The sequence below is a fragment of the Uloborus diversus genome, chromosome 7, assembly GCF_026930045.1.
Source record: "Uloborus diversus isolate 005 chromosome 7, Udiv.v.3.1, whole genome shotgun sequence".
In the NCBI taxonomy this organism is placed as follows: Eukaryota; Metazoa; Arthropoda; class Arachnida; order Araneae; family Uloboridae; genus Uloborus; species Uloborus diversus.
Window position 1 is genome coordinate 101,961,846 of NC_072737.1, and position 288,358 is coordinate 102,250,203.

Consider the following 288,358-nt stretch of genomic DNA (forward strand, 5'->3'; position numbering starts at 1 on the left):
TTTCCTTCTCACTCATGCAGTTCCCTAAAATTTACCTGTTTCAAAGGGGGAAAAAAGGTCACTTTAATCATCCCCTCTCCCTAACTCAAAAAAAAAAACGAAAACACACATGTCATTTGATATTCACCCCACACAAAGATTGTAACAAAGCAAAAACCAAATTACTTTTAACTTTCCCGCTTCGATCTTTCTTCGTCTTTCATCATCCATAATTAATACACATAATTGTCACAAAAATTATATAGAAAAGTACACGCAAGCATTTAAAGTTTGTTTAAAAAGAAAGCGTTTTCAACACGAAAACACACACATAGAGTACGGTAATGCCAACTGAAAATTCGAAACTGATTTGAAAAACAAACCCTGCACATTTGGGTGGAGTGCAAAAGCTCGAATTGAAGGGGTAGTTTCTCGAAATATTCCTCCACCCCTTCTGTTAGAGTCCCTACCTTCTCCTAACATTACCAAAAATGGCTTACACACTTGCTTTTGAAACACCAATTATCCCCTAAACATCGCTAAAGATCATCTACTAAAAATATTTGAACAATGCGTTTTCGGAGCTACCATTTCGAAAATTTCTGGGGTAGTACGTAGGGCGCCGGACATTTAGGCCGGTGGGAACATTGGACGCCCAAAATGCTCGGTGCTCAATCTTCCTACACCGATCAGAGGAGGCCCTCGACCATATGCTTTTTCGGACCTCACATTAATGATAGGGTTAGGTATGTCCTCGGTTTCGGACTCTCGGCCAAAAGCGCGTCTTTTCTTATACGATCGGGTCGAACTGTTGTCTATGTATCCCCATTTGCCCGGGTCATCTTGGGCATCTAAAACTGATAAACCAGGGGTGCCCACGTAGGGGGGGGGGGGTATGGCGCAGACTGCGCCACTGAAATTTTTAGGGAAGGGGTGTTTTGAGGGGTTTTTTTACTTTTGGAAGGGGTCATCGTGATATTTATAGGGGGTGGGCACAGGGCTGTCGCTGGCTAAAAAATCTGGGGGGGGGTTGACAATTGGCGGCTCTCGTCGATCATTTAAAGGGGTGTATTTTCCCCGCCCTCTTCCCCCCAGGTATTGAAAAGAAGGAATACATTGTAAGAAACTTTCAGTTTTTGTTTCTTCAAAAACTGTAGATTTCTTATTCCAAGATATTTACTGCAAGTCAGCGCGGAATCTACTAGCGGCGTGGCCCTGTGCGGCTGCCCAGACTGCACGACCCTGGAGTCGCCCCTATCCATTAATTACCAGCTGAATACATCTTATTTTAATACAGAGCAAACTTTTGCCAGAACAGTCTCTAACAGCCAAAATGTCTGCCAGGAACAGTCATAAGTGATCGAATTCTAATGGATAAGGCAGCTTTTTTTCACCGAGACGAACTGAGCTCGAACTCGGGCATGCGGCATGGGTCATGGCAATAGTTAACTACTTCTCTTGTGTTATATGACAAATCTAAGGAATCGCGCTGAAAGGTAGGTACAGTAGGGAGTTGTTGGAGAAAAAGTACTACCTCGTGAAATTCTCTCTACATATGATTTTTTTTTTAATTGAAAATTTAGATCGTAAAAGTGTTACTTTTCCACCAGAAAAGTAAAAAAGAACAGAACTAAGCGCTTCATTATGCGTCACCCCCCCTCCCCGGATATACTGTTGCACGACGAGTTTTTAGTTTTTAAACAGTATTGAAATTGCCCTAGAAAATATCTGGAGAGGTGACGCGGGCTTGCCTGCAAGAGGGACATAGGTTAAAAAGTCAGACCTTCCAGCCTTAAATACAGGACCTTCGAAAGCCAACGGCCCATTGCCAGCTCCCCTTCCCCCCATAAAACTTACTACTGTTACTCCGAACCCCTCCTCCCCCTCCAAGGGCCGGCTCCTTTGTTTTCGACTAAGCTGGCATGGCTTCTGTCGGCCCTGCTTAAATATCAAAAAAATTTAACTCATTTAAAGCAATGATTCTTAGAAATAGCTAAGTAAAATATTAATAAAATAATAGTTTAAAAAACTAATTGTCACGCTCTTGTACGAGAATGAACTAAAAAGTAAGAAAGAATCTTTAAATGTAGAGTACATTCAACAGGGAGAGGATGTCCCACAGCGCTACAGCTAAGTATAAATTAGCTTAAAACAATGGAATTAAAAAAAATGACCAAACAAACAACTTTAATATAAAAAAGTATGGGGTGCTCTCCATTTACATTTTTGCAAGGATTCTGAAAAAATGATAACGTCTAAGCTTGCAATGAAAAATCTAAGACACCTGATATCAAGCACCTCAAACGATTTATGTGATACGATAAATTAAGAGTTTGGGTTTAAAAGGGGTTTTTTTTAAATAGTTTATTAATAGTTTTGCTAAATATATTTTCATAAGGTTATTTTTTTCTTTGTGAGGGAGCGGGATTTTAACATTGTTTGAAATAAATTGAGCTCGTTACTTAAATTCTCTATTTTTTTTAGGGGAGGGGGTGGAACGGAATTTTCATTTTTTCTAATCGTAGCAATTATTTTAATCTGATTCTTCCTAAAAGTCATAAATCTTCGCGATCCAAATAAAATTCCGCAAGAATCTTTGGAGGTTGTTGAGCGTCAACGAGCAGGGAGCGGGGCCCCTAGTAATTTAAAATTAAATTGAAATCTCTTCAATGGAATAAATTTTTCTTTGTAATACAGGGGTGCCCATCTCCCCCAAGAGCAGGAGCACATCCTCCCCTTCCCCAATATTACAAAGAACCCCCCAACTCGGGTCCCCCCCCCCCCAAAAAAAGAAACATACCCCTTAAAACACCCTTCTAAAAACTTCAGTGACGCAGAGTGCGCCACGATAGCCCCTAAGTGGGCACTACTGTTTAAGACAAATCGTACCTATTAAGGTATTACAATGACCTCATACACAAGATTACCATTTAATGGTTGTAAAATCAGTTAAGGCAATTCTAGATTATAGTTGTAGAAGTTTTTTTTTGTTCTTTTTTTCTAACTGAATAAATAAAGAAAAAGTAGGTAAAAAGTGCAGTTACATGCGAAGGTTGGGAGGGGCCAAGGGAGAGTAAGAGTGCTTTTATGAGGAGCAAATATAAATAATAAAAGTTAAAGACATGAAATGGAAAAAGCGGAGCGCCAATTTCAACTAACTACATTATGGATTAAATCAGTTCGTTCAAAAACTTATTACTACTTACTTTTAATGTTGCTGAATAAAGCAGCTTTTCTATGCAGCTCCTCCTGTAGTCTTTGGCTTTGAGCATGAGCTCTTATTAATAATAGGAAAATTTTCTAGCAATACTCAACTGACAGCGAACCAGTAAGAAAATAGAATCAGACGTTTTCTCGGAAATGTATCAATACCCCTCTCTCTCTTTCAGCATTGCTCTCCTCGGGCTCTCAAGGTCACACTCGGAACAAAACCCCCTCATGCTAACTGGACCACTGTGAACTCTGGACACACCAGGCAGAATTCTATTAGAACACGTGATGGTACCACACAGGAACACAGGGCTGCAAGTACTGCTTGAGCCCCGTACGATGTAATATCAAATGACAACCAGACGTGGCGAGAACTACAGATCCGCGGGCTATAAAGCAATTAGTCCCTTCGATTTTCGACACAAAATAGCATCTTTTTTCTGCGAAACAGTCTAAACAACGACAGTAGTATCCGGTTGTATCCAGTTGAATCGCTTGTTTCTGTTTTCCAGCAAGGGAAAAGTCTTCGTCATTTGACTGCGCTAAGGAAAACGTGCCTTTGGCTAACTCTCATAATGACTTCTTCCGTGCGGCAGTGCAGTGGTGTAGCCAAGGGGTGGAATAGGGAGTTTATGCCCCCCCCCCCCGCATATATCAACAAAATGATTTGAATGAAACACATTGCAAGTGCCTGAAATTGCTCTTTCCGACCTTTAATTTCGAAACATATTATATGACCCCCTCCCCCCTTCCCTTCTCTTCCAAGGAAAGTTTCTTGAAGCACCACTGTGGCAGTGTACTGAAAATCTGGAAATGTTGCTCGTATTTATGCAGTACTTCTGTTTTCAATCACGGGATGATCGATTTGTAAAATCCCGTTCACGCGGTCCCACTTAGCGATGCATTCGTCTTTTCCGCATCGAATGCTGCCCGAAAATAATCTTAGCTTTTTTTTTTGCTGCCCCATTTATAGTTTTTTAATACCTGAAAAGTAACGGATGTTTTAGATTTCAGGTATACTGATGTTGCTAGTTATGTTTTAGTTATTTTTCTTCTAAATTTCAAAGAACCCTGCCGCAGTTTGAAACAGATTAATGTGTAATACTTCTGCAAAAAGAATTGATTCATGCCTACTCCGCTTAACAGATTTTACTAAAAATGTTGGAGTAACTTTTAAAGTTCTCGCACGTGTTTACACAGTACTATGTTTTCCTAATAAGGGACGACCAGGGCCTGATTAAGGCACAGGCCAACTAGACCTGGGCCTGGGGCCCCATCTTCCTAAGGGGCCCCAAATTTTAAAAAAATCTTATGCAAAGCAGTAAAGAATCTTGTATTTTTGTGAAAATAATAAAAAAATCCTCTTCTAAGTCAATGTTAAACATTATTTTGCATTGACTGAAAGTGATAGAATAGAGAGGGGGCCTCTAAAGCATTGTGGGCCCTGGGGACGACCGGTATGTAATCGTTCCCGCGGCCCCACTTGGCGTGATTAATATTCCGCATTTTTCGCAACGATTCTTAGCCGTTTTTCGCGGCCCCATTGATTGTTTTTTTTTTTTTGGTGACTAGGGCCGTGATAGATGATAAGTACCGGATGTTTTAGATTTCAAGTTTACTGATACTGCTAGATAAAATTTTAATTATATTTCGTTTTTCTAAATTTCATTTAAGAACCCTCCGCATTTTTTCCCATTTCCGGTTTTATTCCTTACATTAGAAATTAATAACGTAAAATTGGCGGCCCCTTTCTCCGAAAAAGTGGAGGGGCGTAACACCCCCCCCCCCCCTTGCCGACGGCCCTGGGTGAGCAACCCTGGATAAACTACAAGCGCAGTAGGCGCGGAGGCGTTGGAAAAATGTAAAATGATCAATTGAATAAAATACGTGTAGGATTTCTGGATTACAACGTTCAAAAATTGCAGTTAATTAACCTTAATCTTTAAAATTACGGTTAATTTTAAAACAGCTAGCCAATAAAATTAAATTAAAAATTGAGAGAAGAAATATAGTGAGCATAATTAAAGCTATTCGAATAAAGTCGTATATATTTCTTCTCTAAAATTTATAATTTAAATCTTATTGGTTGCTTTTAGAATTAACCTAAGATATTATGATTAACCGCAATGAAATGATTTTGAATGTTGTAATCAAGAATTTAAAAAAACTTTTTTTATTTTATTAAAGTTTTCTTTGTTTCAAGATGTATTTGAAGTGAAAAAATTTGGAAATTTAAAACACATTTACTTATTAAGGGGGTCCGGGACACAAAAATCCTCAAATTTTGAAAAAAATTTTTATAATTTGAAAAATTGCTCCGTTTTTTTCTGCTTAAGAGGACGTTTGAATCTTGTTTCCACCTTAAATAGAACGAAAGTTATAGTTATTTTTGTTGCATGCATCTAACGAATGTGTACATAACTTTAAAACTTTAAACGCGTTTTTCTCCATGATGCAATTTTTCCCGATTTCTTGCATTCAAACTCTTATAAGTCAGGAACCGATAGAGATAAAGTAATGAAACTTGGAGCATATCTTTTTCAAGCAATTTACTTTAATTTTTATTCGGCGAATTTGAAAAAAACGTTTACTGCAAAAGTTATGATTTTTAAAAAAAAAAGTATCTTCGAATTTTTCGAAATTTTTCTTCAAATATTTTTTATTTCTTATTGAATCAATATTTTTAAAATCGCCGAATAAAAATTAAAGCTTAGATATTTGTGCATACTTTTTTGAAAAAAAATTGAAAATTGACCAACAACATTTTGAGTTATAGCAATTTAAAGCAACCCCATTTTTTTGAAAAAAACTAATTAAATTTAAATAAAAAAAATTTTTTTTTTCATATTTATGTTATGATTTTGCTTATTAAATAAATGATGAATCAGTTCAAAAAATTTCAAAACTCTAAAGTACATAATAAAAAAATTTTCAAAATGTGTCCCGGACCCCCTTAAATATCCTCATTAAAATCAAAAACAAACCGATATGGTATTGCAAGTGTGTATGCTCATATTTGGGGAAATCCAGTGAGGCCATGATCTATTCAACTGTTGGATCTTTTTACTTTCTTCTATATCTAATATATAGAAGAAAGTATTGGATTCGTGCAAATTTTCGAATTTCGAATTTTGACGGATTCGAACGTTTTGAGGTGTGCTGAGTCCATTTCGACCATTTTTGGAAAATGTCTGTCTGTCTGTGTGTGTGTGTGTGTGTGTGTGTATGTATGTGTGTGTGTGTGTGTGTGTGTGTGTGTGTGTGTGTATGTATGTGTGTCACGTCTGTGTGTGACCAGTTTTTTGTGGCCGCTCTACAACAAAAACTACCGCATGAAATCGAACGAAATTTAGTACACATATGTGCCCCTATGTGAACTTGTGCCCATTAGTTTTTGGCGCGAATTCCTCCAAGGAGGGTGGAGCAATGGGACGTTTTTCGAGTTACGCGTGCTTGCTATTCCTCAGGAAGTAACTGGCGGAATCAAACAAAATTTGGTCCATATGTTGGTATTAACAGGAACAGGTGCTGATTCAATTTTGGTGTCAATAACTTAAAGGAGGGTTGAGCTATAGAACGTTTTTTGTCGTCAATTGTGACTGCTGTATCTCAAGAAATAATGAACGGAATGAAAGAAAAATTTATCGGCAAGTAGCCCTTAGTGGGTATAAGAACTGATTTTATTTTTGTGTCAACAGCTAAAAAGGGGGGTAGCGCAATCACCCGTTCTTTTTTTCCAATTTGAGTGCCCTATCTCAAGAAGTAATGCTACGTTCTGGTTGAAATTTGGAATATATGTGAATCCATATGTAAACAGGCTTTGGTTATATTTTGACGCCGATCGCTCCAAGAGGTGTGTTGATTTTTTTTTTTTTTTTTTTTTTTTGCGAATAAAAATATTTTTATTAATGCAACAATAAGAAAGATAAATCGTAATAGATTGTCGTCTGCGTATTTCTCGTGATTTTAATTGTATGGAAATGATAGGAAATATTATCCATAGACTAATAATAAGAGTAGACCGAGCTATGGCAACCCTTTTGCTGCTCATAAACCAAACCATGTGACTGGTGGATATCCTAGCAACAGCGGGCGTTAATCGTAGCAGACGATCAACGCCAGCGAGAAATAAAATAAATAGAATTGATGGAACACGGAAGAATGATCTTTTATGTTGTCCGATTTGTAAATTTGTTATTCTAAGTTGTAAATATTTTGTTAATATAGTGAGTTTTTCGTTTAGATAGCATTGTGCATTTTCTTTAGTCAATTTCAATAACTCTCTAAGCAATAAAAGATGCAAGCGACCAAGAAGAATCAGCAAACGGTAAGATTTTTACCTACAGTTTCAATTTAAGATACCGATTAGTACATTTTTGCGTTAACGCAAAACGTTTACGCCATTTCGTTCACCGCCAACGCTGACAGCTCCAAATGAAGTAAAAGTTACCGAAAACTGATCAAAAACTATTACTAATGTCAAAATAATGCATAACTAAAAGAAAAACAGTTCAATCTCTGCACCTGGAAGTTTTTTTAAAGAAAACACATTGTCTTAAAATACATGTCGAGTGCCAAACTATAGATAATGCTGCCATCTAGCAACCATGCTGCCAAAGTCTTCGCCAAGCCCTTCCACTAGTCACATGATACATCTATGAACCAATTTTCTTTATCAGCAAGAATGAGAAAGCTCGGTCTACTCTTATTATTAGTCTATGGTATTATCTCAATGATTTAAAATTTTTAACTGTTGCCATCTTATGTTTGTTAACAAATAAAATATTTGTAATTAATTCAAGCAAGGCTTTTAAAATAACTTTCAATTTTCGCTCTTTGCTTTGCTTTTGCAATAATTCAGACATTGGGATAGTCGTCAAGTTTTTGCATGTGTCATTTTGTTTTTGTTGGGAATATTGCTTCCTCGTCAAGCATGGGGAGGGATCAGAAAAAAAAAAAAAAAAAATAGAAGAAAGTTTCGTGATGGCCACAACATACTAGTTTAGTCTTGATTGAATTTCATTTCCTAAGACAACTTATGAGTAACTGTTAGATCTGTTTCAGCAAGGGTGCCCACCGTGGGGGGGGGGGGGGGGGGCATAGCGCAGACTGCACCATTGAAATTTTTAGGGAGGGTGTTTTGAGGGGTATTTTTTTATCTTTTGGGGAGGGGAGCTATTGCTTTTTGGGGGTGTCTCCATGATAATGAGGGGGGGGGGGGTGCGCCGTTGTCCTTAGGGGATGGATACCCTTGGTTTCAATCTTGCAATTTCAGTTAGAGATTAACAGACCCTATGAGCTGAGAGTAAATAAACAAGAATTTAGGGGAAATTAGTGATTTTCAAACTTTAATTACTCCGGCCCATGAAGTCCCCTGGGGTTGAATTTTTGTATATGTCCTCAATGGCCTACCAAGAATATGTATACAAAAAATAATTATCGAAGACCCCAGGGGCTGTTACAGACCCCCGGGAAGTAGGAATGATTTGGGGAATAAAAACGAGGGGGAGATGGAAGGGGGTCAAATGGTACAAAAGTCACATAGGGCACAAGGAATGTGTGCGAGATTTCAGCTCGATCCCTCTTTTCGTCTAGGCTGTAGCCCTGTTAAAGAACACGAGAACGAAAACGATTTTGAACAGCGATTTTCTAACTTAAATTCCCCCTCTCCCTGATGGTACTGGGGACTGTATTTTAGTTTACGTCGTCAGGGGCTACTAGAGATGGAGTATACCAAAAATCAACTCCGGGGGTCTTCTTGGGGCTGAGATACCGTGAGATACAGAGGGGTGAAAACTCCAACTTGTTTTGTCGTGCAAACTGTCTTTTGCGTGTTTAATTTCTTTCGTCTTTCTTGGCGGTGGATATTTGGTTTTCTTGGTAGCAGGCATTTGGTTTTCTTGGCGCCCCCCCCCCCCTCGTGATCATAACAGCCATGGAGAAAAATTTCCCATAGCCCTTTCAGAAACACAACGAGTACGGTGACTCACGGCACATTTAAAATATAATCAATTTAAGATTAATTATTTTAAAGATAATTAATTTAAAGTTAATAAATTCACTACGATTTAACGCAAATTCAGATTGCAAATAATAATAATAATAATAATAATAATAATAATAATAATAATAATAATAATAATAAGATAAAAATAAAATTAAAAAAAAAAGACCTTGAATTAGGTAACTCTAGGTTTGGCGAGAAATTTGAAAGTGTGTGAAGTGTTCCACGTTTAGACAATGTCCAATATGTTAGTATGTACCAAATCAGGCCCGATTCTATAGAGTTTGGTCCCACTGCAAAAAATCAGCAAGACTGCCGAACTGTCTACTGGATTGCTATGACACGAAAAGGGTCATGGACCCTTTAGTGGCTTGATGTCCCTCCTCTCCCTATCGCGGGGTCTGCTTGTACCTGGATTCGGACCTGTACTAGAGTTCATAGTGGAAAAGAAGCATTTTGCATTGAATCACTTGATCTAACCTTATTTTTGCAACTTTTTTGTGTAGCACAAAACAGTTGTTGAACAAAACTCTTTAACTCTCATTAAATCTTTTATGTTAGGAGAATATTTGAATCAATTTATTCAAAGTAGGGTAAATATAACTATGCAATTCAACTAATTACCTGTGTCTAGAAAACATCTCAAGGATTCACCGGATTGCTTCAGACAAAATGTGCATATTTATCGTACAGTTACTCTATGATATTTATTACAGAAATGCGTGCATAAAAGTGATAAGTAAACTCGACGTTAAATCCCGGTTATCACAAATTTGCCATTTCAACTGCGCTTGCGCGCGGACTTAGCTGATTTCAAAAATCTTGCTAAAATTAATTACAAACATTTTAAATTTGGTAATAAATATGAGTAGCAACAGATAAAAATTAGAAATCACAAAGTTTTCTCTGATTTAGTTTTTTGGCCTCAGTAAAGATTGAATTTTGCGTCTTAATTATTAATGGATTCGGTGTCTGATTTGTCTGTCTTTTTTAAGGACCATTTTTAACCTCAGAAGAGCGTACTAGAATTGCAGCATCACTTGTAATATAAAGCCGAACCCTCAATCTAAATAAAAATGGTTGTTTACGCCTAACGTAAAATATCCGCAAAAGACGGATTTCTGTACTAATATTCAAATTATTTTTGAAGTACACAACGTGTTTTACATTTATGTTGGTAGAATTACGGTAACCGGGTCGCGTTGGCGTATTTTTTCAAAAACAGCCAAATTTGGCACCTACGACTCAATGTAAACAAAGTACTACAATGCAAACAAAAAAAATTATCCAATGAGAGTTGACCCAAAGAAAATGGGTGGAGCTTCGGATTGCTAAAACTATCACCTTGGTAACTACAACTGTTTATTAACCTTTTTCTTTCTCTGATTGCAACCATAAAGAAACAAAAAAAGAAAAAAAGCATTAGAATTCTTTTTTCCTTTTTAAAATGTTGCAAAACATGGAAAGAAACAAATGATTAAACCTATTTTTTTCATAGAACTATATTATTTTTCTTACTTTGAAATTAAGTTTGCAGAAAAGACAACTTTTTCAAGATGTTAACATAAACGTGGGAAGATAAAGCGCAGTATCTACAGAGATGAATTTTTGAGACATTAAAAGAAACGTATTTTGGATTAGGTACTAACAATAGCGAAATGATGGAGTTTGACCTTTTTTTTTTTTTCAGTGGAAAGCAAATAAGCAAGCTTGTACAAGAATGCTAAAGTACAACACATGACGAAAATGCGAAAAAAAATTTAAAATAAAAATTTGGAGATACTGTTCTTTATGTTCTCATTTCAGTATTGTTGAACTCATTTTTTCCTTTAATTTGATGATTTTTTAAATAAAAATAATATTTAGAAGCGGAGGTGTAGGAAAAGAAATAAAATAGCATGATGTATGTAAACGAAACGCTTCATGACGTAAATGGTGTTACACTTTTCATCAACATGTTTAATTTCTTAACATTAAAATAAAACATAAATTTCTACCGAAATTTAACAACAGTAAAAGTTGGATAGAACACGACATTAGTCTGAAATAATCTGAGAAAAAACTATTAAAAATACTTACTGTTTAGTTAAGACTTAAAACGATCTACTAAATAAATTAAACCACATCAAAAGATCCGAGAACATTATCAAAACTTAAACTATAATTTTAATTTTCTGAATAAGTTATTACGATAATTAATAAATTTTAAATGTAAGATAGAACAATAAAATATGAAGGAAATAACTTACTGAGAACACATTCCAAAAAAGTATCCAAAAGGTATGAATAACTAATTTTTAAATCTATAACTTAAAAAAGTAAAAAGTGACAAACATTTCACTATGTAAAATTTCAACATATTCAATGTTTCGAAGATCTAAAAATTGAAAAAACACAACATGTTGCCAATTTTCAGAAAAAAATCACCTTTGAGAAAATTAAAAATATTATTCTATGGAATTAAAAAAAAGATTTATTGGACAAATAAATTACAATTTTGTAAATGTGAATTCGGAAATGGTTGATTGGCCAAACGAATAGCGAATCAGCTTTGGTGTAGGGTTACCAAAATTGCTCCGTCGCCAAGGTAAGGTAGCGGGCTTCCAGAAAGAAATATTTATCGCCGCGACCCGGTTACCGTAATTCTACCTTTATGTTAAATAAATATTTCCAAACTAATAAATATTGAAGTGTCATTTTTCTCTTAAGATTATCAGTTATTCATATCCGTTGTTGTTGTTTACAATCCTTCATTGATCCAGCGGCAGCTAGATCAGATTCATGATGCCATGAACCCTAGCGAAGTCAAGCACCAGAAGTGGGCTGGCACAGACATCTGCCAGAGTGAACCCCAAACAATCAAGGATGTGGTCGGGGGATGCCGGTTTCAGATTGCATTTGCTGCACAAAGAGAAGATCTTACACCCAGAGTCGAAAATCATGTTCTTCAGATAACCACTTTATGAGTCTCGAGACGGCCGTTTGATCATGTCTGTCACCCTAGAAATAAAATCGTGATATAATATCCGTAGTTTCATATATTATATCACGAAATTGCTGTGAAAATATTCTAATCGCATTCATTAATTTGGTGGGACTCTCGCTCAGCCTAAATATAAACAAGCAACCCGAAATCTTAAAACAGAAAGCCCAAAAAGCTAAGTCCGCGCGCAAGCGCAGTTGAAATGGCAAATTTGTGATAACCGGGATTTAACGTCTAGTGATAAGTAACGCATGCCTGCAAATATGTAGTCCAATCCCCATAATTATATTACTAGAGAATAATGCAATTAATACATTTTGCCTTTCCGTGAAGTAAATAACGGAAATTAATAACTCGCACTTGTTGCAAAATTCTAGTTGAAATTCATCCTTATCTATACAACAGCCAAAATCTTTGATCGAGTAACACGCTGACGTCACCAACAATGAAATTCGCGATAAAATAGATGTACTTATGTCCGTCAATCCCTAATCCCCAGTACGAAACCATACGTTATAAATGATTAGAGCGAGGGCACTATTTTATTGTTGGAGTTCATTTTCAAAACGTGGTATCCCTGAAAACTAAGAGATGCGTCCTCCAATAAACCGGATATTAGCCTTACCACCTCATCGGTGTTCAGACCGGTACAGTCGAACTCGCTTATAACGAGCCCTGATTTAATGAGAACTCGGATTTAGCGAGGAAATCAAACAGATTCAGTTCGTAAAATTTTATGTCTATGGAAACAGAACTCGCTCTTAACGAGCAAGCCCCGCTTAAAACGAGAAAAATTTTTGCATTTCAAAAATTTTTTGTTGATTTCCGCCTCAGAAACGACTATAATATTTTTGGAAAAATTCCATAAATGTTTAAAATTCAGTCAAAAGTTATAAATAAGACATAAATCCTGAGAACAACAGCCCTCGCCATACTCAATGACTTCTAAATTGTAGAAAAACTTCAAACTGTTTCGGAAGCCACGGATGTTTTTCGAGATACACTTTTCTCGAAAACAACAAAAAAGAAACAACAAGACAGTTTAAAGCAAATAACCAACACCTGTGGTACTGTTCAAAACAGGGGTGCCCATCCCCCTCCACCAAGTTCAATGGCGCAAATCTCCCCCCCCCCCCCGCCCAAAAAATGTCAACTCCCCTTCTATTGTTTATTTTTTATTTTCTAGATCTCTTTTTTTATTTATTTTTTAATGTGTTTTATTTATTTATTTTTAAAAATACATTTTATTTATTTGTTTATTTATTTATTTTTAATTAGCCGCCTGCGGCGACCAGCTTATGCAAGCAGCTGCCTACGGCTCTTTGGTGACTTACTTGTCACTCACCTTTTTACGCCAAGATTGCCGCGTTTGCGGCTGTTTAAATGAAGTTGGCTTCGGTGTTAATCAATCTATATCTATCTTTATGAATATGAAAAAAAATGTTTTCTGTACCTATCTCTAGTTCTGTTTTGTGCTATTCACCATTTTGCTCCAAGAATGTCGCCTGCGGTGGCTTCTATCCACTTATTCGCAACTCCAGCGCTCGAATACGCTACCTTGCGGAGATTTACAAAAATAAAGAAAAAGGTAAAAACAATGCGTTCCACATGCGTCTGTTGGCAACTATAGTAGTTTGTTATGAGTATTTATTAATTTATTAATGCATTCGATGTGTCTTAGATTGCATTCAGCTACAGAAATGGTTTCGTCCCTTAATAGTATTCTCGAGCCTCTCAAAATAATATTAGTTTTCCTTATTTTCTTCTAAAAAGTGAGTTGATTGTTAAATGGTGAAAGCGTAAACACAAGAAAACTCTGGATTAACAAACTTGATGACATTATACCAGGTAAAAAGTTTTATTGTTTTGTGTGAATTTGTAAGAATATGTTTCTTTTTTTTTTCTTTTTTAATCTTTAATTAATTTAACTAACCACATTTTACAACAGCATTTAGTTGGAATGGACAGTATGCAAAATATTTTCTTGAATATATTATCGTAGAACGAAATGAAAGATGTTTAACCGAGAAAGAATTTATTTTATTGCTTACATTCTCTCGTCAGCTGAAAGGTTTCGCTAAATTTGTTTAGGGTTCTAGTTTTAGTTTTGTGCGAGCAAAGAACCCTTGACGAGATTTCGTATTTCCAGTAAACCATTTTTATTTTTTATCATGAGTGGAATAAAATGGTAGAAAGATTACAGAATTCGATAAGTAAAGAGAAATAATGGCAAATCAACTCGCAACTCCAATAAACAATAGGGGGAACTGCAACCATATAGTCTAATGACGGATAAAAAAGGTAAAATAAACAAATGCCGGAACTTATAACTTGCTTTGAAGCTTAGTGAATGATGCAAGTGATTTGCTTAAAAAGGAGCGATTTTGTCTCTATTCTAAGAACCTTGTTTTAACAGTGCCCGGGAGGCCCTAAATCGATGGGTCAGTTGCGATTCAACTTCACTTTTTTTCTCACTCCAAATATTCTCTAAAACTAGAAAATCGCCAGTCAAGGTATGACGGGTGCAAATTGCTTCTACATTTGAACGAAGCCATTGCCTGTTTGGTGATATTTTGATAGTTAAAATTGTAACCCCAACTACAGTGGATTAACCCTAAACTCCAGTAAGTATCGTTCATTGTTGACCTTTTTTTTTGTTTTTGTTTCTTCATTCCCTTGAAATGAGTCTTGCCAGTAAAACAGTTAAGTGACCGGGTCGGCCTTGTCACAATAAAGCCCTTCCCTGCATGTTAAACATTTATCAAATTATCATGCCGTGGTGCGAGTTTCATTGTTGAAACTCGTGGGTCACTCGATCATTGGCTATTATACATATGAGGCAGTGAGAAGCAAAGGGATGTAAGTGCCAAAATTAAAGATTTGGAGACAACCATTACAAGTGTTAGGTGCACCTCTCCTCTGCTTTTGGCCAAGAGATAGTACTAGTAGCCCTGGTAGGTGCTGCTATACAGCATGATTTAAAAAAATATTTCAACGAAAACCTAACGAGCCTCGCGACTAAACGCGTTTTACTCAAAACTTGAAAATGTCCACTTACATCCCTTTGTTTCTCACTGCCTCATATCAGGATTAATTACTTTGAAAGACCACCAAATTTGGTGGCACAAGCGCAAGGCCTAATAAGTCTGGTAGAGGTTTAAGCAGGACCACAGAGAAATTATGTCAGCCTAGTCCAGCGGTTCCCAACTCCGAAAGAAGTTGGCGACCCCCTTGGGTACTTTTCTCCGCACACACCCCACCTCTTAGCCGTAAGCCTTAGGTTCCACCGCCCGGGGGGTCCGCGTAGCGGGCCCCCCTCACGGCTGGGTGCGGCGGTCGATAGTCGTATCATGGTACGGACGCGCTTGATGCTTATTGCGCCGGGGAAGGTCCCCATGCTGGGCGTCAATCCAGCAGGGAGTTTACCCCTTAATGTTTGAACCTTGCTCACCATGAGATACGGTAGGTAATAAGCAGGTAGTGTGCACAGAATGCAGTAGCAAGTGAGCATTACGACCTTAATACTGAAATATGAAGCAGTAATGCAGGCACTCAGCGTGTACATATTGCACTCTTTTACCAGTCATGAGAAGCTGAAGAAATTTTCAGAAAATAATTAGAAACCATTTTGTTTAAATTAAAGAAAAAACACAGTCCTGTATTAATGACAATTTTAAGTAAGGTAAGTTGCACATCAGTTGTTTGCTTGGGGATATTTGAATGCAGCTTTACTCTAAATGAAAGTTTTAAAAAATAATTTCAAAATTTCTTATTGATTCCAAAAATTTAAATTGATTCAAATCAATTTAACTATAATAACCTAATTAACTGATAGTTTTGAACGTATTTTGAATGATTTAATGAATTTATTGTTTATTTATCAATGAATATATATGAATCGGTTATAAGGTCAATCCGCTTATAAACTCAGTTTCGTGAATTCCCGAGGGGTGACCTTATATCGAGGTCCGACTGTATAATATAATGGTAAGCAAGTAATGTTTTGCTGCCTTGCTGACGAATTTGTGTGAAAATTTTTCTAAAAAATTGCAATGGAAACAAAACAAAATTAAAATTCGAAAAAATGGTGCAGCAGTGCGCGTTTCCACATTCCAAGGTCTATCTGTGGCAAGTTTCGCAGCGATAAGTTCAACAGTCTGCACTCTCAGAAATGGACTTTCATATTCGACGAAATTTTCATCGTTTCTGACGAAATCGCTTCCAGTTATATGCTCCGAGCGAACATTTCGTCAAATTGAGGAAACTGCTTTCGTCTCTGGTTTGAAGATGCGAATTTCGTCAAATGTAACGAAATATTTCTTCATTCTAGTTTCGTCAAATCGACAATCATTTTCGTAGTTTTGAGTATTAGTTTCGTCAAATTAATTTCGTCATATTTGAGCATGTTAATTTTGTAATTTTTTGAGTTTATTTTTTCTTTTATTTTAATTTTTCTTTTTTGAGTTGATTAGTTTTCTTTTTCTTTTTTTTTTTTTTTGACAATACTGACGAACCTCGTTAATTCGAACACGCTTAAAAAGAATTACTTCTAAAACGGACTTTTTTGTATTCTCTGTCCCATTGTTTTTTGTTTTTCGGATAAGACGAATTCTGTTAAGAATAATCGATTTTAATGATCCATTAAAGTTCGTTTTAACGAGGTTCAACTGTATCTTATAAGATTTAGTCAAATCTTTACTTCAGAATCTTACCACCATAATTTCCCACTTTGATGCGCAGTCACACTCACAGGCCCGTCATTTACGGGGGGGGGGAATGACATCCCCTCCCCTTGATTTTTGAACATTTATTCTTTACGTACGCAAGGCCGTGGTTTTAGTTGGTTCTCTATAAAAATTTTGAAGTGTACACCTTTTTCCACAATTGGAAAAAAATCGAAATGACTGCCCTGCACTCCCCCCCCCCTCCGCCTAAAGCAAAAGGCAAGTATTTGTTGAAAAAAGAGACACATAAAAGATGTTAAAAAAATTTTTATTAATGTAAAAATACAAGCAGACAATTTCTTTAAAATGTAAAAATAATTATTGCAAATTCAAGTTAAAGAACAATGAAATGATGTCTGGAAATTAGGGCTTTACGATGCATCGATGCATCGTAAAATACAGATGTACAGTACACCCTACATCATTACACCGGTTTAGAATAAAAACCTCTAAACCGATAGATCGGTATGCTCCACAAGTTTGCTTACATCCAAGCTTTTTTTTTTTATCCAAGCAAAAAAAAAAAGAACGGAAACCCGCATGTTAGTCCAGTCCCATAAACTCCCCATGGTATCTAACTAAACCCCCCATAAGGGGGATTTTCGTGCAAAAAATCTATTTTTTGCCGGATCTTTTCCATATTTGGCACAGAGGTTCATTCTTGATGCTCAGGAATACTCATTGAGCAGTTTTCGTCCTGCTATGGAGGGGGGGGGGGGGGGGGGGGGGAACAACCCTCATGGGGGATCTCCTTATAAAAGCTATGTTTTTGTCCGATTTTTCCAAATTTGGCACAGAGGTCCTTTGATGCTCGGGAATGCACACACAATGGTTTTAGTCCCTCCATGGGGGGGGGGGGGGCAACGCCCATGGGGTTTCCCCTTACAAAAAACAAGTTCTGTCGGATTTCTTCTAAATTTGGCACAGAGGTCGTTTGATGCTCGGGAATTCCAAAAAGTAGTTATGGTCCCTCTATTGTGGGGGGGGAGAGGGAACCCCATTGGGGGGTGCTTCTTATAAAAACCACGTTTTTGTCGAATCTTTTCCAAATTTTACACAGAGGTCTTTTAATGCTCGGGAATTCAAGCAGGATAATTTTCGTTCTTCTATGGGAGGGGGGGAGGCAACCCCTCATTGGGGTTATTCTTATAAAAACCAATTTCTGTCGGATTTCTTGTAAATTTGGCACAGAGGTCGTTTGATGCTCGGGAATTCAAGCAGGGTAGTTTTCCTTCCTCTATGGGGGGGGGGGGGTTCCCCTTATAAAAAGCAAGTTTTTGTGGGATCTTTTCTGAATTTGGCACAGAACTTCTTTGCTGCTCAGGAATTCTCATTGGGGAGTTTTCGTCCAGCTTATTAGGGTCTATTTTTTTTTTTTAAACCAGTTTTTATAAGATCTTTTAACAATTTGGCACAAATTCCTTTGATGCTCGAGAGTTCCCCCATTTTAGTCCCGCTATGCATGGGGCGCGTGGGTTTTTGTCGGATCTATTCCAAGTTTGGTACATTTGTCCTTTGATGTTTGTGAATTCCCATAGGGTAGTTTTCGTGCCAAATTTGGGAAAATTCTGACAAAAGCTTCGATTTTTGCAAGGAAAACTCCCCTAATCGTGGGTTTGCCACCTATAGCGGGAAGAATAATTCCAACTGCTTCAACTACTCGCGATGTAAGTTTGGTGATGCATCACGATGTAAAAATTCCTACATCGTCCAGTCCTACTGGGAATATAGAAGTGCTACTTCCTCAGCAGACATTGTGTTCTGGAAGAATGAGACATAGGTTACTTTTATGCAGAGTTACATCAATATTTGCTCAAGAGAAAATTGCTGGGGATTTACTTCTTCATTGCATCGCATAAAAAATTCCAAAAAAAAAAAAAAAAGATTTTTTTGAAACTAATACCATAAATTTTAAAGAAATAGTGCAATAAAATGTACAGCTTTAAGTTTGTATATCTTTGTTCGAAAATTATATATCGAAAATGAAATTAGATAATCTTGAGAAAAAGCTTACCTTTTTCTTTTTTTCAATCGATTATTTGTCTTATTAATTTTGCTTCTATGTAGAATGCTTGTTTGGCAAAATTTATGTTTAATACAGGAAGTGTATTATTGCATGCAGTACATACTTTATACTTTGAAGTACTTTGGTACATACTTCATATTTACTTGTCTGGAACTTCAAGGGAAATTAGGTACCTTTATATAACATAATTGATTAGAACTTTACTGATTTACTAAGATAACTCCATAAGCATTAATGCAACCATAGCGTTGACCAACCATGGTCAACGCTAAGACAGAATTGCAAGTAAGAGATTCAAAGGTATGTAATGAAAATAGTGACTAGCGTATCGAGAAAAGTTTGCTAGTTTTTATCATATACTTTTTATTTTCCTTTCAATTTTTCAATTGAAATTTTACATAGACATTTTACTTTGTCTGCAGCAAAAACCATTACTCTAACTTAAATTTGGACTTACTAGTAGTTCATCTATGAAATGCTTCTGAAGGGAATTCCCTTTATTTTGCTGATAATTCCTTGAAGCAGCAAATATGGCAATAAAATTAATGCTGCATTTATTTCAGCTGTAGAAACTATGAATAACGGAAAAATTCATAATTATCGCAAATCAGGTAACACAAATTAACATAGAATTTAGGGTACTAAATGTGAAAATAAACAACAAAGAACGCTTTATAATTGTTATTATTTTCAAACATGCTGCTAACTTACCTTTTTTTTTACATCAAGGTTACCTTCAATAACTTATTTTAAATTTGGGAAAAATTGAAAAAATATTGAAAATATTTAGCTGCAAAGCACAAAGATATATATTTCTTTATGGAAATTAATATTTTCTTTGTAACTTAAAATGCTTTGTTTTAAATTAATATTTACTTTACTTCATGTTTTATTTTGCAAGTAAAACCATTCAAAAAAAAAAAAAAAAAAAGAAAGAAACAGACTCAACAAATAGTGAAGTATTGATACAACATAAACAAGAGACAGCTGCAGAAGGAGATGACATTACATAAACAACATGGGGTGCGACTTTAATAAGTCCGGTCAACGAGCCTAACAAAAAAAAAAGGGAGGGGGGTATCATTTTCGAACCATAAGCTGATAGCCAGCTTGCATTTATTTTTAATTGCATTAAGCGCTTTTTTTCCTCGATTTTTGTGGGCTTGTTTAAAAGGTTGCTAAGCAATTATTAAAAAATATTTTTATGAAATTTTTTGTGAGATAAAGTTCTTAATACTTTTTGATTATTAATTTCTTCAAAATCATATTTCAATTTGCTATTAAAATATTTCATGTAGTTTTGTTAAGAATTAACTATAGAAGACATCTATTGTTTACCCATTTCAAAATATTAATCTTACCTAAGGGGTGGAGCAATATTTCATTGAAAATGATAAGTGTTACGTACACTTTTGTGAGAGAGCTACTGTATAAATTATTATTGTATTGAATAAAATATTACATGTAGAGTAGAAGAAGAAAAAATACCAATACTTAGAGAGGGGGTGGGGGCGGAATATTTGTTTAAGAAAAAAAAATGCAGAGTAAAAAAATTTTGAATTATTAAACAAAAACACTTCGTTCACCAGAATTATATTAGTAAAATTCATGAAGAAGAATGAAAACACATAACCATGAAACATATTCAACGTTGAAATTAAAAGCTTCAAAGTTCTATGCTATTTATCAAGGCGCTGTATTTATTATCTGCGTTGTTGTAGCGACGGTGGAATTTTTTATGTAAGTTTAAATTCTTAAAAATGCTTTGGTCATCTTTGTCAATTGTCTAACGGGGGGAAATAAAGGAAGTACGTTTTCGAAAACAAATGTCAACAAACACACATTTTCATTTGCAAATAAAAAATAACGCTAGTTAAGCCTAACGTGGAGATCACTCAAAGTTAGTTTATACAGAATTCCAAACCAAATCGAACAGGTTGTTTTCAATTTTAATGTGTTTTAAATACAACAATAAACACAACACTAAACAAAAATGTAACAATACATAAAAGAAGGCACATTGCACATACAAATTTTAATAAATACTAACCTTTTTTATGAATCCTGTAGAATAACTGCCGTAAAATAATTTAACGAGCAAGTACAAGACTGAAACGAAAACTCCCAGAATGCACTGCAATGTGACGAAATCGGGACGAAATTATTTCGTGAAAAATTTGAGATTTCTGGTTTCGTCAAATATCACGTGATTCAGTGACGAAAGGATCGTAGAAAATAACGAAATAGTGTTCGAGGATTGCCGAATCGTCAAAATTGAGCGTTTCATTTTTGACAGTGTGTCCTTTAGCGAAGACACAAACAAACATACATTGTGATTTATTATTACTAGTTGAAATAATAACACAATTTTTCATTTTTCTTTGCAAAGTTAATTCTAAATTTTAAAAACAAATCATTTGTTAGAAATAGTTGCATATCATTATCACAATTTAAAAAAAATCGAAATGCGAAAGAAAAGTAAGCTTTTCAAGAGTGTAAATACTTGTCTCTTTCATATTTATTTGAATAGTGTATAGAAAAATGGTTACAGGTTCAATTTATACGTTCAAACTTTTTTAGAAGTTGCAAGAGATGATCGTACAGTAGCTTTCGTGTATCAACAGCCAGGACAAAATCTTGGTGGTTGAAGAGTGGGAATGGAACGCAGTAATTGGACACCATCGACTTAAGTTTGCCGATAAGAATATCGACATCGACAGGATCAGCAAGAGCATCGTTCATTGACCAGATGAGAGCCACAGGAGCTGTTATTTTGGACACATCGTACTGTGGAGGCGTTGTCTAAAAAGAAGAAATTTCTCATATTACATCGGTATTTTTAAAGTGGTTACAGTAAACCCTCATTAATCCGGAATCTATTTATCAAACTTAGATGTCAAATTAATCTTGACGATTGGCGGCATTCTACAACTGTATAACATCGGCATCACTACTATTTGCCGCTATGTTTGTATAAAAAAATTTTGAAAAAAAATAGAACCGACTTCAAAATTGCTCTAAAAAGTGAAAAATAATTTTATTCTTTAAACACCTTCGATAATACTTTTAAACATAATTTTTGAAGTTGGCGCAAAAACGATCGATAAAATCATTCACAGCCATAACTCAACTACAAGTATAAATTTAACCAGGTCCAGTTTCTTCACTACCACATGCATTACGCATTGATGACAGCACATATTTAAGTAACGATATAAATGTTTCGTTCCTAAGTTTGGATGATTTTTTGATAAAAATATGAACGAAGCATGGTTACAATGGATTTTACTTTTTTTTTTTTTTTGCGCCAACTTCAAAAATTATGTTTAAAAGTATTATCGAAGGTGTTTAAAGAATAAAATTATTTTTCACTTTTTAGAGCAATTTTGAAGTCGGTTCTATTTTTTTTTTTTTTTTTCAAAATTTTTTTATTTCATTCTTTTTAGTGTAAATGTAGATATTTCAGTAAAAGTAAGAAGTTACCTAGTAAGAAGTGCGGCTCTATATCACTGTATTGCTTTAGAAAAGCCTTTATTCAAAATTATCATTACAATTACTATTAATGTTACAGTTATATGGCACCAAACTTTTATAACAATGAGTTTCATATTGTCGCGTAGATGAAGATAGCGAAGACAATGTGAAAGCCAAATGAAGCGAATATTCGTTAGTCTCAACTCGAGATCTTTATTCAGAACCACGAATGAACGTTACATCTCCTTATATACAACTTGAAAAAGTGCTGGAACTTTCCAAACTTGAAAAGATACAGAAATTAATAGAACATTCGAGAAAATACGGGAAACAGTAGAAACGAAATTTTAGTAAAATTCACTTTGTCCTAGTCGGGATTTGAACCCGGGTTGCTCGTGTGGGAGACGAGAATTCTACCACTGAGCCACCGTTATCCACGGATGAAAAGAGCGAACTTCGCTACAATATGATTTTAATCATTTCATTGGGAAATTTACTGTTTTTTGCCCATAACTTTTTATCTAAAGAACAAATATGGTCAAACAAAGTAATGGGACCTAAGTTGAGCCATCCTCTATCCATTAAAAAAAGAATCATCAAAATCGGTTCACTAGGTGAGACGCTATGAGTGGACAAACAAAAAAAAAAACATACATACGGTATGAACTGATAACCGCCTCCTTTTCGAAGTCGGTTAAAAAATATGCCAATTGTAGTACTTATAGCGGAAAAGTACCGTTACGTTTGTTTAATTTCCTATCACGATTCTTCACATTTTCGCACTGACTACCCACATTCGATGTTTTGGATTCCTCTCTATTTTACTCGTACATAAGATTGCTCTTTTTTTTTCAAAATAATGAAGAATCTTTGCATCAAATTTGAATAAAACACACAACACGTCAAATCAGGGCCGGATTTGGAAGTGTGGAGGCCCCGGGGCAACGAAGGAGTGGAGGCCCCTAATCAGGGTTCGAAAAATCATCATATTTTCAAAAATATCCGATATTTTGATATATATCCGAATATTTTGATATTATATGTATATATCCGATATTTTCGACCAGTAAAAGTTAGGATATTTTTTAAAAATTTTGTTGTGAGGGGGGGGGTGCCCTTTGATGTGGAGGCCCCGGGGCAGTAGCCCCGCCTGCCCTCCCCTAAATCCGGCCCTGCGTCAAATAATAATAATGATAAAAATAAACCTGGTGATAGCATTTTATTTCATAGTTTGCTTGCAAAAGACATAGCCTCTTCATGGTGTACGCTGGTTAATACACAAAATCCACAACAGTTACAGAACACAGTTTCATGGAATTCCTTTTCAAGGTTAAAGCTGCCCCTAGACGATTTATTGTTGCCACTTTTCGGCTAGAAACTGGCCATGATTGTCATGCAAGAAATTAATTTGTGTAACCCAGGTGAAAGGTTCCCTGCACTTATCACTACAGAGGGTTTAGCCGGTTGGATGGAGCCTTGAAGACACGTAAAGTTTGAAGGCACGTTTTTCGTCCTGCAAGAAATTTATTTATATCTAACATTCCACGTTGCAAGGTTCCCTGTAGTTATTACTACACAGGGTTTAGCTGGTTGGATGGTGCCTTGAAGACACGTTTTTTTGTCGACAGTTGAAGATTTAACTTGCCCATTTACCATTCACTTGCACGGTGAATTTTACCCCACATAGGTACGGTCGCGTATACGAACATATGCTCAATTACTTACGTTGAAAAAAAAAATCATTATGAATGTGACAGATCATTCAATAGCGACTGGGCACTGTTTCCTATCTCAAAAGTATTCCCTATACTTGTTGTGTCCCCCCCCCCCCAACAAACTGACTTGTCGCTGAAAAAAAAAATCCTTTTTGAACATGAAATAATCACGAAATTAAGTAGCGTAAAGCTGAAACTTGCCTGGTTATAGTGTTTCATGTTCCCCTTCTTGCCATAGTCGTACTTCTGGAAAGTTTTCGAATTAACCAGCTGTGAAATAGGAACATGCATAAATAAGGTAATCATACTGAGCATAAAAGATGTAGTTTAAAAATTGGTATCAATAAAGGAATAAATTATGAGAAAAGACGGGAAAATATATCAAACTTTCAAGATTGGAAAAAAAAATCTTACTTGGGCATAATGGACTACGCTTTGAGTCGAAGAACCAGCAGGGGTATGGGCAGAATATACTCCAATTCTTGTCTGAGGAGAATAAAAATAATTTAGTGGTATAAGGCATTACGGACCAGTGAATAAGCTGAGCATACAAAAGCAATATCGTTGTCAAAAATTCGTAATATCGTTAAAGACTAGCATTAAGCACTTTTTTTTTAAAGGGGGGATGTACAGTAGACCGTCGTCTACGTGGGTTTATTTTACGCGGTTTTAATTATACGCAATTTAAGATTTGACACCTTTATTTTATTTTACGCGGATGAGTTTCGGCTTTACGCGGATGCGGCAATGCAAAAAAATAAAAATTTCCCCTCTTTCAAAATCCAAACTCCTAAAGATTGCAGATTACGCGTAATCGTAACTGCATTTTGGCGTCCTGATAATCGAGCTGGGCCACTGGGGACATTTTATGCGATTGGTTCCAGAGCTCTTTCCAGAAGTAAAGTCATTAAACTCACACAGTTCCTAACTCACTGGAAGAAGAGTTTTTAGGAGTGACAAGAGAGGCCAAAACCAACGAGGATGACGTCGGTGACGCGCAACCAAAAACGTACATATTGAAAATTTGGAGCCATTCCTAGACAATAGAAATGATCTTTCTGATTTGTTAGTGAAGGAAGATTCTATCATGAAAATGACGGTGAAGGGATCATAGATGCGTTAATGCTCTGCAAAGAATTACAGAGAAAAATTCTTAATGACTGCCAAGAGACTCATAGCCAGCTCCTTTTTATAAATGGAACACGAAATTAATTTATGTTTTCTTTATGCATATTGTGCATAGAAATCGATATAAGTACACATTAAACTTATAGTACAAGTAGTCATCACTAGAATGAAGTTTTTTTTTTTTTTATTTTTTTTAATCGATGAAACCTAACCTCTATTTTAACACTAATATTAAGTCTTAATTTACAATGCGGTTTTGATTTACGCGGCATTTCTGTGATGGAACGTAACCTTGGAGCGTAAAACGAGGGTCTACTGTAGTTCAACCCAAATTCAAAAAAAAAAAAAAAAAAAAAGAAATCAGAACTGTTTAAACAAAACTTTTTCACTGAGTCGGGTAAAATGAATGCACGCCTATTAAATAAAGAAAACCATGTTCTTAATAAATGGGTAAAACAATTTCAACAACCTTAACGATATTATTTTAACAATTTAGAGGTCATTAACACATTTGAAAATTGTGATGATTTTGTATATGGGTCAAAAAATTAGAATATAATCAATTCATTTAATGTGAATTTGAAAAGTAGCGAAAATATTTGCATATCTGTTGATTGCGTAGGTTGCGACAAGTATAAAGCCAAGCACCCGCTCAATTTTACGTTATTGTTTTGCTGAAAATTGGTGATAAAATCGGAAACAAGTAAATTGCTTATTGTATCATTGTTTTAAGTAAGAAAAAACCGTAAATCTTGGATGAAATGAACGTTTTACAAAATCCACGGTATCGAAGATCTTAATATAGTATAGAAGGACCGACCAATTAAAAAATAACCGAAGTAAGTGAGGTAGAAAGCGTGCGAGAACTGGTACAGATGAACGCAAATTAAAGTGAACCGTCCAAAATAATCGTTTTAAAAATGCCCCCTACATCAATAAATGTTGAAAATAATCTGTAGTAATCGTGTTCAAGCAAACTACACTTACACGATTGCATAAATTGCGAGTCTACGAAGAAAAACCAATGATGAACATGAAGCAGTGACATGCCCAAATCTGTTGGACAAAGAGAAGATCATCTGAGTGCAACAAGACTGAGAAAGTATTTTATCCTGTAATAAATTTTTATTTGAAATATCTGTTGAAGAAAGAAGTGTTCGGGTTTGGCATTAGAAAAGCGAAGCGCTTGAGAAATCTTGTGTAAGACGTTCTCTCAAATTGAGACATCCTTTATGGTATGGGGATGCATGAAAGTTGCTGGAGCTGGGCAATTGCAACCTTAAAACAATGTGAATTCAACTGTTTATCAAGATATACTAGATTATTGCATGATACTCTTTTCTGAAGCACAGCAGGGACACATTCAGTGACATATTTATCTTTCAGCAAGATTCCGCCTCGCGTCACATCTCGAAGCCGACTCGTAGATTTTAAGCAGAAAGAGGAATTTTTGTATTAAAACATCCAAGCAGATCTACCGATCTTAATACCACCGAATATTTGTGGCGTCATTGAATCTAAAGAAAAAAGATCAAGACCTAAGGCCAGCTAACAAAATTGAACTCATTCCTCCATCGAAGAGGGTGTGGAAATAGTATCAGCAGCCTTGAATGTAAACAGCTGGTGGACTTTATATATAAAAGGATTAAAGATTGTAAAAAATGACGCGACAAAATATGGATATTGTTTCGTTTGAATATGTTTTTTCTTATTTTAATTTTAATATTCTATTTTTTGAGACTCAATGTAAAGTATCATCACTATAACCTTTTGGATAATTTTGTCTAAGATAAATTTTAATTAAGTTTATATGAAATGTTATGTACTTTTTAAAGTCTAAATAAGGAAACACGTTCATTTAAATTCCCACTTTGCAGTTATATTTTGTCATATTCAGCTTTTCCCCCTGAAAATAAAATATTCTATTTTTATGAATTTGGGTTGTAGTACATGTAATTATTTTTAACCGACTTTAAAAAAAGGAAGCGGTTATCAGTTCATATTGTATAGTCGAAATAATTTCTTTTTCGGTGGTAACGGTTCATACCGTATGTATTTTTGTTTTTTGTTTTTTTTTAAGTTCATAGCGTCTCAGTGAATCGATTATGAATGTTCTTTTTTTTAAATAAATTGAGGTGGTGTAACTTAGATCCTATATCTTTAATTGACCTTATTTGCGCTTAAAAAAAGTTTTGGGAAAAAATTGGGAAAATTTCACGTAGTTTTTCAGTTAAATGATTAAATATAATACCCATTGTTTAAAAAGTGGTTGCTGTAAAACAGTAATATAAAATCATCATAATGAGAATTTTGTATGAAAATTTCTCTAAAGCAAACCTGAAATTCAGCACTATCATTACTCTATGTATATGTTCTATTTTTATTTTAGATAACGGCCAATAATAGATAACGGTCAGAGAACATAGGATTTTTTATCACGTATCGTTTTTGCAGTAAAAATTTGTTTGGGAAGCCATTGATATTTAAGTAATTCTAATCAAATTAGCACAAAAATAAATCACTGAGAGAACTGTTCTAAAAAGCAAAAAAGCAATTTTATTCACCGTACTTTTCAACATAATTTTTGAAGTCGGCGCAACAATAGATACTGTTCAAACACGGTTGTATGGAATTGGCAAACGTCCGGTTAGGACGAGTACAAGTCCATCTGAATGAGGAGGAAAGGTAAGAATTTGATGCGCGTGTTCCGCTCATTTGAATGAGACTCTGCTTAATTCAGAGGCTAACATACATACATCTGCAAAAGCTGACATTCCTAAAAACTAATAGATACGTCCATTTCTGCGTGTAAACCGGATGTTTGCCTTTTCATACAATCTGTGGTCCGACAGTAAATATGTAACCATAATTCAATAACAAATATAAATTTTCATGGTCCTAGGTTCTTCAATAGAATTTGCAATTTGCATGCATTACATTAAAAACAAAAATTAGGATTTATGAACGGTATAAATGTTTAATTCTTAATTTTGAGTGTTTTTTCAGAAAACCGTAAACGAAGTGCAATTACATGTCATTTTACCTATCTTTTTTTTTTTTTTTTTTTTTTTTTTGTCGACTTCGAAAACTATGTTTAAAAGTAGCATCGAAGGAAAGAATAAAAAAATTTTTTCCAAAAGAGCAATTTACAGCTGCAGTTTTGTTGTCGGTTCCTTTTTTTTCTTTTTTAAAAAATAACTACATTAAAAGTTTGGAGAACTTTTCTTCCGGTGCACATGAGAGTTATATTATACAAAAACCGGACGAAATTGTTACTCGATCCCAATAATAAGTTTGTTCGAAAAAAAAAAGGGTATTTCTTTTAAATTAGATATAGAAAATAGTCCTCTTCTACACTTATCGCAATTAAATGATTGCTCATGACCCGACCCTGTTACACTTAGGTAAGATCAAGCACATCATACAAATGCAACAAAAAATTTCTCCAGTGCATCATTATAATTTAAATACAAAAGAATACTTCTTATGTGTTATACATTAAATCAGCGTTTCTTAAATTGTGTTCCGCGGAACCCCAGGGTTCCATGGAGCTCTCTCAGGGGTTCTATGAGACTTGCAGGTTTTCTTCTCATAACTTTCAAATTTGTTCTTTAAAAAATCGATAAAACTAACGCTTTTTGAAAATTAAAAATAAATTTACTTTTACTTTTGTCTACTATTAATTATTAATATTATTTCTGTTATTACCCATCAGGGTTAGTCACTATAGGAATAATTTTATTTGTTGCTTAAAATAATGCAAATTTTAAACTATCAAAAGTAGTGCCTTCTAGATTTCAACTCCACAATTTTTCCCAAAACACCTCCTTCTACCTTCTCATCTAATGTCTCCAAAGATAGGCTAAAATTACGTTTTAAAAACTTCTATTTAGAAAAATTTTCGGGAGAAACTTCTGATCCCCCAATATCGCTAAAGATGTTTTAAAAGTGATTTCAATATTGAAAAAATTTTGGAAGTGCACACCATAAATTACGATTTTTGTCGTGAATTTCATATATTCTGCTCTTGATACCAGCTACTCACCCTGTATCTCTGACAGTATTTAAAAGGGCAATTTCAACATTTAACGAGTAAGGACCATTTTAAGGAGCAGTACTGGTCAAGGGCATCTAAACGTTCTAACTGTGACGTTAACACATTGCAACATTTACTCTAAGTCCATGATTTATCTTTACTAATAATGAAGCTGTAAGTCTCTCTGTCCGGATCTCTCTCTGTCTGTCAGGATCTCTGTGACGCGCATAGCACCTAGACCGTACGGAAGATTTTAATGAAATTTTAACTAAAGATTTGTAATTAAGCACTGTTTTATAATTATTATTTGTTTATTCATCTCTGAAATTGTCATTTTATTTTTACTAGTAATAAAGTTGAAAGTCTCTCTGTCAGGATCTCTGTGACGCGCATAGCGCCTAGACAGTACGGCGGATTTTAATGAAATTTGGCACAGAATTAGTTTGTATCATGGGGTACCTCGAAGCGATTTTTCGAAAATTCGATTTTGTTCTTTTTCTATTTCAATTTTAAGAACATTTTCCCGAACAAAATTATCATAAGATGGACGAGTAAATTACCAAGTTATCATAACGTGGAACCGTAACATGGGCAAGCCAATTGGCGAGAAATTCATCATACATTATTTGTTAATATGCAGGCGAACCAAAAGACCTTTTAATTTTCCACTACGGGCAAAGCCGTGTGGGTGCGACTAGTAAATAACTAAAAAATTGTTGAAAAATTAAAGACATTTTTATTTTAAAAGTTTAAAAACTTTTTCTGTGTAAATTTGAGTGAATTATTGCTTGCAGGTAAAAAAAAACATGAGTATTTCTTTTCCTAATAAAAAATATTTTTGATCAAAGACTTATTCATTAATTCTAAGGCTATTTGTTCCTTTTAAAAAATACAAATAGCAGTGTATGTATTGGTATTTTACAACAACAAATAATAACTAGCAGTTATTAATAATTAGCATGATCGTTAGTCAAATATATTTAATAGCTATTTAATGACAAATACAAATAGTTAATATGATAGTTCGTCTGAGGTTTGAACCTGGGCCCCCCGAAACAATCCTGGCTACGCCACTGAAAATTGGTGACGAAAAATCAGGGGTTCCACGAAAAAGTGAGCATTAAAAAAGTTTCCACTAAAAAAAGAAATTAAGAAACGTTGCATTAAATAATAACTGCTTCAGTATTCAATAACAGAGTTTATAAAATGTAGCCACAAAATCACTCAATCTAAATGAAATGATTTCCCAATTCACCTGTTTACAGAATGTGTATGAATGATCACAAGTAGCTGGATGTGAAGGCGGGCAGGGCCTGATTACTGAATAGGCCAACTAGGGCTCCCGCTTTTTTAGGGCCGACCAAATTGCTGAAATTGCTTTAGTCGATGAGTAAAATTGTAATGTTTGACTAAAAGTGGGGGGGAGGAGACTGTTTGGCATAGGTCCTGCCAATATTTAATTGGGCTCTAAAGGTGTGTAGGATTGAAGGCATTTAAAATATGACCGCCAATGGCGTACTCGGCTTTCTCTATTCAAGTCCTTCAAAGCATTTCATGTATGAGGACTTCAGACTGAAAATAAAAAGCACAGGGTGGAACTGTAAAAGATGAATTCGGAAGTCACCCATATAATTAAACCAATTTTCTAACTTCACCTTACCTGATTGAGCTCCGCCTTATCTGTCCCAAACATCAAGAACATCACATCTTCACAAAGATACCTGATTTCTTTCTCACAAACCAGCTCGCTGAGGTACTTCATGATGACATTGTTTGGCAAGAACTCTCCAATGCCAAGGATCTCGAAAAGGAACTAAAAAGCAATTTGGAAACCATTTAAAATGCAAGTTTAATTAAATACAACGAAGATATTAAGAAGTAGCTCTGAGTTGTAGAACAAAGAGCATACAACGAATCTCGATCAATAATGCCCGATTTTTTCGTTCTCTCGAATGCATCGTCTGGTTTAAACAATTCTGTCATGAATACTATTTTACCCGGCTTACATCGTCTTCTAAACTAAAAATCTTTTTTAGACCTTGAAAAAAAATTGCCCTCTTAAAAAAATCCAGGTTACATTCAGCAACTTTCTATCATGTTTGACAGTTATTCACCAGTTCATGAAGAAAAAGTCTGAAACTTACGACTTGTTCAAGAAATGAACAGAAAACGAAGGAATGGATTGCGACTGTGATGAAGACGAACGAGTCGAATGCATAACTAGTTTTCAGAAATACTACAGAGTGTACGAGAAAGATCTTTATCATTCTAAGCAATAATAACAAAAGGAAAAAAGAAGATGAAAGAAAATGCTGGTGTTGCAAATGAATGAAGAAACCTATGATTTACTGGTTCAATAGATAGAAGTAGATCGCGCTACCTGTTTGTCAATTGTGATACGAAATTAAATTGGCGACTTGCCAGTGATCATGCTTCGGCGATCTTCCGACAGAACTCCACTGGATTTCTTTTCGTGGGATTATGTTAGAGGCATCGTTCATCAAGCACCTGCTTCTGCTATATCCGTTTTAAAGAAAAGGCAACAATTATAGCAATCCTCACTGTCACACCGCCCGCATATGTTAAAAAAGACTTGAAGAGAAATCAAACACAGAATCGACATTCTTCGTGCTACCAACGGATTTAATGTACAGACACATGTAAGGAACTGTGCAAAAAAAATTCTTATATTTCTTCATTCTTTAACATCAGCGGTTCTTAACTTAGGGGGCGATCCTAGGGTGTCGGCCACCCGTGTGTAAAGAACTAATGTGCCGCCCCTCAAGAGTAATTTGCATATTTTGACTAATCTTTGACGTCCATGTAAACATTTCTTCAAAGTTCTATATCAAGTTCTATTTAAAAAAGAAAAAAAAAAAAAACAAGAATGATGAACTTATAAAAAGGAAGAAAAGTTGTACAGTAAAAAACTCCTTAGGTACAATTATATCTTTGAAGAAAGTAATACTAAAATGTATTAGTCATAAAAACGCATTTTATAGTCTGTCTTCGGTGACATCGGAGAAAAGACGGAGGAGGGGGGGATCAGGGAAGGGGGATTACTCCCAGAAAATTATCGAAATTGGCATACGAAAAATAGTTTTAGTAATCTTTGGTTGTGTTTGGTTGCAAGGAGAAAAGAGTCGAGTATATTGAAGGTGCATGGAGAAATTTTCGAAATTGACGTCAAATATCGCAATTTTAGGAACTTTTTTGAGACTTCAGGGGAAAAATAATGTTGGAGTTCTATCCTAAAATTCTTTCAAAATTGAAATCAATTCGAAGCTATTTTTTGTGACCGCAGCTTAGGAAAGATCCGCGCTCTTCCCGAAAATTTTCCGAAACTAAAGTTTTAAACAAGCAGTTTTGGGTTATCTTTGTTGACGTTGCTAGAGGGAGGGAGATTCAATCATCTCCTATCGAAAGTTTTCGAAATTGAAGTTTAAAACGCAAATTTAGGCTGTCTTTGATGACGGTAAGGGATCTGGCGGCTTTCCTCCGGTAATTTCTCGGCACTATTGTTCCTAAAACCCATTTTTGGCTGCATTTGAAAACGATAGGGAAAACGTGAAAATATTCCGAACCGAAATATTTTTCGGAAATAAAATCCATTTTTGGCTATTTTTGGGAAGGAAGGGTTTTGGGGCTCCCAAGTGGATATTTTTAAAAGCGCAATTTTATGTTATCTTTGGTGACGTTAACAAAACTGGGAAGCTTCGGCGGATCTTTCGGATATTTTTCGATATTAATATATGAGAAACACAATTATAGACTTTTGTCCATCTCACTCCGTCGGTTAATGGGTATATGCCCTAGCGCCGTGAAAAGTTACATAATCCAGACAGTTCTCCTCCAGAGTTTTTTAGAAAATCGTATTTTACGCATTGTTTGATAACGATGGGACAAAGAGCGTGCGGGGGGTTCAGTGTGCCCTCACGAACTGTTTTTTGAAACTGAAGTCAATTTCAAACTAAGGGGGTGGGATTAGGGGGCTCTCTTAAGACGCTAATTGAATTGAGACTATCTTTGGTAGTAATGTTTGGGAATGGATTTCGGAGCCCTCCATTGCAAAAATTTCGAAAAAGAAATAGGAAAAATGTCATTAAGCAAATTTTAATGACATTAAGAAGGGCTGTCCTCTGAAAACACATTTTGGATTTCAAAGCCAACATTTTCAGGCTATATTTGATTAAGTTAAGGTGGAAGGGGTGAATCAGAGATTTAATTGGGTCCTTAAGATCGGTGGTTCAAACAGCAAAATTTTCCGAAATTAAAGTCCTAAAAACGCAATTTTAAGTCTTCTTTAGTCTCGTCAAGGAGGTCATGGCATCCTTTTAGATTTTCGTTAAGGAGCTCCGTTTAAATTTACTACCCGGGGCAAGAGCCCTGATCTGAAGCCGGGCAGTTCATTCGTGATTTTAATTCGAAAGAAATGCTGTAAAAGGGGAAAATTACAAAATTTTAGTTCGTCATTCATATATGTTTGACTCTCAGCGGAGTCGCAATTTTCCACTGTCTCCCCACGCATCCGTGATTGTTGAAAACAGAATTTGTTTGAAATGCTTGCAAGAGTATCTAATCAGTATAGCTTTTTAAAATATATTATATAAAATATGTCTTTATTGTTTAGGCCTATAAAAGCTTGGGGGGTCAACATTAGTGACCCTTGGCCCTGAGTGCTCCTTTTAGAAGGCACCCTTTCAAGCTTCAGGAGGGACCATTTCCCTCATCTCGCTTCCCCTGTATCCATGCCTGATTACCGGTTCTGTTACAAATTTTGCAACCAAATGAAGCACGTGTGTAAAGAATAGATATTAATGGACAATGAACCAACACAATGTTCCCTAACAATCTATTTTTCTTAAACTTTGCTATGCTGTCAAGAAATCGGCACTTTGATCATTGAACATTTAAAATTCAGCATATTTATTTGACTTATTATAAGTTATCTTGTGAGAAATTTTTGAGGAATTTTGCTTGATTAAAATTACTATATGATGCTGCCTGCGGCCGCCCCTTGCTTTGGCCGCCCTTGCGCGGTGCACACGCTGCACACGTGCTTGGATCGGCCATGTTTTAACTGTTGCCATCTTGTGTTTGTTAACAAATAATTGTTTGTAATTATTTTAAGCAAGCCTTTAAAAATAATTTTCAATCTTCATTCTTTGCTTTGCTTTTGAGATAAATCGGAATTGGGATGGTCGTCAAGTTTTGGCGTGTGTAATTTTGTTTTTGATGGGAATATTGTTTCCTCGTCAAGCATGAGGAGGGATCAGAATTATAAGAAAGATATAAAAGAAAGTTTCGTGGTGGCCACAACATACTAGTTATTCTTTGATTTCTAATAATAATATGTGTGTAATTTAATTATGCTCTTGTTCAATAGTAAATCTACTGCTGTCAAACATTTTTTCAAGCAGGTCTCGAGTCCGCGACTCGCTAGTTGCAAGTTCAACTCCTTCTCAACCAGGCCTCCCCAACCACGTCCTTTTTTACGCATAAGTAAGTAATGAGTAACTATTCATGGTATTCATATAAACTTAGCAGTATAAACCTCCTAGATTTGTATTATGAAAAGTTGAAATAATGTCTAAAATACAAAAAAAAAAATTAATTACATCAATTTCTTTAGTGAAGGGGGCCAAATATTTGATGGCGCTCGTGATATAACCCACGGTCGTGACAGGAGCCAGAGCAATGAAAAGTTTAACCTGAAATAGGAAGAAAAAGGAGTTAGAGTTAGATTTCACATGAACGTTAAATTTTGTACGTTGGAACAATAACAACCATTGTCAAATTTCAGTTTTGCAAAAAGTGGTCATAAAGTATTTTAACTTTTTCTTGGTGTATCTAACTTTCTCGCCCGAGCTCAGTTAAACTTTTATCACTTCAAGAGGTATCAAGCTATATAGAGAATGTACATATAAGTTTAAATTGTCTAAATTATAAATAAATTACAAGTAACATTGTTTTAGGGTGTGTTCGAATAGAGTAACCTGTTGGTTGATTTAATGACGTCAGTGGCTGATTTGATGACGCCACGGGGAGTGTCGATAAGATGTTTTTATCAACCGGTAGCTCTATTAGAACGCGCCTAGTTAGTCACCGGTTAAACGCGGTACTCTATTCGAACATACCTTTAGTTCTAAATAAAATTAATGGTTGTTGAAAAAAACAGATATTATATGATTTGAGTAAATGTGATTATTATAACTCACACAGAGTCTAAAAATAAAATAATAACTTAAAAAGAATATCTAATTCGAAAGGAATCGACTAAGACAAAATAAAATAATTTGAAGGAATATCCATCATAATTACTGAATCAAAACGTTTAAAACCAGACAATAATATAATAACGGAAAATAGTCAATCCAAAAGAAACTTAAAGAAAATGAAATATTTAGAAGAAAAGAAAAGAATCATTAAAATGAGATTTCAGACAATAAATGATTTGATTAAAATAAAAAACCAACGTAAATAAAGCACAAATTTTGAAGAAAATATAGCATATAGCTATTTCAAGGCTACAATGGAGCCTCTTCATCAGTGCAAAAAGCTCACCAACACAACTGAAGGTCGCGAAAGAATTAACAACAATTACGTGGAAACAGGTATTTATACACAATAAAACCAACCAATAACAATTCAGGACACAAGACATCAAGCGACCAATCAGTAAACAACAGGTCAATCCTGGCCTCAGAGCAAGGAGGAGAGACAACCAATCACAGGCCAGGAGACAAAGTGAGACTACGAAGAAAACGAAAAAACAATTATAAAAATTGCTTCCAAATATCATGAAAAAATGGAATGCTGGAAAAGTCATTGACTAGGGAATGAGAATTTTTCCAAATATAGTAAGCTTGCCAGAAATCGAAATCATAGACCGAAGAACATTTACAAATAATCTTTGCAGATGAAAAATCAAAACAGTGGCCAGAAGTCCAACAATGCTGAGCGATGGAAGAACGAGCAAGTTCTTTATGTTTAACAAATTTTCATGCTCTTTCAGACGGTACTTGAGAGCACATTTAGTCTATCCAACGTAACCAAGTCCACACTTGCAGGAGATGCTATAAATACCCCAGTTATTATGACAGTCAATAGGATGCTTCAAGTTTGTAAATTTTATTTCATTTACAGGAGAAAAGCTATCGTTTGGTGATTGGTTGCTGGATGTCTTTTGCCCTGAATAGGGAAGTTGCAACCTGTTAAATGTTCATATTTTGACTATTGGATATTGCTAATTGACCCTCAAAACTAAAAAATTCACCATCGCCGAATTTTAAAACACCATGGTTGATTTTTAATGAATTTTTAAAAATCCACGCGCAAAAGTGCGCTCTTCTGAAACTTCACGAGCTTACGTCACAGGGCATTAATGGGCAGCCTTCCGCTGAAGATCCCTTGTTTTCGCTACGGACATTTTGAGCGGGCTGATATTTTTATTTTTTAGAAATTCAATAATCCTTTTGAACACACTATGGAGGCCGGATTTGTTAAAGCACAATCTAATAATCTTCCTCAATTAACATCAATGATGGTATTCGAATATTTCCGAAAGGATGAGAGGTTTAGTATTCCAGAAACGCAAGGAGTTAAACAACAAAGGTAAGCCTTACGTTTTGTTTTCGAAGCCACTGCACTTCCTTCGGCTTCTCCCGCGGCGGAAGAGCGCATGACGTCACTTCCTGTGCCATTTGACGTCACAATCGCTTGAGTTTAAAAATTAATTTAAAAAAAAAAACTACTTATCGTATCGCAAATTTTTTTCACCTATCATGTTCATACATGTTACTCTATCATATAAAAATAGAATTGAAAAATCGGAAACTTCCCTATTCCTAATGGTTGGCGCTCTTTGGTATAAGTATCTGTTTCCACGTCGCTCGCGACCTTTGGTTGTGTTGGTGAGCTTTTTGCACTGATGAAGAGGCTCCATTGTAGCTTTGAAATAGCTAGATGCTTTATTTTCTTCAAAATTTCTGCTTTATTTACGTTGGTTTTTCACTTTAATCATCTTGTAGCACAAAGCTTACATAATAATTTTTCACTTAGTAAATGATTTGTTGTCTGCAAAACATAATCTATTCATATAATAACTTGTAAATAAAAAGAGCAATGAAAATTAACTCTACACGTATTTATACGTGGGACGAAAGCAGACGATAGTATAAAATTCCTCAGAACAGATCATATGGTCACGCCGCAATGAATCACGTGGTCGGTATCTGCCAATCGCAAAGACAATAGAATGGAAAACGGCAAGTGAAAATCTACAAACAATGTTTACTGTTCAATTAAAAAATAAAAAAGTTTATTTAAAATAAAATTCTTAGAAAATAAAATTCTTAAAAAAAAAGTGAGAAACTGTTTTTGGAGCAGTGGAGCTAAAAATTTCTTTCATTTACTCAAATCAAAACAATTTTTCAAGACAATGCACTTACTACGAATATAAAATTAAATATTTCCTTTAAATTAGAGAGGTTCTCATTGCTACTGCAGCTCTGGTAGACATATTGCTATTTCAGATCGGACAGCTGAAATCAGAAACAGAAACAAACCCCAGACCTAGTTGTTAAAAAACTTTCTGACATTACTACTTTCATATTTTTATTCGATATGATAAATATTTTGAATATTTAAATGCAAATATTATTATCCTATTCAAATTGTTGGATCATCAAAAATATCCGTTCCATTTACTTGCATAATTAACAAGTGGTTCAATATGAGGGAAAATATTAAGTTCATCACATTATTGTCTCTTAACAAATTAAAAAAAGAAAAATTGTCTGAGTTTTTGGTGATAAATCTCTAAAACACTTTGAAAATGTCAAAAATACTTACATATAAAAACGAACATGAGCCTCATTATATGAAGAGAGAAATATACCTTTTTGTTGTATTCCGGGTTCTCCGACAAGAGTGCAAAAGCCGCCGAAGTTCCTTGGGAGTGGCCGACGTAATTCAGTTTTGCCTGTCCACTAGTCTTCAGGACGTAATCGATCATAGCTGGGAGATCGTACTGAGCCATCTGATCAAAGCTGAGGAATAACCACTTGTATTACTAACATATGAGACGTTTAGAGATAAAATAAGTTGATCAAGTCCACGAATGACTTGATCAACTTTAGCTCTGATCAAGAATCTGATTCATAGAAAAAGAGCCTAAAGTGCTTTCTGTTGAATGAGGTGTTCAGAGCTAAAGGTGAATAAATTCATTCATGGACTTGACAAAGAGTATTTTACATCAATTTTGAAAATTTCTTGCAGGTAACTTCTCCATACACACATTTTTTCCTCCTAGTACCCCAAAAGATTGAGTAAAAAAATGTTTTTAGAACTTCAATTTCGGAAATTTTGCAGTAGACTTCCTCTGATGCCCCCCATCTGTTCTTCTTTTGGATTAACCAGAGATATTTTTAAATTGGCGTTCTAAGATTTGTAAATTCAAAAATCCAATTTGCTTCAAAGTAGTGAATTGCACATAAGGAATTTCTAGTTTTTGCCTTTAAAAATTAAATAAAACTTGTTTACGAAATCCTCTGATCCTTCGCTAGCAATTAAGGTGCAGGGTTCTACAGACTTTCCCTCCGTTTCAGAGCTATGCCTACATTGCGGAGGTGGCGAGAAGGATGATCGGCCTCCTACCGATACCGTAACAGAGAATCAACGTCACAGGAGCCCACTGCCTTCTGCCTAAGTCCTACTCTCTACGCGAAAGGGGCTTGGGTCTCCTAAGAGGTAGTCGGACCTCCATATATCGAAGTAGCAAATTGCCGGAAAAAAATTCGATATATAGAAATTTCGATATATAGAAACGATATTATTTTATCATAAAAATCTCCTAAAACGTTAAAATTAAAGCTAATTTTCGTGCATGAAACCCAATTTCTAATTTATACGAGCATCGAATTAAACGAAAGTTAATAACTGAAAAATTAACAGAAATTACATTTTTGTGCTTTCATACATCTTCATTCTTCCGCAGTTCAACTTGATTCGCAACATGAGGGGATTTTCGCTTTGACAGTGTAATCGAGAGAAAAGTAAAAAATCAATCTACTTAACTTGAATGATTTTTACTGAAGCTAAAAATACTAGGAGTGATAATCAACAGACAAAAGGGATAACTTGAAACTGATTTTACAGTGTTACTGGTTACCACTAAGGTTTGAAATAAACCTGAGGGAATCTAAGAACTCCAGAACGGAACAACGACCTATCTACACACCCCTCAAATCCAGATTTCTTATGAGTTTCTTAGCAACCTTTAGTGAACATAATTTTCTCCCCTAACCTTCATTTTTCATGAGACAAAGTCTAAAGTGGAAAAAAAAATCTACGAATGTCTCAAAAAAAAATCGATATATAGAGATTTTTTCGATATATAGAAACAATTTCTCTATATAATGAACATTGAAATTTGCTGGGATTTCGATATATAGAAAATTTCGATATGTGGAAGTTCGATATATGGAGGCTCGACTGTATTTTTAACAACCACAGCACCTAAAATAAAACTTTTTAGCAATATGAATTCGATCTTTCGGATGATTTTGGTTGTTCGAGGTTAAACTGTTCTTTCGAGCAAGGCCCTGTTTAAATAAGTGAATGCCCGGGCACAAACAGTAACTAGATCTCCTGGCGAAAAGATATCGACAATTTTAATCAAGGGAAAAGGTTTTCTTTTTCATTTTTCGATGGTCGAAGAGACCCTTTTCTTTTAACTGCTAGAGGTCTTGGAGTGTTACACCTTCCAGATTATTATTGGTTGGTTAATAATGAAATACTTAACGTACATGAACACAGTAACGACACATTCCAGGAGTAAATGACCTACTGAACAACATGAGCAAATGTTAGCAGTAGTTGCAGTAATTGCATAGTAAATATTATTGGATATTGACGTGTTAAGTGTGAAAACAAAGAGATTAGTAGTTACTTAAAAAAATTTGTAGTTTATGACGAAATAAATTAAAATTCTCATTTCCCCCCCTCATTTTAGCAGAAAACATTAATTAATTCATTTAATTTTAATACAGAACAAGATTTTGGAACAAATTCAATGCATTATCTCAGAATTGATGGAAAAATCATAAAACATAGAAATAAGAAGATACTAAATGTTTGGACAAACATATTAGAAGTTGTTCGATTTCGAAGTTTCCGTTTTGAAGAAAGAACCCAGGCATCAGATTCACCTGCATAAATAAAGTACAAGATTCATTTTTGTTTCTGTAAAATTGTAACAAACCTGAATTCCCAGAACTCCTTCATTTTTGGAGTGTACTTCACATGCTTCCGAGAGTACGTATTTCCTCGGGTGTTCCCAAGCCAGACGTCGTATCCAGCATCGGCCAATATGAACCCTGTTTTAGAAAATGATATTAAGACATTAAAGCAATATAGAGAAACGTAGGAAAGTTACAGTTGAAAACTCTTTCAGAAACTTTGGAGTCAGCAGTGCGGGCAGAAATTTAGAAAACAGCTGCAAATTTGGCAACAGTAGAACCACTTCTGAGCAGGGCCTGATTACCCAAAAGGCTCAAAATGCTTAAGCTTTACCTCAAAAATTTTAGGGGACCTAAATATGGCTGAGAAACTGTGCCTGACAATTTCAGTTTCTGCTTTTAACTGCGTTTTTAGAAAAATGGTTAAATAAAAATGTTTGGAAGAATTGAATAATAAAAGGTGAGGACACATCTTTATATATTAATAGGCAAGCCGTTTCCTTTCGGTATCGATTTCTCCTCTGTTTGTGAACCGATTTCCTTTATTCTTTTTTTGTTCGGTAGCTATTGCCGAGTTTTAGTGTCATCAATAAAAAAATTTGAAATCGAACTCTAATTAACGGAGATATTACTAAAAAACGCGTTTTCGTCCTAAATGGCTCTTTCTACGCGAACGGATGGTCCAATTTTTTCGAATTTGATATGGTTGGAAAGGTCTTTAAAAACACTCCTAACGAAAAAATTGTCAGAGCGCCCAAGGTCCAATAACCTAAATCCACTAGAAAAAAAGTTATACGCGTTTTTTAGTTAGCGAAACTCAAAAATTTTAATTTTATCTCTTTTCCCTTGTTGAAGTTCATTGTTGGAAGCGTGAAACATTAAGTTTTAATTCATTTTTTAAACCGCTTTTTCTACACGAAAAATGCATTTTAATGCTTCGAGCTTGGTATGGTTGGAAAGCTCGTGAAAAATACTTTGAAACACGGTTCTACCCGGTTTACCGAGGGAAAACGCCAACCTGCTAGAAGCGCTACAAAAAGCACTAGAGGCAATTAAAAGTTGGTGAAAATTCATTTTTATTTGCTTTTTCACGCGACACAGTTAGCGTGAAGAAATTGCTGGATAATATTGTGGTGTTGCCGATTCTCGCTTGAGCATAAAGAAATGAAATACTTGCATCTGTTTTTATTATTGAGGCTTTTTGGGTAAATACGGACATTTAAAATATTTTCATTTTGATTATGTTTTCGCGATTTTAATATTCAAATAAATTATTTTACGGAGTGAGGGACGACTTTCAGTTCCAGCTCCCAATAATACCTGCATTTGCTATCACCACAAACAGATCTCAAGGTGAACTTTTGATAAAATTGGCGTATTATTACGACGTCCAGTGCTTTCGCATGGACAATTATATGTTGTCGTGAGTAGAGTTCGTTCACTTGACTGTTGAAAATTTTATATTTAATGGCAAGATCATGCCTACGTTTACAAAAAATATTGTTTGTACGAAGTTTTACGTATTAAGGGAGTTTTGTGGCATCATTTCATTCAGAAAGACTTCCATAATTGTGAAATTGGCGAACTTGATTCATTTTGGCACCAATGCCAGGACGAGAAAGAGTTTTCTTTTGCATTCGTAAAAAACGAGTACAGAAATGTCTATTTGCAAGGAACTGACTACGAATGAAGTCCCTCTTTAAGGTGGGGTTCATTAAATTGTAACTGTTCGTGACAAGGCATAGAAAATAAATGACAAGAAGAGCATAGGGAGAAATGGACATCAAGCTTTTTTTTTTTTTTTTGATAAAAAAGTTTATGAAAAACAGTGTGATATGTGGCAAAGGGAAGAGGGGTTATGGTGAAGTGTGAAACTTTGCGACAAAGGGGAGAGAGATCGAAAATTTTGAAAAGTGCATTTGTCAGTTTTTCCCTAAACCGTAAACAAATCACAGACACGATTTAAAAAAAAAAAAATTACACTATTATTGCGACGTCCAGTGTTTTTGAATGGACAATTTTTAATGTAGCAAGTTGGATTCGTTCATTTGATTGTTTGGAATTTAATAATTCTAACGGCTTAGGTCGGGTACCTTACTCAATAATATTAAACTTATTAAAAAGCATTGTTCATGCAGAAGTTTTACGTATAATCTGAGTTTTGCAGGCTCATTTCATTCGGGAAGGTTTCGATAATTGTTAAATTGGCGGGCGCTCTTCATCCATTGGCGTCAAATTTTTGGCACCAATTGCAGCTCGAGAAATGTTTTTACCTTGCATACGAAAACAAAGAGTAGGGAAATGTATATTTGCATATGATTGTCACAAAATAGGGGATGTCCACGAATGAAGTCCCGGTTTAAGGTGGGGTTCATGAAATAGTAACAGTTTGTGACAAGGGAGAGGAAAGACATGACAAGAGGAGCATACAATGGGGAGAACGTGACAACAAGCCGTTTTTTAATAGGAACGTTTATGTAAAACATCGTGACATGTGACAAAGGGGAGAGGGGATATAGTGAAGTGCAAAACATTGTGACAAAAAGGTCGGGGAGAGGGTCGGAAATGTTGAAAAGTGTGACAGCAGTTATGCACCGCCCTTAACCATAAACAAATCACAAAGCCGATCCTTTTTTTTTTAATTGTACTATTATTACGACGCTCAGTGTTTTTGAATGGATAGTTATATGTTGACATGAGTAGAGTTCTTTCATTTGATACTTGGAAAATTATATTTCTAATGACGAAGAAGCAACTTACTCAATAATAGACGTTTTATAAGTAACATTTTTCATACAGAAGTTTTACGTATAAATTGAGTTTTGTGTGATGCTTCATTTCATACTGGAAGATTTCGATAATTGGATAGTTGGTGATTTTTATCCATTGGCGTCATTTTTTTTGTTTCCAATGCCAGCGAGAAAAATGATTTTCCTTTGCATACGTAAACAAAGAGTAGGGAAATATTTATTTGCATAGGATTAGCACAAAGCAACATGATATCCAAAATAAAATTATTCAAGCCAAAAAAATTTGTCGACCACACCAATTTCTCAATGGGTTTGTTTTCTTCAATCAAAAGTACTACTTTTAGTCACTGAAACAGATAGAATACGAGAAAAAAAAAGAAATGTTGAGCCAGAAAAAAACTTTTATTTTCTCAACAGTTATTTTTTCAAAACCTTTTTTGAATGTCCGATTTTGGAAATAAGGCGTGTTCTGTATGGCGTTATAAGTGATGTACTTTGGCACGCGACTCCATTGTCGCACTAAATATTTACGGTTTGCTCTCAACCACGTTTTCGGGTTATGATAATTTGCGCTGTGCGCTAATGGCATCAATGAGTGGCATTTTATCGCTTTTGACGCCAAAAAATTAATTTCAATCTGCGCACCAATTAAAGTAGTTGTTAAAAAATATTAAAAATTTTCAAATTATTTAAAAAATGGTTAAAACTTGTGTTTTTAAGCATCCTTTTTCAGTAAAAAATGCTTTGAAAATTTCCGAAACGACCCCATTGCCGAAATATCCCCTTTCATCCATTTATTTTTAGATTAACAGACAAAAAGGAAAATTGGAATAAATTATTACTGTTTGGTATTTTGTGTACATATAAAAATTGTATATCTCCAGATATGCAATAAACATGAGTAAGAGTAGAAATTAAAATGTTCTAAATAGTTAAATTCATACAAGTTTTCTCAAATATTCATTTATGAATATGGTCGAATTTCGACCACTGGGCGAACACTAGTTTAATAAAGTCTGGCCACAAGTTATATTTTTAAACATGGTATTTGATTCAACTCTGTTCTTTTACAATGCACATTTATGTCATTTAATTTCTTTTGTGAAGCATTAAATCTGATTGAACATCTTACTACTCATATTCGTCGAGCATTGCAGTACAACATATGTGACATGCAAAATTTTAATCTTTCAAGAAGGTGGAATAAGCTTGACTGATTTCTACTGAGTCACTTTTGTAAATATTACGTGTAGCACTAATAAGTTTTATATCAATGTGCATGAAATTTTTAGAAAAATTTCTCTGAACAAAAAGTGGGGGACTCAGAAATGAGGCCAAGCTTTCCCTAATTTCAAAGGCTAATCGGGCTCTGCTTCTGAGGGCCGACTTATCCGATATTTTGTTTCCATGACAGCTTTGGATCCAGGCCTGTTTCAAGTACTGTAAACCGTCATAAATCCGGACCCTGTTAAACCAGACTCAGTCATTTGGATGCATACTTTATTATTATTATTTTTTTAAAGGGTGAGTTGGTACAGTATTGTATTTTTTCAGGCCGTATTTTGTATTTTCATAATTTTCTCATATACAGTTTTTATTCCATTCGCTTGAATTAAAATACACTTTTTACTATGTACAGTAGCTTGTTTATGTACCTTGGCTGAATTTATAGGTTATTTTGTTTCATCCGAACTTTTATTGTTCAGTCGGATTCATGTGTTTCTACTATAATAAGCTATTAGTTACTGCCATTAAGCCCAGGACTAAAGCAGAACTACAAGAACAATACTTTGGATCAATGAGAGGACACCTGCTTTCGGCTCGGTTATTGACTATTCCGGACTGGTGAGTCCATAACATTGACGAAACTGCAGGTTATTAATGTCGTGACCGAGCTATCAGTATGTGCTTATTTCAAGAATATGAAATTACATTATTAGTCGCTGTTTTCTGCGTCGTAAAGACAACTGATAGGAAGGCGTACAAAACGCCATTTTGAGCGAATCTAGGAATATCTGGGGGTCTTGACTGCTGAAAAGGCTCGGAAAGCTTGAGTTTCGCCTCACATTTTCCAGGGACCCAAAAATGGCAGAAAACTGTGGTTGAAAACTAAACCTTTTTCTTCTCTCTTAAATGCATTTTTAAGGAAAATGCAAATATTAGAACTAATTCAATAAAAACTTGTAAAGTGTTTTAAAAAATGAAGTCAAACAGGAGAAAATCCTTAAGTTTTTTTAAATGTGGGATTTAGGCAAAAAAAATTTTATGACGTTCGATCACTTAGTTAATTCTGTGAACAACGAGTACAAGTGCAAATTTTCTACACCTTGATTGGGGAGGAGGAAGAATAAAGTTTGATCTGAATTCTGCTGAGCCACTTTTAGGAACAATATTTGTATTAGTGAAAGTTGTTTTAACGTGTGTAGTTACGTAGTAGTAACGTGTAAAACAACCATCCCCCCCAAAAAAGGGGGGGGGGATAGAAATGAGATTCCTTTTACGTCAGAGTTTAATCGAGACCTGGTCAATATAGTTGATTGTTTCAATTTAGCAATTGGCTATCGGGAGAAATTTCCAATAAGAGCAATTGTAATTTCATTCCGAATTAATGTAATCTCCTTTTATAGTCAAAAATAGTCAAACAACGATCAAGTAACTGATCTGAAGCTTAGCTATCAATTTTCTTCAACGTGAGTACACATACTATACTGCATTCACACGGAAAAGATAGACGAAAAGTAAACAAACAGGTTGGCAAAAGGTTTGCCACTATTCTACTTTCGGAGGTTTTTTTCTGGACAGGGCCGATCCTAGGGTATCGGCCGCCCGTGTGCAAAGACCTAATGTGCCGCCCCTCAAGAGTAATTTGCATATTTGACTAATCTTTAACGTCTATATAAATCTTTCTTTAAATTTCTATGCCAAGTTCGAATTTAAAAAAAAAGGGGTGGGGGAGCAGAAGAATGATCTTATAAAAAGGAAGAAATTTTTTATAGTAAGAAACTCCTTAGGTACAATTTATATCTTTGAAGAAAATAGTAGATACCAAAATTTACTAGTCGTAAAAACGCATTTTATGGTCTTTCTTCGGTGACATCAGAGAAGGGACGGAGGAAGGGGAAGCGTGAGGGGAGGTGTCAGGGGTTCAGGGGAGTAGGATTGCTTCAAGAAAATTATCGAAATTGGCGTATGAAAAATATTTTTAGTTAATCTTTAGTTGTGTTTGGTTGCAAGGACAAAATAATCAAGTATATTCAAGGTGCATGGAGAAATTTTCGAAATTGACGTCAAATATCGCATTTTTAGGATCTTTTTCGAGACTTTAAGTGATTCTTTCAAAATTGAAATCAATTTGGAGCTATTTTTTAAGACCGTAGCTTAGGAAGGATCGGCATTCTTCCCGAAAAACCTCGGAAACTGAAATTTTAAACCCGCAATTTTGGGTTACCTTTATTGACATTGCAAGAGGGAGGGAGATTCAATCGTCTCCCATCGAATGATTTTGAAATATAAGTTTAAAACGCAAATTTAGGCCGTCTTTGGTGACGGTAGGGGATCTGGCGGCTATCCTCTGGTAATTTCTCGGCACTATTTTTCCAAAACCCCGTTTTTGGCTAGATTTGAAAACAATAGGGGAAACGTGAAAATATTTCGAACCGAAATATTTTTCGGAACTAAAATCCATTATAGGCTGGGAAGGAAGGGTTTTGGAACTCCTAAGCGGATATTTCTGAAATCGCAATTTTATATTATCTTTGGTGACGTTAACAAAACTGGGAAGCTTCTACGGATCTTTCGGACATTTTTCAACATTAATATCTGAAAAATATAACTGTGGACTTTTGTACAACTCCTCTCGACGATTGATGGATATGCCCTAGCGCCGTAAAAAGTTACCATAAGCCTGGCAGTTCTCCTCCGGAATTCTTTAGAAACATTAGTCCCAAAATTGTATTTTAAGCATTGTTTGATAACGATGGAACTAAGAGTGGGCGGGGGTTCAGTGTGCCCTCACGAACTTTGTTTTTGAAACTGAAGTCAATTTTAGGCTAGTTTAGGCAGGAAGCTGTGGCTCCACGGAACCGTCTAAAAACGAATTTTTCAGGTATAATGATTGCGTTGGAGAAAAGGGGGATCCAGGGTCTTTCCCCAAAAGTTCTTAAAACTGATGTTTGAAAAACGCAATTTTAGTTTGCTTTTCAATGCGTTAAGTGAGAGGGGGTGGAATTAGGGGCTTCTCTAAAGACGCTAATTGAGACTATCTTTGATAGTAATGTTTGCGAATGGATTTCGGGGTCCTCCACTGCAAAAATTTCGAAAAATGCCAAAGCAATTTTATATGACGTTTGATGATAGGAAGGGCTGTCCTCTGAAAACACGTTTTGGATTTTGAAGCCAACATTTTTACGCTATGTTTGATTAAGTTAAGGTGGAAGAGGTGAATCAGAGACTTAATTGGGTCCTTAAGATCGATGATTCAACCAGCGAAATTTTCCGAAAGTAAAGTCTTAGAAGCGCAATTTTAAGCCTTCTTTAGTTTCGTCAAGAAGGTCATGGCATCCTTTTGGATCTTCGCTTTGGAGCTACAATTAAATTTGCTTCCCGGGGCAAGGGCCCTGTCCTCCTACCTGATCCGAAACCGGGCAGTTCATTCAAGATTTTAATCAGAAAAATTGTCGTAAAGAGGGAAAAGTACAACATTTTAGTTCGTCATTCATATATGTTACTCTCAAGGGAGTCGCAACTTTCCACTTTCTCTCCACGCATTCACGATCGTTAAACACAGTTTGTTACATAGTTTGTTGTTTGAAATGCTTGCGAGAGAATCTAATCAGTATAGCTTTTTTTTAATAAATAAAATATGTCTTCATTGTTTAGGCCTATAAAAACTTGAGGGTTAAACATTAGTGGCCGCCCTCGGTGCTCCTTTTAGACGGCACCATTTCATGCTTCAGAAGGGGGCATTTCCCCTCCCCTGTATCCATGCCTGATTACCGGTTCTGTCACAAACTTTGCAACCAAATGAAGCATGTGTGTTAAGAGTAGATATTAAAGGACAATAAACCAACACAATGTTCCCTAACATTCTATTTTTCTTAAACTATGCTATGCTGTAGGGAAATCGACACATACTTTGACAATTTAACATTTAAAAATCTGCATATTTATTCTACTTATCATATCTTGTGAGAAATTCTTGGGGAATTTTCCTTGGTTATAAGAACTATATGATGCGGCCTGCGGCCGCCCTTTGCTTTGGCCGCCCTTGTGCGGCGCACACTCTGCACACCTGCTAGGATCGGCCCTGTTTCTGGAATAAAAAAAGTCAACAAGTAGTATCCGCTTTCGTCGACTTATTGGCACCATTTTTGTTTTCGTCCAAGTCAAACACGTGATCGAAGTCGCCAAATGGCGCCTTCTATGTTTGCGCATCTAGTCTACGCATCACGTGTTCTCTTTTGGAAAATAAAATGTCCGATAAGCAAGCTCCCCTAGTATAATAGCCTTAGTAAACAGTGCATTATTACCCAAACTCTGTTCTGGAAAGTTGATGACGTAATCCGATGCAGCTGACAGCAAGCCGTGCTGTAGGAAAACCACCGGCCTAGGCTGTAAATGATAGACTTCCGTTCTGCCGTGAGGAATCCTTTGCAAGCCTAGAAGGTAACCATCCTTCGTCTGCACCGTATGTTCTTCCACGGGATAGCCTTTGCTAGAAATGAGTTGAGACTAAAAAGCAAGAGGTTCTGAATCAGTTTCTTTTTCCCACGAAAGTTAGAAAGAAAAAAGTTGAAACACTTTTGATTTAAAAAAATCGCATTGCGTGTGCGAGACGCTTTCTTCGAAATCAAATCTGTTTTTATTACCATGTATCACCGACAAAAGAGTGGCATGGCTCAAAAATAAAAAAGAAAGTCAAAATGTTATAACGGGGTCGTTTTCGAAACTTTAAAAGTAGTTTTTTCTGGAAGAGCATGCTTAAAAACATAGGATTTGACCATTTTTAAAATAATTTGTCAAAGTTTAACATTTTTTAAAAAAATACTGTATCGGTTCGCAGATTCAATTTCATTTTTTTACGCTTCTGCACATGGCATCACAAGGGATAAACTGCCATTCACTGATGTCATTAGCGCAGAGCGCAATATTTAATTCGCTCCTTTAGGCAACGATACGGCAAGCATAGAGCTCAATATTTAATTTGTTTCTTAATTATCATAATCTGGAATCGCGGCACTGTTTTGCGCAACTGTAGGTTGGTATTGTAAAAAAGTTCGTTATCGTTCTAGTAGTCCAATTTATGTAATTGAAGAACGCACAAAGATAAATTTCGCTGGGTACCAACATTTTTTTTCCCCTTGTAATTTGATAACCTAGAAAAGTAGATTATTAGCTCTTAAGTCGGGGTTTGCCTTCTAAACACTCGAATGTCCTTATAATATGACACCAGATTATTGGGTTGATAATATGATCATGTGCTGCACTTATCTGCACGAATTGTATGCATGAGTGACAAAAAAAAGAGGGGGGGGGGGTAATATACAGAAAATAACGAATTATCAGTGGCCCCGAATATGACGATATGCATTTCTCCTTTCCATGGAAGTAAGTATGGAATTTTTCGCAATATTCTTGAAGTTATCAAAAATGGTGTTTAATATGTATTGATATTAAAAATTCTTTCAATTCGTTTTAGTTTCAAAGTACTTTTTGACGATTTTGTCTTCAATTCTGCGTGAAGTAATCTTTGCTCGGAGTTTTCTTTATTAGGGCCCACGTTCCTAATAAGGGCAAATCGCTTTTCTTTGGTAAAACTGCTGAAGAACGTAACTGATCCTTAAATATTCATTTAGTTTTTTTTCTCTTTCTTAGTTTTTGTTCGTCAATTGATAAATATGCACACGCCGGAGCTATTGAACCACAAAGGAGCGAGATGTTAGGTTTTGAATTTCGTATCCTTATTTGGCACACTTACGCACTTATCCCAATAAACAGAATGGATTGGAGTGCCTTCAGAAAATTCTAATTCTTCAAAGGGTGCCGCGAGTTGGAAAAGTTTAAGACCCCCCCCCCCTGGTATAGCAACACCAGGGCTTCTAGTGCCAAAGACCAGGGCTTCTAGTGCCAAAGACCAGTGCTATCTCTGACCCGAAAGCAGAGGAGAGGTTCTTCTACCATTTGTAAGGGTTTATCTCCAAATTTTTGATTTTGGCACTTACAGTGGACCCTCGTTTTATGCGGGGTTACTTTCCACGGAAATGCCGCGTAAATCGAAACCGCGTAAATTGAGATTTAATACTAGTGTTAAAATAGGGGTTTGGTTCCGTAGATAACAAAATACTTCATTCTAGTGATGGCTAATTGTATAAGTTTAATGTGTACTTAGGGGAAGGTCGGATAGTATCGGACACTTAAGCTATTTCAATCATAACACTTTTTGTTTTATTTGTAAAGAATTAGTTTTTACACTAAATTATGCTGTACTAAGTTACCTAACATAAATTGTAAACTTTAATTAAAAAAAACATGGAGTTGTATTTTTCAAACAAGTTTTTGTCAAATTCTATTTTTGGCCAATTTTAAATTTTGGAGGGTTGTATCGGACAAAACATAAAATGTTGAAGTAAAAAAAAATAGTTCAGAAATAACATTTTAATGTGCATAAAAATGAAACAAACCAAGTAGTTGGTTACTTTGGTTGGTTTACTTTAAGTCTAAAAATGAAAATAAGTAATATTTTTTTAATAAAAGTTGAAAATATAGCCTATGGTTGGTTTAGGACCCCTAACTGAAACAATTTCATTTTAAACTTTGGAACACAAATCACATGTGTAGTAAAGACTGTCTAGTTGTAGCTCAGTACATTTTTCATGTGCCCAACCCTTACACGTTTGGCATTGGATCCAATCTTCTCAAATGTCTCATTACAAATTATGCAGTGAGTCAGCTCTTCGTTTTCCTGCGGCTCATCATCATATTTTAACTTTCTTTTAGTGTTTTCTTTGTTTTTCATTTTTGGTTGAACTATTTTTTGTTTCTTTGCTTTGGGTTCACCCCCTTTCTCTCTCTCTTTTTTTTTTTTTTTTTTTGGGCGCTTCTCTTCTCTCAATCTTTTTTTCTCCTCTGCTAAATTTTAAAACTTTTTCCAACAAGTCCAACTTTTTTAATGGCTTCTTTTATATTTGTTTCTCTCATCCGATTTATGTCGTGATTTTTCCATTTCAACCAGTTGGACAGAGAAAAACACCGTCTGTCTTTTATTTTGGTGCCAGTAACTTTGTCCGATACAACCCGAAATTGGTTTGTCCGATACAACCCGACTGTAAAGCTACAGTTGTTTAACCATCACTAGGTTATTACTTAAGCTAGATACTTTTATATCTCATAATACTTAGATTAATATACTATCAGTCTAAAGGTATAGCAATGAAACAATATAACTTACTCTATGTGCAAATATATGCCTCAGAAGTTAAGTTCGTGCACTGCAATTCTCTCAACAAACAAACAACTAGCTTTGCACACCAGAACGAACGGTTGATTTGAACCAATATGGCATCTGTGGCTTTCTTCCCCAATACGGCACACTATGTTGACCCAGTACGTGCTGCCCCTGGCGGAGGAATTAAGAACATCCCTTGTCCGATACTACCCGCTGTCCGATACTAAACGACCTTCCCCTATATCGACTTTTATGCACAACATGCATAAAGAAAACATAAATTAATTTCGTGTCCTGTTTATAAAGAGGAGCTGGCTATGATAGTCTTTTGTCAGTCATTAAGAATTTTTTCTCTGTAATTCTTTGCAGAGCATTAACGCATCTATGATCACTTCACCGTCATTTCCATGATAGAATCTTCCTTCACTAACAAATCAGAAAGATCATTTCTATTGTGTAGGAATGGCTCCAAATTTTCAATATGTACCTTTTTGGTTGTGCGTCACAGACGTCGGTATCCTCGTTGGTTTTGGCCTCTTTTGTCACTCCTAAAAGCTCTTCTTCCATTGAGTTCGGAACTGTGTGAGTTTAATGACTTTACTTCTGGAAAGATCTCTGGAACCAATCGCATAAGATGTCTCCAGTGGCCCAAGCTCGATTATTAGCACGCCAAAATGCAGTTGATTGCGCGTAATCTGCAATCTTTTGGAGTTTGGATTTTGAAAGAGGGGAAAATTTTATTTATTTGCAGTGCCGCATCCGCGAAAACCGAAACTCATCCGCGTAAAATAAAATAAAGGTGTCAAATCTCAAACAGCGTAAAATAAACCCGCGTAAAACGAGAGTTTAGTGTACTTACATTCGGGACCACCGCGACAAAAAAAAAAAAAAAAAAACACACACACACACACACACACATATGTAAAACTATTTGAAGTGTAAAAGAGAAAATAAGTAAATAAAATAAAATAAGACGGTCAAGTAATAAGAAAAGAAAAGAAAAAGAAAAAAGGCGACGAAAGGAGAGCGCGCTTTGTCACCGTGGTTCCGTTACATCCCTTGGCTAACTCACTGCCTCATATGAGCTTCACAGCGAGCGTAGTATACTGGTAAGATAACAAAATTTACAGGAGCTGAGCGGCGCAACCAATTTGAAGATGCAATGACTAGAATCTTTAATCCGAACTAATCCGGAACTGGGGGAGTTTGGACTATCGAATCGTTCGGATTACAGAACACATTAAGTTTTCCACTTGTCCTGTACATGACAACGGCTAGAACGTGGCTAAAATGGATCACGAAGGCGCTACAGAAAATGCTTTGAGGTAAAAGATTTTTTTATTTACTTAATACAGGGGTGATTGTGAGGTTGTGAGAAAATACCTGAAAGCTTTCAAGAGAAAACGGCGGGGAAGCGGTCATTTTATAAACTTAGAACCCAAACACTTAAATGTATCTTTTTCATGCATATACAAATTAACTGCTTTTGACAAACATACAAGACACTCACATTTCTTATATTCAAATAGTTTCCTCACTCAAACTATTGTGCATATGTGTTTCATTAAATAGTTAATGAGTGCCTATTTTTCCATTGGTCAAGTTACCAAGTTATTATCCCTGAAACAGTTTGAGGTGAAAGCATACAACAAAGGTTTCATACAACAAATTTTCGGTTTGTGCTAGCAAATATCTTTAGATTAATGAAAAAAAAAAGTGCATCACAGGAAGCTCAGCAGAAGTGATAATTTTCATAGGATTAAAAATTTATTATTATTTAATCCTATGAAAGTAACAATTCGCTTATGGTAATAAGCAACGAAATTTTTGCATTGTATGTTATCTAAAAATCTTGCAAAGACTGCATCAAGTACAGTTCCGTGACTTGTAGTGCGGCTTCTTCTGGCTTATTAATCATTTGTAATTATAATTTGGATTGTAGAAACGATACTAAATTTTTAGCTCGATCAGAAGCAAAATTAACATTAAAATCTCCGGTTAAAATTAAAGGAATTGTATAATAATCTTCATTAACTAAAGCAGAACCTTCTTGTGTATAATTTAAAAACTGTTTATGAATAAATTGAATAATACTTGAAATACTTTTGTTTGGAGATATACACTGGCCTCAAAAAGTTAAGGTACAACATGTTTTTCGAAGCTCAATATTAAAAAAATGACAGTAACAATAAAATGCGCAGTTTGCATGAATGATAATAACGAACTTTAAAACCATTTATAAAAAATAGATAGCTGCCACTTTTATTTTATAGAAAAGAACATATCTTTATGAGTGAGAAAAAAAAATATGCAAATATCAAGGTTTCGTACTTTTGTGTGTTAGTTGTGTTGTTTTTAAACTGTTGATGGCAGTTTCGGTGACAATAGTCAATAGAGTTTAAAAAATGTCTCACGTCGTTTGCCCGATTCGTTAAGGTGATGGACAGTTGGATGGATGGAAATGGGACTGTCTCAGGCTGATGCTGCTAGATGTCTCAATTTGTCTCGTTGTTGTTCAGCGACTTTGGAATGTCAATCAGAGGATGGTAGATCATCGCCTGTGTCCAGAAGACCTGTTCCAGGCGGACCACGAGCTACAACACCTGTAGAAGACCGTTTTCTAGTTTTTTCGGCTCGAAGGAGAAGAACCACTACTGTGCCGCAGCTCGTTGCAGACCACTTTGTAACATCAGGAAGAAGAATCTCTGCTACTACGGTGCGAAATCACCTTTACAATGCAGTAGGACTCGACCGATGCATCGACCAGGCCGATGCATTGGCGCCGATGGTTCAACAATTTAGCCATCGGCATCGGCATCGGCGGCCGATACTAACTTGCAGGAAACATCGGCCCATCGGCCTTAAAAAACATCGAAAAGCCGATGGAATTGGCCGATGTTTTTGAAAAAAAAAAGGATCTTTGCTATTTTATTTTTTAATACAAAGTAAGGAGAGTTATTGTTTTTATATAAAATTGTTTACTTAAATTTCAGTATGAATTTCTATTTTAGTCACCCCTAAAAGAGTTTTTAATACTGCATTCAGGTACCGAAAAAGTAACTGTTGCTTTGTGTCTTGCGGCTGGATGTACGTATTTATCTCTCATAAGTCATAACTCACAAATGGTAAGCTGTAGAAGGCTAAATTTTCGCATGTGGGATGTGCGTATGTTCCAGTTGTGCACTTCCATTTTTGCTTTCGATCGGGTGTTCTAAAAATCCTTTTAACTCATTTTTGTGGCTATTAATTACTCAGACTGACGATCATTTGTTGATATATTGCCGAATTGGAGACCATGGAAACAAATATGAGATGGCAAAACCGGTTTTGTTTCATTTTGTTAGATTCCCGTTGAAATGACGGTAATTTTTAATTTTTCTACATTTGTAATATGAATCACAGTAATGAAGTCTTTTCTGTACCGCTTCGGCGGAGTTACAAGTTTGGGGCCCGTCGAAATACATTTTGGGGCCCTATTTCTCTATCAAAGAAGTTGTAAAACATTTATTATAAGCACTTTTGTAACTCCTACGGTGCCCCTATGGTTATGGGGACTCTCGAGCAATTGCAACATTTGCTATATTTTAAATCCGCCACTGCACGTCAAAACAAACTCGGGTGCAAGTTTTGAAAAGGTTTTTCTGCTCAATGTTTATGATTATTTTGAACTCTATTTTTACGACTATTTTTTGAATTTCAGAGAACACTTGCGTGCTCCTCCTCCCACTCCCTCAATTTCGAAAATTGAACTCTAGTTGTACTTCTGAGTTGTTTAAAACCGACACCCAGTGGCGCCGACTCCATGGGGCCTGAGGGGGCCCGAGCCTCCTCAAAAAAAATTTTGAGGGGGCAGAGCCCCCCCCCCCCCCAATAATTAAAGAAAATTATTTGCTATTTAATGCACTCTAAACTCAAATTTGTCTTAGTATTTTTGTATTTTTCTTGTTTGAAGATAGTTACCTTGTAAAATACATTCCATAATGAGTTAAAACAAATAATTATTACGGTAAAAAGCAGGTTAACTGAAAACGAGTGGTGTGGATAATAATAGTGTTATGGTGCTGCGAGCACTTAGAATTTGTCCCAGTGTGCAAACCTGGGGATAAAGTCTGTCCGATCAACAATGCGGCAGAAGCTATTGAACAACTTGACGGTTCTTCATAACCACCGAGATACTTTGGATGAATTGAATATTCGACCAGTCGTCGACTTCAAATTCAGTAATCTAGTCAGGCGGTCGACATTTGCACCTTTCTAAAGACAGCCCTAATATTGGTGTTTATAGCAATTCTAAAAATCTCTGTAAAATAGAGAATTAACTACAAACATAATGTTAGATTTAAAATTTCGAAATATTAGTACTATTTTATTACTGTATTACTATAGTACTGCATTAGTTATTTTCAAATACTTAAATATTTTTAGGGTATAAGATCCTATAAAAACCGGTTATTTATATACTATGTTAAGTTTATTAACTAATATTAAACAAATTAACTTTGGGATATTATTTTTATTTAATGAACTCTGAGCCTTATTCAAAGCAAGTTTAAATTAGCTATTTCACTTATTGATCAAAGTGCGACAGCAATATTTTATGAATTAGTTTTTAATGATAGTTTAAGATATATTTAAATATAATTTCAATTTTTTTACAGATATATATTCACTGTTCTGTAATAGTCTAAAAACAAAATTATTATACTATATATTACATTAACTTTTTACGAAAATACCATACAAGTGGGGGTTTTTTTTTTTTTTTTCTTTTGCGTTTTTCAATCCCAAAACATGTGTCGAGTTAGCGAGAGTAGAGTTTTCGGGATTCTAATGTTGATAATATATTGCTCTAAAACGCTTAAAAAACTGTAAAACTTACTTTTTTCATCTCCAATTTGGAAAATTTCCCGGGGTTAGACCTGCGGTATGTCCCCCACCCAACCAATATTTTTTGTGGGTAGCCGCCACTGGGATGCAAGTCAAATGCCCAACTTCATATCAATGTCTAGCCACGGCACTGCACGAGGACTTCCCGAAAATAGAACTGTAAAAATGTCCCTCACTGAAGACAAGTGACATGATCTAATTGAACCAGAAAATTTGTGTACCAATTTAGATTGACTTTGAAAACGTCCTGCCACGTATTGTTTGTTTGTATACATCAGAAAATATGTAAATTGGCATTTTCAAGGTTCAAAAATCTGAACTTCTATTTTTTTTTTGGAAAAAGGACGGGGGGGGGGGGGGGTCCGTGGGATTACATACCCCCTGGATCACCGGTGACATTTAGCCCCCCCAATAATTTTTGCAAGTCGGCGCCCCTGCCAACACCATTCATAAAATTAGAGATTTTTTTTTTTTCAAACTATATCTATTGTTTAGAAATAATTTAGAGCATTAATGTAAGAAAATGATTAAAGACGTTTTGAATAGTAACATAATTCGAAAATCAAAGGGACTTTTTGAATTTTTTCCTTGGAAGTGCTGAAGTAGATTCAGAAACTCTTCTGAGGCGTTGGTGGTAGTGGTTCTGTATTAAAAAGGTAAGGCCGAGGTTAGGGCCGAAGTGTGAGTAACTCCAAAATCAGAGGGTGACCCCCCCCCCTAACCCTCCCTCGTCGTTTCAAGCATTTCTTAAATATTTAGCGATTATTTATTTTGGTCAAGAAATGTCATTTTGCGTATTTCTCATACTTGTTTCACCTATATTTCGTAATGCGCCATCTTTTTTTTGCGTCATTAATAGCGATCGATTTTTTTTCTCTTGTAAGTAACTATTTTCATGTATTTATATAAAATCAATGAATAAGTTATTTTCGCTTTTTATAGAAAAGTTTCAAGGATTTTCTATAATGCAATTTTTTAAATTTCAGAAAATTATTGTTAAATCGAAAAATTTAATTTGAACTTGTTTGTAAAGTTTCATAAAAGGTTAAACAATCAAATTGTTCAATATTATGCGTGCAAACATCATATCAAGTAGTATATGTATTCAGTTATTAACTTAGTGTAAATATTGAGTTTGTTTATTGTAGCTGCGTTTTAAGAACCTCGCTCTTTTCATGGCTATTTCTTTTTTTAGCAAAATTTATGTCACTGTTATAGAATTATGAAAGATGCAAACTTTTCTATTCATAAATTTAAAATAAGTATAAAAGTATTCCTATTATGATTTAATATTGTAGTTTATCTTATTTTATCCTTTTTTGTTTAATTTGATGACTGAAAAATGTTTACGTACAATCTTTCCACTTTAATTGTGTAATTTGTTGACGGTTTCATAGTTTTATTCTTAACTAGTGGTATACGCACGGCTTTGCCCGTAATAGAAAATTAAAAGGTCTTTTGGTTCGCCTGCATATTTACAAATAATGTATGGTGAATTTTCTCGCCAATTGGCTTGTGCCCATGCTACGGTTCCACGTTATGATAATTTCGTAATTTACTCGTCCATCTTATGATAATTTTGGTCTTAAAACTGGAATAGAAAAAGAAACCAGATCAAATTTTCGAAAAATCGCTTCAAGGTGCACACCCCCATGCTACAAACTAACTTAGTGCCAAATTTCATGAAAATTGGCCGAACGGTCTATGCGCTATGCGCATCACAGAGATCCTGACAGACAGAGATCTGGACAGAGAGACTTTCAGCTTTATTATTAGTAAAGATTTTTTTTTTGAATGATTAAACAACATAATTTAATGTTTTTTAACTACGATTAATGTACCTAAACCATTTATTATTACAATATTAATAATAATAAATTGAACATATAATCTTAATTATATGTTCAATTAAAAAAAACAAAAACAAATCAATTGGAAACAAAACAGTATCTTCTCTTTGTTTTTCTTCCTTTTTTTTTCTTTCTTTCTTTTTTTTTTTTTTTTGTTGTTCTTTCTCTTTCATCATACATCAGTCAAAAAAGAAGAAGCATAACTACTCTTTATACAGATTGTACGTAGTACGATCCAAAAGTTCAGGGGCAAGCTGTATAAAACCTTACCCAGAATAGTTCACATTACCGAAGCACATCCACCTTCAAAAGGTCACCTTGAGGGACTATGTACTTCTGCCAGTGTTCATATACTTTTGGAAACACTCGTGGAAGTTATTTTTCGCTACCTTCTATGATTGAGCTTTATCTTCTTCTGACGGAAGAAAGCGGAGTCCATGCAAATGTTCTTTTGCTGGGAACAGGTAAAAGTCACACGGAGCTAAGTCCGACGAAACGTTACGTTATTTGTTTGTCATATCAGAGTATTGACCAATCAAGCCGTGCATCCTCAACATGAAGTCGCCTTCTTCCCCACGATGAAGTTAAAGCAGCAGCGCAAGAGGTCTTACAGGAGGTTGCGAAAAATGTGTTCCAGGAGTGTTTCTAAAAGCTATACGAACGTTGGCAGAATTGCATAGTCGTTCAAGGATTTGTAGATAGATGTGCTTCGGTAATGTGAACTAATCAGGAAAAAGTTTTATACAACTTATCTTCGAACTTTTAGATCATACTACGTACGTATGAGTTTTCAACTTACTATTTCATAACGTTTTTGAGTGACGCAAGTTTACGCGCATGAAGGCATCACAAGATAATTTGCTATAATTAACTGAGGAGGTGTTCAAAATATATATTTCGGTCATCTATATGTTCTTAGGTACATATGCATGTACATTGTACAGATGTGCTGAAAAAATTTGTGAAGTTGAAATTGGGTGATCGTAAAATAGAAATTTAGGTCGAAAACTGATTTTTTTTTTGTGACTACAATTTTTTATTCGTAGAAAGGAAGTAAAGTGAAATGAATCAATGATTCTTTAAATTCCTGACAATCTTATCAATTTATTTGTTTTTTTTTTTTTTTTTGTTTTTGCCATCGGCCAACGGCATCGGCCATCGGCCATTTGGAGGAAAACAATCGGCCATCGGCCATCGCCCATCTTTGAACAATCGGCCAACAATCGGCATCGGCCCATCGGCCAAAAAATGCCATCGGTCGAACCCTACAATGCAGGTCTCTATGCAAGACGACCATTTGTGTGTGTTCCGCTCAACGGATAACAGCGAATGATTCGCTTATACTGGGCAAGAGAACATGTTTTCTGAACCCATCAGCAATGGGATTTCTGTGCTGTTCACAGACGAGTTCAGATTTACATTGGAGAGTGATTCAGCGCGTCTACTGATCTGGAGAGAACAGCGCACTAGATACCATCAATCCAACACTGTTGAAAGGCAGAGTTAGAGTGTTAGTGGAATCATGTTTTGGGCAGGGATCTCTCTCGGTGATCACAATGACCTGCATGTTTTCCATGGAGGAACTGTGACTGGTCTGAGATATCGAGATAAGATCCTTGATCCATATGTCCGCCCATATGCTGGTGCTATTGGTAATGACTTCATTCTGGTGGATTGTGATGCACGACTTCACCGAGCTCGGATTGTTGAGGAGTATCTTGAGGATCACGGTTTGGAACGAATGGAATGGCCAGCTCGATCTCCGGACCTGAATCCGATAGGACATCTTTGGAACTATCTTGACAGACAGGTTGCTGCTTTAAATCCTCCTCCAAGGTCGTTACATGAGCTGGAACAAGGCTTACTCTATGTCTGGTCTTCACCTCCTATTCCAGTGTCCCAAAACATAATACACAGCATGGAAAATCGATGCTGCTAATGCATTTCAGTTAGAAGACACATTCCTTATTAGAACCCATTTTTGTATTGTTTCTATGACATTTTACTGCATAACACTGTGATATTCTGTTTTCTTCAAGAATGGACTTTTCCGCTAAGATTGCTTTTTTTTGCTATAAATCGTTTTTGCAATTCACTTATACAAATTTTTATGATGCATTCAATAAAAAACTATTTAATGCACTTATCCTCCAAATTTTTTGTTTCTATATGCATTCCTTTGCAAATTAGATACAAAAAACCGGTTGCACCTTAACTTTTTGAGTCCAGGGTATTTATATTGGCAATAATAATTTGTTACTTATTTGCTTCATTGAGACATTCCACTATACACATTTCACCAACATCGTTTTGTGTAGCCGTATTAAAGCTTGTAGCATTATTAACATGTAATCCTATATTTGGAGTGACAATATTTATTCAATCAAGATCATTCTGATGAACTGCTACGCCTCCTGTTCTTATACTTTGACGCTTTAATTGCACACAATGTTTAAAAGATGGAATAATTTTAGTATCGTCATTTTCAAGCCATGTTTCACATAATAAAAGAATATTACAGCGTTGAGAGACCAAATCAATAAGATCGAGACTATGAGCATTAAGACTTTGACAATTAATTAAAAAAGGAGACATTCCTCTTAGTTAGATTTTTAGTTTAAAAAAAAATTTGAAAAAAAAGAACCGACTTTAAAATTGCTCTAAATGAAAAATAATTTTATTCTTTGATCACCATTCAGACTGCTTTTAAACATAAGTTTTGATGTCGGCGCAAAAACAATAGATTAAATGACGAGTCGTTTCTAAAAATTTCGTTTATCAGAAAAAACAAACAGTCAAACTCACAAAACATTTGAGATTTTACTCTGTGATGAACAAATTAAATGTTTATTTATTATTTTTGTTTTCTCGGCCGTCCCCAACCCCCGCGTTGCGGAGACTGCGGTGATGAAGATCGTTTAAAATATGTACACCTTATCATAGTTCAAAACCCTAAATGAAGCGAAATATTTTTAGTATAACTAATCACAGAAATGTTTTTGTTTTGAAAATAAATTTAAAGATTAAATGCTCTTTTGAATACATATTGTTTACATTGTTATTGGTATTTTATTGTGTTATTAAACTCATATTTCGTTAGGAGATTGCGTTGTGTTACGACGATCAACCATCTTCTGTTAGTTTCATACTTTTTCTACTATCACTTAACACTTAAAGCTGACCCAAAGACAACTGAAGACAACTCCTCCACTTCTCCCCCGAATGGTAACAAGACCTTCTCGGTTTTGGTGGGAGATGTGGAGTGACTTTCCAACGCCATCCTACTAAGAAACCCGAAACAACATCTGACTTGATTGAAATTTTGACAAAATACAGTGACATCATCAAAATCAACATTTTAACAACAATTAAACTTGATTGCAATTTGAAGAAAAACATATAAATGATTTTTTTCTGACCCAAAGAGTAAAGAAACAAAATTTCTCCGACAATGCACGCTTCTGTAGTATGCGCGAACGAAAGGAATGCCAGACGAGAGTTGCGACGTTACGCGTGTTATGTCACAAATCGGTTTATCCTCCCATAAGAAGTTATCACTTCAACAATAAAAAAAAAGAATATCAGGAAAGAAAAAGAAAGTTCATTTTATGATGAATGTGTTACATTTCTGGCCATCGCGGCGGTAGAATCATATGCTGGGGGAGGGGGGGGGGATGGACTACATGTAAAAGACTAAAACAATTTTGTTCTCCTGTTTTTTTTTTCTTTTTTCATGTTTATATACTTATATTAAAATTTATATTAATTTTATTTATGTATTTTTTTTTGAACGAACTCAGATGTCTTTTTATCTTTATTAAAATTATTTAACGTATAAGTTTAATTTCTCTAATCACAATATTTTTTATTTTTTTAAATTTGTCCTTAGCTTAAAATGAACTTAATTTTACTTATTCCAAATTAATAATTATTTAAAAAACTAGAAATATATTAACATTAAAAAAGTATTGAATTAATATTACATTTTCAAAATTAGTTAATTTCATTTTTAAAAGATAGGGGGTGAAGGTGCACCTATTTGCAGCCCCCTACCAACGATCACGTACAAAATGTGATATTAATATTTTTCGTGATGCATTTTGTGGGGGTTTTTAAGTGTTTCGTAGTTTACCCCTGTTTAATTTGATTTTATCATTAAAAATTGGTGTTTAATTCGAGCAACATTAAAAATTGTTGCTCGACTCTAGTTTTTTATTTTTAAAGTATAATGAGGGTGAGAGTGCACCTCCTTGCATCTCCTACCAACGCTCGTGGAAATAAACATGAGATTAATAATTTTCGTGCTATATTTTGTCGTTTTTAAAGTATTTTGTAGTTTGGCCCTAGTTAATAAATTAAATTTCTATTAAAAAAGCTATGTTGTGAAAGTGCACCCCCTTGCAGCCCCCCCCCCCATTGGAACTCTGGATATAAGCATGAGATTAAGATTTTTTGTGATGTACTTTGTTGTTTAAGTATTTGGTATTTGTCCTTTTCTTAAAAATAAATTTAATGTTGTTAACCAATTTAATATCGATTATTATTTAAAAAAATAAAAAATAATATTACAAATGTATTAAATTAAGATTATATATCAAAATTAATTTCATTTCATTTTGAAGTGCCCCCCTCACGCCTGGCAGCCTTCTGCCTGCGCTCATGGATACAAAGAAATATTTTCCGTCACATATTTTGTTGTTTTTTAAAAGTATATTGTAGTTTGTCTTAGTTCGTTTAATTTAATGAACATCAAAGGAGTGAGCAAATACACCCCTTGCACTCCCTCGTCTAATCGTGATTTATTTTGGCGTTGTGAAATTACTTTGTAGTTTTGGAGTAAGTCCTTTCTTCATTAATTAAATTTTATTTTTAAAAGTTAACGGTGAAAGTTCACCCCCCTGCCGGCGCTCATAGACATAAACGTTACTTTCCTATTTTTCGCGATGCAGTTTGTATTTTAAGCAGTATATAAATAGTTTGTCCTTTGTTTAAACTGACTTTAATGTAAGCTAGTATGTCTAAATAATTATTTAGTTTTTTTATTAGAAAAACATCAAATTAATCATATTATTCTAATTATTACTTTTTTTTTCAAAAGCCAATGGGATGCACGTGCACACCCTTGCATTCCTCAGCCGGCTTCAATGATTACATACAAATTTTTGTCTCTCATTGTAGGAAATAATTTGAAAGAACGTCAAATAATTGATGTTAGTAACAAGAATAATATATTTATTTTTCATTTACATCCCTGTAAAAAAGGAAACATTCAGGAACTGCACTTACTTCTGCGACGTGGTTGTTGTTGTTGCTTTCCCCTAGTATCAGTTACTTCAAGAAGCGAAAGTAATAATAATAAAAATAATCTTAATTTTCGCTTTTCAGAAGACTTTTTGCAATGACAGCACAAGTTATGAAACTCGAATTCTTTCGAAGTTGATAAGTAGATAGAAATACATTTCCTCATCCTTTTGTTTTGGAAGATAATGTGAGGAGAATGTGTTATAGATAAACGCCACGAGTTGTTTTAAACCCATTACGATCTGTCAAAAATGGTGTTCTGATAATATATGTCCGTGCATTTGTATATTTTTCTTTTCATATAGGAAAGGGTTGTTTTTTTTTAATTAAATTAATTCCAAAACCTCCTGAAAAACAGTTCTTAGTACACTTGATCTCGCTTATAACAAGTCAAAGGGGTCATGATATTTGCTCGGTATAACCGAGTGCTCGTAAAAAACAGGTTCTTGATAAAATTCATTAAAATTCGTCACAGTTGCTTTTTTTCTTCAATAAGGTGGTTAGTTTGCTTTGAACTGTCTGAATGTCTCTTTCTTACGTCATTGTTTTGAGGAATACACTTTAGGGTGGATCGAAAAAAATGAAATTTCGAATCTTAATTTGGAATACCCACCAAAAGCTGTGCACGTGTAAGAACAATACACATGTAAAATATTATCAAGTTTGAATAACTCCTTGAGGGTCCTACTAAGGCTTGAATTTCTCCAAAAATAGGGAAAAAGGTCAATTTTCCAAAAATTTTATGAAAATAATAAGGTACAAAATTTTTGTTCTAATACCATTAAAATGTTTCCTTTTAACACGCTTTTCATGTATCTTCAAAATTATTTGCATTTTTTGCAGTATTAGGTTCGCACACAAGTTCGTAAAATTTCGTGAAATTTCCAAAAACTGCTTTTTTCAAGCCTTTTCGCACATTGCAATATTTTTTCTTTTAAAGTCCTTTTTTTATTGCAATGACTGTGCAAAAGGCAGTTTTAAATGGAAATGAAATTATACTTTATTATATTAAGTTCAGCACCTACGACAAGGAGCGTAATTGCTTCAAACTGGACCAGTGGTAAATTCTAGCACCTGTCTAGCAGTTTACCTATTGGTCTTGCGAAAATTCACATATGGACCAGCAGTTTCACCATCAAGTAATGTGAACAGGTGACGCAAAGGCTGCTCGTATGCAGTTTGCAGATTAACCATGGGATAGGATGTCCAATTTTATTCTCTATGGCCGCAATTGCACCGTTCTTTTTTCTGGTATTCGTGACAGCCAAAAGCTAAAAGATCCTTAAGGCTTAAACAAATTTTCAGTTCAAAAATCACATTGCTGTTGCAACATGTTTTCCAGTTCCAGAAGTTGGCGTCACATGACCCAAATAAAGAGAATTGGATTTTTCAACCATGAATTCCTCGCTTATGGTTCTTCTATGGTATATGTCTCCAACCATTTCTTTTTGTCATAGTTTTGTCTTTTCGGCTATCGAAAAATACTTTTTCGATAGCCGCTACCCTTTCACTTCTAGTTTGCAGGTTTTGAAGAGAGCCACGTACTTCGTCTGTAACACCTGTGACACTTCTGTCGCTGTCTTCGAATTTTATTCCTATCAACGACTTTAGAGCGATAATTATTTGACACAGTACCAAAATCCTGTAATGTTTCTGAAGCAATTGCTGCAGCACATCATACATCTGTTAGAAATGCCGTACTGGTAGCACCCTCTTGATAGCGTTGGCAGAGAAAGCCTCATTTGTTCCACTTTTGAAGTGACATCAACACCAAAAAATGTTGATAGCTATGTTGGCGGGAGTATAGCCGTTGCAAATTTTTCTTCTTCTGGAATTGAAACAAAACTTTGCTGTTCCTCATCAGTGTTATTACAGCATCTTGTTACGTAAGTGAAAATCTGAAAAAAGTTATTGATCCTGTCGTTCACCGAAATGCCTATTTTTGCCACCCGGAAAATATTCTCTTAACAGTGATCACTGATGAACGAAGTACATCAGAGAACTGGTTTTGCGAAGATTTTGAAAGACCAGACAAATGGCTTCTGTTCATAAGAGAGAAATAAGAGAATTCTATAATTCAAGAATTAACTTTAATGCATCAGATTACTCTGATGTAATCAACTGGCAAGAATGTGCAATAACTGCCACCCTTCTCCTATTTTAGCTGGCATATCTAATGAAAGTCTTCAACAATAGATTGAAAGCACCAACGCCAATTTTTCGTTCTTTTAGTTCTCCTGTCACACTCAAGTGGTGGAACGTTGTGCTAATATGGTGACAGAAGCTTCTTTGTTTGTGATTAGTCAATCAGCAAGAGATGGCTTCATAAGAGCAAAAATCAAATCTCAAAGTATCATGTCATCGTTTTTGAATCAAAAATGATTTCAAAGAGGTTTCATGAATGGATGTGACGAACTGACTATTTTCTGTGGCTTTAACTAACTGATACTTTTCAAGTCCCTCATTTTGTGAAATATTGATGCTTATATGTCAGAGTAACTGAGTGTGAGTAAATATACATTCTTTGTAACCAATGCACGTCTCTCTATGTTTTTTTAGTTAATACAACTAAATCATTTTGATAGTTTACTTCTAATGTAAAATGAGTAATAAATTTATACTTAATACATGTGGCTCGGCAGATGGAAAAGGTAGAATGGAACTCGAAATGCAGCCACCTGTTTTTAGTGGATGCTGGGCTCTGGGCTGTTAAAGGAATAAAGTTTAACTTCACTTCCGTTTAAAACTGCATTCTACACAGGCGTTGTAAAAAAGAAAACTGGACTTTGAAGAAAAAAAATATTGCAATGTGCAAAAAAGCTTAAAAAAAGTCAATTTTTGGTTAATTTCGCGAAACTTAACGGCTTATGTGTGAACTTAATGGTGCAAAGATTAAATAATTGTGAAAATACATGAAAAGAGTGTTCAAAGGAAGCATTTTAACCGTATTATAACAAAAATTTTAAACACTAGTATTTTCATTAAAATTTTGGAAAATTGACCTTTTTTTCCTATTTTTGGAGAAATTCAAGCCTTGGTAGGACCCTCAAAGAGTTGTTCAAACATGATAATATTTTGCATGTGTGTTGTACTTACACACGCACAGCTTTTGGCAGGTATTCCAAATTAAGATTCAAAATTTCGCTTTTTTCGATCCAACCTAATACACATATGCCCACATATAAAATTTTTAAAAAAGCTTATTTACTCCACAAATTAGAAAAAGGGTTGTCATCGCTTGTTCTCGGGATTTATGAGTTATCACCAACTTTGGTTGACTTCGGAATGTTAAAGAAAATTTACCAAAAACAGATAAGCTGAGCTGGAAATTAATAGAAATTTTAGATTTAACATTATACCAATCAAGTATTTCTGCTTTCTTCGCTAAATCTTGGTTCTCGTTAAATTAGGGCTCGTTATAAGCAAGCTCGACTGTAGTTAAAACCTTCATTTTAAAACCCGTTAAGACGGGTGAACAGCCGCAATTAAAGAAAGCAGATGCGAAAGAGCTGTTGCTGTTGTTGAGTTATTGTCAGGGGTCTCGTAAGGCAAAATCAAATAATAAACCAAGCCAATTATTAATCTAAAATATTTTACTTAAAAATTGCTCATTTAATAACTTTCTGTTCACGTATAATGACACCGTTCAATTTTCGAATAATCCAATTTCATCAACGCCATCCTGAAGTTACAGTTTATTTGATGGGTTACAAAAACAATACCATAAAATAGTGTCTATTCACCAACATTTTTGAGCAATCACGATTGCTTATTGTTCTCATTTGACGGTCCTTGGCGTTGTAGTTCCTTTTTCAGCTTGGACCAGGGGCCTCTGCAGCACCACCGCCCACCGGCTCCTCCGGTCCTCAGCACTGTCCTCCTGTAGCCGCTTCTCCTGGTCGGTGGCGTCCATGTCCTACACACACGCAGGCTCACACACATACACGCTCACACACACACGTATCGTTACGCTTATACACACTCCCGCACACAAGCCGTTACACACATACACACAAGCCTAAGTGCATACACACAGGTCTACGCACACACACAAGCCTAAATGCATACACACAGGTCTACGCACACACACAAGCCTAAGTGCATACACACAGGTCTACGCACACACACAAGCCTATACATGCACGCACGTGCCCCTGCACACATAACTATACGCACGTAACCGCCCAGAAGGAAAGGTAGGTTTGGGGGGACAGGAGCCGTTTCTAGAAACAATAACTCCAATGATAGGGTCCTGTCATGATTGCGAAAAGCATAATTTGAATTCAAAATTTCAGAATTCAAATTGATTTCATTCTTTTTACTTTCTTCTATGTCTAATATATAGAAGAAAGTATTGGATTCGTGCAAATTTTCGAATTTTGACGGATTCGAACGTTTTGAGGTGTGCTGAGTCCATTTCGACCATTTTTGGAAAATGTCTGTCTGTCTGTGTGTGTGTGTGTGTGTATGTGTGTGTGTGTGTATGTATGTGTGTCACGTCTGTGTGTGACCAGTTTTTTGTGGCCGCTCTACAACAAAAACTACCGCATGAAATCGAACGAAATTTAGTACACATATGTGCCCCTATGTGAACTTGTGCCCATTAGTTTTTGGCGCGAATTCCTCCAAGGGGGGTGGAGCAATGGGACGTTTTTCGAGTTACGCGTGCTTGCTATTCCTCAGGAAGTAACTGGCGGAATCAAACAAAATTTGGTCCATATGTTGGTATTAACAGGAACAGGTGCTGATTCAATTTTGGTGTCAATAACTCAAACGGGGGTTGAGCTATAGAACGTTTTTTGTCGTCAATTGTGACTACTGTATCTCAAGAAATAATGAACGGAATGAAAGAAAAATTTATCGGCAAGTAGCCCTTAGTGGGTATAAGAACTGATTTTATTTTTGTGTCAACAGCTAAAAAGGAGGTAGCGCAATCGCCCGTTCTTTTTTTCCATTGTGAGTGCCCTATCTCAAGAAGTAATGCTACGTTCTGGTTGAAATTTGGAATATATGTGAATCGATTTGTAAACAGGCTTTGGTTCAATTTTGACGCCGATCGCTCCAAGAGGTGTTGATTTTTTTTTTTTTTTTTTGCGAATAAAAATATTTTTATTAATGCAACAATAAGAAAGATAAATCGTAATAGATTGTCGTCTGCGTATTTCTCGTGATTTTAATTGTATGGAAATGATAGGAAATATTATCTCAATGATTTAAAATTTTTAACTGTTGCCATCTTATGTTTGTTAACAAATAAAATATTTGTAATTAATTCAAGCAAGGCTTTTAAAATAACTTTCAATTTTCGCTCTTTGCTTTGCTTTTGCAATAATTCGCAACTCCAACGAACTATAGGGGGCACTGCAGTCACTGTTTAATGGCGGAATTGAAAACTAAAACAAACGCATGTGGTAGCGAAGAAAATGCTAAAACTGTTGTGATTTTTGTTCGTATGTATGATTTTTTCGCTTTATTCGTTTGAAAAGATTTTTCAAAGTCTTGTGGATATTCTGACCCATATAGAAAGAGATTAGAAACCAAAAAGTATTACGAAAGTAAACAATTAATGTAGAACACACAGTAAGTTGTTCTGAAGCAGCCATTTTCACGATGTTGAATTCGGAATTCATAAATTTTTGGTTCGCTTCGAACGGCATTTTCATTTTGTACCGTTTTTTCTATACATTAGTACATAGTAAGTTCAGTTTCGTGACATTTCCAGCATTTGTTGACATTTTTGTCACATAGTGCACATACGTGGCAGACTGTCAAGAGTAACGTTTAACACTAGATAATTTATTTCTATGACTATATGATTGGATATCCAAAGAAATCATGCATTTAATTCATTCGTCATGGAAATAATTTACCTGATATGCGAAATCTTGTCAAGATACATTATTCTTTCACATAATTTTAAAACCATAACACTATAAACAGATTTTTGGCGAACTTTTATTTTTTATTGTTCAAATTCTTAACGTTCTTTCTGGATTTTTCAATCTGTTCTGCGATAAATATTTTCAAGAAAATTTATTTGCATACTGTCTATTTCAGTAGGATACTGTAGTAACAAATTTTATTTAAATCATTTATGTTTAATTAGGTTAAAGAAAAGTGTCCAGTCAATGTTGTTAAGTTCGGTTTTTTTTTTCCTCGAATTGAAAAACTGATATTTATTCAAATTCACTCAGAACAAAATAAATAAAATGTGTACTCACAGTTTATATATGGTGGTAGTTTTCTTTTCAGTTGATTGACCATTATTTCTTTTTACTTATCGAATTCTGTAATCTTACTATCATTTTATTCCACTCATGATAAAAATTAAAAATGGTTTAACTAAAAACGCGAAAACTCGCCAAGGCCACTTTGCTTGCACAATACTAAAACTACTATAACCCTAAACAAATTTGGCGAAACCTTTCAACTGAGAATAAAAGGAATAAAGTAAATTCTTTCTCGGTTATTCATTTTGTTCTACGATAATATATTCAAGAAAATATTTTGCATACTGTCCATTCCAACTAAATGCTGCTGTAAAATATGATTAGTTAAATTAATTTAAGATTAAAAAAAACTCATATTCTTACAAATTCATACAAAACAATAAAAATTTTTACCTGGTATAACGTTATCCAATTTTGTTAATCCAGAGTTTTCTTGTTTACGCTTCCACCATTTAATACTTTTTTGAAAGAAATAAGAAAAACTAACATTATTTTGAGAAGCTCGAGAATACTACTAAGGGACGAATTAATTTCTGTAGCTGAAAGCAAACTATAAGACACATCGATTGCGTTAATAAATACTCAGAACAAACTGCCTGTGTTTACGTCAACAGACACACGTGATGCGCAACGTGGCAATGTTTTAGGTGCAGACGCAGTTTTATAAATCACCGCAAGGTAGCGTATTCGAGCGCTGGAGTTCCGAATTCAGACATTGGGATGGTCGTCAAGTTTTTGCATGTGTAATTTTGTTTTTGTTGGGAATATTGCTTCCTCGTCAAGCATGGGGAGGGATCAGAAAAAAAAAGAAAAATATAGAAGAAAGTTTCGTGATGGCCACAACATACTAGTTTTTATTTATTATTATATTGTAATTTGGGTTTTTATAAATTTATTTAGCTACTTATAAATAAACTTATCTATTAGCTACTCATAAATGAACTTATCTATTAGCTACTCATAAATGAACTTATCTATTAGCTACTCATAAATGAACTTATCTATTAGCTACTTATTATATATATATATATATATATATATATATATATATATATATATATATATATATATATATATATATATATATATATATATATATATATATATATATATATATATATATATATATATATATATATATATAAATCTTCTCATACAATTTACTACTTGTCAAAAGTTTTATGAATATAAGTCAAATTTTAAGCTAGCTGATCATACTAGCTATTCATAATTAACAATTAATTATTTTACTATATTTATTTTGCTACTCATAAAAATTACCTTTTTTTACTATTATTTTATATTATTGCTACATAGTGCTTATCTTTTTAGCACTCATAAAAGATTACAGAAAAATAGAAGTTTAAAATACCGCATAAGAAGAGCATCAATGCAATGTTAATGCAATGGTTGAATGCGTTTAGTCGCTCAAACCCGAATGCCATAGCGATGATGCTTTGCTTATTCCCATTTTCCGACACCAATTTAATTTATTGATTGATTTTTTGTGAAAACAGTGAAACCCCAATTTCACGTATTCCGTCGAACTATAGTGATATGAAACGAGCCATGCGGGAAAACGTAAAATCGCGAGTGGGTTAAAAACGAAAGCATATTGCTCGAAAATTAACATTTTCCTCATAGACTTTTTTTTTAAACAGTTCCATCTATAGTACGTTATAAAAGAACAATTTTTTTTGCTAATTTAATTCTTGGTTTGCATTTGCAAATAAAAATTATTTTAGAGTTTTTTATGCTTTGACAATAAAGACAGTAAGACGGAGCAGGGGTGGGGTGGGATACCATAACGATTCAAACAACAAAGAAGTTTCCAGAAAAGCGTATTAAGCGAGTTTTCTGAAAAAAAGTAACGTAAAATGCAGAATATTTCAGCATTGATGGCACAGCACTTTTCACAGACCAACTGAAAATGATGTTGGAAGTGGGATAACGCATCAAAGGAACAATGTAAAAACGAGGTTCCATTGTAAATGTTGGGACTGTAACAACTACGTGCCCCTCTTTAAAAAAAATTCGATACCTCCCTAAGGAGGCACGCTGCACAGATTTGAAACTACTGTTTTAAATTAAAGGTAAAAACATGTTTTGAATTTTCGGCTTTTACGAATACACAATTAAAAAAAAAAATGATAAGAAGAACTGGGCGGATTAATTAAGTAACATGGTTCAATGTTACTAGCTAAAATATTTCTTCTATTCACTGTTGAATGTCTTTATAGTTTAAATAAAGTGAACACATGCATTCAGTTTATATTTAAAACTGAAGCAAACCAACTTTGAAGCTTATAAAATTATACTTAAAAAGAACCTAACCTTGAACCAGAATCCAATTTTCGGTGTTCAAACAGAACTAATTTATTTTAACTCACTTTAAAAAAAAATGTATTACTTACGACATTTCGAAGTAAATCTGGATCCAGTAATATTTCTATTTCATCAACAATGTTCCTTGCAGTAGAAGCATGAATAAAAGAGCAGACGATCAACGTTAATATTAGAGTTCTCATTTTTGCCTCAAAATTTTCCTTGTAGAGTAATGGGACGCTTTCACTTAAATGACACTAATTTCGCTTTAGATGTCAACGAAATTATCTCGCAAATTTAGTGATAAACGTGAACATCACTTTGATCATAAAATCATTTAGCGCTTTCAAAACAGCTGATTGGATAAATGACAATGTGCGTAGCTTTTTATCATTCGCCCTTGACAATAGAAGATCCTGGATATTAATTTGCTAGTTTTCAGTTAGTAACAATATTAAATTGTTTTCATTTTCATTTGTAAGCAATATATATTATTTTAAATAGCTGAGGATGTAGTATGTGCAGTTTTTCTTAAAACTTTGCTACATATAGTCTTAAAATCTACATATCGAACTCAGAGAACAAAAATGACTAGTCGAAAAAACCCCTCAATACATGGTGATTACAATGCCGGTATGCCTAATACTGGTATTTCAAGCAATTTTGCAAATTCGTAATACCGGTATTTGCTGAGGTAAAATACCGGTATGGTATTTTTGGTATTAGCTGAAAATAATATATAGTTTCGATTAAAGAATTTTCAATTTAAGTTATTGAACATATACTTATAATGTACATTTCTTTTTACATGATACAGAACCAAAATCATTCTATTGATTTGAAAATTTGGCTTCAAAAGCACGAACTAATAGAATATCATTAAACAAAAGTAGCGAAAAGATGGCTAAATGATATTTTCATTACTAGATGGTGAAATGAATCGCATTTTTGTGCGATTTTGTGCACCATGTTTTTATTTTTTCTGTTTCTCTGATCACTCATTTTCTCTTTTGTGAAAGTTAAATTTGAGTGTAATTTCGAATGTATTTTTCTACGAATAATTTATTCCAACCATCAACTGCAGTAATACTTCATGATTCAATATTTGTCTCAGCTGTGCTTTATTTTGGCAAAAAAACTTTTCTCGTTTGTAAAACAACTTGCAATTTGTTGTCTCCGGCATTGGTTTGTTGCCATGTCTCGCTTTATACTTGGCAAGATAATGTTTAGAAGTTATATAGTGCCTTGAAATTTTGCATAGAGGTTAAGCATTATCATTTGAAACATATTTTCGGATATTTATTATAATTGTAAAGAACGCGTATAGTTGAACAGAACGCGAAAACGAATTCGCAACTCCAGAGCTCGAATACGTTACCTTGCGGTGGTCAACAATACTACCGAAAAAGGTAAAACATTCCGTTCCACGTGATTTCTTTGGGGTAAATTAGTCTTCGGACAGTTTATGGTGTAATGTAATTTCAGAAGAATAGAAAAGAAAGCTTACCACAAACATGATGAAAGATTACTGTCATTCATTAAGCTTCAAAGCAAGTTATAAATTACGGCATTTGTTTGTTTTACCTCTTTCATACGCCATTAGACAGTCGCTGCAGCGCCCCCTATAGTTTATTGGAGTTGCGAATAAGAGAAACTAACAAGATCAAATTTAATCAAGTTTGTCGTAAATTTCAAATCAAAGGGCAAATAATAAAAATCAAACAAACTTATCTTGCTCAAGAGAAAATGTTAATATTGGAAACGTACCGTCTCTCGGGAAAAAACTGCAACTAGCTATAAATCTAAAAAAATATAATAATACTACACCCAAACCTCTTTTTGTGCGGCCTTTTTTTTTTTTTTTTTTTTATGCGAACTTTTGTGCATTGTATGAACATTTCAATCAGATTGGGACTCAATTGACGATAGTATTTATGAAACGGACGAAGTTATTTATAAAACAAACGAACTTTTTTATGCGATTTTTTTATGTGGTCCCTATCCACCGCACAAAAAGAGGTTCGGGTGTACATACAATACAAAAGAAACACACACACAAAAGGATTTTTCCAAAGTAACACGCAAGAGACAGAATTATTGGAGGATGAAGGACTTTTAAACAATTAGAGGAGGTGTGTCATGCATTGTTAACTACCACCGACCTGCGTGAATTCAGAAAGAGAATTTTTAACTGTTAAAAAGTTGAGCACTAAATGAGTTCCAGGCTTAGAGACAATTCAATAGATGCATTATGTTTTTTGCTTTTATTGATTTTTTTAATGACATTTGTTTCTTAATTTTCTCACACGTAATATATGGCTCAGAGCATCCGAAGAGAATAAAAATTTAACTGCAACCATGATTAGCAATAAATTTGCAGAACAAAAGATTTTCATCAATGAATATGTTACAAGAAAGGTTAAGGAATTACATTTTATAGCCAGAAAATTCAAGAGTGAAAATGATTATAAATTTGTTTTAATGAAAGGAGGGAAGGTCTGTCTTCGAAAAAGTGAAAATGGTAGAATAATACAGGTAAGGAGGAAAGAGGACTTGGATAAATTGAGAAATAATACGGAACAGTTTTTGAGCGAATTAAGACCATGATCTTAACAGAGGTGAACGGGTGTTCATGGAATATGATACAATTAAAACTAGTATGTTGTGGCAATCACGAAACTTTCTTCTATATTTTTCTTTTCTTTTTTTTTTCTGATCCCTCCCCATGCTTGACGAGAAAGCAATATTCCCAACAAAAACAAAATTACACATGCAAAAACTTGACGACCATCCCAATGTCTGAATTATTGCAAAAGCAAAGCAAAGAGCTAAAATTGAAAGTTATTTTAAAAGCCTTGCTTGAATTAATTACAAATATTTTATTTGTTAACAAACATAAGATGGCAACATTTAAAAATTTTAAATCATTGAGATAATATTTACTCGACGTTAAATCCCGGTTATCACAAATTCGCCATTTCATCTGCGCTTGCGCGCGGACTTATATGATTTCAAAAATCTTGCTAAAATTAAATACAAACATTTTAAGTTTGGTAATAAATATGAGATAGCAACAGATAAAAATTAGAAATCACAAAGTTTTCTCTGATTTAGTGTAAAAGTCTCGGTAACGGTTTTCTCTGATTTAGTTTAGGTCTCGGTAAAGATTGAATTCTGCGTCTTAATTATTAATAGATTCGGTGTCTGATTTGTCTGCCCCTTTTCAGGGCCCAATTTTTAACCTCAGGAGTGCGTACTAGAATTGCAGCCTCACTTTTAATACAAAGCCGAACCCTCAACCTAAATAAAAATGTATAATACTAAGTTGTTTACGCCTAACATAAAATATTCGCAAAATACGGATTTCTGTACTAATATTCCAATCACTTTTGAAGTACACAACGTGTTTTACATTTGTTGAATAAATATTTCCAAACTAATAAATATTGAAGTGTTATTTTTCTTTTAAGATTATCAGTTACTAGCAAAAATACCCGGCGTTGCCTGGGTCAGTAATAATTATTAGAAAAAATCGTTACTTGCTTTTGTTTTCTGTTTTAAGTGAAAGAATTTAAAATATCTTTTTGACGTGATTAAAAATCGAGTTTCTTCCTTACCCATAAAACTAAAATAGCAATAAGTATAAAGAACAAAGTAGTATTGATTTAGAACCGAAAGCACTATATTTAAGCATATACAAATTTAAAAAACATGAAATTAATCTTCTCATGTTTAAAAAGATTAATCTGTTGATACTTTTTTTTTAACATGGAGTCTAAAACCTTCTCTGTATGGCTAATGAAGTACGAAGTGATTAAAAAAAAGTAACTGCGCTCGTAATCCCCTTATACTTGCTTTAGTTATTTCGGGAAATTTCAATCATTGTGGCTCTTGGTGCGATTTTACCGGATTTGCGAAAGTCGTTTCGGGGTACCTTCGATGATGCTCCCCCATTCTTTCCTTACTTTGTAAAACGATATGATATTAATTTTCGTTACAGAGATATCGTCGCCAGATGCTGAGATATTTTTGGTCACCATAAAATGGCGCTAAACAGTTTCATCCGAAAGGTTACCAAAATAAGTAATAAAATTTGGTGATAGTTTGAAATTGTGCAAAAAGGAAAATTAATGGAAGTTTTTGTGCTGTTTATGGATTTGCCTAATTTAGTTGCTGGATTATTTAGCACAGTAAAAAAAGTCTTTTGAAAATTCTTTGATTGGCGATATTTTGTTTACATGGTGAGCTGAGAAACATTATGACGTAGTCTTCGGCTTCAAAAACAGCAACGTTGAAAAAACTGCCAGATGCATCAGCTACGGAAATCTTTCTGCAAAAAGTTAGGCGATCTGCTGGTTGTTTGGATAATGAGTAAGTGTTCAATCAGCATAAATAATAATAAAAACCATTAATTACATTAAAGTTCCGTTTAAATGGAAAATCATCAGCCAAATCATGTTTTATTTGCCAATCTTGTGCAAAAATCTCACTTCAAGATTTGACTTGAGAAAAGCCTTGAACAATCACGAAAAGCAAAGAAAGTCAACAATACAACAATTGTCGCTATCGACAGGGAGTTGAGATGATACACTAAATACTGTATTGAGTTGAGGAAAGCCTTCGAACATGGATCTAAAAAGCTCATAACTCGTTTTTTATTCTACTTAGAAATTTCGAACAGGTGCCATCTTCAGCAGAAAAATCAGAGCTTTCGATGGACATATAATGTAAATATGTGCAAGTATTTTTTCATCCCAATATTAGAGAATTTATACAAAAATTGTGTTTTATTGCCCCCCTAAGGGGGTTTTGCCCCCCATAACGGGACGAAAACTACCCTATGTGTTATTCTGATGCATAAGCTATATTATTGTAAAGTTTCATCAAAATCCGTTCAGTAGTTTTTGCGTGAAAGAGTAACAAACATCCATACATCCATACATCCATACAGACAAACTTTCGCATAAATAAAATTAGTAAGATTCATATCCATAGTTTCATATAATATATCACGAAATCGCTGTGAAAATATTCTAATCGCATTAATTAATTTGGTGGGACTCTCACTCAGACTAAATATAAACAAGTCACACGAAATCTTAAAACAGAAAGCCCAAAAAGCTAAGTCCGCGCGCAATCGCAGTTGAAATGGCAAATTTGTGATAGCCGGGATTTAACGTCGAGTTGATTTAACGTCGAGTATAGTACTTCCAATCATTTCCATACAATTAAAAACACGAGAAATACGCAGACGATAATCTATTACGATTTATCTTTCTCATTGTTGCATTAATAAAGCTATTTTTATTCGCTAAAAAATAATGATAATAAAAATAAATCAGCACCTCTTGGCGCGATTGGCGCCAAAATTTAACCGAAGCCTGTTTACATATGGATTCACATATATTCCAAATTTTAACCAGAACGTAGCATTACTTCTTGAGATAGGGCACTCACAATGGAAAAAAAGAACGGGCGATTGCGCTACCTCCTTTTTAGCTGTTGACACCAAAATAAAATCAGCTCTTATACCCACTAAGGGCTACTTGCAGATAAATTTTTCTTTCATTCCGTTCATTATTTCTTGAGATACAGCAGTCACAATTGACGACAAAAAACGTTCTATAGCTCAACCCCCGTTTCAGTTATTGACACTAAAATTGAATCAGCACCTGTTCCTGTTAATGACAACATGTGGACCAAATTGTTTTTGATTCCGCCAGTTACTTCCTGGGGAGTAGCAAGCACGCGTAACTCAAAAAACGTCCCATTGCTCCACCCCCCTTAGAGGAATTCGCGCCAAAAACCAATGGGCACAAGTTCACATAGGGGCACATATGTTTGCCAAATTTCGTTCGATTTCATGCGGTAGTTTTTGCTGTAGAGCGGCCACAAAAAACTGGTCACACACAGACGTGACACAGACACATACACACACACATACACACACAGACAGACAGACATTTTCCAAAAATAGTCGAAATGGACTCAGCACACCTCAAAACATTCGAATCCGTCAAAATTCGAAATTCGAAAATTTGCACGAATCCAATACTTTCTTCTATATATTAATATAGAAGAAAGTAAAAATCACTGAACTAAATAACTTGGACGAAGCAGAGACTTTTCTTATAAAAGATAATACAGCGGTGTTGAACATTTATCGTCTAAACATAAGGAGCATAAGGCAAAATCTAGATGAACTTTTAATTATAATTGAAAATATGGATATAAATATTTTGTTGTTAAGTGAAACATGGATTAAGGAATGTGAAATTGAAAATTATAATCTTAAGAGATATAATAAACTTTATAATACAAGAGAAAGAGATAGATCAGGGGGAGTCATAGCTTATATTAAAGAGAAATAGTACTTTTCTGATCAGAGTATATTAATGACTACTGCTGAGGCATTATACTTGTATAATAGGGAACTTGATCTTTATCTAATTTTTATATACAGGGTTATTGAATGTAGTATAAATGAATATATATCAGACCTTGAACAAAAGGTAAAAGGAATTGTATGTAAAAACATATTGCATATTGATGATGTAAACATTAATACTTTACAGAATAACACGACCACGAATGATTATATTAACACTGGGTTTCAAGCAATATCTAGATCTACCAACTAGGTGTAATGACATAAGCTCATCCTGTATTGATCATGTTTTTTAATAAATTTATTTATAGAATAGATAGGGAAATAATAGTAGCAGTACATAAAAAAACAATAACCGATCAATATGCGTTATTAGTAAAAATTGATAACAAAAGTTTGTTAAAAAAACACTTGAAACGCAGTCGGAGAAGCGAGCAAATGATGAAAACATGCATTAATTATAGATCCCTTGAACAGGAAATTAAAGAAATGGATTTCTCAAACTCAATAGATATACATGAAGATAAATGAGATTTATAACACTTTTATCAATAAAATCAAGAAATCCATGGGGGAAAAAAACAAAAAGATAAAAAAAAGCTAATAAATTAAAAACACAATGGATTACACAAGAGTTGGTAAATGTGATCAATAAAAAAGAAAAATTGTATAAAAAAAACAAAACAATTTTCTTATAATAAGGAATATAAAAATAATTATAAAGAATACAGCAAACAATTTGAAAAGTTGATTAAAAAAGAAAAAGAGGATTTTTTCATAAAAAAATTGTACATACTGCGAAAGATAGAAAAGTATAATCGATTATCATTAAAGATATTACAGGGGTTAAGAAAAGGAATTCCATCGATGTAGATAATAGCAATGAACTATTTGAAAAATTTAATGACTTTTTTTTACAAATTGTTGCGTGGAAATAAACGGCGAAACAAACTATGATAATAACATCACACACCGAACGAATTCTATGTATATTTACCCAGTGGAAATAAGTAAGGTTAAAAATATTATTGATAATATGCAAAATGATAAAACACCGGGACATGATGGAATTACAAGTAAAGCACTTTAGATTGTTGCTAAACATAACATTGAAATTGTGACAAAAATCATCAATATTAGTCTGGAAAGAGGTGAATTTATAGAAGATCTAAAAAAAAGTAATAGTTACACCAATACACAAATCAAGAACTAGAGATGACTGTAATAATTTCTGACCTATTTCAGTTCTGCCAATTTTTTTCAAAATTATTGGAAAATGTTATAGCTCTCAGTTGATGGATTTCTTAGAAAAATATGATTTTTTCCATAATGCACAATATGTATGTACAAAACAAGCTGACGGGCGTTTACTGCATTCAAACGTATGGCTACAGTTTTTCGGGATCCAAACTTTCAGCTTTATTATTAGTAAAGAAGATATATTTCAAATTTTAGGTTTGCCCCCAATTTCGCGAACATTGAAAATCCCCCCCCCTTACTATATCAAAAGATAAGACTGAAACTGAAAAACGGGAGGGGGTGGGGGTTTCGTGTCGGCGAAACTGGGGGGACACCAATATTTTAAGGCAATATCAATATTAGGATGGGTTATCTACCGTCCTATGGTGAAAAAAAGAACTTACATAGTTTTTATCGGGAACAGCATGAAATATGTGCCAAATAATGTTTTAAGGTTAAATATTAAAGTTTTCTTTTGCTTGGGCGCCTGTGATGCAGGGAGTGTTATTTGCTGCTAATTTGATAAGTGTTTTCTTACTATAATTTTTCATTAGTACTGTCTAGTTTTAGGTTTTTTTACTTCACTTTATCATGTAATTTAGTTTTATTGTGTTTTGGGGGCTCATTTTTGCTGTTATTGTATTCTTGAAGTGTTTTTGCATTTTTTGGAGTTAAGCCTAACATGTGGTGATCTCCTGGTTTTTGATCTTGTGTGCTTTATTGGGTGTAGCAACTCTGTTTATTTACTGCTGTTTTTAGTATTTATTCTGTGTTTTTTTTTTTTTTTTTTTTTGCATTTTTTTCTGTTTTGCCTTTTGGAACATATTCACTGAGTAGAAATGGGTGTTATATGCATTATGAAAGAGGTAAAGAGTGGGAAGGGGGACAGGTGGATCTCTTGTGATTTATGTCATATGTTCTGCCTGTATAAGGGGGAAAATGAGTCTGTTTTCGAGGAGGATTATATTTGCACTAAATGTGCTGAACTCTCAGACTTAAGACTTAAGATGCTAGTTTTGGAAGCCCAGTTAGCATTAGGGTGTAGGCCAGTTGTAGAGGGTATAAATGTTCCAGAGATTCAGGGGGAAGTTTCAAATGAGGAGTTAGATTGGGAAACTAAGGGTGTAATTTTGGGGGACTCTATGGTAAGGGAGGTGGGTAACACAGTTGGGAGAGTAAAGCGTAAGGTGGCTAGGTGTTGTTTACCAGGGGCTCGGGTAAAAGACGTTAATATGGTTGCTGAAAAGAAGGGAGTATTGAATAAGGAGGACATGGTTACTTTGTGGGTGGGAACAAATGATGTAGGCCACAGTAAAAATGAGGAGTTTTCTAGGGAATGGGAATCCCTGTTGGATAAAGCAACCAGCTTTTCGACGAATGTCCAAGTGGTTGGTTTGCTTCCCAGGTATGGAGTGCATAGGAGCTGGCTAAATCAACGTGCGAGGTGTATGAACTTGCTACTGAAGTCAATTTGCGAAAAGCGCAGTATCAGGTTCATTGATGTATGGAGTCATTGTAAACGGGATTGGATTGCTAGGGATGGCCTGCATCTGAGCTCTACAGGGGTCAAAATGGTTAGTGGATTAATTTTAAGGGCTTCGGAGTCAAAAAACTAAGTTGGAATGGGGGGCATGGTTCAAGCATCAGGTATCGAGAGAATGAAATTTTTTTGGGTATTGCTAGAAATGGAAATAAAGTGACGAACAAGAGTAGTAATGTTAACAATTGTAATTTAGGAAATTTCAGGGTGTTAAATAAAAGCAACTTAGGCATGCTTAAAGTTTTCTATACCAATGCTCGCAGTATTAGGAACAAGATGGATGAATTGAAAAGCATAGTTATGGATGAGAAGTTGGATGTTATTGGAATTACAGAGACATGGGCTACCGAATCTGATGCAGAGTTATTACATATTGCTGGGTATAATTTGTTCAGACAGGATAGAGTAGGTAAAAGAGGTGGTGGGGTTTTATTTTATGTTAGAGACAATTTTATTTGCAATGAATTGGTCATAAATGATAAGCCTACTGATATTGATATGGTTTGGCTGGAGTTGATGAGCAGTAAGGGCAAAAAGCTACGCTTTGGAAACATTTATAGGCCACCTAATTCAAACCAGGGACAAGATGAACAGATGTACCGTATTATTAGTGACATGTCCAGTAAGGGATTCGTTATCATAATGGGGGATTTCAATTTTCCGGGTATTGATTGGAATAATTTTTACCCTGGTAATGGCAAAGAAGAGGAATTTTTAAAAGTAATTGGTGACTGTTTCTTAGATCAAGTTGTAACTCAGGGAACTCGAGAGGAGGCGATTTTGGATCTAGTTTTTTGTGACATAGGTAGTTTTGTCCAGGGGTTGAGTGTAGGGGAGCATATTGGAGATAGTGATCATAACAGCATTAGGTTCCGGGTTAAATTTGAAGTGTGCAAAGATGATAATTTTAGGTTTGTGCCCAATTTCAGAAACACTGATTTTGTTGCACTTAGGCAGAGCTTGAAAGAGGTTTTTTCGTCAGGGTTGGAAAATAGCGACGTAGATCAGCAGTGGACGGAATTTAAGGATAAACTTGCTAAAACCGTTGGGGACTATGTTCCATTTAGGAGAAAAGGTGTTAGTACCAAAATTTGGCCCATGTGGTTCTCCAGGGAGACTAAAGAAGCTCTTAATTATAAGCAAGCCACTTTTCGTAAGTTTAAAGAAACTGGTCAGAGTGCGGAGAGGCTCCAGTATGGTAAGGCAAGGCGAAATTTTAAGTATTTGGTAAGGATTCAGAAAAGGGAATTGGAGCAAAGGCTGGCAGATGACATTGATGGGAACCCTAAGAGGTTTTTTGCTTACGCTAATTCTGGGAAAGCTCGAAACAGTCAAATTGGGCCTTTGGTTGATGAGTATGGAAATTTAATCCAAAACGATAGGGATATTGCAAATGTTCTAATTAACTTTTTTTCCAGTGTGTTTAACGATAACTGTATCTCAACAGTTGACACTAACAAGACACAAGCTATTATACAGCTTGAGGATTTTGTATTTTCCAGGGAGGAGGTATTATTTCATTTGAAAAAGATTAAAGCAACTAAAGCTCCGGGACCAGATAATATTTATCCAAAAATTTTAGTTGAATGTGCAGAGGAATTAGTGGATGTTATTTTGAATATTTTCAATGCTTCTTATAACTCGGGGACGGTGCCAGAGGACTGGAAGCTGGCTAACATAACGCCACTCTTCAAGAAGGGGTCTAAAGGTATTGCTGGGAATTATAGACCTGTAAGTTTGACTTCAGTGATTTGTAAGATTTTCGAAACTTTGATCAAAATTAAGATCATGATGTTCTTAGAGACTAATAGTCTGTTGACTAGTTTGCAGTATGGTTTCAGGAAAGGTAAATCCTGTACTACCAATTTATTGCATTTCTACGACAAGGTTACCTCAGCTTTAGATAACAAAAAATGTGTGGATGTTGTTTATATTGATTTTCAAAAAGCTTTTGACAAGGTACCGCATGTTGCTCTTCTCAGCAAGTTAGCTGACATTGGAATAGGAGGAAAAACTTTACTTTGGGTTAGAAATTGGCTTACTGGTAGGAAGCAAAGAGTAGTTGTGAGAGGAAATCATTCTAATTGGAGCGATGTTTTAAGTGGGGTTCCTCAGGGATCAGTTTTAGGGCCTCTTTTGTTTATTATATTTATGAATGACATCAATGAAAATATTTCTGGAAGTATGAATTGTTTTGCTGACGATGTAAAAGTTATGGGGATTGTCGAAAATGAAGAACAAGTAAAACAGCTGCAAGAGAATTTAGATCATATTACTAAGTGGGCAGATAAATGGGGTATGGCAGTTAATGTAGGGAAATGTCAAGTGCTACACTTAGGTCATGGAAATAAGCGAATGAGATATCGTTTACAGGGTTCAGTCATAAATCAGGCAGAAAATGTTATGGATCTGGGTGTCTTTATAAATCAGGACTTCAAGTTTAGTCAACAGTGCAGTATTGCTAGTAACAAAGCCAATAAAATGCTTGGGTTCATCAATAGATCTATTTCAAACAAATCTAAGAAAGTCTTCTGCCTTTATATACCCATCTAGCAAAATTTCTTGCATCAACCTTGACAGATCTTGATATTATACTGACGGCGTCAATATTGACGTGTTTCATACTGCATAAAGCTTGCATAAAGATTAAAAAGCAATATTACAATAACAACACGTATGCAACATTGCATTTATCTTAAAATATCAATATTGATATTACCTTACAATAACAACATTGCATACATGTTGACGCCGTCAAGATGATCTTGATTTCATGCTGTCGCCGTCAAGGTAATTACTACACAATAGAAGAGGTGGACCTTCGTTGATACTTGAGCATGCGCACAATTCTTTCTACCCAGCGTCTCTCGCATTGCTTGCACATCTTCCTCCTTCGACCTGCTTCAATTCAGTCGGTTCAGAGGAGCACGTGGCGTTGCATTCTTTAGGCTTCGTTAAATTGGTTGCTTAGTTATTAGTGTGGAATAGTATTGTTTTAGGAATAACTTATGAATGACTGATAACTGCATTTGTTTATTAATATAGTACTAAACAAGTCATATCGCAGACGATGTGCGATCAATGTTAGAAATGGCCGAAAATAACCTTTTTCGTCCCTGGACTTTGAAACAAAGGATATGAAGCCCAGAATTTCGTATTATCACTTCAATCTCACGAGTAAGATTAATTTTATTCAATGGTTATTTATGTTATTCTTTAAGATAAATTCATGTGTTATGGGATATTTTCAATGCTGACATCCATTTGGAAATGTACTTTATTGTATTTATTTACTTATTTATTATTTTGCTTTCTTTACTCTTTAATGTGTTATAAAAACTTCCGCAATTATTCTTAACTAGGCATTTTATGTCTTTATAATACAATTAGAAACATGAATTTAAAAAATAAGTCAAGTATTACGCAAAACGAAGAAACTTTCATTTTTTAAATTAAATTGCCAATACTATTAATACCTTTATATGAATTTCCGATCAGATGTCAGCTTTAAAAAAATATTCTTAGGCTTGAAAACTATCTTTAAGAATAACAGAAATAATTAAAGAATGAAATTTAATTCTCGAGTTTAAAGTGAAAATAATACAAATAAATAAATAAATAGATATAACACCTTGCAAACATGCTGATTTCATACTGTCATGTCAATGTATCCTGACATTTTCCTGTCATATCAATACGTATGCAATATTACAAAAGCAAGATCATCTTGCCTAGACCTTGATTTCATGCTGTCATGACAACATCTTGATATTATCCTGTCATATCAATACGTATGCAAGATTACAAAAGCAAGATCATCTTGCCTAGACCTTGATTTCGTGCTGTCATGACAACATCTTGATATTATCCTGTCATATCAATACATATGCAATATTACAAAAGCAGCCTACCTTGATATTTTCCTGATATTATGCTGCATACACCTTGTCAGTCAATATTGTGGCAGCCTGCTGACAGCATAAGGGGAGTAACATAACAACATTGAGGCAGCATTAATGCAAGATGATTTTTCTTGCATGTCAACCTTTATGCAATACTGAGGCAAGATATTTTGCTTACTGGGTAGGAGTTTAGTAAGACCTCATTTGGAGTATGCTGTTCAGTTTTGGTCGCCTTATCTGAAGAAAGATATTTTTGTATTGGAAAGGGTTCAAAGAAGGGTAACTAAATTAGTAAGGGGACTCTCAGATTTAGATTATGATACCAGACTTAATAGGCTTAACATGTATAGCCTGGAGCAAAGGAGAGTCAGAGGGGACATGATTCAGTTATTTAAATTTATCAAAATGAAAGATGTAAATGGATTAAATTTTTGCGGGAAAAGCAGGACAAGGGGTCATTGTTTTAAGCTATTTAAATCTCAGGCTAACTTGGAAATCAGGAAAAACTACTACTTTAGCAGGGTCGTGGGCACTTGGAATAGCTTACCGGAAGAGGCGGTAATGAGCAAGGGAGTGGATAGCTTTAAGAGGGCCATTGATCTTCATTGGGGACTAATTAATTGACTAGGACCAGCCTAGCTGGGCCCAGAGCCTGTTGCTGGTCGTCACATTTGTATTTGTATTTGTATTACTTGTTAAAAAAAATTAAATTGAAATTAAGAGCAAATCTCTTTTTTTTTTTTAATGGTATGTGCGTATGTGTGCGTGTTTACAACGGGTAAAAAATTAAATTTTTTAACGTGGATGTGAAACCGAGAACATAATTGTAGTTGAGAAAATTATATACTCAAATAAAACATTTCATGTTAGCTTTGCTTTTCCTAAACTAGATGGCAGCATAGTAAGCCGAATCTTGCGTGCGCAAATGGTTCTCTTTTCGGCTGAGCGATTATGAGCTTGTTCCAGTTCAATGCAACACGTTTGTCGGGGAAGCGTTCATCCTGGTCGCTGATTTCTCTGCAAAAACTTCGGCTGTGGATGAACGACTGTGATAGCTCTCTATAATTATCTCTACCTGAAGGTGAGTGAGATTTATGTTGCTGGAAAATGAAAACATGCCGTTTGGAAAATCTTGACTGAAAATTTTAACTCTTACTCACTGACAGAGTGTGTGATAGATGTTTCCTAAAGCTAACATATGGTGCTTCTCTTAGGTTTCGCATTGTGGGTGAAAAACTCGGATTAATTTGTCTATAAATTCTAAACTACTAACAATTAATTCTGATTCGTTTTCGTTCCAATCTAAATTCTAAGAAAAAAAATATAAAACTCTAATTTTAATTGTTTTTTTAACAATTTTTTTCTCGCTATTAAAAATTTATTCGCATTTAATGCTTACATTTTTTAAAAGTTCAATTCACTGATGAGTTGATTATTGCTCGTTTTATTCAAACTATTAAGGAGATAAATTTATTGATTTTAATGTTTAAGCTATTTAATGTTGTCATATTGGCCATATTTCTGATAGAGTAGGCATTATTCTTCTTCAAACATATTTTCCATCCGTAGAGTCATTTTCAATTTTGTTAAAAAATTTGACACTCGCAAGCTTTTTAATTTCTTCAAGTAATAAAGTTTTTGTGACTTTTAAAACTAAAAGAAATGAGCATAAAAAATAAATAAAACCAAGTATTCAAATAGTTGCATCGTTTAGTTTCAACTTAAAATGCCGTATGAATTTACAAACTACCACTCCATAGTCGGAGCTAAGGCAAAACTGCAGGAAAATACCTAACTACTCCTCAGCACAGCATCCAGAGAATGCAGTTTCTCCCTTGTTTTGAACGATTGCTTTGGAATATCCATAATCGAGCTGCAGACAAATGATTTCATATAGAAGCTGAGTATAGCTTCGCATTGGTAACAAAAAATAATTTAGCCATCAAGCTAAAACAAATATAATTAGTAAAAGCATACTTGTCTCTTCCATCTCGGAGTGGAGTCGTACCATGATTGCAGACCTAACGCTGTTGTGCTGAAATATTTTTAACTATTACTGTTAAGATACACTCAGCTTCTAAATGAGGTTATTTTCTGCGGCTTGGTTATGTCTGTTCCATAATGATGATCCCTAAACAAGGACGAAACTTCAGTTTCAGGAAGATGAATATGAGCTGGTCAGTGTTTCGGTTAAATCCCGTATTCATCTAATTAAATGTTCCATCGGGCCCTGTGGTCTAATTTTATCAATTATATTTGCCAAGTAATGAAATACTTTTTTATCTAACCAATTGTAATTTATTTGTAAGCAATTCCTTATAATCAGGGAGAAAAGAAACGTAATTATCGGAAAAACTTTTTAAAAAACACATAACAATGACATCGAACGAGCAGGTTCTGCCGGGGTGGAACCTTGGAATTTTTATCTCTTTAAATCTTTATTTCAGCCATTTTGGTTGACTTAGAAACTTCGAGGAAGTTTATACTTCGCAAAATCAGATTTCTAGAGGGATAAGAAATTTTTAAACATGCAAGGATTTTCGTCACCAAATTAGAAAGTTATGTGAAAATATCGCATAAAATTAGAATTAAAAATAAGAAAATCGAAATTTAAAGGAAGAAAGAATTTTACCTTCATTTTTATTATGCAAAAAGTTGGAAAAAGAAAAAAATGCAAAATTCCCTTCAGTTAGATGAGCATTTTCAAATAAAATATTAGCTACATCAATAATTTATTTTAAAAAATAATGAATTTTCAAAAAGCGCATTTTTTAATGTGTGAAAAATTTTCAAAAGTCGGAAAATTTGATGATTTCCAAATTGTACGCATAATTCACTAAGGAGCTGTCCAACTAACAGATCCAGACCGTACTGTATAGTGGCGCTCTGGTAGCTTGATGCTTGTCCTTAGCCGAGCTCATTTGAGTGTAAGTTGAAAGAGAAGAAATTCTTTGAATGGCAAAACGCTAATAATTTCGTTTAAACCTCAGCTGATCCGAAGTTACTCTTATGGAAACCAGAATGGGAAAAGATTCATCAAATAATATAAAATATTCGTTAAATGTCTTTACTTTTGAAAATGTGAATAAATTAATAAAACTTCAGGCATCATACTGTCTGACCACCAATGAGATGGAAATATGAACGCCCGCTTTTCAGGTGGAAATGGACGCATTTATAAGTTTTCATGGATGACAGCTTTTGCAGATGCGTATAAGCAGAGTCACACTGAAAGGAACGAAACGCGCGCATCAAATCTTTACTTCCTCCCCTTCATTCAGATAGACTCGTCTAAACTGGACGTTTGCCAATCACACAGCAACCGTGGCAGACATTAGCATGAAGGCAATTCCATGAAAAGTGAAACCAGTGGGTCAAAATTTCATATTGCAGTTATGTTGCTATATTATATATCATTGTAAAGCTGTATTTTCAGAATATTGCATTGATTTTTTTTAAAAAAGTTAAATAATAATTTTTTAAAATTTGTTTTATATGTGTATATGTGTATATATATATATATATATATATATATATATATATATATATATATATATATATATATATATATATATATATATATATATATATATATATATATATATATATATAAAACAAGAGATAAAATTTAAGACAATTTTAAAATAGAAATTCAAAGAAATTGAAAAAAACAACGACATTAAAAAACTGAAAGAATAAATACAAAAGTGTATCGTAATGCCAGCGCAAAGCTGCTAGAAACAAAAACAGTACAAACATATTCACACAAACAGTCAAAATACAAATGAAAAAGGTGAACCCAGGACCAACACTTTCTCAAGGTTCACCTTTTTCATTTTCCATTTTGATGTTCTCGCTTTTTTCATTTGCTTTTTCATTTGTATTTTGACTGTTTGTGTGAATATATATATATATATATATATATATATATATATATATATATATATATATATATATATATATATATATATCTGACACAAAAAAAGTTGTGTTCTCCAAGTAGATTTTAGTGAAAATTACTCTATCATTTAACATGATGAAATCCACAGCACTTTTTGCTTAATTTTCATTAATAAAGTTTTTTTTTTTTTCTAATTTATATTACATATAATAATCATAGTTTTTCTCTTCAAACTTCTATCATGCTGACAGCATAACCAAGTTTATACTATACTTCTTTATTAAAAACTAACTTAGAATTTAACATGTTGTTTTATAGTTTAAAACAAAGTTTTTTTTACTGAGTTAATTTATTGTCATTTACTTTCCACATAAAAATAATATTTAGATTGCTGTTACATTGATAAATTGAATATTTTATAATTTTAAAAACATAATTAGATTAGAGTTAAAAGTACTAAGTAATAAACTAACTACATCTGATCCTCAGATAAAGCAAATCTATTTTTGAAGCAAGATTAAGATTCACTTAGGCAAATGTTGGCCAAAATGTATTTTTCCCGGTGACAGTTTCGACCGTTTTTTTCCACCTTTGGCAAAAATGTGCCAATTCTATTAACAAGCGATCGGAATCAAAGGTAACTGTTAAACTTTAAAATAAATTGGATAGTTAATATGTTTAGTGAGAGGTAAAGAAAAGCATCCAAAAATTCTCAAACTGTAAAAATATCCCAAAAAACTGTCACATATTCACGAGAAAAAACAACTTAACAAAAGTTAGGCTTATAGAAGCCCTAATGTTCATGTTAAAGATTTGGAAAAAATTAATTGCGACTGAATAATACCACACATTTCTTTTGCTTAATTTCCCCTTGGATAATTTTTCTACGTATGACGCACAGATATATTTTTTATATTTATTTACATGGTGGTACATGAAGGGGGGCTGCTCCTGCTCTCCACCTACCCAAATCTTTGAAAACTGTTAAAGTATAACTTAAAGTGTCAAAGTAATGTGTTAATCCAGACCATTGAACTCTCTTAACAAAAATTATTGGAATATATATAAGCTTTTATTTGCCTTTTGCAATTAGCATATCAGACACGTTACGTCCGCAACACTTTTCTGTTACGTCCTTAACAATATATTAATTTCTATCATCATTTTTACAAACAATATCCATGAAAACTTCACGGTTTTAGAAAGCTTGAAACCTCTAGATCAAGTATTTCAAAGAAAATTTTAGAAATCTATGAATAATTCACAGGAATGTTGGCAATTGTATGACAATGTATACATTTTATTGTTTTTTGAGTTACGTCCGTAACAGGCAGTTTTAATTTTTTGTTACTTTTCGTAATCAAACAACCTGCGCATTTGATAGCATAAATAACACCTAACTATACAACAGAAAAAAAATTGTAGCTTTTTATGAAATCAAATTTAAATTATGTGTATTTAAAATCTGTGATTGTTACTCCGCAACAGTGGAATTGCCCATGAGTTTTTAGAAATCTTTTAATAAATAGGCTAACTAAAAACCTTCACTCTTGCGTAGCATTTTTTTTTTTTTTTAAATTTTTATTTTGTGAGACAAAATTTTTAAATTCACGTAAATGAACGATTTGTTTTATTTCTTAGAAGTAATTCGTACATTACATAATTTAACAGCCGCTTGTAGAACAGTTTTTAGTACTAGTTAATAGTCCACGTTTACGCAAAGAATGGGGTGGTTTCCTTCAGTCAAAAGTACTACTTTTAGTCATTGAAATGGATAGAATGAGCAAAAAAAAAAAAAAAAAAAAAAAAAATCATGAACCCAGAAAATACTTTCATTTTCCTTACAGTTTTTTTTAATTAATTTTTTTAAATGTCCGATTTTTCAAATAAGGCGTGGCCTTTATGACGTCACAAAAGGATGCTCTTTGGCGCATCTTTGTACCGTGTTTCCACGTTATGATAATCAAGAAGCGAATTACAATTGCTTTCTACGCTTGCTATCAACCATATCGTTGCCAATACACGTGAGTAAAGATGCGAATTAAATATTTTGGATCGTGAATGGCAACACTGAATGGCATTTCATCATTTGTGATGTCATCGGCAGAAGCTAAACGATGAAAGAGCACCGATTTCAGTATTTTTTTAAAAATATTAAACTTAAAGAAATTATTTGAAAATGGTTACATTCTATGTTTTTAAGCATGCTCTTTCAGAAAAAAATACTTTTAAAATTTTGGAAACGACCCCATTCAAATTTATTCCTGTTTAATAGACGGGACGCTGTTTTACTTCTGCATATTTTTCTCGTTAAGAATAGACATAACTAACGGTTTGGAGGAAAAACAGCCAACATTGCTCGCATGCTAAACAGAGCATGACGAATATTGCTTTGAGGTTCACACTGTTAATCGCTTACACAGAACAATAAAATGTATCCATTTTCAATGTTTCCTTGCCCGTACATTTTCATTGCACGGTAATGATTCTGGATGAATGCAGAAAGAAGGGATAATTGGGAAAATTATCCTTTTTTCCACGCATTACACATAAATACAGGGCAAATTCAAGTTCGACAAATAGAATTTCAGAGCGAATGACTTTTAAGGTTTCCTCAGTTTAATTATAATTTTCAACAGAAGAATCTATACTGATACCATGGACACAGTGCGGCACCCCACTTCGTTCCCTGTCCCCCCCCCCCTCAAGGTGCAGCACAATCTACTTGTGTAATCCCTGGGTTATAAGATATGTGTAATTTAATACAATTATTACTCCGGGAAGTTGGGGGGGGGGGGGGAACTAGGTGGCTTTGCGGTTGAATCTTCAAATGCCGGAGGTCTAGGGTTCGATTCCCACCTAAGCCATGGGTGTTATCTCCTCTCTTTGTGCTGTTAGTCTTCCTTGTGTTGCCTTATCTATATAGATATTGTAGTAGCTTGTCCTGAACTGACGATCAACGCACAGCCAAAACTACTAAGGCTAGAAAACTGAAAAAAAAAAAAAACAAAAAAAAAAAAAAACGGGGAAAATACTCTCTCGCATAACTTAAAATTTAGTATCAATGGAAGGAACGGATTTTTCTGTGTAAGATTAAATAAATTGGATCTGGATTTATAAATGTTTAGTTCGAATACGAAAGATTTTCCACAAATAAAATCATTAACTAGTTCGTTTGCCTTTTTCTTTCTTTCTTTTTTTTTATTATTTTTATGCAAGCGATAAATCTTCTCGCATCTTATGGATTCTCTTTTTTATTTCGCAAACGTCATTTACAAAAGTTTTATTGGAAGTTTACAGGTAATAAATAGAAAAAGAGCGCTGCTTTATACTCCTGGACTACTGAACTACTGAAATTTTTTATATGTTTACAGATTTTACAGTTTTTTTTTTTTTTTTTTGAATGAATTTTCCAGTTAATATTAGAACCAGCATTCTTTACTACGTTGATGATTTAGTTTTGATGATTACGTATTACTCACCTTTTAAAGTGTCCCTACTTCTTTGTATTCTTTTTTTTTTTTTTTTGATCTCGAGTCTTGAGACTTCTACAATGACAGAGGACTGCGATGCATCTGTTTCCTTGATAAACTTTAACTACAGGGAAAGGTTTTACTAAAATAGTTTTCTTTTCATATGATATTTAGTGTGAATAAAATACCTGCAAAGATATTCTGCAGTTCATGCAAAACTAAACTTTTAGAAACATGAAGTAATCAACAACCCCAAAGAATGCTATAGAACAGAGAAATTCGAAATTGGAAAAAAAAAGCGTTTCAAGTTGAGAGAAATATTTCAAAATTGCAATCCTTAATTGTAAAAATTTCAATTTTCCTGACATAAATTCAGTTTTTTCAAAATTCAATTTTGCTTCAAATTATCCTTAGTCAAGTAATATTTCCTTGCTTGTTTAATGTCAAACGATTTGACCTTGATAACATACCAGTGGGGGGGGGGGGGGGAGATCTCCGTAACTATGAGTAAAGAAAAATAGACAGTTATCTCTGTGTAAACTCATGGTCATGAGACGAAGTTGAAAGGTTTATGATAAGCACAAAAGCCAAGCTGTTGCTGTCGGAGAGTTGAGAATCATTTATGACTGAATACAAGAAGCGATAGCTCACTGCAAGAAAGAGCAAGTTAAAATCAGATCTCTATTTTAATAGCACTTCGAAAAGCATCATCGAATAAAAAGTATATTTTGAGATTTTACTCTTGTATTTAAAAGGGTTTCCTCTTTTCTCTGGTTTGCGTAATAACTTTTGAAAATGTTTCTTACAGATATGCATCAAACTTGAGAGCGTTTTGAATTGTATCATTGCGTTTATTACTAATATTTCAAAAGTATTCGTTTTCAGATAAGCATTGTTTTGTACTAAGTACTTGACAGTTCGTACTAGTGGTGCGGCATTGATATCGATGTTTTTTCAATGTCGATATTTTATATTTGGGCAAAAAAAATCTTTCGAAAATGAATATGTCTACAGTTTACACACAATGGGGGTTGTTTCCTTCAGTCAATAATACTACTTTTACTCACTGAAATTAAGACAATCAGCAAAATAAATAAATAAATAACATTTAGCAAGAAAAAAATTTCATTTTTCTAACGCTTAATTTTAAATTAATTTCTTAAAATGTCCGATTTTGAAAATAAGGCGTGGTCTTTATGATGTCACAAATGATGTACTTTGGCGCATCTCCACTGGTGCACTGAATGTTTACGCTTGCTGTCTACCGCGTATCAACCATACCGTTGCCGGTACTTGTGAGTAAATAAACGAATTAAATATTGCGCTCTGCGCTAATGGCATCAGTGAATGGCGTTTTATCACTTATCATGCCATGTGCAGAAGCGTAAAAAAATGAAATCAAATCTACGCACCGATTAAAGTAATTGCTAAAAAATATTAAACTTTGTCAAATTATAAAAAATAGTTTAATCCGATGTTTTTAAGCATGCTCTTTTAGAAAAAAAAATACTTTTAAAATTTCGGAAACAACCCAATTATGATGAAAGCTCTATGATTATAGAGTTTTCTACTGTTAGTTATCTGTGGAAGCAGACTTTTGTTGCAGAAAAGTTAAACCTTTTTTTTTTTTTTTTTCTAGCGCACTGTCAAAAAGAAAATTGAGTGTTTCCAAAGTTTCCCCAACCCTTCAGTTTTCTTTTTCTTATACTTTCCCTCTATGAAAAAAATGAACTTTTAATATTGTGTCCCGCTCTCAATAAATCGTTGATTTAAAAAAATAGTATGTATTTCTAGTCACTATAAATATTTATAACTTTGAATATAATTTGAGTTTTAAATATAGGTTGTATAATTCTTCCATGTAATTCCGTTGGAAGTAAGTACACTATAGCAAACATTTATCATGTATTACATTTCATTTTCTCTTCACTTATTTTCTTCCCTTTTATTTTTCGTTAAAAATTACGTTAAGTAACTAAATTTTAATTATTCTACAACCCAAATTCAAAATAATAGAATAACAGAACTGTTTGTACAAAACTTGTCCCTGAGTCGGGAAAAATAAACGCATGCAAATTAAAAAGACTAAAACTCGTTATTCATGAATGGGTAAATCAATTTAAACAACTTTTCAAATATTATTTTAACAACTAATGGATCATTAACACATTAGAAAAATAGATAGATTTTTGATATGGGTCAAAAAAATAGAATAATCTATTCATTCAATGTGAATTTTAAAAAGGAGCGAAAATATTGGCATACCTGTTGCCCTGTAGTATGTCACAAATATGGAGTTTGGCGCCCGGATCATTTTATGCTCTTTCAAAAGCCTTTTATTGCTCAAAATGGGTCGTCAAGGTAATAAATGGAAAAAAAAAACGAAGTTATATATTGCATCATTTCTTAAAAATAGAAAAAAAAAAAAACTATCCAACTCAATTCAAATGATCGTTTTACAATCTCTGGTATGTAAGATCTTAAAGGAATATAGAAGGACACAGACCAACTAAAAAGTAATCGAAGTAAACAAGGTAAAAAAATTGTAACACCTAGCAGAGATGAACCCATTTATTATTTTTATTAGTAGGGTTCGCGCTAGAGTGCGGGATTGCGCGACTCCCACAACATTTTCTAAATTCCCACTCAATAAATGTCCCTTTGCGGGGGTTTCCCGTTGATCACTATTAGGGGAGATACGTTTAAAAGTCCACAAAATTTCTCACGTTGATTCTTCTATTTTTGTTAGAATATTTTTCAGTTTACTTTCTTCGTCATAATCCCTGCGTTTTGCTTCCGGTTTTTAACTTGTTGCCAAAAATAATGAAAAATAATAGTAATTATAAAGTTATCATACTTCCTCTTAATTGTGGCCAAAAAAAAAAACCCATGAATAAATGAATTATTAATAAGTTTAACAAATCAATTTCAAGGTTGAACCTAAACAATCATATACCTAAACAAGCATATATTGTGCGCGTTTTTAAAAGCTTTTTTTTTTCTTCTTCTTTTATTTTCTTTCTTTCTTTCTTTTTTTTTCTCTTTTTTTTTTTCTCTCACTTACTTGTTCAGAAGCGCTTTTAAATTCGAGCATACAAATCAGCAATATTGAAAAAAGATTAAAAGTAAATGTAAGCGATTCTCTCTTTATGTGAAAAACATATATTTTAAAACGAAAGTCATTTTTTATTTTTCAAAGAAGGATAGGTAACAAGTAAATAAGTTTTAAATTTCAAAACGTCCTACCACAAATAAATTTCAAAACGTGAATCAAAACTTTAAAATAAAGTTAGTGTTTTAATCAAGAAATCATACATTTATTTCATACTTCTTAGTACGAACCAGGCTTATAGAAATAGTCTTAGATTTGAAATATATTTTTTATATTTTCTCACAGTTCTTTTAAGAAGATAGCCAATATAAATAGATTGGCTTACGATTATTTTCAACCGCCATCTTATTATCAATGAACAAGAATCCGGTAATTTAGTTAAGAAGAAAGAGGAATATAATATTGAGAATAGCTTCATTCTTTGGATTTACTTAATGCTCAAACAACTTTGATACTTGGAGTTTATCTTCTGCTTCTAATAGTTGCATCAAACAAAACCTATACCTTTTAACCTATTTTGTGTTGAAACTGCTCTAAAATGCTTGCGTTGGGGAAAATGCCATTTTTAAGTTGATCTCTCTCTCTTTCTCTCTCTTGAGGGCATTGATATACTTTTTTTTATAACAACTGAGAGTATTTAATTTGCACACCATTTAGTAAAATAATTGATTTAAACAAAAAAGAATCTTGCCAATGTAGCAGAACTGATGAGATTTTAATGTTAATTTTTCTTAAAAAAAAAAAAAGATGAACATTTTTTCTAGCAAACAAATTCGACATTCTCTTTTGATGTTATGCTTATTAAAAGAGTTGTTTTGTGCTGCATGATATGCAAATTTGTTCAAATAAATATTTATCTAAAATGAACTTCAATTTTCAAAATCCCACTTAAAATTTTGGTCAGAGAGATTTTGGTCACCCCACCTTACTTTTTTCTTCAGTACAAATCCTATTTATTAGGGTATTAAATTTTCTTCGACAGTTCAAAAATCTTAATTAACTAGAACGTTGTCATCGTATGACGGGGGAAAATTGCTTCTACATTTGAACGAAGCAATTGCCTGTTTCGTGATATTTTGATAGTTGAAATTTTAACCCTAAATCCAGTGGATTAACCCTAAACTCCAGTAGCGTTGAATGTTTACAACTTCTTTGTTTCCTCATTCTCCTAAATGACAGTCTTACTAGTAAAACAGTTAAGTTACCGGATAGAGTTCAGCCTTGTCAAAATAAAGCATTTCCCTGCACGTCAAACGTTACCAAAAAATATTATCAAATTATCATGACGTGGCGCGAGTTTCATTGTTGATGACGTTAGCGTTACTCGATCATTCGCTGTTATATATATATATATGAGGATAAATTGATTATTGCGAATTTAGTTCTAGCATCAAAACGTTTTTAAGAGTTTTATTATGTAGGAATATAGATTAAAAAGTTCAAAATTTAAGGACATCAATGTTTTCAGGCCAATTCAACATTACCATCGATGTTTTAATTTTGAACATCGCTGTCGCAGCACTATTTCATAAACGAGCGACGTTCGCATTACAAAATCATTTTAGTAAGTTTTTAAAAAAATTTATAGTTGTCATTTGGTAGTTATTTTGTGAATATTTGAGAGGAGTATAAATAGAATCTAGGAGTCGTGGCTCCAGCAAAAAAGCCTTCCTTTTTCCTTTTTGTGCATTCGCTTTTCCAAAACTATCAGAAAATACTCATTTATCTTTCGAAGAGTGGCGAAAACCTTTTCTCGAGCACCTTATATCTCGAGATAAACATTTCACCCCGTTTATTTCCCCAGAAAGGAGGGAAATGATTATCTTGGGAGGAATTCGAATAAATTGCAATTCTCCTTAACGTAGAACAGGTTGCCACCTGTTGTGTGGAAGGATGGAAGAGAGAATCTCACGCATTGGATCGATCCGCACAGAAAGGGATGAAAGCGACTGTATTTCGAACTTGAGTCTCGAGATTAAGCGAAACATGTAATAGAAAAATAGATTGCCTTTTTTATTGCACTTTTCTGAAAGAATAGTATAGCAATATACCGAATGCTTCTTGGAAATTTCTTGTTATCAAAATATTGATTTTGTTCTGAGTGTTTTATATCGTGCAGACGGATTTTACGTAGTAGTGCGCAAAGCAGGGTCAGGTCTGCTTTTGCAATGAATTTTACTGAAGATTTCCTATTGTGTGTGGAACCGACAATTTAGCTGTTTCATTGCTTACTTAGATATTGCATGAAATTTAGCCGTAGTAGAAGAAAGAAAAGAGGATTTAGATTAAAAGAATACGGGTTGCATTCATCAAGGCCGCCGAAAGTCAAGGCGATCATTTTCGTCACCAGGCCTCCTCCCCCCATACAAAATTATATTACTTCGATTACCCATAGCTTCTGATTAGGCTGATACAGTCTCTGGTCGGTCCTGGCACTCATAGAGTAACAATCGAACTAGAGAGCGAGCTAAAGTTTTTTTCCTTTTTTCTTTTGACTGCACGCATGAAACCTGTTTTGACCTGTGGAGAAATGGTTTCCACACTACTGTTTGGCGCGCAGAACTCTTTAACTTAAGTTGAACACTAAATTTAATTTCACTCTGATGCGGTGAGAAAGTCGTCATATATAGAAAAATTCCTTGAATTAGACTTCAACTTTCTCCTCATGTTGCCAGCTACAGTTAGGGCAAACCTATCTTGGCAGCGTCATAATGCTGTCATTAGGATCTGCAAAGGCCTTCACAATGATGCCAGGTTAGGTTTGCCAACACTGTGGTTCATATAGGCCGACTGAGTGGTGTAGTGGTTAGACGCTGGTCTTTTGCACCCAAAAGCGCAGGTTCGAACCTGGCTCCACTCGGTTTATTTTGCAAAAGAAGTTGTAGTTGTAACCAGGGCTTCGAAGATTTGGAGTTGGGTCGTGGAGTTAGAGTCGGTGTCAGAAGTCAAAGGTTTAGAATTTCAAGAGTCGGCTTAAGCAAATTTACTAATGTGGAATGTACCTTACTCAAGATAATCCATACTACAGGTCTGCCGAAATTTTTCTAATTTTTGAACAATGTTTTCCAAGTTTCATATTTTCAGACAAAAGAAGAAAAAAAAAGGAAAATCAGCCCTTTCATAAAAATGTCTTATGACTTTCAAGTTCGAGTGAGTGTTTGTGCTTGTGACAACACTTCAGTTTCACTCGTTACATCCACCTATACACCTACATTCTCTGCACCCTATACTACGTTAGTAAAAATAAATAACTTTTAACCGATAAAAGATCATGCACCACGAAAATTCTTGAAATTGAATCTGGAATATTGAAATTACCGTAAGAAAATCAGACAAAAGTGTTCTTATAAGCGATTACGATGTTCAAGAACTAATTACATATCCGATAATAAAAAACACAGAATTATGAGCCGAGAGTAAAGAAAAATTACCAAATATGCGGGGTGACCTTATCGAGGCTTGACTTTTCACGACCACTAACGAGTGAATGTTTGTTACACACAGCCTTAAAGTCTTAAGTCATAAACCATGACCCCACTAGATGGCGCTGTCGCTTACGTTATAAGCTTAAGCTCCAGCGCCATCTAGTGGCCATGCCTAACGACCATGCATAAGTGCGGCCATGCATAAACATAGGTAAGACACAATCCATGTCGTAGCACAGGCAAATTCTGCGCCACTTTCTCGGGATTCAGAGATGTTTTGTCGTAATATTTGCTGGAACACGGTGCTGAATTCAGCTGTGTTACGACAGAGATGGTGTTCTACCTTTGTTTATGATTCTCAAGGCTTCAAGGTAACTGTATAACGAAATTTCACCAATAACAAACATAATATTTTGAAGTAGTGCATACCTTCACTTTCAGACCACTGTATTTATCAATGAATCGATAGATTGATTTGGCTGATTATTTAATATTTTAATTGAGCGTTGATTAAATAAAACATTTAAAATGTTTTATTTAGCAGGCGGATTATTTTAATCGAAGTTTTCACGTTATTTGATGGCTTTTTTTTTTTTTTTGAGCAATCACGATTGCTTATTGTTCTCACTTGACCGTCCTTGATGTTCCGGTTCCTTTTTCAGTTTGGACCAGGCCTGCAGCTCCACCGGCGGCGGCGCGGCTGGTCCTGAGCACTGACCCCCGGAATCCACTTTTGCTGGGCGCTGGCGTCCATGTCCTACACACACATGCCTGCACACAGACACAAACACATGCCTACATACACAAACACACGAACGCCTGCACACACACACGAACGCCTACACACACACACACACGAACGCCTACACACACACACACACGAACGCCTACACACACACACACACACGAACACCTACACGCACACGCACGTACACAGCACTCACTCACACACATGCATACATACACTTACGCACCCACGCACATGCGCCTACACAAACACACACGCTCGTGATTGCGAAAAACATAATTTGAATTCAAGATGCCAAAAATTCAAATTAATATATATATATTTTTTTTATGTTTTTCTCTCGGACAGTACTTCGGCTTACTTAAATTATTCGCAACTCCAACGAACTATAGGGGGCACTGCAGTCACTGTCTAATGGCCGACTTAAAAACTAAAACAAACGCATGTGGTAACGAAGAAAATGCTAAAAGTGTTGTGATTTTTGTTCGTATGTATGATATTTTTCGCTTTATTCTTTTTAAATTAATTTTCAAAGTCTTGTGGATATTCTGGCCCACGTAGAAAGAAATGAGAATTCAAGAAGCATTACTAAACGTCAAAGATGCTTAGACTACGTAGTTCGTAGTTCTAAGCAGCTATTTCCACGATGTTGAATTCGATATTTATCAATTCTTGATAAAATTAAATAATAATTGTGGCCTGACAAGAACAACAATTAATGCTTGAAAATTCAATATGACATTACAAATTATTATCGAAAGAAGATGATACTTCTTTGCCTTGCTTGGCTAGCGCTTATTGTTTTGCATTTGTTGCTGAGTTATTTCTCTCGAATTCCCGAGTCGGTTAATTTAAAATTTTTCTGTTTCGATTTTTCTAATTTCTGAGTTACGATTTAATTATGTCAAGTTATGCAAATCATCTACAGAATTCTTACGGATATATGGTGGTAGTTTTCTTTTCAGTTGATTGACCATTATTTCTTTTTACTTATCGAATTCTGTAATCTTACGACCATTTTATTCCACTCATGATAAAAATTAAAAATGGTTTAACTAAAAACGCGAAATCTCGCCAAGGCTACTTTGCTCGCACAATACTAAAACTATAACCCTAAACAAATTTGGCGAAACCTTTCAGCTGAGAATAAAAGGAATAAAGTAAATTCTTTCTCGGTGAAACATTTTTCATTTTGTTCTACGATAATATATTCAAGAAAATATTTTGCATACCGTCCATTCCAACTAAATGCTGCTGTAAAAGATGGTTAGTTGAATTAATTTAAGATTAAAAAAAACTCATATTCTTACAAGTTCATACAAAACAATAAAATTTTTTACCTTGTATAACGTTATCCAAGTTTGTTAATCCAGTTTTCGCTTTCACTATTTTCAATCGACTCATATTTTAGAAGGAAATTAGGAAAACTAACATTATTTTGAGAAGCTCGAGAATGCTACTAAGGGACGAATTAATTTCTGTAGCTGAAAGCAAACTAAGACTCATCGATTGCGTTAGTAAATACTCAGAACAAACTGCCTGTGTTTACGTCAACAGACACACGTGGAACGCAATGTGGCAATGTTTTAGTTTCATCGGCAGTTTTGCAAATCACCGCAAGGTAGCGTATTCGAGCGCTGGAGTTCCGAATTTGGTGGATTTTTTTTTTTTTTCATTCTATTGAATCATTTTTTTTCTTTCTAATGGGCGCTGCGTTCTAACGCAGTAGGAGTTTAATTTATCCGAAGGATATTCTAAGCCAAACGAATACCTCCCAAGGGATCTTTTACATGCCGCATAATCATATGGGCCCTGATAATTTTCTGCATCTCGATAATCCACTGACTGGCCACCCTAGAGTCCCTAGGGACTCTAGGCCACCCCAGCTCAAAACCTGGGTCCACTGGCGTAGAAGGCCAGCGCCTAACCATCACGCCACCAGCCGGCTCTAATGAATCGTTTAGTCTTGTTAAATGGCTTCTTTTTTCTAAATTAAAATTTCATTAAGATGACAAAATAACGTATGATATCGCCTAGTGGAGAGTTTCTACGTGACCAAAAATGGCGTTAAAAAGTAAAAAGAAAATAATTGCTAAATTTAAACATCGCGAAGTGACGTAGCTTTTACGGAAAAGTACCAAAAAGTGTTATCTAAGGGTAAAAACAAAAAAAGTCTTCCTTTTAGGCGATTCGTCTGTACCCATAATAAGTAATAATTTGAATTTTGAAATATGTCTGATCTTATCGTTGTTCTACCAAGGTTCCAGACAGGCAACTTCTCTACAGACATTAAAATTGTCACTAATTCTTGTTTTAAAGCTGCTTGGTTGGAATATACAGATTTCTATTCGTTCACGGATTCATTCAAAGCTACAGAAAAAGAGAATACAAGAACTGCCAAGGTCTTCTACTTGTTGAGATGGATCGAGAGAAATCCTTGATATCCTTGAAACTATCCGCCCTGATGCTGTAATTCCTTTTCCTTTCCTTTCAATATCTCCAGGTTCGCGTGATAATATTTGGAAGCAAGGTTAATTAACAATTTCTATTCTGCAGATTGTTTTCAAAGAATCACAATTATTTCATCAAAAAAATGACAGTTTAAACACACTCTTTTATTGCAAAAAGATATCCTATTTTCGATTTAATTGAGAGCATCCTTTTATGATGGGGTTAAATCAATGGTGCTCAACCTTTTTCTAAACGACTGCCGTAGCCTTTACTAAGATGAATCTCACGAGCCGAAACAAATATATCATTAAAATAAATTTAAAAACTTATAGATAACGTGGGGGAAACGCGAATAAGGAAAGAAAATTACAACCAAGAATTGTTGTTATCATTACTTAATGTTTATTTAACTGACAAAAAATGTTATATGTGTTTTTATAAAAGCCAATTAATGTCTATTCGAATTCTAATTTACAACAATCATTCGTAATACCGAAATACACTGGTGTGCAAAAATTAAGGACGATGTCGAAAAATTAGCATATCAGCTAAACGAAGAGGCAGAGCGGACAGAAAGACCAATCAGAGATTAAGTAAGGTGTTGTACGGTAGCACATGCGCAGATATGCAGGCAGACGTAATGGGGGAGTATCTGAGTAATATAAAGCATGTTGTCGGTGTAAGATCAATATTTCTGGCAAAGAGATTGCACGCCGTATAGCAGTTAAAATCACACCGAGTTGCTGCCTCAGCGAGAAATGGCTAATAATTAATCTGTTAGACGACATCTGGATGCTTTTACCCGAGGTCGAATCATTGGGAAGTTGGAGGAAGGCCGCAGTGTGACAAGTGTGGCTGCAGAGTTCGGAATTGCTCACAGCGTCGTTTCACGACTTTGGAGACAATTTCAAACTACAGGAACAGCTATCCATGGGTTCAGTAGTGGTCGTCCACGAGGAACCACACCCGCAGATGACCGGTATATTGTCTTGCAGGCCAGAAGAAACAGGTGGCAGATAGCGGGAGAAATCGCTAGACACACGACACAGACGACTGGACGACCGACATCGCGTTTTACCGTGGCCAGAAGACTGCACGGTTGTGGTCTGTTTGCACGACGCCCTATACAGTGTGTACTTCTAACGCCTGCGCATCGGAGAAGGCGTTCTCTGTGGTGACGGGAACACCGGAATTGGAGAGACAATGAATGGGGACGAGTACTCTTTACAGATGAGAGCAGATTCAGTCTGAGTAGCGATTCTCATCGTATACTCATCTGGAGAGAGCGGGGAAGCCGCAATCATCCCTCGAACATCATTGAAAGGGACAGGTATGGAGGTCGCGGTGTTCTCGTTTGGGGAGGCATCATGCTTGGTAGTCGTACAGACCTTCACATCTTCGACGCAGGTTCAGTCAACGGGACCCGTTATTGTAACGAGATTCTTCTTCCATATGTGCGTCTTTTTAGAGGCGCTATGGGTCCGCAGTTCCTTTTCATGGACGACAATGCACCATGTCATCGCACAGTAGCTGCCGAACAGCTCTTAGAGAGTGAGGATATTGAACGTATGAATTGGCCGGCACGATCTCCGGATCTCAGTCCCATCGAGCATGTAAGGGATTTTCTAGGCAGATGCTTGGCAGCTCGTACCTTACCACCAGTAACGATTCGGGAGCTTCGATTGGCGCTGCAAGACGAATGGGCAGCAATGCCTCAACAACTCATTGACACCCTCATTCTCAGCATGGGCAGACACTGTGAAACCTGCCTAGCAGTCGGGGGAGATCATATCCCCTACTAAAGACCGGATGTTTCTTGCTGGACACCCATCACAGGGATGTTTCGGCCTTCAGTCGCATTGCGCTCCATGCTACTTTTTCAATAAAGCTGTTTTTCATCCCTCTGATTTCTCTTTTAATAAGTGTTGCTTACATTACACATGTCCTTCGTATTGGGGATCTTACGGTATTAAATGTGTTGATTTGGAAAGCTTTTGTACAAAGTTATATTGAAAAAACCATCTCGTCCTTAATTTTTGCACACCAGTGTACATGATCGGTTGTTTATGAAAGCTTCAAAATATTTTTTTTTCGATGCGTAACATTGAACATTGAAAGGGTCACGACATATGATCCGCGGACAGTAGGTTGGGGTTTGGCCCCAACCTACCAATTTTTGGAATCGCCGATTCTGCTTCTTTTTACTATCCGCTACGTGTTGGACATTCTAGTATGCGTATTAGTTTCAACTGTAATGCCAGCGATGGTTTCAAAAGGGTTTAAGTAACCAAAGGATTGCCCAAAGTAGTGTTTTTGGAACTTATATTCCATTAAGTTCACTCCAGACCCCCCAACGTATGCCCAAACATGACTATAATGACCTCTCCTCTTGCGGAAATGGCCTTTCTTCCAAGACCCGAAGCTGGATCCGCCCTTGTGTAACACTCCGTAATACAACTGCGTAATAGAACAAGGTCCAATAATTTTGTACCATAGGACATGAGACCAAACTGTAAAATAAGTGTTCAGTTAAAGGGACTCTTGAGAATAGCGAAGCGGCCGAAGTAACGTTTTCCAATTCGTGATCTTCAAACACTTCCAGTAACACTTTGCTCTGTAGGCTATGTGTTTGAATTGACTTGGATATCAGAAACGTTTTTATCTTTAATTCTAATCTTTTTTAAAAAGTTTTTTTTTTTTATTAACAAACAAAATACACATACATAACAGTAAGCAAAATTAAAAAAAGGAAAGTACAAATTATAAAACATAAATTACAAACTTCATTACAAAACATTAAGAAAATCTTGACTATAGTTCAACACGAGTTAGTATTAAATTTAACACTAAAGAGCGCCAAAGGCACTGTCCGCAGTGTTTTTTAAAATACTACTTAAAATACTTTGCTAATAATAAAGCTGAAAGTCTCTCTGTCTGTCCGGATCTCTGTCTGTCTATCAGGATCTCTGTGACGCGCATAGCGCCTAGATCGTTCGGCCAATTTTCATGAAATTTGGCACAAAGTTAGTTTGTAGCATGGGGGTGTGCACCTCGAAGCGATTTTTCGAAAATTCGATGTAGTTCTTTTTCTATTCCAATTTTAAGAACAAAATTATCATAAGATGGACGAGTAAATTACGAAATTATCATAACGTGGAACCGTAATATGGGCACAAGCCAATTGGCGAGATACGAAATTATCATAACGTGCAACCGTAACATGGGTACAAGCCAATTGGCGAGAAAATTCCCCATACATTATTTGTAAATATACAGGCGAACCAAAAGACCTTTTAATTTTTCTACTACGGACAAAGCCGTGCGGGTACCACTAGTTAATAGATAAAATTAGAACAAACACCATCTTCCGCTGAAAAAAACGGTCTTTCAAATGATAAAAAATATTAAAAGATTCGGGATTTTTTTTTTTTTTTTTTCTCCCTCTCTACGGGCACTTTACGGGAAACTTAAACCTAAAAATGTTACATGATTCGAAATTTAACGAAAAGAAGTAAAAAGGAAAAACACTCGGAGGGATCCGGATTTTGCCCTAAAATTTTAAGGTTGTATGTGCTATGGTGTCTCCTAGACATCGCGGAACCACATACCGTACATACACACAAACATAGTTTTGATAAAATATATTAATGTGTAGAGTTTTTCAAAAAATAATCTAGCATTTTGCCATCAATTTTAATTTGAGCCTACAGGATTATTTACATCTTAATTAATTGCTTTTTTTTCTACAACACTTGACGTGAAATAGCTTTTAACAGCTCAAATTAGCTTTAAATAATCACGTAAAACTATAGAAAATTGACAGTTTATGCTCAGCATTAGCTCTGATATTAAGGAGAGGGGAGCACATATGGGACTTTCTGAGATAAAGACCCTGGCTAAACTTTTATTCTCTGGTCTTGAATGAGAAAGTTTTCTGTGTTGCTTCATACAGTTGCTTGTTTTCCTTCATCCAGTTGACACCAGCCATTCTATTATTTCTCCAAGCTTGAAAATTTTTTTTTATTTAAAGCTTCTGTGTAGTTAAATGCAAACATCCTGGCTTTAACATAGGACAAGCCATCTTGTACGTAATTGGAAAGATGTCATAAGGAACTAAGCTAACATTTCATTTTCACAGGATCTCTGTTACGCGCATAGCGCCTAGACCGTTCGGCAGATTTTCATGAAATTTGGCACACAGTTAGTTTGTAGCATGGGGGTGTGCACCTCGAAGCGACTTTTCGAAAGTTCGATGTGGTTCTTTTTCTATTCCAATTTTAAATTAAGAACAAAATTATCATAAGATGGACGTGTAAATTACGAAATTATCACAACGTGGAACCGAAACATGGGCACAAGCCAATTGGCGAGATACGAAATTATCAAAACGTAGAATCGTAACATGTGTACAAGCCAATTGGCGAGAAAATTCACCATACATTATTTGTAAATTTACAGGCGAACCGAAAGACCTTTTAATTTTTCTATTACGGGCAAAGCCGTGCGGGTACCACTAGTATATAAACACACTAGCAAAGAATGACAGCAAAGCCGCTAGTAATTGATAAATATAAAACATATGGGCACATTTAGACTGTATCTGAGCCCCCCCCCCCCCCCCAAACTGTCTCCAAATGTGTCCTATAGTTTGTTTTAGCTAAGATTTAACAAACTTATTATGTTTATAAGTTTGTTAAATCTTAGCTAGATTTTTTTTGTTAAATTTGATTAATACATCATTAATTACTAAACATGTTATTTAATTTTATTGTTCAATGTTCATAATGCCGTTGAACAATGATAAAAGAAATCTTTCCAACTAATTCAGCCTAAATTACTTTTAAGTTTCAAAAGTACTTGCTTGACATTAACTGGGAAAATTTTACTTCCAATTGCTTCTAATTTTCATGGGAAATGGGTCATAGTTCTGCCATTGAATAAGAAATTTTTTTTATTGTTATTTTCGAGGTTTTTAAAGTTTGGGAAAATTGAGTTGTTTATATGGTGCTGCTTTTCAAATGTTGCCTCTATCACATTTTCATAAGAGCTCACATAAAATTAGCTTCCAAACTTTTCTTTTTATTTAAATTTTTTCAGATTAGACAGACTTTCATTATTTTTACGGATTAATATGTTCTAAATAATATATAGCGGCTCCAACGTATCTTTTGTCAAAAGCTATCAGGTTTTGGTTCGTATGCGTTCAGGGGCGTCCCGAAGTTAAAAATTTTTTTTTGGGAGTGCGTAAACTCTCAATTTGCCGCATGTAACTCCAAGTTTTGCCGAATGATGATAATTTTTCCGAATCGTCAGCAAACACTTTTTAGGAGGGACATTTTTGGACGAAGGATATTTTTGGGAGGTCACAGTGGCCTCCCGAGACCAGGGGCGGCATTTCACCATTTCACTGGGGGGTCTAGTTTCTTTAATATGTATAACCCCAAAGCGAAACCAAACATACATTAGCTAACAAGATGTTATAAAATCGGTTTAGTATGAATAAAATTAGTGTTTAGAAACAATTAACATTTTGATTCATTGACTAAGAAGTTATCATACAAAACATCTCGCTACTAAAGTTTTTATACCTTTTGAAAAAGTTATAATGCATGATTTTTGGAATTTGGAAGAGCAGGGAATCCTGTTACTAATCTATCAGTGCCCAATGTCGTTCTGTTTTGCCAGTTCAGCTAAATAGAAAAGGTATTTTTTTCCTTCTTTGTGCTTCGAAAATATTTCTCTAACATCATATTAAAAAATAATTGAAGTATCACAAAGTTATGTATGAAAACATTTTTTATATCTTGCTCCTCAAAATCACCCAGACTACTTCAAAAACTGTGAGGGGCTTAAACTTTTCATCATTGAATAATCTAGTCATGTCGGCGCTCTCAGCTTCAATGAATAATCATCTGCCTCCAGCTCTGTTATTCACTATTCCAGACTGATGAGTCCATAACAAGGACAGTCTCTGGATGTGAAAACCATTCTGTCGGTATACTGCTTGTAATTTTTCTTGCCTCATGCTAAAAATTTTACTCACAGTTGAAACATTTTATTTTTCGTTTTCAAAATCTAATCCAAATAACCATAATCCCAGCCAACCATACAGAAAAATAATTATCATCAAATCTTGTGTTAATTTCATTCGAAACTGAATCTATCACTTCATACAAAATATTCAAAAATCAATGTTTGACTTCACATCATCATGTGGATTTTTGTCACTTTTTTTTTTTTTTTTTTTTTTTTGCGCCTGTTTAAAATTGGCTCGGAGGAAGAATTTTTTTGAAAAATTTAACGATTGATTGAAATATACATCTATAAAAAAATCTATTTTGAGTTTCAATTGTAGATTGAACTGTGGTAGCATGGTACACAGATCAATTGTAGATTGAACTGTGGTTTGAATAGTCGAGTAGCGGTAGCGGATTGAAGATATAGATTTTGATAGAGTAAAGCATTTTTCAAAAACCTTTTCCCGATGCAAACAAATTGGATAAAAATTCAAACGAAGTCATACATGCTAAATGGCATAAGCTTTTTCACCATTGAAAGAATCGTTTTGCAGTAATTCTAGACGTCAAATCACTGCTTTGTAGCTATAGAGAAATGTTTTTATCGTTTTAACTCTTGAAGATTATCTTGTGTCACTCCTCGATTGCATAATTATAGAGCCCCATACAAGGTACTTGGTTGATATGTCTTTTTTTATTCAATAATCACATGCATTTTTAAAAAATTTCTATGACAGCATTGTAATGTATTGAGCAACTGAAACGTGTTTCTAGCAGAAGAAAGCGATGAACACTCATTAAATAAATATACACATAAAAAATGAGTGTAAAAGTGAATGTAAAATATCAAGGAATTTTCTTGTGAAAACCATGCAGCCTCACCACTTTTAACGGGCCCCTCATAATGGACATACCATCGTTAAACTGGGCACACAAGTGTGAAATATTTTGTCTATATGAGGCAATGTCTTCTTTAGTTAAAATTAATCATGGTTCTCTATCAGTTTTCTATGTTCTGAAAAAGCCGAAAACACTTCATGAATTTCTAAGTCAACATTCAAATAACGAAAAACACTTTTTCTAGTCTGAGAATGTGTCGAGTTTCATCAAATAGTTGCTGAGAACCAGCGAGATTTCCTTTAATGAACATTGATTTCCAACTTACATAAATTGAATTCAGCCATTTTCTATCATTCTGCTCAAAAAATTTGGGGGTGCGACCGCCCCCTCTTGACCCCCCTATTTGCCGCCCCTGCCCGAGACCTGCTATCGAGGCTCCGCTGGACGTGTTAGAGTGTGTTGTTTTGTGGGTAAATCTGGTCAATCTGGATTTTTTTTTTTTTTTAAATTATGCATTTTGTCTTCTGTATGGTTTAATAGAACATTAATTCTAATCATCTTTGAAGGTACTTTTCTAAAACTTTTCTCCTACACATTTACTTTTCATACTATGATCTTCAACAGTTTGATTCTGGAAGACTATAGTATCTGAGAAAATCAGTTTCAGAGTTTAAGCAGCTGAAATATTGTAGGTTTGGGAGAGAGAGAGAGAAAACATCTAATTTGTAGGCAAGACCATTGTGCACGAAACAAAAGTGATTAAGTATAAATTTAGCCTTGAAACAGCTTTACGGTTGCTGTATAACCGGTATAGGGGTTATTTTTACGACTAAGAGTTAAAATAAGAAGTCTAGCTGTCTAAAAATAAACCACCAAGGTTGTTACATGACATTGAACTGACATTGCTGGGCCTAATTGATATTTGAATTTTAATTCACTCCCTTTGTCTGTCTAGTTTTTGTGCACATCAGAGCACGTGGGTTATAGATTTAAAAAAGAAAGTCGTTTTATCGAGGTTTATCCTTGTACGATAGTTTATTTTCTTTTTTCCATTTTAAATGATGTAGCTTCATTCAAAACGTGTCTTTGCAGTAAATCCTCCAGTTGTTCCCAGAAGCTGCCTGGAACTTCTTCAGAGGGGATTACTTTTCCTACAAAAGAGCAGGTAAGATAACTACTTTTGAATCCGCTCTCTTGGGGTAGTATATAGCATATGTTCCCTGAATTTTAACGTATTTAACGCTGCACATTAAAAAAGGGATAGCTTTGGGTAATTCAGGAAAATGTGCAATAAAAAGGGAAATTTGCTAATACATATTCCAAAATTCATAACATCAAATCGAATTTTGAAATTGGAAGGATAATTGACCTTGCATTTATGCAATCTATTTGTGTATTATAAGATATCCTTGTTGTGAAACATTTATCAATGGGAGTGCAACAGTTATTAATAATTTTCTGTCTCTAAGGAATTTCCATTTCATAGATAAAATTGTTTAAATTTCTCTCACAACCGTTAATGTTATTTTTTTTTTTGAATTGTTTAAACATATTCTTAAAATAGCGAAATAAAAAAAAAATCATGTGCTCTTCTCTGCTAAGAGTTTTTTTTTTTTTCAACGAAGGTTTTCTAAAGAGAACCCATCGTTTAGCTATGGATTTATAAATTTTTTAAATTTAACCGTAGGCGCTAATGTTAAAAAAATTTTGAACTGTTCGAAATGAAACGAAAAAGGTTCGAATTTAAAAATTAAGTATAGTAATGAGGTGCTGAAACTGAAATCTTTTTAACAGAAAATGATTTGATAAAATCTGACAATCTCTCCCAAAGTTATCAGACAGACCGACAGACATATTCTGCTATGTACATGTAAACGGTAGTATCGAATGAGTATCTGAGATATTTGAAGAAACGTGTTTTCGATTCAATACTAACAATAAGGAAATGTTGGAATTAGGCGTCTTTTTCGCGCCTTTTTTCAGCGGAAACCAAATAAGCGAGCTTGTACAATAAAGATAACGTACAATAAATGGCAAAAGTGTAAACAAATGAAAAATGAAAATTTTCAAGTTACTGCTCTTTACCTGCACACGGCAGTAATTGCCCTACCTTAATACCCAGCTTTCAAATTTTTTAATTTTTAATATTTATTAAATAATTTAGTTGATTTTTGATTCTTTTTTTTTCGAACTTTTGCGGAAAAGTTAAACAAAAATAATATAATACTAGTATTGAAAAACAAAAAAAATTACGATAGTTTTAGTATTGTTACGGATTCGGTGCGACTTCCACTTTCTTGAAATGAAGACACAGTTCTTGATAAAAGCACAGGAAATTTATTTACACTATGTACAGGAAAGATCGTCAACAACTGCAAAATTATTCATCAGCAATTAAGCAATTATCACGCAACACCGTAAACTCAACGTTTACACACGTATTTACTTCCAAATACGAAAACAACACAGCGAAATGCCTCGCTATAAACAGAGCTAATACACACACTCAGTTCGAAATCTGAATCGAAACTCAACTGTTTATCCATCGCTAACGGCTTAAATACACCGAAAAGAATTTTCTCAAATATTCCACACGCTTCTCGAAATGCGTTGACCGTTATCAAATTTTATCAATGAACAGAAAGGGAATAGGGGTCGTATATTTTAGCCATATGAAAAAGGGGTTGTATATTCATTACGGGAAACTATTTACAGGTTACGTTACTACAATAATTACTATTTACAGGATTTGTAACAGTATTTTTCATTCGTTTCTTGTTTTACAAAATCATTTTAAATGAAATAAAAAAAAAAGAAAGCAAAAAAAAAAAAAAAAAAAAACATTAGAAACTTTTTGTACAAATAATTAAAAAACTTTTAACTACAAATATATAAACATATTTGTTAAATTTCAAAAATATAAAAAGAAAATTTTATTCCTGTCTTTCCACTCAAAGCTTTTTCTCTGCATTAAATTAATCAAATTAATTTTCTCACGATTTAAATTATGAGTACCCTTTTTCACTTTCCAACGTGAATCTCCACCGCCATAGGGCACCGCGCATCTCGCCTATCGACCGCTGACGCAACTCTCAAGCTGTGTGATCGAGCACGGCTCATTTTCCCTTCCACTTACGATGCGGCCGCCCGTCGCGAACGACATTCGCACATACCGAAACTGTTCAGAAAAAGTTGTCGGATACATTCAATCGCACTGAAAGTTTTGCATGAGTAACGTCAGCATTCTGAAACTGGCAAAATGCTGTCGAATACATTCAAGTACACTGAAAGTTTAGAGGCTAATTCGGACTCATAGAGATACATATCTCAGCTATGTTGTGATCTGTGAGTGAAATAGAATAACGCGTAGTGAAGTTTTACACGTGGACGACTTCGTAATGGAGCACAGTCTGAATGTGCAAGAGGAAGAACTTTTGATAGACGGCGGAAAAGGTAAGTGTTTATTTACTTTTCCGCCGTATGGGCGTGGAAGAGAAGCACGTTGCTTGAGTGTATCGTGGAATTATATACCATAATTTCATTGCTCTTATATAATAGTTTGGCAGCGTACAGAGGTGCATTGAGTTATTTTTATCTTTACAAGTATGAAACGCTTTCAATCATATATTTTCTTCCCTGTTTTAATTATTTTAATTTATTGCCTTGTGGAAATTATATTATGGTTCGACATGCACCAAAACCTGTTTTTGTGCGGTCTGTTTTTTGCGTTTTTTTTTTTTTTTTTTTTAATATTTCTGTGCGATTCAACAGTAATTTTTGTTGCGAAAACCATTTTTACAACTACCCATGAAGTTTTGAGCGATTTTTTTTTTTAATTCCGTCCATATTTTCCACATATCCTAATCCCCCTTTAATTGCCCGTTCCTATGTGTCGATCGCCTGCTTGCATAATTTTCGTACTCCCTCAAATAACTCTTCTCCCTTATATTTTTATCAATCATCAACTATAAAATTAGAACTGTAAAGCTTTTTTTCAGAAAAAGTTATTTTTTACTTCATATTCTTACATTAATATGCAGTTTTGACTCTTAATTTTCATAACATCTTGATTAGGACAGCTCTTTAACGATAAATTGGAAAATTACTCTGAAATAGAGGATGCCGCTCGCTCCCCACCTGCATGTCACACACAGGGAAAAAAATGCATTTTCACGCGAAATCTGTTCCAAAATTCGTGGTCATTGATCATTTTACAAAAGTCTCCCCCCCCCCCCATTTGACCACTTAAGTAATATATATATATATATATATATATATATATATATATATATATATATATCGTTTTATTTAATTATTTATTTGCCAAAGACAGCTTTTCACATTCTATTGTTTTTTTTTTTTTTTTTTTTTTGAGCAATCACGATTGCTAATTGTTTTCATTTGACCGTCCTTGATGTTTGGTTCCTTTTTCAACCCCCACCATCCTCTGCAGGCGCGACTAAAGCCCTCGATCTGTCTCTTAAGTGGCGACACGCTCCAGCGTCCGCCATTTTGTGTCGTTCCGCAACTTTCTCCCTATCTCAACAGTAGAAAAATGCAGAGTTTCGCTCATTGAAAAGTATCTTTTTATCAACGAATGTTTGCAGATTTTTGATCGTAACTTATGTAACTGATAATATTAAAAAAAATGTTGAATTTTACCTTAGTAAAATATTTTTTTTATTATTAAACCGAATATTAGTAAAAAGGTGTTTTGAAGAAATTTTCGCCTATTTTTAAGAGTAATTTCTTTTTTTCCCCCATATAGACCTTCTGAGTTACAAATTACTTGAAATGTTTTAAATATGCGTTTTATTATTAGAAGGTTGATGTAGTACAACCAGGGGCGGATACAGAAAAATCTCTCGGAGGGGACCCGGAAAATTGAATAGCACCTCCTCCTTCCCCCCTGCCACATACGGTGTTTCATAACAAAGTTTTCATTACTTTATTTTAAAATGTCTTTTTTTTTTTAATTTTTTAGGATCCCTTAAGCTAATGATCCACTTCTAAGAACTTACATATTATGTACCAATATACTTTGAATGTGGACGTAAAACATCTTTACCGTTTCAAGTCAATTAAATACTAAACCATAATAATGTTACCGAAATGCTATACAATTAGCGGTTTTAATTTTAGGAACAATGTCGTAATGATTATAACACGAGGGCAAGGTTATTCAATAAAAAAAATATACCCATACCTCATTTGAGGTTTTAATATTATTTTATAGTATTTTAACTATAAAATATTATTTAATTAAGAAAATCATAGCTATTAAACATATAAGTTTTACTGAAAAATTCAGGACAATTTCTGTGTGGATTTCGAAGCAGTTGCTGATTGTTCTTGAAGCCATGATACAGTTGAGATAACATATTCATATTACATACCGCCTTTCAAAACCAGCGAGTTAAATGTATAAATGTATTCTGCCACTCTAGGACTCCAGTATGACTTCTTAAGCAAATAAAAATGCTATTATTCAAAATAAGCTCTATGTGTGTTTTGTGTTCTGTTTAATTAACTATATAAAAAAAAACGCTATGGAGAAGTCAATTAAAAAATTGTGAACAAAATATTTAAATAAATTCATCCTTTGGGGGGGGGGAGGCACAGGCCTCCTCCCCCCCTTAAATCCACTACTGAGTAGAACAGTAGTGAGCTAAATTAATTATGTCATAAATTATTTGTGGGCAACAGTTTGAACTTATTCATGCAAAGCAGTATCATTCATATTACTAATGTGTGTAGTTTTCTTTTTTTTTTTTACCAACACTTTCTTGTTTCTCATGACGATTTTACATTAAAAAATGCCTTTCATTTAAACCTGATTTTTAAGGATACTACTAGTTCTTAAAATTTCAACGAACTGATAATAAAATGTAACCAATTTAAATCAATATTAAAAAAAAATAATAATAATTGAAAGATTTTATACCAATAGGAATTCAAATAAAAGAGTGCAGATTACATCTGTGACGAACTGTTAAATAGTAATAATGAATTTTTAAATTAACAGATACTGGGATAAATCATATATATATATATATATATATATTTATTTATTTAAAAAAGTTTTCACATCAAAATAAAAATTTTAACGAAAACAGATTTTTTCCGGGCAAAAAAAAAAAAAAAAAAAAAAAAAAAAAAACTTCACGTAATTATATAACTTGGCTTGAGTTACATGTTACTGTAATCTCAAAGAAGCTTAATTTTTTTAATGAATAATTTCATATTTTTAATATCTTAATTTTTACGCGCGAAATAGATAAATAATTAACTTGGCAACACACTGAGACTCATGGCTATGACACTATTAAAAGCGAAACGACGTGTTCTTAAAGTAATTTTGCTACAGTTATTGAGACATTTTAAAAGTAACTAAACAATAGAAAATTTACATTAAAAATAAATAAAATAACTAGTATATTTAAATTTTGGGGGTTTTGTTATCTTAAACTAAGAAAAATCAGTTTTGAAAACAGGGCAAATATTTCACTACTGCTAGCAATTTATTAGGTGCCGTTACATAGTTGAGCTTTACAATATTTGAAGGAACTATTTATGAGGATTTTAGTGAATGTCCTTATTATCCCATGAAAATTAACAAACCATCAGACAATTTCATGAAAAGTAAAAAATATTACAATTTCAACAAGAGTTTCATAAAGTATCTGAAATTGCGCAGCAGTATTGATGAAAACATTTAAAATACATAAATAATCTTTCAATGTACTTCGATATAGTAATTTTGAACTGTTAGAACATCTTAATGCACTACACCAAGGCATCTTCACATTAAAGATAGCGTTTGATGAAAAATACGAATAGCAAAGAGAAAATATCTAGTATTCCGCACAGTGAAATCACACAGGCAACGACACAAAATGGCGGACTGAACCCACGTGACTGCCCGCCTCCAATCGCAGTCGAAAGCGGCGCGCAGTGCATGGATCAAAGTGTGTCGCCACTTAAGAGACGGATCCAGGGCTTTAGGCGCGACTCCTCCCGGTAGCCGCTGCTCCTCTGGTCGGTTGCGTCTATGTCCTACACACACGCACGCCTTTACACAAATACGCACACGCCAACGTGCGTACACACAGGTCTACGCACACACACAAGCCTACACATACACAACTATGCACACGCAACCGCCCAATCGGAAGGACAGGAACCGTTTCTAAAAACAAGCGAGTGGGGTAGTAACTAATGAGTAGGGTTCTGTCGCAACTCGTGATTGCGAAAACCATAATTTGAATTCAAAAGGTTTTTTTTTTTTTTTTTGATGTAATTATTATGTAAAGCCGCTATGTTAAAGTATACGTTTGTTTGAAAAGTTGAAATGAAATCTTTTGCGCGTATTTCGTGTCAATAAAAACTGCAATTCTTTCTGCTTTTTTCAAACATTTTCCCGTGAGGTTTTTGAGAAATGTTTTACTTTGTTTTAATAATTTTGGAAGCACTATTTATGCCCCTTTGGAGGGGTGTCATTCTCCAAGACCGATAGCACACACCCTCCTCCAAATACCACGAAGATTACTCACGGAATGAGAGCCCCCTCTCCCCCCCCCCAAAAAAACCCCTAAGCACGCCATTTTCTTAAAACTTCAACCAGGAGTTGAACCTTTTCGGATTTAAAGGCCCACCTGGGGGGGGGAGAGGTCATGGCGCCATTGAAATTTTTAGGGGGGTTGCTTTGAGGGGTATGTTTTTCCTTTTTGGGGAGGGTTCTCCACAATAAAAAAGGGGGAGGGAAGGGGCGTGCCCTTGCTCCGGGGACACCCCTGCATTAACGGCGCAGTCTGAGCCATGATTCCCCCCTGCCCACAACTCCTCCAGTAGATACCTCTGAGTTTGGATATGTTTATTCAAGGGCTGTATAGTTGGAGTAGAGGTAAAATCATTGCATATTTTTAGAATTTCTCGCAAATTTACTTTTTGTTTGTTTGTTAGAAAGGTGCGGGCGAAGCTGTGCACCCGCATAAGGTGCCTAATGAGCTCACAGTATGTGTAGCAATAAAATGCAAACACGGTGTTTCATCTTGATCGTGAGAAATATGATTTGAATTTTTTTGTATTCGTTCGAAACGAATGCAATTACTTTTATTAATTTTTTTAAGTGTAATGTTAGAGTGTTATACGATCCAAGCTCCGAAAAGCTGAACAATTTTGAAGAACTTGTTTCAGTTCACTCAGAGTAGCGTCAACACTCATGAAACATAAGTTAATATTGTTAGCAATTTAGCTCTTTGAAAAGTTAGAGAAATTTCTTCATCGTTTACATACTCATACAAGTTTTCCTACGTGTAGCTCGTTTTTGCCACACTTTAAAAAAAAATTAAGTTATTTACATAGTATAGTTTCATTTTTAGCTGGATTTGCATCTAAAAAGTAATTGACATTTTCGTTACTAACACAGCTAACATTTACGATATTTATATTATGTTTTACTTCATTTGAATAATTTCTTATAGGTTCCTCAGTTTTAATTTTTTATTGGTCAATAGGCATTTTCTACAGTGAAATTTCAAAAGAACTGTATCAGAAATAGAATGACAGGTGAGCCATTTCACATCACTTCTCAGAATTTTTGCATTTTGGATTGCGCTAAATGACCACTTTTTTGTTTTCTTTTTTAAATACACTGTTTCAATCACTGCACTAGTACTAAATCATTTTTTAAATAAACTTGTTCAGGTACTATTTTACTTTGATAAACGAAAATTTTCAAGAGTTCTTAGTTGCGCTGACATTTCTCATGAAAAATATATTGCCCTATTTGTCCTGATTTTTTGCTTGCTGACCTGATATTCCTGATAAAAAATATTTTGTCCTTATCTGTTTTGATTTTTGCCTGTTTGCTAATGGTACTGATATCGAAATAGGACAGATGGTTCACAGCAAAAACAAAAATTTCAAAAAATCATCGAAAATGATGCAATTATCTTCCAGTGCTCACTGGTTCTTGAAAAATTAGCTGTAATTATTGATGATGACAGAAAAAAGAAAGAAAGAAAATACAATTCCTTCCCCTCTTAGGCTCTGCCTACCCAATAGACACAAAAAAGTGCTTACATTTTTGCTGAAGTTACTTCTCAAGCAATACACAAATTGGTCAATTTTCAGAAGAGGCAGCTGTAGCTCGCAATAGGACCTCCCGGGCAGTACCGATTAAATTTTTCACGGTATTTTTCACTAGTGGGATGTAATGGAGGCATACTGCACACACACATACGAAACTCTAACCCCCCTACTTAAAGAGCTGATATGTGCATCACATGAATTCCTTTTACTCCAATTTAATGTATTTCCCCATTACTGGCAATTTTAATGTGATTCCATAGTTTACTCTCTAAATATCACCAACAGTGGCCAAATTGAAACAAATTAAAAAAAAAAATCGCCAAAAGTTGGCGACAAAACTTGGCGACCAAAAGACTGGCGATATATTGCCAAGTGTCCGCCAAATTATAACACCGCTTGAGTTTACATCGAAATTAATAATGATTTCCTCCCAAAAGGGGCAAAAGACCCCTTTAGAAACACCCGAATGCAACCAAAAGGGAAGGTGCACAACTAGACCCCACTAGGAGTCTACGTACCAAATTTCAACTTTCTAAGACATACCATTCTTGAGTTATGCGACATACATACGTACATACAGACGATATGAGAAAATTCGTTGTAATTGACTCTGGAATCATCATTATGGATATTTCGCATGTCTATACGTTCTTTGGCACTTATCCACGTGTGGTCGAGTCGAAAAAAAAATCTCAATAATTATTCGGGGGTGAGTAAAATGGAAATTAAGGGCGATTTTTGAGTGAAAATTTTTTCGCGAATACAATACTTCCTTTTTTACTTCCTTTTACAAAAAAGGAAGTACTATTGTATTCGCAAAAAAATTTTCACTCAAAAATCGGCCTTGATTTCCATTTTGCTCACCCCCGAATGAATGTTGAGTTTATTTTTCAACCCGACCACAAGTGGATATAGCCTAGGAACGTCCAGACACCCGACATTTCCATTTTGGCGATCCCCGAGTTAATTACAACGAGTTTTCTCGTAACATCTGTATGTATGTGTGTATGTATGTCGCATAACTCAAGAACGGAATGTCCTAGAAAATTGAAATTTGGTACTTAGATTCCTAGTGGGGTCTAGTTGTGCACCTCCCTTTTTGGTTGCATTCGGATGTTCCAAAGTGGGTCTTAGTGGTGTTATAATTTGGTGGACACTTGGCAATATATCGCCAGTCTTTTGGTTGCCACGTTTTGTCGCCAACTTGGCGATTTTTTTTATTATTATTTTTTAAAATCTGGTTTCAATTTGGCCACTGTTGGTGATATTTAGAGAGTTAACTATTGAATCACATTAAAACTGCCAATAATGAGAAAATGACATTAAATTGGAGTATAAGGAAGTCATATGATGCAGACACATCAGCTCTTTGTAAAAGGAAGTAAAATGTAGTGGTTGTCCTCGGCATCTCTGAAATACAAAGCCGTTTTACCAAGAAGCAGTAAATATATTGATCTCAAGCATACAATAATTAAACCCAGATGATCTTGAGTACCTAATCACTTAATTGAGAAAGGACTGCGATAACTATCTTCAAAGGAATATAGATTTTTCCTAATAACATTTATATTGTCATCGAGTAGTATGGTGAAAAAAGATTGAACCTCAGACACCCAAACCGTCGATCAGAACTTTCTTCAACTAATCAGATAAATTCAATTGGCGGTACGAGTGCCTGGCTAAGGTTCAGTACGGTTAGTGAATATGGCCGTTATTGGTTGGAGAAGGCTTCGATCGGCGGTTCGAGTACCCGACATTTTTGGTTTGGCGTTACGCTTTGATGTGTGATCTCGTTGCCTTAACTTGTATTTTATCCCGTGACAATAATGGGTAAAAAGGTCTGTTGCAAGTTTGTGACAGTATAAAATGCAGGAATAGTGTTCAGTTTAACGCGCTTTATAATGGTTACACGTTTCTTCGTGCGACTGTTAAAAAAAAATAGGATTTTTTTTCTCTTCCTTCTATGTCTGATGCGTCCTCAGCATCCTGTAAATTTCCCCGTTTTTCTTTTCCAGGTCAACGTGGCATGGATTCTCCGTCACTGGACGAGGGGCAAGAGCTGGGGTACTTCAAGGTATGGCTGCTCATTTCGCAGCTGTTGGGGGTCATCTGCATCGCCCTCGTCTCTGCCTGGTGCGGGCAGTACCTCGGCGGTTTCGCCTGGCAGTCGCAGCCTGCCCTGCAGTTTAACTACCACCCTTTCTTCATGGTGCTGGGGCTGATCTTCTGCTACGGAGACGGTGAGTCGAGTTGCTTAGGTTTTATCATTCTAGAAACAACCGCCAGGGGAGGGGGACTTTGTCGCAATGAGCCTGGGTTCCGGTCACAGAAGGGAAAGGGGTTCAAAAACAATCGCTACCAGTAGACTTTCTAGAAAATATGGAACAAAAATAAATAAATAGAAAATTAATTTGAGTTTTGACATCTTGAATTCAAATTATGTTTTTCTTAATCACGAGTGTTTTTGTGTCCAGGCATAAGTGTGCGGGTATATGTGTGTGTGTGTATGCGTGTTTGTGTCTGTGTGCAGGCATGAATGTGTGGGCATGTGTGTGGGTATGTGTGCGTTTGTGTAGGTGTATGTATGCGTATGTGTGTAGGACATGGACGTAACCCTGGAGACGGTTTTCGGTAGAGAAGCAGCATCGGGAGGGGCCGGTCGACGGTGGTGCTGCAGAGGGAGACGGGGGAAAAATAAAATCATAAGAATTCAAAACAGTCAAATGAGAACAATAAGCAATGCTCAAAAAAACATCATGCAAGATTTCCCTTTCAAACCTTGACAGCAGATATTATAATACTTTTAAGAAATTAAAATGAAAAAGATGGATTTAAAAAGCGTAACCATGAAAAAACAAAACAAAATAAAATAAGTTTAAGAAATTATAAAATGAGAAAGATGGAAAATATTAATGGATTCAAAAAGCGTAACCGTGGAAACACGAACATAAAATGGTTAACAACTTGAATGGAGATGAGAGTTTTCGAACTTGATTCAAAATGGCTTGTAACTGTTTTTCCTTTGGAGATAGAAGCTTAGATTTTCGACCATAGGTCGGGATAGATCTAGAGCAAAAAATGTCGCTTTTTCCAATGGTGTCAAAAAGAAAACTGCGGGACAATTCCTTCACTTTTTAGTGACAGATTTAATGAAGAAGGCAGAGCCTAAACAAATTTGAGTTAAAAACACGAATAACCCCCGCCGTGATTAAGTTAGAGAATTGGAAAAAAGTGCGTAGAAGGCGGAAACATCTGCCCTTTCCTCCGATATGTAATAATGATATATGCAAGTAATTTTTTACCCCCATATTCGGGATTTTATGTGAAAATTGGACCTGAATTGGAATAAAAAAAAAGAACCACTCATGATTTTTTTTCGAACTGGTCTTCAAACCTTTCCGGTGCTGAAAAAAGATACTCTGAAAATTTCAGCGAAATCGATTGGGTAGTTCTCGAGTTTTGCGCGTTCGCACAAACAGACGCGTTTTGGAGATTTCATTTTATACTATGTAGAGATCTGAAAAATCAAAGGAACATCAACTACGGTCAGGTGAGGAGAGCACAAGTTTAGTTCTAAGATAGTTGAAGCCAAATGTAACCTTATTTACTGAAGGTATTCTGTATAATTTGTGTGTATAATAGTGCGAAAAACACAACGAACTAAAAATGTTTCAAAACTGCTATCTTAGATTGCGAAAATTTTAATTTGTCTCAAAAAAATTAAATGCCTGTGTGTGCGGGTTTTTAAAAAAGTATTAGTAATATGCTTTGGCCAAAAAAAAAAAAAAAAACGAAAATATCTTGCATCATTTGAAAAAATGCATCCGTTGGCGAAACCCTGATATATATTTCATTTGTGTAAGAGAGTGATCATGAGTAATTGAAGAAAAATATTTTTTGCATTGCTCTTTTGTTTTTGGAACCTGTTGCGAAACGAAATGAATACACTTTTATCTTCAAAGCAACAATTATGTCAGCTCACGAAAAAGTGCTGAATCTATTGGAATTTCATCACTATCTGTAAACTTTAACAAACTGCCTGTAAATAGCGTTTGCGGGGGGGGGGGGGGGAGTTACGAAAATATTTATCGTCAGCAAATAAGCGAATACGAATAAAGAGAGAGAGAATAAGACGGAAAGATAATTATCGTCTGAAGAGAATAAATTAAAGAAAAAAAAAAATCATTTCAGCAACGGCATGTTGTTTACCGCGTGTATACACTGTTGTGACGGGGAAACAACTTTTGCAGAGCTGATTCAGCTTCATTAAGAAATGGCAGATTTGTTCGACATTGCACGGGTTCGAAATGCAGATCGCCAGTTCGAAAAGGAGAAATGATAAAGAAGCTAGTTCGTCCAGAACTGAACGAGTCTACTTTCTAATAATTTCTGCATCGATTTTCCTGATCTCTCTCTCGATTGCCTTAGACTCCAAATTGTTTCAAATCCAAGGAATTTCCAAACTTTTCCGATTCGCGGCACTCTTTAAAGAACAAGAATTTCCTCACGGCACCCTAGTCTAACTCTATGAAATGCATATTATTCTTAGCATGAATACTTAGCGGCATCCCTCACGTCTTCCTGCGGCACCCCAGGATGACGCAGCACCCAGTTTAAGAACCCCTGAAATATACAGGGTATTTCTGAACTTTTCGGCAAAACTTTAAGGGGTGATAGCACATATCAGGGAAAACAATGTAATGACAAAGATAAGGGCCCCAAACGTCTTCCGAAGGAGATAGGCGGCATTTAAGTTTAGCGTCCAAATTTTCAAATGATCATAAAAATAGAAAAATTGATCGATTCGTCTGCGATTTTCGCTAAAATTATTCTTTTTTCATTATTTTCTTGAAAATAAATTTTAAAGATGTAGTTTAAAAAATATCGTTAGGGGAGGACGCTTTAGACTTTGGAGTAACAAACAACTATTTTTTACCGCTATTTTTGAATCTCATTTGATTTTTTTCTAATGCTTGGACTTAAGTTTTCAGCTCAAAATCAGAATCAATGGGCGTGATTAAGTAGCACAAACTGAACTGTGTTCATAAGTTAAAATACACTGTCACAAAAGAAAAAAAAAAAAAAAACTTGAATCCAGAAGGAAACGAGCGATCTTCACGAAACTTAAAATAGATGTGGCCTATGACAAGATAAGGAAATTATTACAAATTCAGAACAAAAGATTGTTTTAATAAGAAGTTATGACACAATAAAGGTTATAAAACCGTAAGTTGTATAGCCTCCTCTAGCCGCTATTCAAGACAAAACACGACGTGGTATGGAGTGAAATAGGTTACCTATAACCACTTCGACTGAATCGGGGTTCGTCGTTGAAGATAACATGTCTCCTGTCTGTCACAGCCCAGCTAATCAAGTGCAGCGAAAATCCAATCCATCGCAATGGAACGCCGATTCGTGATACCAGCGTCTTTCAGTCTACTCAGGATTGTTTTTTGACACCATCAGTTTCTTGCAAGGGCGCCCACATAGGGGGGCCAAAGGGGGGTCAAGCCCCCCTCCCCTTAGAAATTGGAACTTCCTTGCTTTTAATACTTTTTTCTTTGCAAAAATGTAAAAAAATTTCTTCTCTAGCCATTAATGAATAATTTATTAAAAATGTCAAATTTCAATAACTCTAATTTGTACTTAAAACGGTTTCCATGGGGAAAAAATCCTGCTAAACCATGGGGAAAATATCTGAGCCCCCCTCCCCCTTAAAATTTTGCATGTGGGCGCCCTTGGTTTCTTGGAAGGTGTTAAACGGCATGGGGCAAATGTTAGCGACCTTGTTGGTATGGTAGTAGCCGCTCTTATGATGTACGATCTTTGCGCTCATTTCTGTTTCTAGAATGTTTTAACCGACCGCAATGAAGTGATTCATTTATTTTTACCTACACTAAGCTACTACCATATCGCTCCGACTGAGGTGGCGGCAAGTACACGCGTAGGATCAACCTGCTTCTCTTAAACCTACTGAACGTCCCTTTAAAAAGTCCAACAATTGTTCGTATACCTTTAAAAGGTCGTCCTAGTCACAATAGCATCCTTAAAACTCTAGTTTCGTCTGAAGTACCCTTTGACACAAGTTTTCACCCTTTCAATCGTACCTATCGGCGCATCTTGTATGCGCATAGCGCGCTTACTCTTTCGTCTCTGGCAACGAAATATAAATGATCTCTTACCAAACTACATTCCTGCCGAGTATGTTGGTTGCAGCTCATTTTATTTTTGATGCATACATTTTTTTGTTACAAAGTGTATTTCATCCTTTGAAGACAGTTTAGTTTTCGCTACTTAATCACTCCCAACAGTTCAGATCTTGAGCTCAAAATTTAAGTTTAAGTGCAAGCATTAGAAAACATTTAATGAGATTAAAAAATAGCGGTAAAAAAATAGTTGTTCGTTACTCCAAAGTCTAAAGCGCACTCTATCGGCATTTTTTAAACTACATCTTCAAAATGTATAGTCAAGAAAATATTGACAAAAAGAATAGTTTCAGCGAAAACCGCAAACGAATCGACCAATTTTTCCGTTTTTTATGATCATTTGAAATTTTGGACCCTAAACTTTAATGGTGCCTCCTAAAAGACTAAAAGCTTTAATATCTACTTCGGAAGACATTTGGGGCCCTTATATTGTTTGTCTAGATGCTTAACCAGTAAAGTTTTGCACATGAGTTCAGAAACACCCTGTATTAAGAGTTAAAGCAATTTTTAAAACGAAATATGACAATAAGTCTGTTTTTCCCCCCGAGGCATGAAATTACTCCTTGACATATTTCAGAGGAGTGGAATTCATTTTCTTTTTTCTTTTTTTTTTTTGAGTGAAATACGAAAGCAGTAAAGAGTATATTGGCTAAAAACTATTTTTCCAAGAAAAAAGCGGGAGACGGCAGGGAAAGAAGAAATGCGTATTGTTTTTATTTTTATGTTTGGAATGTGATGTGTAATTAAAAATAACGAAACATTCAAGTGTAATATTTATAAATATTTTTAGCACATTTTATTTTTTTGCGCAATCACAAATTGCCAATTTTCCTCACTTGATTAAAGTTGGCGTTCTGGGTCAATTTTGAGATCTATCGGCCTCCGCGTGCGAGCGCTCCTCCTAGGCGGTGGCATTCATATCCACTGGAATAGACTTTATTCATACTCCTGAACCCCTGACCCTCTCGACTTGAAACAATCCTCTTTAGACAAAAGCAGCATCCAGCACACACATCTAGAATCCAGCCCCTGGCATTTAATTTGAATTTTGATATCTTAATTTTAAATTATATTTTTCGCAACTATGATTGCAATAGGAGCCATTTGTAGAAACAAGAAACACAGCGAGTAAGGGATTCGTGTGCCTGCAAAAAAATATAATTTGAATTGTGGATGTCAAAATTCACATTAATGGCAGTGGCTGGATACTTAGGACTGGATTTCAGGTTTTTTCCCTTCCATTTTCCACGAAACCAAATTTCTTTAACATACAAAGCATGGAAATACGCTTAACGTAAATTTGGGGCTTATTTCCGAACTAAAATTTTTTTAAATGAACTATGTGCTTGCTATCCGTCAGAAATTCTTTCAAGTGTGTTCAAAACAAAATCACTTTCAATCTTTGGGTGCGGGTTTAATACATGCCTTTAATTTCCCCGTGAGTGCTGTTTTTTGTACCTTTCAGGACTGACAGCAGGGGCGGCATTTCAGCATTTCACTTGGGGGGTCGAGTTTCTTAAATATGTATTACCACAGTGCGGTACCATACACACATTAGCTAACAGGAAGTGATCATAAAATCAGTTTAATATGAATAAAAATTAGTTTTTAGAAACAATTAAAATTTTGATTAATTTTCCAATAAGTTATCATACAAAAACATCTCGATACTAAAGTTTTTATACCTTTTGGAAAAGTTTTATGCATGATTTTTTGAATTCGGAAGAGCAGGGAATCGTGTTACTAATCTATCAGTGCCCAATGTCGTGCTGTTTTGCCAGTTCAGCCAAAAGTTTTTTTTTTTTTTTTGTTCAAAAAATATTTCTCTACCAGCTGAGCTGATTGGAATAGTTAAAAAATAATTGGAGTGACAAAGTTATGCATGAAAACACTTTTTATATCTTGCTCTTCAAAATCACCCAGGCAATTTCAAAAATTGTGGGGGGCTTAATTTTTTATCATTGAATAATCTAGTATCGTCTGCGCTGTCAGCTTCAATGAGATGTCATCTGCCTCCTGCTCTGTTATTCACTATTCCAGACTGATGAGTCCATAACAAGGACGAAACGTCAGTCTCTGGATGTTATAACCTATTTGTCGTCATATTGCTTGTAATTTTTCTTGCCTTATACTAAAATTTTTTCTCGTAGTTGAAACTTTTTATTTTTCGTTTTCAAAATCCAATCCTGATAATATATAGCCAACCATACAGAAAAATAATCATCAAATCTTGTATTAATTTCATTCGAAACCGAATCTATTACTTCATACAAAATATTAAAAATTCAATATTTGACTTATCATCATGTGGATTTTTGGCTTTTTTTTGTCTTTTTTTTCGCCTTTTTAAAATTGGTTCAAAGGAAGAATTTTTTTTTGAAAAGTTTCACGATTGATTGAAATATACATCTATGTAAAATCTATTTTCAGTTTCAGTTGTGATTGAATTATAGTAGTACATGAACGAACAGTTCGTGATTGAACTGTGGCTTGAATAATCCGAAAATTATGGATAGCGGGTTGAAGACTTTTGATAGAGTAAATCATTTTTCAAAAACTTTCTACATACAAATTCATACAAATTGAATAAAAATTCAAACGAAGTCATACATGCTAAAGGGCATAAGCTTTTTCACCATTGAAAGAATCGTTTTGCAATAATTCTTCTAGTCGTCAAATCACTGCTTTGAAGTTATAGAGAAATGTTTTTATGGTTTTAACTCTTGAAGACCATCTTGTGTCACTCCGAGACTGCAAATTATAGAGCCCTATAAAAAGTATTTGTTAGGGATTTTTTAATCAATAAGCACACGAATTTTGAAGAAATTTCTATGAAAGCATGTAATGCATTGAGCAGCTGTGTGCAACGTGTTTCTAGCAAATGAAAGCGATGAACACTTTTTTCATTGAATAAATATATAGTAGACCGTCGTTTTACACGGGTTTATTTTACGCGTTTTCGATTATACGCGGTTTAAAATTTGACACCTTTATTTTATTTTACACAGATGAGTTTCGGTTTTACACGGATGCGGCAATGCAAACAGATAAAATTATCCTCTCTTTATAAATCCCAGCTCCTAAAGATTGAAGATTACGCGTAATCAACTGCATTTAAGCGTGCTAATAATCGAACTTGGGGCCACTGGAGACATTTTATGCGATTGGTACCAGAGCTCTTTCCAGAAGTAAAGTTATTAAACTCTCACAGTTCAGAATTCAGTGGAAGAAGGGTTTTTAAGAGTGACAGAGGACAAAACCAACGAGGATACCGACGGCGGTGACGCACAACCAAAAACGTTCACATTGAACATTTTGAGCCATTCCTAGACAATGGGAATAATCTTTCTGATTTGTTAGTGAAGGTATATTCTATCATAAAAATTCTTAATGACTACCAAAAGACTATCATAACCAGCTCCTCTTTATAAACAGAACACGAAATTAATTTATGTTTTCTTTATGCATGTAGTGCATAAAAATCGATATGAGTTTACATTAAACTTATTATACATATAATTAGTCATCACTAGAATGAAGTACTTTGTTATCTACGGAACCAAACCCTTATTTTAACACTAGTATTGGATCTCAATTTACGCTGTTTCGATTTACGTGGCATTTTCGTGGAAGGTAATCCCCGCGTAAAACGAGGGTCTACTGTACACTTCAAAAATGAGCGTAAAAGTGAATGTAAAATATCAAGGAATTTTTTTGTGCAAACCATGCAGCAACACCACTTTTCACGAGCCTCTCATATTGGACATACCATTCCTACACTGGGCACACAAGTATGAAATATTTAGCCTATATGAGGAAATGTCTTCTTTAGTTTAAATTAACCATGGTTCTCTATCAGTTTTCTATGATCTGAAAAGGCCGGAAAATACTTCATGAATTTCTAAGTCATCATCCAAATAACGAAAAACACTTTTTCTTGTCTGGAAATGTGTGGAGTTTCACCAAATAGTTACCGATAACCAGCGAGATTTTTTTTTTAATGAACAATAATTTCAGACTTACATAAATTGAATTCACCCATTTTCCATCATTTTTCTCAAAAATTTGGGGGTGCGACCGCACCCTCTTGACCCCCTTATTTGCCGCCCCTGACTGACAGTGATTCATTTTAACACTAAAAATGCTAAAAAAATAATCGTTTAATCGTTTTAAGACAAAAAAATCAAATCCATTAACTCAGTTAGCAGAAGTAATGTCTTTTTTGGCATTTAAATTTTGACTAATTTGGTAATGCCCGAAACTTCGCTCTGGTAATTCTAGCTTTTCAATAATGAAATATCCGTTTCTTAAGTCCTGATTCGTCGGCTCGTATAGTGGCCTTAGCTGAAGCATACCAGATGAGGTTGATTTGTAGTTATTAACGTGGGGTTGGTTGACTGACTGTGATATAACGCTACAATGTGTGCGAGTGTTCCGAGTAATTTTACTTAGTGTTATTTTTAGTACTAGAGTATACTGTACTTTAGTACTAAAAATAACACTAAGTAAAATTTGTAAGTTTTGTGGATAACATAGCATAACTATTCTTTCTCAAATACATGTTTATTGTTTTTACAGCTCTGCTCGTCTACCGCGTATTTCGCAACCAGCGCAAACGAACCCTGAAGTTACTGCATCTGGGTTTACACACATTAGCCTTCATATTCGCCATTGTAGCCCTGAAAGCTGCGTTTGATTCCCACAACCTGGCTAAAGTCCCTATTCCTAACCTCTACTCTGTACATAGCTGGCTTGGTATCACTGCTGTTGTCCTCTTTGCCATGCAGGTATGTTCTTCCTCGAATATCAGTTAATTATAAAAGTTCTGGTGCATTTTTATCTAAGATCCCCAGATGAAGCAGCAGGAGCGAACACAGACCATAATTTTAAGGGGGGGAGGGTACAAGGGACTGGGTACGAAAAATGTCTGAACTCGCTCGGACGTAATCGGAAGGGATTAAGGCACCTAATAGGGCATAAAAGTTACTAATTAATTTCATAAGTAATAATAGAAAGTAGTATTTTAAATATTTACTTTTAAAAAAATTAGTGAATTAAAATCTGCAGTTCAATCGTTCATATTTCATTCACAAGGTATTTGAATTCAGTGTGAATAGATAATATTGTCGACGGCTTGGGGGGGAGGGGGAGGTCATGAGCCCCATGACCTTCTCCTTGTATCTGCCCCTCCCCTGCGTAGCACGTTGTCCAAAAGTCAGAATAGTTTAATAGAATATAAATTAGCTTGTGTTGCATAAAGGTTATCTGGGATGGTATTCGGCAAGACATTCAGAATCTGTTTTGTCGCAATGTAGCCTGTTACAGTTGTTACAGCATTAAAACCAATTGAACGAGTTAATAAGAATCTGTATGATTCGATTCTACGAATTGTGCTTTTTCGCATAGATATTCATTCATGGTTGCTTTGCAAGATATTGACTTTAGGCGGTTTTTTTTTCCTTGGAGTTAAACCACTATTATATTCGGAATGCATTTTATTTATTTCTAACGTAGTCATGGTGTTCAAATTTTCAAGCAGTGTGTTTCAAGCATTTAGTGAAGATCTACTAATAGCGAAGGACAAAAATTTATCTCATCTCTGTTTTCTTTGCAGTATCTGTTTGGATTCGTGGCTTTTCTATTTCCTGGATTGACAAAGATCTGGCGGGCGAAGTACCTCCCTGTACACGTGTTTTTTGGACTATTCATTTTCGTTATGTGCGTTGCAGCAGCTCTCATGGGAATCACGGAAAAACTTATCTTTAGCCTGTAAGTAGCATTTCCATTGCAGCGGTTTTAATGCGCATGATCAAATGATTAGTCAAACTTTTCATGCGCAAGACAGAAGTGTTGCTAGATATCAGGCCCTTGGAAAAGAAAGGGAGAATTAGGAAATAAGGGTGTTGGATATAAATCTGAAATTTTTTGGAAGTACAGTGGACTCGCGCTACTACGTAATTCGACTTACGTGAAATGGTTATAAAGCGATTTTTTTCATGAGTAACGAATTTTAGAGCTAACGCGAATGCCTCACCCACAACATGAACATTTTCGGCCAAATCATTTCTGTAGAAAGTAGAAGATCAACTCATTACTCTTTTTTTCTCTCCTTCTGAAGAGTTGCCTGATGTGCATGCGTTGTCAGGAGAAGACCGATAACAATCTAATCGGGCAGTATAAATCCTTATCTTCATTTTTTAAGTTATAGGTATGATTACTGTGCACACTGTGCAGTATAATTGTATAGTGCCGTATGCAGGTAAAGGGCAGTAACTGCAAATTTTTCATTTCTATTCATTTTTGTCATCTATTGTACGTTATCTTTATTGTACAAGCTCGCTTATTTGGTTTCCGCTGAAAGAAAGGCGCGAAAAAAGTCAAATTCAAACATTTTCCTATTCGTAGCATAGAATCCACCACACATTTCTTCAAATATCTTGAAAACTCATTTCTGCAGATACTGCCGTTTACCTGCACACGGCAGTATACTCAAATCTTTGTGTGTGTTTTTGTGCGGTATATGAAAATTTGAATCCGATTGGTACTTAATTGAAGAAATTAGTATTTATAAAATGAGTGCGAGGTTTTGCCTACTGTGGAGTACCTGGTAATGAGATTGCAGATTACCTGGCTAAAAAAGGGCGCTCTGGTCACGCAGAGTTTTCCCCGACCAATGCCTTTCTGCGGTATTAAAAAACTTGTTAAGGCTGCAGTTAGGGCCCGTGCACGAGACGAACTTATCACCCGCGTACTCCATAAAAACTGGAGAGATTCTGTACTGATGTTGCATAATGAACCAAGACGCAGAGCAGTTGCGGAATTCCGCCTGTCCACCGGCCAGACTGCCTGCGAAAACACCTTTTTCAGAATCGGAATTGCTCCTTCCCCTTCCTGTAATCTGTGTGGCTCTAAAGAAGACCGGGACCGCGCCCAGCTACTGCAGTGTATCGCGCTTCCCAAGACCTCCCACGCTGAGAGCTATTGGGAGGTTAGAGACAATATGGATTAATGAACTTTATTGCAATATTTTTTGTTCCCTGTTCCTCTTTTTTGTTTCATGTTTTTATCATATTGTAACTGTTCACAATCTGCCATTGGAAATAAAAAAAAAAAATAAAAAAAATGCGAGGTAGTATCTTCAAGTAACGACAGGGGCACCCCTGATGGGAGGACACTGTGACCTCCCAAAAATTTCCTTATTTGGGAAATTTTGTCCGACGATTCGGCAAAATTATCATCACTTGGTTGTTTTTGATTTCGTTTAAAGAAGCCTTTTTATTTCGTAAGTTTTTGGGTTATTTTCTACATGAGACTTTTTTTGAGGTGATCCCTATCCACCGCAGGATAAAAAAAATATATGTATAATTAACTGTGTTGCAAAAACTATTTTTTATAGCTACTAGTGATGTTTCAAACGATTTTTTTATGCGATTCCTATTCACCGCACAAAAACAGGTTTGAGTGTATTTCTGAATCATGTACGTGCCATACCGTTTTATTTTCAACTAGCGTTACCCGCACGGCTTTGCCCGTAGTAGAAAATTAAAAGGTCATTTGGTTCGCCTGTATATTTACGAATAATGGATGATGAATTTCTCGCCAATTTGCTATATTCATTTGCTAGCCCATGTTACGGTTCGACGCTATGATAATTTCGTAGTTTATTCGTCCACAATGTGATAATTTGCTCGGAAAAATTTTCTTAAAATTGGAATATAAAAAGAACAAAATCGAATTTTCGAAAAATCGCTTCGAGGTGCACACCCCCATGCTACAAATTTTGTACCAAATTTCATAAAAATCGGCAGAACGGTCTAGGCGCGTCACAGATATCCTGACAGACAAACTTCCAACTTTATTATTAGTAAAGAAAAGATCTCACACTGATTATAGATTTTTTGCATGGCAACAGTATTTTCTGTTGAATACAGCCTTTATACAATACAATAAAAATTCAGTTCTTTAGGTTCGAAATGATACTATACATAGTTAAGAAATGGTTTACAACAGTTTGAGGGGTATTTACAAGTGTCTAAAGAATTTTAAAATTGTACACGTCCCCTTTTCACAAAGCGAAATTTTGACTTACGCAAGGGGTCTTGGAACGCATTCCTCGCATAAGTCGAGACGCGACTGGATACTTCAAGGTAGAAAATGCGAATCTGTTCCCGCAGAAGAGCAAGGGCGAATACGAGTGGTTTTCTGGTGAAAAACAACGCTGGAAGGTAGTTTCAAACCCAAGGCTCGCCCTTGATCCTCTTGGAAAGTCAGACTAAGAGTTTTTCGTAAAAGACAGTACAGTGCAGCTTAGGATGGTTGGCGCTCGGCGCTTTGGACGAATCCACTTCAAAATCAGTTGAAAACAAGATGAGCATGCGTTGCTATAGTCAAGCATTGGCGATTATTTTTCCCTTGAAGCATCATTGTTTGTTTACCTTAAAAAATAAATTTGAAAAGAAAATTCGCACGCAATTTCAGGAAATTGAAAATAAGCGCATTGTGGAATACTTGATTTGCTTTGGGGCCATTCATTAATTACGTAAGAGTCCCGAGGGGGAGGCGGTTGAAAAAATATCTTTATACCCTTACTTGGGGGTGGGGAAACCCATTCTTAATAAAATTTTCCCACTAGATATTTCATATTAGAAATCGCGCGGTCAATTGGTTTGACATGAGTTATATTTCATTTGCGCCTGGAAGATAAAAAACGTATTAGGAGGAACTGTTTTTTATTTTTTTTACAAAGAATGAGTAGTGTAAAATAAAATCAAAGAATCCCACTACGTATGGCATGTTTTATTTTTAATTAATATCGCATCATATACAAAAAATGTCGATTCAGTCTAGTAAATTCCGATTTTTAAGTAAATACACTCATGTCCATAAATTAAGGATAATGAAGTTCAGGCAAAGAAAGAGACAGGAGCAAAACAAATTTGACTTATTTGTAAAGTCTATTTATTAAACAAAATGCAAAGAGCAAAAAAGATGCTATATGTTTTGACGTAATTAATAAAAATTGCGATTTTTACTCCCTGGGGAAAATTTTAAAAAATAACCTATTTACAAAAAACAGTATAACATGGAGGTTGGTATTAAGGTTAATACGGAGTATGTCTCCCGAACGATGCAATACAGGCCGTACAACATAGACATGTGGGAGGGGGGGTTAACGGGCTGCAATTCGTCGGTCAAGCATGTCCCACACATGCTCTATTGGATTCAAGTCCGGTGAGTATGCTGGCCAATCCATACGGGTGACATCCTCGGATCGAAGGCATTCGTCTACAATGTTTGCACGGTGAAGACAGGCGTTGTCATCCATAAACAAAAATTCAGCACCCATGGTGCCCCGAAACAAACGTACATGTTCCAGAATGCCATTCCGATAGATGTGGCCTGTCATTGTAACACTCTGAACATGCAGGTCAATTCTGGAACCAAGAATAATTCCTCCCCAAATGAGCCATCCTGCACCTCCGTAACGGTGTCGTTCAGTGGTGTTCTCTTGGTAGAAACGAGTACCTGGCGCTCTCCATATGAAAGTCCGGCGAGGATCAGACTGCAAACTAAACCAAGACTCGTCAGAAAATATCACACAAGACCACTGTTGCGGTGTCCACAATGCATGCTCACTACTCCAGGCTAATCGCAGGCGACAGTGAGTGCGGTAAGTGGAACGTAGGCGTACGAGCATATAGACCAATGTGCCCTAAGCATCTGTACATACTCTGCCTTGAAACTCGTACTAGTAGCTGAAGCGAGACCCACGTGATAATAGGCCAGACAACTCCTCCCCCCCCCCCCCGCTTCGTTACGCCACCAGTCGTCGATCTATGTACTTGGCGCGAAACTTTGAAAGCAGTGCGTTTTACCAGTAAACAGTAGTGCTAATTGCTCTGGCTGAAATAGATGAAATAGGAAATATGTAATTTCGGATGCATATTTTTGAATACAATACTGTTGGATTTATCTCATCCTTTCCACGTACTGGAATGTAGAAGCAATTGAAATATATATATATAATATTAGTTTTGTAAATATCTGAGTGAAAGTGAGAAAGTGAGTTATCGATTTCCGCTTCCGAACAACCTGCATGCGAAAAAAAAAGTTGGGCTCATCATGGAATAAATTTTAAAGTTAAGTACTTTTCTCAGATAAACAAATTTACATTTTTTGCTTTCGAGTTCATGCAGTTAAGGTTACTTAATTTTTCCTCCATTACACAAACAATTGTCAGTTTCCTTTCTGTTATCTTTGTCTGTAATTTGTAATTTCAGCGTACTGCTTCAATATTTGAAATGGTTAACTTGCAACTTTTTATTTCTTTATTTTTTCAACCTTGTACACGCATTTATTCGAGATCAATTTTCCAAGCTGACAATATACATATGTAAAAATTTTCTGCAAATATACTTGTTGCTATCAGAAGCAACGTAACTTGGTGTTGATATTCAGTTAATATGTATGTAAACAAGTTTATTGAAACAGGCTTTTAACTGAACTAATCTTATATTTTCGGTTTCGATTAAATTGTTTCATACGCTAGCATGTGTTATTTTGATCAAAAAACATTCCTTGATGGGCTTCCGTAGTTCTGAGGTAGAAGATTAACTTTGAACGCCGGAGGTCGTGGGTTCGATACTCAAACATTTCCCCCCAACTACGCCCCTGCAATGTTATTCAAACAAGCTCGTTCTGTGCGTAAATTAAAAAAAATATATATGTTTTTTTTCCACTATTGTCTTTAAGTTTTATGATATTTATGCACAAATTGTGGTTGAGAAAGGTATTCATAATTTCTGGACTTACGAAAGATTACTTTTGAGCAGTGGATACGCAACGTGTTTTTGCCAAATGCTCTATGCTTGTTTGTTTATGCTTAAAAAGAGCAAAATGTCTTGAACCACATATTTTTTGAACTCCTTGGATTTTCTGTTAATAAGCTTTCAGGAACTCTGAAACTGTAACATAAATTGAATTAAGGAGCTGTCCATAAAGTATGTTGCAAAATTTCGGACAAATCCCCCCCCCCCCCCTTGTTACATGTAACACTGTTCAACATGAGCATATTGTTATAAACAACGCGTAATGCCACACTTCTTGTAATACCCTCTCTTCCCCCTGTCACAAAACTGTCACACTGAATTCCTAAAAGAGCATACTCAGCAAAATGTTGATCTAAATTTAACATTTATGAGGTTTTAAGTATTGAAGAAAGTTGCTATAATGGTCATTCTATGAAAAGTTTTTTGAAAAAGGTTACTTTGTCATCAATTAATGCTTTTTAAAATAATTTTTCAAAAGCCTAAAATGATGATCTATTGAAGCTCCGCCTCCCCCCCACAAGAATCATTAGCAGCAGAAAAAGCTTAAAATGGAAAAGTAGCCAAATTCCAAAAAAAAAAAAGGCTGCTTAGATATTGAATACATTTTTTTGATGTACAACATACAGTATTCAGATGTTGTATTATTCATTATTTAATTAACGTTTTTCAAGTTGAATTCCTGTGTAATTTTTAGAGAGTGCCCACCGAAGGGGGGGGGGTGTCTGAATCATAGTCTCATAGTAATGATAGCTTTTCAACGGCTATAGTTAAATGACTGTGCCCTTGAAATTTTAAGGGAGATGGGGGAGATGTTTTTTGGGGTATTTTTCTTGAAGTTTTCATAATTGAAAGGGGTAGAGCAGCGTTTACTTTGGGGGATGGCACCCAAGCATTCATGTCTTTTTAAAAGCATAAATTTTCCTCAGCTAAGTTAACATTAATAATCTGGTATTATGTACTTTAATTTGATGTTATGTCTTTGAAACATATTGCAGTCATGTTTCCCATTTACTTAAGTAAAAATGTTAATTTATTTTTTTTAAATTTCATTTAATTCTTCTTCAAATACAATGGTAAAATTATTTTTTGTTTTGATGTAATTGTAAAATGAAAGTTCATTTATTTATTTGAATGCTTCTTAAGAGTTAATGTTTCAATACAATATACAAGTAGTTAAAATGCGATTAGTTTGAAAAATAAAACTGTGTTTATTTATCACTTCGTTTTAACATGATTGTAAAATAAAATCGTGTTTAGTTATTTGAATACTTTGTAAGACTTATAAATGTTTTTATGTAAAATACTATGAATTAAGCTCAGTGTATTTTTTAATGTATTGTCTATTGTTTCAAAAACACATTTTTTGCTAGATTTGGACACAATAGGGGAAACAGGAAAATATTCCGATCTGAGAGAAATATTTTTCGGAATTAAAATCAATTTTAGGCTAGTTTTGTGAAAGAAGGGTTTTAGGGTTCTATAAAGCGCAATTTCGTACTATCTTTGGTGACGTTAAGGAAACCGAGAAGCTTCAGCGGATCTTTCTGAATATTTTTCGATATTAATATCTGAAAAATACAACTTAAGATTTGTCTCCGATTGATGGGGGATGCTGGATGCCCTAGCGCCGTGAAAATTTACGTAAGCCATCCGGAATTTTTTAGAAATGGAAGTCCCAAATTCGTATTTTAGGCATTGTTTGATAACGATGGGACAAAGAGCGGTTGAATAAAACTGAAGTCAATTTCAGGCTAGTTTAGGCAGGAAGGGTTTGGTGGCCCACGGAACCATCTAAAAACGAAAGTTTGAGCCATAGTGATTACGTTGGAGAAAAGGGGGATCCGCAGTATTTCCCCCAAAGTCCTTCGAAACTGATGATTGGAAAACGCAATTTTAGTTTGTTTTAGAATACGTTAAGTGAGAGGAGGTAGGATTGGGGGCCTCTCTAGAGACGCTAATTCAAATCATCTTTGCTAGTAATCTTAGGTAATGAATTTCAGAGCCCTCTACCGCAAAAATTTCAAAAAAGAAATTCGAAAAATACCATTGAGCAATTTTTGATGACGTTAGGAAGGGCTGACCCCAGAAAAGACATTTTGAATTTTGGAGCCGTCATTTTTAGGCTATGTTTTATTACATTAAGGTAGAAAGGGTGAATAAGAGACTTAATTGGATCCTTAAAAACGGTGGTTCAACCAGCGAAATTTTCTGGAATTAGAGTCCTAAAAACGCAGTTTGAAGCCTTTTTTAGTCTCGTCAAGGCATCCTTTTGGATCTTCGTTTTGGAGCTACACTTAAAATTCGTAACCCGGGGCAAGGGCCCTGTACTCCTACCAGATCTGAAACCGGGCAGTTGATTCGTGATTTTAATTAGAAAAAATTGCTGTAAAGGGGGAAAATTAAAAATTTTAGTTCGTTGATTATGTATGTTTGACTCTCAGGGGAGTCGCAATTTTCCATTGTCTCTCCAGTCTCCACGACTGTTGAACACAGAATTTGTTGTTTGAAATACTTGCGAGAGTATCCTATCAGCATAGTTTTTTTTTTTTACATAAAATATGTCTTCATTGTTAAGGGTCAATAAAAGCTTGCCACGCTCGGGATTAGCATTAGTAGCCTTTAGAAGGCACCCTTTAATGCTTTGAGGGGGGGGGGATTTCCGTTATTGCTTCTCCCTGTATCCATGCCTGATTTCCAGTTCTGTCACAAATTTTGCAACCAAATGAAGCATGTCAGTAAAGAGTTGATATTAATGGATAATGGAGCAACACAACGTGCTCTAACATTCCATTTTTCTTAATATGCCATGCTGTTGGAAAATTTGAACCTATTTTGATAATTGAACATTTAAAATTCTGCATATTTATTCGACTTATTATGCCATCTTGTGAGAAATTCTTGGGGAATTTTATTTGATTAAAAGAACTATATGAGGCGGCCTGCGGCCGCCCCTTGCTTTGGCCGCCCTTGTGCGGTGCACACTCTGCACACCTGCTAGGATCGGCCCTGATAATAGAAGACAATAATAAATAAACCAAATAGTTTAATTAAACCAAAATACTAATCGAAGTGCTCACTTCCCAATATCATTGTGGATCGACGAACGATGACGTCATTTGCTAGTTGGATGGCCTTCCTATCCCGAAGGCCTTGGCTGAAGAGAGCTGACGAGACAGGTCTGATGCTGTGCTCCGTCCGTTTCTTTTGGCAGTAACTGTCAAATGCCGGTTCTCATTCGGCGTTGTAACTCGGGGGCGATCTGTGCTGTAACGTCTACTCACATTACCATCGTCTTGGAATCGTTGCCAAAGCCTGGAGATGACACTCTGGATGATTCCAAGTTCCTCGGATACTTTCAGCTGGTTACGTCCACATTCCAATCGTCCAATAATTCTACCACGTAAAAAATCATCCAAATGCTTCCTTTGTGCCATAATTATGCGGTTATTGCACTGAAAGGCTTTTAAAGCGCTTGTGAACAATTTTACTTCCTTGCCACCATTCCTTATATTCCCCTCTCTTACACTCTCGTCATTGCGACGTACTACCCGCGCCATCTGGAGGTTTCCTGTAATTTGCATATTCTTCTTCAAGATGTGTGTGATAATTCTACAGGTGAAATTTTTATTTTAGAGTTCAATTTCTGTGTGACTCTGAATTATCCTTCATTTATGGACATGAGTGTATTTCTTTTCACAAAAAGGTTTAGTTAAAAAATAGTGAATTTAATTTCGATTTCAGTGACGTAAGATTCGTTGTTTTATAATTTCAAAAACGAAATGGAATCTTACGTAAGAATAGGGGGGAGGGGTTTGAAAAATCTTACGTACCCTTACATGGGGAGAGGGGGGGGGGTCAAAAATCGCCAGAATCATCCTTACGTAATTAATGAATGGCCTCTTACCGCGTTTATTGCACTCCCCATTTCCTACGAACTCGATGTTTATGACTTTTATGACTCTTTCGCGCCCAACAATGCTGTGATGCATTACACAACTAACTCGATCTAGCAACTGTGGTAACTAAGGTACAGTCTAACTCGCTTACAACGAACGCGAAGGGACACGATATTTGCTGGTTATAAACGAGTGCTCGTAAAAATCGGGTTCGAGAAAAAAATTATTTATTTTTATGTTTTTGTACAGTAGTAAAGAATTTGGTTATTAGCTTTGAACTGTCTTATTGTCTCTTTTTTGTTTTCGAAGAACGTGTAGTCCAAAAAAACATTGTCATTTTGCATCCGTGGTTTCAAAATAGTTGGAAGTTGTTTTGCACTTTAGCAGCCGCATTTAGTATGTTGAGGGCTGTTGTTCTCAGGATTTATGTCTAATTTATAACTTTCGGCTAAATTCAAAATGTCTATGAAATTTTTCTAAAGATAGGATAAGCTTTTCTTTTCTGAGGTGGAAATCAGCAGAAATTTTATGAAATGCTAAAATTTTGCCCGCTTTAAGCGGGGTTTGCTCCTTAAAAGCGAGTTATGTTCCCATAGACTTAACATTGTACGAACCAAATCTGTTTGATTTCCTCGCTAAATCCGAGTTCTCGTTAAATCAGGACTCTCGTTTATAAGCGAGTTCGACTGTACTAAAGGTGAAAGAGGACAAAACGTTGTTATGTCGTCGGCATCATGCTAAACTAATGAATGTGAAATTTGGCACTTTTCAGGAGAGCCAAAACACTGGATATATTTTTTCCCCACCTGACGCGTACAGTTACTTTCAGTGTTTTAATATTAATTGATAATTTTGAGTTAAAAACGTATCGTTTGAGATAGTTATAACAAGCAGCCCTTTTCGAGTACTACGTTCAGCATCGAATTTGAAAAAAAATCGATTTTTCACATTCGTCAGCTTAGCATGATGCCGATGATGTTTTGTCCAGATGCGTGTGATAAAAAAAGTAGGGGGGGGGGAATGATACGTTGAGTTTTGCCATTTCTCTTCCAAAAGGTCCTAATATATCTTAACTTAATTTTTAACCTTTCAAGGAATCATGTTTTTTTTTTTTTTTGACACCCATAATTACTCAGACAATCTGACTATAGTGCTTTTTTTTTTAATTCTCGAAAATTATTGATGTGTAGCAACCACATCGAAACAAAACCCTGATACTTGAAAGTAACTAGTTAACAAAGGTTATCGACACGCTTTCAAAAACAGGAAAACTTTTATTATTATTATTTTTTTAAACTGAACAAGGGAGATTTCAGAATGTTGACACTCAAAATTAAAAAAAAAAAAAAAAAATTAAACCTTCACTTGCTCTTTTTTTCCATCCTTGTGCTTGGTGGATTTCAGATAAAGCTTGACTGTCAACTTTTCATACTCATGCATATAACTCCTTGAAAGCAAATGTCCAACTTAAAATTTATTAAATCAATAAATGTTTTTACTCGTGAGTCGTGATTCTTTTTTTGAGCTTTGAACAATCGGTTTTCCACTATCGCCCTTTGAGGAGCCAAATCGCCTCTTAGGGTGAGATCGCCCCCAGGTTGTGAACCACTGGTTGAACGAAACTCCAAAAGAAATCCTTTCAAACCAACAAGTAGTAGAAAATAATCTTTGAAAATAGTAATTTTAACTAACGTGACAGATAAAACAAATTTGATTGAGTAAAAATAATCTTTAACATTCAGTTGTAAATCATACCTGTCTCGCTTTTTTCTACCTTGGATTCAAGGACGCAGCAAGCAATTACTCAAGTTGTTCGGGTTCAGCTGCTTTTTGTAAAAGCTATAACTGAATGAAAATGAAACTGTTATTATGTAACTCAAAATTTACATTCGAATCGACGAAAAGTCCCGGTAGGCTTGATTTTTTTTTTTTTTTTTTTTTAAATCCCAAAACATTTTCTTTATCTTTCTTTTTTTTTTTTGCCGAGTTCGCGTTGTTTTACACTGCAACTAATGATCTGCCATCTAAGATTCTTCGTGAATCGCGTGAGCGAGTTCAATTTTATATGGTAACTGTTTTTCGTTTTTGCGAATAAAAATAGCTTTATTAATGCAACAATAAGAAAGATAAATCGTAATAGATTGTCGTCTGCGTATTTCTCGTGATTTTAATTGTATGAAAATGATCGGAACTATTCATAGACTAATAATAAGAGTAGACCGAGCTATGGCAACCCTTTTGCTGCTCATAAACCAAACCATGTGACTGGTGGATATCCTAGCAACAGCGGGCGTTAATCGTAGCAGACGATCAACGCCAGCGCGAAATAAAATAAATAGAATTTATGGAACACGGAAGAATGATCTTTTATGGAGTCCGATTTGTAAATTTGTTATTCTAAGTTGTAAATATTTTGTTAATATAGTGAGTTTTTCGTTTAGATAGTATTGTGCATTTTCTTTAGTCAATTTCAATAACTCTCTAAGCAATAAGAGATGCAAGCGACCAAGAAGAATCAGCAAACGGTAAGATTTTTACCTACAGTTTCAATTTAAGATACCGATTAGTATATTTTTGCGTTATCGCAAAACGTTTACGCCATTTCGTTCACGCCAACGCTGACAGCTCCAAATGAAATAAAAGTTACCGAAAACTGATCAAAAACTATTACTAATGTCAAAATAATGCATAACTAAAAGAAAAACAGTTCAATCTCTGCACCTGGAAGTTTTTTTTTAATGAAAACACATTGTCTTAAAATACATGTCGAATGCCAAACTATAGATAATGCTGCCATCTAGCAACCATGCTACCAAAGTCTTCGCCAAGCCCTTCCACTAGTCACATGATACATCTATGAACCAATTTTCTTCATCAGCAAGAATGAGAAAGCTCGGTCTACTCTTATTATTAGTCTATGGAACTATTATCTCAATGATTTAAAATTTTTAACTGTTGCCATCTTATGTTTGCTAATAAATAAAATATTTGTAATTAATTCAAGTAAGGCTTTTAAAGTAATTTTCAATTTTCGCTCTTTGTTTTGTTTTTACAATAATTCAGACATTGGGATGGTCGTTAAGTTTTTGCATGTGTAATTTTGTTTTTGTTAGGAATATTGCTTCCTCGTCAAGCATGGGGAGGAATCAGAGAAAGGAAAAATATCGAAGAAAGTTTCGTGATGGCCACAACATACTAGTTAGCTGTTGACACCAAAATAAAATCAGCTTTTATACCCACTAAGGGCTACTTGCCGATAAATTTTTCTTTCATTCCGTTCATTATTTCTTGAGATACAGCAGTCACAATTGACGACAAAAAAACGTTCTATAGCTCAACCCCCGTTTGAGTTATTGACACCAAAATTGAATCAGCACCTGTTCCTGTTACTGGCAACATATGGACCAAATTTTGTTTGATTCCGCCAGTTACTTCATGAGGAATAGCAATCACGCGTAACTCAAAAAAAAAACGTCCCATTACTCCACCCCCCTTGGATGAATTCGCGCCAAAAACCAATGGGCACAAGTTCACATAGGGGCACATATGTGTACCAAATTTCGTTCGATTTCATGCGGTAGTTTTTGCTGTACAGCGGCCACAAAAAACTGGTCACACACAGACGTGACACACATACACACAGACAGACATTTTCCAAAAATAGTCGAAATGGACTCAGCACACCTCAAAACGTTCGAACCCGTCAAAATTCGAAATTCGAAAATTTGCACGAATCCAATACTTTCTTCTATATATTAGATATAGAAGAAAGGAAAAAAAACATTAAAATAAAAAAAATGTTATTTTTAAAAAAAGAATCTATTTTTTATTTTTCCAAATTTATATACATCATTCCTATTCAATATCATGAATTTTTTACACCATGATCATCATAATTATCTTACTAATATTATATATGCGAAAGTTTGTCTGTATGGATGTATGGATGTTTGTTACTCTTTCACGCAAAAACTACTGAACGGATTTTGATGAAACTTTACAATAATATAGCTTATGCATCAGAATAACACATAGGGTAGTTTTCGTCCCGTTATGGGGGGCAAAATCCCCTTAGGGAGGCAATAAAACACAATTTTTGTATAAATTCTCTAATATTGGGATGAAAAAATACTGGCACATATTTACATTATATGTCCATCGAAAGCTCTGATTTTTCTGCTGAAAATGGCACCTGTTCGAAATTTCTAAGTAGAATAAAAAACGAGTTATGAGCTTTTTAGATCCATGTTCGAAGGCTTTCCTCAACTCAATACAGTATTTAGTGTATCATCTCAACTCCCTGTCGATAGCGGCAATTGTTGTATTGTTGACTATCTTTGCTTTTCGTGACTGATCAAGGCTTTTCTCAAGTCAAATCTTGAAGTAAGATTTTTGCACAAGATTGGCAATTAATACATGATTTGGCTGATGATTTTCTATTTAAACGGAACTTTAATGTAATTAATGGTTTTTATTATTATTTATGCTGATTGAACACTTACTCATTATCCAAACAACCAGCAGATCGCCAAAATTTTTGCAGAAAGATTTCCGTAGCTGATGCATTTGGCAGTTTTTTCAACGTTGCTGTTTTTGAAGCCCAAGACTACGTCATAATGTTTCTCAGCTTTCACCATGTAAACAAAATATCGCCAATCAAAGAATTTTCAAAAGACTTTTTTTACTGTGTTAAATAATCCAGCAACTAAATTAGGCAAATCCATAAATAGCACAAAAACTTCCATTAATTTTCCTTTTTTCCACAATTTCAAACAATCACCAAATTTTACTACTTATTTTGGAAACATTTCGGATGAAACTGTTTAGCGTCATTTTATGGTGACCAAAAGTATCTCAGCATCTGGCGACGATATCTATGTAACGAAAATTAATATCATATCGTTTTACAAAGTAAGGAAAGAATGGGGGAGCATCATCGAAGGTACCCCGAAACGACTTTCGCAAATTCGGTAAAATCGCACCAAGAGCCACAATGATTGAAATTTCCCGAAATAAATAAAGCAAGTATAAGGGGATTACGAGCGCAGCTACTTTTTTTTTTAATCACTTCGTACTTCATTTACCATACAGAGAAGGTTTAAGACTCCATGTTAAAAAAAAGTATCAACAGATTAATCTTTTTAAACATGAGGAGATTAATTTCATGTTTTTTAAATTTGTATATGCTTAAATATAGTGCTTTCGTTTCTTAATCAATACTACTTTGTTCTTTATACTTATTGCTATTTTAGTTTTATGGGTAGGGAAGAAACTGGATTTTTAATCACGTCAAAAAGATGTGTTTTAAATTCTTTCACTTAAAACAGAAAACAAAAGCAAGTAACGATTTTTTCTAATAATTATTACTGACCCAGGCAACGCCGGGTATTTTTGCTAGTTATTATTATATCCCAAATATGATATTATTCGCAACTACAGAGCTTGAATACGCTACCTTGCCGAGATTTACAAAACTGCCGAAAAAACTAAAACATTGCGTTCCATGTGTTCATTTTGGGCAAGACAAACTGTTTGTTATGTGTATGTTTTTTTATTTGTGTAATCCATCATTGGGAATCGTCATTCGCAACAGCGTAGCATCAAAAATATCTGATATAAACTGTGAGTACACATTTTATTTATCTTGTTCTGAGTGAATTTGAATAAATATCAGTTTTTCAATTCGACGAAAAAAAAAAGCGGACTTAACAACATTGACTGGACACTTTTCCTTAACCTAATTCCACATAAATGATTTAAATAACCTTTGTTACTACAGTATCCTACTGAAATAGACAGTATGCAAATAAATTTTCTTGAAAATATTTATCGCAGAACAGATTGAAAAATCCAGAAAGAACGTTAAGAATTTGAACAATGAAAAATAAAAGTTTGGAATTTTTATCGCTAAAATATCGCGCCAACTTAACTTTATTGCTCCGCAAAAGCTGTCATTATCGGTGGAAGAGTTTCGCCAAAAATTTGTTTATAGGGTTATGGCTTTAAAATTGTGTGAAATAATAATGTATCTTGACAAGATTTCGCATATCAGTTAAATCATTTCCATGACGAATGAATTAAATGCATGATGATTTCTTTTGATATTGTTATGAATGAACAACATGATTAGAATACTTATTAAAGCTTTAATTAACAAAATGAAACTAAGGATGTTGCAAGTCAAGAAATGAAAAAAGGTAAACAGAATGGTAGAGCAGTTAAACACAGTTACAGTTAAATACGTTGATACAGTTAAACAGATATGAGGAAAAACATTAACTAAAATATACCAATCATCTAGTCATAGAAATAAATTATCTAGTGTTAAACGTTACTCTTGACAGTCTGTCACGTATGTGCACTATGTGACACAAATGTCAACAAATGCCGGAAATGTCACGACTTAGTGGTCACAAAGACGTCAAAGTGAACTTAATATGTACTAATGTATAGAAAAAAGGTACAAAATGAAAATGCCGTTCGAAGCGAACCAAAAATTTATGAATTCCGAATTCAACATCGTGAAAATGGCCGCTTCAGAACAACTTACTGTGTGTTCTACATTAATTTTTTACTTTCGTAATACTTTTTGATTTCTAATCTCTTTCTACATGGGTTAGAATAACCAAAAGACTTTGAAAAATCTTTTCAAATGAATAAAGAACAAAAAATCATACATGCGAACAAAAATATCTGTCATTTCCTAAGTTTAGAAGCAATTTATACGTTACAGCGTGCGTTTGTTTTAGTTTTTTCATCCGCCATTAGACAGTGACTGCAGCGCCCCCTATAGTTTGTTGGAGTTACGAATAGGTTTATGGTAACCGAAATGGAAAATAAAAAACTTTGATTCGAATCTAATTAAATATTGTTAAAGACTGCATCACGTTGTGCTAAGATTGCGATCAGTGGACATCGTTAAATTAAAATCCCTATTTAAAAATTCAATTAATGTTAGATTTTTATCATCTGCAAAGTTGATGTTGAAATCCCCACTCAAAATCATTGGCAAATCATCAAAGCTCTTCCCCCATTTTATCTTGAAGTAATGCAAAAGCGCCTTTAGAATAAATAATAAATTTTCATACTGAAATTCTCATTGCGCTTGAAGACTTACCGGTGAAAATTAAACCGCAACTATAGCAGTTAGCTGTCATTTTCAGAGTGACAACGGCAAACACAATGTCTCACCGATATCAGAAACATTGTTTTTTTTTCATCTCAAAAAATACCAAGCGCCTAAAGAAGTTTTCCCTTCAGAAATATTACACGAGGGTGAAGATCGAACTCACTATGGGCAGCTTGCTCGATTCTTGAGACTGACGCGCTGCCGATCGTGCCACTGAGCCTCGCGTAATCTTAACGATAAATATTAAATATTAAATTATATTAATATTAAACTAAAAATTAAAAAAAAAATGCCTACCTGATATTGAGATGGATTTCGCGGGTTAGAACACACATTGTTAACAAATATGAACACCGATCACGAGTATAAAGGCTTTGAATTGTATTTAAAATTTCCTTAATACGATATAGCTTTTACTGTATATAGCTTGGAAGTTCCAAACAAATATTAAACGCAGAAAACTTAGTTCTTTCAATTTGGGGCCAATATTTTTAACGTACGGGTAAGTTTTTACTACCATATTCTGAAATACGTTAAGTCAGTTTTTATTAATATTTCCGGTAATTCAAGTTATGCAAAAACGAGACTAAGCTAAGAACACTTTCGATCAAGTCACCTTTTGAAAAAAAAAAAAAAATCAAAATCGGTTCATCTGTTTAGGAGCTACGTTGCCACAAATAGACACACAGATACACTTTTAAAACTTATTACCCATTTCTTTTTGGAACGAGGGGTACAAATTGGCTTCTGAAATGATACCTTATAATTTAAATAGGGAATAAAACCTAATTTAAACGGAATTTAAGAGTCTTTTATCCAAATAGTTAAGCATTTTTAGAACAGAAAAAATCCATTTCAGATCCGTCAAAAAAGATACGGATACGGATACAGATCTTTATTTTCCCTCGGATATCCGCGAATACGGATATCCGGAACATCACTAATCTCAATACCCTATTTTCCAATTTTTAATTTTTCAATATTTATCTATTTTATTTATTTTTGACTTTTTTTTGTTTTTCGGGGTATTTTTAAGATGCATTAAGCCTTCTTTCATGCTTTTTCTTCTTTCTTTGATTTTTACTGGGAAAGTAGTCTAAAAAGCACTAATAGAAATGCTAATCTTTTTTTTTTCTTTTGCAATCTCAACATTTCAGCTTTTCTCTTACGTAATTAAAAAAAAAATCCTGTGTTTTAAATACTGATGTGTCGGATCGTTCAAAAAGTAGATCCGCGGATCCGGATCATTAGTGTCAAGATCCGCGGATACAGATACGGATCTCATTACTCTCTCTCATACGGACATAGATACATACTTACTAGTGATGTGCTGGATCGTTAAAAAAGTAGATCCGCGGATACGGATCTCAATTTTTTTTTTTATTTTTTTATTTTTTTACCCAATTCAACTATCCAAGTGTAAAATTTGTTACGGAAGGTATTCCCGTCAGAACAATGGCACTTTCTTCAAAAAATGTCAATTGCGGCAAAAATATATAATCAAGAATATAATTTACTCTTTAAAGAAATCTCTGTTAAAATTGAGGGATTGTTGGAAGGAATGGGTTAGCGCTGCATTAATGCTTAGATTGAATGTGAAAAATTATTTCTAGCTTACTCGGTAGATGTAGGATACAGGAGCAAGAGTGTAAAACTGCTACTGGACAGACTAGAAATAATTTTTCCCATTTTATTTCAGCATAAATGCAGCGCTGACCCATTCCACCGAACTTCTCCGACCGACAAAATACAGAGCCGGGAACACCTTTACAAACAGTAAATAGAAAATTTAATCTTACTTTTTTTAAAGGATGCGGAGAAAAACAAAAATGAAGAATAACAGAAGCCCCAAATCAATAACAAAAACTAATATTCAATTAAAAATTTAAAAAAAAAAACATGTCCCAGAGAGCCCACCTCATATTAAGATGAATTTCGTGGGTCAGAACACACATTTGTGAACAAATATGAACTGACAGCAGGTAAAAATTTTAAATCATTGAGCTTTTTCTCCTTATCTTCCGACTATGAAATCGCTACCAATCACGCGTATAAAGGCTTAGAATTACATTTAAAATTTACTTAACAAGATTATAGCTCCTACTCTATATAACGTAGAAGTTTCAAATAAATATCAAACGCAGAAAACTTTGCTCTTTCAATTAGGGTTAACATTTTTACCGTACGGGTAAATTTTTACTACCATAATTGTGAAAAACGTTAAATCGGTTTTTAATTAATATCTCCAGTTATTAAGGTTCTGCAAAAACGAGGCCAAGCTAAGAACACTTTCGATCAAGTCACCTTTTGAACGAAAAATGAACTATCAAAATCGGTTCATCTGTTTAGCAGCTACGATGCCACAAAAAGACACACTGATACACACTTTTAAAAATTATTTCCCATTCCTTTTTGCAACGGGGGGGGGGGGGGGGGGCTACAAATTGGCTCCTGAAATGATACTTTATAATTTAAATAGGGAATAAAACCTAATTTAAACGGGATTTAAGAGTATTTTATTCAAATATTTAAAAAAATTTAGAATAGAAATGATTCGTTTAAGATCCGTCAAAAAGTAACGGATACGGATATCCGGAACATCACTAGTTTTAAATCAAAAGTGCATGTTTTAGACATTTTTTGAGCACACTTGCAAGCATATTTCAAAGTTTTTTAGTGCATACAATCCGGGCTCTGATGATAGTTAAAATAGCTAATCAAACGTGAAAACTTTCGGGTAAAAGGCAGTCAAAAAAAAAAAAAAAAAAACTTGGCATTCTCTACAAGCTGTTGCAATATGCACTGATTTTTATGTTTTAGTGTACCATAAGTTTTTTTTTTTTTTTTCTTTTTCCTTCTTACCTTACATAAGCAATCGCGGTTTAGTTTGACCCTGAAAAGGATCGTCTATTGAATGAATTCAGCGGCTTCATCGACGGATCGGAAATGATTTTCACTTAATTATGTTGCTGTCCTTGTGAATAGTTGTCAGATGTATGCGGTCTGACAGGTGAATGGCGGCGTTTTCTTTTTGTAAGCTTGAAGTTAAATCATTCGCTTAATTTGTTTACTATATTCCCATGCAATACCTTTGTGCCGAGAAATAACAGGAAATATCCAAAGTTGTTTAGCACAAATAAACAGATTTCAGAATACACGTGTTTCGAGGTTTCAAGGAACCCCTTTTTCAATTCAAAGGTGTGAGCTTCTACATGTAAAGACACCCAGTAAAAGCCAGCCTTTAACTTTCGCATTTTGAATGAAAAAAATTCATGAAAAATGAGGAGTAGTTATTTGTTATGCACTAATAAAGCGATGTTCAGAATAGTACGGCGTAAGAACTTTAGCTGTCAAGTGATGCTGAAGGGATGACTGTCGATTGACGAAAAAAAAATTTTTTTAGTAGCCAATTACAAAGTCGAAACTTATACACCGTGATATCCTTTCGAAAATTTTCGTGTTTGCGGAAGAGGAATTCGCATTAGAGGTCTAAAATTCTTTATCTGGTGAAAAACTTGCGTTATAGCCATTTCGCGTCAGTCGAATCGCGTTGTAGCCACAGAGTAACGGTTGTAGCGCGAGTCGACCGTATACCTTAAAAGTAAAAGTTAATACTTCACGTTTTTAATTTAGTTGCTAAAATTGTACATTAAATCAAAACTTCGTTTTCTTTGCATCGTATTATCCGACGATTACACAGATTTTTTTTTTCTTCAGGCCGATTTTAGGACCTGCGGATTGTATGCCGCCGCAGACAATTTCGGACTAGACAGAAAATTGTAACAAAATACAGTTGAGTCATCTATTTCAAATCAGGCAGGTAGATGTGAAAATTGTCACTTCACCATCGCCGATTTAAAGGAAAAAAAAAGAAAAAGTAGCTACAACTAAAGGGCATATGAATTATCCCTTAAAAAAAATTAGGCAAGACTAATTTTTCTCCAGTTACAGCCTATTAAAACTGTCCACGAAAAATCAGCCGTATTGAAAAAAAATCGGCAAAACGCTCGATTTTAAATGGACACTATTTCCAAAGTATTTAAACTATTTGAATATTCATTTTTTCTACAAAAAAAATAATGAACTATTAATCATCTAGACTAGATATAGTTTTCGAAAAATTAGTTGGTTTTATTGATAGAAAAAGATAGTGGTGGAACAAACTGTGTTTTTACCGAATTCACGATTTTTTTCCCTGTGAAAAAAAATTTCTTTTGTTTTATTAAACGGAGATGGCACTCTGAAGGCCTTATGTAGTTGTTTCATAGAATATTTTATTGTAATCTTTAGATGCACACTGCCTAGGAAATTAAGACTGTAATTTTCAAATAAAAAGCCTTTCAGTCGTTTGCAAAATAATATTAATTATAATAAGTATATATACATTAAAAATGTTTTAAAATAAATAATTTATCAAAGGGAAAAACCATAGCAGCTTTCTATTCGGTAAAAATATTCATCACCTCGAAACTTTTCTTCCCCCCCCCCCCCACAAAAAAAAAAAAAAAAAATTAAACTTTAGTAAAAAAAAAAAAAAAAAAAGATATTAAAGGGGTTTTCACTTTCGGGTTCAACGCCCCCCCCCCCCTCCACTACCATTCGTGGTTAATACAAGTAAAATAGTATGCTAAAGCTGATTAGGATAGCTGAAGCTATTGATGAAGTAAAAATCGAAAAAATTTCAGTCACCAAGTTTAACATTACTGTTAATACACAATTGCATTTTGCATTGTTTACAGGGTACTTCTACTTTGCTTGTTGGGTTATTTAATTTTTATGTATGGATTTCATCAGTACAAGCGAGTCATATTTTGTTTTTCGAAATCAACATTAAATGTTAAAAATGTGTGTTTGGCATAATTTGCAGTCTCAGTTAATCAAGATAATATTGACCAGATGCTAGAAAGAAGATATTGGTAAACGGGAAAGTATTCTCGTTTAGTTCTAGACAGAATTTCTTGTTTTTGTTAAAACTCAATGTAAAAACTTGGACGAAGGCAATAGTTTCAAGATTTGCCCCAGCTGGGAAAAAACATAGATACGGCACTGAGTGTTGTTGCGCCTATGTAAGAAGTAAGAATAAGTGAACAGCCCTTTATAACTCTCCCCCATCCCAATCCGGAACTGGTTTTCATTTGCCAATAATTTTGGATTTGGTCGGTGGGACAACGCTTGACTACTCAAACAAGCACGAAAGAGTTTGTCCAAGGTCAAGTGTTGTATTATCAAAACCATACTGCAGGGTGTTCCAAAAATAACGATCCATTTTCATGATCTGCATGTTTAATGAAGGAAACGAAGCGAATACATGCATACTGTCCAACCACAGTTTGCATGGAATTTTCAAACGTCCAGATAAGACGAATCTATGTGAATAAGGGGTAAAAGTAAAAATTTGATTCCGCTTATTTGAATGAGACTCTGCTTCTGAAAAAGCTGACATTGGTAAAAAATAAAAGATTCGTCCATTTCCGGCTGTAAGACGGATGTTTGTCTTTCCATGCAATCCTAGGTCAGACAGTAAAATAGGAAACGCGTAGTCAGAGGAATTTAATAAAGTTCAACACTGCGTATCAAAGCACAGGGACCAACATTCCGCCATGAAACGGAACACATCCCTTTACAATGTGACCCAACATATTTTTTAACCGAGGACCGCACCTGGTTTTAAGATGAATTTTGCTGGCCAGAACATGAAATATGTAAAAAAATAAATAACGTCAGAAAACACGGAAAAAGAAAAAAATAATACTAACAATTGTTGTTAGCAACCACTACTTTGATGCTTAAAAGATTAATGCGAAATGTACAACTGTTTTTTTTTTTTTTTTCTTTTTTTCTGAAACCAATTAATGAATTTTTAACAATTTATTTGCCTGTATTGAAGAAACTAAAACAGAACAGTAAGAAAGGAAGCTCAGCAGCAGTGAAATGGAGCGTTTGATTGACTGCAACTTAGTGTTCAGGTTTGTTTTGAAGAGTTTTAGTATATGTTTTTTGATTCATAACATTGAACATAACAGGCCACACTAGTCGATGTCGCAGACCACATACGACTCGCGGCTCAAAGGTCGGGCATTACTGGTTAGTTGATCAGCTGTTATTGTTTTGATTGCTTGCTCCAAAAATTCTTGCATGCAATTGATGGACATTTGTGGTTTTAAACTCTGAATACAAGAGATTTGATGTAACCTCAAGCGAAGAAGTCAAGGAGCGTAAGATCAGGTGAATTCATTAGATTGGTAGTTGCTTTACGTATTTTCGCTGGTACAGCTAACCATGGGCGGATTTATGGGGGGGGGGGGGGCGAGGGGGGGCAATGCCCCCTTAGTCTTGGGAGGACTTTATACATGGTAACAACACACCTTCAAAAATGTGAAAAGAAAAAATCATGATTTTTTTTTCTTTTTTTGAAAAGTTCACAAGTGAAAATGAAGAGAATAGCGACTTCCTTTTTCTGATGGAGGGGGGGGGGGGGGCACCGTACACTGTATTACAAAGAGTAAAGCTGTCACCGGGTTGTTGAAATGTGTTGAAAATGACTACTTTGAATTGAAAACCATTAGAGCAAGTATATGAGTGAAAATATGAGTAATCAGCCTTTATACTTAAAATAATCAACGACTGTTTCAACAAATTGGAAACTAAAGCAAAGATTTAAAAAAGAACCGGATTTACCTATAAACTAAACAAGCTAAAGTTGAGGGCACCCGCTTTGTTGAAGGCCCCCAACTCCGGAAAATTTCATGATTTGTTCTTTAAAAAAAAGAAGAAAAGTACTTGAAAAAATAAATTCTATTTTAAAGTGCTTGAAAATCTTGAAAATTTTCAAAAGTGTGGATACAAACCATAAAAATTTATAACAAATGATGAGGGGGTAGAGGGAGAAATGCCGAAATGCGTCAAATTTAGCTCCTTGCCACATCCTGCATCAAAAATAGAAAAATAATGGTTCTCGCGTTTCTGTTGCATATTACTTGAGATAAATTTTTGTGGCTCGCATTTTTCATATATTGCTGTTTATTTAATCCCGAATGCAGTAATTTTGGAAATTATTTTGCATTACTTGCGTTTATCTTACTTATTCTGCACATTGTTAATCTGTTCAGTCAAGAAGGAAAAAAAAAATACTACCTCTATTTTTTTTTTCGTTTTTTGTACTTCTAGTAATTGAAAATAAAAAGTTGTTGTAATGAGAAATCAATAGTTTTTTTTTTTTTAAACTTATAATGTTGTTGTTGTTCCTGATGCCCCTTGGAGCACCCAAGGTAATGAATAACGAAGGCGTTAATCCACTTTTGAGACTAATATGAGCGGCTTTCGTTTGACTGAGCCCCATTTTAGGTGGAAGTCCGACGTTTGCTCAGACACGTAAGACATATAGCACAATTCAGATTTATTACAATAGAAGGAAATCAGAAGAACACCCAGGGCAGTAGGCGGGAATCAAACCCATGCCTCTCTGCATGCAAGCAGTTGCTGAGCTACACCACTCGGCCACCGAGGCCCCAAACTTAAAATAGTTGCTTCTTACAAAGTTAGAACAATACTGTAAAACAGTACAATCAAGTACTAAATTTCAGAGACTGGAAAGGCCAATTTAAGTGCCTTAAATAATTTTAACTGTTTTCAAGTTCATGAAACGGATTAGATGAGTCTTTGAAATTCCTAAGCAAAGTGTGCTTCAACTTTATTTCTTATCAAGTGTATAAATTATGAATTGTTCCAATGGGCCTATTTTCTAAATCCATACACCATTTCTTTTAAAACATTTTTTTTTACTATTGATCATTTTGCATTTAATTCCTTGTTGTATTTGTCGGTGGGTTGGAGGCGTGATCAAAAACTGATTGAATTGAATCGACAGCCAAAGTAAGCGAATAACAATGCATAATCTTCTTTACTTTCTCGCTTTTTTCTCTGAGAACTGCTGTAATTGATTTGTCAACCCAAAAAAAATTTTTACTGTGTATTATCGTAATTTGCAAAAGAGTATTTTGCTATTTGTCTCCAAGATTTTAGTAGTTCCAATTACCCCTTCTAAGGCTTCAAAATGCAGAGTTTTATATCTATTTTACAAAAAAATCCTCAGGGGGGACAAACCCCCGGACCCCCTAAAATTAGAGATATTCTGTTCCCTACTTAAAAGAGATTCTATTTTCCACCTTAGGCCTTATGTATAATGCATGGGGGGGGGGGGGGCTTTAAAGAAGGGCCTTTTTTTTTTTGCCACCGATAGAAAAGTTGACCAGACTACCAAAGAGACCCAAAACCTGAAATAGCTTAGGGGCACGCTAAGTCTAAATCCAGCCAGTTGTAATCAATACAACTAATAATGCTAAAAAAAAATAAAAAAAAATAATGCTGCCTCCCCAGTTCTCGGTTCTAAATCCGCCTATACAGCTAACGCACCTTTTCAAATGTTTTGTCACACGGTTTCCTGGAAACGATTGCAATTCTTTCTCCTAAGAAGCGTATTTCTTCAAACGCTCGTGAAAGAAATCAGTTACTTGTGTTTTCATGGGAATGGATCGTTATTTTTAGAACACTTTACAAGAATTAGTAAGTTCAGTTTGGATATTAAAACAATTAGAAAATTCAAAACAGTTTTATTTCAGAAATAGTACCTACAAGGAGAGACCTACACCAGCTGTAATTGGGAACCTCTTGGGCTACTGTCTGATCTTCTTTGCCCTGCTAGTAGTGTACTTGGTGGCCACACCGCAGTTTCGAAGGCGTCTCCTGCCAGAAGAGGTCCAACTGCAACTCGAACAACACTCGCCTCACTAAGGGCCCCCTCGACGATGAGCGTCACTCCTTGGAGTATATGTCCCGGCTTAGTTCTCATTTGACGTTCCATTCGAGTGCCTTGCTGAAAGGATGCTCTGTTTCCTGGAGTCGGGAAAATGAAAAGCTTGAGGGTTTCGACGGAAGATATTGCAGCCGATTGCTTTCATTGGTTTACATGCTATTCTATGCTGAGGGAATAGTTTCGAGTTGAAATTGCACCATTTTGTGTTCTTTTTTTAAATTGTGTGCAATACTTGTTTATAATGTTTTGTGGATGTTAATGTGTATGAACAAGCTTGTGTAGTCTTTGCAAAACTTTTGTCTTATTTATTAAAGCTTAGAGTTACAAGTAATGCATTTTTTGAGTTTTAATTTTATTAAGTACATGCTCTGCCTGACTCAAAAATATTAAGATTTGTTTCTCTACTACATTCAAGGATAAAAGTGGAAAAAGAAGGGGGAAAGAAAGCAGAAAACAGAATTCTAAAATTTTTAGATTTTATCATACATTTTTACGAGGGTTGATCCAGAAATAAGGTACTCTAAGAGCTCCAGCCGCACCAGACTTCGAAATCCGGAAAAACCGTCAAGCACAGCTGTTCTCCTACTCGCAACTCCCCCGGGGAAACTGAGAAGTCCCAATTATTGATCCCGGCCAACTGCGAGATTTGTTCGGTTATTCGGAAAGGGATTCTACGCGTTTATATTTTATATTTGTCAGTTGACATGACAAACGGTTGACATGATAACGGATGTTGAATGACATGTGTTTATCCGTTCAACACATCCAAAATTGATGCAAGGAATTAAGTGGTGGTTGGAAGAAAGTCCACGATGGGAGGAAGAACGGAATGGAAGACCATTAGTCTTTGGGTGGACTATCATGCCACATCCACCTTGCAGTCCGGACCTCTTGCCCAAAATTTTGGGAGCACTTGGGAGACCAACGTTTCTGGAGTGACGACGGGAGTCAAAGAGACAAAACGCTTCCAGAACTGGTTGCCAACAGAGTTCAACGCCACTGGGATACAGAAATTGAAGCACAGTCTTCAAAAATGAGTAGAAAAAGGTGGCGATTATGTAGAAGCAAAGTTTCTTTCCAACAATGCAATTTTTTTATGGGAATAAACAATGTTGTCTATTTGTAAAATTGATAGGAATCTTACTTCTGGATCAATTCTTGTAGTAATATTAAAAATATTAAGCGAGAAACTACTATAATTACATCCATTAAATAATTTATTTTTTGACATTTATGCATAGCGAGAGTCGAATAATCAAGGTTTCTATTTTGCTAATTGAAAAGACTTCACTTTTGTACAGTTTTTAGAACTGCAGTCATGAGGACGACTACAATCTAAGACTTAAAGCAAAATCGAACCTTGTTAATTCGAACATGCTTAAATGGAATTACTGCTAAGACAAACAACCTTTGCGATCCCCATCCTCGAGTTTCTTGCTTATTGTTTATCCGTTACAACGAATTGATTTTAAAGGTCTTGCTCTCTACTATGTTGAAAAGATAGAGATGTTTTTAATAAATGAACCGCAGTTTTTGTTTTTATTTCCGAACCAAAGTTTATTTTCTCATCATTAGTCTAATGTGCGCATTAAAACTTTTTTTTTTAATGCCTTGAAAATAAATATAATTTTGTGAGGAAAAGAAACTTTTAAATGACTTTTTTAAAATGAGAGCGCTCAGTGTATTGGCATCTCTTCACGTTACCTCAGCCAAGTCTTTTAACTGCTTAAAAAAATTTTTTTTGCTAAATACAAAGCTTGGTTTTTTCTCACTTTACCATATTTTTCTCTTCAAAGAAAATAAATAAAATAATAATCAAAACCAGGGATTTTGCAAGACATGTGCAAAATTGATTGCTGTAACTATCTATTAGTTAGGTATTTGTTAACTTTGTATAAAACGCAAACAAATTTTTATTCTGTACCTTTCGTACAACTCTTTCCTTTGAAGAGGCCAGTTCTGTATGAAGTCATGAAATTGAAAATTCTTCAATGACTAACGTTAACACCTTAGAACGACCAAAATGTTTTGCACCTTTTTAAAAAATGAATGCTTTAAAATAACCACGAAAGTTGGAAGAAAAAATTTAATAATAGATAATAAACAATTTATGCTGTTTACGAGACTGGTCCATTTCTGCTATTGTGGGTTTATGCCGAAGGTTTCCTTTTTTATTTCAATTTTTTAATTAGGTTAATTTTTGCAATTTTTTTTAAAATTGTTGCTACTATTAAGAAATATAATTTTTGGTTATCAATTTTGTGCAGTATTATTACATTAAATGTTTTAAATGAACTCTTGATTTTCACGAGCTCAAATGTTCGGAAAATCGTTCATTCGGGAATTAGGCGTTTCCAGTAAGCATATTCTATTGCTAAATAAAAATTGCATGAAGAAAAAATGGAAGCTATTTATACAAATTCTGGGGAAGCTGAAATTTGAATAAAAAAAAAACAAAAGCGAGCGTGTCCCGCTCTAAATGAGAATAACATGGGTGAAAAAAGAACGCTAAGTGGGGCCGCTCCTTCAGCTTCAAAATGAACTCTGCAGGATTTCAATCATAAATAGAAATATTCATGATGCGTTCTTTGGCTTGAATTCTAGATTCACTTAAACATAGGTCACATTTTGTTTTGAATATTTAATGAACATCAAATGGAAAATTCTGCTGTATTTTTTTTTTTTTTTTTCAACATGTCACGTTGCCTTGCTTTTATTCTTTCATCATCCTCCCCAAGAGCGATGGCCCATCCCCCAAATGTTACAGAGTCCCCAAAAAGAACTCTCCCCTCCCCATTTACACAGTACTTGAAAGATTTGTAGTAGCATTTTTTTTTAAACTGATTTTACTAGATACTTATTTAAACTAAAAATTGTAAAAAAAAAACTTTTTGGAGGAACATCTTATATGTTAATTCAGCACATTGACACTTATTTTAATTTATAACTCCTTACATAAAATACAGTTTTACACGTACAGTTTTTTCGGTTCCAGTTAAAAATTCTTCCAATAATTTTTTTAAACCTGTACACATTTTTACTAGGGTAATTTTTAACCTTTACACAAGTTATCAACTTTTCAAATATTTATTTTAAGTAAGCAAAGTTTCAGGGAAAAAAAAAAAAGCTTATGATATTGATCTTGCAATGTAAAACGATTGGATTGGCACCACCTTTTATTTCTGTATTCAACTGTTAATTTAATTCTGTACTGCAATTAGTGAATGAAGAGTTTGGTAAAATCAGCAAGGCACATAGTCTCCTTTCGAGACGAATGAGTATTTGTCTCCAACCAATCACGTGAACCATGTGGTGCTGCTTCTGTTGCATGTCCAACTGCTATTGATGTTGCACAAAACATTCCAAACCTTTCAACTTGACATATCTTCTATATATTTAAGATCTTGTTTTGATAATAATGCCTCTAACATATCGCTAGCTATGGATTTATGTAGATCATACATTGCAAGCTGTATATACCTTTCATATTGCTCCTTCCTCTATATAATAATAGTACACACATATTTTTGAAATAAACATTTAACACAGCTATACAGTTATTTATTTTCGTTCAGAAATGTTTAGTACCCCACTTTCTTTTATAACGGTAGTTTTTAAACAATCTTTCATTTGAAAATAAACCATAGAAATTAGCGGCAAGTTATATTATACTGAATCTTTTTTTTTTTTTTTTTTTGTGGAAAAAAACAAACAAACAATTTAACTTAAAGGGAATTCATGAACTTTTTGCAAGAAATGATCCAAATTTTTATGTGTGAAAACACAGTTAACACACTTAATTCCTATGCACAGAAAATCACTGTAGAGGAATTCTTTTCCTTTTAAATTCTAGTTTTGACCTGGTGTTAAACAAAAATATGCAACTTTAGAAAAAAAAAACCTAAGTAACAGTTAAAATATTAGTTTCTTCGTTATTTTAAATTATTTATTTTAAGTAACTTAATTTTGTGATTCTAAGTAAAAAGTAATTTCATTAAAAAAAAACATGTTCTGAAATTATTTAAATTTAAAGCATTCAATTTGGGGGTTATGCATTTAAATATATAAACAGAATTCTTTGTTTGAATGAGATCATTTTGTTCACTCCTTTCAAGAACGTCATATCTCAAAAAACATGATAAATTCAGGAGAGCGATTTTAAAGTTTGAAAGTAATAAATCATGTAGTAAAACAAAATATAAAGCCGCTGATTGAGCAATTTTCAATGCAAAGGGTTTTTCAAGAAAATCTAATGTTTTTTCTCGGTTTCAAGAAGAAATGTAAAAAGTGTAAGTTTAAAAAAGTTGCGTTTATCTGGAACTGCAAAAACAACATTTTTACTATCTGACGGCAAAATATCGAGTAGAAATACAGGTCTTGCAGAGAGATGCGAATCAATTATGGCAGTTAAGAAACAGGAATAACTCAAAATCGCAAATTTTTGAGACATGTTCTTGAAAAGAGTGAGCGATTTGAGATATTAATCATGTATCAAACATGGCGACATTTGCCAATGCTAGTTTAAGTTGTAAAGCAGTTTTTTCAATAGTTAGCTATTAATGCCTGAGCATTTTGTCTAATATCTTTCAATGCATGAGTTATCTATATTACATAGCAATTTCTGGAATTGTACTGTAGATATTTTGTTATCATAAAGAGAAGAAAAAATATGGAAGCAAGTTGTGAACTAGGAATAACTTTTCAAGAGCATGCTGTAACTTTTTAAGATTAAAACATAAAACATTTTTTAAAAGAAACTATTATAGTTTATATATAATATTGTATATGCAATATTTTATAAGTGTTTTATGTACCTTCCAATTAAATCTTCAACTGCTATACATCTGCTATTTTCAAAAGATCTTAACAATTTCATCATTCTGTAAAGAAAAATGGTGTGTGTGTGAAATCAATCTGTATTGTTTTGTGGAATGTTTGAAACATGCTATTGTAAAATATAATAAAATATATATTTGCTGTTGCAGCTACTGATATTTTATGTTTAACAGTTGAATGATACAAATTACAAAACCTACATGTAAAACTAGATTTAAAAAAAATCAAAGCTTGAGACTAAAAGACTTAGCCACTCAGTTATAGTCCTAAAAGTAGTCGTTTTAGTAACTGCTTAAATGAGAAATAGTCGTCAAACAAGGAAAATCGTGTCTGAAAAGTCTATTTTTTTAGACACTATTTATTTTTCTATTTGTTTAGGAATTATCTGCTGTCTACCGTATGTCAACTTCAGCAAACACTTCTGTTTCAAAGCATTGCTCACAAACATTAGTTATTTTATAAGGTACAACAGAATTTGTTTTAAATTTAAAAATCACTAAACAATTATTAAATTAACAATCACTTATGAATATAACATGATCAAAAGCTTTACATTTACGCATTTTTTTACATTTACAGTAAATTAAAAATGGGGGGGGGGGAGGAGACAGAATAGTGCACGTTCATTACGAAACAAAAGGCTGATATAAGCACCCATATCATTGTAATGGTAATTAGTAGGCATGTGGTTGATAAAATTTAACAAGTCATCCCCCAAAACTTTTCATTATTAATAGGGTTAAACTGAGGTGTTGAAAAGATTTCATTTTTGAATTACTCATAATTTTGAGTCATTTAAAACCAGATGAAAATAAACTTATAATCAGATAAAACTAAAATGTCAAGAATTGCATTGATGCCTAAAGAGGTTCCAATAGTGCATAATTTTTCCAAGTGCTTCATTTCTAAAATGCAGTATTTCTGTTGACAGCACTGTTTAATATTGAAGATAGTTTTTAAACAGAGCCAATTAGCCTCACATATATTAGTCATTAACCATTGATGTGTCAATGAAATTAAAACTATGACGAATTTGTTTTTAATTTAGCTTCATCAAACACTAAGAAATAAAATTCTATTTTGTGTGCAGGTAAGGTAAAAACAAATGCAAATACTTTTTTTAACAGTTGAATAGTTTATTAAATTAAAAAATATTATATACATGTATTAAATTTACACAATCACAATAGAAAAGTCCTTTTTATTCACTATGAACTTCCAGGTGTGCCTCGTTTTTGAGCACTACAGATTGTACAGGTTTCCTACCAAAACAAAAATTCCATGAATACCTTCATTAAAATAATTTCAAATAATGATAAAAATAAGAATGAAAATAAATTAAACTTGAACATTTAAAAAATAATAAAAAGAAATAAGTAAAAGTAACTTATACAAACATACTGAAACCACTATCTGTTCTGAAGTTAAAGTTGATTACTCCTAGTATGATCCCTTCAATTAGTGCCACAACACAGAAATTTCGTATCAATAAAATTGTTTTTATAAAGGAGACAGTGAGAAACAAAGGGATGAGAGTGCAAAAATAAATTTGGCAATAACCAGTACGAATGGTAGACAATCACTCCTCTGTTTTAAGGCAAGAGATGGTGTTATTAGCTGTGGTAGATGCTGCTATATATCGGGATTTAGAAAGTTTTTCAATTAAAGTCTACCTAAGATCTGAACAACTTTAAATGCATTCTACAGAAAACTATGAAAAGTCTACTTACATCCCTTTTCTTCTCACTGCTTTAAATGTCTCAACAAGCAAAGTTAGCAAGATGCAATAGGTTCGACAAAAGAAAAAAAAATGCCACTAATTCAAATGAAAAATTGTTTGCTTTTTAGTTTGTCAAAAGGTCAGTAGTCTCGTTTTTAATTTTATGTATAATTTGATACTGAAGTAAAAGAGCAAAGTAACACACCTGCTTTTTAACAAAAAAGTCCTAAGAAACTATGTACAAACTTTATGGTATGGTATCTTTGTTAAAAGTTCGATTTGCAGCCTGAAGCATTTTTTTCATGTAGTTTTTGTAATTGCAGTTTCTAATAAAATTGAAGCTATTCAAAAAAATATAAAGATTTTCAAACTTTGTGCAGTTATGCTGTACTTAAGTTCTGGTTGTCGTAAAATTTAGTCATGATTTTCTCTCAAAATTTAGTCTCTAAAGTTTATTTAGTAGCCACAAAACTAGTGGTCATTTAGTAGCAATAATACATTGTTGAAAAAAAACAATAAATAAAGATAGTTGCAATCCGGAAAAAATACGGCATTTCCAGATTTTTTGCAATTTATGAAATATTTACAATTTTAAGTATGCAACATCACGGTGCACTTAAAAAAAGGAAGAAAAAAAAATACAAGGAGAAATTGTGCCACTTTACTTTTCTTTTTATCATTAGTTTTCAGGAAAAACAATGACAAGCAAAGGAGAGGTTTTCTTATATGTTCGGCTGCAGGAAAGTTAAAGATACTGAATTATACAGAGTGAGAAGTAGCGAGTGGTGACCCAAGAATGAGTTCAAATGCTGAATATAAGTTTCCTGGAGGGTATTTGAAGGAAGACCACCTCTCAGTCAAGCGACTGCAAGTGTCATGTTTGCCAATAAGCAATGTAAGCAACTGCTAATCTTTCAAAAGCTGTGAGGAAATGGAATTGGAAATAATTTGTCCTGCTAGTGAACATTGAATTTAGCCAATATTCGAATATTCCTATCTAATTAACAGAAACAATTCTAATAAAAAAATAAGAACATATCTTATCTTATGAAAAAAAACCCAGGTTTAAATGAAACAGAAATTTTTCAAGGATTTTTTTACCTCCATGTTTGACAACTAATTTTAAAAAGTTAATTTAGAATGAAAAAAACAAAACAAAATCAAGGTACAGTGAAACCTGTGTAAGTTGACCACTTGCAGTGCACTACTTTAGTGGTAAACTTACAGAGGTTGATTTGTATGATAAGGGCTGATTCCGTGCCTGAAAAAAGGGTCAACTAAGACAAATGGTAAACTTACAAGGGTGGTCAACTTCACAGGTTTTACAGTATTAAAATTTGTTTAATAGGTATTTCAGTTCTATGCTTGGCAATTTTATGCCAAATTTCATGAAATTCTGTGAAATGGCCTTTGTCCAACATGAAATACAAACTAATGCTAATAAACTGACTTTATTTCGCTAGGAATATTAGTCAAGATTTTCTTCCATTAAAAGTTTGATGATTTCCATTTGTTCAGACAATATTTTAATATAGCAATCTTCCAGTTTTTTGCACTAAGCTCTGAGTTACGTATTTGAGCTCTGCGGTAATGGATAATTTTAATCCTTTAGAGCTGGTATTTACAGAGTTGCCAACAGCTTTTAGTTTGTCCCCAGCGAGAAAAAGATAAATTCTTTCAAAAAAGGGACTTTTATCTTTTAATAAAATTAAAAGTAGAGATGCAGTGATTAATCCACCGTAATCGTCCAATCTTCACCAATTTATCGGCTTTTTTTGTTAAAAGTTTTTTTTTTTAATTATTAAAAATGATATGTTATTAAAATTATTTTTGCCTAGAACAAGAAACCATGCTGAATGAATTTATTACAAGTACCAACAGTTTCGAAGTCTGGCTGTCATGCCCCTATTAGGTTTCAAATCAACGAATTATCGCAGTAAGGGAATAAAAATGCCCAGATTTTGGAAAAAGGGGTTTTTTAGGGACTTGAAACTAAGAAAGGGACTTTTAGGAAAAATGGAACCAGTGGGAGTCTTGTATTAAGTTTCTTCTAGCGATGTTGAATTAGTTTTAGATGAAAGAGTAGTAACAAAAAGTTACATTTTTGCAGAAGAAAGTATTTCATTTAAGAAAACTTAAATAATAAAAGGGGGTGTTATGGAAGTATTAACATCACAGAGAGCCAAGATGGGTCTCTATTTTCAGGGTTGCCACTTAATTTTTGAAAAAGAATTCCCTGTATTTTCCCTCTATGAAAATGAAACATTACAAACAAGCAAACACTGATGTTTGAAAAAGAACATTAATGTCTTGATAATTTCACCACAGGAAATATATATATATGAAAAAATAAATAAATTTAAAAAAATAAATAAAAATAAATACATAAAATAAAAATAAATAAATGAGGGGAAAAGGATTCATAATAATTGAAATAATAGCATGGTGATTGAATATATTGAACTTTTTGTGCAAGTTAAAAAAAAAAAAAAAGCATTTTCTTAACCATTCATTACTTGAACCTAAAAGGGTAAAAGTTCAGCAGAACAATGAATATTGATGAATAATTTCATACACTCTAAATCAAATTATCATGAAATTCAAGATACATGTTAAATAAAACAATAAAAATATTATGTTTTTATGATCAACATTTTAATATTTACTTTAGAAAAAAAGTAAAATTACCATTTTTTATTTTACTTTATTACTGAACTTCATTTAATATCATCATCATTATTATTGCTATTTATTTTTTGGTAGTTTATATATTTGGGCATTTATTTTTGCAACTTCAATTTGAAAAAAATATTTCCCCTGTATTTTCCAGGTTTTTGAAGACATTTTCAATATTCCCTAGATTTTCCCTGTTTTTTTGCTGAATTTTTAATTCCCTGTGTTTTTCTTGTGGCGTGGCAACTCGGATGTTGTGATTAGGCTGAAAGCCATGGGAGGCATAAAACAAAGGAGAAGCAAATAAAAAGAACTTTTGCTTCTGCAAATGGTTGATAGCATGGAAAAGTTTGACACATGCCATACTAATTAGTTGTTTCATCATAAATACTTTTATAGACATAACTTATGCGTTTGTTGAAGTAAATGAGAGAAAGAGATTTGAAAAAAAAAAAGCTCAGGAAAACTCACCCATTTTTGCAGATGCATGACTGGAACACAATCTTCGTGAAATACATGTTTGCAGTGAAAAATTATGACATCACCTCCAGTGCGAGAATCTATTTCAAAATATTTTAATGAATATTATAAAAAAAAAACACTTTTTACAAATTAATCTTATAATCACTTCACTACTAATGTATTCAGTGTCAGCAAAGTTTTCTTTTTTTTTTTAATTTATAATTTTTTTTTTTCACATGCAGAGTTAATTTTAATATAGCAAGTTTAAAATGGTTAACCCATACCAGGTGTGAAACTTCTCCTAATCAAACCCACGTTTAGTGATTGCAATACCGGTATTTGGGGTAATTTTGCAATTTCGTAATACGGGTATTTGCTGAGGCAAAATACTGGTATTTTTGGTATTAGCTGAAAATAATATATACTTTCAATTAAAAAATTTCTCAAATTAACTTATTAAATATCTACTTCTATTTTAAATGTACATTTCTTTTTCTATGATACAGAAACAAAATTGATGTAAAAATATGGAGTCAAAAGCATGAACTAATAGAATGTCATCAAACAAAAGTAGCAGAAAGATTGCAAAATGATATTTTCATTACAAGATGGTGAGATAAATTGCATTTTTGTGCACCATGTTTTTATTTTTCTATTTCCTTGATAACCCACTTTCCCTTCTGTGAAAGTTAATTTCGAGTATAATTTTAAATATATTTGTTCTATGAATAATTTATTCCATCTATCAATTGCAGTAATACTTTGATATTTTCTTTAACCTCTAACCAGGAAGGGAGTCCAACTTGAAACATTAAGTTTCGTGCACAAAAAGGGGAGAGCTATTTATAGTTTTTTTTTTCTTCCTACAGTGGAAGCCAAAATCCATCTCATTTGGAAGAAGTTGAGTTTTTGCAACTTGCAACAATTTTTCATGCCGAATCCCATTGAACAGTGATTGCTTTGTTTTTCAAATAAATGTTGTATTAAATAACCATTGTCAGCATAAAGTTTATTTTATCTACTTATTTCTTTTTTTCATAAATAAAATCAATCAAAATAAGACGAAGGTCAACACTAACTAAATCTTAAGGGAAATCAGAACCTTTTACTTCAAATAGAAACTAAAATTGAAATTTGAGGTCTAATAAACAAACAATAAATTACCTGTATATTATTATCTGTAATTAACAAAAGAATACATACCATTTGTAAACAATTTTCGTTCACACAAGGGACATACTTGATTTTCTATTTAAAAAAAAATTATTTACTTAAAATGAATAAATATCTTAAAAAAACAAGATCAATATGAATGCATCAATATGTACTGTTTAGAGTTTATGGTGTAGTATGGTAAAACATGATTTATGAATCTTTTTTCAGCTCTCATTTTATATATCAAAGTAACCAATCATTAGTATCAATATACTGCTGAGAAACACATAATCATTAAATTAGTTTTTTTTCTCCCAGCAGTATATTTTCCTTTTCCTTCTTGTCACCCTCCCCTTCCTTTTTTGCTGTTTTGATATGTTCAAAATTAAAGTGAAAAATAAAACATGGGAATGAGGCATTGTGACCAAGAACTTACAAGATTTTTATTTGTAATTTAAGCAGCATTAATTTTGACATGTAAGCTAAAATGATCAAAGTTAAAATTCAACATATTCAAAAAATAAACAAAATATATTTAAAGCAGTGCTCCCCCCCCCCCCTCCCCAATATTTTTTGACACTCAAAGCATTCAGACGGGCAGGTAACAACAATTTATGAAAGCTTCTCAATAATCTGAATGCCATAAAAGTTAAACAAATTAAAAGGTTAACAACGTGAAATTACACTTTAATGATGATGAATTTGACAAGAATTTTTTAAAACAAAAGTTATACACATGTATAATATATCTTACCACTGACTAAGATTCCTCTCTTTTGTAACTTATTTAATTTTTCTAACAAACTGTAACAGTCAGCAACAAGGATCTTTTTACAACCTTCTCGTAAAGACACCTATTTATCACAGGGAAAAAAACGCTCTCGTTAAATAAAAACCTATAAGTCATAATAAAAAAGAGATCATTTCAAGAGGTTTATTGTTTTTAATATAAATATTTAATATTTCCCATAGTATATATTTTACGGTAAATGTAATTAACTCATCAGTGTAAATAATTACCAGCAATAATTCATAATCACCAATAAACGTGGTAAATATGATAAATTATAGAATATTGATCAAATTTACCCGTTCAATTACGTAATCTCCGATTTGTGATGGGGAATGTAACAAACTCAGATTATTCTGTGGAGTAACTAGGGCATAGTTTCAAAAAATGAATATTTTCAACTGTAAAAAAATTTGTTAATGATTAAAAAAAATATCATACTAGCTATTAACAACTTACAACATTATTTCAATTCAAAAAAAAAAAAAAACTAATGAAAGTAATACTACTTTATTTTACTTTCATTAGATATCTTAGAAGCAAGTTAGAAAATAGCCTAAATATTGTAATATATATGTTGTAAAATGTAAAATGTTCAAAACTGCTAAATATAAAATAAGACTAAGCCTTGTATAATTTTAATAAATATCTCACTTTCATCTAAACAAAAGAGGTTTGCATAAAATAATAACTAGTCTTTTTAAATAACTTTTACGTCCAGTCAAATCAAAGACCTGAATAAGAGAAACAATTTTATAACTAGATTGCTAGTTTTATTACTCCAGATCAGAAAAAAGGGGGCGGGCGGAGGACCCAAACCCTGTCAGAAAACAGTTGCAGATCAACTATTGAATTAACTTTTCTAATGTAATGCCGACATTCGGATTCTTAGAATAGAGTACATTTACAGAAAAATGATTTAGGGGAATCTCAATACTTAATATGATAATTCAGGGGACAAAGTATATGAAGCAATGGAAATTAACATGAAGGGATGTTTTTATAAGAGCTACACTCGTTACAGTGTAACTCTGTTACAACTTCATCCAAGGGAACAAAATATTTGTCACACTATGGCCAAGTGGCATTACAAATAATATCATTTCTATATAAAGAATAAATACCTTTGTGCTGAAAAATTAAAATGTCAGTAATCCAACGTTATTAAGCACAAAACTTGCAAATGATTGCAGACACGTGTTTCGGTGTTACAAGGAACACCTTTTTCAATGCAAAGAAGTGTGAGCTTTTGGATGAAAAGTCATCCGAGAAAAGCAACACGGTGGAACAGGAGGTAGTATAAATATCAAAAAATAGAAATTAAACAAAACAAAAAAGATAAAATGACACATGGAGACAAAATTTATTATATAATTCCATCAGGAAAAAACCGTTAAGTAATAAATTTTAAAAGAAAACCCATAAACAATGCAAAAAGTCCAAAAATGAAACCACTCTGAATAAATTAGCAATAAATTTACCAGCGGGAAAAACTATGTATGGAAGCAATGTATCAAATGGAGAAATGCAGAAAAAACAGAGTGAAGGATAAACATATTGGAATTAGTTAATCACAAAACGAAATAAGAAAGCAAAAAATGAAAAAATAAAAGTAAGAAATGTACGACGTTTACATAAAAATAATAGAAAATCTAAACCAATTTTAACAAAGGAGTCCACACAGAGGAAAAATAGGGAATTGCAGTAAGATCGTTAACTAAATTAGAACGGTTCCTCAGTATGTGAAAAGATTCCCAAAAATCAAGATCCAACGAATTGGGGCATTTTTGGATAATTTGATAAGAGTTAAAATCAAAAGAGTGATTCGATTCCCAACAGTGTTGAGCAATACTGGATTTATTCAGCTGTTGTTTTCTCACATAGCTTTGATGTTCTTTTAACCGAAATTTCAAAGAACGGCGGGTCTGTCCGATGTATCCGAGTCCGCAATTGCAAACAATTTTATAGATCCCACAGCAATTAAGAGGGTGAATAGAATCTTTAAGAGAAGAGAAAGAAAGTTTATTAATAGGAGAAAATACCACTTGGAATTGGAATCGCTTCAGAATCTTAGCAACCTGAAAACTGATACCAGGGAAGAAAGGCAGAACAACTAAATTCTTAGTGTTAAAAATTCTATTAAGAACAACATTTTGAGATTTTTTGCAAAGTTTTTTATAAATGGAATCAACTAAGGTGGGCGGATAGTCTCTATCAACAGCCACAGCTCTTATATAGTTAAGTTCCGCATTAAGAAGCTCAGGTGAAGAACAAATATTCATTGCACGATAAACATATGTGTTGAAAGCTGAATATTTTTGATTAGGAGGGTGAGACGATAATCTATGTGGGGGTAAGGAAACAGCAAAAGGTTTACGATAAACCGTAGTTTCAAAACCGGACTCAGTTCGAGAAACGAGAACATCCAGAAATGGAAGGCAATTATTCTGTTCTTTTTCACAAGAGAATTGAATATGAGGATCAATGGAATTTAAAATGGATAAAGCATCATCAATGCTTAGTTGACCGTGGTTCATAAGAACAAAACAGTCATCAACATAGCGAACATAGAATTGAAACTGTAGTTTTTGAAACAACTTGACCTCAAAGTAATGCATGTAAATATCACTAATGATGGGGCTAAGTGGGTTTCCCATTGCCAAACCATCCAACATAGTATAAAATTTACCATTAAAAACAAAGGAACTTTGCCTTAGACAAGTATGAGTAAGGAAAACTAAATCCTCAATTTCCTTAGAGGTAAAATGAAATTCAGACAGTCTACTCTGAAGGCATAACAATGAACCCTCGACCGGAACGTTCGTAAATAATGATTTCACATCAAAAGAAACCATAAAAGAAGTATTTGGAACGCAATTCTGAATTTTTTTGACAAACTCGATAGAGTTTTTTACAGTGAATACATTATTACTCATAAGAGGAGAAAACACAGAGACTAAATATTTTGCAAGTTTATAAGAAGCCGTACCAATATTGGAAACAATCGGTCTGAAAGGAATGCCAGCTTTATGTACCTTGGGTAAAGCATAAAATCTAGCGCAATTAGCAATAGAAGGAATAACAGAGCGTTTAACATTTATTGGAATAGACTGAACAGACTTGACAGCCGAAGAAATAGTCTTTAACTCATTTTCACTAGGATCTTTAGAAATCTCTAAGTATGGACCAGAAGAAATCAAATCATTAGTTTTGTCAACATAAGATGATTTGTCAAGAACAACAATTTGACCACCCTTGTCAGCTTTAGTAACAACAATATCTGAATTAGAAGTTCAATTCTTTACAGTACGCCGAACAGTATTAGTAAAGACGGGATTGGAAATTCTAGAATTAAAGTCCACATTAGAAGCAATAAGATGCCTAACGCAATCTTTTTGATTGGATGATAAGGCACTAAATTTAAAAGCTTTCTCAATAGGAGCAATAAGCTTAGAAAAAGAAGGTTTGCTGGCCAGAGCAAAGTTATCATTGCATTTTAGAGCATTAATTTGAGAACTATTTAAAGGAACACTTGAAATATTAACGACAACATTTTTATTTACCACTGGTAAATTTTCCGAAGGAACAACTTTCGAATTTCTACAAAGTTTAGCTAATTTCTTTTTCAAAACAACTTGATGATTCTCCGTAGAACGAAGGGTTCTAGACCAAGAAGTTCTATCAACATAATCAAAATCAGAAATAGAATTTGAAATAGAGAGATGCAAATCATAGAGCTCACGTTCAATAAACGAGAGGCGTTTCCTAGTTTCTTGGATCGAAGCTCTAAGTAGAGCCAATTTCGACCGAAAAATAACTTTATCAATTTTTACAGAACGTGGTAAGTTACATTTCAAAGAAATAAAATTCGGAATAACTTTTCTGCGCCTACATTCTTGATGAAATTTTAAGTGGTTCAAAAAGCGAAACTTCTTAATACGAAGATTGCAAAACCTATTGTTTTGAGACATTCCAAAAACAAAATAACAAAGTACATAAGAACAAATTATTATCAAAAATACAAATCAAATTAAAACAGTAACAAGGCAAAAATGAAGCAAAATTCAAAACTACCAAATACAACAAATACAACCAAAATTCAAGGCAAGAAGAAAGAAAAAAGAAAGTAGAATGCAAACGTACGGCCCGTTTAAGCCAACTAAATAAAGAATAAATACCTTTGTGCTGAAAAATTAAAATGTCAGTAATCCAACGTTATTAAGCACAAAACTTGCAAATGATTGCAGACACGTGTTTCTTGCATTGAAAAAGGTGTTCCTTGTAACACCGAATATTTTATACCAAAATATTTAGTCTCTGTGTTTTCTCCTCTTATGAGTAATAATGTATTCACTGTAAAAAACTCTATCGAGTTTGTCAAAAAAATTCAGAATTGCGTTCCAAATAATTCTTTTATGGTTTCTTTTGATGTGAACTCATTATTTACGAACGTTCCGGTCGAGGGTTCATTGTTATGCCTTCAGAGTAGACTGTCTGAATTTCATTTTACCTCTAAGGAAATTGAGGATTTAGTTTTCCTTACTCATACTTGTCTAAGGCAAAGTTCCTTTGTTTTTAATGGTAAATTTTATACTATGTTGGATGGTTTGGCAATGGGAAACCCACTTAGCCCCATCCTTAGTGATATTTACATGCATTACTTTGAGGTCAAGTTGTTTCAGAAACTACAGTTTCAATTCTATGTTCGCTATGTTGATGACTGTTTTGTTCTTATGAACCACGGTCAACTAAGCATTGATGATGCTTTATCCATTTTAAATTCCATTGATCCTCATATTCAATTCTCTTGTGAAAAAGAACAGAATAATTGCCTTCCATTTCTGGATGTTCTCGTTTCTCGAACTGAGTCCGGTTTTGAAACTACGGTTTATCGTAAACCTTTTGCTGTTTCCTTACCCCCACATAGATTATCGTCTCACCCTCCTAATCAAAAATATTCAGCTTTCAACACATATGTTTATCGTGCAATGAATATTTGTTCTTCACCTGAGCTTCTTAATGCGGAACTTAACTATATAAGAGCTGTGGCTGTTGATAGAGACTATCCGCCCACCTTAGTTGATTCCATTTATAAAAAACTTTGCAAAAAATCTCAAAATGTTGTTCTTAATAGAATTTTTAACACTAAGAATTTAGTTGTTCTGCCTTTCTTCCCTGGTATCAGTTTTCAGGTTGCTAAGATTCTGAAGCGATTCCAATTCCAAGTGGTATTTTCTCCTATTAATAAACTTTCTTTCTCTTCTCTTAAAGATTCTATTCACCCTCTTAATTGCTGTGGGATCTATAAAATTGTTTGCAATTGCGGACTCGGATACATCGGACAGACCCGCCGTTCTTTGAAATTTCGGTTAAAAGAACATCAAAGCTATGTGAGAAAACAACAGCTGAATAAATCCAGTATTGCTCAACACTGTTGGGAATCGAATCACTCTTTTGATTTTAACTCTTATCAAATTATCCAAAAATGCCCCAATTCGTTGGATCTTGATTTTTGGGAATCTTTTCACATACTGAGGAACCGTTCTAATTTAGTTAACGATCTTACTGCAATTCCCTATTTTTCCTCTGTGTGGACTCCTTTGTTAAAATTGGTTTAGATTTTCTATTATTTTTATGTAAACGTCGTACATTTCTTACTTTTATTTTTTCATTTTTTGCTTTCTTATTTCGTTTTGTGATTAACTAATTCCAATATGTTTATCCTTCACTCTGTTTTTTCTGCATTTCTCCATTTGATACATTGCTTCCATACATAGTTTTTCCCGCTGGTAAATTTATTGCTAATTTATTCAGAGTGGTTTCATTTTTGGACTTTTTGCATTGTTTATGGGTTTTCTTTTAAAATTTATTACTTAACGGTTTTTTCCTGATGGAATTATATAATAAATTTTGTCTCCATGTGTCATTTTATCTTTTTTGTTTTGTTTAATTTCTATTTTTTGATATTTATACTACCTCCTGTTCCACCGTGTTGCTTTTCTCGGATGACTTTTCATCCAAAAGCTCACACTTCTTTGCATTGAAAAAGGTGTTCCTTGTAACACCGAAACACGTGTCTGCAATCATTTGCAAGTTTTGTGCTTAATAACGTTGGATTACTGACATTTTAATATCATTTCTGTTTTTGGACAAATCAAGGGACTGAAATTTTTTGACATTATAGAAGAGCTCTCACTGTAACAATATTCAACCATACAATAAGTAAACTTAATACTGCTTAATTTGTTAGAAGATTCACCTGCAAAGTGTAATCATGGAGAATTTTCACCAATGAATCTCGAAGTCCAGGAATTTCCATGCCATTGGGTATTTTCTGAATCAGCATAATAGGGTCTACATGGGTCCCAATATTCTGGAGCAGAACTGTGATGAAACCTGGAGGGGGAAAAAAGGGTCTTTAATCAATAATCTAAAGAAACAATATTGTGTATTTTAATTCAATTTCTCTCAATTCGGTAGTTAACCACCAATCAACTGTCAAAGACTGCTACTATTGAGGAGGCTACACTCACTTGGTGAGTAGAGCTTGTTTATTGTGGGTAGCAGGCAGGGGGTGGAAGCCCCAAGTACTAAAATAAAATTTGTAACTTGCTAATTAATTTGGAATCAAATTCTGTTTGAGATTTTTTTTAAAAAGAACTAATTCAAACAAATCCTCCTCACTTACAGTACTACTTTTACTGCCATTTACATCAATGTCAGATGAATTTAAAATTAACCAAAATCTCAACATCACTTTTGTTTAAAGCTTTAAAAATGTCAATCTCGTAAAAATATTTGAAATGACATCACTCATTAATGAAGCTTAGCTTTGTAAAATAGAATTGTACATTAGTTTCAAGGATGAATGTCTTTACTTCAGTAAATAATACTAAATCCTCAAACAAAACGAATTTTAGATTTATAGATGGAGAATGTTTTAGCACTTTTCTGTATAAAAATTAGCATGAAACTTGCATGCAACAATTTATAAATTGTTTTTAACCAAACTAACCCAATTTATAAATGAGTGAACATGTTATTCAGATAAAAACTTGCATATATATTTAAATGCTTTTGCACACATACAATTTTTATGTCACTTACTCGTCAAAAAATTCTAAATGATGAACAATCTATATAACATACTCACTTGGTTTATCCAAAGAACTTTCAATAAGATCTTCCCAGAGCTCCTTGTCATCGTGTTCTTTGCAAAACTGTATTGCCTGATTTATATCTTGAAGTTGTTCTGTAATTTGCTCCAGTGCTTGTTTTGTGTTACCCATTCGACCTATTAATTTTTTAAAAATACAATATCACTTTAAATTTTTCAAAATAATTAAACAAGCATTACATTAAAAAAAACCATGTAGATAAGTTTATTAATTACAATAACAGTAATAAAATTGTGTTCATTACTAAACTGCAAAATATATAGAATATACTAATGCTCAAAAATATCACAAGATTAAACATTTAAAAATGTTTCAAGACAATGAGCCTCAAAAATAGTAATGCGTTGTTCTGAAGAAGTATTTTTGAATTGTGTTGTAGAAGTACATTATTGCTGTAGGTTTAGTATTGTAATCATTACCAGCAGATTTCCTTTTCAAAAGAATGAATCTATTTTTTTTGACTTTAGTTTCCTAACAGATAATACTACAAGATAGCTTCCACGACACCTATTAGACTAATATTGAGTTGATTCCTCCTACAAGGTTTTCATTTGACTCCACCCCTCGAGACGTGGGCTGTCTCGAAGCAATAGGGAAGTTCCTTTCAAATGCTTTACAGCATATTATGATCCACTGAGTTTGTCAAACATGTTACCTGTTCTTTAAATCATCCAGTATGAAGAGTAGTGTTTATGCAATTACACCACACATATGGCTTTTACCAGCTTAAGTTCCTAACATTTAACTCAATAAACTATTAAATCAAAAGAGAATTTGCATTTGAAAAATGACATTAAAAACAAGGTTACCGTTCAAACTATGACGTACCAAGTAGGGTGGTTCAACATTATTTTTCAAACCAGATTTGCCAGGATCAGCAATCTATTGATTTATATTAAAGCCAATGTATGTCATGATAAATAGGGTGGATTGTATAAGGAAACAATTATTACCAAAAAAAAGAGAGCAAAAATGTATTTATCACAAATTTTCATTTTGAATGTATTGGTTCACTTTTAGAATACATGGTAATAACTGGTTTATCTTTGCAAAGTTTTCATACATGTTTAAGTTTAGAACAATTGGGGGTTTATGCTGGCTGTCTACTTGGTTTTAAAACAGCTTTCGGCAACAAATTTTAAACAAAGAAATTTGTTCATTGTTGGTGTTTTATAGCTTGATCAAGGGAAATTTGATGCACTGAAGATTTGCAGAAGTTGGGACTGAAGGCTCAAGAATTGATAATGAGCATTTTTTAAAAACCATTCAAAAGGGATCAAGTCATATGAACAGAAGAGTTTTCCTGTTGAGATATAAACATCGGCCTCACAATGTGTCATGATTATAGAATTAAATATTGTTATAGTAGCTGTTGATAGCAGTTAGCATTCAAATGATTGCTCAAACAGACTACATCAGTTTTTCCTGATATTCCAAACCTGATCCATTCCATAATAGAACTGCCACCAGCTTTACATTTCCAGAACATATTTCCATCATTATATGACATCAAGCCTTAAAAACTAGCAGCAATATGGATTATTAAGGGTTTTTTTATTGAAATTAATGAATATGACTCAATAAGTCTTTTTCCACAAAGAAACTTTTTGCGCAAATTGCAAGAATTTTTCTTTATTTTTTTTCAGTTAACTTCAGAGAAAATTTATGCTTGCAGTAAATTTAACTGCCTGCTTTCCCTAGGGCGCCCATATGCAAAATTTTAAGGGGGGGGGGCGCTCAGATATTTCCCCCATGATTTAGCAGGACATTTTTTCCATAGAAACCGATTTCGGTACAGATTCATGTTATTAAAATTTGACATTTTTAATAACTTATTCATTAATTGTTGGAGAAGGAATGTTTTTACATTTTTGCAAAGAAAAAAGTACGAACAGCAAGGAAGTTCTAATTCCAAAGGGGGGGGGGCTTGAGCCCCCACTTGCCCCCCCCCCTCCCATATGGGCGCCCTTGTGCTTTACTACTCTTGAGCAACGTTTTGTATTGGAGGATTTTTGTTGTATGGCTGCTAAAAGAAAAGCCTGCATTTTCACAGTTCAACTCAGTCACAATAGCTTTTCTTTGTTACAATATCCCTTTTGATGCCTGGGTAAATTTTTCCCACCCCTTCTCTTAAGCTCTTCTAAGTTACAAAAAGCTGTCAACAACTTTGGAATGTCGTTAAACAAAAGTTTGTCAAACCAAAAGTTGTTAGCAACATTTTCAAAGCATGTTGATGTTGCTTTGATAAGATAATGCAAAAAAAAAAAAAAAAAAAAAAAAAAAAAATACAGCTTAAAATTTTTAATTCCAAAGTAAATATTATCTTCCTAATGAAGATACAATGTGTTTAACTTGATGGCTACTTATGTTCCCTACTATCTGGAACTACTATAGTTCAATATTTGTTTGCATTGGATGAATCAAAATTATATACATAGCAATGCTTGTTTTTAAAATTCAACAGAGTTTATGTCAGACAACAGTAAACCAAGTCTTTGAGGCCCGAAAGAATCAAAAAATAACATTGACTTTCAAATATTTCTCATCGTTCAGTTATGCACTGGTACAACAGTTTTAAAAGTGCCCTTTTTGTTGGCTTAATGGTCTCATTTTTTTTAAATTCTGGAATTATTTTTCACACCTTTGTGATACTCCCTAAATTTAAATGATTTTTTCTTTCAGTATAGCTAGAAAATATATGGTTTGATATTTTTTAGTCGTCAAATGCACCAAACTAATTTTGTGACTACAGAATCATTTTTGAAAAAATTACCTACCTAAAAGGAAAACAACTTCATGAATCAAACTTCTTTGTTGACAAATGTCAAGTGCAAACTCAAGTGAGTAATTGTGAGAAGTTCGAAGAAAAGGTAGCAAAAGCTCAGGTGCATACTCAGCATAGAGCTCTACTAATAATCCGTGGTGCTCCTCTCCCAAAGTAGGATCCTTCAAAAAGGCTTTATGTAGATACTGAAATTGATTGAATGAAATAAAATTATTTAATAACACAAACCATCTATTTGCTTAACAATAAATGATAGCAATCTAGTTACCAAGCATCTTTGGAAATTTGACAAATAGCTTTAACAATCACAAACAAAATATTATTCTAAGAGTATTTATAATTGAATGGCAATCTTCATTATGGCCATGTCAGAAGTTCAAATGAATTTCTAGTGCAACCCAATAATGAATAATAGATTTAACAAGGCATGAATGAATGGAAATCTGAAGCAAATTCTGAACAAACAGCACATGAACCATAATTCACTTATTTTACAAGTCATTTTATAAATGATTGATTTTTATATTTATTGCTGAAAAAAATATTCACAAAACTATGTAAAACCAAACTGCCTTTAAAAATCAACACAGAACGTTAACACGTTGGAAAATAAACTAAACAATCAAAACGTAAAATACTAAGCCAGTTCCTTAAAATATAGGCAAAAAACGAATGCTCACTTCGTACAATAATTGCTTCTTGTTTTTCAGCTTTGAAACCACTAGATTGACAGGGACCTTTTCAACATTGTTCAAAAGCAGACTAGTAGCTGCAGATGGATTGAGTTCCATTAGAGTATCTAATTTGTCATGAACACTTCCAAACAGATTATGGTTTTGTATCAGTTTAAAGATTCTGTCTTTGCTTCCAATTCTAAAATAAAAAGCATTGAGAAAAATGAACAAAGATTAATTTTTCTTTCAATGAAATAAACAAAATGTTATTAATAACCATATTTATAACAATTGCACCTCAGAAAAACAAATAGTCATGGCAAAGATCTTACAGCATCTAGGTCATGAGTGGCCAGCATATTAAACAGGTGGGCTAAATTTCAAAAATATATATTTTGTCGGGCTGCATTTTCTTTTTAAAAGTTTTTTTTTGAGTTAAAAACCTCAAATGAGCAAACTTGTCTACAGCTTTACCATATCATTTCTTCTCAGCAAAGGAGATAGTTCTGCGAGAAAATTTGTTCTTGAAAATCAAATTTAACTGAAAGTTATGCATTTATACAGGAACTGAAAATATTTTAATTTAGTGTGACGTTCGACTCAGTTTTGTTTAAAAAAAATCAGCAATGCTGATCTTGAGTGAGGTGTCTGCTACTTTATAGGAATGATAGAATGGTTTATCATTTCTTCATAAAAAATATAGGATTTAATGCAAATATAGGATGACTTTATTCTCAGCACAATTCAATTAAATGTAATAACTAATGTAAAATACAAGGAAATTTATAGCTGTAAATTAAATGATCCACCCTTCCCGTTCAGATAAATGTACTTACTCTATAAGGACATTGAAGGCCTTGTCGAACTTTTTATCATAAATGTATAATTCACTAAGGCTTTCCAACAGTAGTTTAGAGTCTGGAAACAAAGCAAGTTGCTCTAAAACAACAGTAATTATGGTTGGAACATCATAAACATGACTTGGCCAAGATCGAACCAAATTCAGGAAGCCCTAAAAATTAATTTAGGCATAATCAGTAAAAGAAATCATATAAAACATATTTTATGAAAATTTTAAGAAACAATATGCACATTTCCGATTCCTTTAAAAAACAAGCTGATGTGTGCATAACATGGCTTCCTTTTACACCAATTTAAAGTTATTTCCCAATTATTGGCAATTTTAATGTGATTCAACAGTGTTAACACTCTAAATATCATCAATAATGGCCAAATGGAAACCAAATTTAAAAAAAAAAAAAACGCCAAATTTGTCCTCAAGTTGGCGACAAAACTTGGGGACCCAAGAGCTTGCCAATGTATTGCCAAGTGTTTGCATAAATTATAACACCACATGAGTTTGCATTGAAATTAACATTGATTTACTCCAAAAAAGGTGTAAAAAGCCCCCTTTGGGACATCTGAATGCAACCAAAAAGGGAGGTGCACAACTAGACCCCACTAGGAGTCTATGTATCAAATTTCAACTTTCTAGGACGTAACGTTCTTGAGTCATGCGACATACATACGTACATACAGACGTCATGAGAATAGTGGTTTTTTTTCTCAGGGATCGTCAAAACGGTTATTTCGCATGTCTATACGTTCTTAGGCACTTATCCGCGTGTGGTCAAGTTGAAAAAAAAAACTGAACATTAATTCGAGGGTGAGCAAAATGGAAATTAAGGCCGAATTTTAAGTAATTTTTTTATTTTTTTTTTATTTTTTTTTTGTGAATACAATGCTTCTTTTTTTGTAAAAGGAAGTAAATAAGCAAACATGCAACAAAATCAAATTAAACTTTCAGAATTTCCCTTTCACTTAAAAAAAAAAAAAAAAACGACAGTAGTAACACAGTAACAATAATAAACATTAGTAATAAATTATTTAAGCCAACAAAAGTTGCATGTATGTTTTGCAACATTTTAAAGTCATACAGGAAACATGAATGAATCGTAAGATAAGAATATGCTGTAATAAAATTTCAATATGTGATGTTAATGTTGGTTATGAAAGGGTAATAATAAAATTAACACTCAATGTTTTAAAGAAGGTTGCAAAAATTGCAAGAATGTTTAATGGTAATATAAAATTCCATTATGAGAGACACAAAGATACAAAAATCGTATAACATTTTAAAAAGAGTTATTTACCAAAAAAAAAGGAAAAAAGAAAAAAAAAAAGCAGTAGCGATATTTTTACCAGCACTTTTTCACTTAAATGATTAAAGTTTAAGCAAAACTGAATTTTCAAAAACATGATGTTTACAAAATTTATTGAAGAGGTGGAGGGACATTTTTTTTTTCCTTTTAATGAATACTAATCTTAAATTAAGATGATTGAGTTAGAGAGAAAAAGGGGGGAGGAATACATGAAGGAATACAAGTTTAAAAATAGAAATATCTGTAAATAAAAAGAATAATTAAATATACTTAAGAGAAGTATTAATTAAAAGTAACTATTCAACAATGGAATTATAACATTACATGCATGCTACATACATTGATTTTAAAACGTTATTACATTAGCTCACCTCCACCCTTCATCCACAATTAATCAATTGATTTATGGCAAAATTTCTTACTTTTTGATCATACTGTAAAAATTCATTTAAAATCATCTCATAAATTGCAGGAACTAAAACCAGGTCATCAGTAGGAATGAATGGTGCAATCACTCTCAACTGTCCTAATTCAGCAAAACGATATACGCCTGTTTCCCAAACATCTTTGTTTTTTTCAAATATTGTTCCACATAACTCAGCAGCATCACTATACTGTCTCAACTCAAATAAATGATTCAAGTATATGTTACCAACATCCTTGAAAAACAAAAGAAAACAACAGTGTTAAAAATATATTAATAATAAATTTAAATTAATTTTACAGGGTTCATACTCTACTTGGATGAAAAAATTCCATGACTTTTCCAGGACTTTTTCATGACTCATGAAAATTTTCATGACCTAGTTACATGAAGAGAATAGTACTATTTCATATTAAACTTGCCCTTTTTTTTTTGGAAATGAGCATTAGCAAAACTTCTTTGTGAATGCCACTACCTGATTGAAAAAATATCGGTGTACACCTAAAAAACTGTATAATTCTTGTCTGTTTTCATCATATACGTTTAAGTTAAGTAAAACTACAGTGAATGTCGCTTAAATGTCGACTATTTTTTATAAACAGGCAGAATAATAATGATTGGGGAAAAGGTTGAATGAATCATTACTAAGTTTCAATAAATTTCTGAACCAGATATTTATTTAAAAAAAATATAAATAAAAACATTTCACAGTAAATAAATCTTTTGATTTAAATGTACTTGTTTACTTATTTGTATATTTTCAAATGCATATAAATTAATAGGTTCAGAAATTCCAGAACATGTTTGAATAATGACACTGAACGTGCCAGTGGGTCGCATGGATTAGTTTTGCGGGCCGTATATTGGGCACTACTGTTTTTGAGCGTTAGAGTTCCCCTATTTCTGTATTCTATCGCCTGACTAAAGATTGTTAAAAACCTTCAACAAATTGAGATAAACTCTGACAAATTTTAAAATACAAATTTAGGAGGGATGGAAACGAACTTGGATGCAATGTTTTTTGAGATCGTTCAATTTTGAAATTTAAATAGCTTTCATGGTGCACACACACACACACAATACTAAATCACTCAAGATTTCTAATACTCTTTTTAACTACTGTTACTTTTTCCCAGAACATTTTTCCATGACTGAAAATAAATTTCCATGACTTAGACTGAAAATTTCAATTTTCCATGACTTTTCCAGGTCTGAAATTTGCTAATTTTTTTTCCATGACTTTCCAGGATTTCCATGACCCATACGAACCCTGATTTTAAATCTAAATTATAAATCCATGAAATGCTTCCTCTGTGCAAAAACAAATTTATTTTGTTTTGGCAAACATTTTGTTATAAAACAGTTCACCCATGAGATCATGACCGCAACATTGCCATTTTTAAAAAAGTCTTTGCAAAACTTTTATTCTGTTAGAAGGAAGTGAAATTTAACTGCTGATTTGAAAAAAATGGCAAGGAAATAGTAATGCTTTTTTATTAACACTTAATATGTAAAGAAAAATTTTTATAACTGAATACTTACCAAAAGCGTATATTTTCTCAAATTTTTGCTTTCACTGACAGCTTTCAAAGCCTCCTAACAAAGATAGAAAAAATAAATATATAAAATAAGACAAGAATCATTTTCAGTTAGCAATATAATGTTCAAAATACAAGAACAATATTCTAATCTAACTAAAAAATAAAGTATGGGGTATTTTATATTGAATGCGAATAAAAGAATGCACACCTGTGACCTTTGTAATTGATTTGTTTTAATTAATCAAGCTCACATTGTCAGCTTGATTAATTAAACTGTCAGGGTCATCCAGGGGTTGGATTGTCCCAAGTCCCAAGATGTGAGAGAACGACATCAAGATCTTTTGCTGCTAATCGTTCAGTTTTGTTAATATTATTCCTTTTTCTTATGCTAACATATAATAAGAATTAATTTTAAATATTTTCCCCCTTATCCTTTATTATATGCTGCCCATAGATATCAGAATGTATTTTACTTATGTAATACTTGAGGTAGAGAAATAGTCAATACTTTCCCATTATACCCCCCTACGGAGTTAGGCGTAATTTGGTGGCTTTGAAAGGAGAATTCTTCCACCTACTGTGTACTAAAATGCTGCAACTGATTCATCTCTAGGGGTGCGGCGTGATCTCTTATATCAACTCTGATTGCATTTCATGAGCAGAAATTGCCCTTAATTCTGAAATGTAACATGTTTAGCAGCCTCTACTCCAGTCTCAATGCCTTATATGAGTGTTTAGGATTAAGAAGAGCAATCAAGCTGAAAAACCTTTATTGCAAGGCAGTGGAATAGCTGACATGCTTGTATTCACTAAGCTAAATTTCCGAGAAGGAAGATTCAACCATGCCCAAACAACTTTTAAAAGCTGCATTAATTGAAAATAGTGAACCTCTTTCTCAACAATTTAAGTATTTATTTACAAAAGTAGTTTTTAAGAATGTTGTTGCTTTTGAAGTAATTACTGGAATTATTAATGATCCAAGTAAAACTTACTACATTTCCACTTAATAAGGGGGGGGGGGAATGGTAAGATTAAAGTGTATGTAAGAGGTTTTTCTTTCTTTTGAGATTTCTGTTTTCTCTTGGTAGCATGCAATTTCATTTATTTATTTATTTACTGTTTACATGCTTCCTAGGCAGCAGTCAGATATTTGAAAATACAAATTTTGCTTAAAGACAATTATTTTTATTTTTAACTATAGTGCACTTGGTCTTCGTAAGGTGCTGATAAATCTTGAATTATGAACTTGTATATGGAAAGCACTGGATGAACAATGTGCAAAATGACAAACTGTGCATAGTATTAACTGCATACAGACCGGAAAGTGCATCTAATTCAGTTAAGTAAATCCCAGTAATCACTTGATTTTCATTTTTGAGAAATTCCTTGATTAATTGTGAAGAACCATCAATAGGTTTTGATTTATGAAACTTATAAAAAATAATTTATAAAATTGCGTGAGAAATAAACTGATACAAAGCTGTATTTATTTTATTAATTTATCTTTTTTTTCAGTTAAAACATTAATAAACTGATTTAAAAAAAAAAAGCTGTTTAATCCTAAAAATGGGTTATGCATCTGTTACACTTGATTTATAACAAAACTAAAAATAAGCTTGCTGGTTAGTCATGAACCTTCTCTTGGCTGTTCCACCATGTTGTAGCACATAGGCAAATATAAGCAAGAGAGCAAGAGGACTTGATAAAACAAAAATGGGCAAAACAAAATATACAATTTTAACTGGCAGAGCCCAGTTTTTATTATAATAAATTACCTATAAAATGCGAAGTCAAAACTTTAGAAAAAAAATTTAAATGAGCCAAAAATAAGACCTTACTTTAAAACGATCATGTTCCAATAACCATGCTATATGATCGTCATCATTCCTAGGTTTAGCAACAACAAAATCTTTCAAACTTAATATAAAATATAGTCCTTCTTCAGACAGGCTTTCTGTAAGAAAAAAAAAAGCAACATGAGATCAAACAATTTATTACATCTTTCTTTACACTAACCCTCCTCTTCCCTTTTTTCCAAAAAAATAAAGTACATAAATAAAACCATTGGATTTTGATTAAAAACTTCTAAAACTGGGTGAGGTACCAACAGTAAGTACAAATTTTCACAAGTTTGAAGCCCTATCTACAATTGAACAGTAACTTTATGAAGGCCCTCCAAATTAGTCGTTCACAAAAGGTAGTGCCTCTCAATATTTAGATTTAACAAATTCTTCGTGAACAGTTAAGAAAAATGGCTTTTCTGCTTTCATGTGGTAATTCTCCCAGAAAAGGGATCAACATGGACCAAAGCAACTAATTCACAAAATATAGGACACTTTTTGGAAAAAATATACAACAAAAAAAGGGGAGAGGGGGAGAAAAGAAAAAGTTTAAAGTAAACAGCAATTATTAAAATTTGCATACATAATATAAAAAAATACTTCTTTGTGTTTCCAATCAGCAAGGAATCATTATACGTACAGATCTTATTAATTTTTCGCTATCAGAATAAAGTAAAGTAAAATTTGTCAGACACAAAATAATAATAACAATACCGAAAAGAAACACTTCATTTAAATTTAAAATTTAGAATGATACAGAAACAAATTACACAGAACTGCACTGATGTGGGCAGGTAAATGGCAGCATATACAAAAATGAATTTTGAGGCATATGAAGAAACAGATTTGTGATTCTCCACAAACAATAGTAAAAATATTGGAATTGGAAGTTCTTTTCATGCTTTATTTTTGGCGCAAACCAAACACACTTACATGAAATACACCGCCAGCCAGGGGCAGCAAATAGGGAGGGCGAGAGGGGGCGGTTGCACCCTGAAATATTTCACTAAGATTAATAAAAAATGGGTACATTCAATTTCGGTAACTTAGAAAATCATTTGCCTGCATTTTCAGAACAGAAAAAACTGGTGTAGAATAATTGTTTGCCTTAATTAAAGAAGTAATCTCTTCATGGTAAATATTTCATATTTGTGTACTCCATGTTATGATGGTGCATCTTGTATAAGATGCCCGCACAGTGTTGAGACTACGCAATATTTTCGCGTGAACTCCATGTCATTTCACATAAATTTTAATGCTCATATTATAACTTAATGTTTAGCTGGTAAGTGTTCATTGATGCCTTGTAGAAACACATTTTAGCAACTCAATGTATTATATGCTTTCATGGTAACTTTTGGTAAAGATATGCTATTTTTGAAAAACATCTCACGCCAAAAAATACTTTCACATCAACAAATATATCTTGAGGCTCTTTACTTGACAATCTCTGAGTGACAGAAGATGGTATTCTAGAGTTAAATCTATAAAAGCCTCCTGGAAGAATTACTAGAAACTGTCCTTTTCATCAATAGAAAATCTGATATCATTTTAATATGTATGACTTTGAATTTTTGTTTACTTTATTTATACTGCGGAGCGTTTTTTGAACAATGCTACTCTATCATAAAAATTTCAATCCGCTAATCTTAATTCTTGGATTGACAATTGAAACTCTTAGTAATTTTCGCACTAATGCATACTTGAACCAAGTGTGGAACTTCGTGACAGAACTTTCCATAACAATTTTTACTGGATGCCAATGTAGAAGAGGTGACAAAACCCACATGAAGTTTTAGTCAAAATATTAAATCAATATTTTGAATAAAATGATCGATTCAGTTTCTCAAGAAATTGAGGCAGGATTTGATGAGATACATTTATCATTGGTCTTAATTTCCATATTATGTAGGTCGGTTATAGAAAACGAAAAAGAAAATATTACACTTATGAGTAATAGCATGAGGGAAGAGGAATTGTTTTTTGAATTGCTACTATCCTTTTTAATGACGCAAAATAAATACTAGTCCAATTAAAAAAGCTTTCTTAGTTATTTTAAGAGCGGAATTTGAAGAAAATGTGTTTTTTGACATAATTTTGTTGCTTTCATTGTTTTTTGACTGTTTCAAACAGGTCAGTCATTTGACAAATGACTTTTGCGATTAAATTGAAAAAAAAAATGTAAATAAAACACAAATTAACACGAAAATACAGCATATAGCTATTTCAAGGCTACAATGGAGCCTCTTCCTCAAGGCAAAAAACTCAGTACACAACCAGAAAGCTGTGGGAGAACTGAACGTCAACCAATTTTGACTTTTGTATCTCGGAGGTTAGAGAATTACCTTCGAAGCGCAATGAGGCAAGCAAAACCTTCATCTTTAGCTGTACTGGCAATAAAGCAAAACACTGGATATTGATTAAATATAATTCTCTGTTCTTCATGACTCCAAAAATAGCAGATTAAAACTTTGCCAAAAAATAAAAACTAGTACCGAGATATTTTGTGAGATTACTTATTACAAAACAAATTTAATGCATTAGTCGCAAAAAAATTAATTGTTCTTAACAAACCTAATTATTCTTAACATTAAAACCATTATATTATCACTTCTTGTCAACCAATAAGTATTTATACCGTACTTAGGAAAGTCATGTTCGAGAAACTCGACCCCCCAAACGAAATGCTGAAATGCCGCCCCTGCCGCCAGCTCATTCAATTCCAGCCGAAGACAAACGCAGATATTTGTACAATAAAGCTAAGTAAAATTATGACAATAAATGCAAAAAAAATTAAAATGAAAAATTTGCAGATACTGCAGTTTTGTTTACCTTATCAGGACAGTTCATTGTTTCTCATTCTCTTTAAAGTCATGAATCAACAAAAATTAAAATTTTTTTTTTGCATAACATTATTTTAAACAACACATAGGGGAGGGGGCAAGATGACAAATGCCTTATTTTTTACATTTTCCATTAGTCAGCAACATCAACTGGATACTACTGGCTTTCCTATCCGTTGTTCGTTCATATATCCTATAGAGACGCTGAAATCCCCATATTTGTGTTAGTTTTGGAGCTCTGATTGTTTACCGTTGCTATGTTATTACTTTTATGCATGTGTAAATAAGCTCTGCTACAGATACGATTTCTTGTGTCTCTTTAGTATTTATGAGTAACTTAGTTTAAATCCTACCTATTACCATGAACAAATGTCAATTAATCGACTTCCCCTACGGCAACGGGGGACAAATCCCTTAAAACAAGCAGTCCAGGGGGGGGGGGCATGATGACGGGCTGAAACGCGGGGCAAGATGACGAGCATCTTGCCCTGTGTTTCAGAATTTATTAAACTATGTTGTCCAATCTATTAAATCCTGTAAACACTTATTTGTCTATGTGACAAATAAGTGTTTGTCCACGCGACTTAGCGCTTCTATCTCTTCTGGGGATAAACGACGCATTGAATCAAGGGAGGTGTTGTTTGAAAGCGGGTGACCAGAGGTTATTTATAAACTAGTTAACCAAATGATTAGTTGACTGAATGAAACCAAGCAAAGAATCTCCTGCTCTGTGAATTATTGACGATCATAAATCTCACATAACTTTGCAAGCTATCTTATGTTGCAGTGAGAAAAACATTATCATGGTTGGGCTGATGATGTGTCATTTGTCAGCTCCTGATGCGTCATTTTTCTGCCTCTGTCTGACAACTTCATTGTCATTCCTCTAGGAAAAACTATCACAGACAAAAATATTATTCCTCAACCCCCATAGGGCCGTTTGCATCACTGGGTTTTTGGTTTTGAACATTAATTAGACTAACAGTATTGTCGACAGAGTGGGAAATGCTAGACTTGCTTATGTTTTATATAAAAACTGTGCGGAAACTAAAGATCATTGAAAAGATAATGACCATATAGGGCTACAAAAAATTAAAAGGAAAATTCTACTGGTATCAATTCAGAGTACAATTTGTAAATGATTGTAATGATTGTAACATGAGCTGTTAACCGAAATTTTTGATTGAAAAATGAAACCTACAATAAGATAAGAGGAAATGTGCATTTTCTATTGTAAGGGCTCATTCATTAATTACGTAAGGATGATTTTGGTAAATTTTGGGCCCCCCTCCCCCATGTAAGGGTACGGAAGATATCTCAACTCCCACCCCCTATTCTTACGTAAGATTCCATTTCGTTTTTCAAAATAATAAGATAATGAATCTTGCATACTTGGAATAGAAATTAAATTCAAAATTATTAAATTAAACCTTTTGCGTAAAGAAATATTTACTAAAAAGTTGGAATTTCGACTGAATGTTTTTCCAACATTTTTTTGGATATGATGTGATACTAATTAAAAATAAAACATGCCATTCATAGTCAGATTATTTAATTATATTTTACACTATTCATTCTTTGTAAAACAAATAAAAAACTGCTCAACTTAATACTTTTTTACCTCCCAGACGCAAATGAAATATACTCCCTGTCAAACCACTTGAGCGTGCGATTTCTAATGTAAAATATCGATTTGGAAAATATTACGCAAGAATGGGTTTGAACCCCTCCCCCCCTCAAGTAAGGATGTGTAGAGATTTTTCTACCCCCCCTTTCCCCTCGGGACCCTTACGTAATTAATGAATGACCCCTAAATATTCTTTGCATTTCCTTTCTCCTCTTTTTATAGCGGTTGTTTTCAAGAAAAACACAGCAAAACCTATTCCTTCTTTTTTCCTTAAAGTATGGAGAAGATTTCCGCGAATTGCTAATTTATTTTCTCTGAAAGTAGAAAAATTGGACTTTAAGTGAGTACACCAATATTAAACTATAAAACAAACTTTTTCAGGGTAGCACACAGAAAGCCAATTGGTGGAAAACCCCGTGATGACTTTCATGGTAGAAGTCGATACATTGCTTGTTGTAATTTCCAAAATGATACATCAAGTGTTGACATATACATTTATGATATCAAATGTTTGAGTAGAGGTTTGTCATGTAAAGTGAGTTTAATATATCTGATTTCTTCAAATAGAAAATTAAAATTTCTAAGAGAATTGAATACATAACATATTGCAATAAAAAAAACTCTTGAAAACTTAATAAAAATTATTTACAAAAATAGGGAAATATTCTTCAAATAATAGAAATAAAAGTAATTTACTTTCACAAGTTTATTACATTTTCATCTGAAGTGAAACACTGTCCCGAAAAACAACACATCCAAACATTTTAATATGTAAAAATGAAAAAGTTAAACAATTATAATAATTTCTGTAGAGATGCCTACCTAAATGATAATCATTACACCTGTATTCTTGATAGCCACGCAAGACAAGTGTATCACTGAGAATAGATGTATAACTTTCCCCATGAGATTCAAGTACTCGCAACTGAGGTCTTGATCCTATACTTACAGGCTCCTAAAATAAAAAGCATTACGTAAATGAGCAATTTTTGCCAAAATGAGAGAAACTGTAGTTTACAGTTACCTAACAAGAAATCCCACAGAGTAATAATCCTAGTTAAATCATTATACATACAAAACTCCTATAGGAAGGTTGGAGCTTAACTGATAATACTGCTTAATAAAACAGCAACCTTTTGCTTTGTTTTACAACAGCCTTTCAGAAACTAGCAATGAATTGATCTTCCAGGAAAAAATGTCATCCCATAGTAACTTCTTTCACAATATACAATAACAAATCTAATGTTACAAGATACAATTTGTAAATGCTGTGTGAAGAAAATAGCCTATTTTATCCTCAATTATTTTCTGCACATACTAAAGAATCTTGAAGTCCTAAAAATGTGAGTGTAATTTTCATCGGAAATTTGTGTTTAATCAAGTTGGATTTTTAAGTGTGTGCATACAGAGTTGGCACAAAGGTAATTTTCAATTTACTATCATGGTAAGTAATGAAGAACAAGTTGTAGAGCTGCCGTATGGCATGACGTCCTCTACGTCTGTGGAGCATGATTTATTTTCGGTCTAGAGCAGCAATTCTCAACTGGTGGTCAGGTGGACGGCATAGGCCCACAAAACAATTTGACTGGTCCCCCAGAGATTTTTGCTCATCCACGTTAAAAAATCTTCCATACTAAAGAAAAAAAAGAAGAAAACTCCACAGTAATAAAAATAATATCTGGTATGACATCTTACGTGAATTTTGTGATAAATTTTCGTACTTTTTATTGTTTTTTTAGCAAGGTTTATTATTTCTGTATAATTATTACAGTAAATTACTTATCGAATGCCTAACGTTTAAATATTTCCAATGGCTCTTTAACTCCAAGTAAAGTTTTACTTATACATTTACCAATTCCTTTATTATTATTATTACAGTTTAAAAAAAAGGGGGGGGGGAAGCTAAGTCATTCACCAGCCCATGAACAAAATTCATGTTTTTACCAGTCTGCAAATGCAAGTGTTTGTTTCTTAGTTGGGTGAAACAAAAAAGAAGAAAAAGAAAACATTTACCGGTCCTCAAATTATTTTTAAAACTCTCGGTCCTCAAATTATTTTTAAAACTCTCGCCGATCCGCTGATCAAAAGAGATTGAGAATTGCTATTCTAGAGGTAATGTGTTACCAGAATTAAATATCTCTCACTATTGTTTGTGCTTAAAAAGTTATAGTTCAGCAAAATCATTATCTTTATTTCCTTAATCACAAACTGCAAGGAGTAAACATTTTCAAAACTATAAAATTATTTAGTGATGTCATATTCATCACAGGTACATTTAAAAAGATTTGTTACACTCTAAAATATAAAAATTCATACTTCTGTTTTCTTCACTGTAAGTACAACTATTGCAGCTCCAAGAGATGAAATACCACATATATAAAAATCAGTATTGAAAATTGATGCTGCAAGAAAGAGAAAAAAGATTCTTTAAAACATAGAAAAGATCTATTTAAAATATTCATTTGCATTCATCTTTAATGATTTTATGCAAATAACAGGCCATATAAATAAAAGTCATCACTCAATTAATTTAATCTTATATGTTTAAGACCAAACTATACAACCTGAATGGTGAATTTAAAGCAAAAACATAATATAGTTGAACTTGGTTAATATGAAACGTCAAAAATATACGAATTTGTTCATATTAGCCATTATTCGTAATAACCGTGAATATGTAAAATGGGAAGAAAAAAATGCATGTTTATAATTTACTTTGTATGTATTTGTTATATAATGTAATACATTGCCAGCCATTTATGTCTAACGTTTCACTAACTGATAATGCTTTTCTTTTCATGCCACCCACTATTAGTTTGTAAAGCATTACCAGAGAAAGCAGCATTTAATTTGGAAGAAACATAAACTGTCAGGATAATTACTACAGATTTTTTTTCTTTCATGAACCAGAAAAGATAACAACATGAAATAACCTGCATTATTGGTGTTAGGGAAGAATAAAATATGTGGTATAGGCATTTTTATTGTGTGAAATGGCATTAACGATAACTGACGAACCTATTTGAAGAAAGGTGATAATAGAGCGGGGGAAAAGGACAGGTGGCAATACTCAAATGAAAAGATAAGATTATTCCTAAATAGACGAACAGTAAAACCTGTGAAGTTGACTATCCTTCTAAGTTGACCACCTGTCTTCGTTGACCGATTTTTTCAGGCACGGAATTAGCCCTTATCATTAAAATCAACCTTTGTAAGTTGACCACCTGTTTAAGTTGACCACTAAAGTAGTGCACCACAGGTGGTCAACTTACATAGGATTCACTGTACTTGCTCAAAGATAAACAGCAACAGTATGAGTTTTGGCGCTTTCATTCTAAGAATAGCAATAAGGGAAAGAATAGAAAGGGGAAAATCATCTTGGCGCCAACAATAGTCCAGCCTAGCCTAATGCAGTCTAGAGAACCTCTCTACCCTTGAGAGCTAACAAGCTTGAACTCGGGGACAATGAGAAAATACGTAGGGGGCTGCATTGACTGCAGACATTGTGAATTAAAATGTTCAGTGCCATAGTAAAAAAGGTAGAATATCTGTCACCACTTGATAACCAAAAATGGGTAGGAAGTTACCAAAAGGATTAGGAATGCATGGTGAGCTTTCTGCAATGACAAAAAAAAAGGGATTCAATTGGGAAATTTTTCCATGGAGAGGTCAGAAATGTTGGTTGTCTTAACCAAAATTTTCGTTCTATGCAATATCAGTGAAATTTTCAATGAAGTTCAGTAGCAAACTAAACTTAATCAACAAAATGTTTGTTTTAGCCATGATTTCGTATATTAACCGTGGTAGCATTAACAGAGTTCAACTGTATAGATTTAGTAACTGTATAGATTAGTTATATTTAGAGACAACTGTTATAGATTTAGATTCAACTGTATAGGAAAAAAATATTAAACAGGCATGAAAGAGCTAGTTGGAAAAAAAGCTGAATTCCATGTGGATTAAAAACTATTCTAATAAGAACAAGCACGATTTGAGACACATCAGGATGTTATTAAATGCATTACAATTAGTGATGTAAAATACCCGGGGATTTATTTTTAGGGGTAAATACCCAGGGTATATACCCGGGTAAATACCCAAAATGGGTAAATACCCGGGTATTTATTTCAAAAATTTATATTCATCTAAAATACTTTTCTGTATGTATTCCATTATGTATATATACAACCAACCATATACCAAACAATAAATTTTTGCCCAAAAATTGTATTTTGATCACATATTTAAAGAATTATTGTGTGAAACAGCTTAGCAATCTAATATGATATTCACATTAAATGTGTTGGATATGCCTAATCAATGTTGATAGTCAAATTTCAGATATAAAAAGCCATTATACAAAAAGAAAAAAGCTTAACTGGTTACAAAAAAAAAAAGCAAACATCAATTTTTTAAGGTCCTATTATTTTATAACCCAGTAATATGTCCCTGCATGACATCAAAATGTAACGAAATGTCGCTCAATTTATTATTACAATTTATTTACCTATATCTTATGCAGAAATTTCCTCCAAACTTAGTTCAATTGTTCAGGTGTATTCTGTATCACACACACATATATATACACACACACACATAATATACATAAACATTTAAAATTCATTTAAAATTTTTAATCTTTTATTTTAGGGTTTATGTTTAAAAAAGATAATAGTCACCTTTTAATACTACCTAAAAAATTTTTGCAAAATGCGCAATTACAAGGGGATTTACCCTGCCTTCGGATAAATACCCAAAAAAATATTTACCTTCCCACCCTACAGGGGAGCAAATGCAAATGAGCAAGGCAAAAGAAAAGAAAATTTTGCCTTTTTTTTTTTTTTTTTGTTTATTAATGTGAAAACTATTTCTATATTTTCCATGATATCACTTAAATATCAATAAAATAAATAACACCATAGTTTCTTAATAACTTCTCAGTTTATTCTTCCAAACATCCCTCATGCTTCCTTTTTTTTTCATTTTGGATATGACTAACCTAGATTGTGATTTTGAAATCCTGAAGTTCATAATGAATTGCTTATACTTCTCCAATTATGACATTGAAAAGAAAGGTTCTTTGGTTCACGATATGTTTCTTTCATGATTTCATCAAGTCTTCCAATAAAAAATATTATAAACTGTGTAATACATATGTATATATCAGTTTTACCAATTATTTCATATTTAGATTTAAAAAAAAAATTCTCATTTGCTTTTTTGCATTTTTTATTAAATACCCAGTTTTTGGGTATTTACCCAGGCCTTGGGTAAATACCCAGGTAAATACCCAAAAAATATTTACCTACCCGCTGGGTATTTACCCGATCCACATCACTAATTACAATGCATTACAGAAGAAAAATACTAAAAACTTCAAAGAAATGAATAACAAAAAAAAAAAAAAAGGAAAAAGTAAATGAAGAAAGACAATAAGAAATAAAACGAGCAGATTAAAAGTAGCATAAGTTAAATCAACTTTTAACTTCCAGAATGAGTGAAAATTTACAGGATACAAAGGAATTACAATCTCAAATGCAATATATAATTTTGGGCAACATATGTGTTTGCTGTTTTACAAAAAAAACCTTTAAACTGCTGGAAATTTGTTATTGATATCCCTCCCCTCTGCATTTTCAGTCACGATTTCTTACTGGATTTAGAAGTCTCAAACGTAGTCAGAAAGCCTTCAAAGATATTGGCGGCACCAGGCGTCGGCCATTGCGGACGGCCTCGCGTAGATAGGGGGCCTCACAAAATTCTCAGAAGTTTAAAGAAATTTCCATGTTTTCAATTGAAGGCTCCTATTAAATACAACAGACACAAAAGTAATCAAAATAGTGCGTGAAGGGGAAACTGCACAGATCCAGCTTTACCAAATGTGGGGCCTGATTGGAGAACTCTGTCGGGGCCTTTTAAAAAATCATTGTACAATTGAGCAGTGCCTGATTGTCGATTTTTCCGACACGGGCAAAGATTTGAAAATGTTGCAATTATTCCTCTCTCTTCAAATTTCTACATTACGATTCATTTAATTCTTTTGAAAAAAATTAATGAGTGAAATTTGTTTGAAAAAGAAATCTTTGAATTAAAAATATTCAATACTTAAAGCTTATTGATCAGCTAACTCTACTCCCCCCCCCCCCCCCCGCGTCCTATTTCTTTTCTTTTTTCTCTTTTTTCCTAGTTCGTCTAAAAATAAGAAAATATTCAAAATGCTGCTCCTTCGAACTCCCCCCCCCACACACACCGAAAGCAGTATGGAACATCTGAAATTTCGTTTCCAGATCTTCAATTTCGCAATATTTCCAGCTGAAAGCCCCCAAAGACTCAACAACATTAAAAATCGTTTGAAATCACGTTTTTGGCGCTTTAATTAAAAAAATTACGGAGCCTAATATTACAAAATATGGCCTTACAATCGCATTTTTGAGGCTTGAATTTCAGAAAATATTCCGGCAAGGGTCCCTATACCAAAATTATTTTATATCATAAGCACAGTTTGGTTTTTTAAACGACTCTAACAAAAAGTTTAAGTGGAATGGCTCCTGAATATAAAATATTGCTTTACGTTTTTAGAACCATATTTTTCAAAAATTTTCCGGGAACAGCTCCAGAACCTCCTGTCCGGTCAATCTTCAAAGTTTGTCTAAAGTTCTATTTTTGAAATTTCAATTTCGAGAACTTGCAGGGGGGGGGGGAGTTGATTTCGACCCATTTATAAAAAAAAGAATCCATCGGGGACAGTCTTTGACCCAAAAGTCATTTAATATGGCCTATAATTGCGTTTTCAAGGCTTCAACTTTTAGAAGTTTCCGCTGGGATCCCTGTATCTTTTTTCCCCTAACATCAGCAAACAGCACATAAAATGGCGTTTTTAAACTACAAATTTTCCAGGGGAGAGCCCCCAAAACTCCCTTTCTATCAGGTTGTTTTTTCAATTCAATGTGCTGCCCCCTCCCCCCCCCCCTCACCAAAAAAACTTCTTTTTGATTTTGCTACTAGTCACGAAAATTTGTCATAGTAATTAAGAAGTGAATTGGGAACTATAAGTGCCAAGTAAAAAAATCAATTCAATTATTTGTCTAAGAATATTTGATGCTTAAAAGTGTCCTCACAAAACTGCACCTCAGACGTCTACTTTTGCTCTCGCACCGCCACTGTTCAAAGAATAGCTAATTTCCTTGAAAATGTAGAAAACTCATGCTTGATAAAAATAAAACTTTTGAATGAATGAATAATAATAATCATTAGTATTACTAAAAGTAATAATTTTTGGAAGTAAACCGGTTTTATTTTGAAGAATTGGTTTGCTAAAATATTTATCTATTTATTATTATTGTTTTTTTTTTTTTTTTTTTTAAATAGCACGCTGCAGGAAAACCTAGTTGCAATGGGAAGGCTAAAATATAAATATAAAAATTCCAATCAAAGTAGCAGATAAACCAAATTAAATATTTAAATGGTACACACATCTGTGAAACTAAAACAATAGGTATTAAAAATTTCCAAGACATTACTGTATTTGTTAACCAGTTTTTAAAACAGGTTATAAATAAAAAAAATCAAGATAATTCAACTTAATAAAAATAGTTTTAAATGTCTACTGGCAGAGGGAGGTAAAAGCACAGTACCTACAGAAATAAAGTTTTGAGATATTTGCCCAGAGGGACATTTTGTATTTCATACTAACAGGGAAACGTTGAAATAGGGCATTTTTTCATGCTTTACATTCAGGGAAAGCAAAATAAGCAAGCTTCCACAATTAAGTTAAAATACAAAAGATGACAAAAAAAGAAAGAAAAACAAAAAGAAAAGAAAAATTTGCAAATACTCCGCTTTACATTCCCATGATAGACTTTTGATTTCTTAGTGCCTAATCTGGCATACCTCTAAAAGATATAAGCTATTACATTATACTTTGTCTTGCTAATCTAAAATGAAGGTTCCTAAAAAGAAGTAACTGTTGTGTCAACATAAAATTTTTATTTATTGCTTTTTAGTGAAAATATAGCTTTGATAAAAAAAAGTTACATCCTTACTTATCTTAACATAAAAGCGGGGTGGACCCCCCTGATCTTTTAAAGTTGTGAGAGACGCTCTAGGGCCCTCAGATGGCACAACTTGGCACACTTTAACAGTATTGGCCCACCCAATAAGAAGTGTTTTATCATCTTTCCAATGTAAATTGCAGCGATACAAATCACTTCTCAGCCTAAAATACAAGATTAAATTACATTCAAATACTTTTTTTTTTTACCAAAAGAATGTAATGTTGTCCGAATCAAATGTAACATAGAATAAATACATCACATTTCACATTATTTTAGGAGGTTCATGCAACATTAGTAAAAATATCAAATATGGTGCTTTACATATATTTTCTCAAAATCTTTTTCATGTTGAGTTAAGAACAGAATAAACTGCATCTTTGTTTGTAAATTTTTTAATGACACAATGAAAGTTAGAAAATTATAAAACTTAATTCACAAATCAAACAGTACATTAATTACACCTAGCTGCATTGCATGGTTTTGCACGGTCTACCTCGAAAATAAAAATTCTGTCAAGTGAAGCATGTCCAACAATCAGGCTTCAATTACAGAAAAAAAAAAATATTGTGAATTTCCCGTCATTATAATAATTCTTAAAGAAAGAAAACGGCAAATCAAAAATTCCCAAATAAATTAAATGCAATACCTAAAATCCAAAAGAAAAAAGATAAATTGTCAAGTAATAATCAAAAGGGAAATTTATCTCAAAACAAAAACAAAATTTTATTTAGTCATAGTCGAGAAAAAAAAAGTGGCAACCTTCTGAATTGTTTTCACACTAATTTAAAATGAAATTGCGCAAATGATAAATTTTCCACAAAAAATTTCTATTCCATTAGGCTTAATGATGCTTTTTAATTTTTTGCCGGTGATTTTACAGCCTTTTCTTATTTGCAATTCGAAGGAAATGAATGAACCTTATGGGTATTTTTCGCGGGCTTTCGAATGGTGCCAAAATTGAACTGGACGGATAATTATTTCGGATATGAAAAGCCATTTAATGCCATTTTCAGGTCTTAAAATTAAAATTCGAATGGTTCGGTACTTTTTTGGCATTTGAAAAACCCCCACATTCCTTCTCGGGTGCCCAAGTACCTTCCAGCCAAATCTGGTCCAGATTCAACTAAAACTGTGGATTCGTATGGGGAACATATAAACATACATATATATATATATATATATATATATATATATATATACACACATTCTTTGTTTTATTTATATAGATTAAGTATTCACTAAAAAACTATTCTAAACACAAAAACACTAAACACAAAAATTACAAGAAGTGGGGTAGAAATCTGCTATAAATCACAGAAATTGAACATCTAGTATTTTGTGCCCAAATTTTACGACTTAAAAAATTATTAAAACCTTACATAAAATCAAATTATTGAAACTTCAAGTACTAATTAATGGTAAGTAAGATAATCAACATCTTCATTTTCCTTTTCTGTGATTCCTTCCTTTTTACTGTTTTCATTTATTATTTCGGCTCTAAGGTAAAATTTTTACTTTTTTATTGCATTTATGTTCACACATTTGACTACTATTAACATTAATGTTCCTGCAACTGTTAACAGGCATTATCAAATCCTTAACTACATAAAAATGTTGTCTATGGAAAAACTTTTGAAACTATTAAATCCTACGCGTACATATTGGCTTGGTTTTTTTCAGAGCAAATGCTAGTTCATTTATAGTAATGATTTTCAATCTGTGGTACCCTAGTCTTAATCATTTTTATAGTTGCAGTATTAAAGAAAACTTCTAGATTCATTTCATTTTACCTAATATCATACTTGCCAACCTTTGAAGGAAAAAAAACAGGAGCTTTTACTAGAGGTATATAAGTGATTCATCATCAACATATCCTTGCTACAGAATGATTTAATTATGCTTTTAAATAACATGAATACCAAATTTAAAGTGAAATGAGGATTTTTGCAGATGTAAGCAAATTGGTAGCAGCAACTAAAATATACTGCAAAGGAAAAACTAAATAATAAAGGAGTGAATTTGCTTAAAGTTTCGTACATTCTCCAGCCTCTACCAGAAAAGTAGCTATAAAAATTTAATTACTAAAATCCGAAAAAAAAGGGGAAATCAATATATAATGAAAATACAATATAAATCAAGTAGGTATAGGGTAGCACATGTTAAAATAACTTCTAACATTAAAAATAATTGATATAATTTCAAGATGCAAAAGGATTGAAATCTGCTGCAATTTTCGGCAAAGCACTTGCTTCGTCGAACATGCAATGTGGAAAGCTTCTAAAAAATTAATTTTTACTAAATGAGTTATTAATTGGAAAAATTCTTATTCCCTGACATTGGTAGAGTAGAAAAGGGCGCCATCTATTGAGAAGAAAGTGAAACTTTTTGATGATTGACTGAAAAAACTGCAAAAACGGGAAATCGGGCGATGGAAGCAAAAAACGGGAGTCTCCCGTTAAAAGTTGGCAAGTATGTAATATGATTGTTGTAAAAATATTTCTATTGTCGGTGGTCGGCTTAGGATTCGGAAGGTGCCAAGTGGTCCTCAGTACCAAGTAGTCCCTCCTAAATATCGCGAAGACCCTGCCAAAAAAAGTGAAAAATACCCCTCAAAACACCCCTTACAATTTTAATGCACCATGACCTCCCCCCCCCAGTGGGCACCGCTAAATTTATAGTATATAGGGATGTGCCAGCTTAAACCCACTTTTGGAGCAATATCAGGCACAGGAAAATGGTGACTTTAAAGCAGCTTGGCTCAGGAAAATAGTGGATTAGGAGCAGTTTGGCTCACCAAAAAGTTTCTTTTGTAGAAACTTTAAGCATGAAAATAGTGTAATTGGAATGTCAACAATGTTGGTTTATGCTATTGATGAGATGTGCCCAATAAGTCTTCAGTGCAGTGTACATGCAAATTTGGCAAAGGAAGGTGACATTTTACAATTTCTTTAATACGTTTCGTGTTCTTCAAATATCGTGTTTGTCTTACGAGTCAACTACGAATTTTCTGTGATATTTGGGGGGTTTCGTCAAGATTATTTTGGGTTTTTAACTAAATGATTTACATAATGTAAATTGTGATATTTTCAGAATAAATGTTATTTATTTAAACTATTTGTGTATGTTCTATTTCTTACTAGCAGACTGCACGGCTTTTTGACGTTGGGCTCTGTATTCCCTTAATTTAGTTCAATGAACTTAAGGTAAAAACAGAAGACAAACCCCTAACCCCAACATACTTTGATAACATTTACATCTATGGTAACACCCCTCTTTCAGGGTCTCAATAATCCACAATACAAGAGCAGATTCTAATCTCATATTGTTTGCATTTGCTTAAACACTTCACGGTGAGCATAATATTAAAACTAAGGTCTGGACTGATACGGATTGCCTTCTCCTAACTTTTAATTATGCATATGAAAGATTCACTCTTACCTAATTGTTGTGCTACCTTTGACCCACTTTCTAGTTGTTCAAGCGTATCAAGATTCTTTAACTTTTCTTATATTGTCGCAAACTTCCGCATTTTGTTTTTTTCTTCAAACTTTAGATAAAACAGCATGCTTAGGTGCCACAATATTTCATCAACTTTCATATTTAGAATATATAAATGAAAAATGAGGAGTGGTGATACATACATTTATAAAGCTATGTTTATAGTATGGTGTGAGGGAACCTGCACAGTCAGTGATGCTGAAAGGATGATTCACAAAGTCAATGTTTAGTAGTCGATAACAAAGCCGAAACTTAGCATCAGAATTCCTTTCCAAATATTTTAATGTTGCGAGCGAGGAATTCGCCTTAGCACTAAAATTCGTTGCTCATGAAAAACTCGCATTATAGCCATTTCGCGTAGGTCGGATCTCGTTGTAGCAGGAGTCGACTGTATTATTATTTATTTTTTTCGCATATATGTTTATATACTGAACTGCAGTCGACTCCCGATTATCCGCGAGCAGTTTATCCGCGGGGCGGATTATCCGCGAATTGATCAACAATCACGAACATGTATTTTCACAGTAAAAAGCGAATACGAGTGGCTGTTTTTTTTTTTTTTTGAAAAATTGTAAATTTACACTGAGTTGTTTTTGCTTGATTGATTGATTTAATTTAATTTTATTATTATTATTATTATTTTTTTTTTTTGCGTTCTTCATCGTACATACACTTGTTTGTTATTGATGTTAAGTTCGGTTGTGCAAAAATACAAAACATTTGTACTGTACTCTATATATATTTTCACTGTTTGCAGAAAGTGTTATGCATCAATACAGTTAAGAATTTGAGATAGGACAATTTTTACCTGATTTGTCCCCCATTTTAGTCTTGTTGGGAAATGTGTCTTTACATTAAGTTCATAGAACTAAATAAAAGGTTTACAGAACCCCAACATCAAAAAGCCGTGCAGTCTGCCAGTAAGAAATAAAACATACTCAAAGTAATTTTAAATAAATAACATTTATTAAAATATCACAGTATACAACAATAAACATTTGTTAAATACCAAAAATAATTTAGAGTGTACAAAACCCCCCAATAATCACAGAAATTTCAAAGTTAAATTATTAAATAAACACTTTTAGAAAAAAACGCGAAACATTTTAGAAAAAATTGTAAAATGTCACCTTCCTGCGCTAATGCGCATGTTTACATTGCTGAAGACTTCTTGACCAAGTGTAATCGAAGAAAACTGTTCCATCATGCACCGGCCGATAGGCTTGCTTAGTTCTAGAAGAACCTCTTCAAATACCGGAAAGCAAACTTGTGCATCCACAGGAATCACACCGGAACTTTCTGGAACTCTGGTAGGAACGTCTAGGAAATCCAATCATGAAGGTCACTCTGAAGGACATCGATGATTTCAAACTGATGACAGTCCCACACCACCACAGGAGCACCGGTAAATCAATCCAGGTATTGGCCAAGTTTAAGTGTTAGGCCTAATTGCAATGAACTTCATCTCCTGCGAACCTCTTCAGCAATGTTGACATTTTTCCCTCCATATACTGGAGTAATTTAGAACATTCTTGAACAACAATTAACACTGAATAAAACTTATCTCAAGCCCAGCTTGAATTCAAAAACGTTGCATCATCAACGGCTCGAGCGCGCCGCAACTTCAATCAACAACCTAGCATAGTTGCCGAACCTTCAAAGACCAATCCCTGATTGGTCAACAAAAAAATGGCAAGATGCCAATGGGGAGTAAACACAAACAAAAAGTGAGCACTGAAAATATTTCAATCAACCTATTTATACGTTCTATGACCGCGATACGTCATCCCATGACACACCCTACTTTGCATTGGAGATATACATCTCAACTATTCCTGATTGAGTGATTTAACAATCTTTCTATTCGTTTTTTCGGCTCAAAGTAGCCAAAAACATCTCAACCATCGGGTGTTACGTCATAGGATGATACCGATGTTGCACGATCATGCCCGAATCAATTTCAGTTATCCGCCGCTGGGACACAAGACGCGGAGTGGCAAAAACATATCGGAGGTAAGTTTCAAAAAATACTTTAACATTTGTAATTAAATTAAAAGCGCTCCAAGATACTGAATAAAGGCTTTTAAGCCCAACAGTCTTTTTGCGGTTATCCGCGATTTTTATTATCCGCGGCAGTTGTGCCACCCAATTCCGCGGATAATCGGGAGTTTACTGTACTTTATTAACAAATTTGAAAATCAAGCAAAGGCAACATTAAAACCTTTTATTTTTAACTGTTTGATATTTAATTGCAAAATTAATAATGAAATTACAGTGAAAAAAAAATGATTTTGAGAAATGATGTCACAGAAAAGAAAATTTTAAATATACTTTTAAAAAATATGAAAATTTTGAAATAAGAAAAAAATAAATAAATAAAAATTTTAAGACAGACTAATATGGAAAAATGCCTGAATCTGCGAAACTTGAAATGTCAGCATATTCATTAGCAGAGTATTAGATTTCCCAGATTTTTGCTATCTTAAGTGTCTCCAACCAAAACTAGAAATCAATTTTCTGTCCTAAAATCTTAAGAAACCAAAGATTAAAAGCTGGTGAACAATATGAATTTTTACAGATGGCATTCGCTTAAATCAATTTGGATGCAACTAGATTGACATTTTCGAGAGTGCGTGGCGAGAAGATGAATTTACAAAACCTCATATACTGAAAACAAACGATAACAAAGGCTGAAAATAATGATCTGTGCAAAATTTTTTTAGCTAAAGGAACAGAATCGCATAAAAAATAAAAACGATTGATATTTTTAAAAGCGGATGCAATTGAATTTTGAAATGCGCAAAAAATCGGGACTAAGCCAAAAAATCATAAAAACAAGCTCCAAATGCATAAACTTGATGATATTCTTCTAAAACTGCCAAATATACTAAAGGAACTGCAACATTAAATGCAAAATTGCAGTTTTGGCACAAGTTTGTCCGGTTTTGGTGCAGAAAAGTCCATTTGGAATTCTTTTGGAGCAGTTTGGCGCAGGATCGGCGATTGCCGCAGTTTGGCATCCCTGATTATAGAATTTAATTAAAATCAGAAGATGAAAGAAATGGAATGAAACAAAAGAAGAAATGAAGTAAAAATACAAATAGAGGGTTTTTTTTCCTTGAAAGGTAGAGTAAGTGCTTTTAAAAATTATTTTAATAACTTACAAAGGATCGTGATCTCTTTGTATAACAGTAATGGTTCTTCCTGAATTAATGTCATACACTCGAACAGTCTGTAAAACAATAAAGTTGGAGAAAAAATAAGCATTGTGAATAGAGAAAAAGGAAGGAACATAACTAATGAATAGTAAAAAGATCATATAAATAAAAGCGTTTAATAATTTACCTTGTCACTTGCCCAGACAATGAATCGTTCTTTCCATTTCAAATTTCGTATGGCACCTTCTCCTTGGTATAGCACATTAGGTTTGTAACCAGTCAAGATATGTCGTTCATAAAGAACAACCTGCCATGGAAAAATAAATACTCAATCATAAAACACATGAAAAGCAGCAAACAGAAGGGGGGGGGGGGAGAGAAAAGAAATCACTGGCAAACACTCCACTTATGAAACAAAATGTTGTAAATACCAACCACAAACAAATGAAACTATCCTGATATATACCAAGTTTTACATCACTGATTTTCCTTGATATATAACAAGTGCATTCTATATTACTATTAGAAATGAATTTACTTTTTTTTAAATTAACAATTTATAAATCATAATATGCTTCATATTATTCACATGAAAATTTATATGTACTCTTTTAAATAAAAAAATCAACAAAAGGATTTTTTTTAAACATATGAATTATAATTAATGCATAGTTAACTTTACTAAAAATGGTCTGCAATTGCGTTTTTAAGTCTTTAATTTCAAAAAATGTTCAGGGAGGGGACTCCTGAATCTTGTTATATCACCAAAGAATGACGAAAATTGAGTTTTTAAACTTACAATACAAGAAATAAAATGAAGAGGGAGAACCTCTGATACTTTTTTCCTCATGCCATTATGAACGACTAAAATCTTTGTTTTTAGGACTTGCAATTCGAAACATTGAGAGGGGATGCTTATCAATCAGAAACTCCCGGAGCCCTATTACTTTCTCTAACGGCAACAAGCACGGTCTATAATGGCGTGTTTAGAACTAAATTTCGTAAAATTTCTGGTAGAGAACCCGTGGAGCCGCTATTTCAATCTACTCGTATTCAAGTAATGACCGACCATATGCTAAATCAGAGGTTTTATCAGTTCTCTCTCTTTTTCCAAAAATCTGAGACAGCCGAAAAGTTTCAAAATGGTCTCCTAAATAGTTTAAACAAAACAGGAAAAGTTACTTTAACTCATATCTTTTTTCTAGCGACTGATACATGACTCTTTCCTAAAAAATATTTTTTGTAGATACCTGAAAGTATGACTTTTACACAGGGGCGGATTTTGAAGTGTGGAGGCCTCGGGGCAACGAAGGAGTGGAGGCCCCTAATCAGGGTTTGAAAAGGTCATCATATTTTTGAAAATATCCGATACTTTGATATATATATACGAATATTTTGATATATATGTATATATCCGATATTTTCTATCCATGAAAGTTAGGATATTTTGTAAAAAATTTATTGTGGGGGTCCCTTTGTTGTAGAGGCCCCAGGGCAGTAGCCTCGCCTGCCCTCCCCTAAATCCAGCCCTGCTTTTATGGCCATACGCTTCATATGTTCTAACATTTTAACCTAGCGCAAAATGTTTACTTTTTTTTCTGAATAAACGTATTTTTCCCAAAAATTATATTTGTCTACAAAACCTTACTTCAGGTGTTAACCATATTTTCCTCGAACGCCATTGCATAAAGGCGCTCAAAATACATTTGCACGACGGCGCCGATCAGGCTTGCCGCGGGCCTGATCTTACTCATAGAACTTCTTTTGGCTGTCTTTTGCCGAGCTCCGGTATTGTCAAGAATTTTCCTTTTTTTCCGTGGCAGGTGAAGGCACGCAATATGGTACTTTTTGCATCGAGCCAAGGTTGATTTTCGCGTATGGAAGTTGGACAATGGGCCCCCTTCTCTCTACTCAGGGACTGTATACTGAATAGGCCGTGACCTAGAGCCCCTGATATTTGGAGGTGCAAAATGGCAAATGTTGTAATATTTGGCTACTTGAGAGCCCTGAAAAAGTGTGTGTGAGTGTGTTTTGCAAAAGGCCTTTGATATCTTCATTGGGGGACCCTAGTAAATAGGTTCTGGGGTTCTAGCGGGGTCCCACTGCGTTCTAAGTTTCATAAAATAATGATTTCTGTGACTTTTTTTTAACGCTCCTATGTTTAAGCTTTTTAAATAAAGTTTGATTCACAGAAAAAATTAATAACATTCAATGAAAACAAAGCTCAAAATTTTTTTGGGCCCCTTCCAATTCTGGGGTCCCCCACGTTGCAGGGTCTTGTGGTACATAGTTACGCCACTGTGTCTGGGGGCCTTTGCAATATCACTGGTAGAAATGGGGAAAGGTTTCACATAACTATCATTGATGACTATTCTCGACGTGCATCTTTGTATCCTATAAAGTCAAAGAATCAGGTCGCAGTAATTTTCAAACAGCACATTACTAGGGCTGAAAGATTTTTGGATAAAAAGGTACAAGCCATTAGGGCAGATAATGGGAAGGAATGTTAACCATAATTTAGATAATTTTTTTAAAATGCATGGTATTAAACATGAACTTGCTCATTATTACACACCAGAGTAGAATGGTTCAGCAGAAAATTATAACAGAATTATTGCTGACTGTACCCGTGTCTTATTAATACAAAGTGGTTTACCAAAGATATTTTGGCCAGAGGCAATTTGTATTTTGCATATACATGGAACAGGTTATGCCATACAAATCATACAAATCAGGGCAAAACTCCATTTCAACTCTATAGTGGTAACAAACCATCTGCAAAACATGTTAAATGTTTTGGTATAATTTCATTTGTGGGTATTCCCTGGCAACGTAGTAACAAATTGGATGCTAAAGCCCAAAAGGGTATTATGATTGGATAGGCATTTAGTACTAAAGGTTATCGTATTTGGATACAAGAAAACTAACGCAGCAGTTGAATCCATTAATGTTTCTTTTAAAGAATTATATTTTTACAAAGACCATCTTCATTCCAAATTGAAAAATAGCACTTTAACTTGGCCTTTAACTTAACCTCTCATCCAATCAAAAGTGATTCGGATTTAGAAACTGAGGGGGAGCAAAGTTAATCTGACATTGATGTGACAAAAATCACTAACAGAGAGTCTTTCTCTGATAATGAATCAGATTCTGATAGAGATTAAGATACTGAGGGGGAAACGTCAGACGATAACAACTTTAATACTATGAAGAATCCAACATGGGTCAGAAAATTTGTTCGAAGACCCAATGGGTCAAGAAATGATATCTATTATTTTGAAAAGGGCCAATCTAAAAGGTTAAGATCTGTTTATGACGTAAGAAAATATTGTGATAAGTAAAACCTTGCTTTTGAACCATCCTTATTTAATTTTCAAGGAAAAGACACCTTTCAGGGGGAAATTGCAAGCCATAACTCTAGTTCAAGTGTAAGTGAATCTTGACTAGAATAAGATATTAAAATTCCACGCACTTATAAACAGACTCTTAAGTCAACAGAGCAGGATGAATGGCATGATGCAATGAAATTGTAACTTCAATGTATGCAGGATAGAAATGTTTGGACTTTGGCCAAATTACCTGCGAATACCACCCAAATAGGTAGATGCTGGGTATATACAATTAAGAAATATGAACGGGGGATATTATAAGATATAAGTCAAGGCTTTGTGCTCAAGGTTTTTCTCAAATTAAAGGATTGCATTTTGAGGATACCTTTTCCCCGGTAGTTCAATTTGGTAATATTCGTTTTTTCTTCATCTTATTAGTAGTATGTTAAAATGGCTAAATGTTCAATGTGATGTAAAAAATGCTTATTTGTATGCTCCAATTGACGAACAAATATATATGTGTCAACCATTGTTAATGGTTAATAAACTTATTGTTTATAATAGGACTTTTTCATCACTTACTGTAAGATGATTCACGAAACAGAAAATGAATTTCAAATTGATAGTTTGACTAACTCTATTTACACATCACACTTTGCTAATTTATTAGCTTTGAATTATTAGTAGTCTAAGCAAAACTTGGGCTATTACAACTTCTGCGATATACTAGATAATTATAGTCCATCAGGATCTGATGCAGGATTTATAAGTCATATATTAATACCAAAATAAAAACATCTTCTAACATTCTAACATATGAAAAATATACAAAAAAATTTATTTATAAAATCAGTCTTTATGGTCTTTTTTCAAACTACTTTTATTTTGTGCTATTTTATTTTAAATTTAATTGTGAAAAATCAAAACTCATGCAAGTCATCATCAATAATTGCATTTAAAATAAATTTTATTTTTAGACTCTTCAATTTGTGTTTTCCCGAACAAAGCATGTTACCAATTCTTGTAGAAGTTACTGATCAAGTGCTTATTTCCATCCGTATTATTTCATTTATTAAGCTGAAGTTCTCAGATACAGAGGTTTCTATTATTTTTACTGACTGAAATGCTGTGCAGCAACAAAAGCAGTTGAAGCCATGTATTGTATTTTAGGCGAAGAGGAATGACTCGATCTGACCTGTAAATGGCTCAACTACCGGCTTGAACCACTGAACCTGAACAGAGCTTCTGCTTGTCAATTTCAGGATTCAGCTATTTATAATTAGTGTTAAGGCACTGGAAATTATTTACTTAAACAAAACTGCCGTAAAGCAAAAATGAAGATATTCTCTTACGAAAATTACTTTTACAAGTTGCGAGGGTTGTCTGTAAAATAAGTTTGTTCATTAGCCACGAGCATGCAAATCGCTGCTATGCGCAATCTGGCAACCCTAGCCTGTAGCTTGGTCTCCCCCACTCAGTTAAACTCGCCGAGGCCTTTAGTATGGTTTTGGCAGCCATTAAGAATGAAGCTCCCGATTTCTTCTCCCGCCAAATGCAAAGTGCGATCAGAAGACTGAAATGCTGAAAAATGTTAGAAGAGCCATACAGAATAAGAAAAGGGGCATGCTGACAAAAAGAGTCCGTTTTCATCAGGACAATGCTTGTCGGCACACAGCTCACATAACCACCTCTTTCATTATGGATTTTATATGGGAAAGTCCTACACCCTCCCTACAGCCCAGTCCAGGTCACAAGCGATTATCATCTCTTCCCTGGTTTGAAAAAATGTCTTGGTGGTACGAATTTCACAACCGGAGAAGAGCTGAAAGAAGAGGTTCTGAGTTACCTTCGCAGCGCAGAGGGAGACTTCCAGACAAAGACATAAAAAAGATGGTTACCAGGATGAAAAAGTGCATAGAAGTCACTGGGGACTACGTTGAAAAATAGTTTAAAGTCCAAGATTTCCAATGATGTATTATTAGATGCAAGTAAAAAAAATTTTAATTGAGAAAAAAAAATAGGGAAACTTACTTTACAGACAAACCTCGTAAAAACAACCAACACACAGCAACACATTTATCACATACCTTGTCTTCACCAATAATGAATCTACGATTTCCACTCGACTTGGAGAAATTTGGATCAATTGCAACAGATCGCACAGGTCTTTCTATAGTGACAGATGTGCTAAAGTCAGAAGAATAAAGTCCATGAATGGCAACCTAAAAACAGTTTTGAAACTCAAGAAATTATTTTTACTGCAAAAAGTGGATATATGTTATTTATAAATATGTTTATTAAACTTTAATAGTTACTTTTCCATCATTTGAACATGAAGCAATGTAATCTCCTTTTTCATCTATGCTAATCTGATTCACAGTAGTGACATGCTAAAATAATGTCATGAATTAATGGAAAAAGAAACAATTTATGCAAACGATTCTTCATATTATTTTTTAAAAAATACAGCAATGTTTATATTATGCTACTTAATTAAAAACAGTTTTACGTAATCCAATAGCAATCTTGAACCACTTCTCTGACATATGTATGTATAACACATGAAACCTTAGGTAAATTACTGCAAGATTTATAGATATTTAAATGTAGGATATTTATGATATAAACAAGTAAAATGTTACGCTCATATCAGGGTCGGCAAGTTTCTGCCGAAGTGGTTAAAACCACTGGTAGAAACCGGTTAAAACCGGCATGGCAAAAACCACTTTCTGCCACTTTGCGGCAGAAACTGGCAAAATCTCACAAAATGAAAAATAAATTCTTGATATACAATAGAAAATGCATGGAAAAAATAATTGTTAACCAAAGCACTGTAATTTTATTACAAATTATCACAATTCAAAATCAAATGTTACATTGTTTGGACCCTGCAATTGCCTCTTAGAAAAGGTGGTTTCAAAAATTTAAACAGGTAATCACTTTAATACGCACAAATGAGAAATTTTAGAATATTCTTGAAACAGAAGCGAGCAATGTTCGTGAAACTTTCATCTGTTGTATAATTGGTCCACCATGTAGTAATTGGGGTTGTGGTAAAAATTTGACTGGAAAAATAAGTTTTGAGAAATGGTGCCAATTTGTTTTGAAAAGCTGTGACATTAGGTAAAAAAGCTAGGCAAGTAAAATTCTGGCAGTTTCTTCTTGAAGCACATGACATGATAATTTCAATTACAAACAATTTAGAGGAAGCATATAAGTGAGCAATTACAATCAGTAATGCTGGCTTAATTCTGTATGTCACTCCTCTTTCCTAAGCACCCCCATATGATTTTTTTATCCTTTGTTAAACTAATCCAAATACTACGAGCCTCTGCAATTGAAAAGTTCCCTTTCTGAACTAAATCCAGGGCACTAGCATTGGATTTTATTTTTTTTAAATGATGAAATGATGCTTAATTTTTTAATTTGCTCAAACAAGTATCATTTACTAATTACTTGAGTTATTAAAGACATTTTTAAGTTTTTGCCAGTTTCTGCCACTGGCACGGCGAAAACTAGTTTTTGCCAGCAGAAAGCCAAGAACTTGGCTCATATACATAGGCGGCTCCTATGGGAGGACAAGGCTGGCAATTGCCCCCTCACTTCCAAAAGACAGGGTGCTTTGCCCCTCCACTTTTCTTATTTAAAAATTAACTTTGATCGAAAAATGATAAAATTGATGGATTCTCGTGTTAAAAAAGAAGAGTTAACTCGATAATTGTGCATTTTATATTTTTCTCATGTAAATATTTCCTAAAAATTAAAATGCTGATTTGAATTGGAAGAAAGACATCTGTTCTGATTTTTGAGGCTGTGCCCCAATTTGTTTTGGAAAAAGTAATTTAATCAGGTGCATAGTAAAAATTCTTTCAGAAAAAATCAATTTCAGAAGCACTGCATACCTAATCTGCTCTCTACATCTTTTTTGACCCCATAATTTTTTGGTGCAACAGCCGCCTATGCTCATATAAATGTCCCACATTATAAACCAGCATTTCAAAACCTTTTTCTTTTTCAACTAATCATTTCAACAATAATAGAGTCTCAGCGTTCCAAGTAAACTTATATATTTCTTTATGATATTTATCTTAGCATTGATAGATACAAAACCTGCATAACACTAGCCTGGACATTTAAACCTTTGGATAAACTTATACTTGCCAACAATAGTTCTTTGTTTCGAATATTATTGCCTTGATGATCAAGAATATGAATCACTCCTAGATGAGTTCCAAGAGCTAAAAACTAAACAAAGATAATTTTAGCCATTTTACATTTGAAAATATGAATAAAAAATAGTTGCAACATTTAGAACAGGGTGGCGACAAGAACTGTGAAAAAAAGTTCCCTGACTTTTCCCTGATTTCCCTGATTAAGTTCACCAAATTTCCCTGATTTACGTTACTAATGATAATAGTTTTCTTTCTTTGCTCTACTTGAAATCCATTGTATGTATGTATAAAATGCAGTATTTTAAACGTTTTAAGTTGTGTAAAGTTGTTGAACAAAAGATATATTTTAAAAATATGCTACTTTTTCAATAAAATGGTTTAAAAAAAAAAAAAAACATATCAAGTCAATTTTTTTGGGGGGAAGAAAACCTATAAAACAGTATATTAAATTTTTCTACAATGGAAAGATTATAGAAAATTAAGAAAAAAAAAATACTTTACTTCCAGAAACCACTTAGCATAAGAATTTTAAGAAACTATTAAAATTACTCATAAAAACATATGTGTATTTATGATAGAACTAAAAAGTAATTGAAATTATTTTGAACTAAGTTTTCAAACAATATAATATTTGTTGCAAGAATAACAAGTAATAGTGAAAGAATAGAAGTAATGTAGTTGTTATTATATAACTAATTGACATATTTATGCAAAACAGATGAAACTATTTGACATCCATTCATAGGGAGCTTTTCTCTAATCAAGAACATAGGTTTTAATGAATGAATACAGCACTTTAACAATAAAAAAAATAAAGATTTTTACTTAAGTACACAAGTTAACTCTATTTCAAATGATTTCAATATGTAACGAAAAAAAATATTAGATTGCTTTTGTAACAAAAAACTTTGAAATGCAAGAAAAAAAAAAGAAAAAGAAAAAAAAGCAATTAGTTAATTCCAAAATATATAAAAGAATACAACTTGGTTATAAAATTAAAGAATCACTTAAGTCTGAAGAAAAGAAAACCTTTATAATCTGCGGTAACAAATAGTATAACGGCAAAAAAAACGTAAGTTTTTTTAATTGAAAGTTCAATTTTAGCAATTAAATTAAAAACGCGAAGAAGTAATAACTTTTACGCTTTTATAATATTAATTCAAAAACCAAAGATTTCTTCTTGAAATCGTGACTACAGTACGCTAATTACTTCGAGACAATGGAATAAAGGCAAAGGAGCTAAGGCGTTAATGAAGGCTTCCTCTTTGCCTGTATGGTTGTTTATTTTACGTAGCAATGAAAACGTAATAGGAAATTTCAAGCTAGGTAAAATAAACAACCTAACAGACACAGAAGCAATCTGAGGAAGTTCATCCTGTGGTTAATAAGTAAGATTCAATACTTTGACGTTGAGGAAAAAAGATGCACAAATATGCGGCAGTGTATAATCGCACCTCATTAATTTTACCTTTTTTTTTTTTTTTTTTTTGAACAGATTGGCGGAAAATGCATAGGGAATTAGAGTACTTAATTTTGTAAAGCAAAAAAAAAATTTTTTTTTTCTTCATAAAATAAATTTTCCCTGATTTTTTGTTATTTTTTCAAAATTCCCTGATATTTCTCTGACTTTTCCCTGATTAATAAAGTTCCCTGACTTTTCCCTGATCTGTCGCCACCCTGTAGAATATCATTATTACTATTTTTTTTTCAGGTTTTTTATATTTTTTTAATGGAATAGATCAGGGATGTCCAACTGGCGGCCAACGGGCCGCATGCAGCCTGCCCACACATATTGTGCAGCCTGCCATCTTCTTATTCAGCATGTTTCTTTTTTCGACATTTTATAGTATCAAAAAGCATCTGAGACAACCATTCTTGATCAAGCTGGGGTTCTCTAAATTTCCTCTTGATTGCTCTTTTGCTCCTGTCATCGTATTGGGAGAAAAAGGTACAGGACATCTATAGGTCAAGGTCAAGCAGTCCTACCCTGCAAGCTGTATTCAAACGAATTCCTAGAAATCGTATTGCCTCGGGTTGCCGGGGGGAGACAGGGAGGGAGGGAAGAGAAACATTTCAGACATTGTTGTCAACTTTTTCAAACTGTGGCTCGCCATCCCGCCATATGATCAGTGACCGGAATTCTGGTCTGTGGGCTCTTTGCAGTTGGACAGCCCTGGAATAGATCTATCTTCTTGTAGTTTTATCTTATACATCTTTATTTAACGCTATAACCACTAGAAAATCACAGTAAGATATACAGATTCAGAGCATAATTCTTTAATGAAATGAAGTAGGGGAATGTGGGGCAAAGTGAAATAGTTAAAATGACTGAGTTTTTTCAAAATGAACAAATTGAAAATTTATTTTGAAAATTACAGTACATGAAGACAAAACATTCTAATCAAACTTGCATTGAAAGGTTTTTTTTCTTGCAGTAAATTCACTTTCAAGGGGAAAAAAAGAAAGAAAAGAAGGAAACTTTTCCTTTTTTATCCATGGGGCAAAGTGAAAAATGAAATATTTTTCAAATAAAATATTTTCTATTCAATTATAGAAAATAATTTTGATCACATAAATCAGTAAATAAAAGGTTGTAAACTGAAAAGATACTGAAACGATAAACTGAAAATTAAATTAGTTAATTAATAGATGAAGAAAAATTAATGAACAAGAAAAAGAGTAAAATGAATAAGAAAATAAGCGAATGAATGAATAAATAAGTGGCTTACTAAATGGAGAAATGTAAATGAATGAATTAATAAATGAATTAGTACTTAAGTAATTTAGTAAATGATTGGGGAAGTAAACAAAATAAGCCCCCCGCATATACTTGACTAATGGTAAAAAATACTTAAAATACAATATAATTTCAATTTAGCGATACCTGATTTAAAGATTTCCTCAATTTAGTGATACATTTCACTGGCCCAAATTTGGCAGCACTGAAAGACTATGCTCTTTGATTTAACAATATTTATTTAACGATTAATTTTTCCAGTCCCTTGAAAATCGTTAAATCGGCGTTATACTGTACAAATAAACTTAATAATAACTAAATAAGTAACTCACAGAGGATTAGAAGGCCTCAATAATTATTTAAAATGTTAGTAACAAGAACTTGATCATTTTATTATAACAAAAATAATTTTTGATATGCAACAAAATATTAAAATATGAGTATCATTTTTTGAAAATTGCCTGTATTATGTGCATCTCTAACGTAGATCTGGGCCTGCCCTGAACTATCACAGATTGCATTATATTGTGATTTTAACCTTTTATTTGCAAATTTCAGGAAAGAGCATTCGATTCTCTAATATCGCTAAAGCAAGCTTGAAATTAGTAATGGAAAATATTCGAGAAGGAATCTCAATCCCATCTCACCTAACTTTACCACCAAAACGTTCTGAAAATGGCGTTTTTGACATCAATTTTTCAAATTTTCACAGGTTTTTTATCTACCAATATGATAATCTACTCAGCTTTATAAGAGGTTTTTGCCTGAGCATGGTTTTGGCTACTCCAGACTCATGAGCATAAAGCTAGAGCGCAGCCAATCTCTGGATGCTGTAATGGATATTTTCGGTGTGCCTGTTGCTGGTCGTCGCTTTTGTATTTGTATTTGTATTTCAACAGCTTTCAACCTCATCTAGAATATTTTGCATCTCTTCTGCATAACGAGGATAAGATAAATGAACCTATATCCGTGATTCGAACGAGCTATGTCTACAACTGCCAAAAATTGTAGCACTGAAGGGGAGGTGCAGTCTCACAGACCGCTTCTAAAGAATACAATGAAATTTAAACCAGATGTATTTGCCTAAATATACTAATAAGCAAGGGGGTCACAAAACAATTCAAGGTTACAAAACAAAAAGCTATTGGGAAAAACCATTCAATTGGACTGAAAATGAAATAGGGGTGATCGGATGAACTTTTGAGCGGTTTGTGAGACCGCACCTTTCCTGTTAAGGGTTAATTAAAATGAACATGAAACACCAGCAGACCTCATGGTGGCTGTTCATAACCTTCCACCACTGCCTTGTTAACACCAACTTGCTCATAAAATTCACTCTGATAACACTAGATGGTTGCACAGTATTCATGGATCAGTCAGCATCAGTTATACCCGCCTAAAATTCTTATTATTTAAATTCAAACTTACAACTCTCTGTTATTGGACCCTTGTCTGTTACTGGTGCCGTTACCCTAATTGTAAATTATTTTCTTCAAAAATTTCAGAAAAATTCAGAGGCCAAAGATTAAGTGTCCAGTGGGGGGGGGAGGGGAGGAAGCTATGTTTATATCACAAGGTAATATTTCACAAAAGAGTTCATTTATTAAAAACCTTCAAAGGCAAGTTTGATACAACAAAAGATCGACTGTGGATTAATAATGCTAGTAAATTTTTACCTTTGGATGAACAGAAATACAACTAGCAGCATCCTTTCTCAAAATATTTGGAACATCATTTGTAAGTCGTTCATAGCAAAGCTTGGGTTCAACTTCCTGTATTTATATAAAATAATTTTTATGAAAAACAATTGACTGGCATAGAAAAGAAATTTACATTCAGATGGCATTTACATGAAAATCATACAGCAAACAGTTAAAAAATCCACACAAAAAGAGGTGTTCTCATGTAACAAAGAACAGGAGCACAACCATTCAGGAGATTTAAATCTGTCCCTTTGCCACCCTCCAAGAAACATGAGTTTAAAGCTTCGTTGTCAATCCTAACAAATTAAAATAATTATTCACATGAAAGGGCTGTGATAAACCAGTCAGTTGAATTTCCATGAATACAGAAGGCATCGAACAATTGTAAAAGTTGTTCAAAATGTATTCAACAGGAACCTTTTTCAGAAAATAATTAAATCTATCAAAAAGATGAGTATATTTCACGTTATCAGGATGTTACATTGTAGAAAATGGATGAGAACTTATATTTCTTTAATGGAAAAGTAGTATTGACAATATCACATCCTATATTCTCTGGACCTTTCCAAAAAAATCTTTCAGTATTCATTTATGTGAATTTTAAATTATTTTTGATTATTCAATTAAGTTAGTGAAATTTACACTCTCTCCTCCCCCTACTCTCATATTTTTGCAAAAAATATACAATATATGAATTAGCATACGATCAGAAATGAGCAACCTTTATCTGAGTATAGTCACAAAATGTACGTGTAAAACATGATTAGTTCTATGCTAATGAATGCTGAGAGTTTTATGAAAAGTTAATTTTTCCAACTGCAAACTCAAAAAAAACCTATATGGGGGAAAGCTCGAAGATCCCTTTTTGACTTTTGCATTTGAGAAAGTTGTTGGAATGTACTGGAAGAATTTTAGCTTCTTATTTGAACTGAAAGATTGTGCTCAACCCTCCCTCCCAAACTTCATACCTATGGGGAGGGGAGGGTGAAAAAAATACATTGAACTGAAAAAACAATGCTACATATTATAATGTACACTACAGTAATATGCATATATAGTACAATAAAATAATTACTTACACAAAAAAAAAAAGAAAAATTAATTTGAATTTTGTCATCTTGAATTCAAATTATGTTTTTCGCAATCACGAGTGTGTGTTTGTATGTGTGTGGGGGGGGGGGGGTATGTGTATGTGTGTAGGCATGTGTGTTTGTGTCTGTGTGCAGTCATGAGTGTGTGGGTAGTTGTGGGTATGAGTGTTTGTGGGCGTGGGGGTGGGGTATGTGTATGTGTGTGTGTAAGCATATGTGTTTGTGTCTGTGTGCAGGCATGAATGTGTGGGTAGTTGTGTATATGTGTAGGTGTCTGTATGCATGCGTGCGTGTATGTGTTTGCGTATGTGTGTGTATGTGTGTGTATGTGTTTGTGTGTGTGTGTGTTGGTGCGTGTATGTATGCGTGTGTGTGTAGGATATGGACGCAACCTGGAGACGGTTTTCGCTAGAGGAGCAGCATCGTGAGGCCGGCTGCCGCGACGGGTGGTGCTGGCAGAGGGTGGTGCCGCGCCGGTGGGAAAAAATGATAGCACGCCAAAAACAGTCAAATGAAAGCAATAAGCAATCGTGATTGCTCAAAAAAAAAAAAAAAAGAAAACAGCTGGGGAAATTGAATGTTTCTAAAACTGTGGCATTTTCCATACAATGGCTAATGTTCAATTGAGGGGTCATTGAGCACACTCTTAAAATTTGAGTAAGAAGCTAAAACTTTTATAGCATAGTAAATCTAAAACAAAATAGAAAGTGGCCTGAACTTTAGCTCGAAAAAAGTTTTTGTAGTGAGGGTTGTTTGTTAGGGGCAAGTGCCTCTAAAGCTGTTTTTCTCTTTTTCGTAAAATAAGGCTCTACTATTTGTTTTTAACATCTTGATATTGATATTAAATAACCTCGAAAAAATTTCGGATTTTGCCTCAAAAATTGGTATGTATAGCCAACATAGACGCCCGCCCCTTTCCAATTTGAAGATCCATTTTAATTGTTGTGAAATAATATAACAAAAAAAGCCCATCTATTTGGAATTGTGAGTTTTTTACATTTATGAAATAAATCAATCCACCCTATGAAAAGTCATTTTTTAATCAATCATTAATTTTTAACTCTGAAACGCAAATGGTAAGGACACTTTATATCTCGGTTCCTCCTATACTTTAAGTTCAGGAACTAGCAAAAACACATAAAATTTTCTTTAGATTTAAAGGAGATACTGAATTCTGAACATTAAAAAAAATAAATAAATTAGTCGTTTCCCTTACTAAAATTATCATCTAGTTAAGAAGGTATAATATACCTCTTCTTCTGTATCATCTGAACTTGTCTCTTCTTCCGATTCTTCCATCTGAAACATGATTCGTATAAAAGTTAGTTGTTTTAAACATTTAACGGAACTAATGTCATATACCCCACCCTTGGCAACTTTTTCCTGTTGGCACCAAGAAAACAATGTATGGCGACATATGTCATACATTGTTCTTAGCAATGCTTTTTTAGTGCCAACAGGAAGAATTCAAATAAAAAACATGATCAAAGCACTTCAAAACACAATATATATATATAAAAACAACATAAAACCACAGCAAAAAACATCGCGAACATTTGCTTCAAAAATACCAGAAACTAGAAAGTTTTTGTACACAAAAAAATTACTAGAATTACTATCACAGCTCACTAAAGAAATATGTACCAATAGAAATAAAAGCTATTTTCTAACATGCATTTCATCCAACAAAAACTTTTTCATACTATACTTAAAAAAGAGCAAAGGGATTCAATATGCAATGTTTAAAGCAGAAAACATACCCAAAATATAACTATTTCAGCCAAAAAAAATGCTTAGTTATTCAAATTTTGATGTATGAAAAGTAGAAATGTCTCGACAGAACATCCCATACATAAACAATACAAAAATATAATACATTAATTTGCTATCCAAAAATGCTTTCAAAATACTACCAAAAATATACTGTATCTCAGCAAAAACAACCCTGTTGTAAAAATTTCCCCGCCAAGAAAACCTTTAACTCTTCCCCACAAAAAAGGAAGCCTTTATCTTAAACCCAAAAAACGCTCAGCCTTAAAAAGTCATATCTAGTTTGCCCGCCAAGTATCTGCCAAACTATCACCCTCCCTGTTCTCCTCTTTCATCACACCTACTTCCGTTAGATCCTCCTCCCACCTTCAACTCCTCAGAAATATGGATAGATCCTTTAAATTGTTTATCTTGTTGGGCGGGAAGCTTTTCTACTTGAGGTGGTTGCTTGGTGAGTAAAAAGCTTCCCGCCAAACTAGATAAACAATTTAAAGGATCTATCCATATTTCTGAAGAGTTGAAGGTGGGAGAAGAATCTAACTGAAGTAGGTGTGATGAAACAGGAGAACAGGGAGGATGATAGTTTGGCAGATACTTGGCGGGCAAACTAGATATCATGACTTTTTAAGGCTGAGGTCTTTTTTTTTTTTTGGTTTAGGATGAAGGCTTTCTTTTTTGTGGGGAAGAGTTTAAGGTTTTTTTGGCGGGGAAATTTTTACAACAGGGTTGTTTTTGCTAAGATATCACATCTTTTTGCATTGATATTATTACTTTGTCTGTATTTTAGAATTGAGAATTTCAAGTCATAAATATTCAATTGAAACAACGTTGTTTTGTGTTTTTAAGGAACAATAATGGCAAGCTTAATTTTACGTCATGTTATTTTCTGACCAGTAAGATTCTATGTTCGTTTGGTGAGAATTGGGCCGATTAAATTTTATTGCAATCCTTGTATCCTCTCTGCTGCAAAGAAAACTGCTTGGATAATAAAATACTATATATTTAATTATATTGTTTTCAAGTATTTTACAAGTTCGCCATAAATTCTATTACAGTTTATTTATTTGGTGGATTATTCAACATTTCCATGAAGTTTTTTTTTTTAATGTTTTACAACTCGCGGTTTATATCAATCTAGCTTTTATTTAATGACTTATTTTCTTAAATCGCGGATTATTTTACGTTTTATGGGATAATTTTAATTGTTGGGTAATTTATCTTTCTTTTGATAGAAACTCTTTGTCTTGTTTAATACCTTGTTTTGTTTAAAAGTTCACTAAAAGACAAAATAACGTATGTTATGGCCAAGCAAAAAAAAGAAAAAAATCAAACAAACAAGTCTTTAAATATTTTAAATTTGAATAAGTCAGAAGATGTATGCAACTGTCCTACTCTACATCAAATCGCGGATATCACAAATTTGCCACAGCAACTACGTATGCACGTAGACTTAGCTCATTTCAAAAGTCTAGCTTAAATTAATTGCAAAAATTTTGTCTGTTAACAAATTACTGCAAAACACAGATATCCACGTACATATATCATATATTTCAATTCATAATGTGTTATGTTTGTGAAAAATGTATTAATTTAGAAAATAAGCAAACCAATAAATAAGTGCTATTCTTCGCTCTCAATTATAAAGTTAGATGTATCATACAAACATATGCGTAAAGTTACATATAATATGTCACGCAAAATATTTTCATGGTTTAACCCCACTTTCGCTGACATTAAAAATTTCTTCCCCCTTTAATATATCAAAACTGAAAAACAGGAAGAAAAAAAATTTCATATCGGCAAAATTGGGGTTGGGGGGGGGGGGACTGTATTTTAATCTTATTCTTTAATGTTTCTCTGCTTAAATCTAAACAAACTACATAGAATCTTAAAACAGAAAGCCCATTGAGCTAAGTGTGCGCGCATGCGCAGTCGCTGAGGCAAATTTGTGATATCCGCGATTTATCGTCTAGGATGGACTGTTGGATCTGTTTTATTAGCCTTGATTAAATTTCATTTCCAAAGACAACTTTTGAATAATCGTTAGATCTTAGATCTGTTCTAGCCTTGCAACTGCAGTCAGAGATTAACAAACCCTATAAGCTGAGAGTAAGTACATATGAATTTAGGAGAAATTAGTGATTTTTAAACTTTAATTACTCAGTCCCATGATGTCCCTGGGGTTCAAATTTTTGAATATGTCTTCAAGGCCCCCCAAAGAATATGTATACAAAAAATCATTGCCATAGCCCCCCCCCCCCCGGGGGGGCTGCTGCAGAACCCCGGGAAGGTGCGATTTGTGGGGTAAAAACGAGGGGGGAGGGGAAGGGGGGTCGAACGACACAAAAGGCACATCAGTAGGGCACAAGGAATGTGTGTGCGAAATTTCAGCTTGATTTCTTTTCTGTCTGGGATGTAGCCCTGTCAAAGAAAACGAAAACTTTTTTGAACAGCGATTTTATAACTTTGGCGTCAGGGGCCACTAGAGATTGACTGTACCAAAAATCAACTCCATGGGTCTGGATGGGGCTGAGATACAGAGGGGTGAAAAACCCAAAAAACCCCAACTTATACTGTCGTGTAAATTTGTTCTTGGTCGCTTTTATTTTCTTTTGTCTTTGGAGGTGGATTTGCTTCTGTTGGCTGCTGATATTTGATTTCCTTGGCGGGGCGGGACGCTCCCGCGCAGGGGCAGTGAGGTCCCAAACACATTGGCTAACAGGAAGTGATCATAAAATCGGTTTAATATGAATAAAAATTAGTGTTTAGTAACAATTAAAATTTTGATTCACTTTCTAATAAGTTATCATACAAAACAATTCTATACTAAAGTTTTTATACCTTTCAGAAAAGATTCAATGCGTGATTTTTAGATTTGGAAGAGCAGGGAATCGTGTTACTAATCTATCAGTGCCCAGTGTCGTGCTGTTTTACCAGTACAGCTAAATAGAAATCATTTTTTGAGCAATCACGACTGCTTATTGTTCTCATTTGACCGTTTTTGGTGTGTGTGCCTTTTTCAACTTGCACCAGAAGCCTTTGCAGCACCACCGCCCACCGTCCTCTGCTGGTGGCGCGGCTGCTCCGGTTTGGAGCTATCCACTTCTCCTGGGCGGAGGCGTCCATGTCCTACACGCACGCATGTTAACACACATACACTCACACACGCCTACGTGCATACACACAGGTCTACGCACACACACTACTATGCACAAGTAACCGCCCAGGAGGAGAGGCAGACTTGGTGGGGGGGGGAGCCGTTTCTAGAAACAATAACTCCAATGAGTAGGGTCCTGTCTCAAATCGTGATTGCGAAAAACATAATTTGTATTCAAAATTTCAGAATTCAAATTAATTTTCTTTATTATTTTTTTTTCTTTTTTGCCCATTGTGCTTCGAAAATAATTCTTTCTAACCTCCTAACACATAAAAAAAAACTTTCTCTACTAGCTGAGCGGATTGGAATAGTTAAAAATTATTCAGTAAGTTATCGCCCTATAGCCAGGGCTAAGGCAGAAACACATGAAATACACCGCCAGCTCAGTCAATTCCAGCCAAGGGCTGTAGCTTCGTCCTTATTAGCACTCAACAGCCGGCATACAACAATCGCCGGGCTATTGAGTGCTAATAAGCACGAAGCTACAGCCCTCGGCTGGAATTGACTGAGCTGGCGGTGTATTTCATGTATTTCTGCCTTAGCCCTGGCTATAGGGCGGTAACTTACTGACTATACCTGCCTTGCCTTCAATATTCGAGTTGAACTGAACCGTTGTTTAGGTCACTCGTCTGGTCAGTGCTAATTCTTTGTATCAACTACCAGTTTGTTTGGCACTCTAGGCTTCCGTAAGAGGTTTTCCACCTCCAGATTAGTCACTCCTATGCCGGGCTGTTGAGTGCTAATAAGCACGAAACTGCAGTCCTCGGCTGGAATTGACTGAGCTGGCGGTGCATTTCATGTAATAAAAAATTAATTGATGTAACAAAGTTATGTATATGAAAACACTTTTTATATATTGCTCTTCAAAGTCACACAGGGAACTTCAAAAATTGTGAGGGGCCTAATTTATCATCATTGAATAATCTAGTCTCGTCGGCGCTCTCAGCTTCAATGAGATGTCATCTGCCTCCAGTTCTGTTATTCACTATTCTAGATGGATGAGTCCATAACAAGGATGAAGCTGCAATCTCTGGATGTGATAACCGGTCTGTTGGTATATTGCTTGTAATTTTTCTTGCCTCATGCCAAAAGTTTTACTCATAATTGAAACATTTTATTTTTCGTTTCCAAAATCCAATCCAGATAATATAGAGTCAACCATACAGAAAAATAATTATCATCAAATCTTGTGTTAATTTCATTCAAAACTAAATCTATTACAAAATATTTAAACATCAATGTTTGATTTCACATCATTATTTTGGATTTTGGGTCACTCTTTTTTTTCTATTCGCCTTTTTAAAATTGCCACGAAGGAAGAATTTTTTTGAAAAGTCTCAAGATTGATTGAAATATACATCTAACATGTAAAATGTATTTTCAGTTTCAATTGTAGATTGAACTATGGTAGTATCCCAGACAACCACAAATATCTCAAAGACATCTAAACAGGTCTATAACATGTCCAGACGTCTTTTAGATTTCTTAGACATCTGAACAATGTCTAAAAATGTCTAAATCATTGATATAGATATGTGGACATCCTAAGGATATCATGGTATCTCCAAATCATGGACATAGATATTTGGACATCCTAAGGATATCCAGGTATCTCCAAATCATGGATATGGATTTGTGCATGTATTCCAGAGATCTAGGCAGTAACATGTTTGTTCGGGTCCCAGTCGGAATGAAAATCTGCAACGTACTTTTGAATGTGCTGAGGAATTCGTGGATGTTATTTTGAATATTTTCAATGCTTCTTATAACTCGGGGACGGTGCCAGAGGACTGGAAGCTGGCTAACATAACGCCACTCTTCAAGAAGGGGTCTAAAGGTATTGCTGGGAATTATAGACCTGTAAGTTTAACTTCGGTGATTTGTAAGATTTTCGAAACTTTGATCAAAATTAAGATCATGATGTTCTTAGAGACTAATAGTCTGTTGACTAGTTTGCAGTATGGTTTCAGGAAAGGTAAATCCTGTACTACTAATTTATTGCATTTCTACGACAAGGTTACCTCAGCTTTAGATAACAAAAAATGTGTGGATGTTGTTTATATTGATTTTCAAAAAGCTTTTGACAAGGTACCGCATGTTGCTCTTCTCAGCAAGTTAGCTGACATTGGAATAGGAGGAAAAACTTTACTTTGGGTTAGAAATCGGCTTACTGGTAGGAAGCAAAGAGTAGTTGTGAGAGGAAATCATTCTAATTGGAGTGATGTTTTAAGTGGGATTCCTCAGGGATCAGTTTTAGGGCCTCTTTTGTTTATTATATTTATGAATGACATCAATGAAAATATTTCTGGAAGCATGAATTGTTTTGCTGACCAGGCCCGTGTCCAGGATTTCACAAAGGGAGGGGTTTCAAAGATCTTTTACAAATCATTTCTCGCAGTGGTATGAAAACACCTCTTGTACCAAATAATTCATTCCTGTTTTATGGTTATAATCAAGCAATGGAGTACTTTAGGGGCCAGAGCCATTGATTTTAAAGCGCATTACTATTCCTAGGAAGAGATAACAAGTATAGTATTATATACATGTAGGGATGTTTGTGACCCCTCCCCTATTTCCCCAAATTCCGGCTGCGCTACTGGATAGAATGTTGTTTTACAGCTTCTTCAGAAACAAGCCTTTTTATCTGTTAACTACACTGCATATTGCAAAAGGTATTAAAAATTTCGCACAAATATTTTTTTTTACATGCTGTATACCAAAAAATATTCCCATTGGATGTTTTGTATTGTCAGTCTATTCAGTGGTTCTTTTGCAACTGGTTTTCTAAAATATAATTTCAGTTGGTGAAGAGTGGGCACTCGTAAATCGCTGAAAAAAAATCAAAGAAAATGACTTAAAAAAAGAGCACTGACATAAACATTAACACTATAACTAAGTTAAATATCATTTTCTTCATATTGCTTTTATCATTATTCTCCCCCAATGGGAGGGGTTTAACCCCTAAAACCCTCCCCTTGGACACGGCCCTGTTGCTGACGATGTAAAAGTTATGGGGATTGTCGAAAATGAAGAACAAGTAAAACAGCTGCAAGAGGATTTATATCACATTACTAAGTGGGCAGATAAATGGGGTATGGCAGTTAATGTAGGGAAATGTCAAGTGCTACACTTAGGTCATGGAAATAAGCGTATGAGATATCGTTTACAGGGTTCAGTCATAAATCAGGCAGAAAATGTTATGGATCTGGGTGTCTTTATAAATCAGGACTTCAAGTTTAGTCAACAGTGCAGTATTGCTAGTAACAAAGCCAACAAAATGCTTGGGTTCATCAATAGATCTATTTCAAACAAATCTAAGAAAGTTCAACTGCCTTTATATAGGAGTTTAGTAAGACCTCATTTGGAGTATGCTGTTCAGTTTTGGTCACCTTATCTGAAGAAAGATATTTTTGTATTGGAAAGGGTTCAAAGAAGGGTAACTAAATTAGTAAAGGGACTCTCAGATTTAGATTATGATACCAGACTTAATAGGCTTAACATGTATAGCCTGGAGCAAAGGAGAGTCAGAGGGGACATGATTCAGTTATTTAAATTTATCAAAATGAAAGATGTAAATGGATTAAATTTTTGCGGGGAAAGCAGGACAAGGGGTCATTGTTTTAAGCTATTTAAATCTCAGGCTAACTTGGAAATCAGGAAAAACTATTACTTTAGCCGGGTCGTGGGCACTTGGAATAGATTACCGGAAGAGGCGGTAATGAGCAAGGGAGTGGATAGCTTTAAGAGGCAAGGCCGTATCCAGAATTTTTTTTCGGGAGGGGCCCGGATTAGCACATTGCCCTAACACACACACACATATAGTATATATAGACACACCAAATGCATAAAAATGTTAACATAGAAGACTTTTTGTCTTGATTTTTAATGATTCCACTGTTTGGACGTTGTTATTTTAATTTCTTATTTTTCTTATTCACCTTGTAGTGGTAAGGATAACAGGAGAGTGTCCCTTTAAGTCGGTTGTAGAACATCCATAACTTCAGGGGTGCTGGGGGCTTTCCCCCGAGAAATTTTCGAAAAAAAACACTCTGTATTTTGAGGCCTTATATTAGGTAATTGGGACTACAAAAATATGAAAAAAAACTAGGCAAACAAAGTTTTTTTAAAGTTATACATTCTTTTGCAAATCAAGATCAAACAAAATAAAAATTGCTTGCTCGACAAATCATGGAACTCAATGGACAGAGAGGAGAAAAGAGAAGCACTTCCTCATCTGCTCATATCGGCTTTTAGTGAAGTTTGTTTTTGATCACTCCCCCTATCCCCATTTTTTTCCTTAAATGCCATAAAGTATGAAAATTGTACAAAATAATTTAAAAGAAATAGTGTAGACATTCAGAAAATAAGAATGGAAGAGTAATATTCTGGACATTTGGACAATTCATACTTTATTTTCTTGATAAGATACAAAATTGAAGAACTTTTCAAGGAATTTCAAAAACATAAATAATTTTCAAAGACTATCGAACAGTTGAAATTATTTGAAGCTCTTTATTTACACTTTTCAGAAGTTGATTGCACAGTCTTACAAAATGAGTATAACTTTGTAAGACACACTCGTTTTAAGTTAAAAATAAATGTAACGAAATATTTCTCGAAACAAACTTTTTTTTTTCAATCACAAGTAGTGCAGAAAATGAAAGAGAGTATAGTAAGTGTTATTTTTTTTTCTCATACTAAAGGTATTAACAGTATGCAGTAGAAGTAAGAAAAAAAACAATAACAAAAGAACTTCCATGATACTAATTCGGCATTAAATAAATGCAAGACAAGAAACATAGCAGTCACAAAAAGGATCTGGAAAATTATGTTACAAAAACGCGAGAATCGTGATTTTTGCATTTTTTACTCAGGATGTATCAAGGAGCTGAATTTGGCACATCTTGGTAACAAAATACTCGCCTAATCGGAAACTAGGGGCCCAGTCTTTGGGGAGTCCCCGGCTCGAAATCAGTACAGTGCAAGTTTTATAAGAGTTTTAGGGGGAGGAGTCCAGGGTCGTGCATAGAGGGGAGAAGGGAAACCTGTTGGCCGGGGCCCGAGCTTAAATGGGCCCAATATTTTTAAACCTAGGGTTGAAAATATGGGTAAACAATATTGAGGGGGCCCAAAAAAAGCATTTGTGACAGCCCCAAAATTTCTGTGCACGCCCCTGGAGGAGGAAGTGCACAGAAGTCAGATCGGTAGACTTGAAAAGTCTACCGAACTGACAAAGGGCCTGCTTTAACCCTGAACTGCCCTGAATTGAATTGGGAAAGAGATCAGGAAGTCCTAATTAAAGGTCTAAATTTCAAGTGTGCCTTGCAGCTAATGAGAACTGGAACTGCTTTTTCTGTATTTCTGCAAAATATTATAAATTTTGAATAATAGCAAAATTAAGAATTAAAAAAAACTTTGTCATTTTCATTTTCTGACATTAAGAATTAAAAAAAAAAACTTCTGTTTTACGGTACAAAACATTTCGGGTTTCGGGGGGGGCCCGGGCCCGTCAGGCCCCCCCTCTGGATACGGCCCTGTTAAGAGGGCCATTGATCTTCATTGGGGACTAATTAATTGACTAGGACCAGCCTAGCTGGGCCCAGAGCCTGTTGCTGGTCGTCACATTTGTATTTGTATTTGTATATATATAGTAATAGCTGTTGAAGAGGAAAAAAATTAAGACTGAAAAAAAACAGAAGCGGAACGGTATGATAAAAGGTTTTCCCTGACACATGGGCAGGGGACAGCTGATTCTCTGCCCCTATTGAGCGAAGTTGCTACTCTTCCCCTCTGACCTCCACTCTTCCCACCAAACCGCTACTACTCTTGGTTAGTATTAGACAACTACAATTTCGTTCGGGCTCGGTGAAATTTGCCCACCTTTCAGTTGCAATGAATTTCTTCGTGTGTTATCACCCGCCGTTTTTCGCTTTCTGATTCAGTCATTGCGATTGGCTAAGGGCAGAGGCGTGGTTCTTAGTTTCGGGGGCAGTTTTGAGCGAGCCCGCAGCTCTCAAAGCTGTGCACAGCGCTCAAATTAATGAAATTTAAGCACTTTTTGGTTATGTTTAGAGATATGCGGGGAGGGGCTAGATGTTTGAAATCTGTTGTTCACCTTACTTTTTTAAACTGAAACACAAAACGATATTTTTGTTAATAATGTATTTTATTAATTATAATTTTTTGGGTGGGCCGGGCCCACACTGCCCAAAGCGACGAGCCGCCCCCGTCCAAATAAGACCAGTCTCATTGCTAAACATTTCAACTGCTGATACAATCATCTATTAATATTTACATTTTTCAAAATGGACAGAATTGAGCAATATGATTTAAATTAAAAAAAAAAATATTAAATTGTTGTGCATGAATATCAATCAAATTGCTTTACAACTGGAATCATAATTGGAGAATAAAATTACCATAATTTTTTGTTAAAGACACGTCTAGATAGAAAATGTTATTCTTCTAAAACATTTCTGAATTAAGGCGATTTTTGTGCCTCGGTAGCGCAGTTGGCAGCGCGTCAGTCTCATAAGGCAATTTCAAAAGTTAAAGTGGATAAGGAAAGCTTTATCAACGCGGTGCACAGTGAATTTTAAACTACATTATTTCCTTGTGAATTATCTCATTTACCAAGACAGAAAGTTTTTAGAGGATGAAGCTTAAAAATTTCGGCATAGGCGTCTGAAATATGGTTCAAAACATATGACACTCCCCTTTATTTGCAAAATATTGTTTATAATTCAGAATGCTAGCCATGAGCTGAAGTTTATAGGCCAGTAATTATTTCAAATTAAACTGTGAAACACACAGAGAAACTAACGTGTATCTCAGAGCACAGACATCTAACCATGAATACATTTTAGAAATATTTTAAATCACACACATTGCATTCGAAAAACATATTACGAACCAAAAAAATTTCTAATTTCTTTTAAAAATCAGCGTTCATAAATATTATTTTATTTATTTTATCTAAAAAAAGTCCGAGATGCACACAATTATTTCTCACAACTTTCGAAACTTTTTAGAAGCACTAATTTAAGTTGTAACACAGCACCGATAAACATGACAATCATATTCGTTTCGCCTTTATTGCGCACTGAGATATTAATCTATTAATGCATAAATTTATGTTACCTCATTAACTGCACTTGGTTCATCTTCCACTGCCTCCATACCATAACATGCAACGAAATGACACCACCCCTTCTGTTTACATTACTATTCAAAACGCTCCTTCGTTCAAAACACATTCTAATGATTATCATTTTTTGCTTTTTATTCTGCAACAAAAATAATGAAAGCACCATTTCATCACATTTAATGCTTTATTTTTAAAAATTAAAAAATATATCGTTCAAAAGGTTCGTTTAAAATAGAAAATAATTCTTACTTTAAGGATTCTATTAAATTCGCGGATGCACACCAGTGAAGTTCGCTAGGGACCAAGTTCCAAAAACAATTTCTGTAAAAATCGCTACGCTATCGAGTGGCATAAGAAATTGAAATAAAAACGACTGGAAAGCTCCTAGGATTACAGACAACTCCTTCATTCATTTTTTAAAAATAAATGACCAAGATCGTTCAGGATGAATATATCTTAAATTGTAAATCGTCTTTTAAATTGTAAAAAGCCTAAGATCTTTCCGTGTATCATTGCAGTTTAATGCATACACGACCCCTAAACGAGACTCCATCCTAACAAAGCACGAAGTAACGCTGCTTGAAAGAAAATTAGTAATATCTTATATTCGTTTATAATCTGACTGATAAAACAGTTTCTTAATGTACAACATGGCTATCAACAATTCATGGATGTGAAGTATGAAGTAAACAAGCCGCGCGTGGTTTTGTTTGACTTTATGATATTATCATAATTTATAGTGCGGTGGGCATGGACTGCGTCAACTAAGCATTTGGCCATGAGGGTTAAGAAGAGTTTAAACTGATGGACATCTTTTTCATCGGAAATCTTACGTTCCCTCATCTTCCATCGAGTAACGTAAGCTTTATTTATTTCTTAACCGTTCAAAAAATGTAAAGATGATGTGGTTAGCATAATTTATAATTTTTATATGAAATGTTGTTTATTTCGAGTAATATGCTTGATAGTGATGGTGGAAAGGCCGGCTGCCAGCTGATAGGTTGATTTGTGCTAGATAGTCCTTGTTCAAGATAATATTATTGTAATTAGTGATGCAGTGATGCTAAATTATCGGACGATTTTATAGATGTGCTTATAGACTGTGTTTCCCGCGTTTTCGCTGTTGATCAAAAGTCGTCTTGACATGTGCTTCATGTTTCCGTTATTTGCATAATTTATTGTTTGATGTTCTCGCAACTTACAAATATACTTATTTGCATATGCAAATTGAAATAAATTGTGATAAGTTATAATTTTTTGCTTGTTATGATGTTAACTTAATGTTTACATCACAGCGGTAACATGTTAATTGAATATTATCATTTGATTATCGGGTCCTACAATGAGTTAAATAGAAAAGGAATTCTAGTAACGGCTTCGGGCAATCGATTGCTTTTTTTTCCATTCCTCGTTGTTTCCAAGATCGCCATTTGGTGCTGTCTTCGACGCTTTTTCTATTTTCTCTGTTGGAAAAAAAAACATGATATTGACATTTCTTGGTTCCTTTTGTATTGGTTATTTTTTTTGCGTATTAGGCACCATATATTTTTAATGCTTTTTCAACGTTTTAATAATGAGTTTCTTCATCAGTAACAATCAGTAACAGTCTCTAAAATATTTTTTTTAAATCAAATTAATGTTAAACTATATAATTCATGAAAATATCTTTCTTTTTTGTGTTTTTCAGAAGCAATTAAGCTTGAAGGAGTTCAACAAATATTTTTTTTTATTAATGTGTGCTCAGTTATTTCTCCTTAACATTGATTGAGACGTAGATTTTGAAATTAAATGTTGAAATTAATCTTAGCTTAGCATATTTTAGAGCCAATGGTTAAATTAACTTTTTCCCTTTAAGTAACTTTTGTTCTTTCGTTGAACTAACTCAAGGATATTTTGTTTTCTTCTTTTGTTTCAAGCAAGGAATTTGTTTGAAAAATGCTGAAAGAAGAAAGTTTGGAGCTTTCCGCTTGCTCAGAAATATATATGCATAAAACTATGTTTAATATTCACTCTTGTTATTTCCAACATTCTATGGCTTTGTTTTTGTATAAAATGTTTATTTTGAGTAGAAATAGATTGTCAACAGACCATTATAACAGTTTTAATAAAAAAATTAAGTTAAAAAGTGGAAGTTCTTGTACTGATTTCTTATGGGATAAGTTCAAGTCAATGTAAGTAAAATGGTCATTTACTTTTCTTTTGAATATAAATTGTATGTCAGAAACATTCTTTGTCAATAATTTTGCAGTTTTTGTGTCAAATTGTTTTCTTATTCCTTTTTCCATTCTCCTTTGCGATTTTTTTTTTTTTTTTTGGAAGCTTTGTCATTATTTACATAGGTACAAATTCAGAATAAATTAACAGACTGATATGAATGTTGTAGCTTTGAATTTTTATCCATGCGAAAAAAAATTACATTTAATAGAACTTATTAACTACCTAGAAAGCAAAAGTTATTGCCACAAAATTGCAATAAGGCATACACATCAGCAAAGAATATGTTACAGTACTCTATTCACACTTTCTGGAGATTAGAGCCATTCCACCGTCACATGCGGGACAAATATACGCTTAAATTTCATTAATATTTCATCATATCTCTTAATATTTTAATGAAATAGGGGTTAGCATTTTTTTAAAATCTTTACATTGCATACAAAGATACTCCTGACACAATTATATTTTTATTAAACAATTTTGTTATTTGAAATAAAATTTATTTACATGCGTCACGTGCGGGACATCCAAAATCAACCTCTGGTAACTTGCTTATGAATAACCTAATATTTTTGCTCTATTAATACAGCAATGACAAAACAAACTGTAGATTTTGAAAGCTATGGTTCCAACGTAAAGGAAACATATCTCATTAGTTTAAAAATAATTATTTAAACCATTGAAACGAAATATGTTTTAGTCCATTCCTTTGAAAATGGTCATTTTGTCCCGCACGTGACAGTTCCTATATTTAAAAAAAATGATATAATTCTTGAAGAAAGTTTTTGCTTAAGAAGTCACACATGCGTTTGTGATTTCTTAAGCAACAAAATTTTGTCCATCATCCTTTTAAATTATTATTTCTTATGAAATATATGAAGTGTCACGTGCGGGACAAAATTACCGTTTTCCGTAGAATGGCCCATTATCACAACATTGACTGTCAAGGTTTATGCAGTATAATTATAACATTTCAAAGTAATAGCTCTGTTATGAAAAGATGGAGGGATGAGCTGGAGGATGAACCTGAACACTTCATTCTATAATAGGATCAGCGAGAACATGCTAGCAAATGAGTTTTTACTGTTTGCTGCTGATAAGATCTTACAAATTCAAGTGTTCTGTCTCTGTTGTTCCAGTCTATCCACCATCTCTCCTGGGTCAAGCTTTAGGCTGATTTTAAACTATTGCATACACCTTGTCATTACGGTGCCTACACATTGATACCAGCTTTTTCTTTAAGTATTTTGACCAGGGTTGGGTTTCTAAAGGAGAAACATCGCTTCCAGGACAGTGCTTTAAAAAAAACTGAAAGAAATAGAATGACACACATTAAATGAACATATAGTAGGCCCTCGTTTTAGGGGGGGGGGGTTATGTTCATAGATCTTTAAAAGGGATAGATAGGCCTTTCCTCCTACAGCGCAGCGTATTTCGCCCGGAGAAAGTGGGGTCATCATGATTCTGCCAAGAATCACGTGATCAAGGGACATCATGTCTCCCTCTTCTCGGGCAGCAGTGATATAACAATGCGAAGCGTCGTTAAAAGTCTAGGATTGTCTGAAGATTTTCATTACACTTATGCGAGAAATCTCTATATGTGTGAATCTGAGATTTTCTAGCGAAAGAGGGTTTAATGAATGCAATGCTGGTGCCAATTTTATTAAAAAATAAAGGCATAGTGGACTTTCTGAGTAACAGAAATCTTTCTTTCTGCTAAAGGCAAAAAAAGTCCCCTGCAGAGTCGAAATTAAGAATATTTTAAGCAATTTATTGTAGATGCTGGGCATTATATTAAATCACTAAAAACAAGCGATGGAAAATTAGTTATAGTATGTCCTCGAAAAACTGGATTTTAAAGTTTCCTAATTTCTATGAAAAGTGTGCTGGAAACATATGAAAAGTATGTAGGTGCCCAAATTCCAGTTCTAAACTGCATAATGACTTATAAGCTTACTCAGGATCACTTTGAAACTTTTTTCAGTGCGATGAGGTTGTGAGGGGGGATTCAACAATAATCGTCGGACAATTTCGAAGTGCGAAAAAAAGATTATTCTTTCATACGAAAATTAAGGAGTTCAGTTCTTTAAATTGCGCTGATTTTGACAACCTTCAAATGCTAAGATTAAATTTGAAGTATAATAAAAATGCTTTGAAAGAAAGCCTTTTCTTCCGATTCCTTTGACGACAATTTGGAAAATTCAGAAATCATCTCAATTAACATGACGCAGTATATTAAAGATGCTTCTGACTACGCTGGATTTTTTGTCCGGCAAGTGCACTCTGTTGTTAACTGCGACGACTGCAACGCAGTCTTCCTACAATAAACCAAAAAGTAGGCATAATAAAATTTAAGAATTTTGAGACATTCAAGTATGATAACTTATTGCAAGATTGCAACCATTGAAATATGTACATTTGTGAAGAACAACTGAGCGAGAATGTGAAAACGTTTTGGGAGTAAAACATAAAAATATAATGTTACTCATGAAGCCACAAGAGTTATGAGAAAAATTTCTTATTCCGTTTTTCTAAGTTTAAATAAGCATATGTTGGAAACAGAAGCAGCAGATTTTCTCGTTAACAAGTTTATAAAATTAATCGTTACTAAATATTGAAGCTTTAGAATGTATCGCGCAGTCAATTCAAACAATGAAAATAATTCACAAAGAGCAATAAGTAGGAAAGTGACAAAATTAATATTGTTGAGGGACAATAATCACTAGTTTTCTTCACCCTCGAGTTTAAATTGTCAAAATTATCATATCCTGTAGGACGAAAAAGAAAAGAAAAATTGGGGAGGGGGCGGAAATCAAATGACCATTCAAGTAGTTTATAATTGCAAATGAATTTATTTTCTGAGTACTTTAAAAAAAAAAAAACTGAAGTTGCTTAAAAATCAGGAATAAACCAAAGTTATTTGTTTGGCTAATAGAGTGTTGGTGCGAAACGCATGCGAATCTTAGAATATTATTTAATTGAGTTAATTGATATTCGATACTATTTACATTTGTATTTCTAATTGGTTTATGGTTTTAGATAGGGTTTTATGTTAAATTGTTGCACTGGCTTCAAAAGTTGTGGGAAAAAGCACGCATTGAAACCATTTATCTGTATTTGAAAAATTTGATTGAAATAAAAGAAAATTTATAAGGTCAATTTTTGTTCAAGATTTTTGAAGACGTCTATCTCTACTCAGTATTTAAAGCACTTGAAAAAAAAAGTTTAAATAGCTTGTGCGCCTGCTTCAAAAGTTATGATTGGGAAAATATCTAATGGACCATTCCATGAAAAAGCTGTCATTTTGTCCCGCATTTCATTAAAAAGTAATAACTTAAAAAGTAACAAAGGACATTTTTCGCAAAAGTACAACAAATACATTTGCGATTTCTTAATGAAAAAAAAAATTGCTACCTTTTTTAATTATTACTTTTAGTGAAAAATATGAGGTGTTACGTGAGGGACAGAGTGTTCCCTTTTTCTTTAATAATGGGTTAAATGCTTTAATTTAACCCATGCTTAAAGGGGAGTATAACCCATGCTTAAAGCATTTAACCCATTGGTTAAATGCTTTAATTTCCCTTAATTGTGCAAATGATCGCGGCGCAAAGTGATTCTCTTCGATAGGGGAAACAGTTTCTTGTGAAAGGTGTCCCTTGATCACGTGATGTCCAACGGGGGATGTTGACGCCCGCTCTGAGGAGAAAGGTGGGGAGAAGGCACATCTATTCTATTTTAAGATCTATGGTTATGTTCCACGGAAATGCCCCGTAAATTGAGACCTAATACTAGTGTTAAAATAGTGGTTAGATTCGTTAGATAAAAAAAACTACTACTTCATTCTAGTGATGACTAATTATATAGTAAGTTTAATGTGTACTTATATCGAATTTTATGCACAACATGCAAAAAGAAAACAGAAATTAATTTTGTGTTCTATTTATTAAGTGAAGCTGACTATGATAGTCTTTTGGCATTCATTAAGAATTTTTCTCTAATTCTTTGCAGAGCATTAACCCATATGATCACTTGCGTCATTTCCATGATAGAATCTTCCTTCACTAACAAATCAGAAACGTCATTTTTATTGTCTAGGAATGGCTCAAAATTTTCAATGTGAATGTGTTTGGTTGTGCATCACTGATGTCGGTATCCTTGTTGGTTTTGTCCTCCTTTGTCACTCCTAAAATCTCTTCTACCAGTGAGTTCTGAACTGTGTGAGTTTAATATTTTTATTTCTGGAAAAAGCTCTAAAACCAATCCCATAAAATGTCTCCCATGGCCAAAGCTTGACTATTAGCATGCCAAAATGCAGTTGATTAGGCGTAATCTGCAATTTTTAAGAGTTTGGATTTTGAAAGAGGGGAAAATTTTATCTGTTTGCATTGTCGCATCCGCATAAAACCGAAACTCATCCGCTTAAAATAAAATAAAGGTGTCACATCTTAAACTGTGTAAAATAAACCCGCATAAAACTAGCGTCTACTGTATATTAAAATTTTAAATTAAATGTTTCATTAATTGATGTTATTGACATAATTCTGCCCTGTATATAGGTGCATTAACAGTTTTTGTGAGATAAGTAGCACTTAATACTTTGGTGCACAAGGAAAATTTATTAAAGCTTGCATTATCGAAGTTAGTGTTTTTATGACGGTTATTGAACATAAAAAAAATACTGAATCAAAACACAATAATTAGAATATAAATATAATAAATTTCTGAAAACATTTTTTTGTGCGCAAAATTTTCCATTTTTTTCCTGAATGAAAACAAACTTCTTGAATGAAAATAAACTCCTTTGGGGGAAAAAAACTTTTATTCCTGGAAAAAAAAACCATCCCCCCCCCCCCAACAGTTCTCTTCTCTAATTATGTGTATAATGTCCTGCCATTTTGTGTGCTTAATTTGAGTAATGAGTCCCTCCCAAACCAGAAAGTAAATTGTCCTTGATTCCTGCATGTTTAGAAGACAGTTAATGGCAAGAAACTGAATGAGTGTCTTTTTGCAGTGACAACCAGTTTTTTTTTTTTTTTTTTTTTTAATAGCAATGGCAGAAGTTCTGATGATGACAATGAATTATGCTTTGAGCACTCTTTCAGTTAAAAACTTGTTTTGAGAATTTTTTTAATATGTTTATTAATGTATGAAGTCGCAATCATTTAGTGATTAAACAAAATTTTTAACAATCATTTTCATCTTTTTGCAATACCTTAAAATATCTGTTGCAGGATATTCACTGTTCATACTTCCAGTGGCGAATTTAGCTCCATGCCGTCCCTGGGTAGATTTGAAACCTGCCACCCCTTTCCCACTGAAAGAATCAAAAATACGCGAAAAAGTGTTCCCGAAATTTAAACTGTCAAGCTTATGAAGAAATGATGTTTCACATTCAGGGATGGGAAGTCACTGCGAGCTCACAAAAAATTCCTTATTTGGTAAATTTTTCTGACAATTCTAAAAATTTGGAGATAATATTGTAACATATAACGTTTCTTCTGATTAGATTCTTCTCATTTCCGCATTTGAAAACTGCCCATTTGAAAAAAGTATATCACATTAAAAAAATTTTTGAAGACTCATTTTTGTTCTTTGATTTTTAATTTAGTATATTTCCTTTATTTAAAATCATTCAGCTTTTTTCGCTCGTCAAGCATTTTCATTTGCCTCCAAGACTAAATGTTAACAGAAAACAATTATTAAATATTAATAACGTAAAAAAGAAATAAACATCAATTACTCAAGAAACCAGTTCTGAATAAACTTTACTATATAGCACTAAAAGTCTTCGTCAAACTCCAATTGTCGCGACTTCTGGTCAAACGCAACAATACTTTCTGAAATCGGCACTCGCTTTTCGTCTTCACTTACTGTTTTACGCTGATCAATTACCATGATTGAAATACGGTTGATTTTTGTAAGATGTGTGAAAGTAATCTTTATTAAATTACAAGAAAAAATTGTCTCTGAAAAAAGAATGCTAATATTAAACTTTCAAGAATAAAAAAAATGTGTGGTTGAAACAAAATTTGCTGCCCCTGAAAATTTTGCCGCTCTAGACAGCTGCCTACTCTGCCTATTGGGAAATAGGGCCCTGAATACTTCATGTACGAAGAGCGAAGACCCTCCGAAATGTTGGCCCTTATGTCCAGAATATTAAAACTAGAAATTTAGCTTCTTCCTTTTGATCCTATCTATGTTTTCTTTTAAAACTGTTTATTTGAGTATATTTCATCGAGAATGTTATGTGCTTTGCGTAAACATGTCATTACCTTCATTACTGCTGTGTGATGTAGCTTTTTCTAACTTTGCATGCTTGTATACTTTCAAACATAAACCTTATAGAGTCATCTTTCTAGATGTTATTCTCATGAGAAAGAATGGAATCAGAGGAGAGTTGTGATGGGCTAGTTGAAGTTATACCATCAAATGGAAATGCAACTAACTTAGTCACCAATGGTAATGTCTCTATATCACCACGGAATCTGAAGACAGAACAGGTATGAGATCAATTTCTTCTTAAAATTTTATCCGGCTGAAACAGAAATGGGGAACTTTTTTACCTCTGGAGGTTACATTTAAATTAAGCAGTAATGAAAGAGGCCGGATAAGTTAATAAACTTATAGTTACAACTTTTGTGTAGTTATTATAATTTTTATATTGTTATATCAATTTTCTGTTGGAAGTAAGGATATTGTTGCCTCAGAACTACAGTAAGATATCTTAGTGTTATTTCTGGGATTAGCTATCTTACTGTTGCTCTGAGGTGACAATGTAGTCATATTAGAAAAAAAAAAAAAATTATGTTATTTACTATTTCACATAAGAAGTAATGAAAAGTTTACATGTTTAAATATCACTTCAAATGAAAATCATAAAGTAGAATTAGTTTTAATCATTTCTTTTCAAGTATTTATAAAATTACATTATAAAAAAAGTAATTAGAAAAAAGAAATACTATTGTGTTACATTATGCTATTAAATTCATTAGGCTACCTTTGGGATGAAAATTCGACTCAAAAATAAGGAAAAAGGTCTTATACCAGTCAAAAAGCTTCAAAATTTGAGTCATGGAGACCTCAGAGCCGTAGGTTCCCCAGCTCTGGTCTCTAATATAACCTTTTATTTTTTGATATAGTGTTAGGAAATTTGAACAAATCTGTCGAAATTAAATACTTGCTGTTTTTTCTGGGGTATGAAGTAGTGATATTCCAGATATCTGTATCCGCGGATATTCGAGGGAAAATAAAGATCTGTATCCGTATCCGTTACTTTTTTGACAGATCATTTCTATTTCAAAAGTTTTTAAATATTTGAATAAAAGACTCTTAAATTCCGTTTAAATTAGGTCTTATTCCCTATTGAAATTATAAAGTATCATTTCAGAAGCCAATCTATCCCCTCCCCCCCTTTTTGCAAAAAGGAAGGGGAAATACATTTTAAAAGTGTGTATCAGTGTGTCTTTTTGTGGAGCTCCTAAACAGATGAACCGATTTTGATAGTTCATTTTTCGTTCAAAAGAGGACTTGATTAAAAGTGTTCTTAGCTTGTCCTCATTTTTGTAGAACTTTAATTACCCGAGATATTAATTAAAAACCGATTTAACGTTTTTGACAATTATAGTAGTAAAATTTTACCCGTATGTTAAAAAATGTTGGCCCTAATTGAGAGAACAAAGTTTTCTGCCTTTGATATTTATTTGAAACTTCCAACTTATATACAGTAGGAGCTATAATCTTGTTAAGTAAATTTTAACTGCAATTCTAAGCTTTATACGAGTGATTGGTAGCGATTTCATAGTTGGAAGATAAGGGGGAAAAGCTCAATGATTTAAAATTTTTACATGCTGTCAGTTCATATTTGTTAACAAATGTGTGTTCTGACCCGCGAAATTCATCTTAATATGAGGTGGGCTCTCTGGGACATGTTTTTTTTTTTTTTTTTAATTTTTATTTTAATATTAGTTTTTGTTATTGATTTGGGGTTTCTGTTATTCTTCATTTTTGTTTTTCTCGGCATCCTTCAAAAAAAGTGAGACTAAATTCTCTATTAACTGTTTGTAAAGGTGTTCCCGGCTCTGTATTTCGTCGGTCGGAGAAGTTCGGTGGAATGGATCAGTGCTGCATTTATGCTGAAATAAAATGGGAAAAATTATTTCTAGCCTGTCCAGTAGCAGCTTTACACTCTTGCTCCTGTATCCTACATCTACCGAGTAAACTAGAAATAATTTTTCACATTCCATCTAAGCATTAATGCAGCGCTGACCCATTCCTTCCGACTCTCCCTCAATTTTGTCGGAGATTTCTTTAGAGCAAATCATAGTCTTGATTATATTTTTGCTGCAGTAGACATTTTTTGAAGAAACTACCATTATTCTGATGGGAATACCTTCCGTAACAAATTTTACACTTGGATAGTTGGATTGGGTAAAAAAAATATTTGAGATCCGTATCCGCGGATCTACTTTTTTAACGATCCGGCACACCACTAGTATAAAGTCGACCCCCTCCTCCGGCACAGTTAATGTATAAAGGTTGCCCAAATGTAAACTGGACTAGTGCGATAATGTCAGAATGAATGATCGATTACAGCGTTAATGCACAAATATATAAAGGGTGGTATGAGGTATGCAATGCATCTCAGATGCTATTCAGCAATGAAACTTTAGTAGAGTAAATTGTACAAAAGGAAAGTCGTGCGATCCATGGATGTGTCCAGATCAGAACAACGCAAGGTAGTAAGGTTTCTGGTTGTGGAAGGTGAGCATAATGCGGACATCTATTGGCGATTGGTAGCAGTGTATGGCGACCACTGTTTTTTTTTGTACAGCTGCAAACAAGTGGTGTAAAGGTTTTCGAGAAGGGCAGCAAACGACATCGGATCTGCGAGACGGGGCCTTTCAAACATCCCGATCACCAATTATTCTATTGCCTTCGTTAATGAAATGATACGAGCTAATCGAAAAATTAAGACCTGTGAAATCAGTTACGAACTCGACCTGATTAACCCATTAATGCCGGTTTCGAAAAAAACAAACTGTGATAATTTTATTAGTATTTATTTATTTTATGTCTAGTAAGTGCATTATATACAAATTTAGTTTTTCCCGTTAAATTTTCTATTTTTATTTTTATGGTAGATTTTTCTACCAACCGGCGTTTGTATGGTGTGAGCATTTTGTTTGCAAATTTTACATTTATTGTTTGATTGCAATAATTGCATTGATTACCACTTATAATTATTTATAATTGTAGAATATTACTTACACTTACATAAAAGAGTTTTCTAATTACAATTTCATTTATTTCAAAAGAAAAAAGAAATGTGTTCATTTTGTAAAATAAAATTTTATGAAATATGAACTTGAAAAAATCAATACTAAAAATGTAGTAAAATTTCGAATTGAATATATTTGTAACCGAATATTTATGCATCACAATCTTCTCGGAATGAATAGCGAATCTTCTTTTCAAAAAGTCTGGAACAATCGCCATTCTTTTACAGCACTTTGCAGAAATTGCCCCCCCCCCCCCTAAAAAAAAGTGACCTCCACATTTTTTTTTTTTTTTTTGCAACAATTTCTAATACCGTATTCTTCTACGGATCAAAAAGGTCTATCCGACAGATGCACTTGCTATGTGTTTCAATAACTACGATATTGGAATAATAAAATTATTTTTCTCAAAAGCATCTCATTTACTGCTTGATTCACATCATGTCCTGAATACTTTATTGCTTGTAATTGCTACTGCAGTACTGCCGTTCCATTTTACAGCATCATCTTTATTGCAGCATTACCACATGCTGTTCTTGGTTGATTGTGTGTGTATTTCTTCATTTCATTTCTTGAACCCAATGGAACATACATTTGTATACTCTTTCAATGTATAAGTTGAAAGAATATCATTTAGCACAGGAATAAAAGTAAAAAATTGCCCATAATGGCATGCGTTTCCTCTGGTACTTAGGTTCTTATTATTTTTCCATACTGTACCAATATACTATACAAATACTATACCAATACTAATATTTTATGCTATACCAATTCATCTAGGTGACGCAATATGGTACCGAAAAAAATAAAAGTCCGTATTACGAGAATAACACCCACAGCTTATATTCAAATCTAATTGAATTTCCTCTTATCAGCTTTTTGTGTCCATGACGTCCATAATAAATTAACAACACTACTAAAATACTTAAAAAATCTTTTAAAAATATCACTTATTTGTACAAATTTTAGATTAAACACTTCATTTGCCCGAAGCAAGACAGTGACTACATATTCGCCGGTTGGTACAATTTTCTACCATTGAAAGTAAAAGAGAATTCATAACACGAAACAAAGATAAAAACAACGTTTTAAAAGTATATCTGAATGAAATACACTGTTACAATTATGGTACAATTTTTAAACCTTTTTGAAATTACTAAAATACATGCAAAACTTGCATTTTACTTTTTGACGGAAGACGAATGCTTTTGGAGTTATGATTTATTCAAGTTTTAAGCCTACTGTTACGACCGTTTTTAACAAAGATACAGTAAACATATTTTTTTCCCTTTTTGTGATTATTTACTATGTAAAATGTACAGCTATTGGGGAGATAGCATCATGTGAGGACGAATTATAATTTTTTTCCCGGTTGGTATATTTTTGTACCAACCGGCATGAATGGGTTAAGGGAACAGATCACACTATCATCCACAAACATCTGCGGTTCAATACCCTAACAGGTACCCTAAACAAATTCCTTTAGAAAGTTTTGGAGCCCCCCCCCCCACACACACACACACCGTATGGTATGGACTTGTCACCCTGTGACTTCCACATGTTTGTGCCACTTAGAGCATTACAAAGGAAATGTTTCCATCCGGACAATAAAGTGAAGGAAGCATGCAGGACTTTCTCAGGAATCTGCTCCGATCTTTCTACAGCAAAGGCTTCGATCTACTACCCCAAGGCTGGAACTTCTGTTTCAACGCGATTTTTTTTTTTTTTACATTGAAATTTTAATTTTTATTCATCTTGTCCACTTTTCATTTGGGCAACCCTTATATAATTACTGCTTAATAAAGTAACATTTGAAGAATATTTTGTGAAATTTTCAGTAATTTTTATGAAAAAATGAGCCATTGACTGACTCTCCATGGACATGCAAGACAAAAAAAAAGTTCCTTGCTGTGTTCCTCTTAACTTATCACTGGATCGTCATACGAAGTCAAAAACCCAGAATGATTTCATTATTTATTAACTTTCTGCTGGTAGCAACATTAAATTTGTTTCCTTTTATTAATTAATTACTTTTCTTACAGCACTTCAAAGTCAAATTACTGGTTTTTCCCTAAAAAATTTAAAACTTTGCTCTTTCAAAATTTTGTTAAAATTTTTTAAATAGTAAATATTGACATTATTAGCTGCAGAAAATCATTAACTAATAAAATCAGTTATGGGTTTTGATTTCAGATGGTCCAGTAATTAGTTATGAGGGGCACTGAATGCCCCTTAAAACTGAGGGTGCTATGAAACTTTTTTTTTTTTTTTGTCTTTAGATGTCCGAGGAAAGTTGATTCAGATTCAGTACATCGGCATTATATAAAATAGTATTTTATACTTAATTCAACAAACAAAAATTTTAAAATTGCAGACTAGTATAATTTTGAATTTTTTTCCTGTGATAAAAATCGTTTTTGCATTTAGTTACAACTTTAAGCAGTTTTTTTTTTTTTTTTTGTTCCTAATGATGCAAGATGCATCTGGAGCTGGACAATCACATGTCAAGCTTTACACAAAAACTTTTATCTAACTTATACAGTATTTTTTTTCACCTGAATTTTTTTTGAAAAAATGATGGGCAAGTAAAGTTAGATTAGTTCTATTTCATAATAGCTCAGTTATTCTAAAAATCACAAAATGTGCCAAAACAAAATAAGAGCATTGGGAAAACCTTGAATTACGGAAGGAAATGAAAGTCAGGGAAAAGTTAAGAAAAATAATGAATCATTGAAATATAATTACTTATCAATCCTTTCATTTGAGGGATGAAGCTGCCATGCCATTTGAGCTAAAAATGCACTTACTTCGCCATAATGCATGGAAAAAGCAATTTTCCTCAAAGTCGTGCCATTCTTGCGCCAATTTATATGCAGCGAACGCTGTGTAACTGAATCAGTCGCTTTATTGAATCAAATCTTCAAACAAGGAACAAATTGCAGCTGTAAGCATTAAAAATCTGCCTCACATTCAAACCAAACAAGCTGCTCAAATGAATCAAGCATATGTGACTGATCAGTGATCATTTTCTGAAAACACGAGCCGCATCAGTGTAGGATTTTTTTTCTTTGCCTTCTTTGTTTTTTTTTAAATAAGGAAAGGAAGAGGCGACATGATGTTGCACATTTTTACTGACAGTTTTCTCAGGAAAAGTCGAAACAAAACCTAGAATGGAGAACGACATGGTGTCGACAGGACTTCTGCAATCTAGGCTTTGTCACCAGTAGCACTAACATTGGAGTAACGATATGTAAATTGTAAGGATTATGGATTGTTTTATGACATTGAAGAAAAGAGTGTTTAAATTAATTAGAGCATAATTTTAGCAATCAACAGCAGATACAGCTTTCAAAACAGACAAGTTAAAATTTAAATTTTGTAATTGCTTTTTCCTATTGTTTTAAGATATTCTTTAAATAATCAAGGAATGAATATTCTGAGTAAGTGGCATACTTTTAATGAAATTGTATCTTGTTTGATCAAAAATTAAATACAGCGAAGCATTTTTTATATGTTTTTGAAGGGACCACAGTAGACTCTCATTTTGCGTGGGGGTTACGTTCCACGGAAATGCCGCCTAAATTGAAACCGCATAAACTGAGACCTAATACTTATGTTAAAATAGGGGTTTGGTTCCGTAGATAACAAAATACTTCATTTTAGCGATGACTAATTGTATTATAAGTTTTAATGTGTACTTAGATCGACTTTTATGCACAACATGCATAAAGAAAACATAAATTAATTTTGTGTTCAGTTTATGAAGAGGAGCTGGCTATGATAGTCTTTTAACAGTCATTAAGAATTTTCCTCTGTAATTCTTTGCAGACCATTAACACATCCATGATCACTTGCGTCATTTCCATGAACTAGAATCATCCTTCACTAACAAATCAGAAACATTATTTCTATTCTCCAGGAATGGCTCAAAATTTTCAATGAATGTTTTTGGTTGTGCGTCACCGACATCGGTATCTGTGTTGATTTTTGCCTCCTTCGTACCTAAAAGCTCTTCTTTTAGTGAGTTTAATAACTTTACTTCTGGAAAGAGCTCTGAAACCAATTGCATAAAATGTCTCCATTGGCCCAAGCTTGATTATTAGCACGCCAAAATGCAGTTGATTACGCGTGATCTGCAATCTTTAGGAGTTTGGATTTTGAAAGAGGGGAAAATTTTATCTGTTTGCATTGCTGCATCTGCATAAAACAAACTCATCGCGTAAAATGAAAAAAAGGAGTCAAATCTTAAACCGTGTAAAATAAACCTGCATAAAACAAGTATCTACTGTATATAAAAAAGTGTACAAATGAAAAAATGAATAATAGGTATGCATTAATACAGTGAAACCTGTGTATAACGATACTGTCTATAACGATAACCTGTCTATAACTTTTTTTGGTCCCAGCAAAATGTCAGCATGAATAATCAAACTGTCTATAACGATAACCTGTCTATTACAATATTTTTTTTAGGTCCCAACAGTATCGTTGTAGACAGGTTTTACTGTATGTAATCTGTAGAGACCAATTTTAAAAACGTATCAAATGTGCTTCACTGTAATATTTTCTTAAATTGCCTGTAGAATTCCAAATTTTGAAAAAATAAGAAATTCCTTTTGCTTCATTGGATCAGCATCTTGAATCAAAACTTTGAAACAAACAAATGATTCAAATAAGCAGCGAACACTACTTCCTATCTTGTCATTGAGTCTTCTATCATGATTTAGAACAAATCTAACTCATTATTTCAATGATAAATTAAGCTAAACATTGTTAAGTTTCATCTCCATGGCTTTACATGTTCAGAAAAATTGCACATTTTGATTATTAGGATACCTACTGTGTGTCAACTTGAGATGTATAGGAAGATTAGTTAAATTAAATAAGAAAGTACTAGAATATAAATTTTCGACAACAAAGGGAATGACAAGAAAAATGTTATGCATTTTTCATATGGTAATATGGTTCATTAGATTAATTTTCCATCCCCTCTCAAGAGGGGCAAATGACAAGTGTTGGGAAAACTTGTACATCTTGACAGTCTGCTACCCAAAATATTTCATACTGCATCCTTGCTGCTATAATGTTAATGTATATTGTTTTAATATTTACATTAAAAATTTCAGACCGAAAAAATGATCCTTACATTTTTATTCTAAATCTATACATTATGTATTTATACTCTTTTTTAGAAGGTGAAATTCTTTGTAATGCACAGTTTTGCTTCTAAACTTTAACTACTTTAGTAATCTTTATGTTGAATAAAATTAGTTTTTATAGGTAACCATTTAAATATTGTTTTGAATCTTTTATTGATTTTTTCTTTCAAATTGATTTTATTAAATGTATTTCATTATTTCAGGTATTTCAACAATGTGGTGATTACCAGCATGTAAGTCTGTTGCTTTTATTTATTCAGTGTCATGTGTAGGCTGTTTTAGTTTTTCTATGACTGTAATTAGCGGAAGTTTTAATGGAAACGTATATTCTCAAGGATGTTTCTACCATGCGATGGAAAGCCCACTGCCCGAAAAACTGGGACTTTGTTATAACTTATCTTCAGTTCTTCTTTTTTCAAGGTTATGTCCCCCCCCCCTCTACAAAGCAAGGGCCTCTTTTTGTATGGCTTGTATTTTTTCTCTTTTTTTTTTAAAGTAGAAGTGATTGAATGATTTGAGTTAATATTAAAGTAGAAGAGTGCTGCAGATTACGAATGGAATGGTTCTATAGGTGCGCTGTACTAAAAATTAATGGACTACTCACTAATTTATGTACCGCTGCATTTGGCAAAAAGGGGGAATGCCCCTAAAGTACGCCGAGAAGGCAACTTGAAGAGAAATAAAAGCCATGATTAAAAAAAGAAGGGGGGGGGGGAAATCCAGTAAAACTTAAAATTTGGCACTGAGCCACCTTTACTACAGGGAAACATACGGTCAGGGTTGCCACGCACCTGGAAAATATGGAAAACCTGGAATTGTCAGGGAAAATGAATCACCTAAAATGGTCAGGGAATAGTCAGGGAAAGTCACAAATTTTTGGAATTTCTGGAAATGTCGGGGAATTCCTTCCCAATTTTTGCATCTGATGGGTGAAACTGATGCGTAAAAAAGTGAAAGTGCGCAAAATGTTGCATTCCAGGTAAGCAAATTTTCCTGATAGTTGAGAGGAAGAAAATCCAAGTCAAAAATTGCATAGTATGTTTGAGATTTCAGTCCTTATGCATCCTTCAAAATTTTCCATTATTTCAATGGTTGGAAGTTATTTTAGTTAATTCTGCATTAGAATGATTTTATTTATTTATTTTTGCAAACTTTAACTGTTATTGAGTTAATTAGCAGTTACATCTTCTTTAAAAAAAATGAGCATTTAATTTTTTAATTCTTTATTTGCTTTTTAAAGCTAAGGATTTGTAAAACATCTTTTTAAAGTAAAAATTTAAGTCCATTTTAGATGAATAGTGTAGAAATTTTCTATATTCTTATGTATTAATAGTATACATTTTAAATTGAATCATCATTGCAGAGAATATTTAGCATACATTTTTATGTTTGAAACAGAATGAACTATGATTTTTATGGATCCTTGCTTGCCAAAGAAAGATGTTACTTTTTTATCCCTTTATCACAATGGTGATAATTTTTTCACATGTTTTTTTTTTTAAGCATCAATGTTTTTTTTAAAATGAAGTCAGTTAAAGATGTTACACCACTTGTTGAGAGTTCAGTATAAACAACTGCATGTTGGTCAAAAATTTGAAAGAAAAGTGTTGTAACATTATGGACTGATGGACTGTTGTTATTTATGCTGCAAGGAGGGAGGGAGACTTAAATGAGATTTCTTACAATATGTTCAGTCATGCTAGAATGGTCCCTAGCACATATCTTGCAATAGGAAAAGTTTGCAAAGTAAGAAAAAGAATTTTTAAAAAAACTAGGAAAAAGTTTTGAGTAAAATAAAATTTTTGCATTGAAAGGGAAACAAACTTTTGCACAACACAATTGCAGAGATTTAAAAATAAAAGTATTAATTGGAAATATCTAGTCTTTCAAAGCATTTGTAATTAAATTTTAAGTTTGTCTTAACCTAACCCAAATTTTGATAACAATTATTGATAATGTTTTAAAGCATTATTTGGTTAATAAAATAGGTTTATTTACAGTGTAAATTATATTTTATAGATGTTAAATAACATAAGTTGACATTCATTATCCTGGAATTTTTTCTGAAATCCACTGGAAAACCTGGAAATGTCAGGGAATTTCATTCTTGAACTTCTGTGGCAACCCTGCATACGTGTTTGCAGGTCTTCAGAAATTGGGGGTACCACTGTACCAGGAGATTGAATTTACATTTAGAAAGGCTCCCACACTTGCTCGCTTAAGGAAAATTTTCAAATATTGTGAGTAAAAAAGCATTTTTAAAGCGTATGAGATAAGAAATTAATGAACCTAAAAATGTAAAATTTTAGCATTAACTTTCATTTCTATGTGCTAATGAGGGTACCACGGTACCCCCCCCCTCCCCCCGTGCATACGCCTATGCAGGGAAATCTTTCATTTCCTTAGGAAAATTTAATGCATACAATATTCTTAAAAATAAAAAAAATCTTCCTTCCATGAAATATTCAATATCTTGTTACGTCTCCTTGTACAATTCAACATTTCTTTTCCTCTCTATCCAAAAAGGTTTTTTCTCGTGTTAAAAAGATGTTTGTTAGATGAAATCTTCAAGCCTGTTAAATTTTCATTAACAAATAGCGGTGGCGGCTCGTGCCTTGAAAAAGTGAGTGGGCTAGATCAGGAATAACTCCCCCCCCCCCCCAGTTTTTGAAAAAAAATTTTTTTAACTTTCGTAGTTTTTTTTTTTCTTTATGTTAAATTAATAAAATTATACCCATTTTAAACAGGACAAGCTACAAAATACCTAAACTACTATGAGTAAATCATGAAAGATTTTAATCTTACGTTTATGTTCACCATGATTGCTGGCAGGGTGGTGCATTTTCAACCCCCCGACTTTTACAAATAAAATTTAATTAATCAGATAGGGAAAAGCTACAAAATACATCACGAAAATGATCAGTCTCACGTTTATATCCAGTACGCTTTCCTGCGCGTCAGTACGTCTCCCTTGCAACACCGGTAAGGGGCTGCAAGGAAGGTATTGCCACCCCCTGGCTTATCAAAATAAATAAATAAATTTTAAAAAGCAATATTAATCTAATATTTATAGTAGTAACATTATTTTTAATCTTTTAGAAACAATAAAATTTGAATGAGTAAAATTAATTTTATTCTAAGCAAGACCAAATTACAAAAGTTCAAAAATACTGTGATCAGAGAAATATGTAAAATTTAAATTCATTAACTTCATCAAAGATGAAAATGCATCTTAGTATTCGCTTTAAAATAAATAAAATAAAAACAGATAAACTAAATTTAAAAAAACTTGTAAAAAAATCCTCAGCGATTCCCATGCGAGTGTACTCATCTGCATATGAATCTGATCTCTCTGGCCAGATTCAGAATTTTTATACAGACAAAGAAAAAAAAAATTTTTTTTTTCAAATTATTGATAACTTGTCACATTTTTTTTTAAAACTACATATGCAGTACTTTAAAATAAGTAATAATTTCTGTGTAACAATGGGAAAACATTTTTTGAATAAAAAAAATAATCGTGTAATGATATATGCACGTACGTACATCCTACAACACAACAGTGGCGCAGCTGGAAAATAATTTTTAGGGGGGGGGGGGCACAATAGGAAAAAAATTTCATCAATTTGATTGATTTGATCAAATCTCTCAATTTTGAAACTTGTTATTTTAAAAATGCAATTTTAGACTGTCTTTGGTGATGTAAGGGGAAAGAACAGTACAAGGGGGGGCTCCGCAGGAAATTGTAGAAATCCAAGCCTTAAGCAGCAGTTTATAGATCATATTTATTGATGTTAGGGCAAGGGGTCTCCCAAATCTTTTTTTTTTTTTTTTTTTTTTTGAAAAATAAAAAGAAATCAATTTCTTTTTCCCCTGCCAATTTTTTGAAATTGCAGTTTCAAAAACGTAATTGTAGACAAACTTTGAAGATTTTTACGGGAAGGCGTTCTGGAGCTTTCCCCTGGATTTTGTTTCAAAATTGAAGCCCTAAAAACTTAGCACAATATTCTATGATGTTATAAGGAGGGGTTCAGAGACTATCCTACTTAAATATTTTTAAAAGCGGCTGTTTAAAAAACCTATTTTTTCATGATATTAAAGAGAGGCGGTTTGGTTGCATTTGCCCGAATATTTTCTGAAAATTAAGTCATAAAAACGTGATTGTAGAACCATATTTGGTAACATTAGGGACAGCAATCTTTCAAAATTGAATCTCCAAAAACGCAATTTTAAGCAATTTTCGAACAGTTTTAAGCAATGTTGTGTGGTAAACGTTGACTTTCCCTGGAAATTTTGCAAAATTGAAGATCTGGAAATGAAATTAGAGATGTTTCGTAATGTTTTTGGCGGGAGGGGAATTTGGAGGAGAGAGACTTTTATCTTCAGACGAACTTGAAAACAGAAGGAAAAATAGGGCAGGGGGACAGGTAACTAGCTGACCAATTTAGCTGTAACTACTGACAATTTTTAATTCAAAGATTTTTTTTTTAAAGAAAAGTTAAGAAAGGAGCAAGAAGGCGTCTTCCTTTACTGTATGGTGTTTATTTTACATATCCTGAATCATGTAAGAACATGCAAGCTATGTAAAATAAACAGCATGCATGCAGGGTAGCGGTCTCGGCGAATCCTGCTGTAAATATCGAGTTTCAATGTGTTATAGTTGAGGGGAAAAAAACAGATAATCCATGGCAGCATATCTAATTCGCACCTCATTAATTTTACACTTTTTTAGCTGATAATCCACGGATTATAAGCAAGAAAGTACGGTACAATTCTTTTTTTTTTTTTTAATTTTAAGCACGTACGCACAAAAAAAAAGAAAAATAAATAAAAAGTTATAAATTATTGTCTAAAAAAGTGAGGCTGCCCTCCCTGGCCCCTCCCACGAGCCATTACTGGAAAACAGTAATACTATATTGAAATGTTAACATTCAATATAGTAATTTAACATTTATTTTGGTATTGTGAAAAATAATTGGAATATAAAAATCTACTTTTTACTTTGTGAGAAAGGCTTTTTGCACTTTTATAAAGTCATTTTGTAAGTCACATTCGCAATCAAATTACGATTATTACAATATTTTGGAAAATATATTCCTTTACAGTAGGTTTAAAACAAATTTGTATTATGAAATGCAGTAAAGAAAAAACAGTTTCTTGTTTACTCATAGGAAGGTCTAATAACTGGCTCCTCGATTCCTCCCAACATGGTTCCCATGGCTACGACTGCTGTCTTGAATCAAAATGGTCAGCTTCAAGCAGGCATGGTGGCCATGTCAGATCATAATATGGGTGAACAACTAGTGGTCGTTCAAAACATGAATGGTGCCACAAATATGGAGGAGTCAAATGCCAAAGCAATGATTAGTGCTGGTAAGTGATCATTGATTCTTAATACAGTCAAGCCTCCCAATAGCCGACACCGTCAGGACCAAAGTTTTTTTTTAATTAACGGGGAGTGTCCGCTATTGGGGAGTCTGAATTTACAATGACATTTTACTTTTGTATTTTAAATCTACAGTTTTTAGTTCTAAATGAGTAGTGCGAATATAAGTGAACTTACCCAATAAGTAATTAATCAACTGAATCTTTCTAGAAAATGAAATAGGAAGGTATTTGTAAATTGTTTCCCCTAGCTGAACAAAATCAGTCAGTCAATGTCATTGATTTTCAGCACCTTTTTTGTTTCAGGTGGTAGCAAAGTGTAGCCGAATCGGCTACTTTTCATTTAATCTGGCAATACTGTGTCGATTCCTCATCAGCGTTAGGAGGTTAAGGACACGGTGCCGACGCTCGTCCTTCAAAATGTAGTGGGGGGATACCGTTAAGGCTGCACAAGAGTTTTTTTTTAATGAATTCCTCTCCCATGCACACTGATAAATCAACTTACTGAGAAAAAGGAGAAACATTTTTTTCTTCTGTTTTTTGCTGGAATTTCGTGTATGAAATGGAAAAAAAACTTCCATAAGCTTCGACTTAAAAGACTCGTTTTCGGAATAAAATGAGGTTACTCTTGTCGGTACTGGTTAGTCCCAGAACATCGTAAAGGGGTAGAAAAAATGCTTGCCACAAAAGCAGTGCTGAGCAAAATTTTACCAGACACAGAAAATTAAAACAAAACTCGGCTGATATACTGTCTGCTAACGTTAGTGTCTGCTACCGAGGAGTGAAACATATTACATCTCGAGGGTCTGGGGATTCAGAAACTGTCCGCTATCTGGGAGTGTCCGTTAAGGGAGGTTTGACTGGTACTTACCCATAAAGCAAAATATCTTGCCTCAGCATTGCATAAAGGTTGACATGCAAGAAAAATCATCTTGCATTAATGCTGCCTCAATATTGTTATGTTACTCCATTTATGCTGTCAGCAGGCTGCTACAATATTGACTGACAAGGTGTATGCAGCATAATATCAGGAAAATATCAAGGTAGGCTGCTTTTGTAATGTTGCATACGTATTGATATGACAGGATAATATCAAGATGTTTTCATAGCAGCATGAAATCAAGGTCTAGGCAAGATGATCTTGTTTTTGTAATCTTGCATACGTATTGATATGACAGGATAATATCAAGATGTTGTCATGACAGCATGAAATCAAGGTCTAGGCAAGATGATCTTGCTTTTGTAATATTGCATAGGTATTGATATGACAGGAAAATGTCAGGATACATTGACATGACAGTATGAAATCAGCACGTTTGCAAGGTGTTTTATCTATTTATTTATATTATTTTCACTTTAAACTCGAGAATTAAATTTTATTCTTTAATTATTTCTGTTATTCTTCAAGATAGTTTTCTAGCCTAAGAATATTTCCTTAAAGCTGACATCTGATCGGAAATTAATATAAAGGTATTGATAGTACTTGCAATTTAATTTAAAAAATGAAAGTTTCTTCGTTTTGCGTAATACTTGACTTATTTTTTAAATTCATGCTTCTAATTGTATTATAAAGACTTACAATGCCTAGTTAGGAATAATTACGGAAGTTTTTATAGCACATTTAAGAGTAAAGAGAGCAAAATAATAAGTAAATAAATACAATAAAGTACATTTCCAAATGGATGTCAGCATTGAAAATATCCCATGGACAAAGCATATAAATTTATCTTAAAGAATAAAATAAATAACCATTGAATAAAATTAATCTTAATTGTGAGATTGAAGTGATAATACGAAATTCTGGGCTTCATGTTCTTTGTTTCAAAGTCTAGGGACGAAAAAAGTTATTTTCGGCCATTTCTAACATTGATCGCACATCGTCTGCAATATGACTTGTTTAGTACTATATTAATAAACAAATGCAGTTATCAGTCATTCATAAGTTATTCCTAAAACAATAATATTCCACACTAATAACTAAGCAACCAACGTAATGAAGCCTAAAACTGCAACGCCACGTGCTGCTCCTCTGAACCAACTGAATCGAAGGTCGAAGGAGGAAGATGTGCCAGGAATGCAAGGGACACTGGGTAGAAAGAACTGTGCGCATGCGCAAGTATCAACGAAGGTCCACCTGTTCTATTGTGTATTAATTACCTTGACGGCGACAGCATGAAATCAGTATCATCTTGACGGCGTCAACATGTATGCAATGTTGTTATTGTAAGGTAATATCAATATTTATATTTTAAGATGAATGCAATGTTGCATCCGTGTTGTTATTGTAATATTGCTTTTTAATCTTTATGCAAGCTTTATGCAGTATGAAACACGTCAATATTGACGCCGTCAGTATAATATCAAGATCTGTCAAGGTTGATGCAAGAAATTTTTCTAGTAGGGTATATACTTTTAAAACTAATTATACTTATAAACTAAACTACTAAAGCTAATTATACTAATTAATTTTACTAATTATATGCTTTTCTCTTTTATTCTGACATTTTCCACGTTTAATTCGAGTAAAAATGGATGCATGATTTAAAATTATATCTCTATGAAAAGTAAAAGCAGTAATTTAGTACAATATTTCAAGAAAGATTAATTAAAATGATTCTTCAAAAACTCAAAAAAGCCTTTTTTTGAACCCTGGTTAAAACTTACGATAAATTCTTTTTAGTTCTTTTGTTTTTAGAATGTAGATCCTTTTCCCTAGGGAAAGACTGAAAGTCATCATCGAGCTGTTTCATCTTTTCTGTTTTCACAGAAATTAAATTTATATTAATCGTAGTTCGTCTATTGAAACTGTCTTCATATGTCTACTGACATATTGCAGTATTGAATTCATTACTGAACATTTTTCAAGTCTTAGTACAGTATTAAGTACTATATGATTTGTATGAGTAATTGTTGAAATGTTTTTACAATATTATTTTGTCCTCATACAGCTTCTTTGCCAAGTTCCATTCAAATGACCAAGTTCAACAATACTGTTACAAATGCTGGCATGCTGCCTCAAATGACTAATACCGGTCAAATGCTTGCTCCAACACAGTTGGCTGGAATGATGAGTCTTGCGGGTTTACCTCAGGTTACAACATTACCACCGGGATTAAATGGAATTCCAGGTCTAAATGTCATGAATCAACTTGCTGGCCAACCCCAAATAGTCCAACAACAAGCACTCAATGGTGTTCCAACTTCTCAATTCCAAGGATCTTGTCCTCAGGGTATGGTTACTGTTAATGGACATCCTGGTGCAATTCAGCAGGTATTACATTGTAACACATTGTACTTCTAAGTTGTAAATTTCATTAATTTCACCAGACTTAAGTTACGACCAGAGTTAAGTTGCATATTATATTGTTTCTCTCTCTCTCTCTTATTAAGCAGGTTTCTGCAAATTTAATACTTCAGAATTGTGAAATTACACTTTTAATTTGTTCCGCTATGTAAGGTAACAAAGAGAAATATGGGAATTAAACTAAGTAAGTGCTTTAATACCTGCACCAATAAAAGATAAGGAACAGTTTTTAAGTTTTAAATACACTTAGGAGGAATGGAGTCACATTCATATAACTGCTTATTTTCCATGTATTCCATTAATGAAATTTTATTCAAAATAGATGCATCAGAACATTTTGAAAAATGGGGGGGGGGGGATTGTTTAGCATTTTTGCTTAGTACGCTTTTTATTGCCTATTGTTTAGAAATAATGAAAAAAAAATTTAAAAACCAATAGCAGGAGTTTTAAGCAGTGACTTACAAAAAAGAAGCTATTTCAAGGGGCTTTAGACTAACCTTAAGGAGGGAGGCATTTTAGTAAATGTAATTAAGGAAATAACTTTTCAAACCTTCAGTGCCAAGTTCAATTTTATTTTGCTGCTTTAACATGATAAAGAAAACAATCTTCAGTACAAAAATCAAAAATTAACCAAAAATAAAATCTGTATGTGCCAATATTATTTTGTTGCATTTCTGGGAGAACATACTATTTAAAAATAAAAGCATAGAGCTTAAAGTCTGCACCGACAATGTTTCGGAATTGAAGTTCTAAAAACGCAAGTGTTGCCCATCTTTGATGACATTAAGGGAAGAAATAGGACTTGAAACTCCCTTCAGGAAATTCTTTAAAAAGGACTTTAAGACAATCTTATTTAGTGATGTTGAAGGTCTTCCCCCAGGAAATTTTGCAAAATCTTAATTGTAAAGACAGGAATGTAGGCCATGTCAAGTAGTGCTTGGGGGGGGGGGGGGGAGGCTGTTCAGGGATTTTCCTCTGGTATTTTTTTGAAACTGAAGTTCCAAAAAAAAAGCAATTTTAGAAGACCTGTGATGATGCTAGGAGAAAGGGACTTCGAAACATTCTCCCGGTAATTATTACACAGAATTCAATTAATCGATAAACTTATGCTGTAGTTTTTAAAGATAGATTATATTAGACAAATAGAAGCAAATCTATTATGTAGCTTGGGTTTAAAGGAGTGCTTTTTGAAATTTCATAAATTATTTATGAATAAGCTTGTAAAGTTAATATTTTTTATGAAATTTCAATTTTTTAGACAATTTTCAAAAAGAATTACACATAGGTGTAGAATTTGCTACTGAGCCCAATGTTGTGTACAGTTTTTATTATTATTATTTATTTATTTATTTATTTATTTATATTTTAAATATGTATTTGAAGTAGTTGTGTGATGTTTGTTATTTATTTAATTTTAGCAACAAGTCAATGGCACACAACAGTTTGTATTGGCAGCAGGACAACCTATGCAAGGTATTCAAGGAGCTCAACTATTAATACCTACATCATCAGGTTTGCACCTGATTTATTGGAAGTACTATGGTTTTTATCACATTGTTACACAGTTATCACTCAAAAAAAAAAAAAAAAAAAGTGCTTCAAATGCAGATAAGAAAAGGACCTTGTCTTATATGGCAGTCAACTGGTCGGCACGAGTCATTTTTTATTGTCTTGACTTATGGGGAAACATGGCATTCTTTTGTTATGTGTTTTAGCCAAGGATAGTTGTCTCTGACCCTGTTGTGTTGAAAAAAAAACATAACTATTTCTCATAAATGAAACACTCACTTAATTCAGTTTTAGTTTTCAAAAGATGACATTAACGCACTTAAATTATATTTTTGTAACTTAACAGGAAGATTATAATATTTTAGTGGTCCCTATTTAACCACTTTTATAAAGTTGCAAACCCTTTTCACGTTTTCAAGGACTGTAAACTGCTCCTAACTCTGCTTTTATATCCTACATTTTTAGGCTATTTAAAATAATCCAATTGAATCCCCCCCCCTCTCCATAATATATTGGATTAATTACAGCTTTAAACCTGCTCTCCATTCTAGTGCAAATGGATCATCTTCATATCTCTTAAGTGAAATTAATTTTATACTTTTAAATAAAAAAATTTTGATTACATTTAAAACTAATGTACCTGTACCAATTGCATATGATTGAGTTTATTTATTTATCTCCTCCCCAATATGCCAGTGTCATATATTACTTGATATTAGAAATTTTAATTTTAAAAAAGTTTAATTTTCTAACCAAACTTTAAATATTGCTTGATCAGTAGAAAATATTTAAGTGCTCAAGTTAGTTACATGCCGTTTAAGATAAAATTTAAGCTAAAAGTGTAAGATGCCTTAAAGTTTTAACATTTGATATGTGTCAACAATTCTTTTGCAAAAAAAAAAAAATCATGTGTTGAAATTTTCATATTTATTCAAGTAATGAAATTGTAATACCTAATCAGAAACATTACAAGATTTTCTTCTAATTGATGGTGAGCATTCAAAAGTAATTATACAGGATATTTTTCCCTTCAGGTGTTGCTGCTCAACAAGTGATAACCATTCCTGTTTCTCAACTGGCTGGAAATCAAATAGTTCAACTTGTTACCCCCAATGGGCAGCTTTTCACAACCACAATGGCTAATCTACAAGCTCTTACTCAACCTGTTCCTATGCCTGGTGTACAGACATCAAATAATCCTGGTACAAGATTTTTTTCTCCTATACTTTTTTTTTTTTTTTTGTTAATGAGTTCATCTCTTTATATTGAAAAAAAAAACAGTAAGATCAAAGAAGAATTCCAGGAGACCCCACAGTACTTACAACCTTGAAATTTTGTGCAAAATTACTTCAAGCCCCTGTAGTTTGCACCTGGGGTTTGGTTTTTTAATTTTGAATTAGTTTTTTTGTAATTATTTTTTAAGCTCAAATTTTGCTTAAATTGCCTATTAAAGGGGTGAAAATTACTTGCACATTAATATTATATATTGTTGATAGAATTTTCCGCATTCTACGCAACTTGTTTCAATGCTCTAACTTAATTATAGCGGGAGTTATTTGCGTTTTTAGCTTGAATTTTTTTATGCTTAGCTGAAATTTTGTATATATTGTTGATGGAATTTTCCGCATTCTACTCAATTTGTTTCATTGCTCTAACTTAATTATAGCGGGAGTTATTTGCGTTTTAACTTGAATTTTTTTAAGCTTTACTGAAATTTTGGCACTACTTTCTTCATTAAATCTATCAGTAAAAAGTGAAGGAATTGTCCAAAGTTTTCTTTTTGACAACATTGGAAAGAGCAGCTTTTGTTACTCCAGATCTAACTTGACCTATGATCGAAAAACTAAGCTTCTACCTCCAAAGGAAAAAAAAGTTACAAGCTATTTTAATCAAGTTCTAAAAATCTCATCTCCATTCAAATTTGTTATGTTTTATTTGGTGCTACTATAGTTTCGTCTTTTAGATTTGTTTGTTTCGTCTTTCTTATTCACAAATTTTAAGGGTTTCAATTTTAATGGAAAATCTTAGGTCAACTCAATTAAACCCTGAGCTAAAGAGCAAAATATATTACTAGAAACCACGAATGTGAAAGCGACATTTCAGATGTACAAAACTGCAGTTTTGCAATGATCAGAAATCCCGTAGCCCTTACGGCTCTGCAAGTTGGTACAAGTTATTTTGAAACCCATGGAAGGGGTGCTTTTTGTTTTAAAGGGAACTCTTAATGCGTTTTTAATCTGTTTCTTTTTAATTGACGATTAAAATCTTTGCGAATCTTTATGAAGCAATCTTTGGGGGTAGGTGAGCAACGGGCGGAACCCCCTAGTTATATAAAATTATGCATTCAAAACAATATTCAAAAACTTGCTTATTTGTTTTTCAAAGGTAATCCACAAACAATGCAGTCTCACCCTGTTCTTACTTCAGGGTACTCCAACGTGCCTGGACAAATGACATCTTTGCCACAGATATTCACGAATTCTGCGGGGCAGCTTGTTACTCTTGGGCCACAGGTGTGTATGTCTTCATCTTCCTTTGTATTTTGTGGCAAAGTGTGAGAAGATATTAATGCTCCTAATGTTGCTGCTCGCAAATAAAACTTTTCTTCTTTTTTTTTTCTTCAAAGTTTAGTAAACTTGCCAACGTAAAATACTTGCCAACTCTACTGTTTTTCACGGGAAACTCCCGTTTTTTGCTTCTATCTCCCGATTTCCCGTTTTTTACCTCCTTTCTCCCATTTTTGCAATCAATCATCAAAGAGTTTCATTTTCTTCTCAATAGATGGCGCCCTTTTCTAATCATCTACCAATGTCAGGGGAAAATAATTTTTCCAATTTAATAACTTATTTTGTAAAAATTTATTTCCACATTGCATGTTCAACAAAACACATGCTTTGCTGAAAATTGCAGCAGGTTTCAATCCTTTTGCATCTTGAAAATATTTCCATTATTTTGAAAGTTTGAAATCATTTTAACATGTGCTACCCTATACCTAGTTATTTTATATTTTAATTTCATAAAATATTGGGGTTTTTTTTTGGGGGGGGGGGGGGGGTATTAATAATTAAATTTTTCTAGCAACTTTTTTTTTTTTTTTGTCTTCAAAGGTTAGTAAATATGTGTGTGACAAAATTTGAACTAATTAAATTCTTCTGTGGGTGTATAATCTTAAGATTTATAACAAAATGGAGCATGAAACTTTTGTAAAAGGGTTCAGAAATGCCATCTTTGTTATAAAATATTTCTTTTCAGTAAAAAAAAAAAAAAATCAGTAAAAGTAAACTTTTTTCCTTAAAGCATTTTTCCTGCCTTTATTGATAAAAAAAACCTAGGTTTCCAGAAATGACGCCCAAATTAAGTTCTGATTTTTAGTTATTGAAATTAGTTTTAGAAATAGTTGAATTATTTATATTCTTTTGAAACTCCATTTCAAAATGAAGTTTTTGCTGATTTTCTGAAAACAGACAATTTTATACTGAAAGTTAGTTAGAAGACTAACTCAAAAATAAAGTCATGTAAAATCCATTTGAGATATTTTGCATATTTCAGTTGTAATTACTGCATGATCGTTTGAAGAAAATCTGTGACAATCATGTGACTCTCTGTGCCTGATTTGAAGTTGAATGGGGGAAAACAAAGAAAAATGATTTTTTTAATTAAAAGGTCAAACATTCAGGTCAAAGGTTTAGGTCAAACTTGTATTGTTTAAAGAAATATTCTATTCATTTATTAAAGGAAATTGCTCATCTTCCAAAAATTGTTGTTCATTAAATATTTATAAATATGCGTCAAATTTCGTCACTAGTGATACTTTTAAGTTTATTGAATTCAGAATATTTCTGCTGTCATTATTATGAATTGAGAAATGTAATGATTGTATTTACATTATCTATGTGGATGCAGCACGTATTCTAAAAAATAATAGCCTGTTTTCTAGCTAACTTTGTTCAAATTGTATAATTCATTTAAAAGTAACAATTATACTTAGGGGCATGCACAGGGAGGGGAGAGAGAGAAGGGACACCTGTTGACCCGGCCCAAGGCTAAAGGGGGCCCAATAATTTTAAAATGTCGGGTGAAATATAAAAGTCATTTGTGACAAGCCCAAAAAATTCTGTGCATGTCCCTGATTATACTGAATTTTTCAATTAAAAATTTTATTTGAAAAACATTCTTATGCCGTCAAGCCTGCTTAATAGCTAATTTTCCATGAAAATGTATTCCGATAAACAGGATATTCTATCATCCGGGACACACAAAAGCACATTATAATGGTTTGGTACTTTGAAAATTCATTACATTAAGTGAGATATTCTTTTAAATGTTATTTCAGTAAAGGGGCTCGACTGTAATTGAAGTTTGGTAAGTTAAGAGCTTTGTTGATAAATTAATGGTTTAAATTTTTAAATAATTGTATAAAATTAAACGATTGCATTCCTTGTGTACAGAAAAAGTGGGTGAATGATTCATGACCAAATGAACAGTTTTAACTTTTCAATCGATTTTAATATTATTAGTTTCATGAAATTTCATCAAAACAAAATAGATGAACAAGCTCTTTTTATCAGCTGCCTTTTAATTAAAATTCTGTGAGCAAGTATTATTAAGTTGGCTGGAATTGTTAAGACTTATGAGCTTGACTATAAAATTTAATTTCCTGGTAAAGTATGCAATTGCATAAAAAGTGGAAGTGTATAAATTGCTGTAATTGCATACCAGTGTGGTTGTTTTAGATTATTGCTCATCCTATGATGGGGCCAAATCCAGCAAATCTTATGGTCAACCCTCAGGTAGCTGCTCATTTGCAGCAAGTACAACAGCATGAAGACAAGTCAAATTTATCCGGGCAACCTGCCTCGCTTGGCAGAATGCAGGTGACTTAATGTTTATTTTCTCAAATTTATAATTTTATGATTTATTCTGAAGGGTTTTTCTTTGTATATTTTAGTTTTATCAGATTTGAAATTAGGACGATTATATTTATCTTTTATTAGGGGTTTTTGTTTTATACTTTTATTTTGTCTTACTAACCAGGATAGGGAAAAATACTTTCTACCTGTTTTTGAGATCTATTGAAATCTGTTTAGAAGTCGTGATCAAAAATGGGAAGGTAGAAAGATTGGTGAATCAGATTGGTTGAATTGTCAATTGTCACTTATTTAAATCCTTGACACCTGTTGATTTTTCTCTAGTTATTAAAATATTTTCTAATTTTATGTTTGCATTGCTTGTCCAACAATTTCACAGAATTATTTTAAAACACTGACACCTGTAATCATACTTCTATAAAAAGAACAGTCAGTTTTCAACCTCTACTTTTCACTATGCATGTCATAGTCTTAGACTGCCTTCTTATTCAACTAAGGCCTAATATCTTGCAGCCCGATAGAGCTAAAGAATTTATATGAACCTAAGCTAATATGTACAGCTCCTTCAATTTCAGGATCCAAACCAAGCTCATTGGTTCAGACTCATAACTCAGTAGTACAAGAATTTTCTTGCGAGTGGGGTAACAGTATTTAAATGTGTATGTATATTATCATACTGGAATTGGCAATATGACTTCTTAGCAGCAATTGTTCTGGGAAGGGGTTAACCTTCTCCTTTGTTGTGCCCCTCTCAGAATTATTGGGGAAGTTGGTGTTCTGGACCCTCTTTGGTGTTGAAGTGCTGGAAAATGTACAAACGTTGCACATGTATGTTGTCAAATATTTCTTTTCCTATTTTATTGTTAAAATGATAAGCTGAAATAAGCAAACATAAACAAAATTTCTAACAAAAAATGTAATATTTTAATCTTTGTTTTTTTTTAATGGAATTTTTTGTATTTTATTTTTAATACTCTATACTAGTATACAGAATACACCAAGCAAAAAAGTCTTAAGTAAAATTCTATACACAATTCATCATTTATTGCACATTTGGCAATCATAACATTATGGTTAACTTATGTATCTTCTAAGATATTATCCCAAATCACTAATACATTCAGTAAGATGTTTTTATTTGTTCTATGTAGAACTCTTCTCTTAATGCCATCTCGCAGGCCATTGCAATGCAGCAGCAACAACAGCAGCAGCAGCAACAAGCTCAACCTCAAATAGCCATGAATCCTGTAGCCATAGTTACGACGCAGCTTGCTTCTGGGAAGAATCAGAATGCTCCCCAGGTATGTTTGATATGACATTTAAAGTTTCAGTGTGAAATACATTCATGCTTAAGTTAGAAATAAATTTGATGCTTAATGTTATAATTCATCTGCAAAATTATTTATTTATTTGTTTAAAAAATGGGATCTAATCTATCTATTTTGAAAACCTTTTTGAAATCTTCACTATTGTTTGTTTCCCTCTTCACTGACATTTCACCATCCGTTTAAAAATTCAGTATTATCATCCCAGCGAGTATGGCATTTTCTGTAATTCATGTGGTTATGTAAAAATTATGTTTGGTTGATCATGAGCAACCAGTTGCTCACGGTCAGACTGTTGACATAACATGATGCAGATTCGTTTGCCATTATCAAGGCTGCCAATGGTTAGGTTCTTCCCCAAAATTTTTGTTTTTTGATAAAGATCTTGAGTTTTTGGAATTCCGTTTAAAGTTCTTAGGTTTTTGGCTGTATTGATTCAAAAGATACATTTATTTAATACTAGCTGCATCACATGCTCTACCTCAAACATAAAAGTTATGCCAAGTGGCTCAGGTTCAATAATCCAGCCTAAATAAAAGGGGAAAAGAAGTGTAAATTTTCCCGTAAAAATAATGACAAAAGTCCCAAAAAATGCCATTTCAAATGAGAAAACTTAATACTCTCCTAAATTTCCCCAATACCAGAATAAATAGGAAGAAATTTTGATAAAAGGGTCATTAAAATAAAGGCAACAGTTCTGTAATAATGTCAGAAGACCCTATAAGTCCTCATTGGAATTTAGAAAACAGTCCTCAAAAATCCCCAGTAGAGTCTCAAAATTAATCCCTGAAAAATCCTTACTTGAGTGAACACGAACGAAAGTCTTTAAATTCCCATCAAAATAAGGACAATGGTACATGAAAATTCTCAATTAAATAAGCACAATAGTCTTACAAACTCTCAATAAGAAAAATGAAAACATTTCCTAAAATTCCCTTTTATTATAAGGTTCAAATAACATCAACGGTCTCTCTAAAAAAATCTTAATCTAAATAAGGAAATTAGTTCCAACCCCACCTTCCCTCAGAATGAGAAAAATTTCAAAATAACATCAACACACATACTATTTTTAACCCCTATCAGAATTAGAACAATAACTTTAAAAAATCCCCATTTGAAAAAGTTCTCCAAAAGTCCTCATTAGAATATCAATGTCAGTCCCTCCAAAACCTACATCAGCGTCAAACATTTTGAAATTGGCCCATCGGTTGAGCCCTAATGATTTTTAAATCTTGTTCCCAAGAAATTCTTTTCAAGAGATGAATGTTAGATTTTATCATGTTTAAGATTAATATAATCAGCCAATTACAATAGCAGTATTTGGACAAAAGTGAATAAATTTAAAGAGTTGAGGTAGTGAGAAGCAAAGGGATGTAAATGCCAAAATTAAAAATTTGAAGATAACCAGAACAAATGGCAGGAGAAATTCTCCTTCGTTTTGTGGCAAGAGATGGTATAAGTTGCCCTGGTAGTGGCTGCTATACAACGTTATTTAGAAAACCTTTTCAGGTAGGTTACTTAACTTAATCCCTTTAAACCTACCTTAGCTTAAAATGCCTTTTACTTGCAGCTTTAAAACGTCCACTTACATCCCTCTGTTACCTACAGCCTCAATTGTTCATTACCTGATTTTGGATTTTCTTGCCTGGATCTTGGGAACATAGTCTATTCTTGGGTTTCACAAAAAAATTTCACTAGCCATTAAATCAGAAGTCCCCCCCCCCAAATGGCAAGAGTGCACCCCTCAATAAGAAAAATTACCCCTCAACCCCCCTAAAAAGTTTAGTGGTGCAGCCTGCCCCCCCCCCCCCCTTCCTAGGTGGGCACCCTTGATTATCTATTGACTTCCTAGTACTATTTGTGTTGAATAGGGAGCAACTTGGAAATAAACTGAAAAAGATATTTTTGGCTTGCATAAATGTAAAAGAATGAAAAGACGATGACAACTAACACGGTAGTTTGCTCCTGTTTTCTAGAATGTAAAATCTGATTAAGATTTAAAATTCTTTTTTTTTATATTGAGGTGTCAAGTAGCTTGCTGTATTGCTGTTAAAACACCACAGTTGCTCAGTGGCATAAGTTTGGTGATCACTGAAATAGATCATAGTATTTACTTTCCATTTATACTGTAATAGCTTATTGAACTTCAAACTATTTATGCTGTGAATTTTTATCTATGACTGAATTAATCAAAAAAATTTGTGAAAGATAAGTATTAATTTTTAAAATATTTTTGCAATGGAAATGTAGGTCTTGGTTCCTCCTCTCCAAAACTGTATTGTTGCACCTAAACTTCCTGGGCAGCCTGGTACGACAGTGTCCACACTAACTCAAACTGTTCATCCACAGCCTTCTATTTCACCTGATGATGATTGTGATAATGGTCAATTAGTCAGTGAGTATTTAGGAAAGTTTTTCTTCCTTACATGTTGTTCTCTTGCTCTCATTTGCATGCAAATCAATGCATAAATTTCTTTTACTTTTGATGATGGTTTGTATGACACAGTGCTTTATCACAAAAATGTTTCATTGTTAGTGCCTCAATTTTTATTATAGGTAACCATCCTATAATACTGCAGTGGTAAAGTAAGGGTCATTCCGGTGAACATGGTACATTTCAGTTTTCAAAACTTTTTTTTTTCAAAGTCGTCTAATTCAACAAAAATTAATGTCAAATAATGGCAAAAGGAAAGTCAGAACAAACAACGTAAGTAGAAGCACAAATTTGTAAATTACAGCAGACACGTGTTTCGGCGTTACAGGGAACGCCTTTTTCAATGCAAAAAATAATGAGCTTATGGATGAAAAGACATCCGACAAACTTTTCATCCATAAGCTCATTATTTTTTGCATTGAAAAAGGCGTTCCCTGTAACGCCGAAACACGTGTCTGCTGTAATTTACAAATTTGTGCTTCTACTTACGTTGTTTGTTCTGACTTTACTATTCAGCACAAAGGTATTTATTTATCTTAATGGCAAAAGGGTTTAATTTATCTGAACTATAAAAATTAATTAACTCAACTTGGTACTAATATCCAATTTTGTCAGTTCTTTTATAAAAAATGAAAGATTTTGTCCACTCTGTTACACATTTAAAAACAACAACAAATTCAAAAATTTCAATCATTTTTTGAATTTTTTTTTTTTTTTTTTTGTTTAATATAAACAAATGGAACATATCTTTCATACAAATGCTTAAAATGTCATTGTAAAAGGCACATTTAAGTTTTATTGCTAATTATCTTACTCAAAAATACAAAAATTTAAAAAATCATTTGCAAAAGTTAGATTTGTTGGCCGTCGGGAAAAGGACCAACAGATGTGGAATGGTAAGTTCGGGAGAAATGCAATAGAAACTGAATTTCAATTTAAACAACATTTTATTTAAAACATATTATGTATATGTGTAAATAGGAAAAACAAACATTCAACATTTATAAAATCAAATCCCCATAAACAAATTAAATATTTCCCCCCAACATACATCAACAAGAAATATCACATTATTCGTTTTCTCTAAATTTCAGTTCTAAAACGTCCTCAATAAACAACCCTAAACAGCATGCCACATTTCCAAGAAAAACTATTGGAAAAATTTCATACCCTTGTAAGTCCACTCACAAGCACTTGGCACACAAAACATGAAGGCCACATCCATCAAAAGGATGAACTTTTGAGTTGAAAAAACCACACGTCCACTCATAGACGACAGACCATCCTCTGTCAATGGTCACTGCATTCCAGGCACACCCATACCACAGTAGAGGATTCCTCACCATATGCAGTACAGGAAATTATTTACCTGGTTTCTTTGCCAAACAGGAGAACATTCAGTAGTAGAGTCTATTAGAGGTCACCTCACCCTAATAGGGGACACGCAGTCGAAGAAATGCCTCACCCTACACTGAACCCATACTGTTCGACCAGCTCGGAACCTAGGATGAGCAGCTTCGGTCCTCCGGTCCTGTTAAGCCTATTTCAATACATAAACTCTTTCTTTCTACTTAATTTTATTTTCACAAAACAGCCTTCTAAACATAGGGAAGAACTTATCCCTATGTTTAGAACTTATCCTGCACTTCTAGCAGGCAAAACGAATTTTAATTCTTACATTTCTTGAACAAACTTCCACGTCCCCTGCGAGGACAAATCAACCAGAGCTCACATGCTCACATCAAAACAAACCGTCTGCAGAACAGAAGCAAATCATAAGAGATTGATTGATTGACTTTCTATTTAAACTATCACTGTTACCCCGACGCAATGACGTGACGTCATGAAAATTTGAATCTGTTGCATCTCAAAGCAACTCAACACAGTTACTATTTTAACTGTTGCTATTTTAAATTATCTTCTTCACTGCTTTCAGCAGAAAGATCCTCAACTCTTGAGGCCTGACGTCACGTCCGCCGATGGGCGAAACACATGATTGACTTGTTGGGTGTTTAGTCACTTGGGGATTTCATACGCCTGCCGGATAATATACGTCTTTTAAAACCGGGAATCTGTTTTTCTCGGATAGGTTTGAATTTGCAGGTAAGTTTCAAACAATTTAAAATACATTCAAGCATTTTACGAATCTCTCCAAGAACCAAAATAATAGCTTTTGCCAACAAGATTATTACATGAAACAAACTTGAAAAAAGATTGAAGTTGGATTACTCTAGTTAGTAATTGTGTAGTTCGAAGCAAATTAACCTTTAAATTAAATATTTAAAAGGAAAATTACAATCAAATCAGTTAAAATAGTGTTCCCGCTAGGCCGTTTAAGAAGGGCGCAGCGCCCTGCCCTTTTCCATATCGGGAGAATGCGCCCTGCCCTTCATTTAGTGCCCAAAATGCGCCCTGCGCTTTTCAAAAATAAGGAATTGCTCCTTGTGTTTTTAAAAAGATGTCACAAGCATCTTATTGAACCCCATGATAACCAGCAATTTCATTTGCCCAGCGATCCGTCACAAAAACATCCAAGTATTGTCCTTGTCCCCAGAATTTCACCCGGAAAACGGCCCCATAAATAAAAGAAGAAGCAAACACCTAGGCAAAGTGAGTAAATGAGATTCTCAGAATTCAGACAGGCTTATCAGTTGGGTACAAAAGCAAGTTCTTCCTTCTTCCCAGGGGGGTTAAAAGGGTGTGGGAAGGAGTCCAATCATCTGTGAAGGAGGGGGGGGGGTGGGATTGTTTCATTCAAGCCCCATCTTTGATCTTCTGAGAATCAACAATGAGAGTAAACATTTCATAGTATTTTCTGCTGTAGGATCAGGGGATGTCTGTTCCAGGAAAAGTAGAAGGGGTAGTTGGAAAAAGTCTGAGTGAGACGCAAACGATACGTGCCTTCTGCTAAAAAGAAATTTGAAGAGTTGGAAGAAAAGAATATAGATGCCAGCAGATGAAATTAGATGATTAGTGATGTTTCAGGCATTTTTTCTTCTGCAAAATAGAACAGAAGAAGGGTTGGTATGCTCTTGATAAAACTTGAAAAAGTACTTGATTTTTAAAACCATGCCAACATTGGACTCGCATTTCGCGGAAACGCGCTTCTCATCTTTGAGATTTCAATCCTTTTCCATCTTGTAAATATTGTAATATATTTGGCAGTTGGAAATTGTTTTGACATATGCAACCCAAAATTAGCTTATTTTATGTTTTATTTCAATAAATCATAACACTACTTTTGAGATGTTTCGCAAAAAATTACTTCCAGTGTTTGAGATTTCAATCCTTTTGCATCTTGTAAATATTTTAATATTTTTGACAGTCGGAATTTATTTTGACACATGCTGACTTATATTAGCGTATTTTATGTTTTATTTTCAAAAAAGTACTTTATTTTTGAAATCATGCCAACATTGAACTCGTATTTGCGGAAATTCGCTTCTCATCTTTGAAATTTCAATCCTTTTCCATCTTGTAAATATTGTTATATATTTGACAATCGGGCGTTGTTTTGACATATGCAACCCAAAATTAGCTTATTTTATGTTTTATTTTAATAAATCATAACACTATTTTTGGGATGTTTCGCCAAAAATTACTTCCAGTGTTTATGATTTCAAACCGTTGCATCTTGTAAATATTTCAGTTTTTTTAACAATTGGAATGTATATTTTAAGATGTGCGACTTTAATTAGCATATATTGGTTTTCATTTTAAATACTGAAAAATTAATTGTTTTTGTTTTTAGTCTTGTCTATTAATTATTGCAAATAGGATTTTAATAATTATTTCCTCATTGGTTATCACTTATTTTTTGCAAAAAAATACTAAATTTAAACAAATGAGCTCACAGTATTTTAATTTAATGAAATGCAATATTTTTTAAAAGTTTAATTTACATTCATCATGATCTTGATGTCTACTAAAATATTTCATGGTATAATGCAGATTACTAGGAAGTTTTTTTTTTTTTTTTTTTTATCTAGGAAGGGGGATCCGTAATTAAATTATGTTCTCCTTACATTGCAACTCAAAGGATTTTGAAATGCCTAGAGTTTTTACTCTTACGGAATAAGTAGTCAAACTAATAACTCAAAATAATGTTGAAAAACAACCAAAAGCCACATTTCAGCATTAGCTAAATGCTCCTCAGGGAGTGGGGAAAATGTGCTTAGTCAAGCAAACCCTTTTCTAAAGAAAAGTGACTCTGGATAATATCACTATATTTAATTCTAAAGTCAGTGGTTACCATCGAAGAGGGGGGGGGGGCTCATGGTGCAGACTACACTGTTTGAATTTTTGCAAGGTGTTTTAAATTGTTATTTCTACTTTTTTTTGGGGGGGGGGGCGCTAAGTACTTTTTGAGTGGGTTCGTCATTGCTGTTTGGTGTGAGGGGGGGTGCACCGCATTAAATAGTGCCCTTTTTATGATAACAGTGCCCCTTTCATAGACCAGCACCCTGCCCTTTTTTCCTCTAGAGTGAACACTAGTTAAAATATTCCTGTAACAGAGTGGACATACCTGTAACAGAGTGGACACCATTATTGAAGATAGAAGTAATCTCTATGTTTAAGCAGAAAAAAAAGATAGACATATATATGTTTCATTTTTTAAAAATGTTATATTTAATTCAATCTTAATATATAAAAATCTTCTGTGCGGACGTTTGTCACCGTAAGGCTTTTAAACGACTGGACCGATTTTGATCTAATTTTTTTTGCGTAATTAAGATGTGGCAAGCATGGTTTTGAAGCGTGAAGGATCAAATCGGAAATGTTTTAATTAATTAATCAATAAATTTAAACATTGGATGGTTATATCTCCCAAATGATTAATATTTATTTTAACCTATTGTTGAGCGAGAACTGAAATAAATATTTAACCCGTTGCCAAAGGACAATAAGAAAGCCAGTTCTGCTTTTTGTAATGAAATTTCCTACTGTGATATGTCAATTGAGAATAGATAAAACGCAGAGAGATATAGAGTAAAGCCTTCATTTCTTAAAAACAACGATTTTAGGTCCCGTGATATATTTTAAAGTAAATTACTGGAAGTTTCAGGCAAAACGTGTTCTGTCGTCGGAGTTAAACCATGTGACCGGTTCGGTGCTTTTGGTTTTCCTAACCAAATGATCATAAAGTACCGTACTTAGCAACATTTGTTTCTCTGCTGAAATCCATCTGAGTTTTGGCACCAATGTCAAGAATACTTTAAGGATTATCTAACTAATCAGTACATTATTAAAGGAAAAGATGATGGAATTAAAAGATGATTCAAATTTTATTTTCGTTCAGATAAATTACAACAGGGTACATGAAATACACCGCCAGCTCAGTCAATTCCAGCCGAGGACTGTAGTTTCATGCTTATTAGCACTCATCAGCCCAGCATAGGAGTGACTGAACTGGAGGTGGAAAACCTCTTAAGGATGCCAAGAGTGCCAAACAAACTGGTAGCTAATACAGAATTAGCACTGACCAGACAAGTGCCCGAAACAATGGTCCAGTTCAACTCGAATTTTGAAGGCAAAGGCAGGTATTTTCAGTAAGTTAATGTCCTATAGCCATACACAAAAGATTAGTGTAGTGGAAGATCTTTATCTTTGGTGGAAAGAACAAATTAGGCAATATATGAAGTTTTAAAAGTTTTCCTTCAAAAGATCGGGCTGCTGATTGGTCGGAGTTGGCTTCGCTCACTGATCAGCTGGATTACAGTATCGTAGTGGCTTGGCGACTTTGGCTACAAACAATAGAGTTGCATGATCATTTGTTTACATTTTAAAGCTACTGTTAATGTAATTTATTGTATTTTTTGTTTATTTAGCGGAATATTTTGAATTGCAAAGAATTGCTTTTCGTTTTTAAAGAGTTTTTATTCATTTTAGTTGAAGAATATTTATTTTACATCGTGATGGGGGGGGGGGGGGGATGAGTGATTTTCACTTATTCAGAGAACTGTTTTTACCTTTATCATTTTTTAAACAGATGTCCTTTCGATTGTTTTATTCTTTTTCATATGGGGGATGTGGCAGCGAGATTTCCCGTTTGTTCTAGATGGGTAGTTAGTTTTTTACACTTAATATCTGAGGACACTTTTTATCCTTTCAGTATAGCTGAAGGAACAAACCATAGAGTATGGGAGAAAAAATAGTTTATAAAACAACTGCTCAGTGGGCATTAGATAAATCAAGTTGTAATAAATATAATCATTCTGACACCAAGCAGCTTAAAACTTTTTCTTTTTACTCTTTTTTTTTCGGTTTTAACTCTTGATAGTTTATTGAAATTTTTTAACTTTTCAATTGATAAAGTTAAAACAGAACAACGTCTGTCGGGTCCTCTAGTTTTTCTATAAATTTGTTAGGCTTAACTTTTGAAAAACATCAATAGCATATGGGACTTGTTTACTATTTCCATAAATATTGTCCACTATATTACACAAGAAGTGTAATAGAGTGGACAAATAAGTAGTTAATTTTTTTTTTCTAAACCTAAACATAAAGTAACAGTTAAAATAGTACAACAAAAGCAAAGAGTAACTCTAAAATTACTACTTTATATGTAATTTATACATATTTTTTTAATTTTAATTAGTAAAATTAATGTAACAGTGTACATTTTGTTACTCAAATTTACTATCAGAGACAAAGAATGAATCTTACCTTGTTTGTTGACGGTTGAATCCACTAAGCGGACAACGCTAACATGGAGCTATCCTCCATGTTAGCGTTAGCTAAACATGGAGTTTTTACCATCTGGTCATCTAAAAATATTGCCAGATTTTTTTGTAAAAATATTTTTTTATTCTTTAATGACTGTAACAGAGTGGACATTTCAAAATTTGTAAACTGTAGGGACAATTGTAAATTCCCTGCATTTTCATTAAAAATATATTTTTCTAAAAAAAAATATTGTTTAAATTGTTACAATAAAGGTGTTGCAATATAATTGGAATTTTTTTTTTTTTTTTTATTGCATCTAAGCAATTACTTTAATCACTTTTTTAACTGTCACTGTTTTGAAGCTGAGACATCAAGATTTTGCCTTATTGGCTAACATAATTGTTTTTAAAAAAATTCCTAAATCAAAATATTGAAAACAAAAAATACCTCATGATACAAAGTTGCATGAAGAATAAAGAAAAAAATATGATTAATTAATATTAACTATCAAATTTTCTGTAAAAAATCCAAAAGTGCCGGACATGAAATATACCATTTTCATTGGAATGACCCGTATCTATAGAAATGAGAATTTTAGATATTTGACATGCTTTCTATTAAATTCTAACAATGTGGGATTGAAATTTGATGGAATGTTGGAATTTGACCTTTTTTTTTTGAGCAATCACGATTGCTTATTGTTCTCATTTGACTGTTTTGATGTCCTATCATTTTATTTTCTCACCGCCACCCTCTGCACCATCACCGTCAACCGGGTCCTCACGATGCTGCTCCTATAGCGAAAGCCATCTCCATGTTGCATCCATGTCCTACACACACGCGCATACGTACACAATATACACACACACGCACGCACACACATATACATACACACACATACACCTACACACACAAATACATACAGACACCTACACATGCACACACACAAAAACACATACACACACTCATACAAACAACTACCCACACATTCATGCCTGCACATAGACACAAACACATATGCCTACACACACATACACATACCCCCTCCAAATACACACACATTCATACACACAACTACTCACACACTTATGCCTGCACACAGCCACAAACACACATGCCTACACACACATACCATCTACACACAAATACACATACCCCCACACACAAACACACACGCCTACATACACACATTCATGATTGCGAAAAACATAATTTGAATCCAAGATATCAAAATTCAAATTAATTTTTCTTTTTTTTGCTTTATTATCACAGATAAGAAATAAACTAGCTTGTGTTTTGAAGCTAAAGCACAATGGGTGACAAAAATGCTGAGAAATGAAAAATGTACAGATATTGTGTTTTTTTCCCCACTGCAAAATACTGCTTTCTATGGTACAATATCGGTCTAAGGTGATTACAATGAGCTGAATTGTTAGAACTTACCTATTAGATCAAACACAATAAAAGTATTGCGAGACATTTTTTTCCAGAGTTCATGATTTTTCTGCTCATTTAAAGAGTGAAACGTTAAAATATTAGAATTCTCTCTGTTTTTAAATTTTTTCTTAAAGTTATTGCTTAATTTTAAAAAACTTGTTACTGAAAGTGTTGTTCATTTCTTGTTAGTACTTTTCGCCATCTTTCTGGCAGCATTTGAGTCCCACATATGAAGAACGACATCTTTTGAGGCTATCCTGGAGTCAACTCACTTTTTAATAACTCACTTTTTAATATCTTCCTAAGAATGAAGGTACTGCACAGCCAGGCTATGTGTCATTGACAAGAACAAGTGGTAGTTAGAAAAGGCAATGTCCGATAGATATAGTAGAACTTGAGTTTTTCCAAGTAGCTTTTTACCGATATTGCAGCTTGTAGCTGAAAGCAGTTGTGCTTCAAGATGGCCTTGTGATGTGTGTGCTCGATAATGGCTGTTTTTCGTTCAATGAATCCCTCCAATTGTAATCTTTAATGATATCCCATGATAGTTTCATTTGGTTTGAACAGCTTAAACTTTTTCAAACTTTTTCGGTGCGCCTGAGTGTTTTTTATTCAAGATCAAAATCATTATTTTAAAAGCCTCCAAACTCTGCAAGATGCTTCAGACAAAGTATGATTGTCCTAAGTTTCCACAAAAATTTTTTGAGCTTCAACTGCAGTTTTTTTTTTTTTTTAAATAAAATAATGCAGTGAAATTCCCCACAAACATTTTTTTTTATGGGGGGAGGGGGACAAAATTTTACATCTTTAGGCTATGAAAAATAAGTTGTTTGCATTTCAACGAAATAACATACTCTGAATATCAAGCACAATCATTTCCAGCAATGTCACCTGTTGGAAAACAGTGAGAAACTTCAACTAACCAATAACTACGGGAAGGAATTATGAGAACAACTTAAACAAGTCTCTTTCTCAGCAAACCTTTCTCTCTCTCTCTCTACTGAAAATAGGATATGTAATGACATAACAAGATCTATTAAATTTTCTTTTTTTTTCTTTAGCGATGAACCTTATGGCAAAATTTATTCTTCAGGAAAAATATTGTCTGTTTTTTTTGGGGGGGGGGGGGGGGCATCTACTGGAATTTTCATTTGAACATTCGCAAAATTGGTATTTAAACGTTAAGATAAGTTACAGGGGTGTCTTTAAGAGCCAAGACTTAAACTGACTAATTCATGTAACAAATTTAATTCTTATTAAATGTCCGCCTTATTTCCTTCACACTTTCCCTTTTCTATTCCCTCCTATTATGATGTTATTCAGAAAGTAATTAGTAATTGTGCAGTTTTTATACTTAACCACAAATTTAATGCAATTTCCAATTCCTTCTATTTTTATGTACTTGTACCTAACTCATTATTGTATTTATTGACAAACTAAGAAAAAAATATGTTAAAATGTTGCTTCTTTATAATAGATACAATAAGTAATACTGAAGCTAATGTTGTGGATGGAATTAATTTAGAAGAAATCAAAGAATTTGCTAAAGCCTTTAAAATACGTCGTTTATCATTGGGATTGACCCAAACCCAAGTAGGGCAGGCTCTAAGTGCTACAGAAGGACCTTCTTACAGTCAAAGTGCCATTTGCAGGTAAAGTACATAACTTTAATGTGCAAATTAATGTTTTCATTGTAACTATATGAAATTCTTATATGTATTCACTCAAAAATTAAAACATGATTAATGTGTTTTAATAACTAATTTGAATCCTTAAACTGTAACACTCTATTTTTAACCTTTATATCAAGTATGGTCAGGGGCGGATACAGAAAAATCTTTTGGAGGGGGCCTGAGAAATTGAGTAGCCCTCCCCCCCACACACACACATTCAATGTTTCATAACATAGTTTTGACGACTTTACTTTTAACTTATTAATTTTTTTAAAGGGGGATTTCTTTAGATCAATGAATTTACTTCTAAGTACATGAATATTATGCTGCATTAATATACTTTGAATGTTAACGGAAAACATCTTTAACGTTTCAAGCCAATTAAATACTAAACCCAATATAATGTCACAGAGATGCTATGTACAATGAGTGGTTTGAATAAGGAACATTGTCTTAATGTTTATAGCACAAGCAAGGTTATTAAATAAACTCATACCTCATTTGAGTTCTTTAAATTAATTTATATTTTAACTATAAAATATTATTTGATTAAGAAAATCATAACTTCACAACATATAAATTTTATTGAAGAATTCAGAAACTATTTCTGTGTGAATTTTAAACCAGTGGCTGATTTGTTCTTAAAGCCATGATATAATGATATGATGGTGAGATAACATATGATACTACATGCCGTTTCCATTAATAATCCATGGTTTTTCCGAGAAACTACTGCATGATTTCTTTCATTGTTTATAAGCTGAAAAAGAAATCTATTATTTCGCAAATAGGTTTTTAGATCAAAATGACTCTTTTAAGTGTGCCTACACACATTTTTTAAAAAAAATGTTAATTATTGATTCTATCAAAGATGAATAAGTGGACGAATCGCGACAATATGTTTTCTTGAATTCGAAACCAATGTGTTAAATGTACTCTGTGCCTCTGACTCCTGTATTACTTCTTTAGTTAACAAAAATGCTGTTATTCAAAATATGCTGTGTATGTTTTGTGTTATTTTTAATTTAGCATAGAAAAAAATGCAAAAGAGAAGTCAATTAAATAATAAATAAAATAGTTAAAATAATTAATACTTTTGGGGGCACGGGTCCCTTGGTTCCCCCCCCCCCCTCTTAAAATGCGTTACTGGGTACGATAATTACAAGACTCATGTAATTTTTCAGTGATTTTAAAAGAAAAAGTGTTATGATTAAAAGTGAAAAAGTTTGCTCTGTAATTTAGTTACAATAAAAGTTTATCATACTTATTTTCATGTGGTAATTACATAACTTGAATTTATAGCATTACAGCTTTTAATCAAAACTTTCATGCTAGATTAGATTTGCATTACAAATAAAATACATCTATTTTTAATATTTGGTTAGTTTTTGTCTGTAAAATCATTATTTTTGACATTCCAAACAGTTTTACTCCCTGTGTAGGGGCTGTAGGGTCTCTTGGGCATTGTGCACAAACAAACAAAGAAGAAAATCAGGAAACATTGTCCTTAAAAAACCACACTTAAATTTATCTTTAAAAAAAGTTTTGAATAGCATTTGCTGTTGAATACTTTATCATCTGATTTTATGTTTTTGGCTCCTGAAAATTGTTTTGTATAATTTCCAACTCTACAACATACAGTCAAACCTTGAAAACCCGAACCTCCTTATCTCAAAACCCTTTATATCCGAACGATAAAAAAAAATTCCCTTCATTTTCCACAAAATTTCCCTGTATTTCCCATAGTTATCTTGAAATTTATTTTTCAAAACTTTTGATACGTCAAAATTTTCACGCCAAAGCAAATTTCAATTGCTGTTTCCTTGGCAATTTTTGTAGCAGAACCAGTTTCAGAGACATTTGTTTGTAGTTTTTCATCTTTTTTTTTAATTTTAAGAAGAGTGAGTATGAAGGGGACGCCGTAGTTTGTTTCACCTTGGCATTCTCCCCAGAGTTTAGATTCTTTATGCTTCTCTTTGGAACACGTTGCCCATTTTGAAAATGGGGTCAATTTTTCATCAAGTTATTAAGCAAAAAGCTTTTGAATGCTATTAGTTGAGGCTAAAATAAGGAGATTTTTAAGTTTGTGGACCAAAAAAGAAAGTTGAGATTGCTGTTCATTTCAAGAACCTTTCCTGTATACTTTTTACAACATTTAATGAAAACCACACGCACAAAAAAAAATCAAGTTATTGGGGAAAACTATGAAGCAGGCAATTATTTAAAAATAAAAAATAAGAAATCTGCTTAGTCAAAAACAGCTGACAGTCCACTTCAACAATTTCTAGTGACCAGTCGAAAAATTGGAATCCTAGATCTTTTTACATCAAAACAGGGACGTAATTAAATTTCAAATCTAGTAAAATGTTGAAGAATAACTTGTTAATGGATAGTGATTGTATATTATGTAGATAAATATACAAAAGGTATGTGTATGTAATTGTGATCTTTGCTAATGTATTTTTTTCAAAACCTTGATAACCCAAAAACACAATATCTCGATTTTTTTTTAATCTTCCCGAGCGATAAGAGATATTGAGGTTGCACTGTATTATTATTTACAAAAGTGCATTGCTTTGTTTCAGGTTTGAAAAACTAGACATTACTCCCAGAAGTGCCCAAAAAATAAAACCTGTTTTGGAGAGGTGGATGAAGGAGGCAGAAGAAAGGTACAAAAATGGGGCTCATACGCTGACAGAATTCATTGGCAGTGAGCCCACCAAAAAAAGAAAACGGAGAACATCTTTCACCCCTTCTGCTTTAGATGTACTTAATCAGTTTTTTGAAAAGAATACTCATCCATCAGGTTAGTTTTACTTGACTACTTCATCATTTTGAGCTATCATGCTGATGAGTAAAAAATTCATGAATGTTGTCTAACAATATATTTTTTCTTTGCAAAAACAGTCAAACCTACCCCGATTTTACGCATTTCATAGAACTAGTGATAAGAAAACACACCAAGCGAGAAAACATAAAACTTGACGGCAGGGGTAAAAATCTAATATTGCTTAAAAATTGATGCTATGATTAATGGCTAGTAGAAGAAACTGTAAGGTTTACTTGTTTTTTGTTTTTCTACACAATTTCGTTTAGTTTGTTCTAAACTAGCAATCTTTCAAAATTTACTTTGTTTACATTTGCAAATAAAAATTGTTTTGAGAATTCTTGTAAACAGAAGAAATGCTAGAAAGACTTGAATTCGCTAAAAAAGGAATTTATCTCAGAGGAGGGGGGTGGAGAGGAGAAAGACCCAGGAAAAAAGTTTATGTGAGTCGTGTAGGGGAAAACATTTTGGGAATAGCAAATTTCATAGATTAACAGATAATGACATCAAAAGCCGAATACCGTATGAAGTGGACAATGCAAAGATGAGCCAATCACCAATCCATGGCAAGCTGCTACAAATGACTGCTAAATGAGGCAGTGAGAAGCAAAGGAATGTAAGTGCTAAAATTGAAAATTTGGATTTAATGAGTACTACACATTATTAATACATTATTAACAAAAATATTGTTTTGTGTTTCAGTTTTAAAAAGCAAAAAGTAAGGCGAACAACAGATTTCAAACATTTAGCCCCCCCCCCCCCCCCAATATCTCTAAATATAACCAGAAAGTTTTTAAATCCCATTAATTTTAGCGCTGTGCACAGCTTTGAAAACTGCAGGCTCGTTCGAAGCTGCCCCCGAAACTAAGAACCACGCCTCTGCCCTTAGCCAATCGCAATGACTGAATCAAAAAGCGAAAAACGGCGGGTGATAACACCAAAAGGAATTCATTGCAACTCCAGGGTGGGCAAATTTCGCCTAGCTCGAACGAGCAGTAGCGGTTTGGAGGGAAGAGTAGAGGTCAGCGGGGAGGAGTCTAGCAACGTCGCTCAATAAAATAACATCTGAAGAGGCAGAGAATCGGTTGCCTCCTGCCCATGTGTCAGGGAAAACCTTTTATCATACCGTTCTGGTTCCGCTTCTGTTTTTTTTTGAACAATCACGATTGCTTACTGTTCTCATTTGACCGTCTTTGGTGTCCGTGCCTTTTTCAACCCCCAACGTCACTTGCAGGCGCGATTCCGTCCCCCGGTAGCCGCTCCTAGTCGGTGGCGTCCATGTCCTACACACATACACGCTCATACACATATGCACTCACACACATACACACACGAGCCTTTACACACATACACACTCGCCAACGTGCATATACACAGGTCTACACACACACAAAAGCCTACACATACACAACTGTACACACATAACTGCCCAAGAGGAGAGGTAAGCTTGGAGGGACAGGAGCCGTGTCTAGAAACAAGTGAGTAGGGTAGTAAGCAATGAGTAGGGTCCTGTCGCAACTCGTGATTGCGAAAAACATAATTTGAATTCAAAATTCAGAATTCAAATTAATTTTTCCTTTTTTTTGTCTTAATTTCTTCCTCTTCAACAGCTATTACTATATATTTATAAGGCATGGAGATTGCCCGTTTCAAGAGATTGCGTGCATTTGTTTTACAATTCATGCACAATTTTTTTTGGTTATTTGTTTGTTTTTTGGGGTTAGAGATGCTTATTCTCAAAATTTCTGTGTAAGGACTTTCTTTTCGAATAGTAGAGCAGCCCAGTGATCTGACGAACGGCAAAAAAAATGGCTGGTTCTCAGATTTTTTGGTTGTCCACGCAAAAAATATTAAAAAAAAAGAAAAGAAAGAAAACTCTATAATACCTAATGATAATATTATCCAACATTTAATCTTTTACGTCAGTTTTGAGATTAATTTTCTATGATTTCTCAGCAGCTTTTTTTTTACTTATGTCCATTTTTTTTCCATAGTTACTTCTTGTCTTAGCATTTAAATATTTGTGTAGCAGTTATTTAATAGAGTTTTATTTATATATTTACTTATTCATTTATTATTATTATTACTTTGTGAAAAAGGAAGGGGGGAAAAAACTTCAGCCGCTCATAATTTTTTTTTTCACTAGTTTTTAACGGTTCACAAACATTTTTTTTTTTATACAAGTTTAAAATTAAAAAAAAAAACAGCGCAGGTCCGTGTGAGTTTTTTTTAAAGGTTTTACTGGCCCGCATGTGAAAAAAAGTCGAGAGAGACAGTAGAAATTACATTGCTATTTTTCATCAGATCGCAGTTCTATTGGTACGTACCTTAGCTTTTTTTCCCTATCATATAGGTATGATTTTGCTATTAATTAAAATATTTAAGATCCTTTCAGACCTTTTTTGCGGGGGGGGGGGGTGTTTTTAGCGGTAAGGAACGCAAATATTTTTCAATTTCGAAAACTTTTGTTTTCTTTTTTTATTATTCTTGCATGAAAGTGTTACCTTCTAGAAGTAACCTTAAACAATGGCCCATCTAAAATTCAATTATTTTACTCATAAATAAAAAAAAATGCCTTGTGTTCAAGGAAATAACAAAAAAAAGAAAAAACTTTTAATATTTAAAAATTGAGGTCATTTTAATATCAAAGTAGTAATTTTGTTGGTTGTGCAAATAATCAGCTGTTTTAATGATTAGTGGGAATATAATACTAAGCTCTCTTAATTAAAGTATGGCTTAATTAGTTTCAAATGCATGTTAAAAAAATAATATTTAGTAGATTTGAGGATATACTGACAATTTATAATTTTGGTACAATGCCTATTATTGATGTATTTCCTCCCCCCCCCCCATCAGTTATTTTCACCTCAGAAATAATGACATTGATAAGGTCTGTCACTGAGGTGGGGATCTTTCCATTAATATAGGCCGAATAGATACATTGTTCATGGGAAATTATTTTTTCTTCGTTGCTACAATCTGCACATGTTAAGCATATGAAAACAAGTTCAATTCTTTTTTGCATTAATTTACATCCCTAAAATTCAAGTTCACGGAGGTGAGAAGTCAGACTAACCATACCAATTTTTTGAAGCAAAATCTATCTTTTTGTTTTCCGACAAAAATCTCACAACTTCAACTATGGCTGAAAATAAACAAGGGGACTCCCTTGTATGGAAAACAAAATTTAATGTCATTACTGCCACTTGTTAATGAGGAATGACATTTTGTGTTTAAGTAACGGATGTGAGAATTTATTGTGTGACATGACCCCTTGTCCTACTAAAACGAACTAAAAAACAATATTAAAAAATTAAATATACTTAGACAATTAGTATTTGAGAGACTTGTGAAGGGAACAATAAATAAAAAGTATATACTTTTAATTAAACAAGTTATTAAGCAACAAAAACAGTCACACAAGGTATGTGACATGCCATGGAGGTGAGAATTCACATGTTGTGAACCAAACATTTTCTAAAATAAAAAATATTATTAAAAATTGTTGGCAGATTTAAATATATATATTTTTTAGATATATTTTTGATGATATTAAAAATCATTGTTAAATGAATTGTTCCCTAAAGTTTTTACTGTAAAAGCCATATGATAGAAAAGTTACACTTTTTGAAGAATGAGCAGGTCCACCCACTAAATTAAGGCACGAGCCGCCACTGTCTTGTACCTCAAAGCCAGACTGACATAAGTCACGTAATCGCTACTTTACAAGTGAGGGGAGAAACAGTCGCTTGGTGCATACAAATTATTGGACTCATGCTGTTTTAACACTGTTAAATGATTTAAAAGGTTTAGTATTACCTTCATATGGTTCAATGTAGAAAAGGATTCTACATACAATACACTAATAAAAGAAAATCACAATTTTGTTACTTATGCTTCAGATATTAAAGTGCAATATGGTCAAAGATTTATGTTTTTGTTTATTTTTTGGTTTATTGTTTTCAAACTTCAATGTGCAAAATAATATATTTTCTAGGTTTAGAAATGACTGGACTTGCAGAACATTTGAACTATGATCGTGAAGTTGTTCGAGTATGGTTTTGTAACAAGAGGCAAGCCCTGAAAAACACAATTAAAAAACTAAAAACAGGTCCTACCTGATATTTGGTATTAAATTATCTGTACAAAAAATTTAAATTATATTTTGACTATCTGGAGACTCATGTTAATGCCAAAAGAATCTGAGACTTTTGTCTGAGCATTTACTGGTACAAAATGTATATATACGCTTTAACATTTGGGGATTGTAAGCCATTCTTTTTAAACCCTGTTAAGTTTTTTTTTAAAAAAAAAAGCTTTTTTACAAAGCTGTTGTTAAAACAATTTTTTATACTTTATTCTGTCTTATTGTCTGTTTTAGGTTTAAAACCTGGTTAGTGTCATCATCATTTTAATCAAAAGTATGGATTTTTTTTTTTTTTTTTTTTGCCATTTTAAATCAAATGAACTGTGATTGTTTGCATCAGTTTAAATGTCTATTCATTTATGCGTTTTATGTTATGTCATACATTATCCTCATTCATTTGTTGTTAAAGTTCCTGTTTCTTTTTCTCTTTTTTTGTATATAATGTTGTTTTTAGTTGTGTCTTCTTCTCATATTGTTATTTAAATTTTTTGACAAGTTCAAATGCAATAATTAAATTTTGCAACGAATGCTGTAATGTTGTGATTGATTTCTATTCAGGCATTTTGCATTTTTTAACTAAGCAGTCAATGTAAATATAAACATGCAATGTGATAAAAAAAAATGTTTGAAGTATAAAATCATTTGATTTATTAGAGTTTTTAATTTCTCTAACATGCATTTCATCTCTATTTTACAGTTGAGTTTTAAAAGCTGAGTTTACTTTTTGGTGTTTTCTTTCTGAACATATATTTTAAAATATTGTTTATTTAAATTTTTGCAACTGCTTCATGGTGTATTTTTACATATCAAAAACATATTGTAATATACCTTTTCATATTAATTTTCATGTCATCAACAAATCAAAATTTCGAGTCTTTTTTTTTTATATGAAATAGTTATTTCTTTTTAAAACATTTTTACAATGTCTACACAAGTGTTGTTAAAATAATTTTAAATTCTAAACCGAAGGCTTATAAACATTATTTTATCTGCTTTTACGTAAAACTATTGTTTCATTTAAACTCCAGAAAACGAACATTATTGTTCCTATTTTAAACTATATCCTCCCCGAACAATTGCTCATTATCCAATTACCTATTGCTTTAAATGCTTCATCTGTGTATTTTTTTTTTTTTTTTTTAATTTTTTTAAAGTTGAAATTAATACAGAGCAATGCACAGATGCAAACTCCCCTAATTTGTTCGATAGACTCCTGAATTTTGATGCCTTCTCCCAGGCTCCCTAATCAAATGAATGCCTCCTGAATTTTCATCCAAAAAAAAAAATCTGTCCATTTCATTGATCACAATGCAAAATCATAAACCTTATCACACTCAAAGTATAAAAAATAGTATATTATCTCCCCCCAGAGCAACAGTAGGATATCTTACTATTATTCTTGGGTTTCAATGTCTTACTCTTTCTCTGAGGTGAGGATATGTCCGACAATTATTTTACCATTTTATTTTAGTTTTTCAAACTTTTATCACCTAAAAATATAGTAAAACGTTTTCATTTTATGCACTTTTTTAATTTTTGCTTGTTGCAAAGAATGTTCATTATCACTTATAAAGGAAAAATCTTGTATCTATTTTAAAACATTACCACCTTAAAAGTTGTTGATTTCAGATCCAATACAGGCGTTACCTATACCCTATTAACTTAAGGAATCCCTACTTAAATTTATCTGCACTCAATTTTTTTTTTTATTCATTCAAGGTATTCCGAATTTTACCCAAAACGCTCCCTAATTTTCATCCTTCAGTGTTGGCGGCCATGAGCATTAAGCTCATCTCAAAGTTAAGAATTTTGTGAATAATAAATTCATTATTCAGAAAGTTCCATTTCTCCCAAACCATAAAAACTGATTACTGTTTGCACATAAAACACCATATTTGCATAATTCAAGACTATTTTTGGAAAGTTGGTAATTTAATTATCCTACCAGAAACTTTTAATGAAAATCTGACTATCCTCATCCTTCACCTCCAGCTTCAAAATATGTTTTAACTATGCAATATTGTTTTAATGAATTATCATTGATTTTAAAAAGAAAAAATGTATATAATATAGGACGTGCTGAACTCTAAAGAATGTTTTACCCCTTTCTCACCCCCCCCCCTTTTTTGTTAGATTATTACATTATTTTCCAAAAATTGGACTAATTATTCAAGTTTTCTGTGTGTTTAAAAAATTGATTTGTGAATCATTATTATAGAAGTGTAAATGCTAAAGTAATACTAATGCAGTACAAAAGTACATGTATGAAAGCAACCAAAGAAAATGATCTTATGATCAATTATAGAGACTTTTTGATAATGATTGCTAATAATTTTCTGAAATATCCATTTTGACGATTTTGATTTTGTGAGCGATAGGTTTCATCTCCTGAACAAAGCCGTAGACCTGGTGATAGAACTTTTCTCAAAGAAAGTGATGAACTACTTAAACTTTGTGCTATGTAGTTTTCATTTCTTTCACATTTTCATCCCCTGAATACAGTGCTGTGTTAAGCATGAGTCGCATCTCCACTTTTTATCAAAATTAAGTTATTGTCACTAGGGTGTTACTTATAGCATATTTTCTCTATATACAATTTTTTATGGTCATTTATGAAAGAGGGACATATTTTTAAAAATTCTGAAAAAGTGGAACCTGAATCAAATGTATATAAGCATAAAACTTTCAAGAGCAGTTTCTCATTTTGAACTCGGTTGCAGATATTTTTGTGCTTAGCACGGCAGTGCACTATAGTTGAGACAAACCTAACCTGGCAGCTAGTGAAGGCTAGGCAGAACCTTATCACATCTTTACGACTTATTAAATTAGGTTTGCTCCAACTATAGTGTTTGAATCTTGAACACCAAATTTATTTAAATTAAATTGCTGCAAAAAGCAAATTAATTTAAATATTTTAAACTAATAAGTAATAAATAAAGTAACATTTTAATGAACAAGAACAACATGCGATAAAGAAAATCTTATTGGTATTTTCTAGAATTTGCTGCTATTGTATTACTATTGCAAAAGTTTAACTAAAATCAACTTTACTTATACACTGACTACCTAGATTCTTTAGGGATCATGAACAGTGTATTTAGTATAAGTATTACATTTACATTTGTGTTGTATTATTACTACTTCTTTATAAGTCCTTGTTTTTGTAAAGGACTATAAACATGTAGTTACAGTAAAAAAAACATATTTTTTTTAAAACTGGAATATTAAAAAATGAATGACCAATATATTTAATTTGATTTCACTTTAAAAGTATTTGGGGGATTGGGTGATGTCATTTTTTTTAAACAAATAGAATTTTTATTCAATTTAGTGATGTAGTTACCCTTGTTATCATCAACCTTTTGCCATGACGTGCACAAATTTTTTATCCCCGATAGATAGAAATTGATCGGTTATTAAGCAAAATATCTAGAGATTCCATTTCGGATATCAGACAAATTTAGAAAAAAGTTGTTTTTGTTCCACATAGTTCTGAATAAAGAAAAATCGGGTGGTCCAATGTCCGTTGAGTGACAGAAAAACTTGAAAATTTTGTTTGTGTCCAAGATACCATTTCTCGATAATTTAGTAGGATGTAAGAAAATTTTTGATTAATTGATTCCGGATTTAAAATTGGCATTCTAGATGGGAAAAGGGTTGTTGATGACGAGAATTATTACATCATTGATCTTTTAAAAATTTATTTGCTTGAGAAAAAAACGACATTATTTTATAGTTTCACTTATATGTAAAACTATTTAATTGTTCAGTAGGAGCAAAATTAAGTACAAAGAGTGATGAAGAGTCAAAAAAAAAAAAATAAGATTTCACCATCCTGTGCAATTGTGTAACTGAAAATGAATAACATTGAATACAGTTTTTGTGATGATATTTACTTTTTTTATTATATCTTATAAACTGCAGTCGAGTCCCGATTATTTGAGTTTCTGTTGTAGCTGAGCTTCTAAAAATTTCTATTTACAAAAAATAATTAAGGACTCTTAAAACTCTTTAGTTTTCATACAGTATGCTCTTTAATTGTTTTTAAATAAACTTTTAAATTTTATTATGAAGTTCTATGGGGTGTACTAGTATGAATTTTATTTTTGTTGAATATGTTACATTTATTCTTACTTTTTTTTCTTTCCTTTTTTATACTGTTTGCTTTAATCAAATTTTTCAGTTTTCCAAATTAGTCATGGTACAAATAGCTCTGAAAATAGGGACTCTAATGTAGTTTTCTTTTCCTCATTAGTGCCATTCAACATTGGCATAAGTTTAGGAAATATTCTCTTGAATTATCCTCTTAAAAAAAATTTCTATTCAAAATTTTTATTATGAATGTCCTTATAAACATTGAAAGTGTAATGTTTAAAATTGATTATGAGCTGTAATCATATTAGTTTTTCTCTGTTACATTATTTAGTCCAGATTTACTCTGACTTATTTTTTTTTTAATTATTTTTTAATAACTATTATTATTGTTTTCAAGTAATAAGGAAGCAGAAAAATTTCTTTTTTTTTAAACCCAACATTTTTATCTTTTAAAATCTAGAAATTTAAAGGAGTCTTCATAATCACTTTTTGCAGTATTTTCTCAAAGTGATCTTTTAACAAGTATGCAATAATAGTAATGATAGCCTTATCTTCATGCTTTTAATAGTCAGCAATCTTTTAAACTGGTTTTAGACTAAAGTAATTTCATCAGTTTCATCAAGGTACAAGGCATATTCTCAAAATAAGCTTTCACTGATGCATAAAAATCTATGAAGGGTATGCAGTTAAGTATAAAATGGCATACACAATTTTATTGAAAATGGTAAAATTTAGTTTTGACTAAAGTTTAAATACTTTAATATGACCCTACATTGGAAAGAATAGTACAGTCAAACATGCTTATAAGGAGAGCATGAGAACCCCAATATTTGCTTGTTATGATCAAGTGCTCGTAAAAAACGGGTTCCTGAAAAAACTCATAAAAGTTTATTCATACATACTTAGTTTGTTCTTTTTCGAATCCTTCTCAGTTTTGTTTATTGTCGTCTCTTTCATAATTTTTTCCATCTGCATTAGCTTGGATTTGAGCTACAATACCTTCAAGGTTAGAATTTTAAAAGCGATAGCATTGGCTGTCAATATAATTTTCAAAAGCTTCTTTGAAAAACAAAAAAAAAATATCTTTGTGACCCTTGATATTTATTTCTACATACATACAGATGTGTTTTTTTTTTTTTTTTTCAGAGTAATTTTCAATCATCTCCAATGTGGTGATAAATATTTCAATTAAATTTGGAAAATTTCGTATTATACTCCTCTTTATATAGATGCAAATCACTCAAAATCTTACAAAATTAGCAATCTTCTTTCAATATTGGTCTATTTAGATTAAGTCTTAATTTTTATATATATTATTAAATTTGAATTATTTTTAGTTTTAGCAATGCAATGGTTTGTTTGCTTAGTTCATATTATAGTCCATAATCACATTGATCCTCAAAAATATTAACTAAAAACTTATTATTATTGTTAGTACAGCATGGGACCCCAATTTTGGAATCCCAAAATCCGGAACTCTCTTTTTCCTTAAATATTTTCAAAAGTTTTTTTTTTTTTTTTTCAAAACCGGCAATTACTTGTTGAAAACCAAGTACTTTCAGTTCGGTTTTTTTTTTATTATTATTATTATTAAATATTTTTTCAATTTCATTTGTTATGTTTAAAAAAGCCTTTGCTTTAATTGTGCAGCGATCTTTCAACATCCACTTTTGATTAACGATAATTCTTTTTTTTCTTCTCATAAGTATGCAATGCAAAGCCTATTCGATAAAAGTGCAAAATTATTTGTAGTAAAAATATGGTTTATTTATTGTATGGATTGGCACATTGCATAATAATTAAAAGCAACACCCGCTGACTATACTACTCCTCCACTGCAAATTATTTTCGAATTTGTTTCAGCAGATTGATCAACAAATAAAAGAAATACGAAGTGTGTCTGTAAAATAAGTTCCACGAATTTTTTTCAATTCAAAAAACTGGTTTAATTGCAAAGAAAAGTACACTTTTGGAAAGTTCAGTCTTTCTTCTATTTTTCTACGTAATTGCTGTTGCATTCTATGCACTTCTGCATTCGAGGCACCCACTTCTTCAAACCAGAGTCATAGAACTCTGCCCCCTGTCTGTGTAGGAAACTAACAATCGCATTTTGTACCTCTTCATCTGTCTGGAATTGGGTTCCGCCAAAGTTTTTCTTCAACTCGGGGAAGAGATGGAAGTCACTTGGTGCTAAGTCTGGGCTGTAGGGTGGGTGAGACACCATTTCCCATTCAGTGAGCATTTTTGGTACTCATCTTGCACAGACCTTTGAATAGCCTAAATGTTTAGTCAAAATCTTGTCAATTTTGGTTTTGCTGACCTCCGAAATCTTTTCGCAAAGCTCCCGAACTGTAATCCGTCGATCTTCAAGCATTGCCGCTTCGACTTTGGCAATTGTTTCGTTGGAAACTGATGGCCGCCCTGCACGGGCTTCGTCGTGGATGTCTGTTCGGCCATTTTTAAAGTCCTTGACCCATCTGTGCACCATCCCGGAGCTCATACACTTGACAAAGTTCTTCGTGAATTTCCATCGCCGATTTCTTCTTAGCGGCCAGGAAACGAATAACAGACCGTGTATCGCAGCTGGCGGGAGACGCAAGAGGAAACTCAATCGCGGACGGCTGCTGAGCTAAACGTCGCAGCGACGCTGACTTGGTGAGGGATTGGAGTGGGGGAACCAAACAACCTGCCTCTGTTGCCAGGTCGCGAATAGAAATGATCCTAGCGCCAGTGGCAGCCCGTGGAACTTATTTTACGGACAAGACTCATATAGCAGAAACACTTGCAAATCCGGGGAAAACGTGACAAATACCGCTTGGCGGGAGAGTTACTATTATTTGAGTCAGAATCCAAAATCAGGAAAATTCCGAAATCGGTAAAGGTTGCAGTCCCAAGCACTCATTAAAAGTTGATCAACATCATGTTTAATCATTATCAATCCAGTGAAAAGCAGGTGTGAAATTTTTATTTTTTCCCTATGACAACAGCTAAAGTGACACTTCCCTTTTTTTTTTTTTTTTTTTTTTTGTTCTTTCAAAATGCAAAAAAAAAATTTTAAAACATTTAATGTATATGTTTTTTGCAAAAAATACACCATATCTAGTCTATATACAGCTAGTCATTTCACCGCAACTATGCAGATGCCTTATATGTTTGAAGCAGCTATACCCCCCCCCCCAACTCATATTTGGCTGTTTGCAAATTTTACTGTCCCATTTTCTTTACAGCGAAGTACAAACACAATCTTCAAAGTTGTATGAGAGACTTGTCTATTAAATGAATTGTGACATTGTGTTACAAAAGTTAATTATGAAACTAATTTATTAATGTATTATATCAAAAACTGAAAAGGTAAGACTTGTGAAGGTGAAATGAATATGCCTTGTATTTGTCTACTTCATGTTAATAATGGATATGTAAATAACTAATAGTGTAATAAATGTACAGTATTTTGTGTGGTTGTAAATGAAATCCCAGGTTTAAATGGCCATGTCACAAATAGCCATTTTCCTTTTAATGATTTATTCATTATCATAGTTGAACTTAAAATTAAAATAAGCCAAAATGCATTGTGCCTTTAACCAAACAAATGTGTAGAAAGATATGTACAAAATGTGCCAAATTTCATAATTTGTTCATGTACAAAAAGTTATTTTTTAATTAATTTTTGCCCATTCATTTGTAGTTTTAAATTGTTCTTAGTATACTAGGTTGGAATGACCGATTTTTTTGTCCTTGGTTTTGAATTGTTTTGAAAATAAAAATCCCAAATGTAATTTTATAAAACACCCCAGATTAAAAATCTTTAAATTCCTTTTTAAACTTAAAGCATCAATATAATTTTACCTATGGTAGGATTTTTTAATCTTTGAGTTATCTCTTATTCAAATGTATATTCCATCATTTTTTTTGCTCTTTAACAGCATTCCATGCTCGGGGGGGGGGGGGGATTGGAATTTATTATGCTTTCATTACGTAAATCTAAAATTCTTTCATTTCTATGTAAAAAACATTTTTATACATTCTTAGGAAAGGGGTAAAGAGTGAAAATTTTCTGGGTCGCCTTTTTAACTGACAAATACCTAAATTCCCATATCTGTTTTTAAATAAATATAAATATGTATGTTTAGTTTCAAAGTAAAACTTGCTCTTAATAACAATTTTTAATGAGAATTATAAACAAGATGATGTTTAAACCACGGCA

At 33.7% G+C, this 288,358-nt stretch overlaps 4 protein-coding genes across 13 annotated transcripts; 2 read left to right on the plus strand and 2 right to left on the minus strand.

Moving 5' to 3' along the window:
* Positions 1-21,387: 21,387 nt before the first annotated feature.
* On the minus strand, positions 21,388-72,668 carry LOC129225596 (gastric triacylglycerol lipase-like). Its single transcript, XM_054860053.1, has 9 exons — positions 72,395-72,668; positions 48,798-48,999; positions 40,543-40,657; positions 38,179-38,329; positions 34,898-34,990; positions 30,940-31,092; positions 24,530-24,601; positions 24,317-24,385; positions 21,388-21,728 (listed from the first exon to the last, which is right to left on the minus strand). Exons 1-9 carry the CDS (start codon positions 72,506-72,508, stop codon positions 21,480-21,482), a joined length of 1,218 nt encoding a protein of 405 aa, XP_054716028.1. The 5' UTR covers positions 72,509-72,668; the 3' UTR covers positions 21,388-21,479.
* Positions 72,669-86,338: 13,670 nt separating this feature from the next.
* On the plus strand, positions 86,339-155,633 carry LOC129225960 (transmembrane ascorbate-dependent reductase CYB561-like). 9 transcript variants are annotated; one of them, XM_054860519.1, is made up of 7 exons: positions 86,339-86,455; positions 110,434-110,506; positions 117,825-117,909; positions 120,450-120,674; positions 129,219-129,427; positions 130,255-130,409; positions 155,113-155,633. In XM_054860519.1, exons 3-7 carry the CDS (start codon positions 117,903-117,905, stop codon positions 155,282-155,284), a joined length of 768 nt encoding a protein of 255 aa, XP_054716494.1. In that variant the 5' UTR covers positions 86,339-86,455; positions 110,434-110,506; positions 117,825-117,902; the 3' UTR covers positions 155,285-155,633. The 9 variants fall into 9 exon arrangements, with proteins under 9 accessions (XP_054716494.1, XP_054716495.1, XP_054716500.1 ...); XM_054860520.1 differs by having other exon boundaries at positions 117,858-117,909; XM_054860525.1 differs by lacking the exon at positions 117,825-117,909.
* A 5,138-nt stretch (positions 155,634-160,771) lies between these two features.
* Positions 160,772-227,904, minus strand: LOC129225959 (vacuolar protein sorting-associated protein 41 homolog). 2 transcript variants are annotated; one of them, XM_054860515.1, is made up of 23 exons: positions 227,827-227,904; positions 217,011-217,058; positions 214,642-214,737; positions 210,218-210,301; positions 208,372-208,446; positions 208,144-208,278; positions 202,915-203,034; positions 202,734-202,801; positions 196,060-196,232; positions 190,334-190,419; positions 188,840-188,972; positions 183,545-183,660; positions 181,708-181,761; positions 180,164-180,400; positions 178,416-178,591; positions 177,586-177,778; positions 176,898-177,090; positions 174,096-174,236; positions 173,202-173,338; positions 166,907-167,006; positions 166,201-166,245; positions 165,007-165,095; positions 160,772-161,404 (listed from the first exon to the last, which is right to left on the minus strand). In XM_054860515.1, exons 1-23 carry the CDS (start codon positions 227,863-227,865, stop codon positions 161,351-161,353), a joined length of 2,592 nt encoding a protein of 863 aa, XP_054716490.1. In that variant the 5' UTR covers positions 227,866-227,904; the 3' UTR covers positions 160,772-161,350. The 2 variants fall into 2 exon arrangements, with proteins under 2 accessions (XP_054716490.1, XP_054716491.1); XM_054860516.1 differs by lacking the exon at positions 227,827-227,904 and having other exon boundaries at positions 160,773-161,404; positions 216,976-217,056.
* A 723-nt stretch (positions 227,905-228,627) lies between these two features.
* On the plus strand, positions 228,628-280,034 carry LOC129226819 (POU domain, class 6, transcription factor 1-like). Its single transcript, XM_054861446.1, has 15 exons — positions 228,628-228,686; positions 236,410-236,550; positions 244,688-244,717; positions 249,656-249,857; positions 252,818-253,140; positions 254,592-254,685; positions 255,717-255,884; positions 257,068-257,195; positions 259,416-259,556; positions 260,702-260,851; positions 263,126-263,258; positions 265,399-265,416; positions 272,890-273,064; positions 275,671-275,891; positions 279,910-280,034. Exons 2-15 carry the CDS (start codon positions 236,431-236,433, stop codon positions 280,032-280,034), a joined length of 2,028 nt encoding a protein of 675 aa, XP_054717421.1. The 5' UTR covers positions 228,628-228,686; positions 236,410-236,430.
* The last annotated feature ends 8,324 nt before the right edge of the window (positions 280,035-288,358 follow it).

Excerpts from the sequence above, each read along its gene's own strand:
- LOC129225960 (XM_054860518.1), top strand. The coding sequence starts at position 112,740 with ATGGAGCACAGTCTGAATGTGCAAGAGGAAGAACTTTTGATAGACGGC. Across the intron at positions 129,428-130,254 it reads TTGTCCTCTTTGCCATGCAG|TATCTGTTTGGATTCGTGGC; the intron begins GTATGTTCTTCC and ends TTTTCTTTGCAG. Across the intron at positions 130,410-155,112 it reads GAAAAACTTATCTTTAGCCT|AAATAGTACCTACAAGGAGA; the intron begins GTAAGTAGCATT and ends GTTTTATTTCAG.
- LOC129225959 (XM_054860515.1), bottom strand. The coding sequence starts at position 227,865 with ATGGAGGCAGTGGAAGATGAACCAAGTGCAGTTAATGAG. Across the intron at positions 190,420-196,059 it reads CCGCTTTTATGTTAAGATAA|CATCAATTTTCAATACTGAT; the intron begins GTAAGGATGTAA and ends TCTTTCTTGCAG. Across the intron at positions 174,237-176,897 it reads TGAAGTTGTTTTCCTTTTAG|GTCGAATGGGTAACACAAAA; the intron begins GTAGGTAATTTT and ends AAAAATTAATAG.
- LOC129225596 (XM_054860053.1), bottom strand. The coding sequence starts at position 72,508 with ATGAGAACTCTAATATTAACGTTGATCGTCTGCTCTTTTATTCATGCT. Across the intron at positions 49,000-72,394 it reads CAGATTTACTTCGAAATGTC|TCTCAACTCATTTCTAGCAA; the intron begins GTAAGTAATACA and ends CTTGCTTTTTAG. Across the intron at positions 24,602-30,939 it reads ATAAGGCGGAGCTCAATCAG|ACAAGAATTGGAGTATATTC; the intron begins GTAAGGTGAAGT and ends TATTCTCCTCAG.
- LOC129226819 (XM_054861446.1), top strand. The coding sequence starts at position 236,431 with ATGGAATCAGAGGAGAGTTGTGATGGGCTAGTTGAAGTTATACCATCA. Across the intron at positions 244,718-249,655 it reads AATGTGGTGATTACCAGCAT|GAAGGTCTAATAACTGGCTC; the intron begins GTAAGTCTGTTG and ends GTTTACTCATAG. Across the intron at positions 259,557-260,701 it reads CCTCGCTTGGCAGAATGCAG|AACTCTTCTCTTAATGCCAT; the intron begins GTGACTTAATGT and ends TGTTCTATGTAG.